The 270,356-nt window shown below is 37.1% G+C and overlaps 4 protein-coding genes across 8 annotated transcripts; 2 read left to right on the top strand and 2 right to left on the bottom strand.

The window, feature by feature from the left end:
- Positions 1-2,898: 2,898 nt before the first annotated feature.
- On the bottom strand, positions 2,899-7,943 carry LOC149844731 (putative arabinosyltransferase ARAD1). Of its 4 annotated transcripts, none has more exons than XR_016430408.1 (4): positions 6,962-7,943; positions 3,929-4,294; positions 3,219-3,477; positions 2,899-3,140 (listed from the first exon to the last, which is right to left on the bottom strand). XR_016430408.1 is itself a non-coding variant. In XM_089997312.1 (3 exons), exons 1-3 carry the CDS (start codon positions 7,757-7,759, stop codon positions 3,283-3,285), a joined length of 1,359 nt encoding a protein of 452 aa, XP_089853438.1. In that variant the 5' UTR covers positions 7,760-7,856; the 3' UTR covers positions 2,899-3,282. The 4 variants fall into 4 exon arrangements, 2 of the variants coding, with proteins under 2 accessions (XP_089853438.1, XP_089853439.1); XR_016430409.1 differs by lacking the exon at positions 2,899-3,140 and adding an exon at positions 3,572-3,672 and having other exon boundaries at positions 3,389-3,477; positions 6,962-7,856; XM_089997312.1 differs by having other exon boundaries at positions 2,899-3,477; positions 6,962-7,856.
- A 32,492-nt stretch (positions 7,944-40,435) lies between these two features.
- LOC149844730 (organic cation/carnitine transporter 3-like) lies at positions 40,436-42,078 on the top strand. The gene has a single exon (XM_089986099.1). It carries the CDS (start codon positions 40,552-40,554, stop codon positions 42,076-42,078), a length of 1,527 nt encoding a protein of 508 aa, XP_089842225.1. The 5' UTR covers positions 40,436-40,551.
- Positions 42,079-44,702: 2,624 nt separating this feature from the next.
- On the bottom strand, positions 44,703-201,855 carry LOC149844729 (succinate-semialdehyde dehydrogenase, mitochondrial-like). 2 transcript variants are annotated; one of them, XM_089995230.1, is made up of 20 exons: positions 201,513-201,855; positions 200,475-200,588; positions 192,999-193,098; positions 191,561-191,609; positions 188,110-188,197; positions 187,890-188,000; positions 180,214-180,276; positions 179,975-180,085; positions 178,147-178,212; positions 177,910-177,987; positions 176,171-176,248; positions 158,452-158,518; positions 125,596-125,681; positions 118,492-118,524; positions 118,038-118,070; positions 102,341-102,441; positions 74,820-74,905; positions 45,576-45,682; positions 45,390-45,467; positions 44,703-45,308 (listed from the first exon to the last, which is right to left on the bottom strand). In XM_089995230.1, the coding sequence occupies exons 1-20, from the start codon at positions 201,591-201,593 to the stop codon at positions 45,270-45,272; spliced, it is 1,569 nt and encodes a 522-aa protein (XP_089851356.1). In that variant the 5' UTR covers positions 201,594-201,855; the 3' UTR covers positions 44,703-45,269. The 2 variants fall into 2 exon arrangements, with proteins under 2 accessions (XP_089851356.1, XP_089851362.1); XM_089995236.1 differs by having other exon boundaries at positions 201,565-201,835.
- A 35,150-nt stretch (positions 201,856-237,005) lies between these two features.
- On the top strand, positions 237,006-240,630 carry LOC149844728 (putative long-chain-alcohol O-fatty-acyltransferase 5). The gene is made up of 2 exons (XM_089997310.1): positions 237,006-238,338; positions 240,478-240,630. Exons 1-2 carry the CDS (start codon positions 237,323-237,325, stop codon positions 240,491-240,493), a joined length of 1,032 nt encoding a protein of 343 aa, XP_089853436.1. The 5' UTR covers positions 237,006-237,322; the 3' UTR covers positions 240,494-240,630.
- The last annotated feature ends 29,726 nt before the right edge of the window (positions 240,631-270,356 follow it).

Below are 270,356 nucleotides of genomic sequence, written 5' to 3'. Positions count from 1 at the left end.
TGTGATATGATAGAGTTATTGTAAAAAAAATTTATCGCTCGTCGGCTAGTGAAAACTCCCACTAAAATTAAGAATTGCACATTTTTCTATGCAGACCTCACAAAACTCACATAAATTTATTTGCAAACATTCGGTGAAATTGAAACCCTAAACATCACAAATATCCTAGTTATTCGCATATATAATACGGACCTCACATAATTTTATTTATGTACATCTAGTTAGACTGAAACCTCTAAAATCGTAAATATCCTACTTATTCTCATAAACATATGTGTGAACCTTCACTTAAATTGAATGTCGCAACATCGCAAATATCCCATTTAAATATTTATGAATTTGTGATATATATGTGATTTTCTCTACATATATGCAATCGTTCTGACAAATATGTGAAATTATTCGATACATCACATATGTTTGGGATGAATACTATACGCGTTTTCTTATTATTTATGGAGTTCACAAATCATATATAAACTTTTTTTGTTCATTTATTTTTTTTTCATTTGTGTCTATAAAAAACTTTCCTTTAGAACCCTCTGCATTATTTCTCTCCCCTTGTAGCGATTCTCATGTAAATTTGCGCTGCATTTTGAGGAGGTTGTGGTATCATCCTTGTCATCGACTTCCTCATTTACAGGTTCAAAATGTGAGTTCCATACAAACAAGTTGTCAAAAGGAAGCAGGTTGGGGACACTGGTGACCCTAGTTTATGCGAAAATAGCTCTGAGGATGTGGACAACGAGTTTATATATGATTCATGAACTTCGCAAATAATAAGAAAACTCATATAGTATTCATTCTAAACAAATGTGATGTATTGGAGAATTTTGCATATTTGTTAGAAAATTTTATATATATGTAGATAAATTCGCATATATGTCATAAATTCATAAGTATTTAAGTAGGATATTTGTGATGTTGTGACGTTTAGTTTAAGCGAAGGTTCACACATATTTAGGTGAATTTGTGAAGTATATGTGAATAAGTAGGATATTTGTGATGTTCTATATTTTAGTTTAACTGAATGTTCACAAATAAATGTATGTGTGGTCCGTATTATATATGAGAATAAGTAGGATATTTGTGATGTTCGTGGTTTCAGTTTCACCGAATGTTTAAATTTATGCAAGTTTCGTGAGGTCTACATAGAGTTTGCACTAGCCAACAAGCGATGCAATTTTATTGCATTAACTCATCAATTCACAATTGGAAGGGTAAAAAGGTCCTAACTAACTTGGGTATTTGCAATTTTGGACATGGAGAGAATAGCAAAAACTGTAGGTTTTTAGGAAAACACGTCAAACTACCCGTAGTCATTTTCTGAAGTTTATTTTGTAAATGAACTAGTTTGACCATGGCTTAATAGGTTTAGGGTCTAAACTTTATTGTTTTTAACTTTTAAAAAATTATTGTTTTTTGTAAATGAGCTTGCTCATGTTCATCTCATTTAGGTCGGGCTTTTCATGAGCTCAAGCTCGGCTACACTTGACACAAGAAATGAGTCAAGCTTGAACACCCTCTGGTCAGTTCATTCAGCAAGTTTACCAGCCCTATGTAGGGAGTGTCGATGTTCTTCATTTTTCCTACTATTATCTAGTTATTCCAGAAGTTATGAGACCTAGAGGTTAAACTAGTTACATGTTGGAGAGGGGGAGTTCTCCAGAATTGTAAGGAGCTTAAAAGGCTTCAGAGGGATAAAAGCTGGTGATCAGGAGCTTGCTCTCTGCGCCTTTTCCCACTTTATCCTTAACAAAACCAGTAAAGAGTTTCTCATAAGCTTGATGTTCAACACCTTAATGGTCCACACAGGCATCCTCATCTAGTAATCATCTTAGTTGCTTCCTTTCAGGTCTGAAGCAGATCGAATTTGTGAAGAGCCAACTACCAGGAGATACGCTAGGCTCTCGAGCAGGTTTCTTTTGCTTGTGTTGATTCGAACCTAAATAAGTATTAGGCCTGCTCCCCACAATTTTATGCAAGATTCGAGTCATTTTAGGGATTGTCATGACTAACGGTAGCTAATCCTCAATAGGAGATTAAGTCCCTGTTTGACAGGAAACAGTTTTTGGGATGGTTAGGTCTTCAACTGCTCAGTATTTGGCAAAACTGGATTGGCATCTATAAGACTCCGAAAATGTGCGAGATACAAAAGGAAGAACATATATTGGTTAGCCAGTATCAAAGGTCCAAGTTTCATGGGTGGGGAAGACAGTTTCTGCAAGAATGACAAGGTAGATCCTGAGTGCCCTACAATACAAACTACTAGGAGGTAACCGAACAGTAGATACAGGACAAAAGAGATTTTGAGTATCCCTGCGGTCAACCAAACTTGCAGGATGAGAACGACCTAAAGCTGCAACAGAAAAGTTTGGTTAAAATCAAAGTCTGACATGCCAAGCTTTAGCAGAATGCTGAATTGTCTATATCCCAAAAGAACTCGTGAAAAAGTTTAGGAAGACCAAGTAGGTCGTTGTAGCATGCATTATGTTTGGCCGAGAACAAATTAGGGCAAGGCAGCCTATTCAAGAGATTTCTACTGAAGGTATGATTACAGCATAGTCACAAACACTGCTGATATTTTGAAAATATTGCAAGTTTATCACGAATGTTTTCAAAGGCCAATATTATATCGAGAATATGTAATACTCCATGAATTAAATTTCTCATGACATTAACCTGATATTCTGACTGTGATGGAGATACTTGTCACTCTGAGGACTTTGTCGTTGTTTATGAACAAGAAGCTGTTTTAAAGAACTTGACCTGGAAAAAACAGGTTTCCTTGTCTTAAGTGAGAAGCAGGACCTGCTATTCAAGGCATTACATTGTAACCTGGTACATGCCATGTATAGTATAACATGAACAAGAACCAAAAATCTGGCATAACTGATAAGAGAAACAAAGCTGAACTTATAATTATTAATTTACAGTTAAGGATTACATTCATCTCATTTTTGAACAGCCCACTTGACATTGTTCGCAAGTAAACAGATGAAACGAGTATGAATGGTAGCATCACTTCACATCCTCATTACTTTTTTAGAGGACGATGCACAAAATTCGGCGGCCATCTTCAGTGTCAAATATACCCTTCTCAAGCAACTTTAGTGACTGATCTGACCTGTTGAAAAGGGCTAGATGCATGTTGCAATGATTCAGCATTCGATCTAAGAAAGTGAAAAAGCAGGGATAATAAGCTACACAATTCTTACAAGTGGGATGTGGTGGTCCAAGAATTGCCTGTTAAAATTCCATGGCTTAGACTTCTGCCAGAGTTTATGAATGGGTGGCCATTGAACCCGCACTATGATTCGAACAAAGACAAGAACAGGATGCATCAGCTAAGATGCTCCTGACAAGGCGTTTATCACGATTGATCATGAGTTTTATCATGGGAAGCTTCAAAGAAACCTGACGCCATATCTCATTGACAGTTCCATTAGGCTCCTCGTATTCAAAGTAATGCTTTACCTGTTTCAAAAGAACAGAATGTTGAGAAAATAAACATAACCAAGCCTTTATTTTTTAGAATTAGAACGTCTCGGAACACTGAGAAAATATCTACCAACTAGGAACGGTCATGAGGTCTACATGCCACAGTGGTAAGCAGATGCCGGATGTCGACTTCAAAGGTCAATACCAGATGGATGTTCATGGTAGGACACACTGTTCATTGCAAATAGCACACAATACATTCTAAACTCAACAAATGACCAATAGAGAAATGAAACAAGAATTCTGTTGAGAAGAATGAAATAAAAGCAAATATTTAACAGGCAGTCACCATATAGAGTGCACAGACTAGAAACAGAACCTTTGTAAATGTAAAATTAATAAAAAAAACAAGTTCTCACCACTGTTATTAGGGAAATTTAAGCAACAAAGGTCAAAGGCATGTTTTAGGGGAAAAATGAGTATTTACCAGTTTAAGCTCGCTCTGATATTCCAAAATCCTCACTGAACTAATCCCTCTCAACATTGTAACCAAGTATCCTGACTGTACAGCTTTCTCGGAGTTGATAAATATAGCAATTTTTGTGTAATCAATCACATCCTCAAAAGGCAATTCAATATCGTCACTAACAATAACAGGAACACATAAGCTCACTATGGCATCAAACAGTCTGCATGCTGAAGGTGTATCTCCAGCAGGGTGTAGACAGAACTTGGAAGAATGCATCCCTTGTGTAGCCATGCGCCGACTTTCTCTGGATTGTGTCCCATGTTTTATTATGACATCTTTCTCGGCTTCTAATATTTGGAAAAGCATGTCACGAACCTTTCCCCCCTATAAATATTCCAAGTAGAGGACAAAAATCAATTCAAATTAGCCATAGCATTGCCATATTATATTTTTGTATCCTGATGAGCATGCACTCGGATTGCTACTATGATTTTAACATGATTTAATGATTTAGTAAGAAGAAGCAAGCACTAGTGACTTTTAATGGACAAAAATGAAAGTTAAACAAGTATAGAAGCTGCCAAATGATTATAAGTGTGCTGCCAGAGAACAAAGCTACAAGCAAGCGAACATGGTGCACATAAAACACAGCTCATTTCAATGCAAAGAAGCAGAATTGAATTGTAGAAGCCACTCCATCTCTCCAGGTATAATAAAGAGAGCTCTCTTTGCTTGTTCATCAAGATTACTCTTCCAGTAGAAGCCACTCCATAGTTTCTTTCATTCACAAATCTTATTATGAGGAAGCCTAGTTTCAAACAGCAGGGAAACATTTTGTCAACTCCACAAATTATTGCTTCTCTTCAGAGAACTTGTTGTCAGCTAAGGTTCCCTCTTTTTTAAAGCCCTTTGTGTTCCATGCAGGATTTAAGATTGCAATTTTCTGTTAGGCCATAAGGATCCTATTCCATGGCCGTCCGCTTCAGTGCAGGAATTAATTAATTAATTAAAGTACCCTAAATATTCATACTACTAGATACTTGCTTTCAAGAAAGGAAAGTAACCAATTCAGTTTGTGAAGGACCCTAAACCAAGGTTGCTAGACTAGGAAGCAGAAGCGGGAAACAATAGGGAAGCGAAAGCAAGAAGCGAGGCATTTTAAAATTTATAGGAAGCGACAAGCGAGGAATAAAAAAAGTGAAATGAGAATTGAGTGGGAATTGAATAAAACACAACTAAAAACTAACATAAAAAATATTATTCTTAATTTTCATGATTTTAGTGTAAGAATTAATTTTTTGTCAAAATCTAAAAACGATGACTACCAATTTAGAGAAAGCACATGGAAAGTGAGTGGGAAACACATAAAAAACATGAAAAGAAGAACGAGAGAACATATAATAAGTATGGACGAAGTGTGTGGAAAGTATAAGAGAAACATGGGAGAATCGAGATTCTCATCAAGTTTTGGAAGCAAGGAGCATCACACATCTAAAGCAGATTTCCAGGAAGCATACTTTCCAGTTATCTAAGAAGCTTCTGGTAACTCTAACCAAAACATTTGTACTACTAGATACTTTATTTCAAGAAAGGCAAGTAACCAATTCAGTTTGTGACATCCAATATCACACACACACACACACACACACACACACACACACACACACACACACACACACGCGCGCGCGCACACACACATATATATATATATATAGTCACTAGAATATGAGAACTACCATGTGAACCGCGATTTTCATAGATTTTTTGTTCTTTTCTCTTAAATCTAACTGTACGGATGTGATCTACATGCTTGGTTTTATAAGGACCAGCTCTTGAATCATCCGATTATGATACATAAGCAAGATTTTTAAAGGTTTTAAAATCAACAGCTCGTAATCTTCATAAATATTCAAGCATTCAAAAATTACATTCTTTCATAAAAAATACACAATCCAACAGTTGATTCCTAACAAATTTACCATGTCAAACACATCTATATGGTTGGATTTGCAATTTTTTTTTTTTTTTGAAAATGCCCATATTTTAGTGATTATATATATAGTAGTCACAAATATCAGTCTCTGCTATATCTCAGCAAGGAAATTTCTTGTGATAATATAGGTTTAGTTGATAAATCTTGGAAAAATCTTGATGCTTAATTTTTTTTTAAAATATAAAAATAGCACAAATAAGAAAATAACATGTTTAGATAATAAAGTACACATAAAGTAACTGATAATATCAAGATATTATTGTGATATATATAAATTTCTGATGTTTTCAAAATATTGAGAGATTTTGCCTCTTTTTATGAATGTACAGCTATATTGTCACTATATTTTCAAAATATCGCCTCTCCATGCATCTTGTGACCCTTTTAAGACATTCTCTCAATAGCAAATCCCTCTGCAGTTAGTTGTCTTTCCATTAAGATCCTCCAGCCACACTTTTTAGAAAGCTCAAGTCCCTACAAACTCACATAGCACAAAGAGGCATGCAGCCATTTCTGCCACTTACAGATAAAAGGATTAGCTAGCCAAAGCTGCTCTTCTTTTCTTAAAGGTTTCTAGAGTGGCTTTCTCTATAGACCATCTGTTCAAATGCCTTTGTGCATAGGTACTGGTAGGGGTCTGACTAATCCCAGCTTTCAAATAAGAAAAAGAATATATAGGTGAACCACATTTAATTTTCGAGCCATATTATATGTAAGGTGCCATCGACACAAAAACAACTTTCAGATGACCAAGAGGCATCCTCTGCAATAATCACAACTGAGAACATATGATTACTACAAGAATTTCCAATCACAACAATAAGATTAACCAACAGCTACACTATGAAGATACTGAGCAAATTTGAATTATTTACTACATAACCAAAAAATAAAATAAATATAAAATCGATGCTATAGCAAACAACTTCAATGAATCTTGACACACGTATTTGAAAAGATAATCAAACAGAAAACGAGAAAATAAAAATAAAAATTGCTTACCCAAGTTGAAGAGGAAAAAATTCCATCAATTCGCACGGTAAAAGATAGATTTTTACCTCTTTCCTATACCTATTCCCCATGAAGAAAAGCAAAGAATTCCTCTGCTCGACACCAACATCCCCCTTGAAGGGATTGATCCTGTGTGAGTACGGCAGAACGACATCCTTCACGAAAGATCCCTGCTCGGCCTTCAACCGCCCGAAATCCGAAACCAGGAGAACGCCTTTCTTCACGCGATCGATCACGCGGTAGAGCGCGTTTGGGTCCTGGCAGATGAACACATGATCCCTCCCTAGATTCCTCCTCCAATACGGCTGCCTTTCCAACCACTCCATCAACTCCTCCTGCATCTCCTCGTCGCTATAAACCACACCATTGCCGATCCCCCGGATCGGATTCACCACAAGGCTCAGCGATGAGAAGAAGGGCACGTAGAAGAGGTCGGCCTCCTCGGGGTCGGAAACCCTAACCACGGGCGATTCCGCTGGGCGGGAAAAGTTCAGGAGGTCGGTTAAAAGCCACCACTCAGCACTGTGCTGGTGGCCAGGGTATCGGAGGGCGGAATCGTCGCCGCGGGCGGCGGAATTCAGGGCGTCCCGAGCAAGGAGGTAGCTTTCGATGACGCCGTAGGTGAATTTGCGAGGTAGATCATACAGAAAGATCCGGACGGCGGGGCGGGGAGAGGCTGGAGCTCCGGGGAGGATAAGGCGATCGGGGAGCTCAGTGATGGGATCGGAAAAGGGGGAATTGGAGGGAGAGAGGGTGAGGGTGAGGATGGCGTAGAAGCTGAGGCAGATCAAGGCGGCAGCGATGGTGGGTTTCATCAGATGCTTCCTCCCCATTTCCTTCTTCATTTCCCTTTTGGCCTCTCCGTGCCTTTACTTGGTTTGGTTGCCACTGCTTCTCTGTGTGTGTGTGCGTGAAATCGATGAGCAGAGAAGAGGCGAGGGAGTGAATTATAGGAACAGGAGAAAAACGAGAGATTGCAGTCTGCTATAGAGAAAGAAGTTAGCGCATGAAGAAGCGTCGCAAGCGGACATGAAAAACTGCCCAAAAAACCAAGGGAAAAAAAAAGTCAAGTACCAGGTAGGAGTGAGCATCGACCCGACCCGGCCAAGCGATTTTAAAGCTCGGCTCGTCGGGTTTCAAGTGTGGTTCGGCTTGGAGATGGCCCGACTCACTTAATAAGGGGTCGAGTTTTGGCCAGTTATTAATGGGCCCGATTCTTAATGACCATACTATACTCTATGCATTATATAACTACGCAAACCGAACTTAATTGGGCTAATCGAGCTTGTCAGCTCTTTTATCTATCCAGACAAGTTAGAGCCGAGCTTAAACAAGTCGAGCCCGAACTAGCTCGGCTTGTTGTGCATTCACCAATGCTTTCAAAGGAAAATGGTTTCATATCTCACTTGGAGAACAATTTTGATGGGAAAACCACATCCACAAGATTAACTTCTATTCGATAATCCTCATATCTCTTCCATCATCATATCTCTCTAGCAAGTTTGTTTCCTTGTGACTTACTTTGTACAGTTGTGTCTAGAGTCTGTTTTACTTTGTTTGAGTCTTGATGTAAAGTGTCGAGTCACTTGTAACTTTTTTTGGGCAACCCTTGCACTTTGATTCAGGTTGATAAATACCTTGAAGGGTCAACCTATAGATCTAAATTGTAATGAGCTTGTGGGCAAAATTGTAAATGAATGCAAATGCGAAGAGTTTTCTTTTGGTAACCATTATTATGATTGCTTTCGAGTGATTACAATCTCTCTATTGCTTTCTTGTACTCTCAACTATCAAAGCTTCCGCAGTGGCAAGTGAGCGACTGGAAGACTTGTTGCGGTAATGAAGGACCACCACGTCGCACTGGCCTATTGAAAAAATAGGCCTGTGACAAGTGGTATCAGAGCCTATTTTCGAGCTGGAGAAGGGACTCAAGAATCGATGTCGAGGGACGCACCGACAGACCATGATTTGTGAGCAAGACATCGTGGCGCCCCGATACAACTTGCATAACACCAAAGGAAAGGCAATTGTTGAGACCGAGGAGATGGGTTCACCTTGGGGCTATGAGCAGATGGCCGAGACTGTCAATAGACTAGTGGCTGATGTGACTTCACATGAAGAAGCGATTTCACGCACAGTTGAGTCATTCGAAGGACTGAACAATGAGGTGATGAGCTTATGAGAGCAGATAAACTTGCTTATGAGACATGTTACTTCACTGACTACGACAGTGAGCACCCTGCAGACTTGAGTATGGAAGCTTTAGTTGAAGAACCGCATTCTGCAGCGGACAATCACTCTCAATGGCAGAAATGAAGATAGACCATCAAAGATAGATATGCCGAGGTCAACTAAATTTAATGGTTCCAGAGATACCAAGGCCATAGAAAACTTTATGTTTAATGTAGAAGACTACTTGAACATTCAGAATGTATTGGCCGAAGACCTTAGGGTGAAGGCAACAACAACTCTACTTGATAGAGATGTCATAGCCTGGTGAAGATGAAAACATATCAACATGAAAAGATGTCATTGTGTGATTGATACCTTTGAAGTCTTCAAAATTGAGCTACAAAACTACTTTATGTTGATGAGTATACAATATCAAGCTTATTGGATGGTGGCAGAACTCAAGCACACTAGAGCCTTGATAGACTACATCAGAACATTTTAAAAGCTCATACTAGACATACCTAATATGTCAGAGGAAGATATACTCAACTGGTTTATTGTAGGACTACAACCTTAGGCACAGTCTGAAGTGAAAAAGAGCAATCTTGAGACTTTGGAAGATGCGTATGTGACGATCGAGCGACTAGTAGATACACAACACAAGTTATTCACTCCATCGACTAAGGCCGAGAAGAAGCCGGACCACGGAGGTAAGGAGGATCGATGCAACAATAAATATGAGGCATCAACTCAACACCATTCTGACAAGAGGCAAAATTATAGAAAGCACAACAATAACAACAATAAAGTGCCAATTGTAACTTGTTGGTTCTGTGGCGATACTCATATCGCTAGGCAATGTCCAAAGCATCTTGTGAGAGATGACGGGCAAGCCAATACAGTGCAGACAAAGAGTAGTGATGTCGAAGTCATGCAAACAAGGATGAGAGCCATACAAACGATAAATACAATTAGAAGTTGTGCAATCGAGAGCATGCCCGTTAGCAAAGAACTTATGTATCTGAAAGTCATTGCTAATGGGAAGTCTACTATGACAATGGTAAACTCTAGGGCCACGCACAACTTCGTCTCGCGAGAAGAGGTGGAGCGATTGGGCTTGAAGCCTGGGCCAAAGCAGATGACCATCAAGACGGTGAACTCTGAGGCCAATCTAATCCTTAGTTAAGTAAGGGATGTAGCTATCCAAATTGACAGTTGAGTTGGCAAAACCAACTTCACAGTGGTGTTTCTGGACGACTTTAGAATGATTTTGGGCATGAAGTTTCTTCACAGCCAGAATGTGATGCTGCTGCTAAAGTTTAACTCGTTGACAATCATGGGGCCAAACTCTTTACAAATGGTGCAATGCCTTACTCTTGAAGGTAAGTCTTCAATGTTATCTGCTATGCAATTGAAGAAGGGTATCAAGCGGGAAGTGCAGACATTCCTAATTGCTGTGCATACCGAAGAAGGGAAGGTGAAAACAGCAGTGTCGTTGACCCTTGCCCCACTATTGGCTAAGTTTTAAGGAGTGATGCTCCCAGAGCTACCAAAGTGTCTACCACCAAGACGCGAGGTCGACCACAAGATAGAGTTCTATAGACATCAAAAATTTCAGTGATTTTTGGTTGTCCTGAAAGCAGACACATCCAGTAAAAATCTCAAAAATTCTACAGTCATGGAAATACCTGTTTTGGCTTGCACAAAACCGGGTTTGGATTGTAGGTCATGAAATCTATAGAATCTAGAATCAGAAAATAGTTTGGGTTCCATATTTTTCTATGGATCATTGGTTTTAAGTTTAAGCTTAGGATTTTACCAGAACTTACCTGACATATGTAAGGATACATAAAAAAAAATTGGAGTTTAATGTTGTTCATTTGAATTGCTGGTGAATGTTACATGAAGCAATGAAAAAAAAAACTCAGTTTTGGGTTTTTAAAAAATACCATGTATATGTAATTATTTTAATTATGATTGATGTCTTAAAGTATGGATGTGATCACAATATATGCAACATGTCAATGTATTTATATATGTGGTTATATCATGAAAGATGCCTTGTATGTAGCATGTTGATGAAAAGATGCATGCCATTAATGTTATGAAAAATATCATGATAATGATGTAAATGCATGCAATAAAATGTTGTATGATATAGATGTATAAATTCTATAGGCAATAAGATTGAGTGTAAAGCATGTTAGCATGAGGTTCTGTGATTGTTTGAGCCATGTTTGCACTATAATTTGCTTATGTTGGAGCGCATGGCTTGAGGAACCTTCGTCATACTAATAGATACATTTGTGTGGATGTTCTTAATGTTGAACTCGATATATGTTTCATGTGAGCATTGTTTTACACCTCATTAGCTCGTAAGCGAGCTGGGGTCTATTAAGAATGTGTAAGGTAAGTGAGGAAGTGTCATGATACATATCCATACTTGAAGATGTGTTGCCTATATTGGTGAAGTGCTCTTATGGACTAAAACCACCTGAGCATATGTGGGAATTGGTTGATTACACACGGTGTTGTGATTGTGTCCTAAGGGGGTACTTGGGCTTATGAGCCCTATTTGGCCTGAAGAAATTAAGTGGAGGATATGATAAATGTTAATTAACACACCTAACCTTAATTGTGGTTTTTTTTTTATTCCCTGAAAATGATCTATGCTATTGGATTCTAGGTATTCCCTGAAAGGGGTCTACATTATCAAATTTTTTTCACAGATCTACTTGAAGAGGTAGATGGTACAACCTCACATGATGTTGAACATGTAGCTTCTCCTACAGTGCCACTTTGTTTTGAAAGCAAAGTGTTCCATTGGTCTCTAGTCACTCAAAGTTAAGTGATTACCACATCTACTACATTAATGTCTGATGTATTCACTTTTAGTTATGGTTGCCATTACGAGATTTCTCTCGACTACTAGCTGCCCGTTTGGAACCCCTGGGCAGGTTGACTCTTCGAAAAAATAATACACACTCAAAGTATCATTGTTGATTCAGTGAGGACTCAGGTACCACAAGTCCAGTAATTAAGATGAAACAATGATTTATACAATTGAAAATTTGTTCATTTGTTGATATTTCATTTCGTATAAATCATATCATGGATACGTAGTTGATGAATTATGAGATTTATACATAATGCTGCATTTTTATCATATCATGGATATGTTGTTGAATAAGCATGCAATTTATACTTTGTTGTATGAATGCTTTAGAATATATATACTTTGTGTGGTTCTGCATCTTACCAGCTCGAAAGAGATTGACCTGGTTTTTAAAGAATGCAGGTGAGGAAGGTTAGATGGAGCTAGGACCGAGGCTGGTGAACCATGATACCATTAGTGGTCGTTCCTAGGGTTATTTTGGGGTTCTAATATATCAGAAACCATTTTGATAATATACTTTGATGAAAAACTTTGTTGTTAAATTAATTACAATTTTATTTTGATAGATGAATGTTAATATTGAATGTATGGAATCACTTGATTTTGAACCAGGATCCAAGTCCTACGGGAAAATGGATCTAGTCATGTGTAATTATCTTTTTATTATAACTTACCCAGAATTGTCTAACTTGTATTCAAATACTTTTGCTGTTTTGAAAGATTTATATTTATAAAAAAAATCTCAAATTTTAAGTTGGAAATTTTGAGTCGTTACATTTTTTCTATGATAAATTTGCCCATTTGTTTGCATTGCAGATTAATGACTAGTGTTAATTACTGCAATTGAAGTTTGAAATGCTTGGACTCATTTTAAACTTTTATTTCAGTCTTGAAATGGCTAAACTGAGTGGACTCCGGAAAGTTTTAGAAATGACCATTGGTTTTGATTTTTAGAGAAGGGTCAAGTTGTGATTTCAAGAGAAAAAAAAGCCTGGTGACCTTGACTTGGTATTCCTTTGGATTATCAAGGTCTTGATTTTGTTCACATTGTTGATGGTACTAAAAGAACACATAAGACACAAAATATAACATGGTTCGGTCACTTTGAAGTGCCTACGTCCATAGGTAAAAAGGCCCTCACTTCACACTCAATGTGGGAGCCATGGATCTTCTTTATTTCTTATTTATATCAATTAAAAAATAGTATTTGAGGAGCCTTCAGGATCACATGATTTTTTTTGAAGGAGTCCTCTCTCTGACTCTCATCTTTGAGTTTTTTAATTACATTAGACTTCTCTCTATAATGAGATTCAATCTTATCATTATCTTGGGTATCCTGAGTGTTGATCTGGACTCTTTCAGATAGCTAGTCCTTTTAAGAGAGGTATGCATAAGTTGAAACTTCTTCTTCTTGAAGATCCTTCTGAGAGAGTCATGAACCATCATGAGTCTTGAGACTTGGTTTATCTGGTTTATCCTTATCTCCTCCTGGTCGATCCTTCTTCCGAGAGAGTCTAGGTTCAATGTGTATCTTAATAGCCCTCCTCAAGTTCAATGGGGTAGAAAGCACATTGAGCTTGCAAGTCAACCAACTGTTGATGATGCATGAAAGAGAGAGGTTTAGTTAAAATGTATGCAATTTGATCCTGGGTAGAGATATACTTAATGCAAAGAATCCATTGAACAATCTTTTCTCTAACAAAATGAAGGTCAATTTCAATATGTTTATTGCGATTATGAAACACAAGATGAGTAGCTAAATATATACTTAATGCAAAGAATCCATTGAACAATCTTTTCTCTAACAAAATGAAGGTCAATTTCAATATGTTTATTGCGATTATGAAACACAAGATGAGTAGCTAAATATGTGGCCCCAACATTATCACACTAAAGTGTGGACATATATGGGCATGGGACTCGAAGTTCATGTAGTAGATATTTGACCCATGTTAACTCAACAATGGCATTAGCAATGACTCTATATTCGATTTTAGTGTTGGATCTGGACATGATAGCATGTTTCTTAGAACTCCATGAAATTAATCTGGATAAAAAAAAATAGCATAGCCATTGGTAGATTGACGATCATCGGGACAACCGGTCCAATCTGCATCGAAGTAAGTTGAGAGCACCAGATTACAAGATGGTGCTAAGAGAAAACTATAGTAAATGGTCCCTTTTAAATATTGCAGGATCCGTTTAACAGATGCTCAATGGAAATCAGTTGGAGCATGCATAAATTGGCAAACCTTGTTGACAACAAAAGATATATCTGGACAAGTTAGAGTAGCATATTGCAATTCTCTTACAATGCTTCTATAAAGGGTAGGATCATTGAATTTTGTACCAGTGTTAGTAGATAAGACATGAGATAAAGCTATAGGTGTTGAGACAGGTTTGGCACCACGCATAGATGTCTTGATAAGTATATCAAGAATGTATTTTTTCTATGATAACACAAGTCCATGCTTGCTAGACATAGCTTCAATATCCAAGAAAAAATGTAGAGGCCCTAACTCTTTGATAGCAAATTCATCAATTAGTTTTGAAATAAGACCTTTAATCATAGTTGAGGAGCTTCTCATAACAATAATGTCACACATATAAGAACATAGACTGTACCTTGACCAATCATACTAAAGAATAGGGACATATCAGTCATAGCACCAATAAACTCAAGTGTTTGAAGACAAGAACTTAACCTGACAAACTAGGCTTTAGGAGTATGCTTGAGGCCATACAGGTCTTTTTAGAGCTTACAAACATATCCAAAAAATTGAGAACTTTCAAAACCAGACGGTTGCTGCATATAGACATCTTCAAAAAGATATCCATGTAAAATGTATTTTGCACATCTAATTGTCTGATAGGTCATCCATGATTAATTGAAAGAGAGAGGATCAATCTTATGGTGACCGGCTTAATGACAAAGCTGAAGGTTTCAAAATAGTCTAAACCTTCTTGTTGATTGTATCCTTTTGCAATAAGAAGAGCTTTGTATTGTTCTAAAGTACTATATGCTCTACATTGAATTTTATAAATTCATTTACATTCTACAATATGTGGATCTCTATTTGCTGGAACCAAAATCTATGTATTATTATATATGAGAGCATCATATTTTTTTGCATACCATCACGCTATTTGGTATCCTAGAAGGCATGTTTGAAGAAGATTGGTTTTTTTCTTGTAGGAGAGTGAGGAGGGCTAAAAGTATAGGATATTTAGAGGCATGAAAAACCTCAGGTTTTAATGTCCCATCTTGAAACCGTGTAATCATTGGGTGAGTTTTAATTATTTGGTTTTGTAGTGTTGGTTCAGGACAACGACACTAAGGTGGATCACTTGGAATAGGGGATAAGGGCATGAGACCATGTTGATCTGGACTGGATAAAGGTTCACCTATATGCGATTCTGGTGGAACATTTTTATCTGAAAGGTTTGGTGAGGCAATAATAATAGGGTTTTGAGAATGGGTACAAGGAATATAACTCATTTCTTGAGGCATTAGATTTTGGACTCTGAAAAGGATACAAATATTCATCAAATATGACATGGCATGATGTATACATTTTGCCAGAGGATAAGCTAAGACAATAATATTCATGATGTTGAAGAACATAACCCATAAATACACATTTTTCAGACTTAAAATCAAGTTTATGCTTTCTGGAGGGCCTAAGATTGAGATAACAAGCACATCCAAAAACCTTTAAAAAATTATAATTAGGATCATGATGGAACAATTTTTTCAAAGGTGAAATACCATAAACAATTTTAGAGGGGATACGATTTATGAGGTAAATTGTAGTATTAAAAGCAAATATCTAGTACTTGGTTGGTATTTCAGCCTGTGCCATCATGGCCAATCCAGTATTGAGTCTATTGACAATGTGTCGATGCTTTCGTTTAGTAGCTTCATTTTGCTAATGAGTGTGGACAAGATATTTTATGATCTATTCCATACTTAACTAAAACTTTGGAGAGAGTTTGATATTCTCCACCCCAATCAGTATGAAAATACTTTACTTTTCTTTCTACAAGATTTTCAACAACAATCTTGAAATTTTTGAAAACATTAGCAACTTCAGATTTGTGCTTAAGTAGATAAAGCCAAGTGAATTTGGAGTACCCATAAATAAAAGTAACATAATATCTAGCATCATTATTACTAGTCACTGGGGTAGGACCCCACACATCATAATAAATAATATCTAAAGGTCCAAAACGAGTGTCAGAAGATTGCTCAAAAGGTAAATTATAAATATTTCCTTTTAATCATGCCTCACAAACATTATTACTAGAAAGTTTTTCATATGGAAAATTGAACTTGGCTAATATCTATTGAACCACACGCAAAGCTGGGTACATGAATCTTCTATGCCACTGACCAATGAACGTCCTCTCACCAACATGAGTTTCTTTAGATGTCTTCCTAATATTGATCATATAAAGACCCTCTTTACTTGTTCTTTGAAGAAGAGAGTTCATGGTACGAAGATCCTTCACATAACTCCGATTAGCATAAAATTCAAAGAAGACATTATTATCCTTGCAGAATCTTTAGACAGTTAAAAGATTTTTTGTAATGCTTGGCACATGTAAAATATCTTTTATAAGTAAATCATCTTGAAATTTAGAAGAACCAATATGATTGATTTGCAAACCTGAACCATCATCAATCTTCACAAAATCAAGGCATTGATATTCATTATGAATGGATAAATTGTTGATGTCATTGGTAACATGATGAGTAGCTCCTGTATTTGGGAGCCACCCTTCATCACTATAAGAGACTAAATTTAAATGGGTGCAACATAAAGTGTAATTGGAGGAGGAGAGGTAGACTGATTTTGCGATAGATTTGCAATTTGATAACACTGACAGGATGAATGACCAGGCTTATTACAGTATTGACACATAATATGCGGTTTGTGCCCTTGATTATTGTTATTAAGCCTACCACCAAACCTACCACAACCTCTATTGCTCCCACAACCTCCTCTGCCATGACTAGGTTGTCTGATAAGGAAATTTGCAAAGGGTCCAGACATGTCACAAGTAGACTCCTCAAATTCTTTTATCATTCTTCATGAAACAAGAGTAAACTATGCAATTTGTCCAGGGTGATAAACTCTTTTCGAGTTTCTATAGATGTCTTAAATGCTAGGTATTCATTTGGCAGACCTCTCAAAATTTGGAAGATCATGTCTTCTTCGTCAACTGGCTTACAAGCCACAACCAATTCATGAGCAATAACTCTATCTTGTTGAAAGTATTTATCAACAAATTTACTTTTTTTCTTTAAATACTGCAACTGCAACTTGAGTTGCATGATATGAGATCTGGTTTGAGCAACATAAGATTTCTTTAAAGCAGACCACATAACATAAGCTAAGTAGAGACCCACGATTTGAGTATGAATGAGTTCAAATAAAGAAGATATGATCCAATTTAAAATAAGTTGATCATATTTTAACCATTCCATATAATCAAGATTTAGATCCATAGAGTTTTGCATGAGCTTCAGAGGAGCAGGTTTGCTACCATCAACATAACCCATCAGGTTATAGGTATGCAAAATAAGGATGAATTAAGATTCTTAGAGAAGATAATTCTCTAAGGTCAGTTTGATGGCCAAATAATGATAAACATTACTAGATATTGACATAGAGATCACAATGGGAACCATACCAGCTGTAGCAGAGGAAGATTCTAAAATCGAGCTTGAGATATGGTCCATCACCATGAGTGTCTGCAGATCAGAGGGTGTATAATATGGATGGCTATAATTCCATAAAAGAACACACAAGACAAAATATAACATGGTTCGGTCACTTTGAAGTGCCTACGTCTACGAGTAAAAAGGCTCTTAATCTTACACTCAACGTGAGCCCCATGGATCTTCTTTATTTCTTACTTATAGTGATTACAAGATAGTATTTGAGGAGCCTTCAGGATCACACAATTTTTCCTGAAAGAGTTCTCTCTCTGACTCTCATCTTTGAGTTCTTTAATTATATTGGACTTATCTCTACAATAGGATTCAATCTTGTCATCATCTTGGGTCTCCTGAGTGATGATTGGATTCTTCCAGATAGCTGGTCATTTTGAGAGAGTTCTGCATCAGTAGAGACTTCTTCTTCTGGTCGATCCTTTTGAGAGAGTCCTGAACCATCATGAGTCTTGAGACTTGGTTTATCTTTATCTCCTCCTGGTCGATCCTTCTTCTGCGAGAGTCTTGGTTCAGTGTGCATCTTAGTTTGAGCATTGATCATATCAGTTCTTGTAAATTTCTGCATGATAATAAAGTGTTTAAATTAAATAAGATTTTACATGTTCCTAGCATTACCCAAAATCTATCATTTGTTCATAAATTTTCCAAGGATAAGAATGTTTTGTTTGAATTTCATCCAAGTTATGTGAAGGATCTAGAGCCGGGGAAAGTCATCTTGTGAGAAACAAATGAAAGTCAAAACCATGTTTACTATCTGTTTATGTTTACGTTCTACCATCCCATTCTGTTCATGGGTATGAGGACACGAGAGTCTATATCCTACACCGCATGAGTCTAAGTACTTGGCCACAAATTGATATTCGCCTCCCCAGTCATATTGATGAAACTTAATTTTTCTTTCGACCACCATGAATCTTTTAAACACTTGTAAAACATCAGACTTATTTTTTATTAAGTAAACCCAGTTGTATTTTGAAAAGGCATCAATGAGACATAAAACTTGAATCCATTTACACTCATGATAGGAGTTGGGCCCCCACACGTCTGAGTGAACCACATCTAATGGTCTAGCAACCTTATTCAATGAGGGGTCAAAGGGCAGCTGATGGCTCTTGCTCTTTTGACAGGCTTCACACACTAGGAATGAAAGAATCATAAAAAGGTAAAAAAAAAATTATTGATAACCTGCTAAACTACTCTTAAGGCCGGGTGCCCGAGCCTTTGATGCTACACGTACGTCAATTGAAGCTCATTCCCCAACTTGAACTTCTTTGCCAATTTCATGCTGCATTCTGATTTTGGGCTAAGCTTTGCAACATCATGGCTATTACTGTATGCAACAGTCGACAAGGAAAATCTTTGTTTTGTGCCCTACACTTCACCTATATCCCAATGACGAGTTATTAGAGAGAGTTGCTTCTCAACAAAAAAATGGTGAAAACCTACATGAACCTGTTATGGATCAGCCTAGCCAAGCGAGTCAGCCAATGCCTGTTATGTATCAGCATAGCCAGTCCAGTCAGACAATGCAAACTAATCAACCTCTTTGTACTCACCATTTGACATCTCGGTTCTCTTTCAAAGAAGCCCTTAAGGATGTGAAATGGCGTGAAGAAATGAAAAATGAATATGAAGCTAATGAGAAATCAAACTTGGTCCCCTGTTCTTACTCATGAAAGTCAGCATATCATCAGATTCAAATGAATTTTTAAAATAAAAAGGAGAGATCATGGATCTTTAAAAAGATATAAAGCACATCAGCAGGAGGGATTAGACTATTTTGAAACCTTTAACTTGATGATCAAGCCAAGTTTGCATAATGCCTTTTTACATGGGTATTTATCTGAAGTTGTGTTCATAGATCGGCCTCCAGGTTTTCAAGATCCACTCCACCCCAATAGTGTGTCATTTGGAGAGCCATTTATGGGCTTAAACAAGCCCCAAGAGCTTAGTTTTTAGGCTTAGTTCATTCCTCAAATCAGTTGGTTTTGAATGTTTTGAAAATTTATGTTTTAATATATGTGTATATAATTGTTACACAAAGTTCATCTCATCACATTCATTGATTGATTGCAAAAATGAGTTCTAGATTTGCCCTTAAGGACTTAGGAGACTTGCATTATTTCTTTGTTATTGAAGCTATGGATACATCCCAAGGTCTCATTTTATCTTAAAAAAAAATACATTCTGGATCTGCTCAACAAAACGTCCATGCTTGGATCCAAACCTAGTCTCATGTCATGTCTCCTGTTCTGAAAATTGACTCTGGAGAACCGTTGGAAGATCAGACTAAATACAAGGGTGTGGTTGGGACATTGCACTGTCACTATGACTAAACCTGACATAGCCCATTCTGTTAATCTGGTCTGTCACTTTATATATGCTGCAAAAGATGCTCATTGGACAGTTGTAAAACTCGTATGATGTTACCTCAAAAGTATTATGCATTATGGGTTAGTCATCAGAAAAACAAAATTTGAGAACCTCTATGCATATTCTGATGCCGATTGGGCCAGATGCTCCGATGACAGAAAATCCAGTGAATGATACACATATTTTCTTGGATCTAATATTATTTCGAGGAGTTCTGAGAAGCAAAGCACAATCTCAAGGTCCAGTATCTAGGTAGAGTATAATAGAGCAATAGCCAATGCCACTGTAGAGCTTACTTGGATCAAATTTTTACTTGGACAACTTGGGGTCAACATGATTGAGATTCCTACTACATGGTGATAATTTAGGTGTCTTGTACTTGGCCTAACATCCCATTCATAACAGATGCAAGCATGTTGAAATAGATATACATTTTGTCAGAAAAAAATTGGCAGAGAAAGAGCTCAGAATTAAATGTATTCCTTCCAAAGATCAGGTGGCAGGCATTCTCACTAAAACATTGGCCACTTAGAGTCCAGGCCGGCTGGCCTAGTGCCCCAAATGAATATAATGCTTATATTTCACATGCTGAGGGCCTCCAATGAAAAAAATTATATGGAGAAATATTGGCCTCCAATGAAATATGCCTAGGGCCTCAACTTTTCTGTTCCAATCTCAATATGTCAGGCCACCACTGTTGAGATTGAGGGGGACTGCTGAAGGATCAGATGGTGTAGATACAAATCCAGTTCATGATGTTGACCCAGATCCAGTTCATGGTAAAGAACGTCCAACTCAAGGTTCTGGTCAGCTACCAAAGATGAAAAAGCTAATGAAAACGGCAAGTATATCAAATGCAGCTTGGCCACATCAAAAGGTCCCACAAATCATGGGATAGACAACTACGTTGGAATCATCCATAAGGAAATTGGATCTCCCAACTCTCCTACATTATTAAGTTTCCCTTGTAATGCACTCTCCAAAAAATGAGAGTTATATCCTTGTAATGGTGATACAAAGAATAGACCTACTCTCTCAAGTTTCCGATTGAGAGTTTCACCGTGGATATATGTAGGTTGTTCCCAACCGTAAGACGTGTTGAGTATTCTGTAGTTTGTTTCTCTGTGACAAATAAGATTTTCAAACTGTGACAAATATCACGATATTTATATTTTTAAACGATATTTATGGTGAAAACCACCCAGTTTTTTATTTTTAAATGTATTTTATTTATATTTTCTTATAAAATTATTTTTTGTATTTTTTAAATTATTTTTTTATTCCTAAATTTTTGCCGAAAAAATGGGAGATTTATGAAAATTTTTGAAATCTCCTGAGTTTTTTGCTTGCTGAGATTTTGCCATTTTTAACTTTTGTCACTATGGTTTGTTTCCTGGTTTTGTTAATCGTAATGTTTGTGACCCTACCTAGTTGCATGAAATAATGGGTTGGTGATTATGTTTGATATTTTTTAGGTGCTCTTTTATGTAACAATGATAAGTTCAATTTGTTGTCTCTTTGAGGGAAAACCTGAAAAATGCCAAAAACCAAGTTTTTAGCCTGATTTTTGTGTCACCAAACACCCGAGATCCCTTTATATTATGAATTTATAGATTGGATTCCTTAAGAAATTTTAGAATATAAATCCATTTACATAAAAAACATCAAAAGATGTTCAGCTATTTTTTGGTCCTTGGAAATTTTGGAGTCACATATTGAAGGCCAATGGGTCAAATAAGATAGTTTGGTTTTCTTTTTTGGATGACCATGGAAAACCCTCACCGAGAACTGGATCACTTAATGGGCCAGCCTCCCTGCGAAGTAAAACTCCAGGTCGAGGACACGACCACCCAGGCGCGGCTCAAGAGAAGTTGAGGCCCTAAGCATATTTCATTGGAGGCCCACATTTCTGGATAATTTTTTTTTTCATTGGAGGCCCTCAGCATGTGAAATATAAACGCATTTGACGCCCTAGGCGGTGGCCTCAAATATCAAAGAGGTCAGCCGGCACTGCGACCACCCAGTCTTATGTGCCCCAACTGTGATAAAGCAACAGCAGCCCCCATGCGCCAATGTGGTGTTGCACCATCTTGAGTCTCACACAGATCTTAGCTAGGTTCAAGTTCCACTAGCCATTTTTTTTTAGTATCATAAAACTTTTTTGGATTTATAACCTGAAGAAACCACACCCGGCTTGAAGACCTGGTCGCACTGGCTCAGTTTGCCATACCTATGGTCATCGTATTGGTAGCATAAAACTGAGAGGCTAGGATCCCTGCCCTCAGGGCCTATGCTACACATTGGCTTGTGCAAAAGGGTGACACCCATGGAAATCGAACCTTGATTGCCGGTCCAAGGCCCCACCCCTTTGGGCAAAATCATAGAACTTACTTCTTTTTTTAAAGGCAAGCTCGGGTTAGGCAGACCCGCACCAGTTAAACAACATACCATTGGGTTTTGAACTTGCAACGTCCCAACACATGGTGACGTGCACTTACAGCTCCTACCAAACAAGCAGAACCCCGTTGGTAAGATTTTAGAATTTACCACATTTACCATCTGTGGCCTTTTTTGTTATCATCCAAACTTAAGAAGATAAATTAAATAAAGGTAACTTGCTTCTATCTTAAGTGGATGGAGGTTTATTGTTTGGTCAACCTTCCACCTAGGGGTGTCAATGGTTGGGTTTGACCCGAACCTGATCCGTACCAAAGCCTATAGGGTCAGGGTTTGGTGATAAATAAGAAGGCCCAATTAGAATTTGTGTGAGACCCAAAGAGTCCGATTAATATATGGAGTCGATCCAGCATGGTTTGTGAAATTTCATACTAGACCTGGGCCCAACCCGAGTTTCAATTAAGATCCATAATTTTTCAATATAAAAATGATAAAAAATATTATTTTACCGGGTATGGTCCGAGTATGGTTCATGTAATCCTTATAGGATTCGGGTATGGTTTATCTTATGGCAGGTCCGATTAGACCCAGGTTCTGACCCGGTACCATCATCTCAAGTCAGGTTTTGGTCTGGTTGCACATGGGTTCAAGGAATAAGAAGAAGAATAGGGGGATAAAGCGGTTTCCATATCCAAGATCTATTTGGATTCGTAGTTCATGATTTGGTTTTGAATTTTTTAGACTTTTTTTATTTCAGAACTTATCCATTGTTTGTATTATTTTCATATAAATATTTGTTATATGGCTTTTTTGATGGTTGGTTGATTAAACTCTTAGATATTATCATTAATTTATGAAATTTTTTATTTCTTATTTTCATTAGATTCTAACTTTTTCTAGCTTAGCTTAGGTAGGAATAGCGGTAAGGTAGATTTTTTCTGTGATCTCGGTGTGAAGTTACATCGAAATGTCAAGCTTTGGTATATAAGAGAGAAGAAGTGAATAATGAAAATTTAAAGAGTATATTTGAGATTTTGTTATAAATTTAACGTGAAATTCATCTCTTTGTTTTGTTTAAAAAAATATTAGGTGCATTTAGAAATTTTAACGACAGGTGTACTTTCAATTGTGCTGAAAACTTCTCTTAATTTGGATAATTAATTTCCTTATAGATATTTTTTTTGAAAGAATTTCCTTACAGATTATTGTTATTATTGAAAATATGAACATTAACAATGATAATTGTTATGGTTATTAGTGAGTCCACCATGTAGTCCTATTGACACTATGCAACCAATGTAAGCACCAAGCCTTTTGGCTGCACCCCCATCGAGCACCATGTAGGGGTGTCAACGGGTCGGGTTTGGTTGAGACTCAGGTGGAATCAGACCTGGACTCGATTTTCGGGTATGGTATCGTGTTCGGACTAGGGTCTAATCGAACTCACCATAAGAGAAACCATACCCAGATCCGATAAGAACTACATGAACCAGACCCAGGTCTGGTATAAAATTTCACAAACTATAGCCGGCTCCATGTACGTATTAATCGGATTAAACCAGACTTAAGATGCTGATCCGAATCAGACCGGAATCCAAAAATAATTTGATCAAACAGATCTGAACCCGATCCAAATGTACATTCATATCTTACTTAAAGGATCCATAGCCAGAAAAAACAAGTGTCCGACTTGATCCGACATTCCACCATATTCGATCGGTTTGCAGCCCTACTATAAGAAAACCATGTCATAAGCGTTGGCAACAATTGCCCACAAAACCAACGGGGGCTCCGCTTGTTTGGCAAGAGCAGTTAGTGCACGTCACCTTGCGTTGGGACGTTGCAAGTTCGAACCCCAAATGATATGGTTGTATAACTGATAGGGATCTGTCTAACCCCATTTTTTTCTGTAAAAAAAAAGAATAATTGCCCACAAAAGCCCCATTCATATGGTAGGGGCATCTCATAAACGTCACCAAGTTGATGGGATGTTACGCATTCAAAACCCATAGGCATGTGTCCTGTGCTGCGAGATTGAAACCAGGTGCACTACCTGATGCAAGGGTGGTGACCCAGGGTCTTATTCTAAAACACGGTGTGAGGCAGATTTTCTTTGGTTGTCCAAAAAATGTTGGCAACAATTTGAACTTGTAAAAAAGAAAGCAATAAAATTTTCTTTTAGAGAGAAACCCGTATCGTCAAACAGCTAAAATGTCCGAAAAAATCTGACACTTGTGGGTGCAGTTTTTTTAATGCGACTGGGATTTTTAGCGACAGTCTTGACTACCTCTCAAGCCCCGAGTGGAAAGCCGGGGCTTTAGGGGCAGTTCAAAATTGCACTAAATGTTCAATTTTCAATGGTCCGACCCGAGTTTGAAGAGAAACCCGTTCGATGATTCGGCTTTCTCTCTTTTAAAATTTAGAAAAATGTAAAATCCCCCAATAAGACAATTTAAACTATAAAGAATGAATTTGTCTTTCAACCTTAAATAAAATTCCAATAGTGAGCAACCTCTTTTTAACGTAAAGGGGAGTATAGGAATATACTCACATTATGTAAAAAAGTGAAAATTAAAAAGCAACCCTCCCCTCCTAAACATTATTGGCAAAACTTGGTTTAAAACACGTTCCTTTCAATAAAACTTTGTAAATGAAAAAGTCCGTCCTTTTCAAAAAATCGGCAAAAAAAAAAAACACGTTCTTTTGAGAGAAGCGTTTAGAACATGAAAACTAATATTTAAATAAAATACTTTTCAAAAAAACACAATTACGGATCCAATCCGATTGAATCTTGGGTTCGGATCATAATGACTCTTGAAAGTTGAAACTTAATCTCATTGTTCCTATATCCTATCTTGTTTCTCATAAAAAAAATCTCACCATTTTTGCCATTTCACGTATTGGTAACTATGCTCCCAACTAGTAGTGTTGATGGGTTGGGTATGACCCGCCTGACCGTATCGGATCCAAATGGGCCAGAGTTTGGTAACAAGGGAAGAGGTCCAAATAGCTATTCAAGTAAAATCTATGAGGTCAGATTATTAAACGGGCCTGATATGATTTATGAAATTTTATACCAAATTGTGACCCGAGTTTCGATTAAGATCTGCAAATTTTCAATGTAAATAACTTAAAAATATATACTTTACCATGTATGAACCAAGTCTTGTTTATGTAATCCTTATTGGATTTGGGTATCGTTCTTATGAAATATATGGATCTAGATCCAGATGTGATACCAGAACCATAGGTCTGACCTGTTGCACCCCTACTCCAAACCTCTCTCTCTCTCTCTCTCCCCCCCCCCCCCCCCCCCCCCCCCCCCCCCCTTATAAATCCAAATTTAACTTGGATCTAATAGACTACTTGGCTTATGTCCCAATTGTTTTCAGACTAAAATTTGTTATTGTTAATTAAGACAGAATTTTCAATATTTTTTGTGTTTTTATTTTTTTTAAATAAAACATTTAAAATATCCAGAAATATTCCCTTGCTAATATTCCAAGGATGAGATTTGTGTTTCCAAACCTTCCCTCCTCACCGGCTAGGCAGAGAAACATCATCACATTATTGGTTATATACTTCAGAAATGAAATCTGGTAGGGGTCTGCCTAACCCCAGCTTGCAAAAAAAAAAATTCATATTACTCCTTCCATCTTTATAAATCATACCAGCTACCGATCCCAAACAGGCCCTAAAAGAAAGTGATTTGGCATCCTCACCATCCACAAATTGCTTAAAGACCACCATGGGTCATGGTGGGATGATGTAATGGACGGTGAAGATGAAGTGATTTGTCAGATCACCTGAATCAAGCTGCTCATGGTTGGGCTGGTAGAGAGCTCATTCAAACTCACAAAATAAGCTTGGTAAACCGAACATGAACACCCGGTGTGTTTAGCTTGGCTCCTCTCGTACATGCTCATTAAGTAGTAATAAATAAATTCTAAATGTATTTATTATGTAATGAAGTGTAAAATATATTTGAAGTCTAACTCATATTACTTTAAGTGTTGAAACAATGTACTTTTTCTGTAATCGGTAAAGCTTGAACTTGGCTCAATAGGTCTAAACTTCAAATCCTATTGCCTCCATCTTTGAAACAATGTACACTGTTGTGAACGAGCCAGCTCAAACTCAGCTAGTTTAGCTCGACATTGGCTTGACTAGCAACAAAAATGAGTTGAGCTTGAATACCTCATTGTTCGGTTCCTTCACCTCGTTTATCAGCTGTTTTTATTTTATTTTTTATATAATGGCGAAGAACTCTCACCGACAATCGGGACACTTAATGGGCCCGTCCCCGTGCATGGTAAACTATGGGTGGGGTCACCAACACCCAAGTCCTTACCGGCAGTGTGACAAATATTGCGAGATTTATGAAAATCTTGCGATAATATCGTGAGATTTATGAAAATCTTGCAATAATATCGTGAGAAATTGCCTGAAAGTTTAAAACAATAATTTCTCGCAAGATTTTCAAAATATCGCGAGATTTATGAAAAAAACATAAATATCACGACGATATTTACATTTTAAACAGCTACTTATCATGAAAAAAATCTTATATTTTTATTTTTAATTATTTTTTATTCATATTTTCTTATAAAAAATATTTTTTAATTATTTTTTTATTACCAAGATTTTGCGAAAAAAATGCGAGATTTGTGATTTTTTTTCAATTTCTTATGAGTTTTTGAAAAACGAGAAATTGCCTATAAAAACTTTTGTCACTATGCTTACAGGGCCCACAAGTTAAAGGCGCTTTTACACCCGGCAGGAGTCCCCGAGCCCGCTGCCACTCGAATGACCCGGATACGTGTATCTCGTTTACCAGCCTTATCTCCGGGTAATGTCAACCGACCGTCGATAAATAAAAAAAAAAACAAAAAAAAAGAGAGAAAAGGCTCACGTTATTTCCTCAACGAAGAAAAAAGAAAAAAAAAGCTATTGACTCCATCAGCCTTAACGACAAGGCATATGCATATCTGCTAGCTCGAAGGGCCCTGATCAGTGTGCAACTCTTTTTTTTTTTTTATAACCCGAACAAACTGCACCCAGCACAAAGACCTAGTACCGCTGGCTCATCCTGTCATACCTATGGTCATCATGCCGGCAGCGTAAAACATCGAGGCTAAGACCAGCGTCAACGATGCATATGTTATGCATTGGCTTGCGCAGATAGATGACGCCCATGAGAATCGAACCTTGACTGGCCGTCTAGCAGCTAAGGCCTCACCCCCACTCCGCCAACCAAAGAGTGTGTGCCTCTTGGTTAGCAAAACCAAGTCTGAAAGGGGGTTTATGATACCGTGGGCAATTGGTTGATGCATGAGCCCAATGGGCTTTGCCAATTGTCACCAACCTTGTTTGCTAGTTTTAGCGTTGGATGCACTTCTTAATTGTGGGACCTCATGAACTGGCCAACAGACTCTTTTGAGTCAAAGTAGTCGGCTTTCCAATTTGGAATGGGAAGGCTGGGCAATGACAAATCTGCTGATGCAGAAAACTGGTTTCTGTAAGGGAGTGACTCACTCAGACTCAGGTGGTGGGCCAATCATGTGGTTAAGGAATGCAGCGCAGAGGAAAAAGAATCAAGAGGATGAGTATTATGAGAGGGCGAACTGCTTTCAAGGGGGTTCTTGCTTTTTTTTTTTTTGTGTGTCATATTTTAATGCACAGGCTAAGATATTTACATCCTTGGGTTTCTGTTTCATCTCAGACTTGAATGGTTCTGTTTTTACTCGATCGTTTGGGTATTCAAAAATATTAAAACAGAATTCTGATTTTATTTCTAAAACTGTTTTAGAAATCAATTTGTGAAAGTGTTTTGGATATGACAATGATACAGGCAACCTCGCTTCAACGCATGGCCCCAAACAGATGAGGCGCCATGGCTACTGTACTTGTCATTTCAGGCTAACAGTGGTCACTTAGTCTTTTGTTTTTCTTTTTTGCTTTTTTTATTAAAATGAAGAAACCACCGCTATGGTTTGGAAGTTTCATTATGGGCGAAAAATATGTTACTTTTTGCATTAGAATAAGAATTAAACTCATAAAATATGAGATAATGATCTTTGAAGTGTTTTCTTTCTTCTTCTCTTCTATTTTTTTTAACAAGATGTTTGTCAATGACAAACTCTAAAGATATTAATCTCAAGGGTATCTTATTGTCACATTTACAGCAGTGGGAGGGAAATGACCTCATCAAATGTCAGTGCTCTCTCTCTCTCTCTCTCTCACACACACACACATGGGTCCATTTGATGCAACATGAAAAAAGGTTGTTTTGAACATGTCCTAATTAGGCGTTTGGTTTCATTTCAATACTCCTTCCATTTGTCTTGTTTGTCACATAATCGTTTTGAACTTTAATTCCTATCTCTCACACACACTCATAACCCTTTGGCACGAGCTCACTCAGTTTTGTGTATTTGAGGAGGGATTAGGCTATGCTTTGGAGCCTTGAATCAGAGGTTGTGTTGTAGTTTCCCCCAAGATCTCATGCCCGCTTGCAGTTTGGGAGCAGTGGTATTGCTAAAACAATGCATTGGGAATGGTGTTGACAGCTTGAACGCCACATTTTGACACCATTCACGTAAGGATGATTTTGGCAACTCCATCTCTTAACATCACACGTGAGCAAAACTATATTCTGGCAACACACTGAAACCGTGTTTGCATCCCAATGCAAAGCTCCCAAACATAGCATTATTTGCATGGAATGTCTCTGACCCAACTAAGTACTAATTGTTTCACCTAGTTTTCATAAGAAATTGCTATTTCCCTCGTTTTTTCACAGTGAATGAAACAAACATCCAAGTATCATGAAAGAAAGAAGTGTTACGTTGGCACAAGTAGGCTTAGTTTTCGAGAGGGAATGTGATAGAAAAGTGTCATGCTGGCACAAGTGCGCATCCATTTTTTTCCACCACTTTTCTGTTCATATGTAAATCCCTTCGTACCTCCTCCCATATGAAAAAAACTTTCATGAAAAAGCAGATCGGACTGGAGTTTCATAAATTTGTTCCCATATGAACATTTGTAAGCATATATACACCCCCCACCCCACCCCTTTCCCAGCACAGTTGGAAGCAGGAAAAAAGAGATCTCCTTCACTGTTAAAGGCAGGGAAGCGATGTTCTTCCCCTTATGTAGTGGTGAAAGTGGGTCAGATCCGGATTGGATATCAAACCGATTGAAAGTATTTCGGGTGGATACAGCCCAAAAACTGTGTTTTACAAATTGGTAGGATTGAGAACAAATAATGTCGAGTTTAGTCAGTTCTGAGTTGGTATTGGATAGATAAGTAGGTTATCTATTATGCATAAACCAATATATTCATTTTCTATGGATCCAATATGAGAGCAGCTCAGACCAGATCCAGATTCAGAAACTGACCCACTCATTGAAAGTTGAATTCAATGTCAGGTCACTACTGACCCGTTTGCAATGCCCTTAGGCTGGACCTTTGGACAGACACATCCAAAAAGACAGGATAATCTTGGATATATATTGCATTGTAGAGCACAAGTGTGTTCAAGCTCATACCACTCCTATGGATAAGATTGTGCATGACTTATGACAGAAACGGATCAGGCACAGGAATAGTCACGGCAGATTCCAATCATATCCGATGAGGTAAGGTTGAATCTGAATCACAAATGTATGTACTAACATTAAAAATAAGCTCTTTACATGCAAAAAAATGCAATAGGACTGGAGATTCTAACCTGAATCAGATCTGACTTAAGATGCTGATCCCTATCTAAAAAGAATCTAAATGCACATTACTTCAAGGATCCAAAATCCAGAAAATGTTGGATTTGGATAAGATATATGGCAATATCCTAACTATTTTTTTTTATATTTATACTGAGAAACCACCACAGGATCAGACCTAGCCGCACTGGCTCTGCCTGTCATACTTACTATCACTGTCCCTGGCAGCGTAAAACTCTACGAGCTTACTCCTTGCCCCAAGATAGTCGCTATGCTTTGCCTTGTGAAAGAAATGATGATCGTGAGATTTGAACCTAAACCACCTGCCTAGCGATCTAGGCCCCATCCCACTACGCCAAACCTCTTTGCGGCAATATGAATCTATTTGCAACCGGTGAAACCTCATTACTTTAAAGTCCGGTCAAGACCGACTCCTTGTGGGGATCCACCTAGATTGGACATTTCTGCACCAAATACTCTGCTTTGGTTACATGGCTGTGGACAGCCAAAAAGAAAAAAAGATAGAGTGGAAGGACAAGCGAACAAGAGCACGTCACATTGTAAAGACTGAGTAGGAAAAGGTCGAAGCAGGTTATATGTCCCCCCCCCGAAGAGAGCAGTTAGCTACATCTTGTGTTCAGGGGTCCCAATGAGCACTATCTATTTAAGCATGTGTGTCTCGTATCCCCATGTTTGTCAGCATTAATTAGCATTGAAGTTTGATGCGATTGCAAAGACTTAAGTACCCTCTTCTCCATTGGTGCAAAAAAAATGACGATTCTAGAAAAGAAGTGGTTGTAAAGACTTAAGTGCCCCGAAGATGATTATTTAAGACCTAGTCTCTGCACTGCAGGATTATCCGAGAAAGAAATCTCCCATGAAGGAGGCCATGAACATCAACCATCTCTCTCTCTCTCTCCCTTCTCTTTCTGCTTCTATGCACATCCAGTAGAAGATCCTACATTGCTCCATCAAGCACTGACTGCAGATTGACTGTTGTGGAGCCTGATTCAGAGTTTTTACCCTTACAGAAGGAGAGTTTGGGGTCTCCTCTCAGCGTGGGTAGCATCATTCAACTAAATGAGTTGTGAATCCTGATTCAGAGTTTTTACTGGAGCATGATTCAGAGTTTTTACCCTTACAAGATGAGGGTTTGGGGTCTCCTCCCAGTGTGGGTAGCATCATTCAACTAAATGAGTTATGCATCCTGATTCAGAGTTTTTACCCTTATAGGAGATGGGTATGGGGGTTCCTCCCAACATGGGTAGCATCATTCAACTTGAAGAGTTGTGGAGCCTGATTGAGAGTTTTTATCTTTACAGAAGGAGGGTTTGGGGACTCCTCCCAGCGTGGATAGCATCATTCAACTTGATGAGTTGCTCCTCTCAGCGTGGGTAGCATCATTCAACTTGATAAGTTGTAGAGCCTGATTTAGAGTTTTTGCCCTTACAGAAGGGGGTCCGGGGGATCTCCCCTGGTGCGGGTCCCGCTGCGTAGACCACGGACGAGGGTCTAGAGGGACCGCCCCTGGCGGGGGACTCAGGGGGCAACGCCCCCCTGACCAATTTTTTTGGGGGTTTGTATAATTTTTTTTATTTTCTTTCCCTCTTTTAACTATCGAAAAAGAGCAATAAAATATTTTGTTTAATCGTGAGGCTCATGTTTCCTTCGGTTGTTTCTTGCTCGAGGTTTTCGTAACACCCCTTTCCACAATTTTTCTATTTTCTTTTTTTGTTTCTTTTCCATGATTTTTTCAATGACTCCGCTACAACGATTTTTAGTGTTGTTAGTCTTTCAACAACGATTTGTAGTGTCTTCCACAAATCACTATAGCAATTTATAGTATTTTTTTGTCTCCATCAAGCCCCACAATGATTTATAGTATTGTTGGATCTCACTATAATGATTTGTAATGTTTTCCACAAATCACTATAGCGATTTGTAGTGTTATTCAGTAAGCAAATCACTGTAAATCGCTACCTGAATTAGAACCAACTTGTCAGAGTCATATCTCCCTAACCGGAGGTCATATTCTATATCCGTAAAAAGTAGTGTCTTTGTTATTGAGTCTAGTTTATTCTTGTCAAATTTTAGCGATTTTTATGGTCATTTCATTGTCTATTTTAACTAAAAGCAGACCCTACAATAATTTATAGTGTTGTGCTCGATGGAGACCCAAAAATACTACAAATCGCTATAGTGATTTGCGAAAGATACTACAAATCGTTGTTGGAAGATCGAATAACACTATAAATCACTATGAGGCTCGTTGAAGACCCAAAAACACTACAAATCATTATAGGAAAGCCTGATAATACTACAAATCGTTGTTAAAAGATCGGACAACACTATAAATCACTGTAGGGCTCGTTGAAGACCCAAAAACACTACAAATCGCTATAGTGATTTGCGAAAGACACTACAATTCGCTGTAGAAAAGCTCGATAATACTACAAATCACTGTTAGAAGACCGAACAACACTATAAATCGTTGTGGGGCTTGTTGAAGACCCGACAACACTAAAAATCATTGTAGCAGAGTCGTTGAAAAAATCATGGGAAATGAACAAAAAAGAAAAATAGAAAAATCGTGGGAAGGGGTGTTACGAAAACCTCGAGCAAGAAAAAACCGAAGGAAACATGAGCCCCACGATTAAACAAAACGCTTTATTGCTCTTTTTCGATAGTTAAAATAGGGAAAGAAAATAAAAAATTTATACAAGGCCCCAAAAAAAATTGGTCAAGGGGGCGCTGCCCCCCGAGCCCCCTGCCCGCGGTCTGCGCAGCGGGACCCGCGCCGGAGGAGAGCCCTCAGACCCCCTCCTGTAAGAGCAAAAACTCTAAATCAAACTCCACAACTCATCAAGTTGAATGATGCTACACACACTGGGAGGAGCCCTCAAACCCCTTCCTGTAAGGGCAAAAACTATGAATCAGGCTCCATAACTCATCAAGTTAAACTATGCTACAGTCAGTGTGCAGGTCAGTCAGTGTTTGATGGAGCAATGTAGGATCGTCTGTTGGATGTGCACAAAAGTAGAAAGAGAAGGAAGAGAGAGTAAGAGGGTTGATGTTCATGACCTTCTCCAGGGGGAACTCTTTGTCTCTCTTGATTTCTTCTCTAGAGAGAGAGAGGGTTTTACAATGTTTTACGTAGAAGGAAGAAGAAAAAGATGATGATGAAAAGTTCAAGCAGACATTTTTGATGACTTAGGTTCGTTTCGCCGGATGACCATTAGATCGCCGACTCACTATCGGATCGTCGGCTCGCCATCAGATCGTCGGCTAAGGTTCGTTTCACTGTGTAGACTTTGAAGAGTCAAAATCATCCTTGACTTTTTGGATGAAGGACATGTTTGTCCTTTTTTTGAACCGTTTGTTTTTCTTTTTTGAATTAAGGACATTTTTGTCATTTTCTCAAGTCATTGTTTTATGACAATAATAGCAAGAAAGAGTACTTAAGTCTTTGCAACTGCACCAGACTCCAATGCTGAGTGATGTCAACATACACGGAAATACAAGCCCCATATGCTTATATACGTGGTGGTTTTTTGGACCCCACCCCCCCCCCGAACACAGATGTGAGATTCAGTGAATCATCGGGGGCAAACATACACCACCCTTTCGGAAAAGGTATGCCAAATCTATGGAAGGAAAGCCAAGATATTGGAAGCAGAGAAAGAGATCTTGCATTTATGAGCTCAATTGTGAAGGCAACTCTAAACCACTGAGGTGAATCAATGGGTTTTGTCTTTGAATAATAACAAAGAGTAAGGAAAGGAGGGTTAGCACAATACTAATCAACATGCAATAAGTGCACCTTTTTTTAGGGATGCCTAGGGCTGTCAACGGGTCAGGTCAGGGTTGACCTGGACTCACCTATATATATAACTAATGACCGGTTTAGGTTTTGTCAGGTCACAAAAATGGAATCTCAAACCCATACTTGCGTCATTTTAGAAATTTCTTTTTATTAAAAATATATATTAAATACTCAGGCCGAGTACTCAGCAAAGTTATGACTCAAACCCGGCTCCCATATTGCTTAGGGTGGGCTTGACTCGTACCTGAATCCCATAAAGATTACATGAACCAGACCCAAAACATATCTGATAAAATAATATTTTTTTTCATCATTTTTATATTGAAAAATTGCTAATCTTAATCGGAACCCAGGTTGGGCATGGGCCTGGTATGAAATTTCACAAACCATACCCGACTTCATATATTAATCGGACTCTTCAGGTCCGACCCAGATTCTAATCGGGCCTTCTTAATATTTATCACCAAACCCTGACCTTGTTTGGTACGGGTAGGGTCCAGGTCAAACACGACCCATTGACACCCCTATCCTAAACAATTGATGTCAATCAATGGGTTTTGTCTTTAAATAATAATGAAGAAGAAAGAAGAACATAGAGTTCAATAATACTAATGAACATTCTATTAGTGCACCATTTTTTGGGAATACCTTCAGAGGTTTGTATAATACTAATGAACATGCAATTAGTGCACCATTTTTTAGGAATGCCTTTGACTGATACCTGCAAGTGCAACTACAAGGTGGCTGATAGGTGTGAGGATATACAAGCTTTAAGGGGTCACCCAAATCAACAACCGCGACCAAAACCGTCAGCGCAACTCTCTCCATTTGCTGAAGAGGTGTGCATGCATGGTAGGGTAGGGGTGTCAACAGGTGGGGTTTAGTTCGGACCCAGGTGGATCCAGACCTGACCCCAATTTTTAGATATGGTATTAGGTCCGGACCCCCGGTTTAATCAGACTCACCATAAGAGAAACCATACCTGACCCGATAATAACTACATGAATGAACCAGACCAACAAGGTTGCCCAAAAACAATAGATCGGGCCACCAATTAGAAACCCCAGACTTGCTCCATTCAGGGAGAGTTTGGACTGTGAAAATGTTTTCTGACGAGAATCCCTCTGGATTGGAGAATGGTTGCTGGGATTTCCCAATTTAGCATTTCAAGAAATTCTTTTGGTTGATATTCACAACTGCCAAAGCCCCAAGGAGTAGACGTCTCGATTACTGATAATCTTAATATTCTAAAAAATATGAAGTTCTGACCATTTGTCAGAAAAAGAAAAGAAATTGATCTTGTAGAATTTCTTAAGAAATCTTTTGATGTTTTTTTTCAGAAACAAATGATTATTTGTCTGATTCTTTACGTTCCATGAATAACTGAAACTTTGAGAATATCCAGAATATAGAATATGGGCACCATTTAATGAAACAATTGATAAGAGAATATCCAATACTTTTTAATGAACCAATGTTTTCAACATCAAACACCAAATTGCATGTGGTTCACCTTTTGGGATGAATGAGATCACCTACATGAAGGCAGTCATAATTTCTTAAAAGGCTCCTGTTTGCTAACCTTATCACCAGGGCTATCAATGGGCCGGGTTTGACCCGTACCAAACACTATAGGGTCAGGGTTTGGGAATAAAATTAATGAGGAGGTCTGATTGGAATCGGAGTCAGACTCGAAGGATCCGATTAATAAATGAAGCGGGGTATAGTTTGTGAAATTTCATACCAGACCCGGGTCTGACCCGAGTTTTCTACTAAGATCTATAATTTTTTAAATGTAAAAATGATAAAAGATATTATTTTATCAGGTATGGTTCGTATCTGTTTCATGTAATTCTTATAGGATCTGGATATTGTTTCTCTTATTCTAGGTCTGATTGGGCCCGATTCCAGACCCTGTACCATAATCGCAAATCAGGCCTGGGTCTAGTTCCAGCAGACTCCGAAGCAAATCCGACTGGTTGACACCCCTACTTATCACCCAAAGCACATTCAGTACTTAGCCCAATGAGTGGATGCCATGCATCCCAACCCCCCCTCCCCGAGGGCGGACAATGCACACTTTGAGTGTGCCGCTGCACCTGACTGCCCTCTATCTTTGGGGTACACAGCCTGTCAGCTGTAGGTCCCAACAGAAGATTTAGGGCATATCAGGTACAGCGGCAAGCTAAAGTGTGCAATGTGATTGCACCTGATCTGCCATCCTCTCCCCTTCCCTAACGATTGGTAGCATGGCGATCGATCCGATCACTGGATCCCCTCTCCCTTAACACCAAATCTCATAAACAAGGTACTCAATCTGATCACTGGATCTCAATGTTGTCAGAATCGGCTTGGACCCTGGAATTCAAGGAATCGGCCGATTCTGATTCAGGGCTAGATTGAACTGAACCGGCCATTTTTTAACCAGTAAATGACAGATATCATAAAAATATTACAATAATATTTAAAAAAATCATTTAAACCATTTTTTAAAATTACTTAAAAATACACCAAATCAGCTTGAATTCGTATCGATTTTTGGCCGATCCGATCCGAATTGGCCAATTTGCAATCTGGATCTCCACTCTCTTAGCACCAGATCTCATACGTATACATACAAACTGGCACACCAGAAGATTATTTGTGAGATGTAGGAGGATCCCAGAAGGAACCTACTAGAAACCTTTTGCAAATTCGGTGGGCACCGGTCTTTTAAACCAAGAGCCCAAACAGAACAATTATATCTAAAAATAATGGATTCTGTGGACATCACTGAATGCAAGGTCTAGACGGATGCTTCTATGATAGTCCACTAGTCCTTGTTTGGCTTTTAGCATTCATGTTTCCCACAAACAGCAGAAAAAGATAAGAAAACTTTTCAGCTTCTACCCCTCAAAGTGTTCACTCAAACTTGATGTAGGCCCCACAAAAGTATTTGATCACATGATTGTCGTTTTCCCAAGGCAAATGATACAAGAGTAATCCATCACGTAAGTTAGAACATAGGATAATCTACAACTATTTCGACTTAAAAATATTTTTATGAATCTAAAATAACCACCCCGTACAAAAAAAAGGGTAATTTTCAAATGCTCGACATTCTCTAAATCCTAAAAAATTATTCACCAAAGTCTTCTCAAAATTTTCCTATCGAAAAAGTCTTCTCAAATTATCAAAAAAAAAAAAAAGTCTTATCAAATTAAGTTTCAAATATCCCTCAAACTGTCAGACTGGGTTGGAGTTTATCCACATTAAACTTTACCTAGAATAAACAATTTATCTGCATGAAAATAACTAAAGAACATTTAATTTTTGGCACACTACCATAACTAACTACAAACTAAAAAATATAACAAACATGGCCAATTTTACTTTTTTCTTGATAGTTTTGCACTTTTATTTGGTCGAAATCATGGCACCTGATTTTTTTTTAGGTGACAACTTAGACAAGCGGTTTGACCAAGGCCGATAATTTTTCAAGCGACAAAAGGGTAAAACCCTTAAAAAAAAATCAATTTGTTTAGATTTGTCATATTTTGAGCATGAATTAGCCATGTTTGTCATATTTTTTATCATGGAATGGTGCAAAAAGTGAGTGCCATCTACGTCTTTATCAGTAGTTTCAATCTTTTAACTCATTTCATCTCAAATAATACAACTGACGGAGAATAATAAAAAAAAAAGACTTATTTGTCTATAATATTTGGCGATCGGCAACAATGAGAATTTATTATGTTTTAAAGGTGCAAAAATAAGTTTATATTGAGCATAAAGCTGGAAATATTTGATGAATCTCCAAAAAAGTTTTCTCATAATTTTAATTCATTCAGCATTAAATCCAAGATTAAACTGGGGTGGTAGAAAAATGGGGGCATCACTTGCTTAGGTTGCAAAAGTTTGAGGATGTTTCAAAAGCTGCAGGGCATATCAATTATGATAAAAAGTTTGATAAGCATGTGAAAATCACCTTATAACTTGGACTGTAATTTTGACAGTACAGCCGAACGGCAGGGTGCTTTCAAATATTATCACTTTAGCAGAACTTGGACTGTAATAAATGGAAATGCAACGGTTTTGATTTGGGTCGGATATCTAACTGATTTTGGATTAGGGATGGCAGTGGACTGGGGCGGGGGACAAGGTCTTCCAAGGTTGTTAAATGCGATGAGGCGAAGCGAGGCGTTGAGCCTGTGCTTCGCCTCTACTGAGGCGTACGCCTCTCACAACGTGAGACTCTCAAGTATCCGTGGTATATCTCAAAATATCGTAAAAATATGTGGCATTTTTGTAGAGATGTTAATTAATGGATTGAATTTAATGCGTATTCGACTGCATCAGAAGTTCAGAACAACCTTTGTTTAATGCTCATAATCAGATTTCTTTTTTTATATTTACCTTAGGCGCATCACTGCAACGCCTCAGTACCTTGAGCGTGCGCTTCGCCTCTGAGGCGTACGCTTCAGGTACCGCCTCTCACAACACTGAGGTCTTCACCCCCGTCCCGTCTCAAAATCCTGCCATCCATCCTCGCCTTCATTTCCGCACCGGTTTTGATTTTAACCTCGATCCCTGCTTTCATTCTTGTTTCATGTCCTCCATTCCGGATCCAAACAGGGCGAGGCGGGGTGCAGCCCCATTTCTCTTCAGTCCATTGCCACCCTTAAAGAAGGATTGGGAACGGGGTGGGGCAAGGCAGAGATTGGGGGAACGGGGAAAAGTGTAAGTCCATCCCCGCCTCCATCTCCCCATAGGTTTTGATTTTAACCTTTATCTCAATTTCATGTCCTCCATCACTAGTTCAAATGGGGTAAGGCGGGGATGGGGATGGGGATGCGGGCAAGGCGGGGATGGGGGAATGGAGAAAAGCGTAAATCCATCCCCGCCTCCATCTCCGCACAGGTTTTGATTTTAACCTATATCCCAATTTCATGTCCTCAATCACTAGTCCAAATGGGGCAAGACCGGGCGGGGCCCGTTTCCCACTTGGATGATATTGATAGCAGACTAGGTAATCTGTTAAATCACTTTAAAAATCAGCAGGGCCCGTTTCTTGGATGATATTGAGAGCAGACTAGGTGATCTGTTAAAACACTTTAAAAAAGTGATTTGACATCTTCCATTGTTTCATCTCCAGAAGGTCCTCATGGTCCTTGTGGGTCGTGAAGATCCAATTCACTTTTCTAAAAGTGATTTGATCGATCACTTATATGCTCTCGATAATATTGGCCTTACCTTTTATAGAAACAGCCTGTTTCTTCACATTTTCATAATCTTTTTTGTGGGTCAAGCTCTATGGATATGATCCATACGGTTTGTTTAATAAAAAACAACTGCCATTTAGATTTTTTTAAGGGCTTTGAATTTCAACGGTCCATAATGCATACAAAATTTCACGATTAACAAAATCATATTTTTACGTTGAAACTACTAGACCAAAATTGCGTTTCAAATAGATCAAGTTAAATGCATCTGTAGAGTCAAATCGATCGAATAAAGCTCGAACCCATAAGTTTAAGCTAGAGAGTATGGTATTCTAGACTGCATCCAATATTTACCCTATCTGATTAATCATCACTTTGAGATTAGGTTTGGGGTTTTATATTCGAATCGTAACCTGAATCTGAACTGAACCCGAACCCAACGATATCTAAATTCACATAATGTATAATTTTGTATTCCATTAACTATTTTATGCCAGTCAAATCCGAACTTGATATCACCTCTTTCCATTCAAATCTAAATTCTACTTCGAATTTATTTAACCAGGATCCAATAAAAACCAATTAAGTAAGATCAACATCGAATTGAATCCAACCCGTTTATACAGTAGTAAAAGGTGGCAAAAACCACAGAGGTGGTATCCCATGTGCTAAGGGGGGTCCTGTGCCCAACTGAAGGCCCAGATTCCAACCCCTCTTCCACATGGAGCTTAAGAGATATCTTGTAGGGGTCTGCCTCACCCTATAAAAAAAAAAAGGTAGTGGCAAAAGTTTGTGATCTTTTGAAAGAAATAAAATTCATTAAGGTCAACATCATAATCGAATCCGACCTGTTTACAGTAGTAAAGGTGGTATGGTAGCAAAAGTTCGGGATATTTTGAAAAGATATAAAAAAATATGGTGGGTATAATAATTAAGATAAAATCTTTGGTGGGCATTTGAAAATCAGCTGGTAAATGAAGGAAAGAGATCCGAGACGTAATTATGACAATACAACAAACCGCTTGGTGGGTGCTTCCAAATATTACCATGTAAGCACAGTCTGGACCATCCAATCACACTCCATTCTTTTCTCTTTTTGTTTAATAGAATAAACCATTACAAAGGCACAATGACCGAACCGTACTGACTCAACCTGACTACTTACGGTCTATGTTCATGTCGGCGTAAAACTTCGAGCATGTCAATTAGTAAAATGAGAAAGCACACAAATACAAACTACAAGAATGCATATATAAATACTGATCATTCCTTCCATTAAATCAAACAAATACTCACCTTGAAATCTGAACCCCATGGCAGACCCTGCTACAGAGCCCCTTCTCCCCCCCAAGACGGACCCTTCTTCCTTAGACGAGATCATAGAGAGATATGCAGGAGAGTTTGGCCTTGCTCAGCTATTCCAAGCACTCCTTGTTTCCTCTGCATGGATCTTTGATGCCCAATTCACGTTCATCAATGTCTTCACCGATGCAGAGCCCAAATGGCACTGCACCACCCAAGACCCCAACAGTACTTGCACCACTTCTTCCTCCATCTGCACCATGGACCCCACCCTTTGGGCTTGGGACAACAACCCTTCTGCCTCCATAGTCTCACAGTGGAACCTCACATGCACCAACCCTATACTTTCTGGTCTCCCACCCTCTTGCTTCTTCATGGGATGTCTAGTAGGTGGCATTGTGCTGGCAACCCTTGCAGACTCTGCTCTTGGCAGGAAGAAGACGCTCTTCCTCTCCACCTTCACCATGGGCCTATCCGGCCTCCTCACCGCCGTGGCGCCGAACATATGGCTCTACTCGGCGTTCCGATTCATCTGCGGCTTCACGCGCGCCACCGTCGGCACCTGCGCGCTCGTCCTCTCGACGGAGTTCGTCGGGAAGAGGTGGCGCGGAGAGGTCGGGATCATCGGCTTCTTCTGCTTCACCTTGGGCTTCCTCTCACTGCCTGCTTCTGCTTACTTATTAAGAAACCATTCATGGAGGTTCATCTACCTTGTCGTGTCGCTCCCGACGCTTCTCTACTCCGTCTTGGTCGTTGTCTTCGTCTTCGAGTCGCCGAGATGGCTCGTCGTCAAGGGACGAGAGGTCGAGGCGATCAACACACTCAAATCTATCGCGAGAAGGAACGGAAGGGCAGACGATTTCGAGCTAACGGGGCTTTCGAACTTGAGCGAGGACGAGGGGAGCGATAACGTCTACTCGGCATTGTTGGTGCTATGGCAAAAGACATGGGCGTTTAAGCGATTAACGGCGGTGATGGTCGCCGGATTCGGCGTCGGGATGGTGTACTACGGCATGCCGCTGGCCGTCGGAGACCTGGACTTCAATCTCTACCTGAGTGTCACGTTCAATGCACTCTCCGAGCTACCTTCTTCACTGCTAACAATCTTCTTGATCTCTAGACTCGACAGAAGAACCTCAATTCTATTGTTTACTTTCATGAGTGGTGTGCTAAGTGTGGTGTGTGTGCTGCTGGGAAGAGGTGTGCAGATGATAGCAGAGGTGGTATCATTCTTCTGTGCCTGCACTGCTTTCAATGTTTTGCTGATATACTGCTTGGAGTTGTTCCCCACAAGCGTGAGGAACTCGGCGGTGGCGATGTTGAGGCAGGCGCTGGTGCTGGGAGGAGTGTTCAGTCCGATGCTGGTTGTGGCTGGGAGGAAGGAGGGGTTGTTGTGCTTTGGGGCGTTTGGGGCGGTGATTGTGGTGTCGGGGTTGTTTGTGATGCTGTTGCCTGAGACGAGGGGCTGTGCCTTCTGTGATACCATGGAGGAGCAGGAGTGCAGGGATGTGGTGCATGACAAGAGTGACAGCCCATGAGATGAGATGGTGTAGTTGGTAATTTTTTTTTTAATCCTTTCAAAAGGCTAAACTATTCTACTGTTTTGCTTCCAGTTGTTCTCCGGCACCTCTACCATACCCTACCACCCCAGGACGGATCAAGATCAGGTGATTTGACAAAAGCACAAATTTTTGTGTTTTAAAATCACCACCGTCCATCATTTCAATCACACCATCCTTTGTTAAATGACGATGTCAAATCTTTTGGTGGACTTCATTGCCGAGCAATGTGATTGATTGCAATTGAAGAATCTACAGACGGTAGTGATTTCAAAACACAGAAAATTTGTTTTGTCAAATCACTACCCTTTTTTTTTTTAAAGGCAAGCTAGGGTTAAGCTGACCCTTACCAAAACAACAGCCGCCCCATGTGGCAGAGGGATTCGATCCCGGCCCTTCAGCTTGACACAGGACCATGCTTACCACATGGAATACCACTTGCCGGTAAGGATGGCAAAATCTGACCCGACCCACCAACACCAACACGCTTCTTAGCCGGGTTAGGGTTTGGCTTAAACAGGTTCGTGTTGTAAACGGGTTGACCTGCTTAACCCGTTTATTAAACGAGTCTTGTTCATGTTAGGGGTATGCCAACCCGTTTGACCCGTTTAATAAACGGGTTAGGCGGGCGGGTCAACCCGTTTAATTATTTATGTTTATCTTGATGATTAAGACAACTTGTGGGTATATGTTTGTAGTATGGTTGTAACTTGTAAGACAATTATGTTGATGTTGTCTTTATGTTTATGACTTCATGTTAGAAGTTTTATCTTGATGTTGGTAGTACAATTCCATATTGAGATTTGCAGAAAAAAAGTATAATATTTTTTTTTTGTGTTTCTAATTATGTTTTTCGAGTTAGACAGGTTTATGCTATCGTGTGGACCTGTTTAATAAACGAGTCACCGTGTCGTGTAATCATGTCGTATCGACCCGTTTATTAAACGGGTTAACCGTGTCGTGTCCGGTTACCCGTTTAATAAATGGGTCATGTTTGTGTTTGCCACATCCGACCCGTTTAATAAACAGGTCATGTTCGTGTTGAAGTATTCTGACCTGCCAACCCGTTAACCCGACCCACCAACCCGCCGACCACACCCGATTGCCACCCCTACTTGCGGGTGTGTTTACCTGCCGGATACTGGTGTTCCGCAAGCCCTACAGCGACAACATAAACACTGCCTTCTCTTTTTCTGCTTATACTTTTTAGCATTCCACTCATTTAAGAATTCACATTTACCTTTCCTGAAAAAGAAAAGGCAGACTCTGAGCCTAAGGAGCTGGTGGCAGTGGATCATGGCAGAAGGAACTGCCCGGCAAGTTGCCGTCCTCCGAGGGGCGAGGAAGAAAACAAACGGGATGAAAGGCCAGAGGTCAAACTCGAAGTCTCTCAAACAAAGAATGAGAGAGAGAAACCCTAACCAAAGGGGGGGCTGATGTTTTATAATTATTTATAGTAATTAATATATGTAATATATATTTTATATTATATAAAATATATTTAATATGTAAAATGAACAGAGCCTAATCGAGCTCAGTAGGCTGAACAAGTTCGGCTAGTTTGCTCATCCGAGCTTCAAAGCCATGTCCGAGTTCAGCTCCTTTAGTGGGTCGGACAAGCTTCGGGTCGAACTGAATTGGGCTGAGCTCGGACCAGCTTGGTCCATTGTGCATGCCTATTGGGGCCCCCTTTTCATAAGGGGGGCGCCTGCTTTTTTATAGGGGGCAGCCACTACCCCGAAGACTGGATCTGCTCTGCAGTTGCTCCTCAAGTTTATTAAAACGTAACCATATCCTTAGGGTTCTTAAATATAGATCTTATGAAAACTAATTTTAAATCATATTCAACTAAAACAAAAAATCCTGAATTAAAAAAGTTGATAAAGGAGAATCAAGGACCCCCCGAAATTACAATATACAATCACTGCCTTAGAGACGGCCATACATATATTCTGTTTAGTAAACAATTTCTATCAAGCAATGGACTAGTTTATTAACATTATCATCTTGAGCCTAATACAGAACACAGCACAGGAAAATGAACAAGATCCCAATCCATAAGATGGTCATGTTCAGTGCAATTTCCTCACAATAATTTTTTTTCAAACATGTTTCAGAAAATGAATTTACAGTTTCTACATGGAAAATAACATCATCCACTTGATCCCTTGTGCAAAAAGTTGGACAAGTTCAACTGTGAGAGTGATAGCTAGAAAACAAAATCCATCTTTTTTTTTCTTCTGGCATAAACGATTTGATTCCAATTCAAGCCTCTGATTGGACAGAAATACGGAAGATTAATTGAACTCCTGGTACCATTTGTTCCAAATAAGAGATCTTCCTTATCAGAATATTTATATTTATTGAAACTAGTAGTGTAATTCACAAAATGTAATATTCCACTCTAAATTTTGAATTCATGATTAACGGTATTTTTATGATATATTAAGTTATTAACTGTTCTATGCAGTTTACTTCACAAACTGATCACAGATGCTTTTCCTTTATTATATGACAACTAGCAAAAGCCTCTAAGCATCGCAAAGTTGCCTGTCTTCTGCAAAAATGCAGAAGACAATCCAGATTTATAAGTATGAATACTCTTTGGCACCAATATAATCTGGCTCAGATCACATTTCTTATAACCAGCCTTGGCACATTCAGATAATGTTACAACTGGGCATGTTTGTATGCGCAACATCAGTAAGATGCGTAGAATCTTCAGTGGAATCAACCGTATTCTGTTTTGTGTATACTCTGCTGTTTTCCGTGACCAGATCGATGAATTCAATTTCGAATACCGAATAATGTCTTCTGTAATCGCACATTGGAAAGTACACTCTAACTTCCCCATCTAAATTAACACTTGTGAGACACTGGCAAGACAAAAAAGAAAAGCAACCAATCCATAAGCTCTTACATTTTTCAGCTATGGATGTACAAGTTGGTAACCCGTCCATGGGTTACCTTTATTAAGGTTGATCTAGTTACATTGATTAGACCATTTTGAAAAATTTGAGAATCTGCACCATATAAAGAAATTAGCAACCATGGTCACAGAAGATAACATTGAGAATCTCTCTCTCTCTCTCTCTCTCTCTCTCTCTCTCTCTTGATGATGCTAATGAGAAGCAAGAAAGGATCACGATTACAGAAGGAATTTGATATTTTCATGTGCTCCTCATGTTCCCCAAACATATATATTTTAGCTGCATCAACAGGAAATCAATTTTATGGTAGTGAAGTCTGGAAACCAAAGGGAAGAGAACACTTCTGCTCAATCAGCATACCTCTAGGTATTCGTCCATTCCATATTTTGAACCCTCTCGCCCAAGCCCCGATTGTTTGTATCCACCAAATGGAGCCACCTACGCAACATAGAAGACAGATTCTTTTGTTTCAATGTCCCATAGATACTGTGGATTGAAAGTGCATGTTCTCCTTTGCCTGTATTGAGAGAAATATCAGATTGATACCTCAGTTGAAATTATCCCTTCATTGACACCAACCAATCCATATTCAAGAGCCTCAGCCACCCGCCATGACCGTGATGCATCAGTAGTGAAGATATACGCAGCTAGTCCTGTTAACATCATGGTAACGGCCAAAACTTTTCATTGTAGACCTTATTTTAACAAATTAATTAGGTTTAGAAAGACTACATCACTAAGGAAAAGAGTTAAAGAGTGCAATAAGATGTCGTCAAAATCCAGAATTTCCTGGTCGTCTGTAACTCAATTAATGGACAGAAACACTGAGATTCTATGAGACAGCATTTTGGGGAATATCTAATGCTATGTTCCAGTGCTGTCAAAAATCCAGAACTGGTTGGATTTTCAGCAAGAGAAGGAAATTAATCCAGGAAATGTTGGGCTTTGGCATCACTGACAACACTGTAAAATGTCAAATAATGTGAATCATAACGTAAACAAAGAACCAAATATATATGCTAAGTAGTTGACAAAAAATCAACCAAAGAAGGAATTTAAATACATACACAAATCAAGCTAATAAAATGTTTGAAACACAAATACTATCAGAAGGCAAGTAAAAATCATGGTTTCACTTTGATTTTCCCAAAAATTTCCTGTGTTGAATTCTATTGGGAAAAAGAATTGCCACTTCATATGCGTGTATGGTTAGTCAGGAATCTAACATGGGCCAACTCAAATAGACATGGATACAGAGACAAACGTGGTAGGGCATGAGACACGGCTACATCATACATGACTTGATGAGAATTAGGACAGGACCAAAAATATACATTTAAAAATTAATCCATGAAATATGTTATTTAATAATGTTGATATTTAAAAATTATTTTTTTACTAACTCTCATCTCACACAAAAAGTCAAATCTTTTAGGAACTGTCACCTGGGTACAGGTACCAGGGTGCGACATGGCAATTCCAAAAAATGTGTGTACGGGGACATGAATATAATTTAAATATATGTGTTATATCTAAAATATATATTATATATTGAAAATATAATTATAAATTAAATACAAACTTGTATGTACAGAGGGTAAAATGGTGTGTCCGAGTGTTGACACAGGGATACGTGAGAGGGCAAAATGGAGTGTTTGGGTGCCATAGATTAGGAATATGTAATATGTATTGGGACACATTTGTAATATCTATGATATGGCTATTTTGTTTATATATATATATATATATATATATATATATATATATATATATATAAAGAGAGAGAGAGAGAGAGTCGCTAGAATATGAGAAGTACCGTGTGAACGACAATTTTCATGGATTTTTTGTTCTTTTCTCTTAAATCTAACCATATAGATGTGATCTAAATGCTTGGTTTTATAAGGACCAGCCCTTGAATCTGTTAGAAAGTGAGTTGGAATACATTGGGTTCAATAATGAACCCATACATATGCACGTGAAGTGCAAATATACCCATTAAAGGGAAACAACACAAGCACATAATGTGCTAACCCATAAAACCCATAAAAAGGGGAAAATATGACATAAAGTCATAAGTTGCATATTATTGAAGAAACAATGGACAAGGGGTAAAACCCCCATTACAAATGGAGCATAAGCTCCCTCAAGAAGTGAGAAAATACAAAGGGGAGAGCCCCTATTTATGAGCAAGAAAAGGAGCCACAAAGGGGGCTCCCAAGAGAGTCGTTGGGAGCCCCCAACGACTCTTTGGGGAGCCTCCTTATGTGGCACAAAAGCCAAAAATTAAAAAGGGAAAAAAAGAAGAAAAATAAAAAATAAGAATGAAAAATTACAAGCAATATTCCAAAGTGGAATATACGCAAAACAGGAATTTACAGAAATACCCTTTTGGGTGAATAAAGAATATATATTTATATTCATATATATATATAGATATACATATACATATATATATATATATATATGTATATGTATCTATATATATATGAATATAAATATATACGAGATTACAAATGACGATAATACACATATTTTAACATCCCCCCTCAAACTTTGCGGGGAAAAAACCCGAAAGTTTGGAAAATCAAAGGGAAGTCTTGAGACGAAGTCCAATTCTTCAAAAGTCTTTAAGAAAAAACTCCATCTTCATGACAGTTTGAGCTAGGTCTTCAAGTCCAATTCCCCATCGATCGAATCCATGATGCATCTAATGTTCCACATTTTTAGCGATCCTGTAGAGAATCAACAAAGAAACAAGTAAAACATATCTTTGCACTTTTACTCAAATGGACCATTTCTAACTAGCATAATTATGGATGACCTATGTTAGAAATTATGCAAATTATGCAGAAATGACACTTAAAGTTTCAAAATCATACATCATGTTAAAACAAACTGAGCGGAAGCAAATTATGCAAAAATAAATTGCAAGAATGCATAATGCATTCATAAGGTCCAACATTGGACAAATATAACCCCATAATGGGGAGTAACAAAATGATCCACAAAAGGATACAAGAAGCCTACGAAGAGGCATAAAATACCTATGCTTTATTGAATGAGAGCCCAAAAAAGGCCATAAAGAGCATATGCATATACTTATCATTAAATGAATTAATACTCAAAGAACTCATTAATGATCATGCTTCAAACATGTAATGAAGTCCCAAACAAGAGAAACAAAGTTTCCAAGCATACTTTAGGCAAAATAAACCCAAGAGTTCACAAAGTTTTAAAATTGATTATGAAAGTCACACTTAATTGACAAAAAACACATTCTACATATAAGGGTGGCAAAAATCATAAGCACTTAATATATCGATTAAATGCTAAGAAATCAACTTGATATGCATATCAAAAATATGATTCATTTGAAAAACACAAGACATGAATGAAATTTTGCAAATTTCAACAATAGTTCATCCATTACAAACAACTACCTCATTAATCCTCCAAGACCCATAAATCAAGTGTATAAGCTACTAGATCAAGAATATAAAAGCCATTAAAGGCCAAAGACACACACAAAGGTGTGTAAAAGAACCTATTGTCTACATATAATAATACTTGAAATAAGTGCATCTACGACAAGAACAAGAGAATACATGCCAACATGGACTAAAAAGTATCTCTTGTCTACGTAAAAAATACACTTAAAACCAAGTATGTTCAGCTACTAGAACAAGAGTAATAAGCCAACCATGGGCTAAAACACAATGCATATCTTGTCTACATAAGATGGCACTTGAAATGAGTGAAATAAGCCAACCATGGGCATACATCTAAGCGACTAGAACAAGAACACAAACGCCAACATAGGCTAAAAATCACACACCATGGTGTGAATCAACGTGCCTTGTCTACATATAAAAACACTCAAGTCAAATGTGTTCAACTACTACACCGAGAGAGCAAAAAGCCAACAAAGGGCTAAAAACACACGAAGGTGTAATAAAATTCTTGTCTACATATGATGACACTTAGATAATGGGCATAAAAGGAAAAGACTTTTGAGGCAATAAACTTGTAATGAAAATAAACCTCGAATAAAACAATACTCCTTTTAAAATGAATTCTCATAACAATAACATGCATGTAAAAAAATATCTTCAACAAGATACTATAATCGATAAAGTAAAATTCTTGAAAATAAATGTGTGAACATACGCACACCAAGAACATATGAAACACTTGTGCAAAAAAAGCACAAAATCACAAATGTGCAAATGCACTCACAATTTTCATAAACAATGGAAGGTTGGGCAATAATCCCTAAAACCTTGATTTCAATATACCTTAAAACATTTTAAGGTTTCAAACATCATATATCCATCACATTTATATATAAATAAGAGCATCCATAAGATCAATGACCAACATCAAACTAGTGACACACTCATATACCAAATCATTCTAGAGTCCCAAGGTGCCCATAACTCACCTCAACCCCCATCTATAATATGGTAAGTGGACAATCTAAAAAGACATAACAACGAGTGTCACACTCATAATTAGAGATCATATACCAAATCATTCTAGAGTCCGAAGGTGCCCATAACTCACCTCAACCACCATCTATAATATGGCAATTTGGACAATCTAAAATGATATAACACGAGGTGCCCATAACTCACCTCAACAAACATCTCTAATAAAACAATAATAAGGCCAAAACAATGATGCATTAAATAACATGTGATGGACAAATATAAATGCCACAAAAAGGCAATAAACACTTTAAGAATCATTTTTCAAAGAAAAGAGGACCGATTAAAAAAGGTCCAATAATCAATAATGTGCTTTATAACAACAATTTTGCATAAACACAAATTATGCTTAATCTTCAAACAAGTCATTTATACCAAAAACTTATTAAGCAATAAACAAACATAAAGAATTCATCAAGACAATCAAGCTTTTAATCAAAGAAATCATAAAAACCGTAATGGTTCACAAAGAAGGCTTTAACACAATACTCAAGGAAAGAATATTTAAAACACTTGAAAATTTATAGATTTAGGGATTAAGTCCCATACAACAATTTTAAAAAATCCTTTGATTGTGATGAGATATGCGGAAACATACAAAGTGCTAAAAGCACTTACAATGATTTAAAAAGGACTCAATATCTAAATTCATTATATTTTTCACAAAAAGAAATGTGCATAAAGGCTCCATAATGCAAAAATGTCTACGAAGAGACAATACGCATGTAAGCACAAAAGGCTGTATAAAGGATGTGCACGAAGGCACTCATACAATACTTGAACAAATACACACCAAGGTGTAAACAAACATGCACTAAGGCATGTATTTCATAAAAAAGAGGGAATGCATACAAGCGCAAATATTTGAGAAACAAATGTGCACAAAATACAAAAATACACAAAAGTGAGCAAGTATGCACTTTATAAAAAGAGCAATGCTTGAAATTCTCAAACTTTAACAATTGCAATTGAGGACAAAGAAAACCATATTATGGCCAATGTAGGCATTTTTAAAAGATATTATTAAGAGGTTTCGAAACCTTATGAAAAATACAAACCAAAAAGTTTATAAAGATGAAAAATGAAATCATTTATACCAAAAGGATGCAATAGATGAACTATGCACTCTATGTAGTGTGAGAAATTTCTTTTAAAAAATCTTTCCTAATGGTTTATCATAAACAATTTTTCAAAAAAGAAACATTGAAAAACTTTTAGGAGTTCTTATAAGTTATCATTAACAAGAACTACTTTAGGATTCAACAAAGATTTTAGATGTGAGAGATTTTCATATAAGGATTATATCAAATTTTTCAAAAAATGCACTAAAATTCATAATAAAAAAGAGGAACTCAAATCAAATTAGGGTTCATATGAGAATTAAGAAATTTTAAGCAAAGATCATTACTTTAGCAAGAAATCATATATATAATTTTAAAAATTAACTTATAGGTCAATCATGAGATACTTATGTAAGAATTATAAATCTCACATAATTGAAGGTAATTTTAAAAAACATAAATTGCTATTATATGCGATGAGTAGTTAGATAGACGCAAATTATATATTTGAACAACAAACGAGTTCACCAAATTTGAGGGAGATATTTTTAAAATATACGAGCATACGAAATGTGAAAAGACATAATTCAACTATTATAACCATTAAACGAACAAACTATATGCAAGAAACATATTTTCAAATGCATAATACTTTAAGAAAAGGGATACATACCGAATAACTTCAAAACAAAAAGGAAGAGCAATGAATACTTCACAATTTCTTGAGCGACACGCTTTCCGTTGCACCCAAGGACAACCCCATCGTGACCTTGCTCTGATACCATGTTAGAAAGTGAGTTGGAATACATTGGGTTCAATAATGAACCCATACATATGCACGTGAAGTGCAAATATACCCATTAAAGGGAAACAACACAAGCACATAATGTGCTAACACATAAAACCCATAAAAAGGGAAAAATATGACATAAAGTCATAAGTTGCATATTATTGAAGAAACAATGGACAAGGGGTAAAAACCCCATTACAAATGGAGCATAAGCTCCCTCAAGAAGTGAGAAAATACAAAGGGGAGAGCCCCTATTTATAAGCAAGAAAATGAGCCACAAAGGGGGCTCCCAAGAGAGTCGTTGGGAGCCCCCAACGGTCACATATGTGACCGTTGGAGGCTCCCCAACGACTCTTTGGGGAGCCTCCCTATGTGGCACAAAAGCCGAAAATTAAAAAGGGAAAAAAAGAAGAAAAATAAAAAATAAAAATGGAAAATTACAAGCAATATTCCAAAGTGGAATATGCGCAAAACAGGAATTTACAGAAATACCCTTTTGGGTGAATAAAGAATATATATTTATATTCATATATATATAGATATACATATACATATATATATATATATATGTATATGTATCTATATATATATGAATATAAATATATACGAGATTACAAATGACGATAATACACATATTTTATCAGAATCATCCGACTATGATGTATAAACAATATTTTTTTAAGGCTTTAAAATCAATGGCTCATAATCTTCATAAATATTCAAGCATTCAAAACTCACATTTTTTCATCGAAAATACACAACAGATATTACTAGCAAATTTACCGTGCCGAACACATCTACATTGTTGGATTTGCAAACAAAAAGAGTTGGAAATACCCATATTTCTAGTTCTCATATTTCAGTTTTCATATTCTAGTGACTATATATATATAGTCACTCGAATATGAGAACTGGAAATATGTGAACTGTGTAACTTTTTTTTGCAAATCCAACCATGTAGATGTTTTCGGCATGGTGAATTTGCTAAGAATCAGCTGTTGGATTGTGTATTTTCGATGAAAAAATATGATATTAAAGCCTTAAAAAATCTTGTTTATGCATCATAATCGGATGATTCAAGAGCGGGACCTTGTAAAACCAAGCATGTAGATCACATCTGTATGGTTAGATTCAAGAGAAAAGAATAAAAGATCCATGAAATCATGGTTCACATGGTAATTCTCAGATTCTAGTGACTATATATATGATTCAGCAGCCAACCCACCTATGGAAGAACTCTCTCTCTCTCTCTCTCTCTCTCTCTCTCTCAGATCTAAGGTCATCTTTCATGGTATTAGAGCTCTCTCTCATCCAGGTGTGAGTTTCACCTCTTTGGTTTAAGCTCTATTCTCCTGCTTCTCTTCATATCCTCCCTGCTATTTCTTTCTTTCTTCTCTCTCTGCTATCTTTCTTGTCTGAATCAGATTTGGTTTTCTCTTGTTTTCCTCCTTCCATAATTGAATCAGATCTGATCTGATCACGTCCTTTTATTTCTTGCATAACTATATCAGATCCGATTTAATCTCCCTCTTATTAACTATTACCATCGTGTTTCCTTTTGTTTATCAGGATCAGATCCGATTCAATAAGATTTGATCAGATCATCACTGGATTCTCCTTTCATCTGATCAGATCATAATCTGATCTATTCCCATCATTTTTGGGTGCTAAGTTTCCTATATACCTACATTCTCCTCTCGTGGCAAGACTTTTATAATATTTTTCCTATTCTTCTCTGTTATTCTTGTTAACACGATCCCAGATCTGTCATAGCAGTAGAGAGACACAGGTTAGCCCTCAATATTCTAATTCTCTGTGTAGGGCGACACACCTCAATACTTTCATTATATGAGATTGCCCTAATTGGGCTGAATACATAAGAGTACAATCAAATAAGACTAATTACAAATCTGCCCTATACAGGAAGGTACATAAAAGAATACATAAAACATCAAATATTACAGTCAGACCTCAGCAGGACGTCACCACATCAAATGCTATGTCACAGGGACTCGGCAAACTGGGTGCCGCACCCGCGTCAACGCGATGCGGGTGCTCGTGCGGGTGCGGAACCCGGTGCGGTCAACGGGACCCTGGTCATTTGTGTCCAATTTTTGGACAAAAAAAATGCTCCCAACTTTTCTTCCGGCGAACACAAAGAGAGAGGGGAAGGATGCGGCAGGGGGGCGCCGGCCTTCCGGCAAACGCAGAGAGAAAGGGGGAGGGCACAACAGGGAGCCGCCGGCCTCCTACCGGCCCTTCGGCAAACAAAAGAAGGAGACGAAGAAGAAGAGAAGGAGATGCGTACCTGAGAGAGAGCCATCGACGGCGGCGGCGCCGGGGTTCGGCCGCACGTCGGGAGCGAGAGAGAGTGCACAATCGAGAGGGAGAGGAGGAGGAGCACAGGAGTGAGGGCTTCCCCCTCACCCTTGCGTGATTTAAAGGGCATGGGAGGACGCAAATCGGGAAACCCCAAAGGGATTTCCCTTATCAACAGAGGGGGGGGGGGAAATGAAGGTCCGTGGTTGTGCGGGCGTTAATTTTTTTTTTAAAGGGAAAACCGACTCGGTTCCAGTCCGGGTCCAAATTTTTTTTTTTGTAAAATCGTGGGTTTGACACCTACCCCCAACGAGCAAAGCCCTCGGAGAGATGAGACAGCTGACCCTGGGTGCGTTGACCACACGCACCCAAGTTTTTGCCGCACCCCCGCACCCAAGTTTTTTGAAAGTGCGGGGGTGCGGCAAAGCCCTCGGAGAGATGAGACAGCTGACCCTGGGTGCGTTGACCACACGCACCCAAGTTTTTGCCGCACCCCCCGCACCCAAGTTTTTTGAAAGAGGGTCATTTATGTCCAACTTTTGGACTTTATATATATATATATATATATATTTTTTTTTTTTTTTGCCGCACCCCCGCACCCAAGTTTTTTGAAAGTGCCGCACCCTCGCACCCGCACCCATGTGACATAGATCAAATGATGATTTTACCCTTCTCCTGTTCTAACACTCCCCCTCAAGTTATACATGTCATTTGACATGCATACCTTGCTCTTCAAGAAATTGTGGCTGCCTCTTGATAAACCTTTGGTAAATATATTTGTTACCTGCTGATCTGAATCAACAAACTTCATTTCCATCTCTTCTTATTCAATTTTGTCCCTGACAAAATGATAATCAATTTGGAAGCGCTTCGACCTATCATGCAAAACAGGATTTGTTGCCAAAACAATGGCACTTTTATTGTCACAATATAACACAAATCTTGAGATTTTCAATCTGAGTGCTTGTAAGAAATCTCTCACCCACGATATTTGAATGACAAAGCCTCCCAAAGCCCTATACTCAGCTTTTGTACTAGATCTGGCTATGCTCTTCTGCTTTCTACTTTTCCAACATATTAGATTTTCTCCTAAATATACACAATAACCTGTCACAGATCTTTGGTCTGGATAATCAGCCCAATCAGCATCAGAGTACCCAATAACATGATGTATACACAATTTCCTGGGATCATTTTTATGATATAACAGACCATGATTGAGGCTCCCTTTCACATCTCATTATACGCTTCAATGCTTCCAAATGTACATCCGCTGGAGAATGCATAAATTGGCAATTCTGATTCATGGCATATGCCAATTGTTTATCTCATAAACAGAATGTCATCCTCTTCTTTAAAAAACACCACCCCTATTGAAAAACTTTTTGGTATTCAACCATATTATAGTAGGTTAAGAGTTTTTTGTTGTAATTGTTTTGTTTTGAATGAAAAAAGAGACAAACTCTAACCAAAAGCTATGTGGTACGAACTCTTCTTAGAAGCTGCCGCACCCGCGTCGACGCGACGCAAAGCGGGTGTGGTACCCAGTGTGGCAAATATGAAATTTTGTTGCACCGGGTGCGATCAAACAATTCTAGGTGCGGTCAACCCACACCCTGGATTACGTTTGTCCAAAATTGACCGAGTCCATTTTGGTAAAAAAGAAAAAGAAAAAGTGTATTAGGGCACGATTACGCCCCCTCCCCGACACCTCCTCCCCTCATCTTATGAGGGTGATAGTGGCGGCGACGACGACAATCACAGGTACCTCTCTCTCTCTCTCTCTCTCTCTCTCTCTCTCTCTCTCTCTCTCTCTCTTCCTCATCCTCTTTCTTCTCCTCCTCCTCATCCTCTCTTTCTTCTTCTTTCTTTCTTCTTCCTTCTCCTTCTTCCTCCTCCCATCATTGGAGCAAGGGATGAACCTCTAGTGCCTGGGTTCATCAGAGGTCCAAATCCAAACCCAAGCTTGGGTTCATCAGAGGTCCAAAGACAAACCCAAGCTTGTTGGGTTCGGCTCTGGTGAAACTAGGCACGGGTTCACCAGAATCGAACACAGGCATACTGGTAAACCCAAGCCTGGGTTCACTAAAACCGAACTCAAGTATAACATTGTGTATGATATACTTTTGGTATGCAATTATGCATTGTTTGCTTTTTTTATTAGTATAATTTACTTCTTTTTTACTTGACTTATTTGATCGTTTCATGTTTTCTTAATTCACTCAGTGTAGCTATAATATATTTAGGTTGATTTAATTGTGGTGTTATTTTTTATTGATGAGGAATATCAATTGTAGATTGTTAATTTGATTTATTGCATGAATTGATGATATGATAATTATTTTTATTTCATTAGTGTTAACTTAAAACTAATAAAAATTATATACATATACCCTCCCCGCACCTAAGTTTTTTTAAAGTGTCGCACCCGCACCCATATCTGTTAAAATGTAAACTGCAATATATATATATTATTTAATATTATTATATTTTCTTTTATTATTTTCTTTTTCTATTTTTTTATTTTCTTTTTTAGCATCTAGTTCAATAGAAACTAGATATTTTGATCCAACTGTGCAAGTAGCTGTTGGACTGTAGTCCAACAGCTATAATAAATGTTGTTGGACTATAGTCCAACAGCTATAATAATAAATGCTGTTGGACTGTAGTCCAACAGCTATATTAAGAGACGTTGGAATCCAACGTCTCTTTTTGGAGAGCTCAAAATGAGCTCTCCTCTCTCTCCCATTGTTTTGTATATATAGGGGTGAACCCCTTCAATGTATATTACCATGCTTCTTAAGCATTTTGTTCATGAATAAAGTATTATTTATTTTTCAAGTGTTCTTCCCTTTATACCCTTTCAAGGGTCATGCTTGTAGTGTCTCCAATAGACACTTGTTTGTGAGTTATTTGTGCATTTGTTGAAGACCACCATTTCATTACATGGTATCAGAGCTACGAAATCCTTAGATCTTGAAGTGCTTCCGCCTCGATTTCCGTGCCACATTTACAAAAGGCGTTTCATCACCTTGTTCTTGGCTCAAGAAGATTTGTTTGAAGAAAGGCGAACTTGTGCTACAAAAAAATTTGGTTTTGTATCCTCTCTTATTCCTTTGTCTACTCTTTTTCTTTTCTTTTTATTTTTCTCTCTCTCTCCTCCTATTTATTCCTCTCTTACCCTTGTAAAAGATGGATGACAATGATAAGATCACCATCATTCCTATGAAGCTAAATGATACTAACTATGTAATGTGGGCTTCGATTATGAAGCACCACATTTGGGGAAAAGGTTTATGGGGTATAGTGGATGGTTCCGATTTGGAACCTAAACTATCTCTTACCAAGAAAGAGGGTGATAAAGAGGTTCCTCTAACGGAAGAAGAGAAGAGTAAGGCGTTAGCCACTTATGAAAAGAAATGGAAAGAATGGAGGATAGGGCATGCAAAAATTATGTCATGGCTCATCAATAGCATAGACATTAAAAAATGCTCTAGTCTAGCTAAGTTTGAGCATGCCGATAAGGCTTGGGAATACCTCAAAAACATGTATTCCCTTAAAGATATTGCACATGTATGCAATTTACAAGATAAAGTTCGGACAATGACTAAAAAAGATAAAACTATTCGAGAATATTATAATGAGTTGTCCGAACTTTGGGAAGAGTTGGCTCTTCTTGAGCCCAAATGGCATTGTGCCGAAGACATCGAGCTTCGCCAAAAGCAACTCGATATGGAACATTTCTATCAATTTGTGAATGGTCTAAGGCCGGAGTTTGAATCCACCAAATCGGCCCTTTTACATCGTGGAAAAATTCCTTCTATTGTTGATACTATAGAAGAGCTCACTATGGAGGAAAATAGACTTAGAAAAAGTACTCCAAAAGTTGATGATGACTCCGTTTTAGCTGTATCTAGACCGAGGAATCATACTCGTACTTACAAGCCGCCTCATTTTGAAAGGCAAAACGGCGACTTTGATAAAAGAAAAGTTATTTGTCATCATTGTCATGAACCGGGGCACTATAGGCCTCAATGTCCAAAGTTAAAAAGAAGAGAAGAAAAAAGAGTTGCATCTGTTGAATCTGAGTCAAAAGATCAAGATGCACCTGTGTCTATGGCTCAACTAATGGAAATCCTTCAACCTTTTCTCAAAGGGGTATCCTCCTCAACCGAAGCCTCAACTGGAGCGGCAGTTGCATCTTTCTCCGGTCCAGGTAACTTTCCTTGGCTTTTAGATTCTGGTGCTTCTTTTCATATGACCCCAAATGTCAATAGTCTATCCGAATGTCTTAAAAATAACTCAAGTGTGTCAAAGGTTTTTACAGCTGATGGCACATCTCTTGAAGTAAAAGGAATAGGATGTTTTGAAAATCTTCAAAAATCCAAAAGATTTTTTATCCCAGAAGTTAGATATATACCTAAACTTAATTTGAATCTCTTATCTGTCTCGCAAATATCTGATTATGGATGTAATATCTCCTTCTCTTCATATGGTTGTTGGGTACAGGATCGCCAGTCAGGGAAGCTGATTGGGGAAGGCCATAGAAAAGGAGGACTTTATTACATGGACTTTTTAGAATTACCCAAGAATGCATTTTGTTATAATATTCAAAAATTAGAATTGGATTTATGGCACAAAAGGCTTGGCCATCCTCATATGTCTAAAATTCAATATTTTCTAAGTTTGGAAAAATTTTGTAGTTATGAAAATTTTTCTTGTAAAGACTGCATTCTTGGCAAAATGAAAAGGTTACCATTTCTTAGTAGAACTTTTGTTTCCTCACGACCACTTGAGTTAATACATTCGGATGTTTGGGGCCCCGCACCAGTTATTTCCAAAGGTGGTTATACATATTATGTCATTTTTGTTGATGACTTTTCTAGACATACTTGGATTTATTTTCTTAAACATAAATCTGATGTCTTTGCTAACTTCCAAATATTTCATAAAATGGTTAAAAATAAGTTTCAAAATGATATTTCTGTTTTTCGCACTGATTCAGGGGGAGAATTTATGTCCAACGAATTCAAAGACTATCTCAATTTACATGGTATTACACATCAAAGCTCATGTCCACACACTCCACAACAGAATGGCCTAGCCGAACGCAAACATCGGCACATTATGGAAACTACTAGGACATTGCTAATTGCAAATCAAGTTCCAAAAAGTTTTTGGGCTGAAGCGGTCCTAACTGCCACCTACCTCATTAATAGGATGCCATCTTCCTCATTAAAGAATACAACTCCAATAGAAAAGCTTGTTAATTTAACTCCAGATTATTCTAGATTAAGAGTCTTTGGATGCAAATGTTTTGTTTTCACCAACAGAAATGATAAACTCTCTCCTCGTGCAATCCCATGTGCCTTTTTAGGATATGCTGATAATCAAAAAGGCTACAGGTGTTTCGATTTTCAAAATGACAAATTATATGTGTCAAGAAATGTATCTTTTTTGGAAAAAGAAAGCTTCTTTGAATTTGAAAAATCCAAGGATGTCACTGAATACTCGTTTTTAATTGATCTAACTTCAAAATCCAATGAATGTGATGTTAGATATGACCTTGACAATCATCAAAGTCCTATTGTTGTTGAAAATGATGATAATGAAGAGCAAGTCCATAGGGATGTTAGTCTACAATATTCAAGACGTAGAGAGCAAAATCTTTCATATGCATTACAAAAATACTCTGAAGTCCCACCTAGAAGAACGTCTAGAATCTCTAAACCTCCAGAAAAATTTGTGTCTTATGAATCTTTTTCACCCACGTATAGGGCCGCCATTACATTAATACAATCATATGTTGAACCATCATCCTATTCTCAAGCAAAAAATCATATAGAATGGATAGAAGCCATGAAAATAGAATTGGATGCACTAGAAAAGGCCAATACTTGGACGATACAAGATATTCCTCCGGGTAAGAAACCTATAGGTTGTAGGTGGGTATACAAAGTCAAAACCAAAAGTGATGGGACCCTGGAAAGATATAAGGCCCATTTAGTAGCAAAAGGATATGCCCAAGAGTATGGCATCGATTATGAAGAAACATTTGCTCCTGTGGCCCGTATGACCACTGTTAAAACTTTAATAGCCTTGGCCTCCATTAGAACATGGCCTATCTTTCAATTAGATGTCAAAAATGCTTTCCTGAATGGGAATCTCGTTGAAGAAGTATACATGGAAGCCCCACCTGGTATTAGTATCCCTAAGGGTAAAGCTCTTCGTCTAGAAAAAGCTCTTTATGGTCTTAAACAGGCTCCAAAAGCTTGGTATGACCGATTTAGTCATGTTATGCTTGATATTGGTTTTCAACCTTGTTTAACTGACACTGCTTTGTTTGTTAAGAAATCTGATGCAGGCATCATTATACTTCTTCTCTATGTGGACGATATGATCATCACCGGAGGCGATAAACAGGGAGTTACAAATATCAAATCTCTTCTTAAAACTCACTTTGAAATGACTGACTTAGGTTTATTAAGATATTTTTTAGGCATTGAAGTTGCTTATTCCCCTCGGGGGTATTTGATATCTCAATCTAAATTTGCTCTTGATATCGTTTCTAAGTCTGGAATTACAGATGATAAGAAAGTAGACACTCCAGAAGTTGTCAATGTTAAAATGAAAATTGATGATGGAGAACTTCTTGATGATCCTACTCCTTATAGACAGCTTGTCGGAGCTCTTTCTTATCTTTCCATTACTAGGCCAGATATAACTCATGCGGTTCATACAGTCAGTCAGTTTCAGCTTGCTCCCACCTCCGTGCACATGGGAGCGATTTTGCGTATTATTAGATACTTAAAATCCTCTATTTCACGAGGACTGTTCTTGTCTGCTTCATCTTCATTAAATTTAATTGCATATACTGATGCTGACTGGGGAGGTGATCCCAATAATAGACACTCAACTACTGGTTTTTGTGTGTTCCTAGGTGAAACCTTAATTTCGTGGAGGTGCAAGAAGCAGCAGAAAGTCTCTCTTTCCTCCACTGAAGCTGAATACAGAGCCATGGAAACCACCACTATGGAGGTTGTTTGGCTCAGACGATTGCTAGCGGATATGGGAGCTAAAGCAACGCAAGCTTCAAAGATGTGTTGTGACAACAAAAGTGCGATCGACATTGCAAGCAATCGGACATTCCATGAGCGCACTAAACACATTGAGATGGACTGTCACTATGTCAGAGAGGAATACTTACATGGAACCATTGATCTGCCATATGTTACATCAGAATATCAATTAGCAGACTTCTTCACCAAGCCTCTCGCTGCTCCCAGATTTCACTTCCTCTTAGACAAACTTTCGCTCATTGTACCGTAAATTTGAAGGGGAGTGTTAAAATGTAAACTGCAATATATATATATATATATATATATATATATATATATTATTTAATATTATTATATTTTCTTTTATTATTTTCTTTTTCTATTTTTTTATTTTCTTTTTTAGCATCTAGTTCAATAGAAACTAGATATTTTGATCCAGTCAAGTTCCTATTGGAACTTGACTGTGCAAGTAGTTGTTGGACTGTAGTCCAACAGCTATAATAAATGCTGTTGGACTATAGTCCAACAGCTATAATAATAAATGTTGTTGGATTGTAGTCCAACAGCTATATTAAGAGACGTTGGAATCCAACGTCTCTTTTTGGATAGCTCAAAATGAGCTCTCCTCTCTCTCCCATTGTTTTGTATATATAGGGGTGAACCCCTTTAATGTATATTACCATGCTTCTTAAGCATTTTGTTCATGAATAAAGTATTATTTATTTTTCAAGTGTTCTTCCCTTTATACCCTTTCAAGGGTCATGCTTGTAGTGTCTCCAATAGACACTTGTTTGTGAGTTATTTGTGCATTTGTTGAAGACCACCATTTCATTACAATATCCGCACCCACACCTATGTGACAGACCAAAAGTAATTCCTTGTGTGTTTTTTTTGGATATGCTGAAAATAAAAAAGGATTTAAGTGTTATGATGTTAAAAATAATAATTATATATTTCAAAAAATGTTTATTTTTTTGAAAAGGAAAGCTATTTTGACTAGTAGGCCTAAGAACTATAATGAATATTAATTTCTTTTGGATTTATTGCCTAAAGAAAATGTTTATGTGCGAGAATGTTACCTATTTGGAACCTCTAGTAGATGTCCATGATAACAATAATGAGGTCATTACTGAAGTTGAACCTCCTATCCTCACTTATTTTAGAAGAACCGTTGAGAACCAACCTAGTGCTTTAAAAAGATTCTCTTAAATAGAACAAGATGAAACTAGATGAAACTGCCAACCTTAGGAGATCTATTAGGATTTCAAGACCTCCTGATAGATTTGTATCCTATGAATCTTTTTCTCCACAACATAGGACATGTTTAGCCCACATATATTCCTACTTTCAACCCAAGATTTATAGTCAAACTAAGGATTATCCGGAGTAGATCGAAGCCATAAAGATAGAATTAAAAACCTTAGAAAAATCTAAAACCTGGATATCAAGAAATTACCAAATGAGAAAAAGCCAATAGGATGTAGATGGGTATATAATGTTAAAATCAAAAGTGATTGGACATTAAAAAGACATAAACCCAGATTAATTGTCAATGACTATGCTCAAGAATACAAAATAAACTATAAGAAAACCATTGTTAGGACTATCAGAGCACTACCTTCCATTAGAAGTTAGCCTATATATCAAATGGATGTGAAAAATCTTTTTTTAAATGGAGATTTGAAAGAAGAAATATATATGGACCCGCCTTCAGGTCTTGAGGTTTTACTTGGTTACATTTTCTATCTAAATAAAGCTTTGTATGGTTTAAAGCAGGCTCCTAAAGCCTGATATGATAGATTCAGTAGTGTCATGTTAAATCTTGGATATAGATCGTGTTATACCGACACTACTTAAGCTCATATAAAGCTTTTCTCAATCAAAGAACTTTCCTCTTCTTGGATATAGATCGTGTTATATTGACATTTTCTCATTTAGGTCACTATTGAAAAAGGCATTCTTAATATCTAATGGGTAGACAAACCATTTCCTAATAGATGTTAGGGCAATAAGAGTCCTTACCAGTGTTGTTAAAAACGCGCCTCAAGGCGCAAAAAGCGCGCCTCGCCTCAAGGCGAGGGCCTTTGTGCCTTGAGGCACAGTTAAAAAGCGTAAACCCATGTAGGTGTACGCCTCTTGCGCCTTGAGGCGAGGCGCGCCTCAGCGTGAGGCGCACACGCCTTATTTTGTTGGTCAAATGAGGGTCAAATCCCTCATTTGACCAACAATAACATCTCACCCCCGACCCTAATAAGGGTCGGGAGCCCTAATTTCCCTAATCTCCTCTCTCGTAGCCCCTGTCTCCCTCTCGTCTCTCACAGCCCCTCTCCCTGTCGTCTCTCGCAGCCCCTCTCTCTCTCTCTCTCATCTCTCACAACCCCTCTCTCTCTCTCTTGTCTCTTGTCTCTTGCAGTCCCTCTCTCTCGTCTCTCACACTCTCTCGCTTCCCCGCCTCCTCCTTCTCGCCGGAAGTAGCTGCGACGCCGGCAACCCTTGCCAGACACCAGGTAACCCCGACCCCCTTTCATTCTTCCTTGGCTGTTACTACAACCTTTCTTTTGGATAGTGCTGATCAACAACATAGACAAAAAAAGAACAAGCTTAAATGTTTAAAAGTTGGAAATGTAGTGTGAATGATTACTGATGCAAAAACACTGATTTGGTCCTCTTGATGCTTGCAACTATGTATGGACCAAGCGATTCACGTGCATGAATAGACAGTGAGTATTTGAGCCAGCTGGGCAGATGGTTTTTCAACCCAAAAATTGTTATGTCCAATTGCCATTCACGTGTAGAATTTTCGGTTGGCTTACTGAGATATTTCAGTGATTTAACTGCCAAGCCAAATTCCAGATATTGAGGTTTTGCTACGAGCAGTATCACGGTGCTGTAGGCCATTAAACAGAAAAAGAAACCATTGAGTTACTCTTTAAGAAAGTGCGCTGCAGCCATACATGCGTCCGAAAAAGATTGTTTCCAACCTCTTTCAATTGTGCCTAACCTTTTTTACGAAATGGAGGTTTTGGAGTTTGATTCAGGTGGAAGTGAATCCATGATCAATCTGGACCATGTTTTCGTATAAAAAAATAAAAACAAAAATAAAAAAAGATGCTTGATAACAACGTAACCAAGGTCATGGTCCAGTTTCTTCAACCATACAAATAAATAAGTTTGTTTTTGGCAATATAGTGGATCTAGTAAGAACCCTTATAATAGGCATACTTCTGATTTGATGTTTGCTTAAATATTGCTAGAATGCAAGTCCAGTGTTAATTACAAACTCTATACTTCTGATTTTATTTCGTGTTGGTTGTTGCTTCATCAATAAAGCATTTCTTATTTATTTATAATTTTAAATAATTTTTATAGTTTTTTTAAGTTAATTTTTTTTTGAGGCTTACGCCTCGCCTCAGATTTTGGTGGAGCGCCTCACTACGCCTCAATGCTTTTCACAACACTAGTCCTTACACTAGTCATATGTGCTACGGGTGCAAATGTTTCTTCATACTTAATACCATACTCTTGAGAGTAACTCTTAGCTACTAATCTAACCTTATATTTTTATAAAGATCCATCTATTTTAGTCTTAATTTTAAAAACTCATCTACATCCTATAGTCTTTTAGTCTTTTGCACAATAGGTAGTGATTAAATCTCCCAAGTTTTAGCCTTTTCTAGTGTTCCTAGTTCTAGAATCGTGGCATCTACCCATTAAGATGTAATGAAACGGAAGTGCACACTTACAATGCCAATGAGAGGCTACACAAGTGCACAAATATAAAATGGTCTCTAATGGACCAACAACAATCTCACAAAAGAGACAACAAAATATGAATTCACAATAGAATAAAAGGCACAAAGCCCACAAGAATAAAAGAGATGGTATTTACTCACAATATGCTTTAGAAAAAGTAAAACATTACATATGGGGTGAGGCTCTATTTATAGAGCCTCACAAGGCATTAAGGGAGGCAGTCCAACGACGGTCATATTTATGATTTTGGAGTACAGTCCAACGACTAGTTGGACTGACACTCCAACAGTAAAAAAAAAAAAAGCTTACATTTAAAAGCATAAAATAAATAAACAAAAAACAACAAAAAAAGTATTTCAGTCCCTAATGGACTATACTAAAAATACACACAAAAAAATGTCTAAAATACCCCTGATCTATACGCAGTATTTTAACACTCTCCCTCAAGCTTACGGTGAAATCACTGAAAGCTTGCTAAGAAGATACAAAAATCTTGGTAGAGGAAGAGCTTTGGTGAAAAAGTCCGCAATCTGAAACTCAGACTAAATATAGGGAAAAGTAATCGTCCCCTTTAAATATTCTTCGCGAACATAGTGACAATCCATCTCCATATGTTTTGTTCGCTCATGAAATGTGTGATTGCTGGCTATATATATGACATTTTTGTTATCGCGACATAGTTTTGAAGGTTCTAAAACATTAACACTCATATCTGAAAGTAGTGCTCTCATCCACACGACCTCGGTGGTTGTTGTAGCCATCTGTAAAACCTATAAATTTTTAAGAGAAAATAAATAAAGGAATTGCTTTATTTCGAGTTAAAAAAGGTGTTTTATCTTTTATTGTCAATTTTGTGTGTTTTGCACACTTACTTTGATCTCTCTAACAAAGAAGGGTAAAACGATCATTTTAAATAATTGCAGTAAATAAAATATTAATAAAAATAGTCAATTTAATCATTTTAATGAGTCACAAAACCATTTAAACAATTTTGAGGTGTTTCGAACTAAACAAGACATATTTTAATGGTTCTCGAAATATTTTCGTAAAAAAAGGGTATTTTAGTCATAAGATTAATCTTGGAAAATATGTTAATTGAATGAAGTATTACCTTTAAAACCAAATAGCTTAAATTTTAGTGTTATTTTATTTTATTTACTTTCCCTATTTCATTATAGAAATTCTTTAGTTTCATTTTCTTTTTATTTTATTTATTTATTTTTTTAGTTACTCAGGTCGAGCTGAACAGGACCCGAGGAGACCCACCCCCGTAAAACCCTAAACCCCCGCTTAACTCTTTTCTCCCCCTTTCACTTTTCGCAGCCGCCCTCCCCGAGTCTTCTTCTTCTCTTTTTTCCTCCCCCGTCTGCAGGTCGCTGGAGCCGCACCGTCGCCGACCTTCTCTTCCTCCTCCTTCCTTTCCTTGTTCGGAAACCGACCGAGTGCCGTCGCTGTGACCACCACCTTCTCCTCTTCCTATTTCCCTCATTTCTTCTTCCCCTTCCTTTTTCTTTCCCCGTTTTCCTTTTCTCCTGCGTTTTCCCTCCGTCTGAGCGTCGACTGAAGGCCGCCACCACCGTGACCCACCGTCGCCCTTGCTATCGAGCTTTTTCCTGCGCCTCCACCGCCGACGTCGGGAATTTTTGGGTAAGTCGTTCCCCCAATTTCTCTTCTCTCTCTCTCTCTCTCTCTCTCTCTCTCTCTCTCTCTCTCTCTATATATATATATATATATATATATATATATATATATATATATATATATATATATATTAGACTCAGGTTAGTTCTACCTGGGTCATTTTTGTTTTTGTTTTTTTACCCTAATTAAAGGTGATCAGGAGGTTGTGTTACGATTGTGGGTTTGCACCATTACATATTCTTGGCTATAGTTATGTAAATTGCTTCCTCCCCCATTTTAAATTCAAAAGGTAGCAAATAGTCAGATAGTATCAATTTTTTTACTTGCTGCTAGCTCCGATGCGATTTTCGTTTTTTTTTTCATTCCCTGTATGTTGGCGCTTAGGCTTGTCGCGACACCCTCTTGTTCTAGCCGATTTACCCAATCGGTCTTATTTATCTTATTTCACTCCCTACTCAACAAATTGTATATTGATTCCAAATGTATTATGGTGCTGAAGTATGTATTTCGCATTGATTCTATTTTTTTTATTGTCGTCGAACTTTCTCGTTATGCAGGCACAATTCCCAGCATTGGGAATTGTACTGGGCCGTTGTCGACACCTCTGTCAGACATGACAGCAAGTGCATTTTTCTCTTAGCCAATTATGTATCGTGTTATCCCTATTTTGGGTTGGATTTAGAAGGGAATATAAGTTTTTCCCTTGAATCTGAATACCTCATTGTTGTGCCATCGCAGGGGTGATGCAAGGGGCAGCGTGCAGCCTGTGGTGTATTGTCCAATCCTGTTTGGACTTGTTAGGGTATTGCTTCTCGGTTTTTGCCAATCGGGTTACCGAATGTCATGTGAATTTTTATCGCTCGTGAGCAAAAGCTTATTTAGAATTTATCATTTGTGTGTGTGCAGCGATAGCGCTCTCTCTTTATCAGAGAAACGAGTAGATTGTATTATACGACAGTTGCACTGGACTTTCAGGATCCTGAGTTTCGTTTTACTTTTCATCGCATCAAAAAGGTAGGATTCCTAAACTCAAATTTTAGAATGTTATTCATGTTGTATGATAGAATCTAAAAGTTAGTTAATATACACTGAATTTGTAGCACAGTCACATTGCTAGAAAATGTTTGAATTGTATTGTATTGCCTATATAATTGTGCGTTGCAGGTGCGTAGCTGAGCAAATTGCGCGATGCTTAGTGCTAAGCATCGCATGCGGCTAAAAATGCCATGCAAAAAGAAAAAGAAAACTGCAAATACAAAAACATACAAATTATGTAAATACCCGTGGTAAGTAAGTGGTGCAAGTACATCAGAGGTTAATTACTTTCTTGAATGCAATACTTTTCTGCTCACACACTCACTTAGTTGTGCATATATAGGACGGTTGACAATTGTAGTTCGGAGACCAATTGTAGTTCGGAGACCATGCTAGACAATTGTAATTAGCGGGATATTGGAGTATGTTTGTTGCAGGTACATGTTTGACATTGTTGTGAAATGAATGTTGACTGTATTGTTGTACTTGAATTGACTGCATCAAATGCTTGCATGACATTAATTTTTATTGAGCTTGTCATGCATGTGAAATTTGTATCATGAAGACATACCTAAAATGAATGCATCATGCTTGTGATGATGATTACATTTTTTGTACATCCTGTTAATGTGTGCAAGTATGATGTGATGTGTTTTGAGTATAAAAAAGTGAAATTATTTATGCATGTACAATAGCTTATGTGAGTGTATCTTGTGTTAAGCATGTTGAGATTAAATCATGCATGAAATCATGTTAGAATTGAATCATGCATTTGAGCATGTATAGTTGAATAATGACATAATAGGGTCATGCATGAAAGTGAATACAAATTTGTTATGAACATAAGTGAGAGCATATAAATTTCAATTATGCAAGTGGCATAGATTTTCATATCATGCATGAAAGCATGTAAGTTTAAGTTATACAAGTGACATAGACTTTTGAATTCATGCATGAGGGCATGAGAGGGTTATCTTATGAGAATATAATGCTTGACTCTAACCTATGACTTAATAATAAAGATAACCCCGAACCATGGGTCCATTTGAGGCACCAACAAGGCAAGGCTATCTGAGATGGTTGGATCCGTTCCGATCTCATGTCCTCCCGAGGAAAGGGTGGTACAAACCTCGTGGGACATGTGTTTCGAGAGTTGAAGGTGCCTCTTGTCCCCGTCCCACGGAGGTTAGGAGGCAGGTCTACCAATGAGTCCTAAGTGGTAGGACCACAGCTCTGCAGAGTTAAGGATGCATGCCCGATTTGTCGCCAACGATTTTGGTTTGGCGTAGGCCAAGACCTAAGACCATGGATTTGCTCTCCCAATCGTTGCATTGCAGGGTTGAATCACTTGGGAAAGAACCAGTTAAGCCATAGGAAGGTGATAAAAAATACATAGAATAATGAAATACTCCTATGGTTGTTTCTGGATGTCCATACCCTCTTTTATACCAGATAGATTTGAATAACAAGAGAAACAATTAATTAGATTTTTAGGATAACTGCTTCCATATGCATAATCATATATTGTGAACATGTAGAGACTTTTAAGTTTGCATGATTATTGCACATGAATTTTGGTTACATGTGAATAAAAAAGACATGTTTATGCTTGGTCATATGATTTGACCTGTTGTTACAAGCTAAGGGCTTGGTTGATGCATGTGAAGTGCTTGTGTGTGCGAGGTACACGAGAAGGGTCAAAATAGGACATGTTCTATTATTATATTTGAATGCAAAGTGCATAAATATTCTGATAAATGTCATGTGAATATGTATTTGAAATAATGCATGCCTTAGTCATAAGTTGAGCATGTTTCTTTTGAGCATAAAGAAAGTGAATGATGGCATTTCATGATATATTGCACTTTTACTTCACTTTGGGGTATGCTATAAACTATTAGTTTCATTCATTTATGCAAATGATTATCATGTATATGAATGAATATGAAATTGAATGCCATGAATTAAAATGAGAATGATTTTAAGTTTCCATGCATACAAGTGATGTGATTATGAATGTCATGCAATAAATGATGGTTTATGTGATTGAATATCATGTTATTATTATGATGTGGATTCCCTTGACTCTCATTTATAAAATGATGGGAATTACACTTGATTGCATCATTTCAACTTAAATTGCATTCTTCAAGTTTAGTTTTGGTTTCCTACGAGCATGTGGTTGATGCCCTACAATATTTACAGATAACCTCGTGGAGGATTGAAGCGAAGCACGGGTTGCTGCGTGGTTGAAGGCTCAACTCTTACCTAATACGATTCCTGGAGGGATCAGGCAAAAGTTTTGAGATAGTTAAAAACTTGTGTAAATTCTACTTTTTCTCTGAATCCTTACATTTAAAGAAGTGTAATATTTTGGAATGAGAACATTTTTAAATTATGTCATTTCATTCCTATTATATTCTTGCATATGGTTTAGAACTTTAATTTTTTATGTAACTCTTCAATTATCTTAAATCTTGATACGTTTTGTCTTCTGCATTTCCTTTTTCACATGTGAGAAGCCTTTAGAGTAATAGTCTCAATCAAGTTGTGTCTATGGATGATTTCGTACTAGATCTGATACTGAGAGGCTAATATACACTCGCGCTTGCGCTCAGATGGGCCATCTAGTATTTGGAACAGTTGGAATGTGGTCATAAATGAACTTGTTGGTATATTACTTTTGGGAATCATGTGAATTCTTTATATAAATAAAAAGTTTTAAATTTTTCTCAAAATTTGGGGTTTGAGAAAGTTTTAAAAATGTTGGATTTTTTAGGGACATTACACCATCGCTTTGTACTCAACTTCCGTGGAGGATAAAGACACTTTTTGTTGGTTTTTTATATCGCCAAGAGATGAGGAAATCACCTACAAACACACAAAAACCAGTAGTTGAGTAACGGTTATTGGGATCTCCTCCCCAGTCAGAATCAGTATAAGCAATAAGATTTAAAAATGATGAAGAGGATAAGAATAACCCTTTAGATATAGTTTTCTTAATGTATCGAACTATTCTTAATACTGCACTCATGTGAACCGACGTGGGCGCATGTTGAAATTGACTTGCATTGTGCACTGCATGCGCAATGTTTGGTCTGGTAATAGATATATATATTAATGATCCGATAAGTTGCTTAAAAGGAGTTGAATCATCTAATAACACTCCGTCTTCAACTCTCATTTTTGCATTTATCACTTCAGGAGTATCGGAATACTTTGTGTCAGTGATTCCCGACCACGCAATAATATCAGTTGCAAACTTGATTTGAGACAAAATGTACCCTCTTGGCGAGTAGGCTATTTCAATTTTTAAAAAATATCTCAGAAAACCAAGCTCAGTCATATCAAAAGATTTTTTAAGCATAATTTTAATTTCTTCAATTTCCTTCTTATCATTCTCCGTGATGATCATATCATCAACATACAAAAGGAGAATAATGAGTGAAGTAGCTGTAGAAAGAGTGTCACTAAACCGATCATACCATGCTTTAGGAGATTATTTAAGCCCATATAAAGCCTGTTGAAGACGAAAAACCATATCATTTTCAATAGTCAAACCAAGGGGAGGATCCATATACACTTCTTCATTTAAATTTTCATTTAAGAATGCATTCTTAACGTCTAACTGATATATAGGTCATTTTCTAATGGATGCCCTAACTGTGGTCATATGGGCTACTGGGGAAAATGTTCTTTCATAATATATTCCATATTCTTGAGAGTATCCCTTTCCAACTAATATTGCTTTATATCGTTCTAAGGACCCGTCACTTTTTGTTTTGATTTTAAAGACGCATCTACACCCTATAGCCTTCTTTACCTTGAGGAGAGGTTGAATTGCCCAGGTATGTGCCTTATGTAATGCACCTAATTCTATTTTCATAGCTTCAACTCATCTCTTTTATGTTTTTAGCTTCATTGTAATTAGATAGTTCATGATATGAATGAATAGCTGCTACAAGACAAGTCCTATAGTTAGGAGAAAAGGATTCATAAGAGACAAATCTAGTTTGAGGCCCATATAATCATTCAGATCTTCTAACTCTAGTTTCTTCAATATTTGTTGATTGATTATATCTTTCAAAAGCACATGGATGCTCCCCATTATCTTGTCTAAAGTATTGTAAGAGATTATGAGATGGTTCCCTCTCTTCACTAGTCATTAATAGACTCGAAATTACCAATGTCATTATCATCAACAATTTCATTATTTGATTCAGGTAACAAATCAAATAAGGCACACTCGGATTCTTCCTTAGGTTTTACAAAATCAAATCCATTTTCATTTTCAAGAAAAGTAACATTTCTAGAAACATAAAGTTTATCATTTGTTTGATCATAACATTGATAACCTCTTTTATTTTCGGCATATCCAAGAAAACACATTTTATAGCTTTAGGAGAGAGTTTGTTATATTTTCAAGAAGCACAAAATATCTACATCCAACTACCCTTAGCTTTTTCAAGTCGAGAGAAATTTTAAAAAGTTTTTCAATAGGAGATTTGTTTTTCAATATTTGAGAAGGCATTCTATTTATTAGATATATTGCAGTAAGGGCGGCTTAGGCCCAAAATTTTTTTGGAACTTCTTTTTAAATAAGTAGAGTCCTAATAGTTTCAATGATGTGACTATGCTTTCTTTTGGAAATACCATTTTGTTGAGGGGTCCTAAGTCAAGATCGTTGGTGTACAATATCATGAGTTTTTAAATATGATTGAAATTCATTTGAAAAAAACTCTTCCCCTGAGTCGGAGCGGAAGAATTTAATATTTGTTTCAAATTGATTTTTAATAAGATTATGAAAATTTTTAAAACACGAAAAGACTTCAAATTTGAGTTTAAGAAAGTAAATCCAAGTATGTCTACTAAAATCATCTATGAATGTAACATAATATGAATATCTACCTTTTAACATAATGGGAGAGAGACCCCATACATCCGAATGCACTAATTCAAAATTTTCATTAGACAAGGAGGTTCTAAATCCAAAAGGGATCATTTGCATTTTTTCAAGTATACAATCTTCACCTACAAAATCTTTATCTTTATAAAAAATTTCCAAAAATAGAAAATGAGATAATTTGGATATACTTGGGTGTCCTAATCTTTTGTGCCAAAGATCTAAATTAATGTCTTTGACATGATTACAAAAGGAGTTTTGGGGTAAACATAAGGAATCCATATAATAAAGATCTTCTCTTCTATGGCCTTACCAAATCAGATTCCCTGACTAAAGATCCTGCACCCAACAAGCCTTAGATGAGAAGAAAGACTTTACACCCATAATCAAAAATTTGAGAAACTGAAAAAAAATTTAAGTCGAATTTTGGAATAACCCTCATATTTGGAACAAAAAGGTTTTTTGAAATATTGTTGAGGTTTCCTATACTTTTGACTTTTAAAGAAGTACCATCGGCGGTTGATACACATGAAAAGTATGAATTAGTGCAATTGGATAATAGAGACTCATTATAAGTCATGTGAAAAGAAGCTCCAGAATCCAAAATCCAAGAAGATTTACCCGGAGGAGAAGAAGAGGAAATGGCAGCGCCGGATGTAGGAGTAGCTTTAAGAATATGTGAAACGGCCTCCGCTATTTGGGCAATTGTCAAATCATTGAAGTTGCCCCCTTTCTTGGATTCTTGAGGTTCTTCACTTACGACAGCCACTTTTTTAAATTTGGGATAATCCTGTCTTATATGCCCCAGTTTCTTACAATGATGACAAATGATTTTTCCTTTGTATCCCCCTCCATTATGCCCTTCCCTATTGAATTTCCTCTCAAAGTGAGGTGGTTTATATGTTTTTACAAAATTTCAGGGTCTTGCCATAGCAAGGACCTCATCATTAGACTTGTGCATAACAAGTCTTGTTTTCTCTTGGTAAATTTGAGCAAGAGCCTCACTTATAGAAGGAGTTGAGGTCCTATGAAGCAAAGAGGACCTAACTTGCTCAAATTTCGGCCAAAGGCCATAAAGGAAAGAAAAAAAGATTTTCTCTTTCTATTTGAGATCTCATTTCAATAGCTCCCATTTTGGTTCTAACATGGCTAGTTCATCCCAAATAGGAGATAAAATACCGTAAAAGTCTCTTACACTTTTATCTCCTTGTTTTGTATTGTGTACCTTATCTTAAAGATAATATAGCCTAGCCATATCTTTTTGGATAAAGGTACTCTTTAAAAAGATCCATGCATCTCATGACTTCTTAAACTTGATGATGTTGATAGCGATTTTGAACTCTATGGTATTTATAAACCATGAGAGAATTTGAGCATTGCTCGCTTCCCAATCCTCCATCTTGTTTTGATATTCTTGCAAATCTTTCTCCTTTTCTTCTTCGAACAAAGCTTTGACTTGATCTCTTTCTCTTCTCGTCAATTTGAGTTGTGGTTCATTAGTGGTACCACTAACAAAACCCCATAGCTTTTTTTCTTTGATGTGATTCTCTATTGTCATTGCCCACATCAAATAATTGTTTTCATTGAGCTTGTAGGAGATGACGGAAGCAGAATCTCTTTCTCCCATAATGGTTACAAGAATTTTTGAGTAGAGGAGTTGGAAGATGACCACGAGTTGAATAGCACCACCACAAGTAGAATAATCCCAAGATAGCTTTTACTTCTTCAAGAGCCAAGCTCTAATACCATGTAATGAAACAGAAGTGCACAATTACAATGCCAATGAGAGGCTACACAAGTGCACAAATATAAAATGGTCTCTAATGGACCAACAACAATCTCAGAAAAGAGACAACAAATATGAATTCACAATAGAATAAAAGGAACAAAGCCCACAAGAATAAAAGAGAAGAGATGGTATTTACTCAAAATATGCTTTAGAAAAAGCATAACATTACATATGGGGTGAGGCTCTATTTATAGAGCCTCACAAGGCATTAAGGGAGGCCGTCCAACAGTTGTTGGACTGACACTTCAACAGTAAAAAAAAAGCTTACATTTAAAAGCATAAAATAAATAAACAAAAAACAACAAAAAAAGTATTTCAGTCCCTAATAGACTGTACTAAAAATACATAAAAAGAAATGTCTAAAATACCCTTGATCTATACACAGTATTTTAACATCAGAAAGGTCTTTGGCCTCATTATAGGAAGATGATTCACAAAAGGAATGGATGAACATAAGGCAAGCTCTATATTTTGGTGCAAAGGACTCATAAGAGACACTGTGACAAGAGTCAACACATGGGCACGTCGTATCCAAGTATAGGATACCACATGTCATAAAATAGATAATTCATGTCTAAGTGTTGGACACTTTGTGTTCCCGTGTCAGGCACATGACACTAGTGCCCAGCTTTTGGACACTTGCACTTCAAAAAACTTGTGTCTAAGGCATGTCTAGCTGTCTCCTTAGTCCAGCCGTGTCCCACACCAACACCTTGGGTGCCTAGAAGTGTCGTCAAATAGACAGTCATAGGATAAGTTCCACATAGGAAGCTAGAAACCCACATTACTTAGCAGGATGAAGCATGGGAGTACATTTCAAATTAGAAATTCCACAGTTAGTTTTAAATATGATGAGTGCTACCTGCATTGGTATCATTACTTAGCAGGATGAAGCATGGCAGTACATTTCAAATTAGAAATTCCACAGTTAGTTTTAAATATGATGAGTGCTACCTGCATTGGTATCATTAGCTATCCGAATCGCCTCATCCTCAGTCTTAAAGCGCAATAGAGGTGCAACAGGTCCAAATACTTCCTCCCTACAAAAGAAAATGAACAAATACATAAGATATGTAAACTTCAAATTAAAGACAAGTTTACCATGAGAAATAGAATGTCTTACATTCAAAAGATACACAAAAAGCATAATGGCAATGATCTTGGCTAAGCTGATGTAAATGGGTTATCAAGTTATCAAGTAGCCAGAGATGATTCGGAACAAGGATTGTTCATGATACAAAATCTCGGGGAAGTCCTATAACATGACTGACCTAAAGAACTCATCCATGTTCAGTGGTAGAGAGTTAGGAGTTAGCAAATGCTGCTAATGACAAGGCAAGTTGGACGAGTCAAGATAAAATTCAGTCTGCTGCACCAGTCTCTGGCCTGAGTGCATCAAGATGGAATCCAAATGGTTGCACCCAATGTTTTAAAACCCACTGACTCGCAACTCGACTCAGCATGAGTTGACTTGTGACTCGCCAAGTCAACTCGGTGACTCGGCCGAGTCATGACAAGTTTATATTTTCTACAAGATATGTAAAATGTATATGATATGTTTATATATATTATTAACATATGCAAATATATCATTTATATATAATATGCATACTATGGATTATAATATGTTAAGATTACGCTGTCCTTTTTGTATGCATGGATTTGGATATGGATCTGGATCTAAGATCCAAATCCATCTCAAAATCCAAATGGGTCTTGAGCTGGATCCAATCCAGATTAATATGGGTCTTGGATAGAATTCAAATCCATATTAATTTGGATAAAATCCATCAGATCCGGTCTTATCCAAATCCGGATCCAAACCGACAAACTGCTCAGTTTTTGAAAAAAATGTGATTTTCGAGCCAACCGTAGCCCGAATCAAGGAAAATAAAATATCGTTATGCTCAGAATTTCAAGACGCATCCAACGATATATAACTCGAATTTCGTTTCCGAAATTCGCCCAAAAATAACCCGAATTTCGCTTGAATTTAAAGGTTGAAACTAAAATTCTTTCTCACGTTTCGATTGCTTATCTTGACCTTGTCGACGAGACCAGGGCCAAGCCCAGACTCAAAAGATGACAGCCAATATCAAGGTTTTACCAATTTTTCTTTTATACTTAGCCAAATTTTCGAAAATCTCAAATTTAACTAAGTGTGAAAATACACGATATTACAATAGATATATATATATATATATGGGGGTGCGTTGGACTGATCCAGCGAGGTCTGGTTTGTGTTAAAATACATGTGTAATCTATATATATATATATATATATATATATTGTCTAATATACCCAATAGGGGTATTTTAGACATTTCACAAGTACCCGATAGGGGAACTTGTTATTTTACTTTTATTTTTGTAATTATTTTGCACTTTATTTTTTCTTTTTTTTATTTTGTTTTTTGTCCACATAAAGGGCCCCACCATGGAGTCGATGGGGCCCCCAACGGTCACATTTGTGACCGTTGGGGGCTCCCAACGACTCCATGGGGAGCCCCCTAGGTGGCTCTTCTTTTAAGGCCATAAGGCCACCCCTCCTCTCCTGCTTTTGTGTATATATAGGGGTGAACCCCTCTTGTATTTTTCACTCTTGAGAGCTCTCTCTCTTTTCAATAAGAGACATTTATATTTTTATGTTGTGTTGTCTCTTGTGGGTTTGGGTGTTACCCCTTTTGTTTGTTCATTAGTGGATATTGTAAGTGCTTAACGCACTCTTTGTTTTTCCGCATATTTCATTACATGGTATCAGAGCCTTGTGTATGCTCTTCTTCTTAATATAGCTAGTTGTGTAGCTATATTTTTTTTTCTTGTTGTATCTCTCTTCGTTTGTCCTCTTGTGAGTGATTAAATGGAAGGGGAACAAAAGATTGATCTCTCCTTCAAGCTCAATGGCTCCAACTACATGATGTGGGCCGCCGCCATGGAGAACAACCTCAAAGGTAAAAAACTTTGGGGATACGTTATGGGCACCATTCCGGAACCACAACTCCAACTCACTAAGATGGATGGTGATCAAGAAAAAGCTCTTGAAGGAAATGCCCGCATGAAGGCCATTGAAGATCACCAATCTCAAGTGGAAGATTGGGAAAGTAAGCATGCCAAGATTCTTGCTTGGTTCATGAACAATGTGGAGCTCAAGATTTGCGCCAACATTGCTAAGTTTCGGATGGCTAATGAAGCATGGTTCTTTATGAAAGGTATGTTTACTCAAAAGACCTTGCTCGTCAATTCTTTCTTTAAGAAAAAATCTGGACTATCAAGCAAGGAGAAATGAGTGTAAGGGATTACTTTAGCACTCTTGAACCCTTATGGGATGAACTATCTTTACTAGAACCAAAGTGGGTTTCTAGTGTTGATGTGGAATTAAGGAGAGAACAAATGGAAAAAGAGCACTTTTTCCAATTTTTACATGGGCTTAGGCCCGAATATGAACAAGTTAAATCTTCCCTTCTTCATAGATCTAAGCCTCTTCCATTGGAAGATGCCATAGCCGAAATATGCCAAGAAGAAACTCGTATTGGCATGATTAAAAAAGGAGATGATGTTTTGGCCGTATCGAAACCCGACAACCATGTGAAAGCCTATAAACCTCCACATTTTGGAAGGCAAAATAATTATAATGGCAACTATAGAAAAGCCATTTGCCATCATTGCCAAGAACCGGGTCATATAAGACCTAATTGTCCCAAGTTGAATGAAGGACATAAAAATAAGGTTACTTCGTTGAAGAAGCTACTCAAAAGAAAGAGGAAACTATCAAAGGGAATGAGTCTTTTTCTCTTGCTCAACTATCGGAAGCACTACAAACTCTACTCAAGATACCATCAACCTCGGGTGTCACCATAGCTTCTTCCTCTCCTCCAGGTATGTCTTCTTGGATCCTTGACTCAGGAGCTTCCTTTCATATGACCCCGCTTGAAAATGAGCTTTCCGATTTGTGTAATAACTATAAAAACTCCTATGTTTCAACTGCCGATAGTACATCTTTACAAGTAAAAAGTTTTGGAACTTTAAACTTTTCCAAAGATTTCTTTGTGCCAAACGTGAGAGTGGTACCTCAACTTAATTTAAATATCCTCTCTGTTGCTCAAATATGTGATTATGGATGTGAAATCTCCTTCTCAACTAAGGATTGCTCTATACAGGATCTCCGGTCCGGGAAGCAGATTGGGTAAGGCCATAGGAGGGGAGATCTCTATTATATGAGCAACTTGAAACTTTCCACTAACTCTTTTTGTAACCATGTCCAAGATAAAAATATTGAAATTTGGCATCAAAGACTTGGACATCCAAGTTTCCCAAAAATATACTTCTTTCCATTTGAAAATAAATTTTGTAATGAGAAACATTTTGTTTGCAAGAGTTGTATTTTTGGCAAAATGAAATTCACTCCTTTTCCAAATCGAACTTTTGTGTCCAAAAGACCTTTTAAGTTAGTCCATTCGGACGTTTGGGGTCCTTCCCCGGTCATGTCCAAAGGAGGGTACTCCTATTACGTTACTTTCATTGATGACTACACTAGGTATGTGTGGATCTACTTTCTTAATTTAAAATCCGAAGTCTTTGACTTTTTCAAAAAAATTCATATGATAGTCAAAAATCAATTTTCAAGTAATATCTCTACTCTTAGTTCCGATTCGGGTGGAGCATATCTATCAAATGAATTTCAAAATTATTTAGAAGTGAATGGAATTTGTCATCAAAGATCGTGTCCTAGGACTCCTCAACAAAACGGTTTGGCCGAAAGAAAGCATAGACACATCATGGAAACCACTAGGACACTCCTTATTTCCAAGGAAATTCCAAAGAGTTTTTGGGCCGAAGTCGCCTTAACCTCAACTTACTTGATAAATAGAATGATATCTTCATCCTTACAAAATACATCTCCATATGAAAAACTATTTGAAAGAACACCCGATTTCAATAGATTAAGAATTTTTGGGTGTAAATGTTTTGTCCTTACACATAAAAGAGACAAATTATCTCTTAAAGCTATTGAATGTGTTTTCTTAGGATATGGAGAAAATCAAAAGGGTTTTAGATGTTTTGACTTGAAAAATAACAAACTCTATGTATCCAAAGATGTAACCTTTTTGGAAAATGAAAATGGTTTTGTGAAAACTAAAGATATTGACGAAAGTGAATATGCTTTTTTATTTGATCTCCTCTCCCAAGAAGATGAGACTCCTCAAGAAGAGGAAATCTCTAATGAGTCGTTGAATGACCTAGAGGATATTCCTCTTGACAATGTTGAAGATGAAAGTGATAGACCAATCCAAACCTATGTTAGGCGTGGTCAACATGCTCAAATGAGCGCCTTAGAAAAATACTCTCAAGGATCCAACATAGAAGAAACCTCTTTAAGGAGATCTGATCGAATCTCCAATCCTCCTAATAGGTTGGTTTCCTACGAGTCCTTAACTCCAAGGTATAGAGCTTGTCTAATTGCATTGCACTCATTTCATGAACCTTCACACTATAATGAAGCCAAAAACATTCCCCAATGAGTTGAAGCCATGAACTTAGAGCTTAGTGCCCTTGAAAAGGCAAAAACTTGGGAAATAACTTCTTTACCCACTGGAAAGAGATCGATTGGATGTAGATGGGTCTTCAAAATTAAAACTAAAAGTGATGGTTAATTAGAACGTTATAAAGCCCGGTTAGTAGCTAAAGGATATGCTCAAGAATACGGTATAGATTATGAAGAAACCTTCGCACCCGTAGCTAGGATGACCAGTGTTAGGACTCTTATCGCCGTTGCGTCAGTCAAAAAATGGCCTATCTATCAACTAGATGTTAAAAATGCATTCTTAAATGGCGAATTAAATGAAAAAGTTTACATGGATCCCCCACCAAGAGCATGTATTGGTAAAAATAAAATTCTCAAACTTAAAAAGGCATTATATGGTTTAAAACAAGCCCCAAAGGCTTGGCATGATAGATTTAGTAATGTAATGACAAGTTTGAATTTTTGATGATGTTATACAGACACTGCTTTGTTTGTGAAAAGTGCAGGGTCTTCAGTAGTTATTTTACTACTTTATGATGATGATATGATCATCACTGGAAGTGATGAGCAAGGAATTAATGATATTAAGAAAGTTTTAAAAGAAAATTTTGACATGTCTGACCTTGGTTTCTTAAGGTATTTTTTAGGAATTGAAGTGGCGTACTCTCCTCGAGGGTACATTCTCTCTCAGATGAAACTTGTTGCCGACATTTGTTCCAAGTCTGGTATCTCCGATGATAAGAAGATAGAAACCCCTGGAGTCATCAATGCAAAGTTAAGATTGGAAGATGGAACACCTCTCGAGGATCCTACTCCCTATCGGCAACTTGTTGGGTCTCTAACCTACTTATCAATCACTCGGCCAGACATAGCTCATGTCGTCCACTCTGTCAGTCAGTTTCAGCATGCACCTACAACTGTGCACATAAGTGCAGTTTTAAGGATCGTTAAGGGGATTTTTCTTTCCTCCTCATCACTTGATTTAATTGCTTATACTGATGCGGATTGGGGAGGAAATCCCAATGACAGAGTCTCAACTACGGGTTTTTGTATTTTCTTAGGTGACTATGATTTCTTGGAGATGCAAGAAGCAACATAAAGTATCCTTGTCCTCAACGGAAGCGGAATATCGTGCTATGGCCACTACAACTATGGAACTTGTATAGCTAAGAAGTCTCCTCAGTGATATGGGCATTGTCATCTCTACTCCTTCGAAGATGTGTTGTGACAACAAAAGCGCAATTTATATTGCAAGCAATCACACCTTCCATGAGTGTACTAAGCATATTGAGATGGACTGCCATTACGTACGTGATAAATACCTAAGAGGAATCATAGCACTTCCTTACGTCACATCCGAGTACCAGTTGGCGGACTTCTTTACTAAAGCCCTTGTTGCTTCTCGTTTTTTGTTTCTCCTTAACAAGCTTTCGGTTATATCCCTGTAAAGCTTGAGGGAAGGTGTTAAAATACATGTGTAATCTATATATATATATATATATATATATATATATATATATATATATATATATATATTGTCTAATATACCCAATAGGGGTATTTTAGACATTTCAAAAGTACCCGATAGGGGTACTTGTTATTTTACTTTTATTTTTGTAATTATTTTGCACTTTATTTTTTCTCTTTTTTATTTTGTTTTTTGTCCACATAAGGGGCCCCACCATGGAGTCGATGGGGCCCCCAACGGTCACATTTGTGACCGTTGGGGGGCTCCCAACGACTCCATGGGGAGCCCCATAGGTGGCTCTTCTTTTAAGGCCACAAGGCCACCCCTCCTCTCCTTCTTTTGTGTATATACAGGGGTGAACCCCTCTTGTATTTTTCACTCTTGAGAGCTCTCTCTCTTTTCAATAAGAGACATTTATATTTTTATGTTGTGTTGTCTCTTGTGGGTTTGGGTGTTACCCCTTTTGTTTGTTCATTAGTGGATATTGTAAGTGCTTAACGCACTCTTTGTTTTTCCATATATTTCATTACAGTTTGAACCAGATCTGGTCCCAAACCAGACTTGTCGCAGATTCCAGCATGCTACGTTCTTCTTTTGGGCTTAAGTAGCATGAACAAATTTTACGCGGTTGAGTAAGATCTGTTTTCTCTTTTGGCCTGATCAGATTTCTTTTCCCATGTTCATATCCCTGATTTTTTATTTCATACATCTTGCTTAATATGCATGTATGTTATATATATGTGTATATATATATATATATATATATATATATATATATATATGAGAGTTGGCCCTTGTATGTTGCAGCCATGGTTTGGGATCGTATCTGACCCAAACCAGGCATGTCGTAGGTCTAGCATATATATATATATATATATATGTGTGTGTGTGTGTGTGTGTGTGTGTAGGGGCTGACCGTACATTCAGCTAACCCATAAAAGTTTGGTCCTGTTTGCAAGGTTCCAACATGTTGTCACAGCTGATTAGACTGTTCAAAGATGTATTTGCGTATGTTGTTTCTCATTAACATGTATCAAGCATGCAAATTCAGAGTTAATGCATATGCAGTTCCTGTTTATAATGTTGTGGATCCAATTACATTATTATAAATATCTACTAACTTACTATGAATCCGGGGTCCATTGTGCTTGATACACTCTTTAAATAAATCTGGATCCAAGGATCCAAAGTTTTCATCGTACCATGACTTGGAACCATGGCTTTAAATTTAATATTTACGAGTCCAAGACAACTATTATGGACTTCAATCAGCGAATCTCAGATCCAATTAGAAATTCTAATTGGATCCAAACCAATTTAAATCTTCTATGTCCAGGATTTTGCGGATCCAGAACCAGAAATCCGATCACCTTGACTGAAAATTGATTATTAAATATTCAAAATAAGGTTCGTGATTCGATATTTAAGATCCGAATGGAATATCGGAGTTCTAAACAGGATATTTGGGATTCAACATTGAAGATCCAAATAGGTTATCCAAGATCCAATTTTGAATAAATAATAAAATATTCTTGTATCACCCTAATGACTTAAAATCTAAGTTTATTTATCTGATAAAAATCGCGGGTATTACATCCTTTCCCCCTAAAAAGAATTTCGTCCTCGAAATTTCATTACAAGATTCCCTTAGAGATCGTAGTCTGAGGGATTGGTATCGATAAGGCTGCACGTATGTGTGCGAGCTCCCAACATATAAGGATCAGAACAACACACAATGAGTTTCTAAGAGAAGTTTAGAGCTAAAATTTGGTCTTGACAAAATTCATATGTGATTCCTTTAATGGCAGAATCCGTACTAAATCATGGAAAGTCTTAACCTAAGACAGTTGGAATGTAATTTCACTAATTCTTAGTGATGATAGACACGACCTGATATTCTTTTAGCTTGCTCTTGATTATTGGATAGAGTTTTTCCTTTATTTTATCATAACCACGTCGTTCTTTTTGTCTTTGCTATTTCCAACAGACTTTTTATCCTGAATAACCTCCACTTATTCCTATTTCTCAAGGTTTTGCGCAGCTAGTTGTCACATGTTGTAACCTCGCTCAAGATGTTATTCTCAAAATGGTACCATCTTTTCACAGAAGACCCAAACATATCCTTAAACCAAGGTCTAGAATTTCTCACAGAGTGGCTCTTCTATTCACAAAAGACACAAACATGTCATTATATCAAGATTTAAAATCAATATTGATCCAGTTCTGCTATAACTAAAGTCAAATCTATTGATCTCTAATAGGCTATATCAATCAATCTCAGCAAGTTCTCCTAATTTACCAAAACTCTTTATTAATTAAAGATTAGCAAGATCCACGTCGGATCACTTGGTCTAGGAAATGCACAACTTCACACAGAATTACCGCCCTAGATGGTATACCCGGTTTTGGACAATACACTTCCTCGCAGGAATTTTCCGTCTTTGTGGTTGCCCGTTCTTGGACAATGTATTACCTCACGGAGATCTACCGCTCTAGCCGGTTTACCTGATCTTGGTCATACACACCCTCACAGATAATCCTTTGGAACAAATCCTCAACAGGTACCAAAATAGTGATATATGCATGAATACAAATAACCACTCTCAGGGTCGATAGCCACCAATATGGGCACAAGCATACATATCGTTAATATGCATCACCTCACTTCATCTGACACATAAATCATAAAATCACACCTTTCGCCAATAAGGTTCCATGAATCATAGTTCACTATTGAACTTTAAGCATATATCGCATGCTTTCAAAACCTCCGATCACGTGGCATTTCAATCATATCATACTAAAGCATATTATCCTATACATCATATCATTGCCACCAGGAATATGGCATTTTCCAAATTTAACTTCGAAGCATGCGTAATCAAAGCATGAGTCACAATAAGATCTTGTATATATTAAGAATCAACTAAACCTCAAGATTCGTAACTTCTACGTAGTTCGAGTTATATACGCAGGACTCAAATCCTATATGTATCTAAAATATCCAGATCATTTCATGAGCATTGATAATTCTTATCTCATATCATATTTGATTATTTCGCCGTGAAACACATGCACATATCTACAAAGAAATTTACTCAGATATCTATGATACACGCATCAATCAAGCTATGCAAGCACGCTAAATCCATTCAGACAATCATAATAAGGTCATCTATAATGAAACTACATCATCCACCTAATAGGTTGATACTAATGATTTGTAGATGTGATAAGTAAACAACCTAAAAGCTAATCGTTTGTAGGCGTGATGTGTCATTCACCTAATAGGTCAAAACTGATCAATTGTAGACGTGAACTTACCTATATGCTAATATGGGCATCACAATAATAAGAACAAGTAACATGATAAATAACAAAACAAAATAACTCATACTCACAGAGCGCTTGCAGGGTGTGGCACGACCGTGATTTTTGATTTATTGTTCCCAAGCTCTGATACCATTTGAAACGCCCCAAAATTTTAACCCAAATTTAAGAGGATTTTTTTTTATAACAGCGGAAACAAGTAATATTATGGGGTTAAACATTCTGGAACATTACAGTGGAGAGAAAGCCAAAACGTTTATTTTATTCCAAGTTGTTTCATTAACCCGAACATTCTAACTGTGACTGAAATCCCAAGGGAGCGGCCAATGACCGAGAGAACCTCCTAAAGGCCAAAACCAAAGAATGATGCATCTCTAACTTCTGCAGAAGAACATGGAGCTACCACCTAGGACACATTTGGTAGTCCGGGTCCCCCAACTCTGAGGACTGGGACCAACGAGTCGCTTTACGCTCGAAAACAAACACGTCCCCAGAGTTTTGTACCACCTACCCTCTCCAAGGTAAGCCCGAATATGAGTGGGTTAATCTTTTCATTTAATTTATTTCCCGAAGTACAGGGCATTTTCCCAACTTCGTTCTACTACCACAGCAATAGAATTCTAACCTTAGTCATTTTACCAAGGGTATATAACAGTCCCAATCCTTTGTCATATTGATTGCATAACCCACTCAACGTGCTTCAGTGCCTTTAAACCAGTCAAGCACGAATGCCCCGGTGCCTTTAAACCAGTCGGACAACAATATTATATTTTCATTTTCGTGTGGATTCACATCATAACTTCGATGGTCTATGCAAGACCCTCAATACACTGGCTGGACATTCATATATCCACAACAAACCGACCCATAGGTTCGGTTATCAAATCATCATTCATCTTCATTATTATTATTTATTTATTCTTTAATAGAAAATTGTCACAACGCCTGTAACGCCCCAAAAATCCAGGACTTGTAACTTTTAGAATAGTTCAGAAAGCTTTGAAATCATACAATAATCAGAGTTTAAATAATACTTCAGCGGAAAATGATATTTTTAAAACCACAAGTCAATGGACCTTGAGCGCATTACAGCGTAAACTTTCCTTTGTCAAATCCCACACAACCATTGAAATCAAATGGTTTAGAAATGGAGTTTCAATAATTGAGAATTCGTTTGTTGAAACCAAGAAGAAGCTTACTAAAACAATTTTATTAACTCACGGTTTAATAAAAGAGAAATTTTGAATCACTTTATACCAAATTTACCAACATGTCCTCAGGAGCGAAACGTCAGGGAAAGAGCTCTATTTTGACCTCATCACGCCATCGTGCCATCGCAGACTGTATTACCTATCCATTACCTGCCCATAAAATGGGGCAGTTTCACTAAAAACTGGTAGGTGCACAGACAGGACAATATAGAACATAATTAAGCAGAATAATTTAATATGTCAAGTAGACAGGCAATTAAATAGCAATTTGCTTTCAACAGAGTCATAGAGCAAACTATCATAAGCATAATGCTAAAATTTTTACAAGCATTTTACTAACACAAGTAGGCTAACTATTACAAGCAAAGAACTTCATAATAAATTTAACTAGCAACATACAATGCTACATCAACCACACACGCAATTCCATAAGTATTGAACTTGTTACACACTATAACTTTCATATGGGCATAACTCAACAAATTGTGTGATCTGATTTAAATTATGTTTCGATATTAACTGGCCAGGCGGGTACGCGCAAGGCACGAAACATAGAAACAATTGAGACCAGTCCAGGGGTTTATTATGCTATGTGTTTTAGATAACCCGGATGGTTGACTGAGTCCGCTCTTAAGGGGATGGCCAGTGACCAAGAGAGTAAATCCCCAAAGGCATAGATGGTCTGTGGATGCATCCAACTGTAAGCTACCATTTGTAGCCCATTTCCCCTAACTCCGATGACTGGGGAATCCGAGTCTTTTGCCCGTAACTACCCTTAAAGGACCTGTCCATCAGAGTTTTGTACCATCCGTCCTCTCTCTTGACGAACCATGTCGAACAAGCACAACGGGGGTTTCTTAACCGCCGCCACATTCTACATGCTCTGGTCTTTCGACCCACTCGAGCATCTTGCCTGTGAAGGTGAAACCATCACCATTATGTGTGTTATACGCGTCATTGCACGTTCGAGGTAAACATGGACCCCTCATCCTACTCATCGTAATACACAACGTACATGTTCAAAAGTACAATCACGATGAGAGGGGAATGGATTTCTCATATGAAATCCCCAACACATCTGCTTTGTAAAAGTACACAGTACAATCATTCAATTTCATATTTGTCATCCTCTAGTCCTTTAGACCCTCACGAGCCTCTTGCCAGTTAGGCGATCATCAACATTACATGATTGCAATAAGGTGCCAAACACGTTTCGAGGTTACCATATACCTCTCAACCGATCATCGTAACACCAACATGACGTACCTCTCCAAAGGTACGGCCATACCTATTAAAAGATACAACTACGATAACGGGGGAAACGGTTTCTCAAAAGAAACCCCAACATATATTATCTGCAAAAGAATTTATACAACACAGTCTGTCAAGATAAGTCTTGAGTTCACTTCAACAACATTTTTTTATATTTCATGATGCAAGGTCATCTCGGATCTCTCGTTCGATCAACAAAGTACTTAACATGTTGTGCATGTCTAAAAGTATGCTATACTGAACCAGGGAGGTGTGTGGGCTTCTCAAAAGGAACACCCAACACACAACTTCATAACGATCCAAAGAATAAAAGAGTGCTCATTTGACACAATTCATCCTTAAAAGCCATAATGCCACATTAAGTCATTCACGCAAGGCACAACACTATCAATCTTACATCCAAAATTTATCTTAGTATCGACATGTGACACTAGATTGATAAATAAAGAATGGGTCCTTCAACAGAACCTCCCACTCATTCATATGCCCATACCCCTGATCGGGGTTATTCATATTGGGTCGCAACTCGAATCGGGGTTATAAAATATTTTTCCCAAGTCTGTGGACCTGGGAGGGCCTATATATGACTTTGAAATCCGACAGGACTTAAAACTTAACTTTGTAAAAGTTGTGCACTTTGAAGAGCCCTATGTTTGCAGAAGGAAATCTTCTTTAAAAGAACTATAGCGCACAAGTGCAACTTCAGTGTTTTGAAAACAAGTGATAACAGGATAGGCACAAGACTACATTTATATAAGTACATACTTACCATGAGTGTGAGCATATGTAAGTTATAACATGTCAACAAACAACTCTCGACTTGCGATGCCGCACATCGAGGGAAAAAATGCATAAGTAACACACGAGGTGCCAAACCATACCTTGATCACTTAGATAGGCAAACACATAAGGTCATACGTAATACATGAGACACGAATTCGTACCTCACTCAGTGGAAATATGCAGGCAGAAATGTATAAAAGCAAACAAGTGCCTATGTATTTCAAAAAGTACGAAACCACACCTCAAATCCATAAACAACTACGCAGAATAATAATCGAAGAATGAAATTGTACATCAAACCATAGGAACGTACAGGCAAGTATATATGCAAGCAATTAAGGGCATAAGTATTGCAAAAAGTGCGAAACCACCTTCAACACATAAGCAAATACGCAAATTAATACTCGAAGAGTAAAATCGTACATCGACTCGTAAACATGCAGACAAGAATAATAAGCCACGCAAAAGCAATATAAATCTAAGTACAACTAGCATAGACATTTTAATTATTTCAACTTAATCAGATCTCATTGCCCCTTGTGCGACTTTACCCTACCTCAGAATGTCGTGCAGATGCATACGTCTACGGGTGAGGATGATACGAAGGTCGGGCCGCGGAGCGCGAACTGGACTCGTTGCGAACTCTGCAAGAGTGTGAAACATTTAATTATGTTAATCTAATTAATGGTGCAACGGGGAAAGGGTAGGATTAGGCGGCACAGAGTGATCCCCCGACTGCCGACGACAACGGGGCGGCAGAGAAAGAGCCATTGTCAAACATAGCGAGGCGGCAGGGGGCGAGCCCCCCCCCCCCCCCCCCCGCAGACAGCACTGAAGCGGCAGGGGTCGCACCCCTGCCGACGGCACTGAAGCGGCAGGGGTCACACCCCTGCCAACAGCAGTGAAACGGCAGGGGCCAGCCCCTGCCGACAGCGGCGAAGCGGCAGGGATCGCACCCCTGCCGACAGCAACAAAGCGGCAGGGGTCGCACCCCTGCCGACATCAACAAAGCGGCAAGGGTCGCACCCCTGCCGACGGCAGCGAATCGGCAGGGGGCTAGCCCCTACCGACAGCAACGAATCGGCAAGGGGCTAGCCCCTACCGATAGCAACGAATCGGCAGGGGGCTAGCCCCTACCGACGGCAGCAAAGCGGCAGGGGGCTAGCCCCTGCCGACAATACTGAAGCGGCAAGGGTCGCACCCCTGCCGACGGCACTGAAACGGCAGGGGTCGCACCCCTGCCGACGACAGTGAATCGGCAGGGGTCGAGCCCCTGCCGATGACAGCGAATCGGCAGGGGCCGAGCCCCTGCCGTCCGGCGAAAGGATGATGGCAGGGGGACAAACCCCTGCCGAAGAGAGAGAGAGATCGGGGCGAGGGGGGTGACACAGGGCCAATGGTCCCTCTGTCGTGCCTTCCGGCGAGGTGACAGAGAGAGGGGCGAAGAGGGAGAAGGAGGGGGAGGTGAAAAGGGAGGTGCAGAGGGCGTACTTGGAAGGAGAGGAGGTGAGGTGGCTGGCGGTCGGCGGCGTGCGCAGGAAAGGAGGAGGCGTCGATCGGGGTTGCCGCCTGCAGGGAACGAGAAGGGGGGCGGGGCATCGATCCTCCCCTCCCGCAATGCTCTTAAAGAGCTCGGGGAGGGGCGACAAAAGGGGAAACCCCGATGGGTTTCCCTATCGGGCCGAAGGCGCGATGGGGGGGGTACGGCGCACAGGAGGAAGACCTCCTGTGTCGGGTTTTTTTAAAAAACCCCAACGGCGATGGGCTCGGGTCGGGTCCGGACCCGACCCGGCCCGGGTCCGATTTTTTTTTTTGTTTGTTTGTTTTTTTTTTTGAAAACGCGGGTTTTACAACGCCTCCATGTATAAAAAAGGTGGCATGCATTAAAAGCTCTGCCAACAAGCAAAGACACTATTGGTATCCTTTATTGAGCATGCAGGGTAATCTTAGAAATTTGGTAATACAACTATATACATTTTTCCGAACACCTTCTCATTTGAACATTCCACAAGATATACAGCTTAGTTGGCATTTGATACTTTCAGCAAATATGTAGTGTTAGGCAATAGTATTTCAGAATAATATACAGTTTAACAAGCATATGAACATTGGAAAATAAACATCTTCATGGCTATTTGAACCTTCTAGATGATATACACTTAATGGCATTTTGCCTATTTTAAGAAATATGCAATTGAACATGCTAAATTATGCAGCTTAGTATATAAAATTGAATATCATTTTACCATGCAACTCAATAAGCATTTGAGCATTAGTTTAATATACAGCTTCATGTATCAGTGAATAACAACCTAATATGCAGTTAAGTTTGCATTGAATATCAACTTGATATGCAACTTTGTACGAAATTGAACATACACTTACTATGCAGTTACATAGGCATTGAGCATCTAACTAATATGCAGCTTCATATGGACCCGAGCATCCACCTATAAGCATCTAAATAGGAATTTGCATATCAACTGAATATGCATGTAAATGTTAACTTAAATTTCAACTTAACATGAATCCAACTAGATTCTCATGTATACTTGCTTCCAAGATTTCTCCCACAACAGATTACCAGGTATGTATATTCAGAAATAGCAATTGTTTCAATCCGTTTCCAAACAATTTTAACGATCTCATAAAATAAGCATGTTGATTCCTAATCCTATCACATGATATTGTGAACCTATAGATTTCATTTAACAGAGATCACTGATATCACATACAGGGCTAGTCAAACTAAATTTTTCAGAATCCTATGATGAAACAACAAAATAGATTAACATTGATCCTCCTTTGAGATCCAATAATAGTATAGCTAGTATGACTATTTTACAGGAATCAACAATTAAGAGAAGTCTACATTTTCAGAGCCACACTTAGCACACATATATCAAAGAACTTATTGTTGTTTAATTACACAAAAAAGGCAACAAAATTCTGAGCTATAATGACATTTCAATAGAAATATTGCACCACTATGGTTCATCTGAATTGCAGCAAATTATACATCGAACTAATTAGCAACGAATAACCACAATATGTCCCATTGGTAATCATTCCAAAGTAAATTCCCTTTTATTAGCAGAATTCAGTATGCAGAGGTATATATAAATATATATATATATATATATATATATATATATATTATTTGAATATCGCAGACAAACTATGCAAATGACTAATCCCTTCTTTTTTTTTTCCACAGCATAAAGTATAATATAATAACCAATGATTTTTCTGTCAGGAGCAGTCTGTATAAGTTACTATGTATAGAAAGATGCCAGTTCAACCCCTAATATTAATAGCAACACTCACCCCTACCCTATTAGAACTGAGACAATACCATGATCGAATTTCCCTATTAAGCATACATATTAGTAAATGGTAGAGCTAACCTGCATCCAAAGCTAGAGCATGTAAAGGTTGAATCTACAAGGCATATAGCGATACAAACTGGTCATGCTCACAGGTAACAACATTTAAACAGAAAAATGATATCAAACGTACAATGCAGTTATACCCAATCAAATTCAAAGGACTGGGTTTCAACACAGATTACCACATACCAAAACACATGAATAATCTAAACCTAGCAATGATTTAATACATGGTGACATTTATCATATTCTTGACTTACACATAAAATCTCAACATGGAAGGCATTAGCTCGATTGAACCCCTCTTTCTGATATCCGAAATCCCCAACTCAATCGATTTGGGATTTTCGGCACCATAAACCTGAAATCCTCTTTTTCCCGTTAGGGATTTTGGCCACCCACACAGCATGCTCGAACCATGATATACCAAACAAGGAACACACAACAAATCCTACCTTGTTTGATGATTTCCCCTCTTTCTGCCGTGAATTTGGGTGCAGCCGAACTCCTGCTCACCAATGAGTATGAGAATGGAAGGGATGAGAGGAGAGTCATCGTCGGGTGGTGCTGCCAGAAAAAAAAAGGGAAGCGAAGGTGGCGGCGACAGGGTCAGTGAGGGATTCAAGGAAAAGGGTCATCGGCATCCTGCCGAAGGTCACAGGGAGAGTGAGAGGAAACGAGGGGAACGAGAGAGAGTTGAGGAAGACCGAGAGAGAGAGAGAGAGAGAGATTCGGCTAAATGGGAGAGGAAGGAGGCGAGATGTGGAAGGGTGCCACGAAAATCGGAAGGGGATCCGTTATCCTCCCCTTCACCCGGCGGCTGCGCATCCCCCTTCCTCAGCTTCCTCACTTCCATGCTGTGTTAGGGTTCAAAAACGAACCCTAACACTCGTTTTTATCGGGTAGGGCTTCTGTTTTGTTTTTGTTTGTTTTTTTTTACTTGGTTTTAACGTGTTGTCGGGTGCCTGTTTGGTTCGGCTGAACCCGAACCCGCCACAGTTGGGTCCATGTCCTGGGCATATCCGGATCCATCTGAGGATCCAGACCCACAACTAAATATTTAACTTATTAAATATTGAGTATAACACAAATTAAAAATGTTGTGGATCCAATTACATTATTATAAATATCTACTAACTTACTATGAATCCGGGGTCCATTGTGCTTGATACACTCTTTAAATAAATTTGGATCCAAGGATCCAAAGTTTTCATCGTACCATGACTTGGAACCATGGCTTTAAATTTAATATTTACGAGTCCAAGACAACTATTATGGACTTCAATCAGCGAATCTCAGATCCAATTATAAATTCTAATTGGATCCAAACCAATTTAAATCTTCTATGTCCAGGATTTTGCGGATCCAGAACCAGAAATCCGATCACCTTGACTGAAAATTGATTATTAAATATTCAAAATAAGGTTCGTGATTCGATATTTAAGATCTGAATGGAATATCGGAGTTCTAAACAGGATATTTGGGATTCAACATTGAAGATCCAAATAGGTTATCCAAGATCCAATTTCGAATAAATAATGAAATATTCTTGTATCACCCTAATGACTTAAAATCTAAGTTTATTTATCTGATAAAAATTGCGGGTATTACATCTGAGGCTGCGAAAAACACAAAAATAAGGGTGTCAGAATCCAAAGAATTCTGTGTATGAATCCCTCTAATAAAATAAATAAGTAAAAAGAGCACAAATAAGATTCATACAATATTTTAGAGGGATGCAATTACAACAAATTCATAACTCAATTAATTATTCATGCAATAGAAAACAATTAACAAACAATAAGGATCACAAATTAAGCAATAAAGACATTTAACATGCATTAGGGAACAAACATCATGCATTCACCAATATATCACAATGAAAGGAACAAGTAAATATGCATGATCTAAATGCATAGCAGGATTATGCGTGATTTCAGTGCAATGCATAAATAAATTATTATTATCTTTTATCAGAGTTTTCTTTTCGTATGCATGTCCCTATTAAATGCACACAATTTAAGTTTCTCTTTTTAGTTACTGTTGTCCGCGGATACTCACAATGGGTAAGAATTCCCGAGGTCAAGTAGGGTCCCCAGGGTAACTTAGCACACAAGTATTTTATTATTGGGTTCCAAACTTAGCCCTCTACCGATATAAAAAAACAGCATCATCCATCAGAACATCAGAAATCAAGATCTAATGTCGGGACACCAAGGACATCAGCATCCACAAGTGTCACTTTCTTGGTATACCAAAACAACAGTTGTGTCTACACACCACCTTTAGGCAAAGTGGCAGATTCTCCCTAAAACCGTAGTGTAACGCCCCGAAATCTTAACCCAATTTTTTTTTTCAATACAGCGGAAACCAGTCATACCGTAGGGCTAAGCATTCCAGAACATTACAGATGCAGCAAGATCAAAACATTCTTTTCATTTCAATATCAATGAAAATTAAGATCAGAGTTCTCACACTATCCTTGGAACAGTAAATCCAAAATCCCGATCGAAGCCTCATCCCGCAGTCGCTCCTAAATCCAACTCTTCGCCTGAAAATTTATAGGAATTAGACTACAACTGTCTAAGTAGGAATTACTGTAATTTTTCTTGTAGATATATCATGTGTCAAGTATATGGTGTGGGTGCCAAATGTGATTTTCAACTCATACAAGAATAAGTAAAGAACTACGCTACAACAGTCAACAATTTATGAGAAGCAATCTGACAAGTATCATCAAAAGCAATCATTTAAATATCCCATAACCACATATACGAATTCATACAATGATTCAAAGAAATGCAATTATGACAGTTCATAATTCAGGAACGCATTCATACCACAAGGTACATCCATTATGCATAAAAAAACATTAAATCATACTATAATGCATAATTTTAGTACAACAAGACATTTAACATACATTGAAAGTTAAACATCATGCATCCACCAAACCTATAACAATTAAGGAAACATATAACATATGCATGTTCTAATGCATAGTAAGAAAATGCATGACTTATGCGAAATGCATGAATCCTCTTATTATCTTTCCTTAAATTTCTCTTTCATATGCATGCCCTATTAAATGCATACATCTTTAAGTTCTTTTTAATTACCGTGGCCCGCGGATACACCAAACGGGTACAAACCCCGAGGTCAAGTAGGTTCGCAGGGTAGCTTAACACATAATTTGTATTTTATTACTGGGTTCCCACTTAGCCCTCGACCGATATCAGGAAACAGCACCATCCATCGGAACATTAGACCTCCACATCTAATGTCGGGGACACAAGGGACACCCTACGCCCACAAGTGTCACTTCCTTGGTACCATAAACTCACAACTGTGACTAACACACCACTCCCGGGTAAAGTGGCGGGTTCTCCCTAAAACCGTGGCCAGGAGAAGAACCTCAATATCGAGTTCAGGGGCAACAACGCACACGGAGTTTTTGTATCCTCACAGTCTCTCCAAGACCGGATAACTAGGATTCTCATACTCCAGATGAGATATCCCAGAAGGTATATTACACTGTTCTTATTCATTATATTTTTATTTAATTTCATTCTTTAAGTTTGCAACACAATATGCAAAAGTAAAGTGAAAACCCCGCATCCTCCCTTGCAGGGACCCATTCGGGACTCCAGCCCGTATAAACCATTAGAACAGTGTTGTAATGTGCCAAACCATCTTATGTGGTTTAAGTGATGCTTTTAAAAATATATGTAAAAGAAAACCAAACCCACGGCTCTCCAGGCCGGTGATGGTCCAATTAGGCCATCGGTGCATCACATAATAAAACCAAGTAGTGTTTCATTCATAACACTAAGCCAAAATGTCAAACAGCATATATATTCATGCAAATATAAACCCAAACATATGCATGTCATAATTCATTCATATGCATTTTCAATATGTGTGTGTTACCTACATCACATATGGGTCTTAACCAATCCATGGTTTCTTTAAGTGTGTGAGTGTACATGTACCATTTCACATATAAATCAAGTGTACATGTTCAAGAAGACTTACTAAGAATTGAATCATGCTCACACTCATGCATACCATAGTCATAACAGTCAAGTGAAAGCATAAATCTCCACGACAAGTGTTTCCAAATGCACATTCATTCATACTAATTTAACAATGTGCATGAGCTACCATAATCATATGCATGTGTTCACCATCCATGTGCAAGTGCTTTCATGAAATCACCTAACACACATGCATTCGTCCAAGATTTCATAAACACATGAGGACATTTATGCAAGATTGTACACGCCAATATCATCGATGTCATGTACGCACTCGTACCAAGCCAACTTTACGGAAATCAAATATCTCACATGTTACAAAGCATGCTAACAAGTGTCATTAAATATTCAGAACTCAACTTTACTTTAAAAACTCAACTTTACGTACATAATAACAAATAAAGTTATCAGCACAAATTTGTTAACATTGAATAATTTATGTATGCCCTGTACATGCTTAGACATTACCCTGTGCCAAAAACCCAAAGTTTCTCAACATACACTGTGATCTGAGTATTAACCTGTGTAGTTTAGGTGATGCAATTAAACATATATGAAAAGCAACCTAGCACACGTCGATTCCATGATCTTAACAACAATTGAGTAAGCATATCAGTGCATATTCCCATCATGTGCACACGTACTTGTAAATGCATGTTTTTCATTGAAATAAACGTCAAATGCACATATTCTTTCAAATGTGTGTAACTATCAAGGCCCTGGCTCGGTTTGGAAATGTCATATGCCCATCAACACAAGTTTCTATCAAGCTCCACCTAATTGTCAACTTCAAAATTTCATTAAGTGCATGCCTATCTTCTGCATAATTTGGTCAAGTACAACCATCATGCAAATACCGATTCTTAGCACCTATATTTATATATATTTACAATTATATTTAGAGTACGAAGGTCTCTCTTCATCAAGAGGTTCACCTCCAGCCGACCCAGTCGACTGAGGTACCAACCAGGCTCAGTCGACACCAGTCAGCTGGGTCGGGTCTGGCAAACAGACTGGATAACTAAGTCAGCCCAGCCAACCCCATTGGTTGGGGCCTGACAGCACCTGCACTGGCCCAGCCCAGCCTGTGTGTGCTGTCGAGACTGGACAGTTACCTGCCTATATATATATATATATATATATATATATATATATATATATATATATATATATATATATATATATATATATATATATATATATATAAAGAACAATTACACGGTCATATATCTGATAGGAAGCATGATTATTGAGCAAGTATGCAGCTAAAACATTTCACAATTAAGAAACAGTTGCACACCTACGCAGGAGAAAATTTTACCCATATAAATTAAGGAAACCTGTGAAAGAATTTTAATTCAACCTACATGCAAAACATGTATCTTGGTGTGGTTACTTATCTCCATGTTTTTCTCTACTAAACCATCCAGCTCATACCCATTACTTGTCTTTATCCATTTTAGGGTGCATGAAAGGTTGTTCTGCTCCACTACTGAATGGTGTTTGAATATACATACATACACATTTATAGTCATAATTGTATGCCCATATTCTTATAGATTCCCATGTTGTACACTACACACAGGACATGACTCCTTACCTGTGTGACATATCTTCAATCAATTAAAGGTTGCTACCATTAATGTAAAGTATTCAGTGTTAGATAAACCTTATACAAGTAGTTACAAATATTTCATTTTAACTGCCCATCCTAGGAACCTACCTAGCATTTAGGTATTGGGCCAGCACCTAGACACTCTTCTATTTACAAATACTCAAAAATACAGCTCTAGCCATCTAGGTTATAAATTAAGAAAATAAAGTCCAGTGAATCTAGTGGAAATACCATCACAGACACGAACTTTGTTAGGACTCCAACTACGAATATTGGCATCCATAAGCCTGGAGTATGCAGCCAGTGTGGAAGGTCCCTTCATGCCCACTAGATTTCTTTCCCTTAGTAATGAAATTGAGATCTTAAACAAACCTAAGTTCATATATATTGGAAAAGAAATGACAAGGAAGCAAATTATGAGTCTCTTACAACAAAGTATGCTTCATATAGTCAGTTGATAGCATATGAGGAAAGGAAAGCTTTGTACAAGATGCATATATACAGTATATGAAAAAGATAAAACCTCTAACTGAAACCCAAACCCATTTAGATTTAATAAACCCCAAATCCCCCTGTCATTATTCAAAAACCCCTTTTTTCTTTCAATAGATTTGGAGCCTCACCGTAACCCCATCAATGCTTGGACACCGGACACACCAAAACAAGAAAAGAAACAGTAACCCCTACCTTTTTCCGGCGACGTGGTTGCTGCTACAACGAAGGAGAGGTGAAGATCAAGAGGGAGAGAAGGGCTCGGCTGGGGCGGCGGCATCGATCCAGTCACACGTAGCGAGGGTGCCAGCGAGAGAGGCTCCAGCGAACTCCAGGGCAGCGTCGATGGCTTGCGCAGAGGGAGACGAGAGAGAGAGGAAGAGAAAGAAAGAAGAGAGCCGAGGTGGGGAGGAAGAGGGGCGAGACCCCCATTTGAAGAGGCAGGAGCACACTGCCCTCCCAGCGGCGCGCTCCAGCCCTCTTCCCCCTTTGCGATATCCCTATGCAGGGGTTAGGGTTCACCCTAACCCCTTCATTTTATCGGGCCATCATATGCCCCCTTAACATAAAATCTCTCTTTTAAAACAACTGCAGCCCGATATAGGGTTTTAAAAACCCTATCGGGTTACGGATCCGGGTCGGGTCCGACCTGGGTCCAAGAGCTTTTTGCTTTTAAATTAAATTTTATTTTTTTTTCTTTTAACGAGAGGGCCGGGTCCGGGTCTGCGACCTGCGGCTCAGGATCCAAACCCGACCGGACCCTTGCCTCCCACTAGGTATGGATCCATGGATTGGATCCAAATGAATCCAATCGTGGATCCCCTAAAAATACTCATATAATATATATTTTTATATATATTTAATCATGTATACGAATATATAGGGTATTTTACCTATATCCATGTGGATCCTATCTGGGTATTGGATCCGAAATGTGGATCCCAAGCCCATATATACATTATACACGTAGTTATCTCTTGAATAAATTGCCTAATTAAAAAATTTTGCACTTATGTAAGTACATATATGTTTTACGAGATAAATACATATATAAAGACCCCTTTATGGGTCCCGGATCCGCGATTTGGATCCCGGGCCCAAATCACTTTGTTATGAAATATATACCATAATATTTTTAAATAAAAGCCTAAAATTTAGGTTATTACACGTAGGCAGAAGAAAAACCTCAATATCGAGTTCAGAGGCAACAACAACGTACACAGAGTTTTAGTATCCTCACGGTTTCCCCAAAACCGCAATGTCCAAAATTCTCACACTATAGAAGGGACATCAAGGAAACGTAGATTACACTGTTCTTTAATTTCTTTTATCTTGTTATTAATTCATCTTCTTTTAAATTTTGTAATTCAACATGCAGAATCAATAACATAAGCTTGCAAATCAGCATGTGAAGCTCTTCACGAGACCACAACCCGTGGCAACATAGAACAGTGCAATAAGACAATAATATCACATTTAATTTTTGCGATACATATAACAACTAAAACAAAAAGTAACACATGTTCAAAGCTCACACAACCCAGAACGATCCATTTTGATCATCGATGCATTCATATGAAAAAATCATCAATCACATGCCACTATGCATTCTGTTCACATGCTTTTCAATGCACACTCATACATGCAATTTCAAAGATGTGCGTGAAACAATAATATTCATATGCATGAGCATGAATTCACACACTGACATTAAATGCATGCTTTCATTCAATGCACATATTCATGTCAAACGCATGCTCTCATTCATGAATCAAACATGTGAACACTCATGCATTTATTACATGCAAGAACATATCATTTCAAGTGCACACATGTACATGAGACAACTATGCAATAATACTCTGATTATGCATAACATAACGAATCTTAAACATATGCAAATTATTACTCATGTGCATGCATAACCAAGTCTAATTCCAATAAAGAAAATTTTTGGAATTATTCATGCCAAGACCGCATAAACTCTTTTTTTTAAAGCATGATCTTCTAAGTATAAGCATGTGAATATCTCATTCTTTTACATGCATAAACTCAAATCCATTACCAATAGAAAGATTTTGAAATTTATCATGCCTGCTGAAACTTTTTATTCGGGCTCAATTGAGCCCAACTTAGTGTACATGGAAAGAAACTTGTAATAAACAAAAATCTGAAATCATCCTTTCATAACTGATCCTGCAAGCTTAAAAAAAAAATTGAATATTCCTACATGCATAAGAACCCTTTTCTTTAAGAACCTAGCCGACTGGTCGGCTGGGTCTGGCACACGGCCAAACCCTCCCAGCCGACCCAGTCGGCTGGGTCAGTCCCCCAGCCCAGCCGACCAAGTCGGCTGGGGCTGACTGCCCCATGACTAAAGCTCCCTTTTTTTTGTTTTTGTGAAAACAAAACTTCTCTTTTTTCTTTCCTTTCATTGAAAATCTAAGAACAATAAACAACAAATCCTCCACTTCATGGTACCAGTTGCAATTGATGCCCTTTCTGGTAAGGCGTTCACTTTTCTTCAATGCTTCTCCCTTATGACAGTATAAAGGCTACTTGCAGAATGACTGTGTTTCCCTTTCCTAGCTCAAGGCTCTCTTAGCACATTAAATCAATAGATGATGGAGGTGAGAGACCGTGAAAGAGAATAAAAGACTGAATAGAGCATGTGCAATGTTTGAGGAAAGAAAGTTAAAAAAAGAAAAATCTAGATCAGTAATCTAATACTATACAAATAGCCTCAACTTAGTCTCTACATTCAGTTAACTTTGTAAAAGAGTTGGAGAAACATCAAGCAAATTACGTAACTAAGCAAGCAGATAAGAGCATTCAGCACAAATCAGGAACAACTTTTCAAAAGAAGGAAACTGAAAAGACCAAGAACTGACACAAAGAAAGGATATAAAGATGCAGTACGTCCAAATCTCTTAAGGATATGAAAATGTCTATTAAGAAATGGCCAAAAGAACACTATAAGAGTGAAAATGGATTGAAAACATTTCTAATGATTTTCACTGAGGAAATCGCATCACATCACTAGTTTATTCAAATCAATGATAAGCATTCTTTTAGTTTTCCACTTCCGACAGATTGGAAGAGACATGACAAACACATCTTGACTGTTAAGTAATTAATGCTAGATCATTTATCGGAAAAAATCAATTCCTGTAAATTACACTGCAGTATGGACTTACCTATTCATATAAATATGCAGATTCATGACACACATGGATCTGCACATTTATAAACACAACCCTATACACGCGAATAGGCTCATTAAAAAAAATACATATTTATTTATAAACAAATCGGTATACCTGTCCATACCTTTGTATGTATGCCATGCCACACACACACACACACACACACACACACACACATATATATATATATATATATATATATATATATATATATATATATATATATATATATATATATGCGCATGCTTGCATGCTTGAATAAAATATGCTTTTAATGCAAAATCCAATACTAAATCTGAAATATATCTAGCAACCATGAATATTTCGGTTTTTCTCTAATTCAAACATAGAAAACCAGATCATATTCATGGTTTCCTTAAAAAAAATATCACCTAAATCAGATTTAAGCTCTTTTCCCTACTCAAATCAAAAGAAAGACCCGTACATTTATCGTAGATCGAAAAAGAAACAAGATTAATGGTGGAAAACGATGGATGATCGAAGAAGGTGATCTTTTTCCTCTTCCTCTCTTTTCCTCTCTTTTTCTCTTTTTCTCTCTCTTCTCTCTTTTTCCTTCGCTTTTTCTTTCTTCTCATTTTTTTTGATCTATTTATAGAGCTCTAGATGGGCTGGAGAAGAGAGTACAGCCCCAGCTGGAACTTCTCTCTTAGAGTTCCAAAAATTTCGAAACTCCTGTTGACTTTTCAAATTTGAGTATTTTTTTTTAACTTTCTTAAAGCTTCTAAGGCATGAACAAGGGCTCTATAAAGAGTCCTAAACTCTCTAAAAATAAATCTTGGAATTAATTAATTATTTATTTATTTATTAATCAATAAATACCTAGAAGCTTCAAAAAATCATATTATTGAACTAGAACACTTCTAAAGTGATTTTATATGGGTTTAAGGGCTCTACTTAGAGTCCTAAACAATTGTCAAATTAAGTTTTCGGAATTACATTAATTATTTATTTATTTATTATTAAATAATAAATAAATTTCCAAAAGCTTTCAAAAATTATCAAATTAACTTGGGAGGCTTCTTAACATTAATTAATTTCAATTTAAATGTTTTTAATGAATTTAAAGTTGGAAAAACCGTTGAGCATGGATTTGGATCTAGATTCGGATCCAAGACCCAAATTCATCTCAAAAATCCAAATGGGTCTTGAGCTGGATCAAATCCAGATTAATATGGGTCTTGGATAGAGTTCAAATCCATATTAATTTGGATCAAATCCATCAGATCCGGTCCGATCAAAATCCGGATCCGAACCGACAAACTGATTAATTTTTGAAAAACTGCGATTTTTGAGAAAACTGTAACTCGAATCAAGGAAAATAAAATATCGGTACGCTCAAAATTTTGAGACACATCCAACGATATATAACTCGAATTTCGCTTCCAAAATTCGTCTGAAAATAACTCAAATTTTGCTCGAATTTAAAGGTCGAAAATAAAACTTTTTTTCACATTCTGAGTGGCTCGTTTAGGCCTTAACAATGAGACCTGGGCCAAGCCCAGACTCAAAAGCACCAGCCTTAAATCGAGAATCTACCAATTTTTCTTCTATACTTAACCAAATTTTCGAAAATCTCAAATTTAACTAAGTGTGAAAATACGCGATATTACAATATATATATATAGCTACTCTCTTGGGTAAGGAACCCCCTAATGAAAAAGTCCAATTTTTTTATTTATTTTATATTTTTGGCAAATCTGAACCTCTAAATTTGATCTACATGTTTGGTTTAGTAGAGATCAACCATTGTCCATTGGTTAATGTTTCTTCGACATGTATGTCGGGATATCCGAGGGTTGAAAAATCAATGGCCTACAATGTACCAAATTTTCAACTCAAAACAAATGTATTTTCTACATTGAAAAAATAAGATGCAATAGTCAGACAAGTGTATCATGAGTGTGATGAAATTGGATGCCAGAAACTGATGGGTAAAAGGGCTCAATTTGGTCAAAAAGACCTAGAATTAAGTCAACTATAATGCAAAAAAAAAGAGCTACATCAGTTCTCAGCAATGGAAAGGCTGAAACCTGCTGAGTATAGCTTTCTCATACATTTGTATACAGAAATCATGCTCCATATTATACATAATCAAGCTCAAATGAGAAAACAAAAATATAACTGCAACCACCTGGATATCAACATTTCGGTATTTGTATTGGCTAGTACTGTTGGTTCATAAAATGTCATACCAAGGCTATGCCTCTTTCCTCCAATCAAAACATTTGCCCCCTATTCAAAAAAGAAATTTAAATAAGATATGATAAATAAAAATTGCAGTGGAATGATATTATAATAGAGGTTTAAGAAGCACCGTAGGCACTCATCCTAAACCACTTTGATGCTTTGATACTAAGTTACAAAAATATTAATTTAGTTACACATAGTGGAGGAAATATAATCATTAGCTTATTCTGATACAATATCATGCTGTAATTACAGGCATATTAATAAAACAATTTTATAATAGTCACACAAAATCAAAGTCTGTGAAGCAAAAGATTAAAAGGTTGCCAAATTGAAAAGCTCCATTCCTGACCCCCAGCAGTCCATTCATATAGATCTACAGAAAATTTACAATCACCATAACAATGAGCATAATCTACAATAAGATTCTTGAATTCCCCCAATAAACATTTTACCAGACATGAGTCTTTTAAGACATTGCCACTAATGACTGGCATGTCTTTGTTATAGCATGCAGCAAGTTGTGGTGACTGACAATTCAATCTGCCAATAAAGATAAACAAACTATTCTAACATAAAAAGGCTAATATTCTTTACTTGAAAATTGTTGTTCAACCATATAAACAGTTTATTTTATGAAAGAATAATTACTAAAAAATTCATACAAAGTATGATCCTCATATTATGTAGATTTAGTAAGAACTTTGAAAAATCCAATCACCAATTCACTAGTTCAGCATAGAACATGAATTGGGGAATGATCAAAAGGTTCTTGCTTGGAGAATCTCAAGTTATCATAAAGACCTTTCACATAGGTTTTTAATTCAACCGCTAGCATCCATCTTCACCTGTGTCACATAGGTGCGGGTGCGAGTGCGAGTATGGGTGCCGCACTTTCAAAAAACTTGGGTGCAGAGGTACAGGAGGGTGTGTATATATATATATATATATATATATATATATATATATATATATATATATATATATATATATATATATATATATATATATATATATAAATCTTGGACAGACCTGGGACTGTATACCCAGACTGATTCAAACCTGGGTTTACTTTGACCAAGGTCTGAATCAGACTGAGTCAAAGCAAACCCAACAGACCCAGGTCTACTTTGATACAAGATTGAGTCTAACTTGGGTCAAAATATGTTCAGGTCCGATTTAGATCTGGGTTACTTTGACACAAGTCTGAATCAGATTTGAGTCTAAACAGATCCAGGTCAATCAGATTTGGATCAGACCTGAGTCTTGTAATGAAATGAGTTCCTCAGTAAATATTCACTTAAATCACCAAAAGTGGACATTCAAAAGAGTTCCACCAAAATGCAAACAAGAGCACATAAAGAACCACAAATAGGTTCACTCTCAAACACCCACTAAAGGGCTAAAGAACAAGAGATGAAAAAAATAATATTCTTATTAATGTAAACCCATAGAAGAAATACAAATGAGAGGGGATTTCACCCCTATTTATACACAGTCAAAGGTCTCCCAAAAGAGACGTTGGGAGAGATCCCAACGATTCCAATAGAGTCGTTGGGCTCTCTCTCCAATGCCCCTTTTGGCTGACAAGAAACTAAAAAATAAAACAAGAAAACTAACCTATTTAGACTATTTACTAGTTAAATACCTATGTCACATGGGTGCGGGTGCGGGGATTCGGCACTTCCAAAAAACCCGGGTGCGGGGGTGCGGTAGGGGCAAAAATGTAATATATATATAAGGGGGGTCCGAGGGTTCCCCCGAGGCGGGTCCTAAAGAATATTTAAAAATCAATTTAAGCTATTTTTTTACATTTTATTAAAAATAATCGATTCAAGTCAGTATCATTATCAATTTTCTGACAATACAATAAGCATCGGCCGATCCAAGCCACCCATACTGACAACACTGGTTTTTTCTACTCGTTAATCTAGCGAGGACAATAATAGGCTGAAGGCGAAGGACAAGATGGCTCTCTATCTTATCAAAATTTTTACTGCTTTTTTTATAGTAAAAAGTAGATGTAATGGCTCTCAAACTTCGATGTAGGAGCAGTTCACTTTATGCTCTCCATTGTCGACTCTCTTTGGTGCACAAAATCATCGAGTGTTGAGTCGTTGAGAATTAAAGAGTGCCTACGAGGGCAGGGTACCCCTGACGGCAAACTGCCACAAGGGTTACAACAATGCCGTTCATCATGCTGGCCTGTGTCATATAGGCAGGCACTCAAGGGACCCCTGGATCTCTAGGGTCATAATCAACTGGGCACGGGTATGTCAGTAGCTTTTAAAGGTGAGCCACGGAAGACAGGGTGGTCGTGAGGCCCCCACCCGGGGTTTTCCTTGCTTCAGCCAAGGTTCCTCGCTATGAAAAAAAAAAACAGGGCACCTCTCAACCTCATTACAGGACACCCCCAATCAAAACAGAGGTTTGTGGATGTTATTAGAAAAGGAAAGACCGTGGAGTCACTTCATAGTTTTTTTTGCTTTTTGTCACATTTTAATTAAAAGGATGGAGGGAAATGGCGCATCAAGCTGTTAAAAGGGCCTACTTGATCATTCTTTTCGAAGAACTAAAGATGGGTAATAGATTTAAGAGGTTAGAATATTAGATGGATGCTTGGCATATTCTTCCTTTTTGGGGTTTGTCTTGTCCAGGCCATTTGTTATGCAGAAGCCTTGTTGCTTAGCATCCAGATGCACTACTGACGACCATTCATCTCAACATCTCTTAAGATGGATGAACAATGCACCCATCTTCAGAAATGCCAAGATGGGTGGTTATCAGATTTTGTATCCTGCATCTGAAAGAACCATAACTGAGAATTGTTTAATCATGTTTCCCCAAAAGAAATGAAACATAATCATTTTGAGTTTGAAACCTTAGCCAAACACTTGATTTTTTTTTAATCTCTTGTCTACTTTTTGTGGAAAAACCAATCGCATTCGTTAAGGCAAAGAACCCCAACTGAACTTAAGAAACGAGTCAACTCTACATGGGTGAAGAACTATTAGTTTTTGTCCTTTTAAAAAAACAAAAAAAAAATGGACCATCCGCAACGCATTTCATAGGGCAAAATTTAAAAATAAAAAAAAATGGACCAAAATGACCCTGGGTGCGGTCAACGCACCCAGGGTCGGGTTGACCGCACCCGCGTCGACGCGGGTGGGGCACCCTGCTAGCCGAGTCCCTGTGGCATAGTTAAATACTAACCTAACACACACACACACACATAGATATATATATATATATATATACACGAACGTATATACATTTACATTTTTAACACTCTCTCTCAAACTTATAGTTGAGTAACCGAAAGTTTGTCCAAGAGAAAGAACCTTGGAGTAGCAAAAGGTTTGGTAAAAAAATTCGTCAACTGATATTCTAAAGTAACATAGGGAAGATCAATAGTATTATGTAGATATTCCCCTCGTGCATAGTGACAGTTCATCTCAAAGTGTTTGGTTCGTTCGTGGAAAGTTCGGTTGCTGGCAATGTAAATGAAACTTTTGTTATCACAAAGCAATCGTGATGTTCCTGTACTTTGAACACCCATATCGGCCAACAATCTCCTTAGCCAGACCACCTTCATAGTGATTATAGTCATGACTTGATATTTTGCTTCGGTTAAAGACAGATAAACTTTCTGTTGTTTTTTGCACCTCCATAAAATCAACGAGTCACCTAAAAATACACAAAAACCAGTGGTTAAGTGTCGATTATTTAAATCACCTCCCCAATCAGCATCAGTATTGTAACGCCCCAAAATTTCAACTTGTAAATTTTGAAATCATTTAGAGAAAATCTTTCAAAGTTCAAGATTTTGATCTTTAAAATCGACAGCGGAAGCCATTTTCTTTTAGAGAGAAAAAAAAAGCAAGTTAACAATTATGGGCAGCTTACAAATCAATCTTACTTACAGAGAATAGCCAGGATGCCAACAGAAAGAGGGTGATCTCGAGCCATGTTGCATCGCGTTATAGGTTGTCTATAAAATCCTAATTTCACATGCTCATAAAATGGGTCAGTTTCATAACAAACCGGTAGGTGCACAAATAGATAATGTAGAATAAATAAAGTAGGACATCACAAGATAAGTAGTTTATTCAATTGAAAGCAGTAATAGCATTTGTAATTTGCGAGAAATTAAATCTAAGCATTAAAGACATTTATCATGCATTAAGAAACAAATTATACATTTACCAACATTTAACAATTAAGAGAGCAAGTAAATATGCATGATCTAATGCATAACAAGAGTATGCATGATTTCAATGCACATGTATGAACACATTATTATCTTTGGTCAAGTCTTCTTTTCGATATGCGTGTTCTTATTAAATGCACACAATTTAAGTTTCTCTTTTTAATTATTGTTGCCCGCGGATACACCAAACGGGTAAAATCCCCGAGGTCAAGTTAGGTTCCCAGGGTAGCTTAGCATACAAGTATTTTATTACTGGGTTCTAAACTTAGCCCTCGACCGATATCAGGAAACAGCACCATCTATCGGAACATTAAAAATCAGCATCCAATGTCGGGAACACCATGGAAATCAGCATCAACTGACGACACTTTCTTGGTATACCAAAACAACAGTTGTGTCTACACACCACCCACAGGCAAAGTGGTGGACTCTCCCTAAAACTGTGGTCAGGAAAAGAACCTCAATATCGGGTTCAGGGGCAGCAACAACACACACAGAGTTTTAGTATCTTCACGGTCCTCAAACCGTTAAGCCCAAGATTACCTTTCCATAGAAGGAACATCAAGGGAACGTTAATTACATTGTTCTCTTTCTTATCTTATTGTTAATATTAATTCTAGAAATTTGCAAATCAACATGCAAACATAAGCTCGCAAATCAGCAGGAGCAACTTATCACAGTCTACCACCCGTGGCAACAATAGAACAGTACAATTAAAACCATAATACCAAATATGATTTTTGCAATACAAAAACAAGTACAGCAAGGAGCACACAACCTCAAGGCATCCCACAGCCCATGATGATCCATCTTGATCATCTATTCATTCATATGCAAAAATCTTAAGAAACATGCCAATGCATTCTGTACATATCACATGTCTTTCGATGCACAATCACGAATGCCAATTTAGAGATGTGCATGGAATAATAATATTCATATACATGTATTCATTATTACAATGCATGCTTCCATATAATCATGCCAAATGCACTCTTCCATTCATGAACCAATTCAATTAAACATATGAACCAATACATGATTTTATTCATGAATCGTACAACTGAACATGTGAACACTCATGCCACTGATTACATGCAAGACATGATAATTTCAGGTCTTTACACGCATAAGAAACAACTATGCATTAATACCATGAACATGCATGTCATAAACATGCCTAGACATGTGTGCAATGTCATATTCTCTTGCATGCATAAAACCAAGTGTAATCCAATTAACACATGCAAACACTCATTTAATGCTCATTGCACACTTGCATTGCATACACATATCCACATTAAGGAGTAATTTCTTTAAGTGTTCATATACTTGCCAATGCATAAATAAACAAGTAAAGCAAGGAAAGGAAATTAATGGCAAAAAACTAACTGCAGAACTAATCTATGCATGCAGAATATGGCAACTACAGGAAACATGTAATAAATGTTAAAAGGGAGCCCTTGTTCTCCTGTGTAGGCCTGTCATCGAACGAGAGAGAGAGAGGGGAGAGAGAGAGAGAGAGATTTTAGAGAAAGGGCGTCAGTCCCTCGTGGCTGCACCTTTCATTCTATTAAATGTTAAGTGTATAAAACTAGGGTACAGAAATACCCCTTAACAACATGCTAATTTACATTATACACTGATTGGATCTGGACCCGATCCATTATATAAGTGGATTGGGTCAGACATATACATAATGACGACTTCTTTTCAGCCTCCCTCAAGTTGTGCATGGTGCTGAACCATGAACAACTTGTTTTTCAAAAACCAAAATCTATCCTTTGTCAACCCTTTAGTGAGGATGTCAGCAACTTGTTCTTCAGTTGGCACATACATGGGCTCAATCTCTTTGTCTTCAGCCTTTTTTCTAATAAAATGATGATCTATTTCAATGTGCTTTGCTCGACTATGGTAGATGGGATTGAAGGACATGTTGATGGCACTTTGATCGTCACACAACAACAGTGATCGAGCAATTGATTCTCCCATTTCTGTCAGGAGATGTCTTATCCATGTAGCCTCGATCGTGGCAGTGGCCATCGATCTGTATTCAGCCTCAGTGCTTGATCTAGCAACCGCCTTTTGTTTTCTACTGCTCTAAGATACCAAGTTTGGCCCAATGAAACTGCAATAACCGGATACTGATCGCCGTTCGTCTGGATCACCCGCCCAATCAGCATCAACATAAGTGACGATCTCATGGCCCTCACGGCCCCCACCTGGATCTAAGTCTCGTTTCTTGTATACCAGCCCATCACCAATTGTACCCTTCAGGTAACGAAGTATACGTTTGACTGCCTCCATATGTGACATACGAGGTTCATGCATAAACTGGGATACCTGATTAACCGAATATACAATGTCAGGTCTAGTAAAAGTCAGGTATTGCAACATGCCAACTAAGATGTGATACTTAGTGGGATCTCCATACATAGCCCCTTCCTTTGAACTCAGTTTCTGATGAATGACACTTGGAGTTGTTAACGGATTACAATCTGTCATGCCTGCTCTGCTGAGAATGTCCAACGTGTATTTGTGTTGAGTAAGGGTGAGGGTATCATTTCTTTTATCAACTTCTACCACAAGAAAATATTGCAGCTCTCCCAAATCTTTCATCTTAAATCTCTGATTTAATAACTTCTTCACCTTCTCAATGTGACTTTTACAGTTCCCTGTGATGATGATGTCATCTACATATATTAATAGAAGAGTAGTGACTCTTTGTTCATTGTGAATAAATAATGAGTGATCCAGAAGGGACCGAGAGAAGCCATGTTGTTGTATTTCTAGAGAAAAACTGTCGAACCAGGAACGAGAAGCTTGTTTCAAACCATAGAGTGCACTCTTTAACTTACATACATATTTTCTGGCGTCTCGTTCTGCATATCCAGTGGGTTGTTCCATGTAGACCTCCTCTTTTAAATCCCCATGCAGAAACGCATTCTTTACATCCAGCTGGCTCAATGTCCATCCATGTTTAATGGCTAGACTCAACACCAGTGTTGTGAGAGGCGTACGCCTCAATACCTGAAGCGTACACCTCAGAGGCGAAGCGCACGCTCAAGGTATTGAGGCGTTGCAGTGAAACGTTTCAGGCTTGAAACGCACGCCTCAAGTCGAAACGTGCTTCGCTTCTAAGGCGTGCGCATCATGTTGAATGTCGTCTCCGATTCTCGATTCTGTTTCGAAAGAGATCAGAACTCCGTTTTTGTGTTTTGTTGGGTGGGGCTTTTGGTCTTATCATCCCAATTGTCGCCCGACGTGTTATTTACCGGCCATGGCTGGCACTTCGCCGCTTTTCGGCTATCAAAGCATTGTAAATAGTCCGAAACGAAGCCTGGACGCGCCCAAGACCAGCCTCAGAGGTCTCAACAAGCCTAAGTGCTCCAAATGTGGCAACGTCGCCCATTCAAGGTGATCTCTCTCTCTCTCTCTCTCTCTCTCTCTCTCTCTCTCTCTCTCTCTCTCTCTCTCTCTCTCTCTCTCTCAGCCTTACGCCCTCCTGGTCGATGGTTCCTTGCGTATTCCTACTTATTTCCCGAACGAAATGGCATTTTTTCTGTTCGATGCAGAGAAATTTGGGTGTTTCTCTATGTGGGGAATTGTCGTTTCTCTTGAAACCTCTGTTTCTTTTGTGTTTTCTTGCGTGGGTGGTTGTACGACCTCCTAGTCGATTTGCTCCTGTCGTACTCCTGCTTATTTCGTGAAAAAAGAGCTTTTTTGCTCAATTGTTGAGGAATTTTGGTGTTTTCTCTATGTGGGAGTTGTCGTTTCTCCTGGAAACATCTGATTTTTTGGTTTTTCTTGTGTGGATGATTGTCAGTTCTTCAATTTGTTGCCTGTGTAGGCGTGGAAATCGATTTCGTGTATTCAGTGTTTGGTTGTTTTTGTTCGTCGTGCAAATTGGTTTTGCTTTGACGATGAGAATCGGGTGTTTTTGGTCGATCGTGGAGGCATTTTGGGTGTTTGTCAGTGTGGGGAGTTGATTTTCCCTTGGTAGTTGTCACTTTTGATTGTTCTTCTTGAGGCATCAGCGACGTGATTTCTTCTTTTAAAGTTAGTTGCCTCTTCTTTCTTGAGGGTCTGGTAGTGTTTGTTTGGAATTGTGTTTGCATCTTTCATGGTTGAGACTTTTTTATCTGATAGGCAAAACATGAAAGATCCTGTTAATTGTTTTGAGATTGTGAGTGGTGTATCTAGAATTTAATGGGAAGGGGAGAAGTTTCATGAAGTCTTTTTTGTTCAAAAGAGACTCCTCAGTGGTTGTTGCCGGTTAATGTTTGACAGTAAATGTTTTCATTCGTGCATTTAACTTATGAAATTGAAAAGATTCTACGAGTTGACATCGATAAATGTTTTTTCATTTTGGTTCGTGCGTGTTCTCGGGCAAGTAATAGAAGAACATGGGTTGAAGTTGATCATTGTTTTGGGGATTTTGGCTTTTATTTATTTTGGTTCATATATGTCTCTGGCAAAGAATAGAAACAGCGTGTTCATATGGGTTAGTGTTGTAGAGTGTTTGCTTTACTTGAGGATTGAGTGGCATGATTTATGCATGTTTTATCTTGTCATGAAAATGGCTTTTATAAAGGGGTACACTGTCTATGGAAGTGATGGCCTAATGTGATGAATTAAGGGTGCTGTAGTCAGATCTAATGGTTATGATGAATATCGATATACATGTTGATAAGTACGAGTGCTGAGCAAAAGTCGTGAAACTGATTGTATTTTGGCTGTCGTGATTTATATTGCTGGGAGCAACTGTCGTGAATACCTTTATCCATGTTGATAAGTACAAATGTTGTGCAAAAGTCGTGAAATTGATTTTTTTTTTGTCATGATGTATATGGTTTGGAGCAGATGTCGTGAGTTTAAAAAAAAAATATTTTGTTTCTGCTCATGTTATCGTTGGTTGTGCTCATATTCTATTTAGCAAGCAACTGGGTGTTGTGTCGTGATCTTTTTTATTCAGCAGGCGTGATTCCCTACTGTGTTGAAAAATATTCTGTTTGTGGGAACCTTGTCTTTTGAAGTGGGATTCTGTGTTGGGTGCTGCTACTGGTTGTCGTAGTGGCGGATGTGTGATGGTAACACATTCTAAGTCGTGTTGGATGTGTAATCTTGATTTACAACCTATAGTCATCCTTGGTTGAGGTAGAAGGTTTTGGTCAAATTTCTTTAAAATTATATTTAAAGTTTGGATCTGAACAGTCGAAGGTCGTGTTTCTCAGATTTCATTGGTGAAGTCAAAACTTGATATAGTCGGGCTTGTTGTTGATTATGGGTATGCGCGTGTGGTTGCTCCTGCATTTTGTGAATCAAGCCCATTAGTTTATATTATGGCTTAAGTGGTTAAATCAGATGCATATTCCTCCAATGATTGTGTAACTCTTAGTAGGGCTGAATATGACAAGCTTCTTGCTTTACGATCATCCAATTCGAAGTCTTTTGTTGCAGAGGTTGTGTGCTCTGTAGGTGATGGCGTATCTGCTCAAGGTGGTAGGTGGGTCATTGATTCTGGAGCCTCTGGTCACTTGTGCGGAAACTCGAGCAGCTTTTTGAGTTTAAAACCTGTGACAGGTCAAAAAGGGATACGTCTTGCTGATGGTAGTTCTTCCCCAATTATAGGGCAGGGAAACATGTCTATTACCCCTACTCTTCAATTGTTGCATGTTCTTCATGCTCCTTCGTTTCCACAGAATTTATTATCCGTCAGTCGAATGACAAAAGAGTTGAATTGTAGAGTGATTTTTTATCCTATGGGATGCACCTTTCAGGACTTGTTGACGGGGAGAAGGATTGGTGGTGGCTATGAGGAAGGTGGTCTATATTACCTACACCAACCAGAGGTTTCGGCCTATTCTGCTGTTACATCATCCTCAAGTCCTCTATTGTGGCATCATCGTTTGGGTCACCTTCCAGTGACAAAACTACGTCGTGTCATTCCTCATATACCTCCCTCAGTTTCTTTTCAGTGTGAAACATGTCAATTGAGAAAACATTGTCGAAGCTCTTTTCCCTCCAATCAGAGTCCATCAAGTCAAGGATTGTTTGATCTTCTTCATGTAGATGTGTGGGGTCCGAGTAGGATTCCGAATAGGTCTCAATGTCGTTATTATCTAGTTATTGTTGATGACTTCTCGAGACTATCGTGGGTGTTCCTGTTAAAAGATCGGTCTCAAGGTCCTGTTATTCTTAAATCTTTAATTACAGAGATAAAAACTCAATTTAACATATGTGTTAAAATTGTTCGCACTGATAATGCTCTTGAGTTCAAATCCAAAGACTTACTTCAATTCTACTCTGTTAATGGGATTCAACCTCAATTTACATGTCTCCATACCTCCCAGCAAAATGGGGTGGCTGAGAGGAAACATAGACAATCCTTAATGTTGCTCGGTGTCTTATGATTCAATCCAATATGCCTGCTACATACTGGGGCGATGCGGTTTTGACAGCCGGGTTTCTTATAAATCGCATGCCGTCAAGTTCTGTAGAAGACCAGATCCCAATTCAAATTCTCCATCCAGAGGCTCCTCTCTTTCCTATCCCTCCTAAAGTTTTTGGATGTGTGTGTTTTGTGCATAAGCTGGGTCCTGATCGAGATAAACTTGTTGCGCGGTCTATTAAATGTGTTTTCCTTGGGTATCCTAAGAACCAAAAAGGATATCGTTGCTATGACCCTATATCTCATAAAGAGTATGTCAGTGCGGACGTTACCTTCTTTGAGTCTATTCCTTATTTTTCGAGTACTACTCCAAGGTTACAAGATAGTCAGGGTGATGTTTTTCCTCTGCCAATTCCCCCTTTTCCTTTAGAGTCGTTCACTCCAAAGCCTGTGGCTCCATCCTCTGGGGAGTCTCGATACAGAAACCCTCCTATAGTGTATACTCACAGGTTACCACCTACCTCCATGCCCCCATTATCTCCTTCTCTTGAGGCAAGTATCTCTGAGCATACTGAAGTTTCAGCTATTGATGAGGATCTTCCTATTGCTCTGCGAAAAGGGAAAAGACAGTGCACTCTTCATCCCATTTCTCAGTTTGTTTCTGAAGTTAATCTTGGGGCGTCTATGAAGAATTTTATCTCGGCTTTGTCTGCCTCCTCTGTTCCGCTTTATCACAGTCAGGCTCTATTCGACCCTAAATGGATGCAAGCTATGAAGGATGAGATGGATGCCCTAGGTTCTAGGGGCACTTGGGATTTGGTGGATTCTCCAACTGATGCAGATATTGTTGACTGCAAATGGGTATATACCATTAAATACAACTCGGATGGGTCAATTGAACGGTACAAAGCCCGGTTGGTTGCAAAAGGATATACTCAGACTTACGGTGTTGACTTTTTTGAAACTTTCTCCCCAGTTGCTCGTCTTGGCACTATTCGTCTTGTTCTTTCTGTTGTTGTGCACCATGGATGGCCCTTGTTTCAGTTGGATGTCAAGAATGCCTTTTTGTATGGGGATTTGCATGAAACTGTCTACATGCAACAACCCCCAGACTTCGAGGTTCAGGGGGAGTGTAAGAAGGTGTGCAAATTGAAGAAGGCTATTTATAGCCTGAAGCAGAGTCCAAGGGCATGGTTTCACAAATTATTTGAGGTAATGTCGAGTTTTGGCTTTGTAAGGTCAGCTTCATATCACTCCTTGTTCATCAAGAAAACCAGTGCTGGAATTGTTGTTATGGTGGTATATGTCGATGACATCATATTAACAGGGAGTTGTGCCCAAGATATTTCTACCACAAAAGATCATCTTCAGAAACACTTTGTTACTAAAGATCTTGGTCACCTTCGATATTTTCTGGGTATCGAAGTTGCAAGAAACAAAGAGGGCTTAGTGTTGTCTCAAATAAAGTATGTGTTGGACTTATTAAAAGAGACTGGAATGCTAGGAGCCAAGCCAGCTAATATTCCAATGGATCCCAAAACTCACATGTTCGATGAGAAGTCTGAGTATGTGGACAATGCCAGTTTTAGATCCTTGGTGGGTAAGTTACTATATGTGACTGTTACTAGACCTGACATTTCATTAGTTGTGAGTAAAATCAGTCAGTTCATGGACAAACCTACAAAAGTTCACTGGGATGCAACTATGATGGTTATTCGGTACTTAAAGGCATCTCCTGGTAAAGGTCTGTTGTTTAAACGAAATCCATCTTTGGACGTTGTTGCTTACACTGACGCGGATTATGCAGGATCTGTTGAAGATAGGAAGTCAACATCTGGATTTTGTGTGTTTGTGGGAGGAAATCTTGTTACCTGGAGGAGTAAGAAACAAACCGTTATAGCCAGGTCGAGTGTTGAATCTGAATACCGAGCAATGGCCCAGACTGCAGCTGAGATTATGTGGATAAAATCAGTCTTGACCGAGCTTCAGGAGAAAGTATCTCTACCTATGTTGATGATGTGTGACAATAGGGCTGCTACATATATTGCATACAATCCAGTGTTTCATGAAAGGACTAAACATATTGAAGTTGACTGTCATTATGTTCGCGACTTGGTTCAGGCTGGGTATATCTGCACCGATCATGTATCTTCCGAAGATCAAGTAGCTGATGTTTTTACCAAAGCCCTGGCAAGACCAAATTTCTCAAAGTGTTGTGACAAGCTAAGCATGATTGATATCTATGCTCCAGCTTGAGGGGGAGTGTTGAGACTAAGATGTTTTTAGTAAATAAGTTTCTCTAAACTAGAGGTTATTTGAAACTTATTCTTTAATGAGGGACCTGGGTGTAATTTTGTTCCTTGGACTATCTCTATTTAATATAGAGATTAGCCCTAATTGATTATGAAGTTAGATTATTCTCCAGCCGTCTCTCTCTCTCTCTCTCTCTCTCTCTCTCTCTCTCTCTCTCTCTCTCTCTCTCTCTCTCTCTCTATTGCTGCACATCTCACCTTACAATCAACAACAATAAAAAAATAATTTAAATTTATATAATATATACATATACAGTCACATACAAATATATGCATATGAATCAATACATTTTAACACTATTTACATTGCGAGCAATTACACCTTCTACAAGTATAAAAAGCATATAGAGATGGATTTTGTGACGAATTTATCAAATGAAATATTGAGTTACTTCATGTGACATCTAAATATAAACTTGCAGACTTCTTCACAAAAGCATTGTCATTGCTTCATTTTTCCTTTCTCTTTAGCAAATTGTTGATGATTTTTTCGTCAGTTTGAGGGGGGTGTTAAATATATATTGTTTTTGATGTGTTTTTTGTATTTGCGTATATATATATATAGAGAGAGAGAGATTGTATTTTAGGGTAAAAATGTAATTTTTTTTATTTTTAATGTTTTTATTTTATAGAAAAAAACAGCATCAAAGGGCATTTTTGTCCACTAGCCGTTGGATAGCCCAATGGCTACTTGTGCTCTCTCTCTCTCTCCTTCCCTATTTTGTATATATATATATGGGGCCTTCACCCCTCTTTTTGGTTTATTCTTCTCTTAAGCATCTGATATTAATAAAATTATAGTTTTTTACCTTTTATGCACTTGTATGTGCCCTTAGTAGCCTATGTGCTCTTTCCCCTTGTGGCTCTTATGATATTGTAATACTTTTTTGTATTTGGGCCTTTAGTGTTTTTGTTCTTGGTCCTTGGTGGCTTTTGTATCTTGTGCTCTTCGATTCCACAACAATACGTACATCTATTCTTCTCTTAAGCATTTGATATTAATAAAATTATATTTTTTACCTTTTTATGCACTTGTATGTGCCCTTAGTAGCCTATGTGCTCTTTCCCCTTGTGGCTCTTATGATATTGTAATACTTTTTTGTATTTGGGCCTTTAGTGTTTTTGTTCTTTGTCCTTGGTGGCTTTTGTATCTTGTGCTCTTTGATTCCACTACAATACATACATCTATGCATGGGTACAGTCATGTCCGCATGCCCTAAGTTTTGAAAATTATCGCATCATACCATGCATATTTGTATTGTATCCTGCTCCCGCATCCATTTCCACGTTACATAGGTTTAGCCAGAATTCAGTATGGTTTTCCAACACTAATACAAGATACTTTCATCTATGATTCATATCCCAAAACACCACATATAATACATTATGGCACGGTGGTAAATTGAATGGAATGCACCTTGACAAGTGGATATTATTTGCAGACTTGAGCTTGAAGTAATTGTTGGTTAGGGAAGCTTGGAGATGTAAGTGAAGCTAGTCACATCATGCATGTTGTGGATGTGTGGACCTCTTTCACTAAGGCTTCTTTCATGCAATTCAAGTAACAAACAAAGAGTTTATGGACCTTCACTGCCATTTCAAGGAGGTCCTGTTCTTGGAAAAGGATCATATGGGGTTGGTTGGATTCCTATAGTGGAAAATTGGAAATGGTTGGGAGGCTAAATCTGGGCATGTCAATTATTTCCTCTCACTTCCTTTCTTAACCTGCCTAACTTAGAAGAAGCCAGCAATTTGAATGTTCTTCCTTTTCTTCCTTTTCTTCCATTCAGTATCTTGGGCATTCTTCTTCTAGATTAATTTTGAACAATTAACACAGCATTGAGGGAAGCAAGAATTGGAAATACATTTGGAAGCTTTAGTTGTTATCAGCTAAGTATACAATCTTCAAGAGGAAATCCTCCCATTTCACCTCCACACATCATGCCATCCAAATCTTAGCATGCACAAAAAATAAATGGCCTGACAGAAATCTTACTTGGATAGGGATTGTAATGAAAAACAAAATAACAAATAAAGATGCCTTTTATGGGATGTTACAACACATAAAAGTATGCACACACAAAGACCTCTTATGGATCAAGTACAAGATCACAAACAAGGCCACAAAGGGCAAGAACACAAGTAAAAAATAAGTATTATTGAAGGGAAATATGCTTGAGAAAGCATTGAAAAATATAACAGGAAAAGGCCTTTATATATACACAAAGGAGAGGCTCTTAGAGTCATTGGAGAGATCCCAACGACTCTATAGGCATTTGTCAAAAATGCCCTCAATCAAAAAATAAAATACAAAAAACATAAAAACAAAAAAATAATAAATACAAAAGACTGTTGTGCCCCCATTACAGCCTATTACATGACTGAAATGACCAAAATACCCCTGATGGGTATTGCCTATTACAAAACAATATATATATATATATATATATATATATATATATATATATATATATATATATATATATATATATATATATATATATATATATATATATATATATATATATATATATATACACATATATTTTAACAAGGGATATCTAGGACCAGCTTAATATTGCATTTAACATTAGTCTGTGTGACTAATTGTCGCATTGTTTTTTTGCTGATATAAATTTAATAAATCATTTTTTCTTCTCAAAAAGACACTTTTGAGGGGAAGAAAAAGAAAATAGTCACAAAAAGCAAAAATGGTAGAAAACCATACCTTTTTTGTGGCATCAAGGATAAACGACTCGACCTGCAAAAAGTTTGAGAAGCCATTGTTAGAGAGTAGGATAGATACCTCATTTTGCGATATCAGGGGTAACTTTGCCTCTCTTCAATAGTGGTATAAATGTACTTTTTCATTTCTTCACAAGGGAATTTTTGTCTGTCCACTTTCTTGTAGTGTGTGCTTACTAGCAGAAACCACATGATTTTATTGTTGCCTTAATCTTCCTTCTCTCTTTCCCTTTATTGCCTCTTCTACTTTCCTTTCTTTATTAATCTTTTCTTTGTTAATTTTTGTTATTGCAAACAGGTTAAGATAGCTATGGTGATGTGAACAGCCATTTCACTAGAACAAATACTGCCCAAAGATATTTAAAGAAAAAATAAGAAATTAATTTTAAGTCAACAACCACCATATTAACTGGTAAATGATGAACTTTGATAATTACCTTTTGCACAGCAGCTTCGTTGATCAATGGGCCCTAAAAATTAAACATAAAAAAGAATTAGAACACAGAAGAATTTAAAACAAGGATCTATACACACATACATATATATATATGGAAAATATTGGTACACACCTGGGTTCCAAACCCATGAGTGAAAATTCCAAATCTATATATTTCTTTTTACATCTGACACTCCAGATTTGATCTATATGTTTGGCTTAATAGAAATCGGCCCTTGGATCATGTTTTTTTCCAATACGTAGATTGGATTTATCGGGGGTTGAAAAATCAACGGCCAACAATATATCAAACTTTAACTCCTCAAGAAATTGCATTTTTAAGTTGAAAAGTATGATTCAAGGGTCAATTCCTACGTTTTTTACAATGTTGAACACATCCAGGGAGTCAGATTTGGTCAACACGACCCATCCCATAAAGAGTTTCAACTAAGTGGATTGGAATATATATATAAAGGGGTAGATCAAGGAAGACTTTATGTAATATCGCGTATTTTTGTACTTAGTCATTTTATGAGATTTTCGAAAATTTGGCTAAGTTTGGGAGAAAATCGTTTGAGACTCGATTGTTAGACTGATGTCTTTGGGTCTGGGCTTGACACAGGTCTCATCGACAAGATCGTAACGATCCAATCGAAGCATGAGAAAGAACTTTATTTTTTACCTTTAAATTCAAGCAAAATTCGAGAGAAATTCAGGTTATTTTTGGGTAAAATTTGAAATTTGATAGTAGTATAATATGTCGTTGGATTCGTCTCGAAATGCCGAATGCAACAGTATGTTACTTTGCTGAATTAAAGTTCCATTTGGCCTGAAAATCACGTTTTTCTGAAAATTGAGCAGTTTGTTGATCTGGATTCGGATTTGGATCGGGTTGGATCCGATGCATATGATCCAAATTATTATGGATTTAGATCTTATTTAAAACCTACTTTAGTCTGGATTTAATTCAGATCTTGATCCATTTTTGTTTTGGGTATGGGTTTGGATTTGTGGATCCGGATCCAAATCCAAGCCTCACGTTTTTCCAGCTTTAAACTAAATATAAAGCTTTAATTTGGGGTTTAATAAGGTTAAGAAGTCTCCTAAGTCAATTTGGCTATTTTTGGAAACTCCTAGATAATTATTAATTATTTAATAATAATTAATTAATTAGATAATTAATTAATTTTAATTAATTCCGAATTTTATTTTTATGGCTGGTTAGGACTTCTTAATAGAGTCCTTACTCATGCCTAAAAAAGCTTGAAATGTTTTAAGAAAGGATTTTTGAAAAATTAAGAAACTTTGAAAAAAAGTCAAAACAAGAGGGTTGGGAAATTTTTAGAAAGATAGGAAGAGAGTCCTAAGGAGGAAACTCTCCTTCTCCAGCCCATTTAGAGAGGGCTAGAGAAGGGAGAGGGCATAACTCCTCTTTTCTTTATAAATAGCATCAAAAAAAGAAGGAAAGAGAAAGGAAGAAAGAAAGAAGGAAAGAAAAGAGAGAAAGGAGAGGAGAGCTGCTCCAGCCCTCCACCCACGTTTTTCAACATTCACCCATATTTTTCTTCACTTTTTTTATTCAAGGAATGAGTTTTCTCTCTAGAATCAAGTGAGAAATTGATATAGAACGGATTTTCATGCAATAATTTGATAGAAATCTATAAAAAAAGGTTTAAATCTATGTTTTCATAAAAATATATGGAGGATGCATGGATCTTCCTCTATGGTTGTACCCTTAATTATTTTCATTCGTTCATGCAATAAAAATTCTGTATATGCTAAAACAGAATTTTTATTGGGGGTAAATGCGTTTATTTAGAGGTTTCTGTTGATGGATATTGATCTCCATGGATGCCCTTTATTTAGGTTGTAGTGGTACATTGTCACTATTTCAAGAATTTCTCAGGAGCTGGGAATGTATGTGTTAGCTAACTATGCCATATGATTTGTTAGCCGTCTAAAATCAGTGCCTTCTCTTTTTTCTTGGATGGTATTATTAGTGTCATTTCTCTGCACGCTACTGTTGTGGGATACTCTCACAACCCTCTATATGCCTATGCATACCCATCAATGGTGTCACAAAACTGTACATACACATGCACATATTATCATATGCATTTGTACATGAATATTAAATTTTTCTGTTCATTTTGAACAGTTCCATATTTCCATTGTTAGAGCTTGTGCACTCTGATCCACATCACACAAATATGGTTGCCTATGTGGGGATACAACCATTTTTTTTAAAGCTTCTAAAATTGAGTAATATATATGGGGACACAGAATGGAGTATGACATAACCTGTGAATATCAACACATCAATCTAGTAAAAGCGCATTTAGGTAAACATTTCTAATCAGTCTTACTTTGTAGGTTTTTGGCAGTTCTTGCGGTTAGTCAGCTATTGTGAATTCAGGATTTCTTGTCTGGGTTAGAGCAGGGTGGAAGGTGATTCACATATCAAACAGAGAAAGAAGTTGCAGTTTAGGAACTGTTGTAAATACAGCAAAAGGAGGTTACAAACAACAACTATTGTAAATGTAGCAAAAGGAGGTTATAACTTGGTACTTTGCTAGCACGTGTTGGAACGAATTCTGATTATGTGATATAATGATGAGAGCATCTCGCATGCCTTTTGAAAGTATTGTTGAGGAAGCAAAGCGTAGAACCTGGAACTTGTTGTAATGATGTATTACATTATATTATTTCTTCTCTTGGTAGAGGACTTTCTTGTAATAAGTGCAGAGATTGAGTGGTAATGGCTTGGACTGGTATCCTCATTGGTGGGGATAAAGTAGTCACGGAGGTGTGTGCTCTAGCACTCAAGTGAGAGCACGTATTGATAATCATCCATAAGTAGTAGATAGTTGAAAAACCAGAACTCTGTCAGTTGATTTTATTCTTCATTTATGGGAACTCAATACTGGGAATTAGTGTATATTAGTCTATGACATAAAGGTGTCAAGTATTGATTGCAGATCTAACTTGTTTTCAGGAGCATTTGGAATATGTTCGATTTCTAATATTTGCACCCAAACTTTTCCTTGTTTATGTTTGCTATCTTAGTAAACATTTACCGACATGTAGTGTTTACACATGATATGCTTGCAAGCATTCATCTAATATTCATAGTAGCAAACATTATTGGTATTCTCAAAATGTCACTAAAATGTCATGAAATAGCAGACCTGCACAGGTGCAGCCTGTGTAGGGTAGCGACTGGGTTTTGTTTAATAAAAAAAGTGAAAATAAAAGTTTTGAAAACAGAGCTTGTGTGGCATGTGGGTGGCCTGCTACCCCCAGCTGATTGGGTTCAGCTGGGTGGGGTTTGAACCCCTAGCCGACAGGATCGGCAAGGCTATAGGCCTACTTAAAAAAAAATGTGATGAATGAATTATATTTTTGAAAACAAAGTTTTTATAAATAAAAAAAAGACTTTGTTTTGGACAGGCAGGTGGCTTGTTTGGGATCAGCCGGGTTAGGGCTGAACCCTAGTCGACGGTGTCGGCTAGGCTTGATAAGCCAACTTAAAATATATATATATATATTAACACTTATGTTATTTAAGTTTGGAATTAGATATTTAATATGCATGTTAAAATTCCAGAATTTCGTTATATACATGTGGGTTGATTTGAATTCATGTTGTGAATGAAAACTTTCACATGTTTTGAATTGATGTGACATACTTAAGTATTATGCTATACAAAGTTTGTTTCAAGTGCATGTGCATACATGAATTAATGTGTTTCACGTGTACATAAATGCATTGATTGTTCACTAGTCCAAATTGAGATGATTCATGAATGAAAGCATGTTTGTGGAATGGTTATATAAAGATACATGCACATTAATACTGAACATATGCATATGAAGATGGTATATCATGTACATGTTAAATTGACATATATGAATGTGCATATGATGCATCGATGATCAATGGATCATCGCGGGCCTGGTGAGCCCTGAGCTTGGATTGCTCATTTGCTTGTTTTTTCATGCATCGCAAAAATCACATTGATATTGTTTTCTATATTGCATCGTTCTATGTTTCCCACGGGGGGTTGGAGTCCCGTGATGAGCCTCGCATTTGTAAATGCGAATTTGTGATATTAATTTGGCATGCTGAATTGCAAATTAATGAAACAACTATTGATAATAACTTAAAGAAAAAAAACAGCGTAATGTACCTTATGAGATATCTCGTCGAGAGTACGGAACTCTTAGAGTTGCGGTTTGGGGGGACCACGAAGATATAAAAACTCTGTGTGCGTTATTGTTACCCCTGAACCTGATATTAAGGTTCTTTCTCCTGACCACGGTTTTAGGGAGAGTCTGTCACTTTGCCTGGGGGTGGTGTATTGGCACAACTGTTGTTTTGGTATACCAAGAAGTGACACTTGTGGATGTTGTTTTCCTCGGTGTCCCGACATTAGATGTTGTTTTCTAATGTTTCGATGGATGATGTTGTTTCCTGATATCGGTCGAGGGCTAAGTTTGGAACTCATTAATAAAATACAAATTGTGTGCTAAGCTACCCTGAGAACCTAACTTGACCTCGGAGATTTTACCCGTTTGGTGTATCCACGGGCAACGGTAATTAAAAAGATAAACTTAAATTGTGTGCATTTAATAGGGACATGCATATAAAAAGAAAATTTTAATGAGGTAATAATTTGCTCATGTATTGCACTGAAGCCATGCATATTCCTGTTATGCATTAGATCATGCATGTTTACCTGTTTTCTTAACTGTTAAATGTTGGTGAATGCATAATGTTGTTCCCTAATGCATGTTAAATGTTAGTATTGCTTAATTTATGGTCCATGTTGTTTAATAATTATCTCTATTGCATGAATGCTTAATTGAATTATGTATTTATCATAATTGCATTCCTCTATGTTATTGCATGAATTCTTATCTGTATTATTTATGCTCATTTATTTCATTAAAGATATCTGTACGCAGAATTTTTCAGATTTCTGACATTTTACTTTTGTTGTTTTTCACAGTCTCAGAGAATCAGTGAAGCGACTCGCTTCTAAGAGAGCTACGAGTGTTACACGTTTGCTAGACAACGTCACAGATGGACAGCGTGGCTATGTTTTTCTTTAGATTTACTTGTTTATGCACTCTCATTCTTTTTATGCAATTATCTCAAGATTACTATTTCTTATTTAAATAAATACAATTTGGTTTGCTATGGTTTGGATAAGTGTAAGATCCCTTGTGGTTGGTTGAATTATCCAATGGTGAGTGGAACTATAAAGGCCCCAGGTCTTTGAGAATGTTTCCGCAATGGTTTAAAAAAAAATCCATGCTTTTTAAGGGGTATGAGTTGGGGTCGTTACACTTGAAGTTTTGCATGAATATAGTAAGCAAAGACATGACAAAACATGGTCTAAAATTCATATTGAACATTAATAGAGTCCTTGTATAGATGGAACAAGATTTGATGATAACACAACATGATCAAGAGAGAAATAGATACACGTACACTGTAAATAAATATATCGTAATACATCTCAATGAGAGATGAAGAGAAAATAAGAAAGTGGAGAGAGTCAAGAAATACAAAGAGAGTGGGGCAAAGAGATCCTCATGACTCCCCAATACAATACTTACTAAATATTAAGTATTTTTAATCAACAACTAAAACAAAACATGTAATCAGCATAAAGAGGACGAAAATAATCTAAAGGTGCTTCTTTTAATAATATAAATTTCAAAAAGACATCACCTTGATGTTCTTTTAATTTTAAACTGTTATATATACATGACAAAAATTACTCTTTAAACAGCACCATAAAGGGGGTAGCCTTTTGAAATTCCTAATACTACTTTTAGAGGTAAATTAGGTATTTTTTTTCTGAAGTACAAGACCAACAAAAGTTTCGAAAGGTAACAAAGAATTTAGTTTGTAAAACTCCAATACACTTTGAACAATTTCAGACAGTAGTGATGTCAGAAACAAGCACGGACAGCACCATCTCAAAGGCTGTGACCCATCTGCCAATTTTTGGCCTTGCCACAGAAAGAAACTGAAATCATAGTTGGCAAACCTGGCAAGTCAACTCAGGAATCTCAAGTAGACCTGGATCAGACCCCAAATAGGTCACTGATTTAGGATTACCGATCCAGATTTATCATGCATTTTATGGTTTAAATGCACAATGCTCATAGAAAGGTGCTTGTTATGAAGAACCAAATATTGTTAAATCATCAATGTTAATGATCATGTATAGTTGTATATCTGTATAGCTTAGTTATGGATGTCGTGCTAAATTTAGTGAGTTTGCACCTTAAAGATTGATTATTTCCATGTATCATTTGTGTAGTAACACTAAAAAAATGTGGAGTCCTAACCCGGCCAAGTTACTGAGTCAACCTGCTGGCTCCCAAGTCAAGGGTCGAGTAATCCAAGTCTGAGTCATAAGTTTGCCAACTATGTGGGCAATAGCCTGCACATTCACACAAATGCACTTTGTACAAATAGTGGCTTGATCTTAGCCTGTTTCACCAGGCAAACAAAATAATCCCTTTTACTGGCATGATACTGGCACTGAAATGGCCAGAAACTGACCAATCTGACACCAGATGTTACCCGAAAGCACTAGAGTGTATTGTAACCAAAACCCATAACATGCCCATAAGAGATGGACCTAGATAATGAGAAAAAAAAAAGGATTATCACAACTAAAATATATGCAAACTTTTGGGATTTTTCTTTACTTCTGTTGGATAGATTTTCAGTGTTAGGTCATGATGAAATGACAGTGATGTCAATGCAAAATGCAGATATATATACTACTAACTATTTTGATAAATATGAAAACTTCATCCTAAGTTAAATGATCAAAAGATTCATCAACAGATCAAACTTGACGAAGACCAAAGGTGTGCAATTTACATTGTTTTATTCATTAGTTGACTTATAAAAATGGCTCCAGACAGATATTAAAGGGTCGTAAGCATAAAACATCACATGTATGTGATCTATTACAGAGAAACTCAATAAAATTGAAATTAAAAATTTAAAGCATTAATAAAACTAATATCTCTGACACCACTACATAATAAAGAATCTAGATGAAAGATGCAAGACCTGGGCAACACCTTCTGTCAATCCATTCCCAACTTGCAATTGTTGTACAGCAGCAGCAAAAGCTTTTGCAAACTTTTCATAAATACCTGTAATAATCAAGTTAATAAATTCCACAAAGCACAAAAACAGATGTTAATTAGAATATTTAAATGCAAGTTAATCATTGTTAAAGTGTGTCCTTTATATATATATATATATATATATATATATATATATATATATATATATATATATATATATATATATATATAGTCTGTTTTATGTAAACTGAAATACCTGTCAGGGGTATTTCAATCATTTCCCATTGTAATAGGTGTCAGTCCTTTAGGGACTGACCTGTTTTTTTCTTTTTTGCATTTTTATTTTTATTTTTTGTATTTTCCTTTTTGAATATAGCTGTTGGGCTGGTCCAACTAGTCGTTGGACCAGTCCCAGCAGCTATAAATATAGCCGTTGGGGCTGGTCCAATGACTGGTTAGATCAGCCCCTTTGAGTCCTCAAGCGCCTATTTAAAGGCACTTATTTCCTGTATTTCTTTAGTGCTTTCTAAAGCATTTTCTAAGTGAAAGAGCATATTTTTTATGATTTGTGCTTGCCCATAGTGGCTTTTGTTGTGTTCTTTTGATTGTGTTTCACTTGATTGTATTGTCCCCTTGGTGGACTAAGTGCTTGTGCACTCTTTTGTTTGTTGTTTATCCTTATTGGGTTATCCATTGTACTTCCGCTCTTTTTGTAATAGCGTGTGTTTTTTATCATTTTAAATTCTGCCGTTTCTAAAAAATTGTCCAAGTACTTTGAAAATCAATAGAAATCTTTGATTTTAGGTGGCGTGAGAGTCTGGGTGTAGCCCAGGACCCATTGACAAGACCTAAACAAGCAAATTAAGATTTAGAAAAAACATTTTATTTTTAACCTTTAATATTTAATATCGAGCAAAATTCGGGTTAAATTCAGGCGAAATTCAGGTAATATATCATTAAATGCATCTCAAAATTCTTAAAACATTGATATTTTGTTTTTCTAAATTCGGGCTACGGTTGGCCCGAAAATCGCATTTTTTCAAAAATGACCTATGTCGATGTGACCAGTTCTGGATCGGATCGGATCCTTATGATCCAAGTTGATATGGATCTTGACCTAGTCTAAGACCCATATTAATCAGGATCTGGTCCAATCTAAGATCCATATGGGTATTGGATATAGATTTGGATCTGGATCCAGATTTAAAATCAAAGCTCAACTAATTTAAAGTTTTAAATTCAATATATAAGTTAAATTAAATAAAATTTGGAGTTAAAAAGACTCCCAGAGGGGTGACACCCTCTGGAACTTTCTGAAATTTTATTATTTAATAAATAATTAATTAAATATTAAAAATTAATTAATTCCGAAATTTCTTTTGGATATAGCAGAGTTCCACATTTGTGGAACTCTACCTATTAGGTAGGGATTCTAGAGGGGGCATCACCCTCTGGAAGAACCCACATGTATTAAATAAAAACAATAAAGGAATAAAGTAGTTAAAAAAAACAGATAAAGAGGGGGTTAGAGATAGAGTTCTACATTAGAACTCTATCGCATATCTAGATGGGACTCTAGAGGGGTGTCACCCTCTAGAGGAGCCCAATCCCTATTTAAGGCTTAAAAAAAAGTAGAAAAAGAGAAAAAGAGGGAGACAGAGAAAATCGTGGGAGAGGAGAAAGAAAGAGAAAAGAAGAAGAAGAAGAAGGAGAGGGATCTCCTTCCGTTTTGGGCATCCGACAAGTATTTTCGTATTTTTCCGTTTTCAATCGAAGGTACGGGTTCCTCTATCGATTTGAACGGGGAGAAATAGCCAAAATTAAGTTTATGTGATGTTTTTGGTGAAAAAAAAAAGAAAGGAGAAAAATCTAAATTAGAATACTAATATATATATATATATATATATATATACATATGTATGATGTTAAATCAGCTATTTATTTCCTTCATGACATGCACTCGATTTTCTGATTTCGTGCTTATAGCTGAACCTGTTCCACCGTCCAAGTGGACAGATTTGTGACACTTTGCGTGTGGACAAATTTTTGGATAATAAGCTAGGCATTCAAAATTTCTGATTAAACGTGCATTTGATTAAATTGTTAAACTCTGAGTTGAAAGGGCAATCTTTGTTATCCATGATATGTAACGACCCCAACTCATACCTATGAAAAAGTGACAAAAAAAATTTAAACAAGTGCAGAAACATTCTCATAAATCGGGGCCCTTACAGTTAAACACAACCCCTACCACAAGGGATCTTATATACTCATCTTTCAAACCATACCAAACTCAAACTTTATTTATTAAAATGCATAGAGTATGAGACATAAGCAAAAAAAAGATTCACGCAGTCAAAAAGAATTTGTCAAGCAATCGTGTAGCCCCCTCGTAGCTCATTTCGAAACAAGTCATTTCACTAGGCATTTGAGGCTACGAAAAACAAAAAAGTAAGGGTGTTAGAATCCAAAAAAAATTGTGTATGAATCCCTCTAATGAAACAACAACAACAACTACTACTACTACGGCTTCATCCCAAAACAATTAGGGTCGGCGATATGAACCAAAAAAGAAAATCATTCTGGATCTTCCACATGAATCCTTCTCCTCCAATCATTTTTATCCAATGCCATGTCATCGGTGAGGTTCAAAGCATTCATATCCTTTCCTATCACCTTCATCCATGTCTTCCTAGGCCTACCCCGACCTCTTTTAACTAAAATATTTTCCCATTTCTCCATCCTTCTAACTGGAGCATCATTAGGCCTTCGTCAAATATGTCCAAACCACTGTAAACGATTCTCTCTCATCTTATTTTCAATGGGTGCAACGCCTACCTTCTTACGTATCTCCTCGTTCTGAATCTTATCTTTTATTGTATTTCCACACACCCATCTCAGCATACGCATCTCAGCTACACTCATTTTTTGAATATGATGTCTCTTGGCAGCCCAACATTCCATACCATATAGTAAAGCGGGCCTAACAGTCGCCCTATAAAACTTTCCCTTCAACCGCAATGGCATTCTACGATCGCACAACACTCCAGTTGCACTTTTCCATTTCACCCACCCAACCTTTATCCTATGATTTACATCTCCATCAATTTCTCCATACTTTTGAATGATAGATCCCAAATATTTGAAACAATCATCCACCGGTATTTCTTGCTCACCATGCTTCACTACACTCCCATCACTACTTCGTTGCTTACTAAACCGACATTCCATGTATTTTGTCTTACTCTTACTCAACTTAAAACATCTTGCTTCCAATGTCTGTCTCTATAATTCTAACTTAGCATTAACCCCAGCTCTAGACGCATCAATCAAAACAATATCATCAGCAAACAACATACACCACGGCACATTTTCTTGAATTGATCGCGTAAGCTCATCCAACACTATAGCAAATAAGAACGGGCTTAAAGCAAATCCTTGATGTAACCCAACCGTTATAGGAAAATTGGTTGTCACCGCTTCACAAGTGCGGACATTGGTTACTACTCCTTCGTACACATCTTTAATTATACTAATGTACTTGAGAGAAACACCTTTCTTCATCATTGTCCACCAGAGAACGTCCCTAGGTACTCTATCGTATGCCTTCTCCAAATCAATAAAAACCATATGCAAATCTTTGTTCCTCTCTCTATTTCTCTCAATAAGTTGTCTAAGAAGATGTATAGCTTTCATAGTTGATCTTTCAAGCATAAAACCAAATTGATTCTCCGATATCATGACAACCTTCCTCAACCTAGACTCAATCACCCTCTCTCAAAGTTTCATAGCATGACTCATGAGTTTTATACCACGATAGTTTTTGCAATCTTGTATATCACCTTTATTCTTATATAAAGGCACCAAAGTACTCTTCCTTCACTTATTAGGCATCTTATTTGTCTGCCAAATCTTGTTAAAAAGATTTGTCAACCATTCTAAACCTTTCTCTCCCAAGCATTTCCAAGCCTCGATAGGTATACCATCTGGGCCAACTACCCTTCTTGATTTCATTTTCTTTAAAGCCTCTGCAATTTCTTTCTTTTGAATCTTGCGTATGAAGTCACGATTCATCTCATGAAAAGGAATGGAGAAGTCTCCAAGATCCTGAGCATGACTTTCAATAAATAGCTTATCAAAATAATCTTTTCATCTCTCCTTAACCTCCTCATCTTTGACTAAAACCCTTTGTGTTTTATCTTTGATACATCTAACCATACCCAAATCCCTCGATTTCCTATCTCTCATCTTTGCAAGCCTATAAATATTCTTCTCGCCCTCTTTGGTATCCAACTTGTCATAAACCTCCTTATATACTTTATCCCTCGCGTTCCGAACTACTTTTTTAGCTTTCTTCTTTGGTATCATATACTTCTCCAAATTCTCATTATCACGACTCTTACTTAGATTTCTATAACACACTATTTTTTAACCTTAATAGCTAATTTGACATCCTCGTTCCACCACGATGTATCCTTATCTAGCGGTGCACCGCCTTTAGACTCACTCAATACCTCCTTAGCCACCTTTCTCATGGCACCCGCTATCTTATTCCACATTGATTCTGAATCCTCCTCGAGACACCAATCAGCTTCCTTAACTACCTGCTCTACAAACATTCCTTGTTTAGCTCCTTTCAGTGCCCACCACTTAATTCTAGGATCTATCCTATGTTCATCCCTATGTCACATGGGTGCGGGTGCGGGGATTCGGCAATTCCAAAAAACCCGGGTGCGGGGGTGCGGGGGTGCGGCAGGGGCAAAAATGTAAAATATATATACATATATATAGGGGGTCAAGGTAACACGCGGGTTTTTTCAAATTTCGCAGTTGTCAGTTGCTGACAGAACAGCTGCTGCAGCTGTCAGCTCCTGTCAGCATAATTTTAAAAAAAAAAAATTACAGCCCATTTGGGCAAATTTTAAAAAAAAATCCAAAAAAAAAATGGACCTAAATGATCCTGGGTGCGGTCAATGCACCCAGGATCGGGTTGACCGCACCCGGTGCTGCACCCGCGTCGAGTCGCGTCGACGCGGGTGCGGCACCTTGCTAGCCAAATCCCTGTGACATAGGTCCATCCCTTTTGCGGCATTGTCTAATTCTAAGATTTAAAATTAAGACTCTATGTTGTGTAGCTACACTTTCTCCCGGTATAACCTTACAATCGATGCAACAACCCCTATCTCTCTTTCTAAGTAGGAAAAAATCTATCTGACTCGTATTAACCCCACTTTTAAATATTACTAGGTGAGACTCTGTCTTCCTAAACCAAGTGTTTGCTAAGATCATATCATAGGACAAACCAAAATCTAAAATCCTTTCTCCACTTTCGTTTCTTTCTCCTATACCATAGCCTCCATGGATACTCTCAAATCCATCCCTACTAATCCTACATGCCCATTAAGGTCACCGCCGATGAAAAGTCTTTCTCCATAAGATATCCCTTGTACTACTCCATCTAAATCTTCCCAAAATTGACACTTAATGGAATCATCTAAACCTACTTGAGGTGCATAAACACTAATAATATTAATAATATATGTACCTAATACTAATTTAATAAGTAAAATCCTTGCACCCTTCCTATGGACCTCAACTACATTATCTATAAACTCACGTCTCATAACAATCCCTACTTCATTCCTATTCCTATTTATTCTTGTATACCAAATCTTATATCCCCAAAGTTCTATCACTTTTGCTTTCTCACCTACCCATTTGGTCTCTTGTAGACATAAAATATCAATCTTTCTCCTACACATAACATCTACTAACTCTACCAACTTACCAGTTAAAGACCCTATGTTCCAAGTGGCTAACCTAATTTTATGGTCTTGGACTAACTTCTTTACCCCCACCCGTCCAACAAAGTGAGGGAACCTTTGCCTATTTGAAACCACACACGGGTGCCGGTGTGACGCGTCGCTTTTGGGCGACGACCTAGCAACCCTTGCCCATTTATCACTGCCTCTGGGCCTATAGAGTACAGCGCGTCGCTCAGTAGGGAACGCCCCAACGAAATTCTCATATTGATTCATATTCATAGGGTATGACTAAGTTTTTATGTTGGCTGTCACAGGCCTACCGCAACCCTCCTCCTTTATCCGGGCTTGAGACCGGCAGTGTATAACTAAACAGTTATACACAGGTGGTGTTCCTTTAATGAAACAAATAAGTAAAAAGAACATAAATAAGATTCATGCAATATTTTAGAGGGATGCAATTATGACAAATTCATAACTCAATTAACTATTCATTAATAGAGAGCACTTATTAAGCATGAAGGAACAATTTAATAAATAATAGAAACCATAATTTAAGTAATAAAGACATTTTACATGTATTCACCAATATATCACAATTAAAGGAACAAGTAAATATGCATGATCTAATGCATAGCAGGAATATACATGATCTTAGTGCAATACATGAATAAATTATTATCTTTTATCAGAGTTTTTTTGTCATATGCATGTCCCTATTAAATGCACATAATTTAAGTTCCTCTTTTTATTACCATTACCTGCGGATACTCCAAACGGGTAAGAATAACTGAAGTCAAGTAGAGTCCCCAAGGTAACTTAGCACGCAAGTTATATTTTATTACTGAGTTCCAAATTTAGCCCTCGACTGATATCAGGAATCAACATCATCCATCGGAACATTAAAAATCAACAACTAATATCGGGACTATGAAAATCAACAACCATAAGGTCACTTTTTTGGTATACTATAACAACAACTGTATTTACACACTACAACTGTGCACATGAGTGCAGTCTTAAGGATTGTCAGATATATTAAAAACACCATAACTAAGGGAGTTTTTCTTTCCTCATCATCCCTTGATTTAATTGCTTATATAGATGCTGATTGGAGAGGAAATCCCAATGATAGAGTCTCAACCACTGGTTTTTGTGTTTTCTTAGATGACTATGATTTCTTGGAGATGCAAGAAGCAGCATAAAGTATCATTGTCCTCAACTGAAGCGGAATATCGTGCAATGGCCACTACAACCATGGAGCTTGTATGGCTTAGAAGTCTCCTCTGTGATATGGGCATCGTCATCTCAATTCCTTCGAAGATGTGTTGCGATAACAAGAATGCTATCTATATTGTAAGCAACCACACCTTCCATGAGCGTACTAAACACATTGAGATGGATTGCCACTATGTTCGAGATGAATACCTAAAAGGAACCATAGCACTTCCCTACGTCACATCCGAGTACCAGTTGGCGGACTTCTTCACCAAAGCTCTTGCTGCTCCTCGTTTCATGTTTCTTCTCAACAAGCTTTCCGTTGTATCCCCGTAAAGCTTGAGGGAGGGTGTTAAAATATATGTAATATATATATATATATATATATATATATATATATATATATATATATTTATCAGTCACTACCCGATAAGGGGTAGTTTTGTAAACTCGCCCAATAGGGGCATTTTAGACTTTTCCCTTTTCTTCCTTTTTCCTTTTTTCTTTTTCTATTTTTTCTTATTTCTTTTTTTTTTTGTCTTTTTTGTTTCTTTTGTGAGCCATTGGGGGGCCCAACAAAGAGTCGTTGGGCCCCCAACGGTCACAATTGTGACCGTTGGGAGCCCAACGACTCCTTGTTGGGACTCCCAATGGTCCCTCTCTCTTGCTTTTCTCTAACTCTCCCTCACTCCTCTCTTGCCTATAAATAAGTGAGGTCTCCCCCTTTGTAAAGTGTGGCTTCTTCAAGCCCTTTAGTGCCTTTATAAGATTTTATGTTTTCTAGCCATTATTGGCTTTTGTGTATGTCCTCTTTTGGACTTGTTCTTTGATTTCTATGTGTGAATGTCCATTGTAGGACATACATTTCTTTTCCGCATATTTCATTAGGGGGGGGGGGGGGGTGACGCCCTTGAAGCCTATATAAACCTTAATATGAACCAGTGTGCCTAATTTAAGTGTAATTCGATTTTTACTGTCAATACTCATTTAAGTGTAATTCGATTAGTGTAAAATTCTGGAAATTTTTCCGTGTTCCTGGTTTTGCTTAATATGAACCAGTGTGCCTAATTTAAACAGTTTGACCCTATCCAGAACATGGACAGACTATTTTTGCATGTCCAAAATTAAAGTATATACAGATTTTCGTATGTACAGAGTTTCACATACGCTGATAATGTTCTTCATGCATTGATGATTGACTTAATGCATGACTTTTTAACAGATTTTTATGCCCAGAATTACGCTAAAGATGTTTTCTTGTTAATTTGTAAATTTTAGAGAAAAAACGTGAAACATGCGCATGCAATTGATTATATTAATCATCAATGTGGTTTTCGGATCGGATTTGATGTACAGTTTAATTTGTGAATCACGATATGCTTCATGCCCATCAAAAAGATTTGCTTTTCATGAGGTCTGGACCATGTTAAAACTGATTCGGTGAAAGCTTAATTAGGGTTTGATAAACCTTGGGAAAGGACCTGATCATGCTAGTCTGAATTTATATGTGTTTAGAATCTGATTTTTTTTCTTTGTACAGACTCATATTTTCATACAACCTATGCCTTCTTTCTGTGCATGCCCATGTAACTTCAGTATAATCGGTTGAGTTTTGAGACTGTTGTTTGCCTTAGTGCACCAGTAACATGCTGATTTACAGCATGTTATTGTACAAAATGTATCATACTTGCTTATATTCAATTCAGGCTGCTATTTGCGAGGGTACAAGCTGTCCAAGCTTGAGCATTGCTTGAACACCTACAATCTGATCGGGTCTGACAATGATTGCACTGTGTGCTCTGATCAGATTTGTTGAATGACAAGCTCTGTACAATCCGATCAGATCACCATGGTTTTTGTGGCACTTAGATTTTTATTCAGATTAGTAGCATGGTATGTTTTGTTTCGCTGAACTATGTAGTTATTGTAATACCCGTGATTTTATCAAATAAATAAACCTGAAATTTATGTCCTTAAGCTAGTATAAGTATAATTCTATCATTTTAATTTGGATCTCGGGAATCCTATTTGGATCTTCAATGATTGGGTCCCTAATATCTAGTTTGAACCTTCGATATCATGTTCGGATCTTAGATATTGAATCACGAACATTTTTAATTGGATAACCATTAATGGATTTTAGGCAAATGGATCAGATCTCTGATATTGGATCCTCAATATCATGGTTATATTGGATATTGGATCGAGGATGAATTCAGCGGGTCCGCAAAGTTTAAATTAAATATTAATGATAAAATTTCTATTTTGGACCTATAACACTTTATTAGGATCCGTAGTAGCCTATGCGACGTTTGGATCCACACTACTTCATTTGGATCCTGGACTTCAAAGATTTAAATATGGTAAGGGTCCAATTAAAATTCTAATTGGATCTTGGATACTGAATATTTTAAAATTTTAATGGAGATTGCACCTTGGAAACCATATTTGAAATCGTACCGGAAATTTTATAATGTTTTGGATCCTTGTGCGGATCCGGAATTTGCTTAATAGGATCCATAAATGTATTGGGTCCTGGACCCATAGTATCCATTAGGGCGTAGTCCAAATCAAAAGATTCGGATCCTTAGATCCGGATGGTTTTAAGTTGGACCCAAAGTTTAAATGGGTCGCGGGTCACAGTCGATCTAAAGTCGCACTTACATGTGTGTTAAAATGAAAGCACGATAAAAAAAAACTAAGGTTAAAAGAGAGGATTATGCAAACCCTAAAAAGGGTTTGCTTTTGAGTTAAATGAGAGAGGGTTTTCACGCAGCCGCTGGAAAATTGGGGTAACCGACCCCCACTCCCCCACGATCTCCTCCCTGATTCTCTCTCTAACCGACCCTCACGCACTTTCTTTTTAACCCCATTCTCCCTTCCGTTATTCGCCCTTTTCTCTTTCTCTATCTCCCTCCTTTCCTCTTACCGTCACACGACCAAGGACGAAGGGCGCACGACTACAGCAAAGCTCTGCAAGGAAAAAAAAAAAGGAAAAAAAGCTCAACAGAGGTAGGTTTTACCTATGGTTTTACCTATGGTTTTGTTGAGTGCTTGTCTCAAGCCCGAGATATGGTACTGCTCAATCTCATTAGAGAAGATTCAGACTATAAGGGCAGAATCTTGGTTCTGTCAGCGTGCCTACATAAATTTTGGATTTCTGATTTAGCACATATCAATTTTGGTAAAGTCGGTATTGAAGTTTTATTTTTGTTTAAATGTGAATTTGTTCATCTATAGGTGAACCGACACCCATAGAGGTTTTTTTTTTTGTGCTAAAATAGATTTGGTGTTCTGAATCTTTTTATAAAGGAGTTTTACCTACTGTTGTATTTTCTTTCTTTGTGTTTCTCAGTATAACCTAAGTGGTGGGTGTTTTTATACACATAGTGTTGTCAACTTGTCCGTAAAATTGTTTGTGTGGAGCATACTTAGACTTATTATGGGTACAGGAACCATCCGGTTCCAGGAAATATCGATGGTTCATGTGGGTGAATTTCTAGAAAATTTTCCCAAGAATCTGGTGGTGAATAGTACTATTAATGGGTATCAAACAGTGATTGTTACCGTAGGTGGGTGAGTTGCATGTTCTATTCTCGTATTTGAGGTTTTTGATCTGTGCAGAAAACATTGAATAGCTGTATAGGATACCATTTTCCATGTTACGAATACATGATAAAAAAAAAATCCTACTCCATGATTTGAAAGGGTTCTGTGTTGTTCCGTTTCACACAGAGTTCCTGATAGGATAAAAAAAAATTTGTTGGTCCAGCCACTAGAATAGCATCTTGCGTGTTATTAGCACTGGTTGACGATATGGGGTTAAACACTGTTGGAATTATTTATCATCATTAACTACTAAATTCATTAAGGCTCGGATTCCTTAAGTGTATGCTAAGAGAATTATTTTCCTTAAATTGTCGCTATAACGCCCCAAAATTTCGACTTGTGATTTCGAAAACCTTATCGAAAAACCTTTGAAAGATTTAAAGTTTTAACTTTTAAAAACGACAGCGGAAGACATTTAGAAAGGAACACAAGTCAACAATCTTTGGTATGTTAGCTGAAAAACCATCATTCACATGTACAACAACTTAAAGGAATTTAAGAAATAAGGCAATAGATTAAAAATCTGCAGTTTATTACAAAATGAGCATTTTGTTCCAAAGTTCAATAAATCTAAAGAAAACTCCAAAAAGACCCAGAGCCAAGCCGCCAGCAGAAAGAAGATAAATCTTGATCCATGTTGCACCACGCCATCGGCCACCAGTGAAGTCCTACTCCTCACCTGCCCATGAAATGGGTCAGTTTCATAACAAACCAATAGGTGCACGAACAGATAAGTAGAATGAAAATAAAACAGGACATTCATGAGATAAGCAATTATGATATTTAAGCAATCAATACAATTGTAATCTATTCTAACAAGTGTAATATGTGCAAAGAGTTGTTAGTTGAAGCATTTCAAGCAGTGCAAGTCTCAATCATCTACAACTATTCATTAAGATATTCTTTAAGTTCTGATATTAACTAGCCTGTGGGTACGCATAGACGCGAAACGTAGAAACAGCCGAAACCGATCCGGGGGTTTATTATGTCAGGTGTTTTCATTAACTCGGATGGCTGACCGAGTCCGCTCCTAAAAGGACGGTCAGTGACCAAGAGAGTAAATCCCCAAAGGCATTCGTGGCCCATGGATGCATCCAACTTCTGCAGAAGTACCTGGGTGTTACCACCTAAGATAATTTATGGTAATCCCAATTCCCCTAACTCCCATGACTGGGGAAGCCGAGTCTTTTGCCCGTTGGGTGGTTGTTAACAACCTGTCCATCGAAGTTTTTGTACCATCCATCCTCTCCCTTGATGAACCGTGAAGATCGAATGGGTACGACGGGGGTTTCTTAACCGCGCCCCCATACTACATGCTCTGGTCTATTAGACCCACTCGAGCATCTTCCTGTGAAGGCGAAATGTCACCATTTATGTGATCTCAGCATTGCGCTAATTGCACTCATCGAGGTTGCTACAACCTCATCCTCCAACCATCGTAACCCACATGGGACGTACTTGGCCAAAAGTACGGTTGTACCTCCCTAGAGGTACGACTACGATGAGAGGGCAACATATAATGTTTTATGATTCTTTTGGTTCATAAATGACATGTATTGCTCTTTTGAGAAATTTGGCCTGTGGAGGCCAACATTAACTCATCTATATAAAGTGTTGAGTTCCTACTTCAAGGTTCTCCATGCCCTCTCGTCAAATTTATACCATACCTGCCTTAAGGTTTGGTTATAATAGTAATTGCAGTGGTTTTCTTTCCAGAAATGAGTTTATTCACAAAGTCTACCTTAAGTATGCACTTTCAAAGAATAAGCATGCCGAACAGACAATCACGAGTTAAGTAATTCTACAGGTAAACAGGTATGTCACTTAAACTACTTGATTTTTTCTAGAATGAGTCTACCCAAAGAATTTACATTAAGCATGCAATTTCAAAAAAATCAAAATGAGTAAAGTCTGACTAGTCAATACTTCTTCAGATCTTCAGATAAGCAGGTATGTAAAATAACTATTCTATCTCAGAAGTCTTATTTTATTTTGTTCATACAAACTCTCCGTGCGACTTTCCCCTACATCGGGATGTCGTGCAGCTGCGTGCGTCTACGCGTGTAGATGATACGAGGCTCAGGCCGCGGAGCCAGAGCGGGGTTCGATACGATGTCTGCAAAAGTATGAGAATTCAGTGCTACTCTAATCATCATGCGGAGAAATAGAAAATCGGCATGTCGATCGGAAAAGAGGGAGGCAGCAGGGGTGTGCCCCTGCTGGCCGAAAACAGACAAGCGACAGGAGACAAGCCCCTGCCTGCCGACAGCAACGAAGCAGCAGGGGCTGAGCCCCTGCCGACAGCAACGAGACGGTAGGGGGGGGGGGGGGGGGGGCAGCCCCTGCCGATGGCCACGAAGTGGTAGGGGCTGAGCCCCTGCCGACAACACAGGACGGCAGGGGGGGCAGCCCCTGCCGACGGCCACGAAGTGGCAGGGGCTGAGCCCCTGCCAACAACACAGGACGGCAGGGGGGCCAGCCCCTGCCGACGGCCTCGAAGTGGCAGGGGCTGAGCCCCCTGCCGACAGCACGAAGTGGCAGTGGCTGAGCCCCTGCCAATAACACAGGACGGCAGGGGGGCAGCTCATGCCGACGGCCTCGAAGTGGCAGGGGCCGACAGCACGAAGTGGCAGGGGCTAAGCCCCTGCCAACAACACAGGACGGCAGGGGGGAGGCAGCCCCTGCCGACGGCCTCGAAGTGGCAGGGGCTGAGCCCCCTGCCGACAGCACGAAGTGGCAGAGGCAGAGCCCCTGCCAACAACACAGGACGGCAGGGGGGCCAGCCCCTGCCGACGGCCTCAAAGCGGCAGGGGGGGCAGCCCCTGCCGAAAGCACCAGACGGCAGGGGGGCAGCCCCTGCCGATGGCCACAAGACGGCAGGGGCGGGGCCCCTGCCGACAGCACGAAGGTGGCAGAGAAAGGGGGGTGTCGCAGGGGCCATCGGCCCCCTGCCGGCACTCCGACGAATCCCAGAGGGAGAAGGGAACGACAGGGGCCGCGTAGGCCACCTGTCGGGGCCCCGATGGGCACAGGGGGGTGGTGGGAGGCCGCGGCGGGGGCTGTGAGCCGCCTGCCGACCTCCCGGCGAGGTGACAAAGAGGGGGTGAGGAAGAGAAGAGGGAAGACGGCGTACCTGGGAGACGGTGGCCGGCGTCGGCAGCGTGCGCAGCGAGGGAGGAGACCGGCGCGATGGGGGGGCGAGGGCTGCGAGAGGGAGGCGTGACTCCCCTCGCCCTCCAACGCCTCTCTTAAAGGCACAGGGGGCAACGAATGGGGAAACCCTCGATGGGTTTCCCTAATTCGCCCGATCTCGAAGGGGGGGGGGGGGGGGTGTGCGGCGCTCGGAAGTGCTCGGGTTACTTAAAACCCTAATGAAGAAGGGGCCCGGGTCGGGTCCGAACCCGACCCGGGCCGGGTCCAAAACAATAAAAAAAATTTTTATTTGCGGGTTTTACAATCGCAGGTGCTATCGTCTTAATATACAGATTTTAGCATGTTTTGATTATTTTCCATGCTAACTGTACCACATGTTCTGAAATTGTAATCACGTGTTCTGATTAATTTCCTTGCTTAAACTACCACAGGTGCTAGCATTTTAATGTTCATATTATTTCATGTTCTGAGTATATTCCCATACCCAAATTATCGCATGTTCTAAATTTTAATACTCAGATTATTGTGTGTTCCAAATTGTGGGTTAGCAAATGTCGATTTGTGATAGCACAAAAACATGTATAGAACGTTTAGAGATGCCTTAATGCTTGAAGTAGGAAGTGTTGAACTCACTAAATAAAACTAAAGGTATATTATATGCTTGAGTATATAGAAAAAAAGGTCATATTTGTGGTTTACTCATGCAACCGATTATTCAGATTCATACTTTTGACCACATATTTGCAGTGAAGTTGACCTGAAACTTGTTTTCATTAGTTATAGGCATACTCGTTTATGAGAATTGTGAGATCTGATGCTAGTAATTGTATTAATACATGCTATCTCACTAGTACCTCTTGATTGTTAATGATTGAAAATACATCTTGCTTTGAAATATATCATTGGTTTCTTTTTCTACTTAGAATTGATATACAATTGGGTCTGAAATATTGACTGTGCCTACGATATTTTTTCTCTTGTTATGATACTTATCTCGGATTGCTTAGATGCCTATTAAGCTGCATATTCTCTTATGATCAAATGCCTATTAAGCTGCATATTCTCTTATGTTCAAATGCTTATTAAGCTTCTTATTCTCTATTGAGCAAATGCATGTTAAGTTGCATATTTTTATGAAGTGCAAATGCCTAATAAACCACATATTTTTTTGAAATTATCAAATGCCAACAAAGCTGCATATCTTGTGCAATGTTCAAATGTGAATGTGTTTGGAGAAAAGCATATAGTTGTATTACCAAATCTTTGAGATTACACTGCATACTCTCTAATGGAAACAAACAGGTCTTTGTTTATTTTGCAAGAGTTGTTAGTGCACGTCACCATGTGTTGGGACGTCACAAGTCAAAACCTAATGGTATGTTGTGGCAATTTGCTATTGAAAAAATATACATGTAATGATGATAAATGATGATCTGGTAATCGAGCCTGACTGATTTAAAGGTATCGGGGCATCCGTGCTCAACTGGTTTAAAGGCACCGGAGCACTCAGAGGGTGAGTTTGGGAAATCTTGCCTAATGGGCAATATGGGTGAGTACCTGATGTGGGTACTTGGGTTGATGAGCTTGCACTCAATGTCAATAAAAATGGTGAAAAACTTAAATTTAATTTTTGTGAGCTTGACTGGTTTAAAAGTACTGGGGCATCCGTGCTTGACTGATTTAAAAGTACCGGAGCACTTTGAGTGGGTCAGTGCAATCAAATAGACAAAAAATTGGTTTGGATACCCTTGTAAGATCACAAAGGGTAGTGATCTACTACTATAGTAGTAGGAAATTAATTTTGGGAAAATGCCTCTGTACTTCGGAAAATTTTAAATAAATGAAAAGATCAACCCACTCAGATTTGGGCTTACCTTGGAGAGGGTAGGTGGTACGAAACTGCAGGGACATGTGCTTCTTGTTTCAAGCGACAATGTCTCGTTGATCCTCAGTCCTCGGAGCTGGGAGACCCGGACTACCAATATGTCCTAGGTGGTAGCTCTTTCCTCTTCTACAGAAGTTGGAGATACATCCTGTTTTGGTTTTGGGCATTTGGGAGGTTTTCTCGGTCACTGGCCGCTCCCTTAGGATTTATAGTTTCAGTTAGAATATTTGGGTTAATAAAACACCAATGAATAATAAACCCCCGAATGTTCTCTTCTGAAATGGTTGTCTTGGCCCGCGTGTACCCGCGAAATAATTAAAGAAAAATACTAACTAAAAATATTGTGTGTATATCAGTTGAGTAGGGAGTTGGCAGGTTTGCACTTTAACATGTTAATAGTTACTTTTAGCATGTGATTGTTTAATTTAGCATAAAATAAATTCAGTATATCTGTGAGTTTGATTTGAGCTTGTTGTTGTTCATATATGTTAGTTGAAGACTTATAATTGTGAGATCATACAAAATATTGTGAGCTTTATACTTGCACTTGTTCACTTGGGATTAGAAAATTGAACATGTGATTAAGTATTTAAACCAGTGTTTACTTATTTGATTAGATGTCAATTCTTGTTATGTTTTTGCGAGTAGAATTGTGATATGCAATAAGTTAAATTCATGTTACTTATTTCTTATGTCATGCTTAATATCATGCTTTACTGCCTATATTTAATCATACACATTGCATACTTGCTACACAATACTTCTACAAAATCATAGTATTCTCCTACACAGACTGGTTGTAGTCTAACACAATCATCTTATTATTTATCAAGAGAAGAGTAAAAGTCCAAGAGCGGTTGTGGGATGGTGTACGGACCAAGATATATGATCTATTGTGTTCCCGGGATGTCAAAAGTTGCTTATGTTATTTAGTTGGTTTAAACTCTGATTTTACGTTCAAACATTTATTAGTAAAGAATGAAGTAATTGCTTTGAGGATTCCTGTGATGCGCCTGAAATGTTTATCTTATTTAGATTTGAATATTTTTGCTGCTTTAAAAAAAATCCTCTAAAATTGGGTTAAAATTTCGGGGCACTACAGTTATGTTCTGTATCACGAGCATGCCCAAATTTGTTGCATAATGTCAAAGGTGTTTTTGGTTATATATACTCATGCAATTGAATGTTTTGTTGGCATAAATGTGAATATCATTAACACGTAATTTCTGAAGTTATTTTAATGTTGCATTAACATGATTATGTGCATGTTTGGATGTTATGCATGATATGAATCATGAAAGCAAAATGCATGTTGCAAGTGTTCGTATGCATATGCAATTTGGTTTATATGTACATTCTTGATTGTGTATGAATGAATGCATTGTGGACATGTTTCAATAGTTGTGTATGTGCATGTTCACTGAAGATTTTGCGTAAGATGCATCAGTGGTCAAATGTGAATGTTAAAATGTAAAACTGTATATATATATATAAATACATTTTTCATTTCTTTCTTTTCTGTAATTTTTTTCCTTTATTTTTATTTTTTGTCTTTATGTCATCTAGTTCAGTTTGAACTAGAATGACTGTTGCTAGTCAAGTCCTGTCCAGACTTGACTAGCAATAGAGTTGTTGGACTGACACAGTCCAACAGCTCTAAATAGAGTTGTTGGACTGTGTCCAACAACTCTATTGAGTCCTCTTTCAGCTGTGTATATAAAGGGGTGCAGCCCCTCTTGTATTTCATTTCAATGCTTCTTAAGCAATTGGTTTTTCATATCAATAAAGAATACATTTTTATTTTTATTTTGTTTTCAGTTATACCCTTTTTAAGGGTTATGCTTTAGTGTCATTCTTGACACTTGCCCTTGTGAATCTAAGCTCGTGTTTCGAAGATCCTCATTTCATTTCATGGTATCAGAGTCGCGGAAGTACTAAATCTTGAGGAAGAGCTGCCTCGGTTTCCGTGCCCGTTTGCAAAAGTGTTCGCCACTTGAAGAGAAGTGTTTTATCACTTCATTGGGGAAAAATTCACATATTGTTGTATTGTTTTTTTTCTTCTTTCTTTTTCATTTTCCTTCTTGTTTCTCTTTTATCCCTATTCTTTCTCTCCTTGTAATCGATGGATGACAATGATAAAGTCACCATCATGCCTATGAAACTAAGCGATACGAACTATATAACATGGGTTTCAATCATGAAGCACCATATATGGGAAAAAGGCCTATGGGGGATTATGGATGGTTCCGATTCGGAACCTAAGCTATCTCTTACTAAAAAGGAGGGAGATAAAGAGGTCCCTCTATCGGAAGAATAGAAAATCAAGGCTATTGTCTCATACGAGAAGAAATGGAAAGAATGGAGAATATCTCATGCGAAGATAATGTCATGACTTATCAATAGCGTTGACATTAAAAAATGCTCAAGTCTTGCCAAATTTGATCATGCTGATAAGGCATGAGAATACCTTAAGAATATGCATTCCCTTAAAGATATTGCACACGTGTGCAACCTCCAAGAAAAAGTTTGAATGATGACACAAGGAGACAAGACTATTCGTGAATATTACAATGGGTTGTCCGAACCTTAATTGTCTTAGCTTCTATCAAAAAATGGTCTATTTTCAAATGGATGTCAAAAATGTTTTTTTAAATGGAAAGCTAATTGAAGAAGTATACATGGAACCCCCTCCTGGTCTAAGTATTCCTAAGGGTAAAGTCTTTCGCTTAGAAAAAGCTCTTTATGGACTTAAACAAGCACCAAAAGCTTGGTATGATAGGTTTAGTCGTATTATGATTGATATTGGTTTTCAATTCTGTTTAACTAACATTGCTTTGTTTATTAAGAATTCTGATGCAGAGATCATTGTGCTTCTTCTCTACGTGGATGATATGATCATCACCGGAAGCGATAAACAGGGAGTTGAAACAATCAAAACACTTCTTAAATCTAATTTTGAAATGACTGATTTGGGCTTGTTGAGATATTTTTTAGGCATTGAAGTTGCTTATTCTCCTAGAGGATATTTATTATCTCAGACTAAATTTGCTTTTGATATTGTTTTCAAGTCTGGTATTACTGATGATAAGAAAGTTGACACTCCAGAAGTTGTTAATATTAAAATGAAGATTGATGATGAAGAACTTCTTGCAGACCCTACTCCTTACAGACAGCTTGTCAAGGCACTTTCCTATCTATCCATTACCAGACCAGATATAGCACATGTTGTTCACACAGCAAGTCAATTTCAACATGCTCCTACTTTTGTTCATATGGGAGCAGTCATGCGTATTATAAGATACATCAAGTCCTCTCTTTCACGAGGACTTTTCTTATCTTCCTCCTCTTCTCTTGATTTAATTGCATATACTGATGCTGATTGGGGAGGTGATCCCAATAACATACACTCAACCACTGGCTTTTGTGTCTTTTTAGGGGAATTATTGATCTCGTGGAGGTGTAAAAAGCAGCATAAGGTATCTCTCTCATCCACCGAAGTTGAATACAGAGCCATGGCAACCACGACCATGGAAGTAGTTTGGCTCTGACGACTGCTTGCTGACATGGGAGATGAAGCAACAAAGGTTTCACAAATGTGTTGTGACAACAAAAGTGCGATCTACATTGTCAGTAACAGAACATTCCACGAACGCACCAAACACATCGAAATGGATTGTCACTACGTCAGAGAGGAATATCTACACGGGATAATTGATCTGCCATATGTCACTTCAGAATATCAGTTAGCAGACTTCTTTACAAAGCCTCTCGCTGCTCCCCGATTTCACTTTCTCTTAGACAAACTTTCGCTCATTGTACCGTAAGTTTGAGGGGGAGTGTTAAAATGTAAAACTGTACATATATATATATATATATATATATATATATATATATATAATATTATTATATATATAAATACATTTTTCATTTCTTTCTTTTCTGTAATTTTTTTCCTTTATTTTTATTTTTTGTCTTTATGTCATCTAGTTCAGTTTGAACTAGAATGACTGTTGCTAGTCAAGTCCTGTCGAGACTTGACTAGCAATAAAGTTGTTGGACTGTGTCCAACAGCTCTATTGAGTCCTCTTTCAGCTATGTATATAAAGGGGTGCAGCCCCTCTTGTATTTCATTCCAATGCTTCTTAAGCAATTGGTTTTTCATATCAATAAAGAATATATTTTTATTTTTATTTTTATTTTGTTTCCAGTTATACACTTTATAAGGGTTATACTTTAGTGTCATTCTTGACACTTGCCCTTGTGAATCTAAGCTCGTGTTTCGAAGATCCCCATTTCATTTCAGTGAACCAGTGTAGGTCATGTGGGCTAAGAGCATGTGTAGCTACAAGATTAGTGTTATGCATTGCAAAATTCACTTTTGAAATTATTGACTTTCTTAATTAATTATACCGTTAAAATTATGGCGGGTCAGGTTCCGTGTTAGGTTTTACCTGTTGATTTGCAAAACGGTTCTTGTGCAAAGGATTTGACGTTTGTTAAAAAGATAAAAGTGTAATCAATATTTTGCTTCATGGATGTCCTTTCCACAATATGGGAATCCTGAATGGCGGTTTGGGGAAAACCGTGAGGATACTAAAACTCCGAGTGTGAATGTGCTCTTGAACCCGATATAGTGGTTCACCTTCCGGCCACGGTTTTAGGGAGTTTTCAGCCACTTTGCCTGATGGTGGTGTTGTGACACAGCTGTTGTTATTGACATACCAAGAAAGTGGCATCAGTGGATGTTGTTTTCCTTGGTGTCTCTGTTACGACAATGAAGCCATACATGATATTTCAAGTACAAGGTTTTGATGATGAGCAAGTGAATCAACTGCAATTCAGCTAAGACAATGAAGAAAGATGACAAGCATTAAAGAAATCAATGAAGAATCTTTGAAGACTAGTGTGCGAATGTTAAATTCATTTAAAGTCTTAGATTCTTGTAAGAGTCTTACTTAGAGTCATATTTCGATTGCATTTTACCTAAAAAGTCTTTAGAAAATCTTTTTTAAAAGAACCCTTCATGAAAATCTTTTTAGAAAACTCTTTTCTTAAATTTTCGTGTTTATTAGTCGACCAATAGACTCACCAGTCAACTAATCCTTTTACGTCATATTTTCTAAAAAGTCATTTTTGTCAAATTAGTCGACCGGACAGAATGTCTGTTTTCTTGAAATTTAGCAGCAGTCGACTAATGATTTTATCAGTCGAATGAACAGAACATGTTTTTTCAGAAAAGTTTAGCAGCAGTCGACTGAAAGGTTTTTCAGTCTACTGATGATATTATCAGTCAACTAACTTTTCTCTAGTCGACTAAGTTTCAAATCTTCAGATTTTTCAAACGGCTCGATTAACAGATTAGTCGACCGACGATAACTGTCAGTCTACTAATAGCTAATTATTAGTCGACTAACTACTGTTTCAGTCGACTAATTTTGTCATTTTTCCTGAAACTTTAAAAAGGCGTGTCTTTTCATTGTTCAAACGTTTTGATCGTTCAAAATGGACTGTTTTGACACCCTTTCATACCCTCACGTATGGAAACTTTCAACTATAAATATGAGTGCATTTTACACTCAAAAGCACTGCAATTCAATCAATTTGAATCAATTACTCTTTGCTTTTCACTTATATTCATTCTCACTCACGTGATATTTTTCACTTCAGTTTTTCACTCAAATTCCTTTGAGAGATAGTGAATTCGTGAGTAGAGTATTCCAACAACCTCAAAAGCCAATTGCATCTTATTTGCATTCATAAGAAGGGCTCATAGGTTGTATTGTAAGTTGTTACTTATTTTTCTGTAAAAGGAAGGACTCCTTGGTTTAAAGGAGTTGTTTGCTTTCAGTAGGTGTGTTACTGGAAGTGGGACTGGATTTGGTTTGTGTATGATCTTGTAGTTACACAAGGTTGATAGTGGAAATCTCAAGCGGGTTTTGCTTGGGGACTGGATGTAGGTCGGGAAAGACCGAATCAGGATAAATTATTGTGTTCTTTGTGTGTTTGCTTTGCGAATTGCAAAATCCGTCAAAATTCCACAGACAATTTATAAAAGCACTATTCACCCCCCCTCTAGTGCTCGTTGCCTCGATCCTACTGCACTTTCAGTCCCGACATTAGATGTTGATTTCTAATGTTTCGATGGATGGTGTTGATTCCTGATATCGGTCGAGGAACAAATGTGAAACACAGTAATAAAATACAAATTGTGTTAAGCTACAACTGAGAGTCCATCTTGAACTTCGAGAATTTGTTATGCCTATTTTGAGTATATGCGGGTTTTAATGAAAAGTGAAACTAAACTTGTGTACATTTAATAGGGACATGCATGCAAAAGAAAACTATGATAATAACTTAATAATTTATTCATCCATGTGTATTGAAATCATGCATATTTATTGTTTTGCAGTAGTCCATGCATTCTTACTTGTTTATGTTTTAGGTGAGAAATTGTTATTGCATGATAACGGCTTACAAATGCTTGAATAGTAACTTGTTTATGAGATTGTTGTTATGATTCCTCTGAAAACTTGCATGAATTTGATTTATGCTTTGTAATAACCTCAATTTTTGACAACTAATTGTTTAGGTTTATTGGAAAATAACGGGTATTTTTCCAAATTTGGGCCTGGGATCCAAATTTCAGATCCAGGACCTATAAAGAGATTTTTTTCGAATAAATTTACCTCGTAAATTTGATATGTAGGTATAAGTATAATAATTTTTAATTAATTAAATAATTCGGAGAATAATTTTTTTAATAGGGGTGTGTAGATGGGTATGGGATCCATACACTGGATCCATATACATATATATATTTTAATATATCTATATATATATATATATGTATAATCATAAATAAAATTTTAATTTTTAAAAGCTAATCCGAGGATCCACAGTTGGATCCATTTGGATCCAACTTGTGGATCCATATCGGTTGAGGGTCGGGTTACGGGTCTCGGATCCGGACCCGAGCCGCGCCCTGTAGCAACCCTTTTAAAAGAAAGGGGCAACCCGATAAGGGTTGCCCGATATTTCTGGAGCCAAAAACAGAAGGGGGGCGAGGAGGGGGGGGGGGGGGTTACGCAGAGCATAACCGACCCCGCGCTCCTCGGCAAGAAAGGGGGGCTTGGGGCCAATAAAAGGGGAGTGGAGAGGGGGTCTCGCCCTCTTCACTCGATCTCTCTCTCTCTCCCTCGTCTCTCTCTCTCTGTTTGTGTGCGCATCGGAGAAATAGGGCACGTCGGAAAACCTGCGACAAACAGCAGCCGAGTCTACCTGCTGTCATCGAAGCCCTCCAGTGAGCACCCTTCTCCACGCCAGTAAAGAGGGGCAACACCAGCTCGGTACTCCCGCCACGGCAGCCCCCAATTGCCGGAAAACCAGCGAAGTAAGGTACGGTGCTTCTTGGATTTTGGGTGAAGGATCGAACCTGAGTTCGATTTCGGGTAGTGAATTGAGAAGTGGGGTTCTTGGCTGCCGGAAAACCTTAGATGGTAAGGTATTGGGTCTTTCGGTGGCTGCGACCCAGATTTGAGGGTTTTAGTGTATAACCCTAACCTGAAGGTGGGGTGGGGGTTATGGCTTCCAAAAAACCCCACATCGACCGATTGGGGGTTTCGGCTGCCTAAAGGATCACGGATGGGGGTTTCCTAGCTGGGAACCGACGAACACAGATAAGGATAAGGAGGTTAGATTCTCTTAAACATAACTATTATAGGGATCACCTTTCGGATTGCTTGGCTTGTTCCTTTGAATTTTTGTGTTGCTTCCGGTGAGTAATTTCGCCAATTTAATGTGTCCTGCGAAAGCTTCTGGGAATTGAGTAGTGTCCAGGCATAATTTTATGTGAACATTAGATTATTATATTTGTTGATATATTCCTTTGGGTTTACTAAATTAACTTCTCTTTACAAGTTGGATGACAAAGAGTGAGGGTTGAGTTCCATAACCTCCCGGATGATGTATGAAAGCCCTGGCTTAGGATTATTCACAATTCTCAAATTACACAAGTAAATTCATACAAAAGTTGTCAATGAACATAAGCAAAAAATTTTTGATGCAGAAATTTGATTGTTGATCTTTTAATGACAAAGGAATTGCTAGCTGAAATGTCTATTTTTGACTAGCATTAGAACCAGTTATTCTGAACATTGTGCAATTTCTGACAGTTTTAGTCTTTTTGTTTTGTTATAAGTATTGAGTGGAAGAAGAGCATAAGATCATGAGAGATCTGTATAATGAGGAGTGTTTCATCTATCTATTGTAGCTTGTCTGAACTTTTAGTTACTTGGCAAAATACCCTTTTGTTTCTCTTTCTAATTATTCAAAAAAAAAAGAGCAAACAAATAATGTTAACCCTTTTGTTGTTGAATGGCTCAGGCCGGCTAGTAGCCAGCCGAGGGGCACTGGACTGACTGCCAGGCCGTGGCAATGATGCATAGGCCCATCATGGGTTGTGTGGTACCCTGTTAAGCCCAGCCGACTAGCCGACTGGTGCTGGACTATATTTTTTTTACAAAGGAAAATATGATAAATGTTATTTCCTTAACTGTCCATGCTTGTGGACAAATGACAGGTCGATTGAATCTTTGTTCATGTATAGTATGGCTCATATGGAAGCTTAGCTTAGCACTTTAATTTTTCAGAATACTAGCTAATCGTGTTAGACCTGGCTCTTTGCATACAGGTGAACGAAAATGTTAATATGCTTAGGCTTGATTTGTTATGCTTGATTGGGATATCGTTGTCTAGTTGTTTTCATGGGCATGAGCAATCATGAAACTAATGCTTTATTGCTTGAATCTACATGCATAGGTGTTCACATGTTATAATAAAATTAATCAAGGAATGGCAACATACATTTTGGTATAAATATGTGAATCCTTGCATATGAATCTTTGAAACCATGATTGTTTGTGTTGTTGTTTCATGTCCATGGTTATATTGGCATAAGTTGGTGCTTGAGTGTGGCTTAAGCTCAAAATTTGTAAGATGCAGCGTGGGATCATTGAAACATAACCTGAACATTTTTAGCTGAGTATAATAGTGTTCATGTTATACTGTTTCGGGATGATGGACACATAAAACTGGAATTTTGTATGTAATGTATCTTGCTTTGTCGTCTCTAGCTAAACATTATACTTTTGTCTAGAGTTCCATGTGTTATTTAAAAGCTTGTATATTGGACTGTATGAAAACACTTGCACATGGATGGTACATGCATGTGGTTGGGTTATGCCTGCATGAGTGCACATGCTTTTTGGCACTTTAGCCTACTGTTATGAATGAAACACTACCTTGGTTTTATTATGTGGTGCATCGATGGCCTAAATGGACCATCATCGGCCTGGAGAGTCGTGGGTTTGGTTTTCTTTCACATATGTTTTTAACTGCATCACTTAAACCACATAAGATGGTTTGGCACATCACTACGTTGTTCTAGCAGTTTATACGGGCTGGAGTCCCATAAGGGTCCCCGCAAGGGAGGATGCGTGTAAAACCCAAAAATTTTTATTATAAAATATTTCAAATTATACAATTTGGGCCTAGATCCACATTACGGATCTAGGACCCACAAAGGGGGTAATTAGGATTAATTGTTTTAAACCTCGATTTAATAATAATAAAAATAATAAATAAATAAAATTTTAAGTTTAAAAAAAAAAATTTAATCTGAGGATCCACAGTTGGATCCATTTGGATCCAACTTGTGGATCCATTTTGACTTGGGGCCAGGTTGCGGGTCTTGGGTTCGGACCCGAGCCTCACCCCATATTTCTGCCCTGTTAAATGAAAAGGGCAACCCGTTAAGGGTTGCCCGATAAAACTCTTGCAGAAAACAGAAAGGGGGGGTCAGGGGGTTACGCAGAGCGTAACGACCCCGCGCCCATCTCGGCAGAGGAGGGGGAATCTGGGTCGATAAAAGGAGGTGGAGAGGGAGCCCTCTCCACTCGTCTCTCCCTCTCCACTCAGTCCTTCCCTTCCCCCATCTCTTTTCCCTCGTTTCTCTCTCTCCCTGTTTGCGTGTACGCACCGGAGGAAGAAGGGGTCGCCGGAAAAAAAAAACTGCGGCAACCCACATCCACCAAAGTCTTCCAGCAAGCTCCCTTCTTCACGACAGCAGCGGGGAGCGACACCAGTCGTCCGTGCCTGCACGTCTCTAGCCTCTGATCGCCGGAAAAGTCTTCTCGAGGTATGGTGCTTCTTGGGTTTCGGGTGAGGGATCGAACATAGGTTCGATTCCATGTGGGGGGTTGAGGGTAGGATTTGGGGTAACAGCAACCCTAAACCTAAAACCCCAAATCGGTGAATTTGGGGGTTGCGGATCTTTCCGTGTGAGGGGTCATAGGGGAAGCCCTAACTCGGACAACAATAAGGGTTTAACTTGTCAGTGTAAATCCTTGATTTTACATGCGTGCTTTACACCGATTTTGGTTTGGCGTGTATTAATTTAGGAAATCAGTATGGAAGCACCTGATTAGCCTAATCTAGGGTTTGATCTATCGATTTTGGGGTAAACACGATTCTCTTAAAGCAAATTTGATTCTCCTGTACATGGATGTTGATAGAATTAAAACCATGAACTTTAAGTTATTTTCTGTGTAGTATCTTTTTACAGTATTCATTTGACTACAGTAGTCTTGATCATGGGCTTTATACTAAGTTGCAACAGTTGGGTTAAATTTTGTTTATGTATGATGAAGTTTCATATCAGTAGCTCGGTTCACCATAACTTCGGGGCTGTGTAGTGTCATTTTATCATGGGTCTGCTGAAGTCTATGATTTTTTTTCTGAGTTGTGTTAGGATATTGAGGGTTGGACTCGACCAGTTATGAGTTGTATCAAAATAACTCTTAATTTCAATTGCAACTCATGGGAGCAATGGTGATAGTTGGGGATCTTTCCTGATGAGGGGTGCGGGTCATCCGAAACCCCAAATCAGTGGATTTGGGGGTTTTCAGTTTTTGTTAAAGGCATTTACCCTGATAACCGTGACCCCCAAATTTTTCCCTAATTGATTCCTGAATTAGTGTCAATTTGGAAATTTTATTACTTAGGATGTATTAATGTGGTGATTTGTTTGATTATCCTGGATTTTGCTGTATTAGAGTATTGCTTGGAGCCAACTATATGAAAATTGAGTGCATCGGTTGTCCTGTTAATTAGAGTGTATCCATGTGGCACTGTGCACTTTATTGGTTCTTTTAGGCATGAACTGCTTTAGCAACCATCATGAGTAAAACTGTACATAGCTGTAATCTCAAGTTGGATATTCTTTTAGTCAATTAATGATTTCAGACTTTCGAAGGTTGCTTGGTTACAAAGTACTTTTTGTGATTCCTTATCCACATCAGTTTCATTCAGGGTTTACCTTTACATAAAATTAAATTATCATCTGTTATATTAAGCTTGAATCTCGGGGTGAGAGCATACAGAACTGATAATTATAGTCTGGACCTTTGCTGGAATGAAGTTTCAAGTTGAGTGAAGCTTGATTAGGGTGGAACGGCAACCCTGATTATAATAAGATTGATTTATACTTCACTCATGTGGAACAGCGTCCTTGCATACATTTCAGAGATTTTGATCCATTATCCTTTAGGTGTGTTTGTTTTCCTGTTAAGGGTTTATCTATATGTAAGGAATCCTGAAGGAGTGGTCTTATAGTTACTGTTTTTGAACAAAAATTTCTGAGCCTAATATTAGCATCCAATACCTCTGTCAACTTAGACAGAATAATCGATATGAATGAGTAGTCTCAAAGCTTTTAAATATCATCCAAATTGATTGATTTTAGAGTTAATGGTAATTGACATTAAGGCTGGGATTGAACTTGTGTATTGGATTGTATGAAAACACTTGCCGTGGAGGTTTATGCTGTCACTTGACTGTTATGATTATGGTACGCATGAGTGTGAGCATGATTCAATCATTAGTGATTCTTCTTGAATATGCACGCTTGATTATTGTGTGTAATGGTACATGTACACTCACACACTTAGAGAAACCATGGATTGGGTTAATACCCATATGTGATGTAGGTAACACACACATATTGAAAATGCATATGAATCTATTATGACATGCATATGTTTGGGTTTATGATTTCATGAGTGCACAGGCTTTTGGCACTTTGGTTTAGTGTTATAAATAAAACACTACTTTTGTTTTGTGAGGTGATGCCTCGAGGGCCTAAATGGACCATCATCGACCTGGAGAGCCGTGGGTTGGGTTTTCTTTTATATATGTTTTTAACTACATCACTGAAACCACATAAGATGGTTTGGCACTTTACTACACTGTTCTAGTGGTTTATACGGGCTGGAGTCCCGAATGAGTCCCTACAAGGGAGGATGCGGGGTTTTTCACTTTACTTTTGCATACTGTGTTGCAAACTTAAAGAATGAACTTTAAATGAAAATATAAAGAATAAGAACAGTGTAATATACTTTCTGGGATATCTCATCTGGAGTATGAGAATCTTAGTTATCCGGTCTTGGGGAGACTGTGAGGATACAAAAACTCTGTGTCGTTGTTGCCCCTGAACCCGATATAGAGGTTCTTCTCCTGGCCACGGTTTTAGGGAGAGCCCGCCACTTTACCCGGGAGTGGTGTGTTAGTCACAGCTGTGAGTTTATGGTACCAAGGAAGTGGCACTTGTGGCGTGGGGTGTCCCTTGTGTCCCCGACATTAGATGTGGAGGTCTAATGTTCCGATGGATGGTGTTGTTTCCTGATATCGGTCGAGGGCTAAGTGGGAACCCAGTAATAAAATACAAATTGTGTGTTAAGCTACCCTGGGAACCTACTTGACCTCGGGGTTTATACCCGTTTGGTGTTTCCGCGGGCCACGGTAATTAAAAAGAACTTAAAGATGTATGCATTTAATAGGGCATGCATATGGAAAGATGAAACTTAAATGAAAGATAACAGAAGAAATCATGCATTGCACATAATCATGCATTTTTCTGTTGTGCATTAGATCATGCATGTTTGAATCATTCTTGATATCATGACATGATTTGTTGGTAGTATATGATTTACTTTGTGAAATCGTGCTGAAAGGTTTGATTATTTAGTTATTGATATATGACACTGCTTTATTGTTCTTGACTGATGAGTATATGCAATTATTGGTAGTTATGGATATTTTAATGTTGCAAATTTTATATCTGTACTCACTCAAATCATTGCATGAGATCTTATCCATGTTCTTTATCTCACCTGATTCTTTAGAAGTAGTTGTGCTCAGAATTTCAGTTCTGACACCCTACTTTGTTGGTTTTTCACAGGAAATGGTGAACAGTGAAGTTGGACAGGCATCTAGGGATGAATGAGTTATACTTAGGCTTGTCAGCTTCAGTAGAGGACATAGTGACTCTTTCTTTTGTCTTTTAGTTCTTTTAAATCCTGCAATTGTTACTTTACTTTCAGTTGAAGAAAACCTTGTCTTTGAAATTTTCTTACTTATTAATAAAAGAGTTTTAGTTGGTTGATATGGATGATAATTGCAACTTCGTTTGTGGTGGTTGGGCTATCCAATGGAAAGTGGAACTGTGAGGAACCCAGATCTCTGGGAAGGTTTCCGCAACTCTTAGAAAAAAAAATATTCCGCATTTTTAAATGGTCTGGATTGGGGTCGTTACAATGCGGGTTTTCACTTTACTTTTACATATGGTGTTGCAAACTTAAAGAATTAACTTTAATAAGAATATAATAACAATAGTGTAATATACATTCTGGGATATCTCATCTGAAGTATGAGAATCTTAGAGATTCAGTCTTGGAGAGACTGTGAGGATACAAAAAACTCTGTGTGCTGTAATCTGGTCTCTTGAACCCGATATTGAGGTTCTTTCTCCTGACCACGGTTTTAGGGAGAGTTCACCACTTTACCCAGGAGTGGTGTGTTGGTCACAGCTGTGAGTTTCTTTATGGTACCAAGGAAGTGGCACTTGTGGGCGTGGGGTGTCCATTGTGTCCCCGACATTAGATGTGGAGGTTTAATGTTCCGAAGGTGATTCGGTCGAGGGCTAAGTTGGAACCCAGTAATAAAATACAAATTGTGTGCTAAGCTACCCTGGGAACCTACTTGACCTCGGGAATTGTACATGTTTGGTGTATCCGCGGGCAACGATAATTAAAATGAGAAACTTAAAGTTGCGTGCATTTAATAGGGCATGCATATGGAAAGATGGAACTTAAAAGAAAAATAACAAAAGGAATGATACATTTTTCCTGTTATGCATTAGATCATGCATGTTTGAATCATTCTCTATATCATGACATGATTTGGTGGTAGCATATGATTTACTTATTGAAACCATGCTGAAAGGTTTGGTTATTTAGTTCTTGATATATGGTACTGCTTTACTGTTCTTGACTGGTGAGCATATGTAATTGTTGGTAGGTATGGATATTTGAATGCTGCAAATTTTATAACTGCACTCACTCGAATCATTGCATGAAATCTTATCGATGTTTTTTATATCATCTGGTTTCTTTAGAAGTAGTTGTGCTCAGAATTTCGGTTCTGACACCCTACTTTGTTGATTTTTCACAAGACATGGTGAACAGTGAGGCTGGACTGACTACTGGGGATGGATGAGAGTCATACTTGCGCTTGTCAGCTTCAGCAGGGGACATAGTGTCTCTATTTTTGCTTCTTTTAGTTCTTTTAGTTCTTTTACTTTCTACAGTTGTTACTTCACTTTTGAGTTGTGTATGAGACTCTTATTGGTTTATTAATAAAAGAGTTTTAGTTGGTTCTTATGGATGATGGTTGCAACTTCGTTTGTGGTGGTTGGGCTATCCAATGGAAATTGGAACTGTGAGGACCACGGATCTCTGTGAAGGTTTCCGCATTGAAAAAAAAAATATTCCGCATTTTTAAAGGGTATGGATTGGGGTCGTTACATGCTTTTTCTTGCCTATTTAGATTTTTAGAGTAATTCGTACAAAGAATCTTTGATTCTTATCCAGTACTTTGTATGTTTTTTATAGGATCCGGAGCTCAATGATGAGAATGACTGTCACAGGGAGCCTACGAGACTGCGTGACTTACTTCTGTTATTTTTAGACAGTGTGGCTAAGTGATTTTACACTTTAATTTAATTTTGTTCCCAGACTTTGAATTTTTATTAATAAAGTTAGTTATTTTGATTGGATGGTTTAATGTAGAGATCCCTTATGATTTGGAATGTTGTTAAGTCTATGAGGCCCCGAATTTTTGGGTTTTGGTTTTCGCAAATGTTTACAAAAAAAAAAACACTTTTCAATAAGGATGAGTTGGGTCATTACACTTTTGATTACAATCATATGGCAGAAACAGAAATATTTACTTCATTTATATAAAGAACAACCTTCATACCAAGGTTATATTATGAATCATAAATACAGATCCAATCATAATAATGAAGACAAAGAAAAGCATAATTTGAAGTTCATCCTTATATATATATATATATATATATATATATATATATATATATATATATATATATATATATATATATTGGAAATATATAGAAGCATGGTATGTGCCTTGTAGTACTTGATCTCACCAGATCCAACAAATCCCATGCAGTCAACTAGGCATGCCAACTCATGCACTCTTTTAAATGGCACATAAGAATGCTTTAAAAAGAATTGTTAGATGTGTTCAAAGGCACCTTAACCAATGGTCTGATATACTATAAATTTGACTTGAGGATGTTACGAGTCGAAACCATTGTAGGGAATTTTCATTTAGATTGGGCTAGTGACCTAGACATGAATCAATTAGTGTATTTGTATATTTGGGCAAAATTCTTATTTCATGGAAAAGCAAGAAATAGAGATGCATTGCCAGATCCAGTATTAAAGTAGAATAAGGACCTTGAAAGTGTGATTGCAGAAGTGGTTTGGATATGGAGTTTGATGACAATCATCAGGATGAAGCTGCGAAGAACAAAGTCTCCAAGCATTTTGAAATATATTATAAATTTGAAGGATAAGTTGATGTATCCAGAAAAGGATTATCTACAACTCGACATGATTATTTGAAGGATAAGTTGTATATGGCAAGAATAATTTTCAACTTGAAGGGTTGTTTTAAGCATGGCGAGATTGTAGATAGCATTATCCTCTAATGCATATTATTTTTACCACTCATTAGCAGTGGCACCCATGTAACTTTTATCTTTTTGGTTTTTGAGTTCTTCCATGCAATGGACATACACCCAACTAGGTCTTTCGCTAAAATTCTTGGATTGGAATACCTACTCAAAGAAGACTACATAGTCAATTCTGAAGAAACTCAAAGTCAGCTTCTTCTGTATGTGAAATTTATCTGATTTGGAAAGGAAGAGCTTGCATGAGTACTAGCTTCTATTCAAACATTATCTGTGGCATAACCCATGCACACAAAAATATTAACCATCCATTGAAAACAGGAATCTGCATAAGAAAATGCTAGATGTGTAGAAAGAATAATAGGGCAATTTCTACCTTTTCTTATGCTCCCTCTTAAACAGCGTGTATCTATCATGGAGAGTTTTCTATGTAAAGGCTAAGGCAAACTAGGGAATCTTGTAGATCAAGTGTGAAGAATATTTACAAGATGACCAGAATGAGGAACTCGAATCAGCATGAAGCTATTGTATCCTGGGAGTCTGATGTCATGAAGAAAAGCAAGATGGAAAACGGTTACAAAATTCAACACACAGAGTTACCTAGCCTTGGAGGATCGACCAGAAAATGCTGTTGTCCCTAGAAGTCCACCGCCTAATCATACAATTATCATGTTAACTATCAAAAGAAACTTCTCCTGCATGAGAAGATCATCCACCCTTAAATTGCATTCCACTTTTGCCAAGCTCCAAGATGGGTATATTTAGCACAGTTTATATGACTTTCAATTTCAAGTAATGTACATTTTTTGGACGGTTATCATAGGAACATCCTCAAACCTTCTGAAACAACAATTGCAGAATGAAAGGTTTCGAAGGAGAAAAATGAGAAAGTTGTCCAGTACAATCACATGAAAAAAAAAGAAAAACAGAAGATGCTAGAATAGGAATATAAATTGTAGCAAACAAGTCATAGGATTAACAAAAAAATGGGAAAATAATATATAAAATTCCATCAAAGGACAAAGTAAAAGACATCCTAAAACCTCTCTGACATTGAATCAACTAATAAAATTTGAGTGCATGACTTGTACAAACCTTCTTGTACGAGTATTCTATTTGCACATACACAAGTTTGACCACTATTACGAAATTTTGCAGCAAGCTGTAAAATAAGAATATTTTCAGGTAAGTTAAAACAACCACTTAGAAGTAGAATAAAGCTAGCAAGTGAAAGAAAATAATACAAAATAGTTTACACAGTGCAGATTGAATACCCACATGAATCCTTGGCATGGAAAAAGCACAAAAGGAAAACAAAGATAAACTAAGCTTCTCAAGGAAGTACCATAAAAGTACAGTTAATTTATAATTTTATATAATAGAAAAATATTTGCACAAATATAAATAATGGAAACTACAATAGCTCAGTAACCCACAAAAAGAACTGAGTATATGGGGATCACACATAGAGTGAAATCTAGGATCCCTATGAACAATTAGGTCATAAGCATAGGTAACAAACTGTTCACATAACCCTCATCTAAGAGGATGTGAAGATCTTAGATCAATCATCTTTTGTTTTCTTTCTAAGATATTGTGTGATACATCAAGAACTTTAGGCAACATATTCTGGGAACAACAATTAATTAAAAAATGACAAACACTATTTCAGTTATAAAAAACTGTCAAGCAAGCTCTGAAATAATGAGTTCATGTACCAACTCAAGATGGGCGATCAGAGATCCATTTGTTGCTGCATACATATGCATGCATGTTTTACGTATTCAAGCATGCAAGTGTGTAGGTCTGTCAAAAGTCAAAGTAAAATGGGAAAGGACATCTAAGCATCATTGATCTTCAAGCTAAAAAACAATGAAAACATAAAGAAAATCTATATGAACTTAGTTTACTTGTAGACTTCTTTTCTTATGTATGTACTAGTTTACATGTCTCATGATGAAAAACAGTGCACAACTGCTGCATGGTTTTCCATGAGTGTGAATTAGTGTTTGTTATGTAAATGCATATGCCTGTTTTAGATAATTTTGTTTGCAACTGACCTCGGGAAAGAAAATGAGACATGCATATATTTCTTGATGTGACTTAAGGTTAAACATAGCGTTAATACCTCAGACTATCCTTTTTGTATCTAATGATTTCTATGCATATATTTCAAATAGGTTCACTTTTCCAACCTTACATGAGTTAGGATCTGGATACACAAATTATATAAGGGACTAGGGATCAATTGAGGATGAGGTTCGGTGGGTTCCCTTCATAGTCTGAATCAGCCAAGCCTTAGAATTGAGCCGTGACACACATTTGATCATACGGTTTGAAGCCAACCATTAATCTGAATCTACCTGGAAGTTTTTAATTCGGATTATAGCATAGATATATCCTTCTTGGACTCATTTCTTTAGATCAATTTTTAATCCACTTTGGTCTCAACACATATATGGCCAAATGATAGAGTATCTTGGCTCAAGACTGAATATCGAACAATTTCAATTAATTTGATGAAGTATATGTTAAAATGCATTGATTCATATTGTTAAGATATTGTATAATATATATAGTTCTATATATATATGTGAATATATATATATGATCATTTTGTATGTAAACTGAAATACTTATCAGGAGTATTTCAGTCTTTTCCTTTGATGTAATAGGCGCAGTCTAGCAGGGACTGCACTGTCTTTTTAATTTTTTATTTTACTGTTTTTTTTTTTGTTTTTAGTCAAAGGAATGTTGGGGCAGTCCAACAGCTAGATGGACTGCCTCCCATGACCTCTCTTTTGTGCTTATATATACGGGACTTCCCCTTTGTAATGTTAATGTTCTTTTAAGTATTCTAATTCCTTAGTGAGTTTTATTATGAATACAATATTATTATTTTTATTGTTGTTCTTACTCTTATGCCTTTGTGCATTGTATTGCCCATAGTGGTAGTTTGTATTGCCTATGTTGGCTCTTTGCATTGTCACTTAGTGGACTTGTGCATGTGTTCTTGTAAGAACTTAAAGGCTCTTGTTTGATACAACCATCTTGGCTTTTAATGGTCATTTCGAGATTATTCGATCGTGGAGATAAGAGAATCTTAATCCAGTAAGTATTTTGAAATCTCTTTGTTTATTCTTACTTTTGTTGCCTATCTCATGCATTTTGTATGAGAAAGCATTTGTTTTGAAAAAGGAAAATTTATTAAAAGTTGGTTGTTTCCTTTTCAAAATTTATTGTGTTTTATCCTTATCTTGGACTTAGTTGAGCTCATTTTGGTGTTTTTTCAATCTTGATTAAATAAGTTTGAAATGATTTCAAATTTTTGTTTTTTAATTTTGCATAATAATTTTGTGTAATATTCACACGCGCGATCTTATGAGATCTTGCTTAACTTGTGTTCAAAATTTCTTTGACTTGCTCTTATGAGAAACTTAAATACTTTATGTATTTAAGAAGTATTAAGATTATGTGTGGTTGGTTCTTAGTGATTATAAGTATCTTGTTTTGTAAATTTGAATTTGTACTCATTATCTTGTCCTATTGATATATGATATTTGCACTTGAGTTTGTTAAAATGTAAACTGTAATATATATATATATATATATATATATATATATATATATATTATTATATTTTCTTTTATTATTTTCTTTTTCTATTTTTCTTTATTTTCTTTTTTAGCATCTAGTTGAATAGAAACTAGATATTTGATCCCGTCAAGTTCCTGTTGGAACTTGACTGTGCAAATAGCTGTTGGACTGTAGTCCAACAGCTATAATAAATGTTGTTGGACTCCAACAGCTATAATAATAAATGTTGTTGGACTGTAGTCCAACAGCTATATTAAGAGACGTTGGAATCCAACGTCTCTTTTGGAGAGCTAAAAATGAGCTCTCCTCTCTCTTCCACTTTTTTGTATATATAGGGGTGATCCCCTTCAATGTAAACCATCCATGCTTCTTAAGCATTTTGTTCATGAATAAAGTATTATTTATTTTTCAAGTGTTCTTCCTTTTATACCCTTTCAAGGGTCATGCTTGTAGTGTCTCCAATAGACACTTGTTTGTGAGTTATTTGTGCATTTGTTGAAGACCACCATTTTATTACATGGTATCAGAGCTACCAAATCCTTAGATCTTGAAGTGCTTCTGTCTCGATTTTCGTGCCACATTTACAAAAGGTGTTTCATCACCTTGTTCTTGGCTCAAGAAGATTTGTTTGAAGAAAGGCGAACTTGTACTACAAAAAATTTTGGTTTTGTATCTCTTATTCCTTTGTCTACTCTTTTTCTTTTCTTTTTATTTTTCTCTCTCTCTCCTCCTATTTATTCCTCTCTTACCCTTGTAAAAGATGGATGACAATGATAAGATCACCATCATTCCTATGAAGCTAAATGATACTAACTATGTAATGTGGGCTTCGATTATGAAGCACCACATTTGGGGAAAAGGTTTATGGGGTATAGTGGATGGTTCCGATTTGGAACCTAAACTATCTCTTACCAAGAAAGAGGGTGATAAAGAGGTTCCTCTAACGGAAGAAGAGAAGAGTAAGGCGTTAGCCACTTATGAAAAGAAATGGAAAGAATGGAGGATAGGGCATGCAAAAATTATGTCATGGCTCATCAATAGCATAGACATTAAAAAATGCTCTAGTCTAGCTAAGTTTGAGCATGCCGATAAGGCTTGGGAATACCTCAAAAACATGTATTCCCTTAAAGATATTGCACATGTATGCAATTTACAAGATAAAGTTCGGACAATGACCCAAAAAGATAAAACTATTCGAGAATATTATAATGAGTTGTCCGAACTTTGGGAAGAGTTGGCTCTTCTTGAGCCCAAATGGCATTGTGCCGAAGACATTGAGCTTCGCCAAAAGCAACTCGATATGGAACATTTCTATCAATTTGTGAATGGTCTAAGGCCAGAGTTTGAATCCACCAAATCGGCCCTTTTACATCGTGGAAAAATTCCTTCTATTGTTGATACTATAGAAGAGCTCACTGTGGAGGAAAATAGACTTAGAAAAAGTACTCCAAAAGTTGATGATGACTCCGTTTTAGCTGTATCTAAACCGAGGAATCATACTCGTACTTACAAGCCGCCTCATTTTGAAAGGCAAAACGGCGACTTTGATAAAAGAAAAGTTATTTGTCATCATTGTCATGAACCGGGGCACTATAGGCCTCAATGTCCAAAGTTAAAAAGAAGAGAAGAAAAAAGAGTTGCATCTGTTGAATCTGAGTCAAAAGATCAAGATGCACCTGTGTCTATGGCTCAACTGATGGAAATCCTTCAACCTTTTCTCAAAGGGGTATCCTCCTCAACCGAAGCCTCAACTGGAGCGGCAGTTGCATCTTTCTCCGGTCCAGGTAACTTTCCTTGGCTTTTAGATTCTGGTGCTTCTTTTCATATGACCCCAAATGTCAATAGTCTATCCGAATGTCTTAAAAATAACTCAAGTGTGTCAAAGGTTTTTACAGCTGATGGCACATCTCTTGAAGTAAAAGGAATAGGATGTTTTGAAAATCTTCAAAAATCCAAAAGATTTTTTATCCCAGAAGTTAGATATATACCTAAACTTAATTTGAATCTCTTATCTGTCTCGCAAATATCTGATTATGGATGTAATATCTCCTTCTCTTCATATGGTTGTTGGGTACAGGATCGCCAGTCAGGGAAGCTGATTGGGGAAGGCCATAGAAAAGGAGGACTTTATTACATGGACTTTTTGGAATTACCCAAGAATGCATTTTGTTATAATATTCAAAAATTAGAATTGGATTTATGGCACAAAAGGCTTGGCCATCCTCATATGTCTAAAATTCAATATTTTCTAAGTTTGGAAAAATTTTGTAGTTATGAAAATTTTTCTTGTAAAGACTGCATTCTTGGCAAAATGAAAAGGTTACCATTTCTTAGTAGAACTTTTGTTTCCTCACGACCACTTGAGTTAATACATTCGGATGTTTGGGGCCCCGCACCAGTTATTTCCAAAGGTGGTTATACATATTATGTCATTTTTGTTGATGACTTTTCTAGACATACTTGGATTTATTTTCTTAAACATAAATCTGATGTCTTTGCTAACTTCCAAATATTTCATAAAATGGTTAAAAATAAGTTTCAAAATGATATTTCTGTTTTTCGCACTGATTCAGGGGGAGAATTTATGTCCAACGAATTCAAAGACTATCTCAATTTACATGGTATTACACATCAAAGCTCATGTCCACACACTCCACAACAGAATGGCCTAGCCGAACGCAAACATCGGCACATTATGGAAACTACTAGGACATTGCTAATTGCAAATCAAGTTCCAAAAAGTTTTTGGGCTGAAGCGGTCCTAACTGCCACCTACCTCATTAATAGGATACCATCTTCCTCATTAAAGAATACAACTCCAATAGAAAAGCTTGTTAATTTAACTCCAAATTATTCTAGATTAAGAGTCTTTGGATGCAAATGTTTTGTTTTCACCAACAGAAATGACAAACTCTCTCCTGGCGCAATCCCATGTGCCTTTTTAGGATATGCTGATAATAAAAAAGGCTACAGGTGTTTCGATTTTCAAAATGACAAATTATATGTGTGAAGAAATGTATTTTTTTTGGAAACAGAAAGCTTCTTTGAATTTGAAAAATCCAAGGATGTCACTGAATACTCGTTTTTAATTGATCCAACTTCAAAATCCAATGAATGTGATGTTGGATGTGACCTTGACAATGATCAAAGTCCTATTGTTGTTGAAAATGATGATAACGAAGAGCAAATCCATAGGGATGTTAGTCTACAATATTCAAGACGTAGAGAGCAAAATCTTCCATGTGCATTACAAAAATACTCTGAAGTCTCACCTAGAAGAACGTCTAGAATATCTAAACCTCCAGAAAAATTTGTGTCTTATGAATCTTTTTCACCCACGTATAGGGCCGCCATTACATTAATACAATCATATGTTGAACCATCATCCTATTCTCAAGCAAAAAATCATATAGAATGGATAGAAGCCATGAAAATAGAATTGGATGCACTAGAAAAGGCCAATACTTGGACGATACAAGATATTCATCCGGGTAAGAAACCTATAGGTTGTAGGTGGGTATACAAAGTCAAAACCAAAAGTGATGGGACCCTGGAAAGATATAAGGCCCGTTTAGTAGCAAAAGGATATGCCCAAGAGTATGGCATCGATTATGAAGAAACATTTGCTCCTGTGGCCCGTATGACCACTGTTAGAACTTTAATAGCCTTGGCCTCCATTAGAACATGGCCTATCTTTCAATTAGATGTCAAAAATGCTTTCCTGAATGGGAATCTCGTTGAAGAAGTATACATGGAAGCCCCACCTGGTATTAGTATCCCTAAGGGTAAAGCTCTTCGTCTAGAAAAAGCTCTTTATGGTCTTAAACAGGCTCCAAAAGCTTGGTATGACCGATTTAGTCATGTTATGCTTGATATTGGTTTTCAACCTTGTTTAACTGACACTGCTTTGTTTGTTAAGAAATCTGATGCAGGCATCATTATACTTCTTCTCTATGTGGACGATATGATCATCACCGGAGGCGATAAACAGGGAGTTACAAATATCAAATCTCTTCTTAAAACTCACTTTGAAATGACTGACTTAGGTTTATTAAGATATTTTTTAGGCATTGAAGTTGCTTATTCCCCTCGGGGGTATTTGATATCTCAATCTAAATTTGCTCTTGATATCGTTTCTAAGTCTGGAATTACAGATGATAAGAAAGTAGACACTCCAGAAGTTGTCAATGTTAAAATGAAAATTGATGATGGAGAACTTCTTGATGATCCTACTCCTTATAGACAGCTTGTCGGAGCTCTTTCTTATCTTTCCATTACTAGGCCAGATATAACTCATGCGGTTCATACAGTCAGTCAGTTTCAGCTTGCTCCCACCTCCGTGCACATGGGAGCGATTTTGCGTATTATTAGATACTTAAAATCCTCTATTTCACGAGGACTGTTCTTGTCTGCTTCATCTTCATTAAATTTAATTGCATATACTGATGCTGACTGGGGAGGTGATCCCAATAATAGACACTCAACTACTGGTTTTTGTGTGTTCCTAGGTGAAACCTTAATTTCGTGGAGGTGCAAGAAGCAGCAGAAAGTCTCTCTTTCCTCCACTGAAGCTGAATACAGAGCCATGGAAACCACCACTATGGAGGTTGTTTGGCTCAGACGATTGCTAGCGGATATGGGAGCTAAAGCAACGCAAGCTTCAAAGATGTGTTGTGACAACAAAAGTGCGATCGACATTGCAAGCAATCGGACATTCCATGAGCGCACTAAACACATTGAGATGGACTGTCACTATGTCAGAGAGGAATACTTACATGGAACCATTGATCTGCCATATGTTACATCAGAATATCAATTAGCAGACTTCTTCACCAAACCTCTCGCTGCTCCCAGATTTCACTTCCTCTTAGACAAACTTTCACTCATTATACCGTAAGTTTGAGGGGGAGTGTTAAAATGTAAACTGTATATATATATATATATATATATATATATATATATAATTTAGTATTATTATATTTTCTTTTATTATTTTCTTTTTCTATTTTTCTTTATTTTCTTTTTTAGCATCTAGTTGAATAGAAACTAGATATTTGATCCAGTCAAGTTCCTGTTGGAACTTGACTGTGCAAATAGTTGTTGGACTGTAGTCCAACAGCTATAATAAATTATGTTAGACTATAGTCCAACAGCTATAATAATAAATGTTGTTGGACTGTAGTCCAACAGCTATATTAAGAGACGTTGGAATCCAACGTCTCTTTTGGAGAGCTCAAAATGAGCTCTCCTCTCTCTTCCACTTTTTTGTATATATAGGGGTGAACCCCTTCAATGTAAATCATCCATGCTTCTTAAGCATTTTGTTCATGAATAAAGTATTAATTATTTTTCAAGTGTTCTTCCTTTTATACCCTTTCAAGGGTCATGCTTGTAGTGTCTCCAATAGACACTTGTTTGTGAGTTATTTGTGCATTTGTTGAAGACCACCATTTCATTACAGAGATTGTCTTATATTTTACATGCACATTAATGAATAAAGTTTGTTTATTCATGCATACATTTTTTAAGTATGTTTTCTTCATGCACGTTTTGTCCCTTGTGGGATTTATGATCTCTTCTATAAGATTTATGAATGCATTTTTAAATGTGTTTTTTAAAATATTATTAAAAATATTTATTGAGTGCTTGCTTGTTGGCTTTCTAATGGCCTTTGGGATTAAGGCATTTGTGCCTTGTGGTTATGGTATTTCTTGTCTTATGACCCTTTAGTGAACAATATTTTACGTGCTTTTACATCGTGTTGCCTTACGTAGGGATTTATGTATTATACTTCTTGCATTCTTTCTCATTAATAAAACATCATATTTTTTTATGATTGTATTCTTTGTGTGCCCTTTGTGGGTCTAGTGGGTGAACTTCTTTGTGAGTTCCTTTTTGTGATTTTCCATTGTGTACCTTTTGGTGGACATTATTGGGGATATTTGTAGAATATCACTCATTTGCATGCTTTGTTGAGTGTACTCTTAAGTGGCTCTTTGTGCTTACCTACTTTGTTTGTATCTTGCCATATGATTGCATTTATTGCATAGTGTTACTTGACTTGATTTGAGGACTCTTATTCCTATTATTGTAAAATTTATTGCTTTGATTTGAATTTTGCTTTTAAATCTTCTTGCTTATTGACATAACTTTGTCTTCATTACAGTATATTTGCCTATCTTGCTTCCTCCACTCTTTCATCTTATTTGAGTGACCTTTTTGTTGGAGAAGAGATTTTTGTTTATTAGTTTTGCGACCATGGGTGTGGTGAGTTATGTGCACCCGTTGTAGTTGATGTTATTGTTTGCAGTTTTATAATCATTTGTGAAGTGAAGGATGTGCACCTCTTGTGACTGTAGCTGTAATAATCGGAGTAAAAAAAAATCGTTTGGATCCGAGCCGGATCGGACCCGGGTGATAAGTCGGTTGCGTGCTTTTAAAAGCACGCAGCGACGAAGGGGGGAGGCTCTCGAAACCTCCTTCCCCCTCTGTCACCCTCTCGCTCTCCTCTCGTCTTCCGCAGTTGTCGACGGCCACAGTCACAGACGACCAAAGCCGCCGGCCACCACCTTCCCCTCTCTTGCTCTCTCGTCCTCTCTCCCCGACTCTCTCTCGTCGGCGACGCCTCTGTACCCGACCCCTATAGCCTCTTGCCTCTTTGGTTTTGCAGAGGAGCCCCCGATGTAGGAGCTCCCTCTGCTCGTCGGAGACCCCCTCTGTTGCTGCCGCCATCGACTGCCTTCGTTCTCTCCGTCGACACTGTCGCCAACGCCAGCAGCCCTCAGGTACGCTTCTTTTTCTCCTTCTCTCTTCGTCTCCCTCGACCCTCCTCTTCAAGGGTCGGTGGACCAGAGCCACCAATCGTGGTGGCTCTGGGTCTGCCAGGGAGGGAGGTGCTGAGCACCTCCCCTTATTTTTTCCCCTCTTCTTTTCGGCAGGCGGCAGGGCTGCCGGCTACATCGCCTCTTCTCTTGGGCGTAGGACTTCAGGGGAGGGGCTGCTCGTGCCTTGGACTGCACGGTAGCAAGCCCCACCTCCCTACCTGCCTCATGTTCAGGTAAGTCGGCAGGGGCCGAGCCCCTGCCACTTAGCCGATAGGTCGGAAGGGGTAAAACCCTTGCCGCCTGTGAGAAGGGTTCTGGCAGGGGGTTTGGGGGCCCTTGCCTGCCCTTTTGTGTTCACAAGGAGGGTCAAGACCCCTCCCTGTCTCTTCTTGGTCATAAAGAGGGTCGAGCCCTCCCTGTCCCTTCTTTTTCACTGGGAGGGTCAAGCAGGACCCTCCCTGCCTCTGTTTATTGCGGGGAAGGGTTTGAGTCCTCCCTGCCAACGTGCTATGCAGGGGAGGGTTCAACCCCCCTCTGCTTTCGTAATATGCAGGAGGAGGGGTCGAGCCCCCTCCTCGGTCCCTTGATGTTAGGGGAGGGGTCGAGCCCCTCCATGCTTGTCTTTTATAGAGGGGGAGGGGTCGAGCCCCTCCCTGCTTGTTTATTGCGCAGGGAAGGGGTCAACCCCCTCCCTGTTTCCGTGTTTCGCTCGGAAGGGGCCGAGACCCCCCTTCCTCCCTCTATTGTTTAGGGGAGGGTCGAGCCCTCCCTGTGTTCTGTTTCTGCTTGGCAAACAGGGGTTCATCCCCTATCATTGTTCTTTTTGCAGGACGAAACAGGGTCGTCGTCGCTGCCCTTTTTGCAGAGATGGCAGAGGACCAAGTCCCCTAGCCCTCTTTGCATATTCGACAGGCAGGGTGTGGCCTCCTGCCTCCCCCTTAGTGGCTTGCAGGGAAGGGCCTCGCCTCCTTGCTCTCTTGGCAGGCAGGACAAAGCCTCCCTCGTTGTCTTCTTCGGGCAAAGGTGCAACCCCCTGCCTCCCCGTTTGCTGACAGCATGTCAGCAGGGGCTCGTGGCCTTGCCCCTGCTCCTTGCGCTTATAGCAGGTGCGCATGTGCATGATGCCCCTGCCTCTTCTTCCCTTACGTCAGGACAGCGACAGTGCCCCTGACCTTCTATTTTGGTATTAGCTTGCTAAGATTGTTACTTTTGCAGCTCGTGCGACGGATCTTTCTCGCGCTCTGCGACCCAAGCCGTCCATCGCTTACGCTCGCAGACGTCAGCAAGCTTGCAACTCTCAAAGGTAGGGGAAGATTGCACAGAAGACTTGGACAATTGAATTGAGTTCAATTAACTAAAAAGGACAATTAAATAAATATATATGCATATAGATATATATCATATATATTTATACGAGTACGCACTTAACTTAAGGACGCGGTTTCGCGATCCTTATCCTTTACTTTGCCGCATCGTGCAAAGGTTCTGTGTTGCACTCCTGCCTACAATCCTTTACTTTACCGTTGTGCATCGCGCAAAGGTTTTGTGTTGCACTCCTGCTTACAATCCTTTACTTGTCGTCCCGCATCGCGCAAAGGTTCTGCATTGCACTCCTGCTTGCCGTCGCGCTTTGCGTCAGGCTCTTGCTTTTGCATATGTGTTGTTACTGCCTTGCTATTGCAGACGACGCTTAGGTTTTCGCTCATTGTGTAGATACACCGATAGCAAATGAGATTCGAGATAATCACATGCATAATGTTGGCACAAGGTACTGTTGTTTTAAAAGATAAAGTAAAGTTGATAAACTTACATCTTTGTGAAACACTCCTGTTGAGGCTTCTATTGAGGAGCTATACCCCCTTCATCCTAGAGTACTTTTAGTCGTGCACGACACGTCTAGTACTACAATGATCGGATGAGACGGTCGTGCGACCTCGAACAGTGCTAAATGCACAATGTCGTAATCACATAAATGGCCTCACATTCGCCTTCACAGGCAAGATGCTCGAGTGGTTTAAAGCAAGGTTTTAAAACCCGTGACTCGGAACTCGACTCGTTCTTTATTGACTCGTGACTCGGTGGGTCAACTCGGTGACTCGGACCGGGTTTTGTTAACTTTTGATTTTAAAAGAAAAACAATATATAATTTGTCTCAAACCATGTTTTTCAGTAAACATATAGTCTAAAGAGTTGACAATAAAAAATTGCAAGTTCAGAGTAGAAAAAGTACAAACTTCTTCATAGCAAGGTCACATGGAAAGATCAAGTTACATGAAGAAACTTCTTCATAACAAGCATGTCTTTGGTATTCAATGAAGGCCCCATGTAACTGAGTCTAGAAAGTTAGAAACATACTTAAACTCAAGTTTCTAAATAGAATGGTTTAGGAATTTCAGCTAAACTTCTCCAGAAGATACCCTAGCTTTTGTTAGCTTTCCTTTCTAGTTATCTCACCTCATTGAGAACAACAACACATCATCTTGCATAAAAAGCCAGATTGAATTAGTTGCAACAAGGTAAAACAACAATAAGAGAATGAATCACAAGAAGAAATTCCAATTATGACCAAGGGAAATGCTGTCACATGGATACATGTACAAGCATACTGTACAAGATCAGCACAACTGGTATGATATGGGTGTTTCTGTCAAAAAATAAGGATGACAGGGTACATATTGTTATGCACAGGTGTGATACAGACTTTGTACATAAATGTATTTTTATATACAATGAAGGATATGATATGTGTTCATAAAACAACACTCAAAGGCACCCAACACCAGAACATGAAGTACAGGCACCGATACGTGTATGCTTCACTTTTTTGTTAGATCTTTGAATCATTTTTTTTTTGCCAATATGTTTAATCAACACATAAAGATTGATAGATTATTGTATCTTTAAACTGGTTTGTCTTGTAATTTATTATTTATTATTAAATTGTTGTTTTGAAATACCCAAAAAATCAAATTTCAAATATCCCAGAACTCGGCCGAGTCAGGCCAAGCCAAGCCGAGTCAGGCCGAGTAAAGGCAAGCCGAGTTTACCCTGCTGGGTTGACTCGCTGGAGGGCCGAGCCGAGTCACCGAGTTGACTCGGCGAGTTTTAAAATCATGGTTTAAAGACCACAGCATAGGATGGGTTGTTAGTTAAGCAACCCCTAACGCACCCATTCGCTTTTGGTTGTCTGTCAAGGGAGAGGACAGAGCGGTACAAAACTCCAATAGACAGGTTGTTAACAACCACCCCACGGGCAATGATCCGGCCTCCCCAGTCATTGGAGTTAAGGGGAAAGGGGCTACAATAGTTAGCTCAATACTTCTGCAGAAGTTGGATGCATCAGTGGCACTGCTTTTCAGCCTCTAGGGAATCCTCTCTCAGCTATAACCGTCCCCTTTGGAGCGGACTCAACTAGCTATTCGGGTTATTGAAAATACATAGAATAACAGACGCCCGAACTAGTCTCAGTTGTTTCTACGTTTTGTCTGCGCGTACCAGCAAACCAGTAATATCGAAACATAAAGTATGTTCACACTAGTCGATTGCTTGCTTGCTCGGTAGTTCAGTATGCTACTCGTTGAGTTGTACCCGCCTGTCGAGGCGTTACTTTAGTTTGTTAAACTGCTTACGCAGTTTTTTGCTAAGTAACATCTAGCTTCAAATACTAGTTAAATGCTTATAATAATAGCATTATGTCAGTTGCTACATATTAGCATGTGACTTGCTTTACCTCTTGGTCGAATTGTTTGGTGTTTATTGTAGCGTAGCATTTGTTGGCTTGCATCTCTTATGATTGATGTGATTGCATAAAGCTCGTAATCTACGAATTGATGGCAACTAGGATTGATGTGGTCGCTTGTCTTATAAGATGCTTACATATTGTGATATAATTGTTGTCGTATGATTGCTTATGAATGGCTTGTAATGTAATGGTTTATGCCTTATGATTAATTTAATTACTTGCTGATGAACTGAGCCATATTATGGTAATTGTATGTTTTACGAGCATTGTTACAAGTGTTTGTCTTATTCAGTTGTTTTGCTTGGATGTCAGATAGAGTTAGTTACTCTTCGCCTATAGAATCAACCGGATTGCCATATCTGCGTGTTCTCATGTGTCGTTTACGCATGCTTTGAAGTCCTATTTGAGGATTGCAATATTCCTTATGGCAATAATATGATGTGTAGGATTATATGCTTCTGTGTGGAGTGATACGATACATATTGTTGATATACATGCTTGTGCCCATATTGTGGCTACTGACCCCGAGGCGGTCAATGGTTCGGAGCAGTCGATTATTGATGCATGTATCACCGAGTGGGGTATCTGTCGAGGACTTGATCTCCAAAGGATTATCTACGAGGGCGTGTGTGATCAAGACCAGATACCTGACTAGATTGGTAGATTCTCTGTGAGGATGTACACTGTCCACGAACGGGTAGCCGCAAAGACGGTGAACTCCTGTGAGGAAGTGTATGGTCCAAGACCAGGTATACCATCTAGGGCGGAATTCCTTTTGAGGTTATACATTTCCTAGACCAGGTGATCTGGCGTTGATCTTGTTGATTGTAATAGTGGCTATCGACCCTGAGAGCGGTCATTTGTGTTGATGCATGTATCCAATGATTTTCATTAGATATGGCGTTTGTTGGGGACCGATTTCCCAAAGGTCTCGTTATGAGGGTATGAATGACCAAGACCAGGTATACCATCTAGGGCGGTAATTCCTTGTGAGGTTGTACTTTTCCCAGATCGGGTAATCCGGCTAGAGCGGTAGAATCTCTGTGAGGATGTACACTGTCCACGAACGGGTAGCCGCAAAGACGGTGAACTCCCGTGAGGAAGTGTGTGGTCCAAGACCAGGTATACCCTCTAGGGCGGTAATTCCTTGTCAGGTCGTATATCTCCCGGACCGAGCGATCCGGCGTGGAGCTTTTGTTTTTGCTTACCATAAAAAGTTATGGTGAGCTGTGATGCTCTTCTGAGATTGTTTGAGATAGCCAGTTATAAATTTATAGCTTCGGCTTTCTGTTTTAGCATGATTACATGCAGGACTCAGATTTGAGAATCAGATCGTTAGCGATTTGAGTTAGTGATCATGTTTTGGACCTTCTACGGAAGGGTGGGCTTTTCTGAGAAAGTATAACGCCTTAGTGAGTCATAACCGGTGACAGTTGGCCGCGTAAGGCCTTGAGAGATGAGAATAGATTAAGGTTGTTCAGGACAAGCGTTTGTTAGCAGTAGTGAGAGCGACAAACGATGTCCTGATACTGATTCAATGCAGAGACCTTGTTCTAGGAATGACAACAAGCTAGTTGTGTGGTGGTTCACAACCTACGATTAATTGAATTGTATGTTGCGTTTGTCAGTTGCACTACTTACGCATTTGCACTACTTACGCATTTGCACTACTTACTCGCTTGCACTGCTGACTCGCTTGCACTACTTACTCGCTTGCAGTACTTACTCGCTCGCACTACTTATTCGCTTGTACTACTTACGCGTTTGCACTATTCACCTGCTTGCATTGTTTACCTGTTTAACTGCATATCTGCTTTAAACTGCGTAATCTACTGAATTAAATGTACTTAATTCAGTTTCATGTAGTCTCTCATGTGCACCTACTAGTTTTTCGTGAAACTAACTCATTCTATGGGTACAGGTGATGATTAGGTATACTACGGGCGATGGCGCGATTGCAAGATGACTTCAAGACTTCTTCTTGCTCTTAGCTTGCGTCCTGGACGCTTTGGGTTTGTAATGGTCTTTCCTTTGGATGCCCTAATTTTGTGAGTTTTGCTTCTTTTAGCTAACGTGCCCAAAGTTGTCAGCTTGCCTTCTAATTTAACAAAAGAAAAATCTTTCGTTGATTTCATAAACAAACTCTGAAGGAAAGAGATATTTTTAGTCTCTTGCCTGTTTTTTCTGAAAAGGTTCGCAAGTTTGAAATTTGGGACGTTACAGTAGCTAGTTTGTATTGTCAATTTAGATAGCCAGTATTGCTTGTGCATGGTCACCTATATGGTGATTGTACATGGTTTGTATTGTCAGTTTAGATAGCCAGTATTGCTTGTGCATGGTCACCTGTATGGTTATTGCTGACATTTGTGATTGATCTCTTGTCGTATGCGTTGATACACTTGAACTTTGAGAATCTTGAGTTGGAGGTAAAGAGGTGGCTGCTTGTGGTGAGAAAATTGGTGTTGAGATTTACAAATATCATTCCTTTTATTATGTGGGATTTTTAAATCTATCCATGAACTTTCTAATTCTTTCTGCTGCTCTTTTTTCCTTGTATGGAAAATGGTTTATTCTTTGAAAAAAAAAATCATGCATTATTATGTGCATTGAATATGCTTTAATTGCATGTTGGCTATATGTTGAGAATATTTAGATTTGTTTCATGTTGGTTGCCTTGCATGCTTTGTATGAATTTAATTAATTCCTCGTTTATTGTAAACTCATATGAGTTCTTACATTTGATTTACATGTTGTCCTATTTTGCTTAGTGTAATTAATGAGCGATATCTTAATTGAAATGTTTACCCAAGCTTTTGAGATATTATTGCAAATTTGTTTGTCTTATTGACATTTTATTTCTAATATGTGCTTTTTTTATGAAAATTCTACCATGTTCAGAATTTATGAAAAATATGTTGTTTTTATGGTTATAATTGTCTAAACAAGAAAATTCTTAATAATTAATTTTGAAGTATATTCCTTGTGTTTTCCTTAATAATTGTTGTACCTTGCTTGAATTGTTACTAATGTTTCTAAAATCTTAAAATTATTGCTTAAGGTGCATATCTGATTCATTTTTAAATTTTGTTCAAGTTTATAGAATCTCTATGTTTTGTGGATGAACTTAACCATCAGCGCTTCATATATATATATATATTAATCAGAATTTTTCTTGTTAAAATATAAATATTTGTTTTGAAACTAAATATATTTATTTTTAGTTGTTGGGATTAAAACATTTTTTGTTTAATAACTATTTGGTTAGGATATATTCATTTGTGTAGTTGGAACCGTTGAAGATGCTATGGTTTGAGAAAGAAATTCTATTTTTGATGCATTGTGAAGATGGAGATAGTTGATGCAGGAATTTGGTGTAACAACTCAAAAAAAAAATTGTATTGATTCGGACCCGACCCAGACCACCGCCTCTCAGGTACATTTCTCTCATAAACTTTTTTTTTAAAAAAGAAAGATAAAATTTATTGTGTAGAAAGGGATAAAATTTATTTAAGCAGGAAGAGAAAAATTTATTGAGTAAAAAAGGTTTTCTCATAAATTAGCAGTATGAGTCAGTCCATTATAAGATCTATATTTTCATCATGGAACTTTACATCCGTTATGATTTAGTAATATATTTTCATTTAAATTCTCTTGCTATGTTTAAACATCCAGTTTTTGTGTATCAATCATTTGTTGCTTATAGAAGTTCGGTAATTCATTAATTTTATATTTTGGAACCTGAGGTGGATCAAGCCTACATGGATCTTGAGATTTTTCTTTTTTATTATAACCCACAATCTTAACATGACTTGTAAAAGTTAATTAAGGGTTTGGTTAGTCCAATCCATACTAGAATTGGCCCAGATCTACAGGGATCCGTTCTAAATTTATTTAGAAGTATCCAGCAGTTACACCAAGCACAAATGACAAGATATTTTTAATTTTAGTTTACTCTACAAATAAGTGATTCAAACTATATATCTAAATGCTCTAAATGTTGTGGAAAATTGATAAAGGACAGGTAGGGTGATAAGAATTTATTCCAGAATCCAGATGGTAGGGGATTTTTGGAATAACAAGGTAGGGAGTCATAGAAGTACCATATAATTGTAGGTTTCTCACTCTCTGACTGGTAAAACAGGTTATTCTCTAAGAAAACTCTAGGGTAACTTTCTCTTGAAAAAATTAAGATTCTCAAAGGAAAAAAGGAGTTGCTGTCAATTTTGACCAGGAAGCCTCAATCTCACTAGCAGAGTTGAAGGATAACATCTCTTGTGGATTCTTCTAATCCATGATGGTTTTTTAGCATATCTATAAAGGAAAATTGAAGCATGCATGATAAGATTTTTATTTTTATTTTCTGTTTCTTTTTTGCTGCATTTTTTCTTGTAAATAAGAAAAAGTACATAGATTGTACCTTTATATCAGGTGGTTATTGAACAGCAAACTCATGTAAGTTTCCAGCAAACAAAAGCTAGGAAGAAGACTACATTTTTTTTGGGTCCAAAATACTGAAATAATATACATTGGCTAATACTTTCGCAACCAATTCAGCCATACAAAAAGAAAGGTAAAGAAAACTTTTTTAAGATGAATCAACAAAAAAGAACTCCCACAATTATGACAGAAATCAAGCAATCAATTGTCTTACAGCTCCTTTAACTGCAACGTCCAATTGAGCATCATCAAATACTATGCAAGGAGCATTTCCACCAAGTTCCAAGGACACCTGGAAAACTTAAACATGTTATGACAAATCACCTCCAGATATGTTGCAAGAGCCTCTATCTTTGTGAAGGTGACGATAATTAGTCTCATGTGATAATTCAAGTAGATACCGACATAGAGAGATGAGCTAGAAGAAAATTTATCAGAAAACAAAGCCAAAATATATTGGCAAAATTTACCAAAAAATCAAAGCAATTAAGTAAAATTAAGTAAGGGCGTACATGTAAAGGTCACGTTATGAATAAAAAGAACCCAATGGTAGTACGTCCATGTCATGTCAGTGAAGTGATACTGTAATGAAACTTAGAAAAGAAGTGCACATACACAAATCCACTGTGTGAAATGCACATAAGCCACCAAAGACTAGAACAAGCACTCAAGAGCACACACACAAGCCACTAAAGGGCTTAACACACAATATAAAAATATTATTTTAGTAATCACTAAAATACTAAAGAGAAGCATAACTATTCAAAGGGGTTTAACCCCATATATATACAATGGGGAAAGAGAAGACTAGCCATTGGACCTAGCCTAACGCTTAGACCTAGCCTAATGTCTAGCTCACAAGGACAAAATTTTCCCTTTACAAGGGGATAAAATACAGAAAATAAGAAAAAACAAAAATACATGAGACAAAAAATACATAGATTCCTAAAATACAATCTACAAGTATATACACATACTAAGCATATATATATATATATATATATATATATATATATATACACACATTCACAAGAATATATATATATATATATTTAACAGATGCCTCACAGGTGTTAGCATATACAAAAGTCTTTATGTGCCATTTCAAAGTGTACTAGTGATTTTAATTGATGTTAAAGGGAATTTAACTCCTAGTAAAAGATCCTAGGAGACATATAATAAAACGTCATTAATTTTTTACCATAATGATGATCATAAGATATCTATCAATGGTAACAATAAAGTATATGCATTTAAGTGAGAAAGAAAATTGAGATGTATGGCTTCGGATCCAACATTACCAGTAGCCACCTCCTATTTTACTATTTCCATTTTTTGTTACCATATTGAAGACCCTAAAATATGAAATACCACAGAAGTATGTTATCTCTTGCAATGCATGGACAACTTTATAAAGATCAAATATACATTTTCAAAAAGATCTGTTCATATGATCATAGCTGAATTATACACCCTTCAAAGAGTACAGATAAATACAAGATTTAGGGCTGCATTTGTAGCTTTAGGCTTCGCAAGTGGTCAAAATTCAAAAATTACACGTGATCCCAGATTTATTGCTAAAAAGCTGAAGCTAAGTCCCACACAAAAGATTCTGAAGGAAAATTCTGAGCCAATCCACTTAAGAGCCTTCCATAACTTCGGGAAGGATTAATATTAGTAACAAGACTCTGATTGTGTGCTAAAGGTATTTTGCTAGTCATCAAGGAGCCTTAGTAGTTTTCTGCACATATTGATGGTCACCAAAAATCAGCAAACACCACAGAAACAGAAACACAATAAATGTTATCTTGAAATAATATCCTAATACTGCAAGATCCAATTCTAGAAGTCATACGACAAGTAGTTACCATCCACAATCAACGGCCACCATGGCTTGCTTTCATTCATAAAAGGCCTTTCATTTATATAGCCACAATATGTAAAATAGCCTACCTTCTTAACTGTTCCTGCAGCACCAGCCATTAGTTTCTTACCCACAGCTGTTGAGCCTGTGAAAGTGATCTTTCTCACCTAGCAAACACAAGAAGAAAACAAGATGCAAGAAATTATTAAGTAAACATGAGCACTACCAATTTAAGGAAAATCAATGGAATCAACAAAGAACCATACTAAAAAAAATGAAAAATAAGGATAAAAGAGAAAGGAATAAATGAAATATATTTCCCAAACCTGAGGACTAGCCAGTAAGGTATCTCCAATCTCTGTAGCATTGCCCATTACAATGTTCAATGCACCCTGTGCAGATCCGAAGTTTAAAAGGAAAATAACCATAACGAAAAGAGGCTAGGAAAGCGAAGGAAGACCTAGTGCACCACTTGTAATGCAAAACAAGTTCAGGCAGTAGACAGGCTTCATCAAGGTTTATCAGTGGCTAGTTGACACATTTCCCTTACTATACCTTATGAAAGTACGCTAAATAGCCAAAGGCAAGGGCAGAAACAGATGAGGACAATGGTCCAAGCTTTGAAAATTGCAGAAAATCTTGCATTTGTATGACATCTAGTATAACCCACTTAAGAACAAAGCAAAACAGACTAAAAAAATGCACGTTTTGACAACAATGACAAGGGTACGGGAAAATTTAAATTATATCTCCAGACAGGCATGGTAATTAACTGTTTTAAAGATCATGACAAGAATAAATGGAGGGAATGACTTTAAATGTTATTATAGCATGAGTCTATGACAAAATAGAGAAATGCAATAATTACATACAAGCAAGTGAAAAGGTAAGAGCTTCCAAAGGGAGTCAAATTTTATAAAAGAAAAATAACCAGACTACTCAACCTGAACATCTACTTTGCTGAAATGTGAAGCCAAAAAATTTAATACTAATTATTGCATCACCCACATGCATGCATCACATGATACACACAACGAGATCAGTTGAAGGTTGCCATCTACAATATAGAGATGAAATATGGAAAACAAAAATGAGTAGGAATATGCAGAAAGACAGTAATATAAACAGTCAAGGGACCATGTTGAGGCTGATTTCCATTGCAAATGTCATTAACATCGGAAGCTTTATCACAAGGAATATAGGAGAATGTGAGATATCCCGTTCTAAGAAAACTCTTCAGTTAGTATACCAAATTGTACTATTGTCCTATTGATTTTGTGATGTTTCATGCCATCTTTAGTTAATGTGGTTTAAATAAAAGGTGGACAAAAAATAAAAACTTGACCAGACATTAGCAGATCTTTCAGGTCATCTTTAGATTTTAAGATGGAAGACAACAAAGAATTCTTCCAATGTAGGGACTGTCATTCAAGTCTGAGGACCTAGCATGACACCTCAGATAAGACATCAGATGGGACATAAGTAGCAGTCATTAGTGCATCCCCCTATGCCCCAACATCTGCGATGAAGAGAGGCATGATTGATGAATATTCATCGATTTTCACAATCATTTTCTTTCTCCATTCAATAACTCTGTTATGTTGAGTATAAGAATTTGTTAACTGATGGGTGATCTAATCACCATCAAAAGTCTTAAAAAAGAAGATATGCATTTGATTTATCAACATAGGTCCCAGTGGGCATGTAAAACCTCAACTGTATCCTTTGATATTTTAAACATTCCAAACAGTACATATTCAATGTTCCTTATAATTATTGGTTGGTTAAAGCTTGAGATGCATGTATCTTGGAACAAGACATTTACAAGGGTCAACCAAAGCAACATAAATATATGCATATAGAACACACTTAACACAAAAACTACCATGAAAATTGACTATGTTAGCACAAACAAAGGCTACACATGATTTTATGTAATTAACTACTTTAGCAGTGGAGATCACAGGAGATAGGCTTTAGGGGAGATCACTTGGTTTCAGCTTAACAGCAGGATATTTGTGTCTCAAACTGACAATCTATTTTTGCTTGCTTTGTTCTTCCAATTCAGGATTTCACTTGATATATAGGGCAATGAGAATAAGTGAAACTTGAAACATCACCGAACTTGAAATGGAAAAAGTGATGAGGGATTACTGGTGGTATTCCAGCTTGTAGTGCAAGTTCTGCTGCTGCTAAAGTTGTCAATGGAGTAAGCTCTGATGGTTTAACAACGACAGTGCAGCCACAAGCAAGAGCAGGGCCTACCTGTAATTACTATGCACTTTTTATTACAATATCTAGCATGAGAAATAAACAATTTAAGATATTTTACGTAATATCATTTTAATATCTTGTCTTTTCCATTTATAAGAGATGGCAAAATCCTGTCATACCTTCCGTGTGATCATAGCCAAAGGAAAATTCCAGGGAGTGATTGCCCCAACTACACCAACAGGCTGCAAAAAATATGATCGTCTATGAAAATTTAGTGTAAGATAAGCACCAGAATCAATTTATTGCAAAATATATTATGGCAATAAACTAAATATGGGGATTAGACATCAAAACTAGCCTAACATATCAATTTCCATCTAAAATGGCTTTAATAGGAAGAGGGAATGTTCCCCATATAGCACGTGAAAAATCAGCAACCACAGAAAAGTTTATGATCAATGATTAATATTGGAAAAATAAAATCTGGACTGGCTTGATAAGGAACAAGATACTTTTTTTCCATGAAGGAACAAGATACTTTAACATCTGAATTTACCATAGTCCATTGTTTGTCAGAATTAAATAAAAAAGATTTCCTCTTTTCAGACTTATCTCTTTGCTTGTCAACATACAAGGAACAATTTGATCATTTCTTCCACAACCCTCACAATTTTGCACACTGGCCACTTAATGATTGATGACCCTGCTGAACCATCTTTATCATGTCCATCATCTCATACTTAGTAACACTCGTTCCCACAGGATGCTTCCATTATGTGATGCTGAAGCGAAATGACAGTCACCACCAGCACAATAAGTTCCATGGAATTGATGGCAGCATCAACTCAATGAACTATCACTTCAATATATTGTCAGTCCTAATCAAAACCTGTTATCATTTCTCACCTAATCTCAACTAGTTTCATCAAGATATCACAAAAATACTTCTGTAAAATGTTAAATAAAGGGCAAGCAGCATGGACATTTCTTTTGTAAAGGAAGATTACTCAAATCTTCAAAATGGAGCTTTAGAGGAAAATATTGCATCAAAAGGGAATATATTATGTCAAGCTCAGCCTATGCATAAGAATTTAAACATGCCAGCCATAAAGGAGGTGAAGTATCCAACTTGTTAAATGCTTAGCATGTTCTTTTACTAGCAACAGTGTTGTGAAAAGCATTGAGGCATAGCGAGGCACTCCACCAAAATCTGAGGCGAGGCGTAAAGCATAAGCCTCGAAAAAAAAATTGAAAACTTTAAAAAAACTATAAAAAATTTCTAAAATTATAAATAAATAAAACGTGCTTTATTGATGAAGCAACAACCAACAAGAAATAAAAAATCTCAAATAAATACTGAAAAATATGAGATTAACATGTAAAAGTAACATTAATGCAACAACGTGATCTACATAAGTACCTAAGAAACCAAAATTCTCTCACAGCATGAGATATTCTTATTTATGTTGTTTTTCAAACATTAGAAACCAAAATTCTCTTCAATTAAATTGATCTCTTGCCGCATTTACAGTAAAAAAAAACAGAGCTAAAAAAACTAATCTAAAAAAACATCCAATTTCAGCAAGCAATGAAGTTAACTGACGCAAAACCGAAGCATAAGTGTTATCAAAATCCAGATAAAAGAACATTTACAGTTCTGTATAATCATTCTCATGGAGCTGAATCATTCAACAACAAAGGAAAGATCCAAATACTCAAATGTGTATCAACAACTTAAAACACTACCAAATATGCAGCAATCACAATTGCATCAATTATTTAGATGAAAATAACATGTATACATCTATGAAGCATCTAAAGCCTGTGATTTTGATATATTTTTATGTATATCTAATAAGTGAAAATCAATATTAAAAGTATATTATGTCATTAATATTGGGTCTGCTGAATTTGCTAAAGAATCTAACTTGTGTCTACAGACTCAACACAATATACATGCTCTATTTCTCCAACTTCTGTCATCATAATATATCAGTTGTGGATCACCTTGGGGTTAGCAAACTCGGCAAGTTTAGTCCCTAACTAAGATACTGTTTTTTAACACAGTTAGGAACCGATCCGATCCAACTCGAGCAAGTCACGAGCTGACTCACCGAGTTTGCTAACCATGCTGCAAAGAGCTTGAATCAACCTTTATCTATTGAAATCTCGTTGAAATCTATAAATTGTAACTTTTTTCTATTGAAATCTTGTTGAATCTATAATCTGTCGCATAGGTATGCATGCAATAACAGAGGAGAGAGGTTCACAGACGAGGCTAACAGAGGAGCAGTCTTCGTCTTCGTCTTCTTTTTCTTCTTCTTCTTCTTCTTCTTTTTCTTCTTCTTCTTAGGTTGATAGATGAGCGAGAGGTGGGAGACGAGCGAGAGGTGGGAGAGAGCAGAGAGTGAGAAAAGGGGGAGACGAGAGGTAGGAGACAAGCAGTGAGGTGGGAGAGAGGCTGAGAGACGAGATAATGAGGGGCCCCGACCGAGTAACCCTATTTTTTGGTCAAATGGGGGATTTGACCCCCATTTGACCAAAACAAGGTGAGGCATGTACGCCTCGCCCTGAGGAGGCGTACGCCTCGCCCTGAGGAGGCGTACGCCTCAAGGTGTATGAGGCGTGCGCCTTAAGGCTTTTGTGCCTTATACCTGCGCCTCAAGGCACAAAGCCCCTCACCTTGAGGCGAGGCGCGCTTTTCGCGCCTTGAGGCGAGGCGCGTTTTTAATAACACTGACTAGCAGTACACAATAATCACATAATGGCCACAGATGTACCTTCTTTAGAAAAAGATGATGGACATTTGGATGAAGGGAAAACTTGCATTAACCTTCATGAGTAATAACAGTAAAATTCAATCAAATAAAACAACAAAATAAAAATATTTAAACAAACCATATAAAGGCCACTATTTTAAAGGGAAGAAAATAAAAGACTAAAAGGACTAACAAAGTATGAGCGATGAACCATCCTTAATATGTAAAGTATAAAACTTATCCACTAGAGAAACAAAGGATAGAGAAATGGTGCAACCAAGAGCACTGTCAAGAGTCAAGACAATGACTAATCAATCCTAATATGCTTCATTTGGCAATGGTACGGTACTTATGTCGTCACTGTGAAAATAGTATGCTTAAAAGCCATGACCATCTATCAGCCAAAAGCCAGCGAAGCCAATATATGATTTCATCTTTGTCATGTATCTTATGAAGACACGAAGATGAACCATGACTTGTTACAGGATCAAGGCACGAGTTCGCAGGAAAATAGGGCATGAAAACACGGATTTATTTCATTATTTAATTTAGTTTTTAAATTTAAACATATAATAATACATTTAAAGTATTATTTAAAACCCTTAAAAATTATAGAAAAACAATGACAGTGTATGTACGTGTCATGGGTGTCATGTCCTCATGTTGTGATATGTCGCTAGACATGAAAATTATAACGACCATATCTCATACCGGTTGAAAAGTGCCAATTTTTTTTTTTCAATTGCGAAAAACTCTCCAAGAGACCAAGGGTCCTTACAGTTCCAATACAACCATAACCAAAAAGGATCTTACACCCATAGTCTGAACCATAGCAAGTCAACTTTATTAATTTAGAAATAATAGAGTCATGGGACAAATGCAAAATATCAGAGTGCATAAAAATCAAATGAAAAGAAAAGAGTCACGTTGTCCAAAAGAGTCTGTCAGGTAGTCATGTAACCCCCCGTAGCTCCTCTTAAAAGCAAGTTACCTCACTGGGTCTATGAGGCTGCAAAAAATACAAAAGTAGGGGTGTTAAAAATCTAAAGAATTCTGTGTACGAATCCCTCTAAAAAAATAAATAAGCATAAGAAATACAGATAAAATTCATACAATATTTTAGAGGGATGCAATTATGACAAATTCATAATTCAAATAATCATTTAACCAATAGGGAACAATTATTATCAATAGGGAACATCAATTATGCAATAAAGACATGTAATCATGCAATAGAGAGCACACATCATGCAACTACCCATATATCACAAGAGAACAAGTAAATGTATAGCAAAAATATGCATGATTTTTATGCATATAAATGAATAAATTATTATCTTTTATCAGGGTATTCTTTTCATATGCATCTCCCTATTAAATGTGCATAATTTAAATTTTTTCTATTTTCGTTGCCCGTGGATACACCAAACGGATAGAAATTCCCGAGGTCAAGTAAGGTTCTCAGGGTAACTTAGCACAAAAGTTGTATTTTATTATTGGGTTCGAAATTTAGCCATCGACCGAATAAACCTTCGAAACATTAGACATCCACATCTAATGTCAGGACACTAGGGACCTCCACATCCATAGGTGTCATTTTCTTGGTATACCAAAACAACAACTGTGTCTACACACCACCCGTAAAGTGACGGATTCTTCTTAAAACCATGGACAGGAGAAAGAACCTCAATATCGGGTTCAGGCATAAGAACAATACACACGGAGTTTTTATATCATTACGGTTCTCTAAAACCGTAACTCTAAGAGTCTCATTCTAACGACGGGATATCTCAAAACGTATATTACACTGTTCTCTTTTTTTATCTTTTTATTAATAGTTATTCCATTAATTTGCAGTTCAGTATGTCAAATTAATAACACAAGTTCGCATATCCAAATACGAAGCTCATCATGGGATCACAACCCACGAAAAACATAGAATAGTGTTATACAGTGAAACAATGTCAATGTGACTTTTGCGATGTATTAAAACAAGTAAAGAATGAGCATATCCAAGCTCGAGGCTCACCAGGCCTATGATGATCCATTTTGATCATTGATGCATCATATGCAAAAATCCTAACATGTTACATATGCAATGATGTCAACATGCTTTCTAATGCACATTCATATAAGCCAATCTAAAAATGTTCATACTATTCAGATGCATGTGTTTATGTAACCATGCCACACATTCTTCCATTCATGAATCATCTTAATTAGACCATGTGAACATTTATGCATTTATGTACATGCAAAATACATCAATTTCCATGCATGCACATGCTCTTGGAACAAATTTTGTAATAGCACATTGCTTAACATATAACCTCAAGTCACAGCATGTGAAGAATTCCATTTATTGGCATGTATAAGGATCAAACAAACACACTTAGAGAAATCTGGAAATTTCATGCTAAAATAAACTTTGTGTCCAGGTTCAATCAAGCACAACGAGTGTTCATAACTGAAAATTTTGTGTACTAATCCAGAAATTCTCCTTTTTAACATGACCATAGGTTTTCTTTTGAAGTGGGTGGATCGAGCCTAGCCGACCTAGTCGGTTGGGGCTCGACCCCCAACCCTGCTGAACCTAGACGGTTGCAACAGGTCCCACACCTGTCACAAACATAAAAAAAAATATCTTTTTTTTTTTAAAACAGCACCCAGCAAACCCAGTCGGCTGGGGCTCAGCTCCAGCCCAACTGACTCAGTCGGTTGGGCCTGGCAGCCACTACACAGGCCCAGACCGGGGTTGTGCCCCCTACCAGGGCCTGACAGCCAAAAAAAAGAAAAGATGGTTTCAAAAGATTTTTTTTTTTTTGGACATACCCAACCGAACCCACTCAGCTGGGCCCAACAGACTTGGCAGACCAGCCTGTCAGCCCACGGCCAAGTTTGGTCAGGCCTGGCCAGCCGAGCTGAGCTCGGCTGGTCAGCCGACCAGACCAGGTCAAATAAACCCTCTTTTGGTTTTTCTTTTTTTTCGTACAAATCAAATTTCCTTTCTTTTTCTGAAAAAGGATTTAAAACAAAAACATAACATGCAAAAATACCCACATTTCGGTTCAATAATGCATGCATATGTATATACCCGATTTCAGGCTGTATGCATATGAAGTTTTTATCTCATGTATGCATTGATGTACCTCTTCACACCATCGTGCATGCAGAATCAAACACATTGTTCAGGTGTGCAATCTATTTACTTATTCACCATCGAGAATACATTCAGATTTCCCACGTTGGTATGGATGCATAAACAGAATTCCACTCTTACAATAAACCAATGTCCCAATGCTCTTTCAATAGGATATTCATGACACATCAGAAACACCATAAAACAAGCATATAATATACTATATTTATCATGAAATAAATTCTGTTTTACCATAGAAGGAAGCATACTTAGAAATTTATTCTTGAAAAGCTGAATAAAATAAAAAACGAATCCATGGAAGATGATCCACAAATCCTCCTTCATGTATTTTAAAGTAAACATATAGATTTACTCTTTAACCATGGATTTTCACCAAAAAATTGCATGAAAATCCAATCGGTATTCAATTTCTCACTTGCTTCAAGAGAGGAAACCCGTACCTTGATCGTGAATCGAAAAGAACAAATAGAGTTGATGGTGAAAACGTCGGATGACTAGAGATCAATGGATCTCCCTCTCCTTCCTCCTCTCTTTCTCTCTCTTTTCCTGCCTTTCTCTTCCTCTCTCTTTTCTCTTATCTCTCTTTTCATTTCCTTCCTTTTTTTTTATGGTTAAATAGGCAAAGAGGGGGGTGATGACCCCTCCCCCCTTCTCCAGCCCTTTCTAGATGGGCTAGAGAAGGAGAGTTTTCTCTTTTGAGGACTCTATCACCCTTTGCAAAATTTTAAAAATTCCTCTTAAGTTGACTTTTCAAAGTTTCCAATTTTTAAAAGTCTTTTCTCAAACTTTCTTAAGTCTTCTTAGGCATGTATAGTGACTCTATTTAGAAGTCGTAAACACCCATAAAAATAAAATTCGGAATTAAATAAAATTAATTAATTAATTATTAAATATTAAATATTAAATAATTAATAATTAATAATTATTCAAAAGCTTCCAAAAGTTGCCATATTAACTTGGGAGACTTCTTAACACTAAATAACTCCAATTTAAAGGTTTCTAATGAATTTAAAGTTAGAAATTCATTGGGCATGGATTTGGATCTGGATCCGGGTCCAAGATCTAAACGCATCTCCAAAAATCCAAATGAATTTTAGACCGGACCTAATCCATATTAATATGGGTCTTGGATAGAGTCAAGATCCATATTAATTTGAATCAAATCCATCGGATCCATTCCGATCCAAATCCGGATCTGAACCGACAACTGCTCCTTTTTTTAAAAAACGTGATTTTTGGGCCAACCGAAACTCGAATTCGGAAAAGTAACATATCGTTGCACTCGGCATTCCGAGACGCATCCAACGATATATCACATGAATATAAATTCTAAATTTTGTTCGAATTTCGCTTGAATTTAAAGGTCGAAAATAAAACACTTTCCTATATTTTAAATGGCTCGTTTAGACCTAGTTGATGAGACTTGAGTCAAGCCCAGGCTCAAAAGCATAGGTCTAATATCGAGGTTCAAACAATTTTTTTTCTATACTTAGCCAAATTTTCAACAAAATCATAAAATGACTAAGTGCGAAAATACGCGATATTACAGAAATAATGGCACGGCCCTGCGATATAACTTGTCATGTCCCAAGACACGCTAATGTTCGCACTTTTCTTTAGCACAATAATACACAGTCAATATTCTGATTTGACTGTATCAGGTTATCTGAGGACTAATCAAGGATCAGAACTGCAAAAATCGAAGATTTAAGTCTGATCAAATGAACAGAAAGACAGATAAACAATATAACATATAATACGTAGGTTGTAATACATTATCTTTGCAATAGAAGAACAATGAAGGACATGCTTCAGGTCAAAAATAAAAATATATATATTTCCTGTAAGAACTACAACAACAAAGAGACAGTAAAAAGTAAACCTGCTCCATACCATAAAACTAGATGAACTCAATAAACTAGAATCGTAAGCTCACCTGCTTCAAGACAAGTAAACGTCGATCAGGTGAAGGAGAGGGAATGATATCGCCATATATTCTTTTTGCTTCCTCCGCATAAAACTCAATGAAGTTGGCACCATATGTTACCTAAAGGTCAATTTATGCTTTGAAAGTGAACTCATTCATAGTTAGGAAAAGCAAACAAAGTAATAGGATTAATTAATCAGAATCACAGATTGGCGGGTTAATGAGTTACCTCCCCCAAGGCTTCCTTCATGGGCTTTCCTTGTTCAAGCGTTATAAGCTGACCCAGTTCTTCCTTGTGGGCAATTAATAAGTCATACCTGTAAAATCATACAACTACATGTGTGACAAAAATTTAACAAGAAAGGCCTATAAAAAATGACATAAAAGGAACTTATTGATTACCATATAAAAGAATTCGAGGAGTCAGAGATTCATAAATTTGTCTATGAAGCTAACACCCAATGTGCTTTAACAAACTCACTTTAAATCAAGGATTTGGCATTAGGATTTTCTCATAAAAACACCCCAGCGTGTACAATCCATAATTTTTCTCAGGAAAATATCTCAGTTGCTGTCAATCCAATCTTGCACCACATCTTGAAAAAAGCCCATGTTTTTGGAGAAGCATAAAGAAATGGCTCTTCAGTTTGGTTATCAAGGCATTGATTACACATGGTCCAAATCCAACCTAGATATCTCTATGATTCTCAATTGATCCCAGAATTTAGGACAATAATTGTGTATTTCATACACCACTTTGTATTAGACTATTAGTTCATCCTCTTTATTATCCCTCCTTTGATCATCTGGATCAACTTTGATTGAAAAAATGGTCCAACAAGAATCACGCCATACCTCTTCCTTCAATCAGTCAATTTAAATGATTACCAATATGCTGGATAAATAATTTCTATGTAATTAGTGAAAAGCGAAAGCATATAGATTCCATGGAAGCTTACATGATAAAACCAGTCACCTGTATTGTTCAAGGTAATTTCTCACCGGGGATTTTTACCAGAGAGATTTTCAATAAGTAGTTTTTCTTGAGAAAATCTTGAGAGTTTAAAAAAATTTAAAATATAAAAAAAATAATAAGATGGTTAAGAAAAAATAGGTTTTGCATCATTTTCTTGAAAATATATAGAGAAGACTGAAAGTTTGTATACAAAACATGGGCTTAAAATATATATAAATAAGAGTTTTTTCAAAAATATTGTGATAATATTGCAATATTTTGATTTTTGAGGATATTTTGAAAATATCATGATATTTTGCCAATAATTTCACTATATTTTCAAAATATCAGTGATATCAATGACTATACATAAAACCATGGTTGTGGCAAGCTGCACCAATCTCTGCTTCCTGTTTGCATTTGCGCTGCAGCCATAGTTGGCAAACCCAACGATCCGACTCGGGAATCGCCCGATCCAGATTGGATCGCCCATTAACTGGGACAATGATTCACCCCAAACCTATTTAAGCCAAGTTCGGGTGTGAATCGGTCAGGAATTGCCTGATTCATCAACTCACTAAGTCAGTCCTAAATCGGACAATTCAGGACCGAGATTGCACAATCTGGTTCCGACGAGGTTCGGGATTCGTATCGGTTTGTTCTGAGACGGACCAGTGTTAAGGTAATAAAAACCTTTTTTCGAAGGGTCTCAAAAGTCGACCATGGAGACCCTTCTTACCCTCCTTTTTCCCACTCTGGAGTCCAGATGAAGGCGAACCCTAGCATCGCTCTCTACCGACGACCACCAGTGCTGCCGACAGCCAGGCTCTCTCTCTCTCTCTCTCTCTCTCTCTCTCTCTCTCTCTCTCTCTCTCTCTCTCTCTTCTAGAAGGACCGCAGGAAGAGGTCACACGTTCGAGACCAAACCCCGTGTCCTGCTGGCATCCTTCCTCTGCTTATTTCTTCTTCTTCTTCCTCCTCCTCTTATGTGGTTGTGATTGAGCGTTTGGCCTTTTATTGAAAGAGGGAAAGAAACCCTAAAAAAAATTTGAGGGTATTCTTTGGTGTGGTAGCGATGAGTGAGAATCGGGTTGACCTGATTGTTTTGAACCTCGATAACCCGACCCGAATGATTGAGGGATTTAGGTTTTTTGCCTTTCTTTTCTTTGTATTTATTTAATATTTAAAGTATTATTTGAAAAAAAAACATTAAAAAATTTAGGTCCTAACCCATTCGAGTTACCGAGTCGACTCGCTAACCTGCGAGTCAAGGGTCGGGCAATCCGAACCCGAGTCACGGGTTTGCCAACCATGGCTGCAAGCCTAAAGAAACAAATCATTTTCTATAAAGTATAAACACCCCTCAAAGGCCACAGTGTCATGGGCTTTTTTCTAAAGACCGTGTGGCACCTAGGATACAAGCTAGGCAAGCCTTCAAGAGTTGTTGCACACTGGGGAAATTCCTGGGGCAACGAGAGATGGGCCATGGTAAGCGAGCACCGTTGAGTGGAAGCGACTATCGTCGGCCACCGCGTGGGAGCGGAGAGCCAAATCAGTGCTCACAACACTTGGAAGGACTCTCCAAGACTGTCTCACCTGACATTGCCCAACAATGAGTCAACATGCCACATCCGTGTCGCGTCTGTAAGTGTGCCTGGCTAACTTATTAATACAAGTTGTTTATTGGACATTGTGCCTTCGCCCCATTTGACTACTTTGCTTTGGTGCCACGTACCTCGTGTGTGCTTGTCTTGTTTCTTGCAGGTTATCAGAGCCCCTCAGTGATTGCCCAACACACCGCTCACCTTCGCAGCATCGCGTGTGGCTGTCCCTCTCGGGTTGCTACTTGCCCACGAGAATCTTGCCTTGTTGGGCCACTCAAGTGTTGTGAGCATTTATTGGGCTCTCCGCTCCCATGTAGTGGCCTGCGATAGTCGCTTCCACTCAACGGTGCCCGCTCACCATGCATCGTCTCGCATTGCCCCAAGAATTTCCTCAGCGTGCAGCTGCTCCTGAAGGCTTGCCTAGCCCGCATCCTAGGCGCCACATGGTCTTTAGAAAAGGCCCGTGACAATAGGCTCAATCTGAAGCTTGTCTTGTTTAACTAAACAACCCCTAAATCAATCTCAAGCTTGACTAATTTGTTAAATGAGTTTTTGCAAGAGGTGACTTCAATGGAAAAAGAAAGCCATAAGATATATACAACAATAAAATGAAAAAGAGAACACAAATTATAAACACTAAAAAAGACAATTGCTTAAATTGAAGTAGAAATAGTCAATTATTATAAGGGTTTAATTCAGTTCATGATGACAACCCTGATCTATAAATAATAGTCAAACTAGATCTACAACATCAGACCATATCATCGGTTGCGAAGATTCAAGAAATGGAAAGATCATCTTGATTTGAAAGGGAAACAAAATTGGCCATAAATTTTGTTGGACAAATCCCTTGCAAAGAAAATTGTCATTTTCTAGATCAAACCGATAGGAAGCTATCCACAATGTCTTGTGCCAGAACCAATTTTCTTTGTTTTATTACCTGATATACTTGCTTGTTATCACAAACTATTTTGCTACGTGTGCATTTACTATTTGCATTTGAATTCAAAATATGCTTCACTGATATTTGTTTTCTGGACAAATCAAGCTGACAAAGCAATCAGATCAGAATTTATGAAAGAAATATTTCTAGAATTACTAAGAATAAAAAGCACGAGTACCATTTCCGTAAACATTTGCTCCTTTCAGCCCCAGTAAGTTTGCTCCAAGCTGCACGAGGCATGACCAGATGTCAGATTGGTAACTATGACATGCTACCTTTTCAAATTTCAACAACATAACTACAACATCATTCACATGATCTCTACTAAATAAAAATCCTCAGCAAACAACACAGACAGCACACAGAGTCACAGACACATATGCACAGAAACACCCTCTGTAAATCCTCAGCAAAACATACACAAAAGTGATAGATGAAGTAATAATGTACACTGGTTCTCATGCTATAGAGGAATCACATTATCATCACAAGCCAATCTTCCTCATTGTCATAATGGATGTGATAGATGAAGCAATGTACACTTGTTCTCATGCTATAGAGGAATGGTATTATAATCACAAGCTAATCTCCTTCATCGTCATAACTAGATCCTAAAGGATAGTTCTTACCAATAGCCCTTGTAAATCATGCACTTGCATTTAAAAAAGTTCCACAACTTGCATTTCCAGAACCAAATAGAAAAGAACGTGTGTACAGGTAGATAGATATTAGATGGATGGATAGATAAGTAGTTAGGTGGGTAGATAGGTTCTCCAAGAGAAAGGTCTCTTACTTCTCTGAGCCTAGAACGTCATTAAATTTGAGAAGGAAAAGATTCATATTAATAGGATATAACTGGCATATCTCATGCAGTGAGGCAGTGACCAATATTTTGAAGTCAAAAAGATGTTCATCTATAGACGTACTTACCTATCTATGTATTTATGTATGGAGTGAATGAGGGCTAATAATTCACGTGTAATCCTTAGGTAGGACATTTTAAGCACTCAGACACATACTAGAAACTAAGAAGGAAAGCATAATGCACAGAAAGCAGACCTCCTTCCGTTAATCACTATTGCTTTTTTAGATGCAGTTCCTACTAGAGATTAGAACATGTAAAGATTCAAGTTGGGCTAGTGTACTTTAAGGCAACATCATGTCCTAGAGCACATTTAATAGCTTTAAGAAATAAAAGGCTAAGCATATTCTTAATTTATTTTGACAATCCAACTACTATTAAAATAGCTACTAGTCCAATATATTATGGGAAAACAAAGCATATTGATATATACAGCATTTCAAGCGAAATTTTTCTATAGTTAAAAACAATGAACAGCTTGAGGTTGCGAGGATGTCAAGTAGCCTGTGAAGGCCTCATGTGTATCTTACAGACGGATAAGTTCTGCTAATTGTGATCTTTGATGCTCAAGGAGGAAGAGTGATATCCGTACAGCTAATTGCCCCATATAGAGAGCCAAAACAACCACATCACAGATTGGGAGGTATTCAGCACTTGAAGAAAAATTCATATCTGGCTGCTCATTATAATAAAAATTGCAAGCGTAAAGTAAAGTAAGCTTCAATTACATAAAACTGGCTTTGTAGCTTCATACACTGGAATGTATCATATGCTGATGAAATTGCATGAGTTGTCTCCTTCTGACCCATGCAAGGGACAGTACAAATCAGATCACCAGTAGCAGGATTTTCCACCTGCCATGGGCAAAAAGGAAGTAAGGCCACGTGCACATGTTAATCAAACACATATCTAACACACAGACACACACACACATATATGTATATATATATATATAGAGAGAGAGAGAGAGAAGCACGTAGAAGAATAACATGCACACAAATACAGTTAGATGGAAGCACAATGTAATGTGGATATAGTTAGATTCTTACTCTGAGAAACTTCTTGATAAACTTGCATTATGTTCACTTAGATCATCAATTATTTGCCTTCAATCTTCCCATACTATTAAAGGCGGCAGTCTTTCTTGGATTGAGCAATGGAATTAACAGTGCAAAATAGGCTTTTGGGGTACATTAGCTTTTTTACCAACTATGAACTATCTATATGATGCATGTGTTGTGGCATATCAACCCATGGGTGTAAAAATATTTACACTTGGGCAATATAGAAGTTCAAATTTAGGAATATGATATAAAGCACCAGGAACCTGATGAACAATTACAATGTTAAAGAGGTGAAAACCCGGGACACAGGATTTACTGACCTGATAGGAAACTGTCAAGTAGTTTGCACATACTCTTCAAGAAAGTGAAGTCGCTTTGAAGGAGTGCTGGTGTGTAGCCTTGAAGGGCGTTGAAGGCTACTTATTTTCGATCTTTGTGGTTAAAATATTTCTCTTCCCACTTGCTTTTCTTCTTCCCCTCTCATTCCCAAGCTTGTAAAATGGATGACAATGATAATGTCATCATTAAGTCCATAAAACTCAACGATTCAAACTATGTAACATGGGCTTCAATCATGAAGCATCTTATTTGGGGAAAGGGTCTATGGGGCTTAGTTGATGGAACCGATAAGGAACCTAAACTAACGCTCACTAAAGAAGAAGGTGGAAGAGAAGTACCTCTTTTGGAGGTGGAAAAAACTAAGGCCATCTCCACATATAAAAAGGAATGGAAAGAATGGAGAATGGGTCACACCAAGATCATGTCTTGGCTAATTTCTAGTGTAGACATAAAGAAGTGTTCAAGTCTCGCAAAATTTGAACATGCTAATGATGCGTGGGAATATCTTAAGAGAATGTATTCTCTTAAAGATATTGCTCATATATGTAACTTACAAGAAAAGGTTCGGAATATGGTTCAAGGGGGGAGAAGTATTAGAGAATACTACAATAGCTTATCTGAACTATGAGAAGAGTTGGCTCTTCTTGAACCAAAGTGGCATTGTCCACAAGACATTGAGCTTCGCCAAAATCAAGTAAATGCGGAGCATTTTTTTCAATTTATAAATGGGTTGAGACCCGAATTTGAATCAACCAAGTCCGCTCTTCTACATCAAGGAAATGTTCCCTCTATTGAAGATACTATTGAAGAGCTAAGTATGAAAGAAAATAGACTCATGAAACGAGTCGACAAAAGTGATGATGATACAGTTTTAGCTGTATCTAGACCAGGTAATCATATTCGCACATACAAACCTCCACATATTGGGATAATAAACAATGAAAGGCAAGGAGGCGATTTTGAAAGAAGAAAAGTTATTTGTTATTACTGTCATGAACCCGGACATGTTAAAACTTACTGTCCAACGTTGAAAAAATCTTATGAGAAGAAGGTAGTTGTTGTTGAATCAAAAGAATCAAATGAGACATCCATTGGAAACATGTCCCTGTCTCAGCTGGTGGAGGCTCTACAACCTCTTCTTAAAGGAACTTCTCCCTCAGCTGGAGCTGCGATCTCTTCTGTTGGCACCTCCGATTCAGGTAAACCCCTGTGGCTTCTTGACTCTGGTGCTTCTTTTCACATGACACCAAATTTAAAATTACTGTATGACTCAAGTGGATCGAGTGTTTTTACTGCGAATGGAACATCCCTTGAGATAAAAGGAATAGGAAATTTCGAAAATAACTCTCAAAACTCAAAAGGATTTTGTGTTCCAAAAATTAGATATATTCTCAAACTTAATCTAAATCTCTTATCTGTTTCTCAATTAACTGATCATGGGTGTAATGTTTCCTTCTCTTCTCATGATTGTCAAGTACAGGATCACCAGTCAGGGAAGCTGATTGGGGAAGGCCATAGAGAAGGAGGCTTATATTACATGGACTTTTTGGAATTACCCAAGAAAACATTATGCTGCAATGTTTAAAAAGTAGGCTTGGATCTTTTACACCAAAGATTTGGTCACCCTTGTATATCCAAGCTTCAATACTTTCCAAACATGGAAAAAATTTGTAATTTTGAAACTTTCACTTGTGAAAAATGTATTCTTGGAAAAATGAAAGGAAAAATCCAAACTAGAAAGGATATAAAACATTACATGTCTATGAGATTACATATGAGATATTATATGAGATTACATATTTTAACAGGCATATATATGTTTATATATATAGGCTGAAAAAAAAAATCACCTCATATATACATAGGTGTATATAGCTACATATATACATAATCAATGTGTCATTATGTATATACGTATCGGATTTTGGTGTTTCCTTCTTTTTCCTTTCCACTAAAACATTATATAAACTTGACCTAAGTTATTTCTCCCCATTCGAATCAAGAAAGAAGTCGTACCTTTGTTGAACCTTGAAAAAGAATTGGAAGAAATATCGGACGATCGAAGAGGAAGAGGGTCTTCTTCTTCTTCTTGTTCTCTTTTTTCCTCACTTTCTCCTCTCCCATGATTTTCATCTCTCTCTCTCTCTCTCTCTCTCTCTCTCTCTCTCTCTCTCTCTCTCTCTCTTTGAGTTTTTATAATAGAGGGAATCCTCTAGAGGGTGACGCCCCTCTAGGGTTTCCCATATGGGTATGAAAATAGAGTTTTTTCCATGTGGGACTCTATCTCCAACCCTTCTTTCCTTATTTCTTTATGTTGACTTTTTTTTTCTACTTACTACCTCTTTTAATACTTACCTTGTTTTTTTTGTTTACTCAACCAAATTAGGCTCTTCTAGAGACCCTAATTATTTGGTAACTACTACATCTAATAAATTTCAGAATTAATTTATTTTTAATAATAATTTAATTATTTATTTATTATTTATTAATTTATTAATATCCAAAAAAATCAGAGGGTGTCTAACCCCCTCTGGGAGTCTTTTTAACTTTAACTCTCCTTAAATTAAACCTTTATATTGAATTTAAAACTTTAATTTTGTTGGACCTGGATATTGGATTTGGATCTGAATCCAAGATCCAAATCCATGTTCAATATCCATATGGACCTTGAACCGGACCAGATCCTAATTAATATGGGTCTTGGACTGAGTGCAGATCTATATTAACTTGGATCGTATGGATTGAATCCGATCTGACCCAATCAAGACCCGGTCTCGTCAAGGCGGGCCTTTTTTAAAAAAAAAAAACAATTTTCGGGCCAACCATAGCCCGAATTCAGAAAAGTAAAATATCGATGAATTCAAAATTTTGAGGCACATCTATTGATATATAACTTGAATTTCGACTCTGAATTTCACCTGATTTTAAAGGTCAAAAATAAAAGTTTTTATCACATTTCAATTGGCTCGTTTAGGTCTTGTCAATGAGACCTAGGTCAAACTCAAATTCAATTGACACCACCTAAAATTGAGGATTTATCATTTTTTCTACAACACTCAGTCAAATTTCAAAAAACTCTGAATTTAATTAAGTGTAAAAACACACGATATTACAATATATGTACGATTTAACACTCTCCCTCAAATATTTAACCATGGATGTAATGTCTCTTCTCTTCTAATGGTTGTTGGGTGCAGGATCACTAGTTAGGCAAGCTGATTGGGGAAGGCCATAGAGAATGAGGCCTCTACTATATAGATTTTTTGGAAATACATGAGGATACCTTTTGCTACAATGTTCAGAAAATTGATTTGAATTTAAGGTACAAACGACTTGGTCATCCTAATGTATCCAAAATTCAATACTTTCCAAATTTGAAAAAGTTTTGTAACTCTGAAATTTTCAAATGTAAGATTTATTCTTGGTAAAATAAAGAGATTATTATTTCATGAAAGAACTTTTATTTTCTCTAGACCACTTGAGTTAATACATTCAGATGTTGGAGGGTCAACACTAGTTATGTCCAAAGGTGTATATGCATACTATGTGATTTTTGTTGATGATTTCTCTAGACACACTTGGATTTACTTCCTAAAGCATAAATCTAAAGTCTTTTTACACTTTCAAATATTTCACAACTTAGTCAAAAATAAGTTTAAAAATGACATTTCTATTTTTTGCACTGATTCATGATAAGTATTATTATCAAAAGAATTTAAAAATTATTTAAACCTACATGGCATCACACATCAAAAATCTTGTCCTCACACACCACAACAAAATGGTTTGGTTGAACGACAACACAGATACATTATAGAAACAACTAGAACTTTACTAATAGCAAATCAAGTACCAAAGGATTTTTGGGATAAAGCATCCTTAACTGCCACATATCTTATTAATAGAATGATATCTTCTTCTCTGAAAAACATAACACCAGTTGAAAAACTTTTTAAATTAACTCTTGATTGAAAGTGTTGTAGGATCGAGGCAACGAGCACTAGAGGGGGGGTGAATAGTGCTTTTAAATAACGTCTTTGGAATTTTGAAAGATTTTGAAATTCACACAACAATCACACAAAGAACACAAGATTTTATCCTGGTTCGGTCTTCCTGACCTACATCCAGTCCCCAAGCAAAACCCGCTTGAGATTTTCACTATCAACCTTGTGTCACCACAAGAACATACAAACCAAATCTGGTCTCACTTTCAGTAACAACCCTACTGAAAACAAACAACTCCTCTAGACCAAGGAGTCATTTCCTTTTACAAAAAAATATAAGCAAACAAACTTACAATCAACCTACGAGCCTTTCTTATAAATGCAGATGAAATGCAATTGACTTCTAAGGTTGTTGAAATACTCAACTCACGGATTCACTATCTCTCAAAAGAATTTGAGTGAAAAACTGGAGTGAAAATATCAAGTGAGTGAAAAAACAAATACTTGAATGAATAAGAGTGAAAAGCAAAGAATTCGATCTTTGTAATTCAATATAATTCGATGTTTTTTAGTGTGGAATGCACTCTTATTTATAGTTGAAAGATTCCATACGTTGAAGGTATGAAGGGGTGTCAAAACAGTCACTTTTGAACGGTCAATTCGTTTGAAAAATGAAAAGACACACTTTTTAAAAGTTATAGAAAAAATGGCTATATTAGTCAATTGGAACAGTAGTTAGTCGACTGAAATCAAATATTAAGAGACTAACAGTTATCGTCAGTTGACTATTGTGTTTAACAGAACCGTTTTAAAATCTGGAGTTTGAAACTTAGTCGACTAAAGAAAAGTTAGTCGACTGATGAAAATCATCAGTAGACTGAAAAACCTTTCAGTCGACTCCTGCTAAATTTTTCTGAAAACAAACATTTTGTCCGGTCGACTAAGATTACCTTCAGTCGACTCCTGCTAAATTTTTCAGAAATCAAACATTCTGTCTGGTCGACTAAGAGTCGATTAGTCGACTAATTCAGAAAGTTGACATTTTTGCTTTGAAAATTTGACGCGAAAAAGTTGGTAAAGTTGGTCGACTAGTGAGTCTGTTGGTCGACTAATAAACATGAAAAATTAAGTAAAGAATTTTCTAAAACGATTTTCATGAAGAGTTCTTTTTAAAAAGTTTTTCTAAAGACTTTTTAGATGAAATGCAATTGAAATATGCACTCTAAGTAAGGTTCTTACAAGAATTTAAGATATTTAATGAAATTTACATTTGCACATTTGTCTTCAAAGATTCTTCATTGGATTCTTCAATTCTTGTCATCTTTCTTCATTGTCTTAGCTGAAATAGAGTTGATTCACTTGTTCATCATCAAAACCTTGTACTTGAAGTGTCGTGTGCAGCTTCATTGTCGTAACATTGATTACTCTAGATTAAGAACTTTGGATGCAAATGTTTTGTTTTTACTAGCATAAATGATAAACTCTCTCCTCGGGCTATTCTCTATACCTTTTTAGGTTATGCATATAACCAAAAAGGCTATCGGTGCTTTGATCCCAAAAGTAGAAAGTTGTATATTTCAAGAAATGGGTCATTTTTAGAAAAGAAAGGTTTCTTTGATTTTGAAAAGGCTGAGGAAGTAATTGAGTATTCATTTTTATTTTATTTGATTCCAAATTATGAAAAACATAATCATGAATATGATCTTGATGATGGTATTGATATAATGGATGAGTGTAATCTTGATAATGGTTCTATAATTAACGAAGAGCATTCCCATAGGAACCAAAACTATTTGTAATATTTAAGACGCAAGGATCCTAATTACCCATGTTCACTAGAAAAGTATGTTAAACAAACTAAAGTTCAAACCAAAAGATCATCTAGGATCTCTAAACCACTTGAAAAAATTGTATCCTATGAGTTGTTTTTCCCAAAATATAAAGCATTCATTGCATTAATTCACTCATACATAAAACCTTCAACCTATACTCAAGCTAAAGAACATTCTGAGTGGATCGAGGCTATAAGAATAGAATTAGAAGCTTTAAAAAAGGCTAATGCTTGGATTATACAAGATGTCCTACAAGAAAAGAAACCTATAGGTTATGTGTAGGTAATATAAAATCAAAGCCAAGAGTAATGGAACTCTTAAAAGATATAAAGCCAGATTAGTTGCACAAAAGGAGCATGAAGTGTTCAGTATGAAGAAGCTCGCTTCACTTCATGATCAACTATTTGATGTGGATAAAATGATAGTATTTTGAGGTTCAGATCAAGTAATATTTTTCTTTGCACATCCACATTTAAATTAAAATTCAGAACAGAGCTAGATGTAAGTGGAACCAGTAGAACATCCGTTGATCATGATGTAGTGTGGGACCTAGCCACTTCCCTCTCACGTACTGAAAGCTACTTGAACATAACTTTCCTGTTTGAATTTCTCTTGAATTGGGGTATGTGTTATTCTTCCTAAGCTGTACTCTTTCACTGAAGTGTGTGTGTAGCAGTTAGAAAAGAACTTTCTGAGTATTTCAGACTTGCTAATCATAAATAGCAGGTCCGGCTTACTAGCACATGATTGGATGCCAAAAGTAACTTGTGTAACCATATGATAAGCACAAGTTTCTTGATAAACAAACAATTAGGATGGAAAGACTAGTAAACCATCAACATTACTACTACTCCTCTGAAGTTCCAAAAAATAAGATGTTTGTGATGTCTTCAAAGGTGGATTCTTGGAAGGATGGCATGATTTTGAAAACGAATATGATGACCACGCTTGCAATGCTGGTATTCCTAATAGTAGCTGATTAACAGTGACCATATATATCCTTTTAGAGACATATCTGATGCATGAATACCAACTTGTAGTTGCTTCAGACCTTCAATGTTTTACCATCTTGAGCATCAACCCATTTCCCACCAATGAGTCCTTGAGTCTTTATGAAGCCAGAATCCTTAAGTCTAGTAACAGCAGCCTGTGACTCCACGCTCATCTGAAAATACAGTTTTTGATCACATAAGCACCTTACTCAAAAGCCATATGTTATGTACAAAATTAATCGATACCGCCCATGTTGGCAAGGCATCAGTTGCACAAACTCCAGAAAACACAGCATTTGCATTACACAGTTACAGTTTTAACCCATGAGGCGATGAAGGGAAAAAGAAATTCCCCGTTGAATTACATATTATATTTTTCATCATTCATAAACATCCCTTTTCCGATAACCTCATTCTGCGGTAAAGAATTTAGTTCATATAGGCATTTAGCATGCAACTATTTCCATAGAGGCTTCGGTTTCTGATAATCCTCCTGCCTTAAACAAGGTGTTTGATCACACCCACTTATCCAGAGAACTGGCCTGAGCTGGGAAACTGCATTACTACATGCTCTATTCCACCAACTCCGCCTACTTTTCTGGACAAATGGGGACATTCAACCACAAGCAAATGACAGTAAATCCTATCAAGTTGTGGGCACTATTCTAACCAAGAAAAAACAAAGTGGGCAAAGTGGAGATGATCATTAATCAACCCAACTCCTCTCGTACAATAACTTTAGCAGCTTTTGAAACACAAGATCCAGAGCCCCCAAGAAAAAAAAAAGAGCCATAAATTCCGATTCATTAAAACCCAAAACTGGAAGACACCAACTGCAGGTTTTACCATGCAATCTGCTCTAAACGTCATAAGAAGTTAACCAACTCATTCAAGAAATCGAACCCGATAAGTACCACCCAACTAGAGAATCACCAGCAAAGCATGTTTAACGCATACCACAATGCTCAAGTTGCACATAAACCAATTGGGTCATTCCCAAATGCAGAAAAAAAATGGTCTCAGAGATTGAATTCGTGGTCATCTAAAGTTGAGAAACGCAGAAAGAAAAAGAGGCCATCGAGGACAAAAAGGCATGCCTTGCGCAGATGGAAAGCGGCATTGGAAGGCGGCGAGGTGACGCAGCAGTACCTACGCATGGCCATCAGCGCCAGCGCCATATTTTCAGGACTTCGGCACAGAAGAAGCAGCAAAAAAAATGAGGAAGAGGAACCGATGAAGGGAAAGCAATCGGGAGTGAAGATATCCAAATGGAGCACAACTTCTTCAGATAGGTATATATGGTGCGATCATACGCAAGAATTGCAGAGCCTGTGTGGTACCTAACTCATGTGGAAGGTGGCCAACCACAGTGGCACTTTGTCTGTGTCTCCCACGCGCCCTAGTTTTTGTTTGTGGAATATTGAATTGGTAACTATTTCCACTTTGATTCCTGTTGCCGCTTATTTATAGGCGTTAAGGCTTAAATTTTCTCTTGTGACAGCCTTGCACGCTTTTATTTTTTGTTTTTATTAATTTATTTGGTGATTGTTTAATGGTCATGATGATGGAATTTTAGAAATTGTCAATTTGATATTAGTTTTTTTTTTTAAGACGGAGAAAGTGGTACATTCACACTCCGCTGGGAGGGCGTTGCGTGTTCTCCCCCGAAGACGTGCTGCTTGCTTAAGTGCATGTTCTCGGTCCGAACGAGTATCACGTATATAAGCATGTTGGGGCTTGTAGCATCGGAGTTTGGTACGGTTGCAAAGACTTAAGTAATCTTTCCTGCTATTCTCGTCATGAAATGACGATTCAAAAAAATGACAAAAATATCATTCATCTAAAAAAGAGAAATGACGATTCAAGAAAAAAACAAAAATATCCTTCGTTCAAAAAGTCGAGAATGATGTTAACTCTTCAAAGTCCAAATGTTTCATTTTCTCCCTAAGCAGAAAACTTTTGCACCATCTTCTGTAATAGGAGTTGCCTTTGACGATGCACCCTTTACAGTCGGCTGCTATTGCCGAAGCAGTCTTTGTCGTCTTCTCGAGTTCAAGTTCTATACTTTGTTTTTAACTTGTATTACAACACATTGTCGCCTTCTCGTTTCTGCCATGTGTTTCAAAACATTCTCGGGTTTGTTCCTACCTCATGGAGATAACTATATATCGATCGACTAGTTCGATCATTAGTGGGCGTCATAGGGGCATTTGTCGGACATCTTTTTTTGCAGTCTTCTCTTCTTTTTCGTTGTCGTTGGGCAGTGTGGAAGAAAGCAATGATGCACAAACATTAATCCAACAAGTGACATTAAGGCGTCGTGAGTACATTTTCATGTCATCATGCTATTATTGAAGAATGTATGTCATCGTGAGTGCCATTAAGGCATTGTTTTGTTATTACAGGTGGATCTTGTCCTTTCAACGGTTGAAAAATCAAAGATATTTGTAAGACGCTGGGTCTATTGACAAGAATGTTTGTTTATAGATGCAAGAAATGGCCTCTATCTCATCTGGTATCGTCCATTGACTCAGTATATGCAATGTATCACAAATCGTGATTGTAGTAACATACTACCGATTTGTGAGATATTTTTTGTTTGTTAATATCGATTTGTAAGCTATTATGCTAAATTTTTGTATTGATTTGAAATATATTTTACGATATGTATTCAATTTGTAAGATATTATGTGTTTTGTAGTGTCGATTTGTAAGCTATTATGATGAGAAAAGGCAAAAAAAGAATAAGGAGGAGAGGAAAAGGCAATTGAAGAAGAAGAAGGAAAAAGAAAAGAAAAGCCAAATGATGAAGATGGAAGAGAAAAGGCAAAGGAAGAAGCATCAGAATGAGGAAGAGAAGAAAAGGCAAAGGAAGGAGAAGGCAGACGAGGAAAAGATGGAAAGACAAAGGAAGGAGAAGGAGGACGAGGAAGAGAAGGAATGGCAAAGGAAAAAGAAGGAGGACGAGGAAGAGAAAGAAAGACAAAGAAAGAAGAATGAGGACGAGGAAGAGAAGGAAAGACAAAGGAAGGAGAAGGAGGATAAGGAAGAGAAGAAAACAGAAAGAAAAAAACATATGATGGGCGCAAAGGACAGAAGAAAGGAAGAAGTACAAAGGCAGAGGAAGAGAGGGGATGAAGAGGAGAAAAGTGTGACCAAGTTACGTTAATCGCTATTGTATGTTGCAGTATACTATTGTAGGTATTATTATGTATAGTGATTACTATGAATAGCGATTACTCTATACAGCTATTACTACGTATAGCGATTACTGTGATAGCAATTAATGCAATAGCGATTACTGTGATAGCAATTAATACGATAGCGATTACTTTGTATAGCGATTACTGCGATAGCGATTACTATGTATAGCGATTAACTGTGATTTGATATTTTGTGTAATCGTCGTATCGATTTGTAAGATATTGTGTTTTCTAGTATCAATTTGTAAGATATTTGTAGAAAGAATTTTAAAATGTATGTGTGTGGGAATACATTGTTGCGCACTTGTGGTGGTGATTTTTGTATTCAAATCACTACTCATTTAGCGATTTCTATTAAAATCGCTTCACAGCGTTGTAGATGTTACGAAAATTGCTATTGTAAATACAAATATACGACAAATTGTTTCTTTTATTGGCATGGTAAGTAACAATTTGATGCATAGTATAAGCAAATAAGAAATTGTTGTTACTTTTATATTGTGATTCATTCAATCGTTTCTTTGACTTGCTTAACCTTATCGGTATCCATTTAACAAAAATTGATAGCTTGCTTACAACAGTGGTGAGCTTATCACCTGGTTGCAGTGAAGATGATCTATCTCAATCATTGGAAAGTTATGGAGAAGTGAACATGTGCACTAATGATGCATGTGATAAGAAGGGTGCAAGCATTGGATTCACCCTTGACTTGAAAATTCCAGCAGACGAAATGCAATTCGATAATAAGGTAGACGATCATGACAATGCACTTGACAAAGATGCAGGCACTGAGAATGTACATGATAGTACATTTGACTTTGTTCTTGTAGAAGGAATGTTGTTTAATAATGAGGGAGTTACATATAAATTTTATAATGATTATGCCTTAAATCTTGGCTTCAGTGTTAGAAGGTATTCTTCATCAAAAAATGCACAGGGTGTCGTGGTGAGAAAGACATATATTTATTTTAAGGAAGGTTGGAAGAAGTCAAATTGAAATCCAACACAGAGCAAGCCAGATTCAAGATGTGGATGTCCAGTGAGAGTGTTGTTAAGAAGACTTCTGAATGAGAAATATGTAGTTCATACTTTAATCAGTGATCATAACCATGATTTAGCAACTTCATTTTTTACTCTTATGTTAAGGTCCCATCATAAAGTAATTGAAGTGCATGCTGCAATTGCTGATAGTACTGGCATTGCACCAAGTAAGACATACAATTTGTGTCCGTACATAGATGATGGTCGCGAGAATGTGTCATTCACACCTATGGATCTAAGAAACCACTTGAAATGGAAGGAGACAGATAACATGAAGAATGGAGAAATATGTTCTTTGGTTGACTAGTTACAGAAGAAATGATGGATATGTTGAGAATATGTTTTGGGCATATTCAAAATCAATAATTGATTATGAATGCTTCAATGATGTGGTTGTTTTTTACACGACAATGAAGATTAATATTGAACAGTGGTCATTTGCGCAGTTTGTCGGAGTGAACCATCACTCACAGAGTTGTATATTAGGCGATGCCTTTTTGTATGACTAGACCAAGGAAAGCGTTGAGTGGTTGTTCAAAGTATTTACACAGGCAATGAATGAGAAGCAATCTGAAGTTGTACTTACAGTTGATGATCACGTAATTGCGAGTGCAGTGTCTTATGTGTGGCCAGATGCACATCATCGCCTATGTTTGTGACATATCTTTCAAAATGCAGCAAAGAACATAGGACAAATATTTAATCAGAAGATAGGGTTTGACAAAAAGTTTACAAGGTGTATACTTGAGAGCGTAGACGAGGTCACCTTTATGTATGATTGGGAGGAAATGATTTAAATGTACGACCTTGAAGACTGTGTGTGGTTACAAAAATTATATGCAGAAAAAGAGAAGTGGGCATTGGCATATGAAAGACAATACTTTTGTACATGTATGATAAGCACACATGTTTTGTTTATTAATATCGATTTGTGAGATATTGTTTTGTTTATTAATATTGATTTGTAAGTTATTATGTTGAATTTTCGTAGCAATTTGTAATATATTTTGCCATATGTATATCGATTTGTAAGATATTATGTGTTTTGTAGTGTCCATTTGTAAGCTATTATGCTAATTTTCATATCGATTTGTAATATATTATGCGATATGTATATCGATTTGTAAGATATTATGTATTTTTTAGTATTGACTTGTAAGATGAACACACACATGTAGTGTCCTATCACGATCTACATAATGACGTCTATGTCGGCTATAACTGGATGAAAATCACAATATGCATGAGTACAAATTGGGATAAAAGTGCATGAACAGATCGTTGTCTCATCTAGCCTTTAAATATACACATCATTGTACAACCCAGTCCAATCACTCCCTCACTTAAACCCATAAATACAAATCGATGTGAAATTCAACGAAAAAAAATTGAGGTAAATTCGAAGTGTTTTACATTATGATACTGATTTACGTTTTATACAGATTGTTAACATAGACAAAGCTCGTCAATGTAAATCGCTATATGACAAATTGTATTTATGAAGTTACTTCGATTTTTACTTTATCTAGTTCACCTAAACCCTAAACCTCAAAACCTAAACCCTAAATCCTAAAACCCTAAACCCTAAATTGTAATCCCTACAATATAAAACCCTAAACCCTGTTGAACTTGTGCGATGTGTCATTCATATATAAAGAAAACATCGTTTCACATACCGCAAGTTTTTTAAAAAATATTGTCAGTTTTAAAAAAGCGCGAGCAAATAAATTGCATTGCGTATTAATTAAATTAAAAATTATTATTTCATCTGCCTTTTGCAGAACTAGTCAACGCGGTAGAATATATTAAGCAAATCGTGATAGCATGTATCGTTACAGTGAAATCGATTTGCAACTAGGTCTTGATTTGTAGTTTACTGTGTCTACACATCGTGTCGATTTGTTCCATGATTTTCTTGACATATCGTTCACATTGACAAAGCTTGTAACAACAAATCACGATAAAACAAATATTATTATATTATGAATGTTAAGTCTTTTGGTTATAAGTTGATTTGTATTTATCAAGTCAACTAGATTTATAGTTTTCCAATAAACATCGTCTCGATTTATTTTTTCTTTCTCTTTTTTGTTTTTAGCAATCATTGTGTAAATTGCGATAGGATAAATTGTTAACATAGAAAAAGCTCATCAATGTAAATCACTATATGACAAATTGTATTTACAAAGTTACCTCAATTTTTACTTTATCTAGTTCACCTAAACCCCAAAACCCTAAATCCTAAAACCCTAAACCCTAAACCCTAATCCCTACAATATAAAGCCCTAAAACCTAAATCCTAAACCCCTAAAGCGGGAGCAAATAAATTGCATTGCTCATCATTTCATCTGCCTTTTACAAAACTAGTCAACGCGATAGGACGTATCAAGCAAATCGTGATAGCACGTATCATTACAGTGAAATTGATTTGCAACTATGACTTAAATCGGTATCAAGTTGTAAATCGATTTGTATTTATGAAGTAACCTCGATTTTTTATTTATCTATTCTAAACATTATCTCAATTTTTTTATTGTTTTAGTTTTTTGCCTTTTATTAATCAGTCATTATGTAAATTGCGATAGGATACATCATTCACATAGACAAAGCTTGTCAACCCTAAATCCCAATCCTTAAAACATAAAACCCAAGAACCTAAATCCTAAATCCTAAACCCTAAACCATATACCATAAACCCCTAAACCCCTAAACCCTAAACACTAAACCCTAAACCCTAAACCCTAAACCCTAAACCCTAAACCCCTAAACTCTAAACCCTAAACCCTAAACCCCTAAACCCTAAACCCTATACCCTAAACTCTAAACCCTAAACCCTAAACCTCTAAAACCCTAAACCTAAAACCTAAACCCTAAATCCTAAACCCCTAAAACCCTAAATCCTAACCCCCTAAAACCCTAAACCCTACACCCTACACCCTAAACCCTAAACCCTAAACCCCAATCCCTACAACACAAAACCCAAAAACCTAAATTCTAAACCCTAAACCCTAAACCCTAAACCCCAATCCCTACAACATAAAACCCAAAAACCTAAATCCTATACCCTAAACCCTAAACCCTAAACACCTAAACCTTAAACCCCTAAAACCCCTAAAACCCTAAACCGCAAACCCCAAACCCTGAATCCTAAACCCTAAAGCCTAAAACCCTAAAATCCTAAACCCTAAATCCTACACCCTAATCACGATTGGGCATATGATCATGTCTGTTTTCTTTGATGATGATGGTCATGTATTGTATCTAAGCCAAACCATTGGTCATGATGTATTATAACTAAATACTTATATATTTTGTAAATAAATGTGGTTGTAAATCACGTCAATTTGTAGTTATAAAGTTATCACGACAACAATATGTCTTTGTGCGCGATGTCGATTTGTATTTATGAAGTTACATCGATTTGTATTTATGAAGTTACCTCGATTTACAGTTTACTAAGTCAAAATATCGTGTCGAGTTGTTTATTGTTTTTCCTTTCTGCCTTTTATGAATCAGTCATTGTGTAAATCACGATACGACATATTGTTCACGTAGAAAATGCTCGTAAAAGCAAATCACGATAGGACAACAAACCCTAATCCTGATTCTTTCTAATATATCATTATTGTATAAATTGTGATTTTTATTTATGAGTGCTAAATGTGAGATGACGATTTATAATAATGGGTTTTTACTAATATAGCATTGTGTAAATCGCGATAGGACATCGTTCACATAGACAAAGCTTGTAAATGCAAATCGTAATAGGATAAATCATTTTCACTTTATGTTCATTGCTATAAAAATCCTGATAGAACACTTTCTATAAAACAATGATAGTGATTTGCAACTTTTACTTAAATAATTATATAAAGATGTAAATCAATTTGTACTTTACTAAGTCTAAACGTCATGTCGATTTGTGTATACGTGGGTAAAAACCCTATTCTATGTAAAACCCTCATATAGATCGGTGTAAAACCCTATTCTATGTAAAACCCTACCCGACCTGACCCGTTGTCCATGTCTAAAACCCTAATCTATTTAACCTCTCTTCATCTTTTCTGCGGCAATGCAGTTTCTTCTTCTTCTTTCTCCTCCATCTTTGTCTTCTTCTTCTTCTTCCTTGTATTTTTCTTTCTTCTTTGTTCTTCTGTGTTCCTTCTACCTGTGTTTGATAGATGGGGTTTGATGCTGATAACGTAGTTGTTTCATGCCATGAGGAAAGATCTGTATAATCTTCGATGATGATTATGGTTGTTATCTTCTGTGTATGCATCGATATATTCATGACATATACGACTGTGGTGTATTTGTCATGAAGTATATCGAAGCTTACACAAAATATAACGATTATAATCATCTTCAATCGTTGTCGTCATACCAGAGCAAGCACAAATATCTTGCATGATAGACAGAGGGTGATGTTGATGTCCATCTATTTGATCTATTCTTATTGTCGGTCCCTCCATTGTCCGCAAACCATACTTTGCAGTTGAAAAAATATATGCCTAATCTTCGATATACTTCATGACAAAATGGTGCAGTGGGCTGCCATTACTAATTAGCTCATTTTCTTGGAGAGGATATATCCTCAGCTGCACATAGAATCATTTTACAACAAGAAATGAACTCGACGATGAACGATATGGATGTTTTGGTGATCTCTTCTTTAAAAATGAGAGACTCTAAAAGATAGATATGCGTTTAATAGAAATGTCCTCCCATAAATAGCTTTTCATGATGTATTGTAACTAAATACTCATTTATTTTGATTGTTCTATGCGGGGTTCTATCTAAGATGAGAATTTGAGAACTTTTAGAATCATTTGATTGAGTGTTAAATTCCCCCTTGTCTAGTGATAAATGCATGACCTGAGAGACCATTTGCTTTTGCAGTACATTCCTTCAGCCTTTGCAAGATGTATCAAGTTAGATAAATGTGCTAATGTCACCTCAAACAACCATACCAGCAGTCCTTGGCCTGTGAAAGTGCACGCTAAAGATGGTGCCATGTTTCTCAAAAATGGTTGGCCAACATTTGTCGCATGTCATTCCTTGCAATTTGGAGAATTTTTGGTGTTCAAGTATAATGGTAATTTGGATTTTGATGTTAAGATATTTGGTAGAAGTGGATGTCAAAGAGCAATTGCATATCTTGGTAAAAATCAAGCAGCTCTTATACGTTAGGAGGAACGCATGGGAACAAGTCTATGCATAATCAAGAGTACAAATGTGCTGCAAAAAAAACTTGCAAAGAAATAAGGACCTCCATTGGTAGTTAGATTTGCCTTCTATCATTCTCAGTGACTAGCGAAGGCCACTTAGTAAACTAAAGGTGCTAGTCGTGCGCGCTGCATCTTCTCTGCCTGTTGCAATTTATACCTTCAATATACTTCAATTCTGCCTGAAAGCAAGCTGGATTTCATGCGCACCTGGATTGCACTTGAAGCACATAATTATTTGGATGTGGGGATGATGTTGATGATGATATTTGTTTTCTTTAATGATGATGGTCATGTATTATAACTAATTACTCATATATTTTATAAATGAATATAGTTGTAATTTATCATTGAAGTTAACTCAATTTATAATTTACTAAGTCTAAACATCGTGTCGATTTGTTTATTGTTTTTCCTTTCTGCATTTTATGATTCAGTCATTGTGTAAATCGCGGTAAAACATGTTCACATATACAAAGCTCATAAAATTAATTCGCTAGAGGACAATCAGCATCAAACAAATCACTATAGCAAGTATCGTAGCTTTCCACATTTTCGCACCTAGATTGCATTAGAAGCACATCACTATTTGGACGTGGGTTTCATACTGGTGATGATATCTATTTTCTTTGATGATGATGGTCATATATTGTATCTAAGTCAAACCATTGGTCATGATGTATCGTTGAAGTTACTTCAATTTGTATTTATCAAGCTACCTAGATTTGTACTTCACCAATAAACAACGAGTCGATTTGTTTTTTCTTTCTATTTTTTGCCTTTTATTAGTCATTGTGTAAATCGCGATAAGACAAATACTTGTACATATACTGTATCTGATTTGTTATACCAGATATTGTTCTAGAGCGATTTACACAATGAGGTCTGTATCGTTAAAGTTAACTCGATTTGTTCTTTACTAAGTCTAAACATCGTGTCGATTTGTTTACTTTCCTTTTTCGCCATTTATGAATCAGTCATTGTGTAAATCGCGATGGAACATATCGTTCGCTTAGACAAAGCTTGTAAAGGCAAATCACAATAGGATATTCAAACAGATGGAACACCATTATTTGATGGGTTTTGGTGGGATGGTTGTACAGATCATGATGAAACACCCTTCTATAAAAAATAAATCGCAATCTCTTATAGAGCTGGTTGCAAGGCAATCGACATCAAGCAAATCATGATAGTACGTAGTCTTTATATGTATAAATCGTTTTAGCCTTTTATCAATGTAGACAACTCATAAAAACAATTCATAATTTGCACAGTACACAACGTTAAACGCTTCTTCGATTTTTTTTTTATGAAGGCCAAATATTACAACGATTTGTTCAGTGGCACTTGTGTGTTACACTTATTAAAAAAATAATTGTGCATTTATAGAATGTCACTTTACAAAAAAGAATTATAGAATTACAACAAATAAATATCAGGATAAAAAAATCATATAATGTTTATTCAGTGGCAGTTGACGATTGAGTTGAACTTTGACATACAAATCGTCTCTTTCTTTTTCTTGATAGACTCTCTTTCCTCGGTGGCCTTTTGGTTCCCGCGATCTTATTAAAACCACTGGTAATCAGGTCTACCAGTGATCACATTTGTCTCCCTAAATTCTTCATATGTTTTGTAACTCCTTATTCTCCCTCTCCAACATCTCAAACCTTGTGGCAGAGACTATCTTCTTTTTTGTGAGTTGTGTTTGCTCTTAATCGTGTACTGCAACTGAGAGAATCGTTGTTGTAGCCGAAGGGACACAATGAACATGTTTTCTCTACTTGGAGACGACATAATGGGGGACATGAGGGACGCATGGGTTCCCAATATTTTCACGTTTCTTATTCTCAATCTCCAGATTTTGATGCATGGGTTCCCAATATTTTTTTAAATAATTGGGGTCATATTATCGTTCTTTATAATCATATGCTATGACACGAACCTCTTTTGTTCTAGCTATCCAATTGTCCCCTGAAGCGATCATGCCAATTCACGTTCCTGGCCCCACAACTTTTCATCTTCCTTCTCACTTCCACAGGCTACTTTGGGGTAGACTGTCCCAAGCCAGCTTATAGGAGAACTCGACTACCAAGCTGCAACTCATTTTCACAATTGATAAACAGCCAAATATCACAGCCAGACAGTCTCGCAACCTGAGCAACAATCTCTTGGTCCTCGTCTTCTCCATCTCCATACGGTCTCCACACAACCTGTATATTGGAGATTATGGTTTAGGTATAGACATAATTATTCATGCTTACGATTTATACTAAGGAATATAAAATCCTGCAATAATCATTACTTAAGAATGCTAACGATTACAACGATTTACACTAATGAAAGTTAAATGCTAAAGCGATAATGATTTGTACTAAGGAATACAAAATCCTGCAACAATCATTACTTAAGAATGTTAAACATTAGAATAATTTTTACTAACGAAGTAAAAAACCTGCAGCAATGATTACTTAAGAATGCTAAATATTTCAACGATTTATACTAATGAATGATAAATACTGAAACGTTTGTAAATGATTTTAAACCATTTAACTTATTTAATTATAGACCATCTAAAATGAACTTAGCATTATCTTGCTTTACATTTATTCTAGTCCACCGACCGATCTTTGAAAAACCACAAATCGCAGGGCCACACTAAGCTAAGGACGCAAGGCGACAATATGCTCCCACAACCAGGCCTACAAAATCATATATATTAGTAAGCCTATAACCTTCAACTATCTTAGTCTACAACTATAAAATATGTAATAAACAATTACCTGTACAAATGGCCAAAACCTTGCGATGTTTTTTGTACCATTACTCACAGAGTAAAGTTGACTGTACAAGTGTGTGAGCATAGCAGCATCCCATGCATAGTTGTCGACTTTATCTATGTCTTCCAAGAATTTCAGCCATAGGTAACTTATTATGGAACCAAAAAATAAAGTAAGTCCAAAAAAATAAAAAAAGGCAGCCACACAACTCTTGGTCAGCTCTTTTAGATGCAAATGTAACTGATCGACCTTTCCATTTAGTGCGAAAAGAATAAACTTTCATCGATGTGAAATTGCTTCCACCAGAAATGCGTTGCCTTTAGTCCTCCATCGACATTCCTAGAAGGGTCATGCACTTGTCCCTTGCAGTATAGTTTGAATCTCGTAATAAGACAACACTTTCATGACACTTAAAGCCCGTAATCCGCGTAACATCTTCTAGGGTCATGGTGATATCAAAAGAATCAAACTGAAATGTGTTTGTCTTATTATTCCATTTATTTACCAGGTGAGTCATGGTGTTCTAGCACATTTTAAAAGAATACTGGTCCAGAAGGCCACCGAAGTGCATATTTCGCAATCGATCCTTCTGATATTCATTGAGTTGTTCATAACACGACATAACTACAAGCCAGTGACACTACCCTCTGAGCTTTTCACCTGGTGCTTTACTTCTCTTGTAACCTCCCTATAATACAAAATAACATATTATTCGTATCAAATAAAAAATAATCCCAATTGTACTTCTACATATCGTTGTACACAATAATCGTTATAAATAATAATCGTTGCACACTCGCTATACATAGTAATCGCTATCACAATAATCGCTATACATAATCATACCTATAACAGTAAATCGTTCACAGTAATCGCTATTACAGTAATTGCTATACATAGTAATCGCTATCACAGTAATCTCTATTACATTAATCGCTATACATAGTAATAACTATCACAGCAAATCGTGATAGACATGATCAATTTATATACCTTGGTCACACTTTTCTCCTCTTCATCCCCTCCCTCCATCATCTGCCTTTCTTCTTCCTTCCTTCGCTCCTTCGACTCCCTACTCTACTTTTCAATTTCTTCTTTTCTTTCCATTTTCTTTTCTTCCTTCTGCTTTTTCCTTTCCCTTTCCTTCTCTTTCTCATGCTTCTTCCATTTTCTTTATTTCTCTTCCTCCTCCTACTTTTTCCTTTCCCTTTCCTTTTATTCCTCCTCCTGCTTCTTTCTTTCTCTTTCCTTATCTTTCTCGTCCTCCTCCTTCCTTTGCCTTTCCTTTTCTTCCTCGTCCTCCTTCTCCTTCTCCTTCCTTTGCCTTTCCTTCTTTTTCTCGTCCTCCTTCTCCTTCCTTCGCCTTTCCTTCTCTTCCTTATCCTGATGTTTTTTCATTTGCCTTTCTTCTTCCATCTTCATCATTTGTCTTTCTTTCTCTTCCTCCTTCTCCTTCTTCTTCAATTGTCTTTCCTTTTCTTCCTCCTCCTTCTTATTCTTTCTTTGTCTTTCCCTCTCCTCCTCCTTCTTCCTTTGCCTTTCTCTTTTTTCCTTTTTCCTTTGCTTTTCCTTCTTTTTATCGTCCTTCTTATTTTTCTTCATCTTTAGTTCTTCCTTATGCTTCCTATGATCTTCAACCTCAATATCTGATGGATATTGCTCCGCATAATACAATTCCAACGCTTTGTCCCTTTCTTTATCATTCTCAATCTTTATTATATTTTGGTATCTTTCATAACGCTCATATAGATGGAACTGGCGGATCATTTCAGTAACTCTCATGAAATCGAACGACAGAGGATTTCTTGTCTGACAAGCTTTAGACATTGCTAACCTGCACAACACATAAATTTAACCGCATTAGTATATGTTACAACCGCCTCCCCAATATATAATATTATAAATTATCCCATTTGTTAAATAATCACCAACATTATAAATTGTCGCAATATTTGGCTTCATAAGTAAACATCGTTGTAAGATTTAGCAAACTTAAGTACAAATCGAGGTAACTTCATAAATACACATCGTTACTGCTTCAAACTTACAAATTATTGTAGAAATCACAACCTTTATAAGTATATATCGTTGTAACGTTTGGGCATCATACGTAAACATTGTTGTATGATTTATCAAACTTAAGTATAAATCATGGTAATTTCATTAAATCATTATTGCTTCAAACATATAAATCGTTGCCGCTTCATAAGAACAAATCATGCTAACAATTTTTCGAGGCCTCAAAGGTGGATAGGTACAAATCAATTTGTTTCAGTATGAAAATATGTATTATTTAGCATGAATAGTACAACTAGTTGTAAGATTTAGCATTCAGATTTATAAATTGATTTATTTGCATAACGAAACATTACACAAAACTCACCAAAATAATATGTGTTTTGGTAATCCGATAATGGAGGAGAAACACCCAGAAGGTAGATGCAGCCGATGGTGGCAACGATGCTGCCCTTGCGCAGACGACGATAAATGGTGCTCCGACGACAGCAGACGACGGCAAAGGGTACTCCGGTGGAAGCAGACGACGACAAAGGATGGTCCAGAGGCAGCAAACGACGGTAAAAAGAGCTCCAGCAGCAGCAAACGATGACAAAGGGTGCTCCAATGGAAGCAGACGACAGCAAAAGAGGGTCCGGTGGCAGCAGACGATGGCAAAGGGTACGTCATCAAAGGGAGCTCCTGTTACAATAGATGGTGCAAAAGTTTACTGCTTAGAGCAAAAATGAAATATTTGGAATTTGAAGCATTAACATCATCCTCGACTTTCTAGATGGAGAACATTTTTGTCCTTTTCTCGAACTGTCGTTTCACTTTTCTAGATAGAGGGCATTTTTGTGCTTTTTTTGAATTGTCGTTTCATGGCGAGAATGGTGGGAAAGGGTAGTTAAGTCTTTGCAACCGCACCGAACTTCGATGCTAAGTGATGCAGACACACATAGGGATACGAGCCCCATATGCTTATATACATGGCATTCATTCGGACCCCCGAACACACACTGTAGCAAACAGTGCATCTTGGGGGGGGGGGGGGGGCATATAACCTGCTTCGCACTCCGCTCGTAGTGACAAAAGTTTAGAACAGTAAAATATCGGTAGCCAAAAACTTGTGAGAAATAGAAATAGATTTTTTTTTAAAAGACTAGCACCTTTGTAGCAAAATATCATCAATAATAAAAATTTTAAAAATACATTTTTATAAAGAAATATAATTAAAATGTATTTAAAAATAAAAAACACATGATTTAAAACTAATTTTTTGTTTGTTTTTTCTTGCAGGTTTATAGCCTATAATGGCGAGATTTTTGTTGCACCTATATAGGCGAAAAAGTTTGCCCTCTTATAGCGTATAAGTGTGAGATAATGTGCCCTGTTATAGCCTATAATGGCGAGTTAATTCACTCTTTAACCTATAACAATGACCTATGAATGTCATCGTATAGGATATAAAGACTAGAGTATCTTGTCATTAAAACAGTTTCATGGTTAAAGATTGTCACACCGTTATTAGTGTTCTTAGTTTCGGCAAGATTCTTGGATGGTATTGGTTTAACCCTTTAACAACGAGCTATAAATGTTGTTATTACTCAACAAAGGCCAATTCTTTTTTGCGACTTATCGATGAGAATTCTCATCAGAATAGATCTATAGCGAGGATAAATAGGTCAAAAGAGGCAAGATATATCGCCTCTATTGACATGCAATCTTATAGTGTGGAGATGTAATTGTTCAATCTCAGCATTTTGCTAGCAGTCCATCAAGAAAGTGGGTCATTAAGGAGCATGAGTAGGAGCGTGGGCCGATGATTCAAAAGGACAAAAGAACAACAAGTGTAGCAGATACAAATTTGGCTCTTGCACAACATGAAATCCTCGTACTGAAGGACATGCTTGTTGCAAAAAAGTTCATTATATGGAATCAAGTTAAGCTTATTAATAACTATGTTAAGGTCATCGAGGAGCTACGAGCGTGCATGAGGCATCTACAAAAGTGAACGATGTTTTGTAACTATAAATCATTGTAATTAAGTAAGCAATACTTTGTAAATGTTTATAAATGCAATTATAATTGAATTTTTATTTCATAATTTAACTTCAAATACTTATAATAGTTTAAATGTATGCTGAGAATGAATGTATGTAGTTTTGAATATTATAGGTGAATTGTATATAGTTACAAAACATTTTGTAAATTTCTACTAAATTATACCAGGAAATGCCTATTGAATTGTAAATGCCTGCTGAATTATAATAGAAAATGTTTGTTGAATTGTAAATATCTATTAAACTATAAGATGAAACACCTGTTGAATTGTAAAATATTTGCTGAATTATAACATGTGAATTATAACAAAAATGATGGATTTACGATGTTAGGAAACTGTAAATAATTTTTTGTAATTTTAGGAAACTTCGTAAATAATTATTACAATTTTAGAAGACACTGCAAATAATTTTTATGATTTTATTAAGATAATTGTGAAGTTACAATCATAAAGAGGTTCGCAAAACTTGTTTTGCGTGTATCGTGAGAGTCATAAAAAACAAGTTTTGAATATACATTTAAGTGAGTTTTATAAATGGAAGGTTTGCATGGTTTCTAGCGACTTTGGTATAAAATATACGATTTTACTAAGGTATTTATGAGGTTACGATCACGAGGAGGTTCACAAAACTTATTTTTGTGTGCTTCGTGAAGACCACAAAAAAATGTACATTTTAGTGATGGTTAAAGAAAGGAGAAGGGAGGTTTACACGATTTTCTGTGACTTTTGTATAAAATATGAGATTTTGCTAAGATATTTGTGATTTTATGATTAATAGAGAAAACTGTATTTCTTGATGACCACAAAAAACAAATGTGTGAATATGAAATTTAAGTGAGGTTATGCCTTAGCTTACAGGCAGAATGATATATTTGCAAACTTTGTGAGGTTCGGTTGGTGAAGGGTAAAAAGGTCCTAAAAAATATTTTATTTGCGATTTTAGACAGCAGACTGATTTCAAAAATTTTAGGGCATTTGAGGAAACACATCATATTTGTTGTACAATACAATAAATTTTCGTAAATAAAAATCAACACGAAGCGCAAACAGAAGCAAATAAGAAATGGCATGGACACAAGTATAAAATGATATAAAACCAAGATTGCAAGTTTGTTATAAAAATAATTTTATTTTTTAATATAAAAAATGTAAGAAGTAAAAAAGAACCGAGTAGGAAGTGCCAATAAGTGGGGTCACTGACACCCAAACCCTTATGGAGCTCACCAGTTAAAGGCACCCACACACTTGGTGGGAGTCGAACCTAGGATGAAGGGGTCAACACCTTCGCCCCAGGCCCATTGCAACTCAGGTGACCCGGGCGGGTGTGCAAAAGAGAAACACTAAGGAAGCAAAAGGTAATCAATTTTGGAAATAAAAAGTGAGTTTCCCAATAAAGGGAATTGAATTTCCCATCTTTTGAAAGCAAGTTTTTTTAAGCTTCTCCTCATTTTGAAGAAGCGAGGAGTTTTCCGCTTTCAAAGAGAGCTTTCCCATATTACGAGAAGCTTCCGATAGCTATGAATTCAATAATGGTGGAAGTCATGAAAATATAAAAGTTCAAACTTCAAGCACCATGGTTTAGTGAAAGATGAAAAGGGCAATGAAGTAACTTTACCATATCAAACAATGATAGATACAACTTAGTTAGAGAAGGCATGCCTTTGAGAATCATATTTTGTAAATTATGAAGGGTTAGAAATGCTTTTGTAAATAGGTCAAAAGTTAGATTTTTTAACTATATTTCATCACTATCGTACATCTCCGTTGATGGAGGTGTGCATGAATCCCATTGTCACATATCTCATCACAAGTGAGATGCGCTAAATCAATTATATTCATCTCGTGTGTCATCCCTATCTTCATAATTCTCGAGGTTTCCATGATGCAAGTTTTTTTATGACGTCCCGAAATTTAAAACCCATTTTTTACCAAAAATTTTGATTTTTTTTAAATGTTAGCGGCATAAAACAATTTATATTGAGTCTGATTTTGAAAATTTTGAGCGAGCCATAGGGGTGAAATAAGACAAAGCTATTATTAGAGTAAAAACCAAAATATTATTTACATCATTTTTGACAAATTGTACAAATAGTTCAAAACTTGGGAATACAATATATTATGAACAAAAGTCCTAAGCTGGTCCCTGGATCATCCGAAGAGTACTAGTTCCTCAATGCCGCTTCTACCCCATTGCATTCACTGACTTATACCTGAACAAAAACTTGTTAAAGGGTCAGAATTATGGCAGTCTGGTAAGTTTATACCAATTTTGGTAATTCAAAATATTAAACATATTCAGTTAATTCAGATAAAACATTTTTACTAAAAAGTAAGACAAAATACAGAACATAATTGTTTGCATAATTAGGGCATATTTTCATTTTAAACTATAATTAAAAAGGGTATTTGTTTCGATAATTAACCATCTACCTTCGCACATGGGGAAGACCATCGCAAAGAGCTGAGGTATTCGAGGGATGTTTTATTCTCAGATGTTTTAATCTCGGGTACCTGACCGTAGTGAACCCAAAGTGAACAGTCCATGACCAAAATAATTACTGCTAAGGCAAAAGAGAAAATATGATGCATCGTAGACAACAACAACAACAGTTGGGGATCTATCACCTAGGACACATGGATAGCCTTGACCTTCGTAGACCTACGAGTAAGTGGAGACCACTAGGATGCCTTACTCCCAAAAACTCAGAAGAAAATCATTGAAGGTTATACCATCTACCTTTTCCAAGGTAGATATCAAAACATAATGGGTCAGAAGGGTTATCTTTATTACAGGAATTATTTTAAGTGCCTTACACTGTGTAGGTCAGAATGAGAGTTTAGTAATTCAAGTACCTATTTTTTGGGTAATAACCAAAGTAATGTATGTGTACCCGACCCAATCAGTTCTTGCTTTGTATTTACGAGCATTTCGCAAATGTGGCAGATCAATATCTTAAGTTTTTTATGTAGGCATGCTTTATTTATCAGATAGTGCTTTGTTTCACACTTTGAGAATTCAGTTATTTCGAGCTTTTACACAAGCTAAATTTAGAACGGAAGTGTGCTTTACACACTACTATGTATTTGTGACACGAGAAAGGTTTCTCAAAACCTTGGCCTCTTTTGTGTCGTAACTAGTTTTAGTGCAAACTATTTTATTGTCGGTAGGGTTTTCTAAACCCAGAGCTATATTCTTGAGCTTGGCAGAGATACACGTTGTTCTAGGGATGCTTTAAATATTTTTATCTTAAAAAGGCGAATATGCATAAATGTAAGCAAAAAGTAATATTTTGTTCAGAGTGTGATGTATAAAAAAACTATTATTTTATTTGAAACATGATGCATATGCCTATATTATTTTGTTCAGAGAATGATTATCTTTTTTGAGGCATGATACACACACACACACACACACACACACACACACACACACACACACACACACACACACATATATATATATATATTATTTTATTCGAAAGAGATGTATGCAACAACTATTTATTTTATTTGAAATGTAATCCTTTTTTCTCAAAGTTTGGTACATACCAAAACTATTATTTTATTTAAAATATGATTATTTTATTCCAAGTATGATATGTACCAAAATTATTATTTTATTTGAAATACTTGTTTTGTTCAAAATATGATATGAACTCAAAAACTAATTTATTCAAAATCCAATGCATATATATATATATATATATTATAATGATTCAAATATATCTGAACATATATGTCTTGAATATATATTTAAATATTTGAAAATCACACTCATTTGGCAGTAGAACTTACTTTGTATTGCGCTCTGATAAGAAACAAAAATTTCTCAAAAATTTTGGGAGAATTTTTCTCCAAGATAATCTTTGATGTACGAAGGTGAAGTAGACCGTGTTGGCAAAATTAAACCGAGTCGAGATGGTAATGGTCACAATCTAACTGAATCAAGTCGCCAAAATGGGAGTGATCAATCAGGAGGGGGGGGGGGGAGGAGACCAGCTATACAAGAGGTTGTTCGGTATGCTGGCCAGAAGAGCTCAAAACAGTGAGGTGAGTGGCTGGAGCGTAGACTAAGCTGAGGCAAGGATAAGACCTAGCTAGTTTTGTACCGAACTGAGTGGTTGAGAGGATGCCAAACTGCGCTGGGTTCGGAGAGGCCGAGCTTAGTGAGGGAGAATAGGTGTGGGTGCAGTCAGGGGCAAACTGGCAGATCTGGTCTATTGGTGGCATTAGGTGTAGTGCTAGCTCAATTAAGCTGGGCTAGTGGGTCTGAATGGGTGCATTGTGGTGGTACAACCACATACACTACAACAGTAAGAGAAAAGAAAAAGACTGTATGGAGGAGAGGGAGTGAGGCAAGGAGAAGAGCGTGAGAGTGAAGTGGGTTGAAAGGGAGTGAATTGTTCCTATTTATAAGACAAAAGTGGCAACACCAAGAGTGTCTCATTTTGGGCTTGCTTTATACAAGTGTTGAACAAGTTCAACACTTGTATATTTTAGCAATTAACATGGGACCCAAAACAATGGGCGCCCCATGCTCTAGTCAAAATGGGTCATGGGTCTTTGGGTTGGATCTTGATGATCCAACTTTAGGTCCAGCTGGCCCAACCAGTTCAGTTGACTGAATTGGTTGGTCAGCTACAAGATCCAACTCTAGGTCCAGCTGGCCCAGCTAGTTCAGTTGACTGAATTGGTTGGTTAGCTACTTAATTACATTAAGTGAGAACTTAGTTAGTGTAACTAAGCCTAATTAAGCTTGAGTTATATATATAGTGTATATATATTATATGTACATTAATACACCCCATTAATTCATAAAACCTTGACTGGCTCAGTCAACTAGGGAATGGACAAAAATAACTTTATTGGTCATAAATGTCTTGCAATATTTATAAAATAACCATTTTACCCTTGACACTTGTCAAGCATGTTTCAAATGTATTTTCAACTCCGATTTAGATGAAATCAAAACCTTTCTTGTTGGATTTTTTATACAAATTCAATTAAGTGTTCAAAACTCATAAAATCAACCTTTAAAATTATGATTTTGCCCTTGAAGTTTTTGGGCATGTTTTGTGAGCTTATGAGCTTCGATTTTGATGAAATCACTTGCGTTGTTTTTAGAATTTTGATGCGGTCTCAACCGTGTATTAAAAAATCATAAAATAGGTTGCCAAAAATATTCATTACCTTAGATATTTATATTCAAACAAAACTATCTAAAAATTTGCTGAATATTACAGTTTTCATTAATTCAAACATTACTTTATAGATGTGATTAACATTGGTAACTCGAATATGTAACCAGCCAAATATGTAAACTGGTACTTATCAAGATTTTCATAGGTTTTTTATTTTTATTTTTAAATTTCACTGTATGGATGCAATCTAGATGCTTGATTTTATAGAAACAAACTCTTAAATCATTCAATTATGATGTATAAGAAGGATCTTTTAAAGCCTGAAAATCAATGACTCAGAATTTTCGTAAATATTAAAGCATACAAAATCACATTTCTTGATCTTATTACAATGATCGAATAGTCGATCACAAGCAAATGGACCACACCGAATGCATCAACATCGTTAGATTTGCAAAAAACTATAAAAATCTTGGTTCATAAAAGTTTACATATTTTGCTAGTTTTACATATTCTAGTTTTTTGATCTACATCATTCAAATCCAACTTGTGTGCCAGGTTTTTTGACGGTTAAAAAAATAAACAGTTGGCAAAACACAAAATTTTGTGATTTAAGAAATCATATTTTTCATCAAAAATAAGAATCAAGAGTCGATTCTTATGAAATCAACCATGCTAAATCCATCTGTAAGGTCAGATTTGATCAAAACAACTTGCATAGTAAGATTTAAGAGTGGGTATGAAAATGGGGGATGACATACGAGATGAGTGAAACCCAACTCTATGCATGGTGGGCATTGAACATGAGCAAATTTGGGTTATATAAAGAGAAATGTATTTATGTACGTATTTTTCTTGTTCACTTAAAAACACAACATTTTTAAAGAGGCAAACCAATTGGAGCATGTCTTGGTCAAATGTCTACTATCCACCACTTAATGAAGAGTGTAAACTTGATAAGTGATACATTCAGATGCTAAACCTCTTCTTAGCCTTTGGGATTAATCACTACAATCATTGATGGATCAGGTGTGTCTTGAAAATAGGACCTTTATTTGTAAAATGTTGCAATCTAAAGAAGCTAGTCAGTGTCTTCCATTAGTGCATTATGTGAAGATCTTAACATAGTTAAGGCTATGAAGACTGTAGTTCTTAGGCCAAGAGAAAAGGTGGTATGTGATGGTTCATCAAAAATTCAATATTACCCTGATGATACTATAGAAAGAGTAAGAACTGACTTTTGTCCTCTAGTTTCAAGCAGTAATGTAGGCAAAACTGTGGTTGAACAGTTCGTAAAATGGTGAAGACTATGCTTGTTTTATCATTCTTTCTGCTTTATCTATTAAAGCCAATTGTCGTGGTATGTCTCCAAGTCAGAGGAAGTAACTTTTTCTTTGAAGCGTCAATAACTATCGAACCCAAACAGAATGGCAGAAGAACGTCAAATGGTTGCAGAAAGAAAGATTATCGTGATGCAGGAAATCGAGAAAGAGTCAATGAGTATACGTCAATGGCAGGAAAAAGAGATGAGAGAGAAAGAGATTATCGTGACGATGCAACGAATTGAGAAAGAGTCGGTGGGGAACGTCAATGATGAGAGAGAATGAGAGACACGTTGAGACTTTTTTTATTATGGTGAGTAAAAAATAAAAAGAGGTAAAATAATGAAGCAGGTTATATGTTTCCCCCGGATTCTCGAGATCTGAATGAGCGCCACGTATGTAAGCACATGGGGCTCATTTCCTCATATGAGTCAGCATCACTTAGCATCGGAGTCCAGTGCAATTGTAAAGACTTAAGTACCCTTTTCCGTCATAAAATGATGTTTCGAGTAAAGGACAAAAATATCCTCTCGCCAGAAAGGGTTAAAATCATCATCGTTTTCGCCCTAAGGAGTAAACTCCTCTGCTTTAACAGGAGCTCCTCACAATATGTCCTCCTAAACGTTCTGGATCACCCTTTGACAACACACCATCTACTATAACAAGAGCTCCCTTTGATGATGCAGCCTTTGACATCGCCTGCTGTCGTAGGAGCATCCTTTGTTGTCGTTTCCTGCCGCTGGAGCACACCTTTGCCGTCGTCTGCTGCCACCGAAGCACCCCTTTTTGTCATCTGCTTTCGTCGGAGCGTAGTCGGAACACCGTTGCCACCATTGGCTGCATCTACCTTCTAGGTGTTTATCCTCCACTGTCGGATTAGCAAAACTTGTGTCCTTTTATCAAGTTTTGTGTAATGTTTCGTTATATAAACAAATCGATTTATAAATCTGAATGCTAAATCTTACAACTGGTTGTACTATTCATGCTCAATAACACCTATTTTCATACCGAAACAAATCGATTTGTACATAACCACATTCTAGACGTCGAAAAACAGTTAGCACAATTTATTCTTATGAAGACCAAACATTACAATGATATGTACTTATGAAGGCTAAATTTCTACAACGATTTGTAAGTTTAAATTTAATAATAATTTATACATTTAATACAGTAGCAATTTGTTCGATGCAACAACGATTTATACGTTTGAAGCAGTAGCGATTTATGATTCAAGATTTATACATTTAAAGCAGCAACAATTTATACATTTAATGCAATAGAAATTTATGAATTACAATGATATATACTTATGAAGGGTTCAGTTTCTTCAACGATTTGTACGTTTGAAGTAGCAACGATTTATACGTTTGAAGCAATGATCATGTGTATTTATGATTTATGAAGTTACCACGATTTGTACTTAAGTTTGCTAAATCATATTACGATATTTACTTATGAAGCCAAAATGTTACAATGATATGTACTTATGAAGGGTGAGATTTGTACAATGATTTGTACGTTTGAAGCAACAATAATTTATAATAATATAGTAGCAATGTGTAATTATAATGATTTGTACGTTTGAAGCAGTAGCGATGTGTAATTATGAAGTTACATTGATTTGTACTTAATTTTGCTAAATCGTACTACGATGTTTACTTATGAAGCCAAATATTGTGACAACTTGTAATGTTGGCGATTATGTAACAAATGTGATAATTTGTAATAATATATACTTGGGGAGGCGGTTGTAACATATAATGATGCGGTTAAATTTATGTGTTGTGCAAGTTAGCAATGACTACAATTCGTAAGATAAGAAAGCCTTTGTCGTTGAAAGGGATCACCCTTAGAGAAATCATCTGCCAATTCGATATATATGAGGGCTATGTAAAGTACCAAAATATAATAAACATTGAGGATGAAAAAGACAGGAATAAATTGTTGGATATTTATTATGTGAAGCCTAATCCATTAGATATTGAAGATGAAAAGCAAGCGAAGAAGGATAAGGAAGAACTAAAGATGAAGAAGAAGAAGAAGAAGAAGAATGATGACGAAGAAAAGAAAAAGCAAAGGAAGAATGAGTAGGAGAATGAAAACTACGCACACTTATGAGGCAAAAGGATTTCTTCCTGCCGACCATACAAAATTAAATCTACATGCACATCATTCTTCATGTTATCTGTCATTATCGTCAGTTGCATCACACTATACTATGCATCGAGTTGTTATTTACCGTGCTAATAAAAGAAACGACTTATCGTATATGTGTGTTGACGATAGCGATTCACGTGAGAGCAATTTATTGACAACTATGATGTTGTGAAGCGATTTCAATTTTAATTACTAAATGAACAACGATTTGAATATGCAAATCTCCACCGCAATCGCTAACAATGTAAATGTTGTACACACGTTTCAATATCATAATACAAATATCTTACAAATCGACACTAACAAACACATAATATGTTACAAATCGATATACATATCACATAATATATTATAAATTGATACAGAAATTCAACATAATAGCTTACAAATCGATATTAACAAATAAAACAATATCTCACAAATCGATAGTATGTTACTACAACCGCGATTTGCGTTATACTATTCCAATAATTTCTATATAAAGGTAAATCGTTGTGGCCGACATTGACGTTATTGCGTAAATCGCATGAATCGTCAACCAAAATCCAGGTCTCACAAGGCATATCGATTTTTGACAACGAGTGGGATGTGAAATGATGTTTCTTTTATAAATGAATGACACATATTTTCATAACAAAGGCAAATCGTTGTAGTGATTTATGATTTATACATTTAAAGCAACAATGATTTATACATTTAATGCAGTAGCGATTTATGATTTATGAAGTTACCAAGATTTGTACTCAAGTTTGCTAAATCTTACAATGATGTTTACTGTTGAAGCCCAAACGTTACAATGATATGTACTTATAAAGGGTGTGATTTCTACATCGATTTGTACATTTGAAGCAGTGATTTGTATGTTTAAAGCAGAAACAATTTATAAGTTTGATACAATAGCGATTTATACTTATTGACGATAACGATTCACGTGACAACTATTTAATTACAAGTATGATGCTTTGAAGCGATTTTCATAGAAATCGCTAAATGAGCAATGATTTGAACGTGCAAATAGCCAACTCATGTCGCTACAATGTAAATTCCTCATGCACAGGTTTCAATTGCATACTATAAATATCTAACAAATCGACACTAGAAAATACTTAATATTTTACAAATCGGTATACATATCGCATAATATATTACTATACCTAACCCTATACCCTAAACCCTAAACCATTAATATCTTACTAAACCCTAACCTTAAACCCTTAACATCTTACTAAATCCTAACACTAAACCCTAAACCCATAATATATTACTAAACCCTAAACCCTAAACCCTAAACCCTAAACCCTAAACCTAAAGCCTAACCCTAAACCCTAAACCCTAACCCTAAACCCTTAATATCTTACTAAACCCTAACGCTAATTCATAAACCCTTAATATATTACTAAACCCTAACCCTAAACCCTAAATCCTAAACTTAACCCCTAAACCCTAAACCCTAAACTCTAAACCATAAACCATAAACCCTAACCCTAACCCTAAACCCCAAACCCCAAACCATAAAACCCTAACCCTAAGCCCTAAACCATAAAACCCTAAACCTCAACTCTAAACCCTAAACGTAAACCCTAACCCTAAACCCTAAACCCTAAAACCTAAAACCTAAAACCTAAACCCTAAAACCTAAACAAGAGTTCCCATATCAATTTATATGTTGATTATGTATATCGATTTATAAGCTATCAACAGGAATTTCCATATCGATTTGTATGATATTTGATCATCGATTTGCGTTATACTATGACAATATTTTCGTAACAAAGGCAAATTGTTGTGGCTGACAAAAACGCCATTGCGTAATTTGCCTAAAACGTAAATCGCTTAAAGTATATATTATTTTATTATATAATCTTTGGGGAGTCCAATAAGCATTAAACTTTTCTGCTATAAAAGGAGCTCCTCACAATATTTTCCCCTAAACGTTCCATAAAAAATCTTTGTCATCGTCTGCTTTAGCCGGAGCACCCTTTGCCGTCTCAGTGAGTTTCGTGTAACCATGTATTTTTATGATTTATGAAGTTACCACATTTTGCACTTAGGTTTGCTAAATCTTACAACAATGTTTTTGTGTTGTGCAGGTTATCAATGGCTTACGTTCGTAAGAGAAAAAACACTTTGTCGTTAGAGGGGGTGACTCTTGACGAAATTGTCGAACAATATGCTTTGTATGAGCAATTAGAAGCGTACTACAAAATAATGATGATTGAGAATGATAAAGAAAGGGAGCAAGTGCTGGTAAAGTATAGAGCGGAGCCTAATCCATCATATATTAAAGATGATAATCCAACGAAGAATGATGAGGAAGAAGTAAAGATGAAAAAGAAGAAGAAGGATGACGAAGAGAAGCAAAAGCAAAAAAAGGAGGAGGATAGTGAAAAAAAACAAAGGAAATCAAGGCAAAAGAAGAAGGAAGGGGATAGGGAAAAGCAAAGGAAAAATAAGGAGAAGGAGGAAGAGAAGTGAAGGCAAAAGGAGGAAGAGGAGGATAGGAAAAAGCAAAAGAAGAATAAAGATAAGAAGAAGGAGGAAGAGAAGCGAAGGCAAAAGAAGGAGGAGGAGAGAAAAAAGCAAAGGAAGAATAAGGAGAAGCAGGAAGAGAAGCGAATGCAATTGAAGAAGAAGAATGAGGAGGAAGAGAAGCAAAGGCAATTAAAGAAGAAGGAAGAGAAAAGAGGAAAGACAAAGAAAGCAGATTCAGGATGAGAAAAAGAAAGAAAGGCAAAAGAAGGAAAATTAGGACGAGGAAGAGAAAGAAAGACAAAGAAAGGAGAAGGAGGACGAGGAAGAGAAGGAAAGACATATGAAGAAGAAGGAGGATAAGAAAGAGAAAGAAAGGCAAAGGAAGGAAAAGGAGGACGAGGAAGAGAAGAAATGACAATGGAAGGTGAAAGAGGACGAGGAAGAGAAGGAAAGAGAAAGGAAGAAACAGGAGGAGGAAGAGAAGAAAAGAGAAAGTAAAAAGTAGAGGTTGGATGCAAATGAGCGAAGGAAGGAAGAAGTACAAAAGCAGAGGAAATGAGGGGATGAAGAGGAGAAAAGTGTGACCAAGGTACGTAAATTGCTACTATCTGTTGTGATGTACTGTTGTAGGTATTATTATGTATAGCGATTATTATGAATAGTGATTACCATGAATAACGATTACTCTGTATAGCGATTATTATGATAGTGATTACTATGTATAGCGGTTACTCTGTATAGCAATTACTGCGATAGCGATTACTTTGTATAGCGATTACTATGTATAGAGATTACTCTGTATAACAATTATTGTGATAATGATTACTTTGATAGCGATTACTATGACATCGATTACTATGTATAGCGATCATGAGGTTACCATGATTTATACTTAAGTTTGTTAAATCGTATAGCGATGATATGAGCAAATGAAATGATGTTTGTTAAAAGTGATTTGATATGCAAATCGCTCCAATCGACCACGATTTACTATGATAGGTATTATTATGTATAACGATTACTATTTATAACGATTACTATGTATAATGAGACTAATTGTGATTTGATATTTTATGTTATAGGCAGGTCAGAAGAGAAGCAAAGCATCAGATGAAAAGCTGAAAAGGCGGTGTCAGTGGCCTGTAGTTCTATCGTGGTACAGAAAGCTGAGTGAATATCAGAAGGACCGATTATGAAAGATGCACTTCGACGGCCTTTTGAACCAACATTATTTTGAAAATTGCTGGAACACCATAAACCCCCTGATCAATAAGTGGAACCATAAGACGAATACGTTCAAGTTTGGGGGTTTTGAGATCATAATGACCCTAGAAGATATGGCACGTATTACGGGTCTTAAGTGCCATGGAAGTGTTGTCCTAACACGGGATTCAAACTATAACCCAAGGGACAAGTGCACGACCCTTCTAGGAATGTCGATGGAGGAATGACGTGAGTATATTTATGGTGAAAGCAATTCCACATCGATAAAAGTTTATTTTTCCGTAATAAATGGGAAAGCAGGTCCGCTGCATGTGCATCTGAAGCAGTTGTCCAAGAGTTGCGCGACTTTCTTTTTTATTTTTTTGGACTTACTTTATTTTCTAATTGTTCTGGTTCAAGAATAAATTACTTGTGGCTGGAGTTCCTGGAAGACTTAGATGAAGTCGACAACTGGGCATGGGATGCTGCTATGCTCGCACACTTGTGCGGTCAACTTTACCGTGCGAGTAAGGGTACAAAAACAGTCAGAGGGTTTTGGCCATTTGTTCTAGTATTTGTTTATTATATATTTAGTACTTGCAGACTAAGCTCGTTGAAGGTTATAGTTGTACTAATATATTGTTTTTGTAGGCCTGAACGTGAGAACATATTGTCGCCTTGCGTCCTCAGTGTGGCTCTGCGGTTCATGGTTTTCCCAAGATCGACCAGTGGGCTACAATAAATGTCAAGGAGGAAAATTCTTAGTTCATTTTAGATGGTCTGTAATTAAATAAGGTAAATGATTTAAAAAAGTAGTAATGTTTAGTGTCTTAAGTAATCATGGCTTTAGGATTTTGTCTTTCTTAGTACAAATCGTTATCTCCTTAGCATCTAACTTTCATTAGCGTAAATCATTGTAATGTTTAGCATTCTTAAGTAATCATCGCTTTAGAATTTTGTTTTCCTTAGTACAAATCGTTATCTCCTTAGCATCTAACTTTCATTAGCGTAAATCGTTGTAATGTTTAGCATTCTTAAGTAATCATCGCTTTAGAATTTTGTCTTGCTTAATACAAATCGTTATCTCTTTAGCATCTAACTTTTATTAGCGTAAATCATTGTGATATTTAGCATTCTTAAGTAACCATCGTATTCAGCATTTTATCTTTCTTAGTACAAATCGTTATCGCATTCAACATTTTGCATGAATAATTATGTCTATATCTAAACCACAATCTCGATTGTACAGGTTGTTTGGACACCGTATGGAGATGGGGAGGACGAGAACAAAGAGGTTGTTGCTAAGGCTGCGAGTCTGTCTGTCTTCGATATTTGACTCTTTAGCAAATGTGAAGTTGAGTTGTAGCATGGTAGTCGAGTACTCTGACAAGTTGTCTTGGGACAGTCGATACCAAAAGTGCTTGTGGTATTGACAAGGAAGATGAATAGTGGTGAGGCCAGAAACGTGAATTGGCACGAGCGCCTTAGAAAACAATTGGATAGCTGGAATAAAGGAGGTGTTTGTGTCATACCATATGATTATAAAGAACGACAATATAACCTCAACTATTTCAAACAATATTGGCAACCTATGCATCAAAATCGACAGATTAAGGAGAAACAACCTGAAAGTAAGGTCACTCTTGTCCCTGAGCATGTTGTCTTCCAGCATAGACGTAACGTCCATCGTGTCTCTTTGGCGAATACTACGATTCCCTCTATTACAGTACACGACAAGAAGCAAACACAATTCAGAAAGGAGAGGGTAGTATTCGCCAAAAGGTTAGCGATGCTGGAGAGGAAGAATAAGGAGTTATGAAAGCACGTGCAAAATTTGGGGAGACAAATGAGGTCACAATATGATACACTGGTAGAGATGATTACCAGTGGGTTTAATAAGATAAAGGGAACGAATAGGTCACTGAATAAAAAGACTCCACCAAGGCAAAAAAAGAGACAATTTCTATGTTGATTCCTAATATCGATTTAAGATATTGTTTTTATTATTAATATCGATTTATATGTTGATTCTTAACATCAATTTTTATGCTATCAATACGCATTTTCATATCAATTTTGTAAGATATTTTATAATCAATTTGCAGAAATTGATTCCTACATTATGGCAATCAGAAAAGCATTGGGTCTTATATGTGTTGGATGTAAAAAAAATTTGGTTCTACAACTCCTTGAACTTTAACGGTGGTGTAAACTATGACATTGTGCATTTGGTAAGTTTCTATCTATAAGATTACCATATCTTGTATCGTGGCCTGAAATTTACTTGCTTTTGCATAAACCACAGGTTGGATTTTTCAGAGACATGTTGGGTGTCGTCATTGGCCCATGGAAGCTTCACGTCGTAGAGGATACTCCTTTATAAAATAATGGCATCTTTCTAATAAAGTTTATTGAAGCAATATACTATGGACGAGAACCAGAATTCACCGTTGTATATTGTACACTTAAACATGTTTTATTATCCTATATTATTGGTGACAACATTTATATACTGGTGTGACTTTCATTTTTTTTTTCAGGATGATATACCTGAATTCCGCATAAAACTATGCAAAAAATTGTTGGATTTTCTAATTACAGAAGAAACAAAAACCCAGACTGCAAGATTAACTAGAAAGCAACTAAGGATGCGAGGCCTTCGAGAGTAAGAGGATGTTGTTTTAAACGTTTACCTGTTCTCAAAGAAAACATGGAGAGGGTTACATTCTATTGTTGAGAGAGAGATAACAATTTTTGGTTCAACATTCAATTTGCCGAACATGACAAATTTTTTGTGTAAAGACATTTGTAACAAATTTTGTAGACTGTGTATACAAATTTTGTAAGACTGTGTACAAAATTCACATTGATCCAAAAACCAAAATTACGCACCTGGCACACGTGTGCTGAATACGCAAATCACCACCTCAAGAGCGCAAATCGCAACAATGTAAATTCTGCAGGCACATGTTTCAAAATCATAATACAAATATCTTGCAAATCGACACTAGTAAACACATAATATCTTACAAATCGATATAATATTGCATAATATATTACAAATCAATTCTTAATATCGATTTGTATGCTTATTCTTAATATCGATTTCTAAGCTATTAATAGGAATTTCACTCTCAATTTTTAAGATATTTTATCATCGATTTGCAGATATTGCTTCCTAACATGATGTCTACTCTAAATTTATAGGATATTTTATCGATTTAAGATGTTGCTTTGATTCTTAATATCGATTTGTATGTTGATTCTTAATATCGATTTCTAAGTTATTAATAGGAATTTTCATATCGATTTGTAAGATAAGTTATCGATTTATAGATTTCTAGGATATTATACAAATTTAAGATATTGCTATCAATAAACTTCGTGTCGATTTATTGTTTCTTTCTCTTTTTTGTCTTTTATCAGTCATTGTGTAAATCATGATAGGATAAATCGTTTCTACCATTTTTTATGAAATATTGTTTTGTTTGTTAATATCAATTTGTAAGCTATTATGTTGAATTATCGTATCGATTTATAATATATTATACTCAATTATTGCATATCGATTTATAAGATATTATATATTTTCTAATATCAATTTTTATGATGATATTTGTAGTATGACTTTTAGGGTAGAATTACAACCAAGAATTATAACATTATAACAAAGAATTATCGATTTACAATAAAAAATTATAGAATTATAACAAAGAATTATCGATTTACAATAATGAATTATAGAATTACAACTAAGAATTATAAAATGCTAAACATTACAATGATTTATACTAATGAAAGTTAAATGCTACAACTATTTTGTAGCTGAAGAATCCACATGTGGTTCCTGTGTTGCGTTGCTTACTTTTGAATTAAACTGAGTCTATCATGAAATAAAACAATATCAGACACTACATTAAGTTCAATAAGAAATGCAAACATCATCCCAAAATTGTTACATACAAAAAGACTAGTCAAACTCATGCCATCATTTCACTCAAATAGGTCAGGAGAATTGCAAGTTTCAACATTGTAGTGCACGTCTCTAGGGTATTGCTGCATGTTGGAAATTACACAAGTTAGATATTGATAAGTTGCACGTAATACAATTTACATGGGAAGCAATATACTGTATTACATACTTGTTCATGCGAAGAGCTTGGTTGCTTAGGGGTTGGTTGTTTCTTAGATATTTTCTTGCCAACAAATTCTAGTGCACCCTTTGTCCCCCAACGACTGTGATCAGAGGCAGGTTTCCTTTCGCTACCCTTCGCTAGGTGAATATTTCTATTACTCCTCACTTGTCGAAGATGATGTTTATGCTTCGACGCAACTTCTCATAAGCGTAAGGAGAAGCATGATTTTCACCTACGTTGTTCGATCCTATTTTCTTAGATTGGTCTTCATGAGCTGCAACAGACTCATAGTGAATTAACTGCACCTTTTCAAGTAATTTTTCTTGACACTTTTCTCATACATACATAGGTTTCTTCGCTTTTGAATGCCAAATCTGCAACATCATAAGTGATCTACATAGTTGTTGGTAATGGGAGGCTATTTGGCACTTCTCATCAACACCTGATAGACTGACATTATTTGTATCCAGCAGTTCAATTTTTGCTTGTCTCATCCATCTTCACATTAAATACGACTCAGGTATTTTTTGTATCTTCTCTTGATTAAGTGCCTTTAATGCATGGCAATATAAAATGACTTTGAATTCAAATATTTTGCACGTACATTCAATTGTTCCGTTGTCAACATTATACGTAACATGTACTTCTTTCCTTTTTGGATGCTCTTTGCCCTCTCATACAACCTGATATTTGTGTATATTCTCAGTTTGCATACGTCCTTCTGTGTTGTAATTCATAACCTGTATAACCTTCTTCTTAGTCCATTCAAATACAGTTACTATATACAGATCCGCAGGTCACATCAATATTTTCATGCCTAAAGTTACAGAGCAGGTGTTGAAGTATTTTACATCTTGTTTAAGATCATTCTGTCTAAGACCGTTTATAAATAATTTATACTGTTTCATGAAATGAAACATTGTTAAGCATGAATACAAGGTTTTTTTTTTTCAGTGTGACTTGCATAGATTCAACTCTTTGTGTGCTTATCATACCTGCATAAAAGTATTCTCTTCCATATGCCAATGCCCACTTCTCTTTGTCTGCATAAAAATGTTGTAACCACGCACAGTCTTCAAGGTCGTACATCTGAATCATTTGCTCCCAATCAGACATAAAGGTGACCTCATCTATGCTCTCAAGTACACACTTTCTAAACTTTTTATCAAATTCCGTCTTCTGATTAAAAATGTGTCCTATGTTCTTTTCTACATTTTGAAAGATATGTCACAAACATAGGCGATGATGTGTATATGGCCATACGTGAGGCACTGTAAACATAATTGCATGAAAACCATCTGTAAGTACAACTCCAGGGTGCTTCCCATTCATTGCTTGTGTAAATACTCTGAACAACCACTCAAAGGTTTCCTTGGTCTGGTCGTACAAAAAAGCATCAGCTAATATGCAACTCTGTGAGTGATGATTCACTTCGACAAACTGCGCAAATAGCCATTGTTTCGTATTAATCTTCACTGTCATATAAAAATATGCACTTGATTGAAGTATTCATAATCTACTCTTGACTTTGAATCTACCGAAAACATATTCACAACATACCCATCTTCATCCAGTTGCATTGCACTAAAGAAATTAGGGCAATTGCTTGAACTCTTCTGTAGGTAATCAACCAAAGAACACATTCCTCTATTCTTCATGTTGTTTGACCTCTTCCTTCTCAAATGGTTTCTTAGATTCATAGGTGTGAATGGTACATTCTCATGACCACCATCTATATGCACGCATAAATTGTATGTCTTCTTTGGTACAATGCCAACGCTATAAGCTATTTCAGCAATTGCAGCATGCACTTCAGTTACTTTACGATGTGACCTTAATATATGAGTCATAAATGAAACATCTAATTCATGGTTATGATCATTGATTAAAGTATGAACTACATATTTCTCATTCGAAAGTCTTCTTAACACCATTCTCGCTGGACAACCACATCTTGAATTTGGCTTGCTCCTTGTTGGATTTCCACTTGTCTTCTTCCAACCTTGCTTAGAACAAACATATGCCTTTCTCACCACGACACCCTGTGCATTTTTTCCCAAGAATACCGTATAAGCCAAGTTTGAAGGCATAATCATTGTAAAATTTGTATGCAGCTTCCTCATTATTAAACTACATTCCCTCTACGGGAATATAGTCAAGTGTACTATCATGTAGACTTGAGGTGCCTACACCTTTGTCAAGTGCACTGTCATGATCGTCTACCTCATTATCGAATTGCATTTTGTCTGTTGAAATATTCAAGTCAAGAGTGAATCCAATGCCTGCACTCTTCTTATTATGTGCATCATTAGTGCACATATTCACTTTTTGAGGTGCATCGATAGTACGGATGTCCGTTGCTCCATAACTTTCCAATGACTAAGATACATCATCTTCACTGCAACTAGTTGATAAGCTCAACACTGTCATAAGCAAATATCAATTTGCGTTAGCCAGCGCATCCATTTACTACGATTGATTCAAGATGCATATAACAACGACTACCAATTAGTTAAAGAAATCAAAGAAACGATTGAATGAATCACAGTATCAAAGCAACAACATAATAACTTACAAATCGATAATAACAAACAAAACCATATCTCATAAATCGATACTAGAAAACACATAATATTTTACAAATCGATATACGATAATTCAGTATAATATATTACAAATCAGTATATGGCAATTCAGTATAATATTTTATAAATCGATATACGATAATTCTGCATAATATATTATAAATTGATATTAACAACCAAAACAATATCTCACAAATCGACACTAAAGAATACATAATATCTTACAAATCAATATACGATAATTTAACATAATATATTACAAATCGATATTAACAAACAAAATAATATCTCATAAATTGACACTAGAAAATACATAATATCTTACAAATCAATATACGACAATTTAGCATAATATATTACAAATCGATTTTAACAAACAAAACAATATCTCACAAATTGATATACATGTTACTACAACCGCGATTTGCGTTACATTGCATATACTAAGTGAATGGACGATACCGGATGGGGTAATGGCCCTTGCTCGCATCTGTAACCAAGCATTCTTGTCAACAGATCTCACCGCCTTATAAATATCTTCAAGTTTCCAATCGTCGAAATAATAAAATCTACCTGTAATGACAAAACAACGCATTAATGACACTCACGATTCTTCAACAATAGCATGATGACATAAAAAGGTACTCACGACGCTTTAATGACACTTGTTGAAATGTTTGTGCGCCCTTGATTTTTTCTATACTGCCTAACAAAAACTAAGAAGAAGAGAAGACTGTAAAAAGAGATGGCCGACAAATCCTCCTATGACGCCCACCAATGATCGAACCGATCGTTCGATTTATAGTTATCTCTACGAGGTAGGAACGAACTCGAGAATGTTTTCTATTTAACACAAGGCAGGAATGAGAAGGCAACTATGTGTTGTAACACAAGTTAAAAACAAAAGCGAAACATGCAAATCTAGTTATGGGGAGCGAGAAAACATTTTCGTCCAACTCATATCTATCTTACAAGAGGACATTTTCGTTAAAAGTATATCTATTTTTTTATATGTTATTTTATTATAAGTCATCGTGAGCAGCATTGGCATATGAATTATTGCGGGTCCCAAGATATTCTTCCGTACACACCACAACAAACAAATTTGTGTTTTGGTAGAACACACATTTGCAAACTCAGAGAAGTTTGATGTGCGGATGAATTAAGCATAAACGTTTGAGGGTACTTGAAATTTTCTCTTATATAAAATACAACCTTATCAAAGTGGGTTCGAGATCGTGGTGCCGTCCTCATCTATTTCGTCGACGAAGGCTTTATTAATTTATTCCTCATCTATTTCGTCGCCAAAGAAAATGACTCTTAATGCGATTCCTCATCTATTTCGTCGTTTAAGAAAAAGGCTTTATTAATGCATTCCTTTTTTCAGGCTTCAATCGTGAACTCTGTGCTGTTGTGTCTGCATCTTCCAATTCTTTCCTCACATCAAGAAAAAGCATATAAACAGATAGAAGCAAAGCAACACATCTCTGTCTATCGCTCCTCCTCCTCTATCCTCAAGCTCAAGATCTGGTGAACAACTGATTCCCATCTCCCATCCAAGGAGGGGAGCTAGTAGAGAATGAGCGACCTCGAAGCTTTTGTGAGGGTATGGCTGTCGGCCATCGCATCCCTCGTCTACATCCACGCCATCGTCTCCAGACTCCCCAAAAACCTCCCCAAGCTCATCGCCGTCCTCCCCATCGTTTACCTCTTCCTAATCCTCCCGTCTCACTTCTCCTCCTTGGCCCTCCGAGTCATCCACGCCTTCTTCCTCGCCTGGATCTGCAACTTCAAGCTCCTCCTCCTGTGCTTCGATTCGGGCCCCCTCGTCTTCCACAGCCGCTCCCTCCTCTCCTTCCTCGCCTTCGCCGCCCTCCCCGTCAAAGCCAAACCCTCAGCCACCGAGATCCACCACCACCGCTATTCCTTTCTGCCCAAAACCTTGCTGAGAGTTGCGCTCGGGTTGGCGCTGATGGTCCCGGTCGTCAGAGCCTGTTCTAGAGAGGACGTTCGGCAGCACGCGGCGATGCTCCCCGCCCTCTACAACCTTCTGATGCTCCTGCTCCTCGACGCTCTCCTCGCTACGGCCACCATCCCCGCGCGCCTCTGCCTCGGGGGCGACGAACTCGAGCCACAGTTCGACAGGCCCTACCTCGCGGCGTCGCTTGGCGACTTCTGGGGCCGCCGGTGGAACCTCATCGTCACCAACATCCTCCGGCCGGCCGTGTACCTGCCCGTCCGGTCCGCTTGCTCGGGCTCGCGCCCGGTCGCCATTTTCGCCACCTTTTTGGTGTCCGGGCTCATGCACGAGCTCATGCTTAACTACCTGACCGTCGAGCCGCCGACGTGGGAGTGGACGGCGTTCTTCGCCCTGCACGGGCTCCTGACCGCCGGTGAGGCCTGGCTGGGCCGGGTGTTCATGCGGCACCGAGTGGGTCAACTGCCGCGGGTCGTCAGGGTTCCATTGACTTTGACCGTGCTCTTCGGGACTGGGCTCTGGCTATTCTACCCGCCCGTGATGAGAAACGGGTTGGACGCGAAGATGGTGGCTGAGGTTAGCTCGGCGCTGGATTTGCTGCCGCGTGTCTTTTTCAGGTTTGGCTAGAGCTCTCATCCCCAATCTTCGTACCTCTTTTAAATATTATGATACAATTTGTTTTGATCAAATCTGCCTGATGGACTCATCGTGGTCGATTTAGAAAGAGCCGACCCTTGGATCGTATTTTGTTTAAAATATGTCCTTTAAATCAACAAAATTTTGTGTTTTGTTAACCGTTGATTTATTAATCACCAAAACAAATGTTGTGCACAAATAGTATGTTTGTGATTTAAGGGCACGTTCGAAAGCTAGAAAGATGTAAGAAAAGTGACGTAAAATAAAAAAATATGTATGATTTTTTCAACCCTTAAAAGGAGAGAAAGACTTTTCTTTGAGAGAGATTTTTTTAAAAAATACACTTTTTCTGAAAGAATGTTTTTTACCAAAAAGATTTATTTTTACACTCCCCACCACCCACCTCTTCGTCTCTCTTTTTTTCACATTTTCTCAATCTATTTTTTGGAGTATGCACCAATAAGATATTTTTTTTAGTATAAAAACTTTCATAGGCAAAACTTTCTTTTCTTATGAAATTTTTTCTTTCTTTCAAACATGCCCTAAGTGTTGATTTTTACTAAAAAGAATGAGTTTAATGCACTAACCGAGAAGTATTAAAATAAAGATAAAGAAGTGAAAGATTAGTAGGGGTGTCATCGAGTCGGGTTTGGTTAAGACTCAGGTGAAACCAAACTTGGACTAGATTTTCGGGTATGGTATCTACTCAGGTCTAATCTGTCTATTATAAGAAAAACCATACCCAGACTGGAACCATACCCGATAAAATAATATTTTTTTATCATTTTTACATTGAAAAATTGCAGGTCTTAATGGAAACTCAGGTTGGGCGTGGGTCTGGTATAAAATTTTACAAACTATACCCAGGCCCATGTATTAAACGGATATTTGTGTTTGGATCCGAGTCTTCTTATTTGTCACGATACCCGGACTTAGGGTTTGGTCTGGGTAAACCAGACAGGTTGACAACCCCTTATCATTAGCAGAATAGTTTTTGCATATTTACACGGAGAAACTGCACCAAGACCATAGACCTAGCTGTGCTGGCACTACCTACCTTGCATCACTGTCCTAACAGTGTAAAACTCCTTAGGATAAAAAGGGAAGAGCATCAAGTACATACAGCAGAACAGAGAAAGGGAGGCGAATGACTACGAGAGACCGTGTAACCTGAGAAGCCCGAATCCAAGATAAATTTGAATCTCCTTTTGCACCATCAGATGAATCGAGATGATAGAACTTCGCTTGTCATCGAAGATGCGTTTGCTTCTTTCGAGCCACCAGGTCTGAATGACCCACCACCTCCAAACGGTAAACCATTTTGAGCCCCTTAATCTGAGTTCTTGAGGAGGCCGAGGTTCCTGCACCCTGGAAAGAAGTGGTAGTATCGATCTCTTTGGAATTGGTTTCTCTTTCAAGTCGGTATGCATCTGTTTGGAAGAATTGGTAGCAGTAGCAGAGATAGAGCAGTGAGCTTGCCAAGGTGTGGTAATAATACCCCCACCATAAAGAGCAAGGAGAACCCCTGTCGATGGTACCCAACTTAGGCCTGACTGAGGCTTTGACAGAACCAAGAGTTTTTGGATTTGTTGCATTCACGGTGGGGATGTAAACATTTCAGATTTTGGTAGGATCTAGGCATTACCAAGTCCTACTTAATCGGGTTTAGCTTAATCAGATTTGGATTTAGATGGAAAAATATAAAACCAAACCCAGATCTGACTAGCTTAAAACCCGGTATTTACACTTAATACGGTCACGGGTTTGGGTTTGAATGCAAAACTTAATACCGATTCAGATTTGACTAACAACCCGCTTGATAGACTTGGATTCGAGTCGGGTATTATGTTGCAACCGAACCATTTACATCCCTAATTTAGGGTTAGTCAAAGTTTCTGCCAACCACCACAAAAGCTACATTCTTGACTAACTTTGACAGGTCTTTGACGACCTTTTAGTTACATCACACACCTGTCTTGATCGTCCACTAATGATGCATCACATTACGTTTCATTGCACGCACCCTCAATGAGCTAAAATGTGCTTTTCATGTTTGAAGAATGGTATTTTGTCAATTGAATTTTTGTTCTGAAACTTTCATTGTTTTTTTTTTTTGACAGAGAAAGCTGGGGTTAAGCAGAACCTACCAGTTATACAACCATACCATTGGGATTCCAACTTGCAACATCCCAAAACAAGGTGACGTGCACTAACTGCTTCTGCCAAACAAGCGGAACCTGTTGGCAAAAAAATAAAATCTTTCATTGTTGCTCCTTATGGCTCCCCCTGTACGTAGTGTTGTAAATGGTTCAGATTGGGGTTGGATGTGACTAATGCTAGATCCGACTAATGGGATGATGGCTAAACAGATTCACATTTGGTTTCAGACTCAAATGGTGAAAAGCTCATAATAAATATGTTTTTTTTATGTACCATCGGATTAAGATATCAGTCAAATCCGGATATACGTAGGATTCATTAGCAAAGAGTCAAAACCATATTTGCATCATATTATAATAGGATATGATTTTGGCTTACCAACTTCAACTGTCAACTAAAAAGAGTTGGAATCAATCGGATATTGGATTTGATATGACATTGGCATCCCTACTCTTCTTCATGGTCTACTACCTTTTTGGTACTCACTTTGCGCTTCTTCTCATATGGTTTCTCACGCTCACTTCATACTATGGTTATGATGGTTGCACCTACCCTTTGAGGCTTGTGGGATGTGCATGTTGATGCGTTGTGCTTTGGCTTGGTTGGACACTTGCATAGACATCACCAACTTTTTGTATATGCACATAAGGTTTAGGCCTAAGGTCATTGGACGTGTGAAAGAACCTTGAGTCATGTTATACTTGAACAAGGAGTTGTATCTGCATAAGAAATGATTTTCCATTTCATAATATTAATAATGAAAGAGAGACAGCAAAACAACATTAGCTAGTGCAAGAACAGAGACCAGTTCAAGCACATGATGAGCAACAACAAATTGGACTCACATGATTACTGGAAAAAATTCGTACAAGTATTCATATTTAGAAACTATTAATTAATTCCTTTATGGTCGGTTTGTTTCATTTCCATAGAATGGCATAAGAAAGGGTACGAATTTTTAAAAACACCAGCGACCCCAGCCTTTTCTTGAGTTCTTTCATATGAAGACAAGTATCAAGAGACTTGCACAAAAATGGAAGGTGGTAGAGAAAATGGACATGCTTGCACCAACATTTCTAATCCGTTTACATGATGATGGTTTTTGCCATCATTATTCAACATCTCTAATCTCTTGTTAGACACTTATAGTGACGGGTAGAACTGATTTGATTTTCAAGAAACGCCCAGGATCCAAGCTCCCAGTCCACCTGCCCAGCCTTGTAGGCAAAGAGGGCCATCTAGGTTTAAATGAGACCCATGAAGTTGATGTGACACTTGAAGTATCCTCTTTACATGTGAAAAAGTCAATCAATACATGTTCATAACAAAAGAAAAAGATCATTACACTTGTTCACGCCAGAAGCAGGGGGAGTCAGCCAATGAAGCTCACATGAGAAAGCGTTAATTAAAAAGTCAAGGGTGAGACATCTCCACCTCTCTAGAGGACTCCTCCACCTTTTAGGAATGTGATTAGGGAGAGTCTAATTAGAACTTCTCCAGTTGGTTTTAATTAGGACTTTAAATTAAAAATAAGTCATAAGAGAGGAAGGACTCTGCAATCCTCTCAAGTCTAGTTCTTGTTTCACATTAATATTTTTTAGTAGTATGGATTAGTTTAATTCTATTGTTGAGTTAGGACTCTACACAAGACCCCAAATCTACAAATAGAGGTATCAGATCCACCTATTGACTATTGAATAATTAAATTGAAATTTAATTTCATTCTCTCCGTCTTTGGACGTGCCTCTTTCTAGACACTTCTCTCTTCACTCTCTCCTTCCTAACATTTTTCTCCCTCATATTTGTGATCCATGTGAAGTCATGCCTCTCTAGGTTGGTCTTTTATTCATTCAAAAGGTCCAGTACTTGTATTTTCACTGTAAAGTGATCCCTACCTTGGAATTTGACATATGATCATTCCTTACGAATGTGTCTCATGTATTTATATCACTCCCTAAACATTTATCATACCTTAGGACTAGTCCTTAACCTTCTCTGAAGCTGCCTAAGAACCAAAGCTCTTTTTGTACCTGTATCTTTACTATAAAATGATCCTTACCTTCAAATTCGATGTAAGAGCCTTGTAAGACATGCTTCTGCTAATCATTCTTACTTATAAATATGTATAAGACATTTAAACCACTTTTTGGACCTCTATAATACGTACCTTATGACCAGTCCCTAACATTTTTCTAAAGCCACCTAAGTTGTCTAGACCAAGACTACATTTGTAAAAGCAATGCAGTCTCATTTTGTAAGTTGTTTTGCCTTCTCTAGCCCTCTCCACCTTACTTGACTATGCCTGAACATATAGACCCCTTTAAGACCTCCCTAAACCTTCTACACAATCCCTAAAACTACCAATGTTTGAGACTCAAAACACCAAAACCACACCCTACTGATTCAGTAGAACGTGTAGTTTTGCCGATTTGACCTATCAACCTCTCCAATGACCCAACCTAACTTCTCTCACCCTAACACCAATATCAACCTGTAACATGTGACCCTAGGACTCTCTAGAAGCCTTACACTAGGTCCTTTCAGCTCTGGCCTAAAACCCCTACTTGAACGGCTTATCGAACCTAGTTTTGACCTACCCGATTTAGTCGTTTGACTCTATATTTTTTTTGTACCTCCCAAACTTATGAAATATATCACCGCATAAATCCTGTGGTTGTGGGTAGCGGCTGCAACATAAGTCATATGCGATAATATTCACATCAGCAATAGTGACCACTTAAGCATATAATAAAATTAGTTCATTAGCTAAAATAATCAATTTTGATTGTACCATTGAATTTTACCAAAATTTCTAGTCTCTTCGTTGATACAAATTGTTTATTATGCATTAATGATATACAATACAAAAAACCAATTAGAAGTACATCTCTAAATGACTCCAAATAACCAAATAGCGTTGTCTATTATCAAGTCAATACAAGCATATTTAAAGCATTGTCTTTGACGTTGCTGAATGAACAATGCTTATTATGTTCAATTTTTTTAGCTTTTGTGCACCCACAAGTTTGTTAGCATGATTTCTCTAGCATAAATAAGTCTATCCAAGTCCACATTCGTCCTTACTCTAAGCCCATTTAGTAAGTATACAAGATCCTGAGCAGCCACACTGCCAAAATCTCCCTTGACATGTGTATGCCATCCTCCATGTGCAACAACAAATGCATCCATAATCCTGAGCAAAGTTGTCAATTGAGAAAGCGAGACATTTTTAAAATTTTAAGAAGCAGGAAGTGGGAAGGGCAAAACAACTTAAAAGCAAACCAAGAATTTTTTTGAAAGCGAGAAGAAAATCAAACCAAAACTACCTAGCAATTGAACCAGAAGCAAAATAAAAAAATCAAAGGAGAAGCAAAGAGAAAATTGAGTGAAAAATGAATAGGAATTGAACAAGAAGCAAAAATATAATTATAATTTTTTAATTTACCAAAATATAAAATTTACATTTTCATAGACAAAATAAAACATGAGTAAATAACATTTAAGCTGATCTATTAATCTCAAAATAAAAAGTACTAATGCAAGTAACCAAATTCAAAATTAAACTAAACAAAACACAATAATACTAGATAAAAAACAAATGAAATAAAAATAAGAGAGAGTAGGGGACCCAGAGAGAAAGAGAGAGGGTGTACCTTGCAAAGGAAGCCATATTGTTCAAGCCTAAAAAAGAGAAATCGATTTAAGAAACACAATTCCCAACTCTAGGAATAGCATTTTAATCGAAAGGGGGTCTCATTTTCTCATTTGAGGATACACACTTCCATTTTATTTGAGAACATGTTTCCTATTGTCGAGAAGCGAGTTTCCCTAAAATGAGGAAGCAAGTTTTCGCTTTAAAAGGGGTGCTTCTCCACACACTTTGGAAGCATCATATCGAGAAAGCACGCTTCCCGAAAACCACTGCCATTTTTGGTAACCCTGGCTCTGAGCTCCATCTGTTCAAGATAGAGATTGGCCATTACCACAACAGTAAGGATCACAGTTCTGAAAGTAGTACCCATGAAAATGAATGTGTTGGCATCCATCACTTTGTGTAACAAACAGTTGATGACAATCACATCTTGACATTAAGTTAACTATTTGTTCTATTTGGTTAATGTCAAAGAATTTAACCTGCAATGCTCAAAATTACAACAAAGGAAAGAAATAAATCAAGTATTGAGCTTCACCAACACAAACCTCAACATCCTCTGGCTGAAGGTAATGATGATTTAAGCCTTCCACCTCACAATGACATTTTTTGGTATTAATAAAAAAATCCCTTAGAAAGTTCAAAGTTCGAATGCAAAAACAACTAGATTTTTTTAGATCAACAAATAATTCCTTAGAAAATAATCAATTGAATTCAAGTATAAAGGCCTATTTTTTTTTTTATAAAAAAGGCTGTAGAGGTGTTTATAATACAAATAGGCATTCACCATCCCAAGAGATAAATGCATACCAAAACAAACAACATTAAAAGATATATTGATCTCATGAGCTAACATTTAGGCATTCACCATCCCAAGAGACAAAGTCATGTATTTATCTCATAAGCTAATATTAAAAGAAAAAGGCCCAATATGGCATTATTTCTGCAACATACAGGCCACATCATTTCAGCAATGCACGGATAGTCCAAATTGCAATGCACTCAACAAAAGTGTCACATAAAACAAACTAATTCAACCCGTTAATAATCCTCCCCTGATAATTTAAGTATCAAGCAATATAAATCCACATTAGCAGGACAACATTAGTTTTTTATGGAATAAACACAACTCAAGTCCAACAAATTCATAAACAAAATCTCAAAAAGTTTGGTACTTGAACACTTGTAAACACCTTCAAATGCATGTATGACACATATCCTCACAGTATGACAATTATACACATATTTAACTTTACGTCTATATATTCTTATTAAACCTAACATATCCTTGTTCTACCTAACAACCTTAAATTTGTATATAAACATATATCCTCACAGTTGGACTCTGGATATTGATTATACCTGAGGCACCATAATTGGTTCATTTTTTATCGGTAGGTTTGAAAAAGATTTGGTTTTCTTTCTACCACGTTTCACTTTACGTCTATACATTCTTATTCTACCTAACATATAAATAAAATATATAAGACTTTGAAGCAATTCATTAAAAAATACTAGATAAATACAAAGAAACAATTCATTAAACAACTTTTAACAAATCTTACATTATTATTCATGCTTTTGCCTATTGTAACCAAACTAACTACATACACTACACTGGTATGACACAATATCTTTATATTCTATTTTTTGTTTCTTCATCTTAGGTCTTCTTTCTTTACAAATCACTTTTGGTAGACAAATAAGTACAAGAGGCGATGGATAGATATGTAGGATATTATTTACCATCAAGAAGAATGAAAATGTATTATATGCACATCGATACTATTCAACTGTGAAGAATGTGTCGCAAAAATCCTTTGGTTGGCTCTCCTCGTACAAAATACATGTGATCGCATGTTTGCAAGAAATTTCGCTAACCTACCACACTTAACAATAACACAAGTGATCTTGAAGATCAACACCATAACTGTGAGATCAATTATGTACTTCGTACTGTTGTTGGTGGAAATGAACTACTTACACACGTACTTGTTGTGCCTTACTCGCATGCTCATGTAGCTTTTCTTTTACCTTCGATACCACAACGCCTGTCTTATGTTTTTTAGAATTTTTCTTTTCTCAAAAAGTTTTTTCGACAAGAGACAAAGCTTTTCAATAAGAAGAATTAGGGGTTTGTTATGTATGACAAGAAATTGTGCATTGAAGGACACTACTATATTATTAAACACCTATATCTTTTCGCTGAAATATGATTATTAGCCTAATGTTTTGGTTCCATGTTAGTGGCATCATATTGTATAAGTCATCATCTTGCTCTCAAATTTTTTGAAGAAAATAAGTGCATTGTCATCTCGTGGTTGTTCGAGCTACACTCTACCAAAGTACACTAAGTGCTGAACCAAATTTCTTAGAAAAATTCACTCTTAAATGCTTTATGTAATATTGAATATAACATATAGACCATGTATGAGGGATATCATACTTTAGACTTTTATGCCTATAAAAAATAACTGTAAACTCTAATCTCTCTTTATAATCGTTGTAGCATATGAGTTCTTCATTTAGATGCTTTAAAACTCACTCACATGAATCCTTCAACTCCTTATAAAAAGCTATAAATGTTACCTGAAATATCTCATCATAAGAATCAATACCATGGGCTGACAATAACATATTGATTTATCATTCTTTTAGAAAAGTGTTATCTACCATAAGAACTAGAGGGCATCTTTTCTCAAACCCATCAATGTTTGGATGAAAGGATGCGAACATGTACTGAAATCAATCTTTTTGATGAGTCTGAATATACCCTAGCAATCCTATGTTAGTCTTCATCAAATGATCCAAATAGACATGAATTTCTTGAAGGACTCTTCGAATGAACAATAAAGCGCCTCTTTAGTTTGTTCCCATTCACACCTAGCTTGTTTGTATGTGATATTCACTTCTTCCTCGCTACTGATATCATTCATTATTTCTCTTGAAGTTATTTCACATTATTGTGCATGCATTTATGAATAATATCTTAAATCCAATTAGAAGACACTTTTTTCATGACAAGGTTGCCCACTGATCTATCACATATATATTCGCTTTGCTACTTCTTCACTTGAGAGAACCCTGCCCTGAGCACTTTTGTGCAATGAATCTTTCAAGTGGCAAATAATTGTATATGTGAGTTCTTTTTCATGCATATAACAATGACTATGTTATTGCAACTCTTCACGAAAGTTATTTTATAATTATTCTTGATCATATGATCTTTCAAAAATTTACAAAAATGCTAAAGAGCATTAAACCTTTTGTCTATAGCAATTTCTCAATTGTTTGAGCTTGTTGTTAGCTACTGAAAATTTTTACAATCATTAAATGGTTCGTTATCTAATTTGTCATACAAATGAGATATCTTTGCTTTAATAATTTTCAATTGCTCTTCATTGTATAAGAATCCATTGAACGAGAATATATTCAACAACATTTTATTAGTGTAAAAACATAAAATAGTTTTCGTGCCCAACAAATATTCATATAACTTCTATAATATACCAACACTGTAACTTCTCAAATGTCATTCATGCATCACTTTCACCTGTTATTATTTGACCCATGCCATCATTGTCTTTGTCCTCTCCTATCAACGTGGTATAGTTATCATCATCGATATCATATGATTCTCCACTGCTACTACTAATTGATGGTACAGTTGTACAAACTAAGTCAAGATTCATAATATCTATCACTTCTAACCACATCATGCATTCAACATTCAAGATTAACCATATATGCAAAAATATAATAATTGCACACACACACACACACACACACACACACACACACACACACACACACATATATATATATATATATATAAAGCATAAATAAAAACTTGTATCTAGCAATATCACTTGTATTGGTTTCTCGACATGGTTTTCCATCCTTGGTAGTTATCCTTTGTTTGTGCACAACATCAATTGTTTATTCTTCATTGCCTATATGTTGAATATGCACGTTTCCCAAAGGATTAAGCTTGATAGATGGTGTATTAGATAAATGCATGTTCTTCAAAGAATCTTTATTATTTCATTGATCAATTGTTTCTTGTTTAACTCTCAAAGCAATAATTTTTTCTTCAATTTTTTGAGCAAGTAAATGTCACCACTAAATAACATGGATTCTAAGTCATCACCATCCACGATCTCTATCCATATATGTTGGCCATCTAATTGTGGATTTTACGAGACATTAAATTTATAAATTCCTTATAGGTACTATTTTTGAAGACCAGTATAGGTCTCTAAAGAGAGCAATCAATGCTATAACAGTTTATTTTAACTTTTTTAGAGGACATAATTTGATGCCTATACCAACCACACAACATATATAATTTATCTTTAGATACTAGCACATGAGAAAATGACATCCATATACTATATATATATATATATATATATATAAAACTAAAAAAATAGTAAACCCTAAATGGTAAATTCAATGATAATTATTAAATAAAACATAAAATTACACACAAAAAAGATCCACAACAACAACCAAATACACATATATATACATGAGATTTTTTAGATGATCATATCTTCAAAAAAATAAGTATCAAATTATTAAGAGAAGAAAAACAAAAAAAAAATTGTGCCCAATATACCACATTTATTATACATGTTAAACAACATATAAACAACTAAACTGGAGGATAGAATAGAAGCATATGAATCATCAAAACTAATGTAAAAAAATGTGTTTTAAAAAAAAACCGGTTCAACCATTATATATGTCTTACTTAAATAAAATCATCGTCAATGATTCAAGAATACTCGAGGATGAAGTCTTGCTAGAATAGCTGCCAAAATAATTGCCAAAAAAGTCACCATTAGGAAGCAGGTTGTGGACCACAAAGAACCCTAAAAATTTATGCAAAAAGAGCCTTGTGGTGTGGTGTTTCAATTTTTATACTAAATTGTTTCACAAATAATTTTATGGGAACCTCTGACATATGTGCAAAAAAGAGTTGAAAGAAGAATTATAATAGTATTTTTGTAATTGTTTTTCATGGTGTGTTTTTGCAGGGTTTCAATTATGAATATTGGAGTTATGGAGGGCTAAAGAAAAATATATAATAATGTGTGAATGAATGTTGAATGAATGAAAGAAGGAATGTATAAACAAGTTTTGTAGTCAATAAATTATTTGATTCATAAATGAATGTATATGCATTTTTTGTATTCAATGAATGTATAAGCAGTTTCATGAATGAATGATTAAATGCATGAATAGGTATAATATTATTGAATGTATGTATGGGCAAGTTATTAATCAATGAATGTAAATATAAACATTTTTTGTATTCAATGAATGTATAACCTGGTTTATGAATTGAATTGTATGGGCAAGTTATCAATCAATGAATGTAAATATAAGCATTTTTTGTATTATTGAATGTATATATGAGCAGGTTATCATTGAATGAATTAATGTATAAGCAGTTTTTTATATTTAATGAATTCATATGAAGACTCATTTATTTAAATGTATATATAAACAAATTGATAACGATAAAATAAAAAAATATTATAATCACGGGCTCTAAATTTGTGCCAAAAATTCTAACATTATTTGCATGAAAATTGCATTAAAAAGGAACATTTTTAGCACATTTTTTGCACTAAAACATCTCACTTTACTATCGTGAAAAATGTGCCAATAAAATGTGCTTTACTAGCACAAAAAATTTGTTAGAAATAGCGACTTTACTAGTGCAAAAAATGTGTCAGTAAATAAAATTTTGAAATAAAATAAAATATTGAAAAATCTCTTTACTAGTGGGAAAACCGCTGGAAAAAAATATGAACACTGATTTAGCACCATTAAAGACAGGGCTTTACCGACAAGACGTACCATGGTGCACTCAGCACCAGTTAAAGCGCTAGTCCTGTCTTTACTGCGAAAATTGTGCGAGTAAAAATGGTGCACTCAGCACCAGTCAAGCGCTAGTCCTGTCTTTACTGGCTTGAAAATTGTGCCAATTTCTTGTAACCCAAACCGTGTCATTTACTGTTTTAGTACCAACCCCTCCACCCTTTTCTCTCTCTCTCTCGTTCTCTGTATATGCTATCTTTCTATGGTCAAACTAAGTATAAGAAACAGCTTGCGCGTGTCACTCCCTTAAAAGACGCCGGCGTGGTCGATCCAGCTTGAGTTTCTCTTTTTCCTTTCTATTCTTGGCATTTTTGTTTTTGAGGATTGTCTCCACTTCATTCCTTGTTATTTGTCCATTTTTATCTTGGTGGTCGCTGCACCTTCGTCCTGGTTTGTTCTCTCCCCTTCCCTGTTAATGTATCATCTATACGTGGCTCCAGACAATGCGGAGTTGCTGCTATTCCAAGATGATACGGTTCCTCCATAGCATCTTTTTTTCAATCCATGCATAACACAGTCTATCTGATTCTAGCTGCAGAGAGAGAGAGAGAGAGGAACGGTAAGTTATAAACCTTTTATCTATGATACCATACTATACCATTTTCGCTCTGCGTATCATTTGATTGAATAGTTGTCTCGAGTTCGCGACTCCTTCTTGGAGCAACATATGCTAAATATCATTTGATTGTATAGTTGTCTCAACTCTTTCATGGAGGAACATATGTTCAGTATCGTTTGATTGAATAGTTGCCGCACCTCCTTTTTCTTCTTCTTGGAGGAGGAGAATAAAGTCCCACCATCTAATTTTCACCGAGTTGATAAGTTTCAAGGTGCATGTAAAAGCTCTCTATCATAATCACCATTCATCATGAGTCGTTTCTAGCAATGATAAACGGCTTCCTTGGCATGCACCCAACAGGACCACCCGCGTAAGAATCGATATATGAGAGAGAGAGAGAGGGAGAAGAGAGAGAGCACCAACCAGCTGCATTGTTTCAAAAGGCAGGATTTTCACGACAAAAGGCCGACTTTAAGAAATTCTCGAAGGAATTGTACACGTGATCCAGCGGCCTCAAGATGATGGAATTCGCGAGAACGCCGAGAAGCCAACCCCGGTCGCACTCGCCGTCTGTTTTCCTTCGATCTGCTTCATTTACAGTAAAAACTTCATCTCCCAAGGGCCGCACCTCTCCATCCGCAGGTCGGCGGGAGCTCGCCTTCGCAGATCTTCCGAATGGAGCGGTGCGCACATCCTCTCTGGTGCGCTTGTGGAGGGAAGTAGAGTCGGAAGCCGCGCAAAAGGCGAACGAGGGCAGCGTTTACAGCCCTCGTTTGCTGCACAACACTGATCAAACGACGAGCACTTGTTCGCCAAAGAAAGCGGCCGACAACCACGACGGCTCAACTGGACCTGAACGTTCACCTGGCCCTCATGAAGAGCACAGCAGTATCGAAAGTTTGTGTCCAAGAGAGCAAACCTCTGATGCGGGCCAACCTGGGAGAAGAGTCGCTGACATAGTGAGAAAGCTTACGCTGGGGAATCTGATTAACCAGAATGATAATGGTGCTGCCAATGCGTCCGGTGAAGCGTCAGCGAGTTGCTCGGAGGCCGGCGGTCGAGTACAGCTGTCTCTGAGCGCGCCGGTGCCTGTTGCCACCAAGTTGCAGGAGGAGGTGGCGATCGAATGGCATGCTGCCTTCAACAGGAACAGCCCGCGGGTTCGCGGTCGGATGGCAACCATCGACGTGCTCGAGAGGATGAAGCAGGAGAGGCAGAGGGAAATCGATTCCCTTGAAGATCGCCGCGCGGTGTCGGAGTTTTCTCACAAGAGTCGGATTCATGTGCGTCCTTCCTTCTCTTGCAAAAAACAAAACTTTTGATGAAAAATATTAGGATCTTTTTACAAAAACAAAACTAAAATTTCAATTATTGATAAACACTGGCTAACTTTTAAAATTATATGAATACACTCTTAACGTTTGAGAATCTTTTGTTATAATTAATTTTGTATTTATAATATTTCACAAGTTAGGCTGTGATTGTAAATAAGTGAAAATTATGAGGCCTGTTTTTGTAGGTTTGTTCTGAATATTACTTGTGGCACGTATCTCCAAACTCTTCGGGCACATACAAGTAGGGAAAAAATGACAACTTTTTCAACTATTTCAAAAAAATTATGACGAGGAATTTTTCTTATCAAAAATTTCTTTTGATTAGGGCTACCATTCACTCACAACACATCTCCAATGAACCGCCATAAGACCCACCACCATTTTCAAGTCTCTGTCTCTTGGGTGCAGTAGACCAGCTCTCTCTCTCTCATGCTCGAACCACTTCTATCTCTTTGACAGAGGGCTGATCGTCCCTCTCTCTCTCTGAGAGGAAGATGATCGACCCCTTCTATCATTTGTTCTCATATTTTTCATTCTGTCCTTCTCATATTACTCAAACAAGTGATTTTTTTTTTAAGGTTATCATATCAAAACTTTTCATAGGCAAATTTGTACCTTCAATCTTAGCCATCCAACTAACGGCTAGGATCATCCCACATTCTCACCTGGATGTGGACTGATTGTAGTCATCCAGGTACGTTGGTTAGGATCGACATAGGATCTTTCGTATCCTATGTCAACATGAGCGTTTTTGCTCATGCTGACATCATGGCCGTCCGATTTGCATTTTAAAAAGCTCAAAAGTCAACAAAACCACGTGGCATTCATCCTAAATGCAAACAGACGGCCACGATGTCCGCATGAGCAAAAACGCTCATGTTCAGCATGACCGCCCGTCAATGAGATCCTTTTTTTAGCAACTGAGAAAGCCAGATTATTTTCTTTTAAATTTATATTGAAAGTGCCTTTACTTGATCACCAGGTTGGCGATTTTGACAAAGAGGCTTTCCAAGTAGAAGAATTGATATATATATATATATATATATTATAATCATGTTCTCAAGCAAGTTTTATTTTTTTCATAACCACATGCAAGTTTTATTTCTTGCTTAATATGTATCCATTGCGCCGCAGGCATTGCTTAGATTCAAAATTTTGCACAAAGGAGCGTTGGCTAAGGGTCTAAGCACTCAACCATCAAGAACTTCAGAACTTAAGAGTCTACAGCTTGGAACTGCTATTCCGCTATTAAGGTAGCTTTTGTTCCATTTATCTAATACAATTGGGCCTAACGGGTGGTTGTAGTTTTTCTTAAGCTTTAAAATAAAGGCTTTTCATAAGAATGGACATGAATTTCTAAAAAAATCATTCCAGCTTGGCCTTCCGTGAGAAAGTTTTAGTGGGGTGGGAGGTATGAAAGAAATTACACAAAAAGTTGTGGGTGTTGGAAAAAACTTGGGCTGCTTGTTCTAGCATGACACTTTCTTTACACGATGATTTGATGTTTGTTTCATTTATGGTGGGTGAAAAAGTATTATATCGGGATTGCCAGCTCAGCATTTTCCCATAAGAAACAAACTTAGGAAAGAGGTCATGCACAGGGTGGGGGGTTCTTTCCTAAGAAAAATGCTGAAAGAAGCACCAATTTCCCATTTTGTTTTTCTGGTACAAACCCTCTTGACTGCCATTGTCATCCTCCTGCGGTGATCGGAAAGCAGGGAAAGGTTTTGTTCCGCGGCCTCAGCGTTCAGCATTAACGACTCGCCAACAACCACCCCGGCGGACAACGAGCAACGGTTCGCGACCAGCGCTCCGATCTCATACCGCGTCGAGCCAAGCTCTGCTGCTGCCCCAGCTAGCTTCGCGAGCTCTCTGGACGGGGACGGCGGCCTTCTCACGAAGCAGTCGTCCTTCTCCGACCGGGAGCACTCGCAACAGGAGGGAAGCGAAGAGCACTCGGATGCGTTGTTGGAGGACGGGAGTTCAGGGGTCACGAACGTCGAGTGGGACGGCGAGACCGATAGCAGTGACATTGAGGCGTCGGCCGAGGAGGATTCCGCTGGCGACCTGCGTCGGGACGACGAGCTCCAGTGCTCGACGTGGATGGCGCTTCTTTCTGCTGCCTCGCAGCAACCGACGTGGGAGAGCTGCAGAAGTACTATGCGTTTCGACTGGATGGAGAGCAGCACTTCGGAAAATACGGAACTTCAGCAGCTTCTGGAGAGGTAACGCACAGCACACACACTCTCTCTCTCTCATCTGTAATCGGACCGACCACCGAAACAAAAGGTAGGGAAGATCAGGTGCAATGTGAGCGTACTTCAAATGTTCAGTTGCACCCGATCATGAAAATAGATTAGGTGCAATCATGTTGTACATTTCAGCTGCACTTGAGCACCCATCATTTGCTGCTGGGCCCCAGGCTGTATGGAAAAGATGGAGGGTGCTCTGGTGCAGTGGTACATAGTGCAATTTGATTGCACCTTTGAGCCTTACAGTTGACAGACTTTATTGGGTGATGAGGTTCAGCAGCACACCAAGGATGAGAGACCAGGTGATTTGAAAAAACACAAATTTTTGTATTTTGAAAATGCCATTGTCCAGCACTTCAATCACCATCGATGAAATCAAGATGAGCAAAATGAATTGTGGTAATTGAAGTGATGAACGGTAGTGATTGCAGAACACACAAAAAATTTGTTTTATCAAATCACCCAATCAGTTCTCCACACTAAGAGAGTGTGCAATCACATTGCACCTGATCCGCGCTCCCATCTTTAAGGTATAACCTTTCAGCTTTGGGGCCCAACAACATATGGTGGGTGATAGGCACGGTTAAAGTGTGCAATCATATATATTGCACCTGCTCTTAATTTAACAAAAGATCCTACCCTCTAACATATGGTAAATAGGATCACATTCAAATTCAAATTGATCGATCTAAATGGCTAGTATTCACACTTAAAATATTTTTTTATGTAAAAATATGATTTTTTTGGTCACCAAATTTTGGTACAATGCTGACTTTGATCTTTGAAACACTTGACAAACTTATAAGTTTCAAAAATGAAGAATATGAGCCATTGATTTTAAAACCCTAAAAAGATCTCATTTATGCATCAAAATTGGATGATTCAAGAGAGTGATCTTATAAAACCAAGCATATAGAACACATCTGTTAGATTCAAGATAAAAGAATAAAAAATTCATGAAAATTGTGGTTCACACGTTAGTTATCATATTTCCAGTTCTCATATTCTAGTGGCTATATATATATATATATCCCAAGTTTAATTTCTTCTCTCAGCTACTTTAAGCAAAAGTTGTACACACAAGCAAAGACATGTCTCACACACACACACAAGCACGCACATGCTCCTTTTGCAAGACTTATGGAACATGTTGGCACCAGTATCCTTTCCAAGTGCTCTTTGTTGTTAGTTTTCTCTAAAAAAGAAATATTGTTGCTTAAACTGAATATTTTTTATCAGGAAGAGTGTATCAAATTCGCTTGCGAGTGGCTTCCGGAAGAAAATGGAGCAACTATTCATGTCCCATTTAGAAAGGCAAGAACAACAATCAGAATGTGAAGAAGTGGATACGAAGAAAGGCCACAATTCTTCGCAGAAGCAAAACAGTGTTGGTGCTCACATGGGTCATGCTTCATCTTCATCCTCTCAAAAGTCCCTACTAACAGAGGCACTTAGTGATAGGACCGGTTTTGGGGAGCTCGTATCACTTAGTGCAGAAGATGAACAACATCACAGGGACCAGAGGATCATGTCTTATTTAGAGAGGCAAGAACAACAATTAGAATGTGAAGATGTGGAAGTGCAGACACCCCACAAGTCCTTGCAGGACCAAAACCATGTTGGTGCTCACATGGATCAAGCTACATCTTCATTCTCTCAAAAGCCTCAGTTGACAGAGGCAGTTAATGCACAAGATCATCAACATCACAGAGTATCGGTTGACAATGACCCTCAGCAGTCAATCTCACCAGTGAGTTAAATTTTCTTTCCATGAGCTACTCATACAAAGTTTTGTTTTTTCATTGGTATGCTTGACCTAATCTGGTTATACCTGCAGGAATTGCAAGTCATATATTCTTTGAAAGGGGAGATCTCCGAGCTTCGACATTGGATGTTTGAGTTGCAAAAAACTGTAGAAAATTGCATGGGTAAGCAGGTGGAACTGCACCAATCCATTAAGCAAGTTCTTTCAGCTGTCTTATACAACCAAGGTATGTTCCTAGGCACGCTTGTTAGTGTTTATTTTTTACTAGTAGGTCGGGGTATTGAATAACCCTCTTCTATACTTCAGTTAATCAAAACAAAATTATTTCAAGTGATCCTTAGATTATATGCAGCAAGAAAGAGGGAATCTTCCAATGGATGAGCACTTGAAAGCAAAACTTTACATCTAGGATTAACAGGTTGCCAGTAGCTGTCGCTGCAATCTTCATTCCATGCCTTTGAACAACTATTTCACCAAAATCTTTCTGTTGAACCATTCTTCCATCAATATTTGATATGTTAACTCTTGCAATAAAGACACTCAAGGAGTCTCTACAAAAAAGGAATACCTTACACAATTCTTCACTTATTGAGGTATTGAAACAATAATGGAGGATGCTACTGGTTGGAGCTTTCCAGCTTTACAAGCTAGGACTGTCTTCTGGCCACAACGGCAAAAGTGATCCGCATGTACACCCTAGCCATTTTTCTTAAGAATTTTTCTTATAATGGTTTTCCTGCAAAACTGTTTAACCAAAAAGATACTTTGAAAATTCTTTGGCTAACAATGCCCATTTTCTGAATAAAAACATGGAATTCAAGGAGAAAAAGGAAACAGGGGAATACAAGAAGTCAGCAAGGCTTCATGACAACCTAGCATGGATGGCAACAGAGATACCAAATTGCTATTAACTTTCCTTGAAGTATTTCATATAATGTCCAATTTTCATGCAGAAGGCTATTTTTTGCACCAATATCCCTTTCCACCAATTCTCAACAAGCATCTTATATAATTCGAAATTTCAAATATCTTCTCCCGGTTACTGATACAGGATCTCAAGCCAGACCAAGATGATTCATCCCTAAACTAAATATGATAAAAGAAATGACAACTTTTCATCATGAATACATGCCAAAGGACTCCATCTTTAATTGATCTCTTGCCACTATATAATTCCAGCCATGTCCATGAAAACCAGTAACAGTTGTGAAATACAGATTCCCTGCTTGGCTAATGAAAACCAGTAACAGTTGTCAAATACAGATTTCCTGTAACCATGACATGCCTCGTTATAAGTTCTATTGGCCTTATGTTTGCTTATCCTTATTACAGTTAATCAGCAGACCCTCTGAGGCTCCGAACATCTTATCCCTTAAGCCCTGTGTAGTTAAAAGTGCCAGTAACACCAAGGAATTGAGCCTACCTATGAGAGAGAGGGGCTCTATTTGTTCATGCTCTTGAGGTTTCACAAAAGAACCAAGCATTTACGTGATCTTGGCATTTGGACTTGTAACTTGAGATCACATGAGCAGGCAACCTTTGTTGGAGCTCGGTGGAAAAAGTCAGGATGAATTTGGAGAGTGACCGTGTTGCAATAGCATGTGATGTTCTGATTAGTGGAAGTTCTGCACATCTTAATTTTCTCTCCAATCGCATCAATGTGCTCTGCTTTTTAATATCTTTATTTCATATATTTTTATGTTTAGTTTATACTACTATGTCATTTTCCACATTCAAGAGAATCCTTCAATCACCATTTTTGCACACTTTGTTTAATCTATCTATATTCCCTGTAGTGCTTAACGGATTATGGTAAGTTCTTCATAATGATTTTAGATTTTAATGAGAATGGTGTTAGTGGTTACCATTTATTACTCTTGTTCCAGTGTTGTTTAATTCATTGGATGAGCTACTATTTACTGCCAAAGACATTGGAGTATGATCATCCTCTCTCTCTCTCTCTCGCGCGTGTGTGTGTGTGTGAGAGAGAGAGAGAGTCAAAATTTTCATTCCCCTACAACCTGAGTATTGAAATCATTGTTGAACGGAGAAGTTTTCTCCATGCAGGAAGAGTAGAAAAAGCACCAAATTTTTATAAAGTGTCAAATAGTAAAGGGAGATGCCGCATCTGCTGCAGGATTCAAATTGACTCACTACTATACAGGTACAGTCAAGATTTTGTGATTGTTTGCCATGTCATTGCAACAAAGTATTAAAATGAGATACTAGGACCCATTTGTTTCATGTAGTTTTCATAGGAAATTGCAGAGCTGGCATCCCTTTCCCACCATGGATGAAACAAGCATTCAAACATTATGGTGGAAAAGTGCCATGCGACACACATGCACCCAGTTTTTCCCACTAACTTCCTCTTTTTACAAACTTTAATGGGAAGGCTGCACTGTAAGACCATTCCCTTCCTTAGGAATGAAACCAATGGGCCTTATGCACCCACAAAGCACCTGTGTCGACATGATGCTACACAAGTGTGGGTGTTGTTGGTGCGGCACTTGACACAGTTGGGTACAGGTCAACAAGTGTCAGGTGCGGTCAACTTTACACCTGACCATTTTAGTCAGATTTTTTACTCGTCAATTTTGACTGAGTTCAAAATTGCTCAGGTTAAAAAAAAGAAAACTTCAAAATTATAATTGTATAACTGTAACTGAACTTTATGATATATATAGTAATGGGTCGGTGCTAAACCCATTTGGTGCTAAACCGCATGTTAAATAGGTTTTACGGGTTTTTTTATCATTTTATTTTTAAATTCTAACCGTACAGATGTGATTTATGTACTTGATTTTATAGGGATCAGCTCTTGAACAGTTTGATTCCAACACGAGTCGGTTTTTATAAATTTCAAAAAAATCAATGGTCTAAAATCTTTGTAAAATTTCAAGGCTCCAAACATCATTTATTAATTTTTATTAAGAACACATGTTCTAGGTGTGGATTCTTAATAAATCAACCATGCCCAACACATTTATAGGGCCAGAACCGCATAAAAAAACACGGAAGAAGCTGAAAAACCCATTTAGCACACGGTTTAGCACCAAATGGGTTTATCACAGACCCATTACTATATATATATCCAAGCTTTTTGAAATTACCATGTCGTGCTATTGGCATCTGCACCTTTATCCCCATGGTAGGCCACAAAATCCAACAACACATACTCCATCTTTAGCACTTAAAGAAACACCTAGAGAGGCCTATCATTAAGCTCAAAAGTTTGCTTTAACATTTGAAAACAAGCATCAACACTTTTTTATTAGAGCAACACCTCATATTTTCCTTAAAGCAATATGCAGCCACAGATGCTTACAGCTATTTTCTTCAGGTGTGGTCATATGTGCACCTGTTTCAATTGTGCCCATGAGTTGCAGTGGAGCTGTGGGACATGCCCCATCTGTCGAGCACCCATTATCGATGTTGTGCGAATGTATTCAGACTCATGCTGAAGGCAGTTATCACTACTGCCTCTCGTCTGTTTTTGACTTTTTGGATTGTAATATTTCCTTAAGTGCACATCAAAACTGTTAGGAATGCCAATTCGGCATAGTGGTCGTCAGCATTTGTTATATATTTCCAAGTTCTGCTGTTACTGTTTTGAAGTGTTATGCACATCTGCATCACAAGTACAGATAATATAAAGAGATCATTGAAAAATTTAATCTCTGCTTCTGGTGCAATTAGTATTCAATTTGATACTAGTTGGGCATATTTGGTACATTTTTTGGAATTATTGGAGATGAATTGAAAAAATAATTATTGTTATACCTTATACCATAGCTACCGGAAGGCGGAAGTGCTTATGCTACATGGAATCACGATTATCAAGAACTGGAATCAGAATCACAATTTTCAGTTTCGGGAATAACAATTCCCATGATTGGGAATTCTAATTCTTCTAAGATGAGAATTTTGAGTTTAAATATAGGGAAATGAAAACCTACAAAAAAACAAAACCTATTAAATGAAACATGACAGTGGATTTCTGGTGTAGTTTTTTTCAAAATTCCGACCCCATAGATGTGTTGGGCACAATCGATTTACTAGAAATTGACAATTGGATCATGCATTTTGAATGAAAAAATGGTATTTGGAGCCTCAAAAATATATGCAAATCGTATGTTGTTGATTTTTAAACCTTATAAAAACCTATTCATGCATCTGAATCAAATGTTCCAAAGAGTGATTCTGTGACGTTCCGAAATGTAAAATCCAAAAATTTACCACAAATTTCAAAAATTTACTTTTGAATATTGACAACAGAAAATGATTGAATGTTGAGTTTGGTTTCGACAATTTTGAACGAGCAACAAGGGTAAAGTAACACAAGCTTTTAAATTGGTAAAGATCAAAATATTATTTACATCGTTCTTTCCAAAATATACAAGATGTTTAAAACTTGGAAAACAAAATATTATGAACAAGAGTCCCAAGTTGGGCTCTAGATCTTTCGGAGAGTGATAGTCCTCTCCTGCAGAGCTGCATTCACTGTCAAAACCTCAATATTAAAACATATTCAAGCAACTCAGATGTTACAGTTCATAGAGCATTCCCACATAAAAGTATGACAAAATACATAACACAATTATTGGCATTATTAGGGTATATTATCATTTCAAATTGTGATTCAAAAGGGTTTTTGTTTCGATAATTAACCATCCACCCTGGTACGTGGGGGATGACAATCAAAGCATTTCAGAGATATATTATTCTAAAATATTTAAACTCAGGTACTTAGCTATATAGCAGACCCAAAGCGAGCAATCCATGTCCCTGAGAAATCACCGCTAAGGCATAATAGAAAATATGATGCATCTTGGACTAACTGAAGCAGTTGGAGATCTATCACCTAAGACACGTGGATAGCCCTGACCTCCAAAAACCTATGAGTAAGTGGAGACCAATGGGACGCTTTGCTCTAAAAAATTAGAACAGAATCACTCATGGTTGTACCAATTACCTTCTCCAAGGTAACAAAACATAATGGGTCTGAAGGCTTATCTTTATTACATGAATTATTTTATGTGCCTTACATTGTGTAGGTCTGAATAAAGTTTAGTAACCCAAGTATATGTTTTTAGCATAATAATCAAACTCTTATATATGTACCCAACCCAATCGGTACTTGCCCTGTATACACGAGCACTGCACCAGTGAGGTGGATCAAAATTTTAGGTTTGTGTGTAGGCATGTTTCGTTCATCAAATAGTATTATGTTTCACACTTTTTAAGTTATTTCAAGTTTGCACACAAGTCAATCTCAAAACAGAAGTATGCTCTATATACCGTTGTGTGTTTGTGACACTAGAAAGGTATCTTAGAACCTTGGCCTTTTTTTGGCTGCAACCATTTTCTTTTTATTCGGTGCAAACTATTTTATTGTCGGTAGGGTTTTGTAAACCTAAAGCTCTATTCATAAGCTAAACAACTTTGCACGTTATTCTTTGCATGCTTAAAGTATTGTTTTTTTTGTAAGGCAAGAATGCAAAAATATTTCATGTAATACGATGCAGGAAAAAATAGTATTTTATTCAAGATATGATGTACGTAAAAATACTTATTTTGTTCGAAAGTTGCTTGCAAAAATGCTATTTTACTCAGAGTATATATATATATAATTTTATTCAGAGTATGATGTATGTAAAACTATTATTTTATTTGAAGTATAATATATATATATATATATATATATATATATATACAATTTTATTCAAAGTATGATTGGTACAAAACTGTTATTTTATTCGAAACCCAATTATTTTATTCCAAGTATAATGTGTATAAACTATTATTTTATCCAAAATCCAATACATACATGTATATATATTATTTTATTTAGAAAGGATGCATGCAAAACTATTATTTTGTTTAAAATACAATTATTTTATTCAAAGTATGATACATACCAAAACTATTATTTTATTTGAATAAAAATACATATATATCATTTTATTCAGAAAGGATGCATGCAAAACTATTATTTTATTTGAAGGATCATGTATATATGTATTGTATTTGTGAGACAAGACGAATATTTCATGAGTAATGTTTCATGCATAGGTGAACACATACATCTCAAAAAATATATATTTAAATATTCAGAGCCAACGTGCATTTGGCAATAGAAACCTACCTTGTAAAACATGCTAATAAGAGAAAAGTCTCAAAAGTCTCAAGAAAAATTTTCCTCCAAAATACGTTTTTTGACTCGTGAAGACAATGTGAGTCGCGTTGCAGACTGTGGTGAAACCAAATTGTGTTGAGGAGGCAAAGATAGCGATTGAACTGGACTGAGTTGTTTGAAGGAACCAGTTAGAGAGAATTGTATCAATGAGAGAGAGAGAAAACCGGGTCAGTGAGTGAGTGAGAACTGGGTCAGATGGGTTTAATGATTGAGCTGGGCTAGGTGAAACCAAACTCAACTTAGTCTAGCTGAGTATGAGGGTTTAGGCACCAAGGTTGCAAGTATGGAGGAGGTCCGAACTGGTTTGGGTCCAGAAGGTGGTAGGGTAGAACTACCCGAGCTGGTTGCGGCAAGGGATGAGGTGCAAAAGGGTTCGACTGAACTGGGAGAGTGTGCAACTGAGCTATGGGCTGACACTAGTAGTGGTTGGCTTGGGCGTAGCTGGTGTGTCGTTCAGTAGGGAGCTTTGACGTAAAGAATGATTGGTGCAAGATAGAAGTGAGCTCAGTAGCCTAGCAGGGTGCATGCCATGTGAGCTCAAGGGGTTTGGTGTTGCAACGTGGAAGGAGGTGACAGTCAACCTGAAATGAGCAGAGCTCGGTTAGGTGGCTGGGTTATGCTGAGTGCAAAGCAGTGGTGTCAGACAAAGTGATGGAAATTGGCTTCTGTCAATCATGTGTTGCCTCCACTCTATTAGGAGCAATCCAAAGAAATGTGTTTATAACATATTTCCTTTTTTTCCTTATCTTTCCTTCTGTTGTTGTTACCATCAGAGCCTATAAATACTTGTAAAGAGAATACACATCATCATTAGAAATAAACAACAATACCACAGAGCGTGGTTGTGTTCGTGGATGTAGGATTACACCAAATCAAAACCACGTTATATGCTTCATGTTTCTTTTTCTCTAATATTCTTCATGGTATCAGAGCATGTTCTGTAACATCCTGCGTGAATCATAGAGAAATGTGTTGGTATGGCGAGTTCAACCGAATCTGCAACTTCCACTGGTAACAATGAAGCATTGATTCATGTGACAGTCGTAGTGCAGAAACTTGTAACTCCCTATCTCAAAATTACTTCTATATTATTGAATGGAATTAACTGCATTTCATGAGCCAAATCCATGAGATTGTACCTGAGTGGAAAATCTAAATTGTGTTTCATCACGGGAAAATGTTTAAAACCTGATGAAACTGACCCAAAATATGAAGAATGACAATCGTCTAATGACCTTGTGATGTGCTGGTTATTGAATGCCATGGAACCAACCATTGCTGGAGATTTTTTGTACTTAGAGACTTCCCAAGAAGTATGGGATTCTGCTCAAGAATTATACAATGAGCAAAATAATGTTGCTTGCATGTATCAACTCACTTAGAGCATACATGAACACCGAAAGAATAATTTACCTTTCAGAGTTTATCTCAGAAAATTCAGGAGCATGTGGGATGAGCTTGACGCTCTCACAAGTCCCTATAATGATGTGATCGCTCTAAAAAACTTTGTGAACACGAAAAAGTGTTTCAATTATTGGTTAGCCTAGGAGAACACTATAAACAATTTCACAATCAAATTCTTATTTCAAAAGAATTGTCTTCATTATCAAATGTTTGTTCTACCATTATACGTGAAGAATCTAGGAGGAAGGTTATGAACAAGCAACCTGTGCCAAAAGAACATGGTGATAAAGTGGTATTTGTTGCGTCAGTAAAACAAAATTCAAGATCTGAATATGTTAAAAGTAAGGGACGCAGATTTATATGTTCACACTGTAAGAAAGAATGGCACACCAAAGACTGTTGATGGATATTACACGGTAAACCAATCAATATAAACAAAAGTGGAAAGGATATGGGTCGGGCTCAGACTGCGTGTGTTAAAGGGAAGGACGGTCAAGTTACGATGAAAATGATTAGAAATCTTGGGAAAAAAGGCGTTGTTAATAATGAATCCAGAGTTGCGGCATCGGCTTTCACCGTGTTAGGTAATGTTCTTTCCAAGACTTGCTCTTATGTTTGGATAATTGATTCTGGTGCTTCAGAAAATACGATATGCTCAAAACTGGATTTATATGACATTAAAGCCATCCATAACTATGAAACTGTTACACTGGCAAATGGTGTCTCTGTTCCAATTCAAGGTTCAATTAAAGTTAATTTATTTGGAGCTCAAATTGATGCTCTATATATGCCGAGTTTGACATCAAATCTTCTCTTTGTTTCTAAGATTATTTAATCGTTGAAATGTAATGTTATATTTTCCTCTACAGGTGTAAAGTTTCAGGGCAGATTAACAATGAAGATGATTGGTAAAAGCAAGATTAAGAACAATTTGTACGTGCTTGATCAGGAAAGGTTGGCTCATACAACTCATGTTATGAATAATGATAGTCTTATGTGGCACTACAAATTAGGTCACCTATCAAATAAAGCTTTGTCTAAATTATTCTCTGAAATGTCTATTGATGTTCATACCTATGATGTGTGCCAATATGCTAAAATGACACGTCCCTCTTTTGATTCTTCAGAAACAGTCTCTAATAAACCTTTTGATTTAGTTTATGCGGACATTTGGGGACCAGCTTCAATCATTTCTTATAATGGATTTCAGTTCTATTTGTCCATTATTGATGATTTCTCGAAAGTGACATAGATGTATTTGCTTATGTCTAAAGGCCAAATATTTGATAAATTTGAGTCTTTTTATAATATGATGTCAACTCAATTTGATACAAAAATCAAAGTTCTTAAAACTGAAAATGGGCCTGAGTTCAAAAATAAATATTTTGAGTTTTTTGAAAAATCTACAGGATTAGATCATCAATATTCTTGCGTCAAGACTCCCCAACAAAATGTGGTGGTTGAACGGAAGAACATACACATCTTGGAAACCACACAGTCTCTGGTGTTTCAAGCCACTGTCCCCAAAAATTTTTGGAGCGAGGCAATGCTCATTGCATGCTATAATATTAACAGGTTGCCTAGTAGTCGACTAAAGGAAAAATCACCTATTCAAATGTTATATGGGAGAAAGATTAACATAGAACATTTGAGAGTCTTTGGAAGCACTATATATGTCTAGGTTGATAAAACAAAGAGAGATAAGTTGAGTCCACGGGAAAGAAAATGTGTTTTCCTCAGATATTATTCAAATAAAAAAGGTTGTCATTGTTACAATGTTAAAGCAGCTAAAATTCGCTTTACCTAACATTCACACTTATGATGATTTGCCGATCCCGTCTAAAGAAAACTCTGAGTAGGCTGTTTCCGAAAATGAACCAGCTCAAGATGAACAAGTGATTGGTCAAGAACAGAATGAACGGGTTGATAAAGATCAAAATGAATGGATTGCCATTTTCAATGAATCTCAGCATGAACCAGATCTGAGAAAGTCTCACAAAGAGATTCGACAACAAAGGTATCTTAATGACTATGTTATCTATAGCTCGATCATGCATCCCATTCAAAAACAAGTTTCTTATGATTGTTTCATAAAGTGTCATGCTGCCTATCTTACTGCCTTGAAAAATCAATGTGAGCCAAATACTTATGATGAAGCCAAAAATAATCCAGTATGGGTTAAAGGTATGCAAGAAGAATTAGGTGCACTGCATAAAAATCACACTTGGGAGGTTACCACGTTATTTGAAGGAAAGCAAGTTGTAGGATGTCAATGGGTATTCAAGATTAAGTATAACAATGATCGATCTATCGAAAGACATAAGGCACGATTAGTCGCAAAAGGGTATACTTAGACCCTGGGAATAGACTACGAAGAAACCTTCGCACCAGTTGCTAAAATGAATATCGTCCGTATACTTTTATCTATTGCTTGCAATTTCAGTTGACCGTTTTTTCAATTAGATGTGAAAAATATATTTTTGCAGGGAGATTTGCAAGAAGAAGTCTATATGACAGTGCCACATGGACATCCTCAAGAAACTTCATCCTTGGTATGTAAACTAAAAAAATCGATATATGGATTGAAACAATCTCCTAGAGCATGACATTTTAAATTGAGTAAGGCCCTTTGAGCAAATTGACTTCTCTGGATGTGCAGCAGACAATTCATTGTTTATTTACAGAAAAGATGACAATATTATTCTAATATTAGTATATGTCGATGATATCATCGTCATAGGAAATAATGATGCCAAGATCGATGAAACAAAGAAACTACTTCGGAAAATGTTTGACATCAAAGATCTTGTGTGATTAAAATATTTCTTGGGAATTGAAGTTGCCCACTCAAAAAAGAGGACATTCATTTCTCAACGAAAATATGCTCTTGACATATTGAAAGAGACAGGCAAGCTGGGATGCAAACCGAATGATACTCCGATCAAAGCAAAGGCAATTGGGGAAGAAGACGAACCTGCCACAGATATTACGAAATATCAAAGATCAGTAGGCAGATTGATTTACTTAACCGTAACATGGCCAAATATAACATACACCGTGAGTCATGTTAATCAGTCAACACATGCATAAACCCTATCATAATCACTGGAAGTCTGTTAATCATATCCTCAAGTACATCAAGAAGACTCCGGGTCAAGGACTCTGGTATAAAAAAAATAATCATGTAGATAGTGAAGGTTTTTCTGATGCAGATTGGGCCGATAGTTTGGATTGTAGATCGACAACAGGCTACTGCATATATGTTGGAGAAAATTTGATATCCTGGCGAAGCAAGCTACAAAAGGTGGTCTACAGGTAAAGTGCCAAAGCAGAATATAGAGCCATGACAACTACAACAAGTGAGATTACTTTGGTAAAAACTCTATTAACAAAAAATAAGTTTGATCCAAAATCATCAATTCCTATATATGTTTTGTGACAACAAGGCAACAATCCACATAGCAGACAATCCTGTGTTTCACACAGGGACAAAACATATAGAGATCGATTGCCACTATATCTAAAAAAAGGTGCAGAATGGACAAATTCAAACCCCTTATGTGCATAGTGATGATCAGGCAACAGATGGGTTAACTAAAGGGTTATCAAAACATCAACTCATGAGGGCATTAAGCAAGTGGAGCTGTTTCAATGCCTACACCCCATTTGATGGGGAGTGATGAAAATTGGTTTTCGTCAATCACGCTCTGCCTTCACTCTATTAGGAGCAATCCAATGAAATCTGAGATTTCTCTTTTTATTGAGAGCCTATAAATACTTGTAAAGAGAATACACATATCATCATTAGAAATAAACAACAACAACACAGAGCGTGGTTGTGTTCGTAGATGTAGGATTAGACCAAATCTGAACCACGTTATATGCTTAGTGTTTCTTTTTGTCTAATATTCTTCACAGGGAGTTGGGATCAAGATGGCTGGAGTGCCAAGTGCAGCTGGCAAGTGGGTTCGGCAGCTAGGGAGGCCTGGCAGGGTTCCGTGGTGTGGCTGAGCTCAGCTAGTAGCACTACAACAAAGTAGTAGATTAGCGACGACCACATTCCGTCGCTAACATGGTTAGCGACGGATTAGAGACAACGAGGCGACAGTATGCTTACGTCGCGAATATTTCGACGCTAACTGGCGACAGAATTATTCCGTCGCCAGGTCCGTCGCTAATTGCGACGGAATAGCGAGCGCTATATTCCGTCGCCAATCCGCCGGTACTAAACGGCGACCACGGCTTGGCGACGGATTTAATTCCGTTGCTACGCCGTCGCTAGATTAATATGAATAGCGACGGATGGTTCCGTCGCTAATCCGTCGCAAACACGAAAAAAAATTAAAAAAAATTTATTTGAAAATTAATTACTGAGAACTGTACAATTTCTATTTCGTGTACATTTTATATTTCCTGTAAATAAAAAACAAACCACACAAAAAAATTCATATAACAAGTATCTACAACAATTAATCGTTACACCTTAAAATTAAGAAGTTTAATTATTTACAATTCAACAATTACAATTAGAAAAAATAAAAAAAATAGAACTTCTTCAACACAGTCCTCTAATCATCGCCAAGATTTTGTGCGTCTTCTTGTTCATAGTCTTTATCTGTCCCTTCAGCTCCACTACCCTGATTATCGCTAGCAGCCTACACAAGAAAAGAACAGTCAGTATTGATAAACAAAATATAATGAAATAAATTACACACTATATGTGATTCTATCATGTACTCATGTGTGATCTAAGGCAATAAAAAAACTCTATATGTGATTCTATCATGCTCATATGTGTGCTAAAGCAGTCAAAAAATTGAATATGTGATTATAGCATGTTCATATGTGTTCTAAGGCATCTAAAAAAACTCTGTATGTGATTCTACCATGCTCAGATGTGCTTTAAGGCAGGCAAAAAACTATATATGTGATTCGATCATGCTCGTATGTGTGCTAAGGCAGTAAAAAAATTGAATATGTGAATATAGCATGCTCATATGTGCTCTAAGGCAGGCAAAGCCAAAAATTTTATATGTGATTCTATCATAAATGATATATAACATGTTCATATGTGTTCTAAGGCAGTAAAAAACTCTATATGTTATTATAGCATGCTCATATGTGTGCTAAGGCAGTCAAAAAACTGAATATGTGATTATAATATGCATAGATGTGTTCTTAGGCAGTCAAAAAACTGAATATGTGATTATAGCATGCTCATATGTGTTCTAATGCAGTCAAAAAAACTTTATATGTGATTCTATCATGCTCATATATGCTATAAGGCAGACAAAAAGTTATATATATATATATATATATATATATATATATATATATATATATATATATATATATATATATATATATATATATATATATATATGTGATTCTATCATGCTCATATGTGTGCTAAGGCAGTCAAAAAATTGAATATGTGATTATAGCATGTTCATATGTGTTCTAAGGCATCTAAAAAAACTCTATATGTGATTCTACCATGCTCAGATGTGCTTTAAGGCAGGCAAAAAACTATATATGTGATTCGATCATGCTCGTATGTGTGCTAAGGCAGTCAAAAAATTGAATATGTGAATATAGCATGCTCATACGTGCTCTAAGGCAGGCAAAGCAACTTTATATATGATTCTATCATGCTCATATGTGTGCTAAGGCAGTAAAAAAATTGAATATGTGATTATAGCATGTTCATATGTGTTCTAAGGCATATAGAAAAACTCTATATGTGATTCTACCATGCTCAGATGTGCTTTAAGACAGTCAAAAAAACTATATATGTGATTATACCTGAGAGGGACCTGGAATCGAAGATCCCCTATCCTGAACAGCGGCCTTGATCTCATTTCGGAGAAAGGGGGCGACGGTGTATTGAAAGTAGTTATTCAGTGATTTATTAATGATCTCGCGTACATCATCACTGGAAAGAATAGTCGGCTGCTTGGAGCTTATGTCGGCGCAAGAAGTCGGTGAGCCGTAACTGGAAGAACGAATAACTGGTGAAGTGTTCATATTACTCCCAAACCCGAACACGCGACCTTTTTTGGGTTCACCTGCTGCAGTCACCCATGCTGTAGGATCAAATGATGGATGCTGAGTAGCGTCTTCGCCATATCGCTCTACCATCTGTTGCTCATATGCCTCCTACAAAATAATGTTTAAAGTATTCATTAATAATTAATGATAACATTATGATAACTTGCATATATATTGCAATGATTATTAATAGAATTAATACATACCGTTGTCGTTCTCGCCTTCTCTGATACGAAGACTCCCGTGGTCTTCCGTTTATGTGTTTCTACAAACACATCCTTATATGGTACACTGCCTCCTTTTTCTGCTTCCTGCGAAGTTAAATGACAAGATTTATTACACAAGTTTGCAACAATACTTATAAAATTAATATTATATATTGATGAGTTATCATTTTCTTTAGGTGACTCCCAAATGTCTTAGATCCACCTGTGTGTAGATGGGCTTCGGGCATCTTCGATCGATTTTGTGAAGCCTTCACAGAACGATTTTTAAATGCATCTCCCGCCCACTTATCGCACATTTCATCCCAGTAATCACTCCTGATAGTAATAGGACCATGGCCCTTCCACAGTAATGGATCATCTACTACGTCAGATGCTTTTTTTGCTGCAGTCTTCATAGTGTGCTGCTTGTCTGCAAATCGATTGGCAGCCACCTTCTGCCACACCTTCCTTGCATCATTTTCTTCCACCGTAGTTGCGAAGCGATTCGAAGCCTACAAATATTTT

This window comes from Nuphar pumila, chromosome 2, assembly GCF_984573655.1.
Source record: "Nuphar pumila chromosome 2, dmNupPumi1.hap1.1, whole genome shotgun sequence".
Taxonomy (NCBI): Eukaryota; Viridiplantae; Streptophyta; class Magnoliopsida; order Nymphaeales; family Nymphaeaceae; genus Nuphar; species Nuphar pumila.
The sequence above is the reverse complement of the archived record's forward strand: the minus strand, read 5'-3'. Positions and strand labels throughout refer to the sequence as shown.

Bases quoted from the DNA above. Each gene is read 5' to 3' on its own strand.
- LOC149844729 (XM_089995230.1), bottom strand. From the start codon at position 201,593: ATGGCGCTGGCGCTGATGGCCATGCGTAGGTACTGCTGCGTCACCTCG. The intron at 180,086-180,213 runs GTATGACAGGAT...TAGTAATTACAG, and splicing joins TGGCTATGATCACACGGAAG to GTAGGCCCTGCTCTTGCTTG. The intron at 125,682-158,451 runs GTTTGTACAAGT...TGATTATTACAG, and splicing joins TAGAATACTCGTACAAGAAG to GTATTTATGAAAAGTTTGCA.
- LOC149844731 (XM_089997312.1), bottom strand. From the start codon at position 7,759: ATGAAGAAGGAAATGGGGAGGAAGCATCTGATGAAACCCACCATCGCT. The intron at 4,295-6,961 runs GTAAAAATCTAT...GAATATTTATAG, and splicing joins GGAATAGGTATAGGAAAGAG to GGGGGAAAGGTTCGTGACAT. The intron at 3,478-3,928 runs GTAAATACTCAT...CTTTTGAAACAG, and splicing joins ATCAGAGCGAGCTTAAACTG to GTAAAGCATTACTTTGAATA.
- LOC149844728 (XM_089997310.1), top strand. From the start codon at position 237,323: ATGAGCGACCTCGAAGCTTTTGTGAGGGTATGGCTGTCGGCCATCGCA.
- LOC149844730 (XM_089986099.1), top strand. From the start codon at position 40,552: ATGGCAGACCCTGCTACAGAGCCCCTTCTCCCCCCCAAGACGGACCCT.